This window comes from Cheilinus undulatus, linkage group 18 (genome assembly GCF_018320785.1).
Source record: "Cheilinus undulatus linkage group 18, ASM1832078v1, whole genome shotgun sequence".
Taxonomy (NCBI): Eukaryota; Metazoa; Chordata; class Actinopteri; order Labriformes; family Labridae; genus Cheilinus; species Cheilinus undulatus.
Window position 1 is genome coordinate 1,375,949 of NC_054882.1, and position 288,358 is coordinate 1,664,306.

The window sequence follows — 288,358 nt, forward strand, 5'->3', positions numbered from 1 at the left end:
TTCTGAGATTAAAATCAGAGTTCTGGGATTAAAATCAGAGTTCTGAGATTAAAGTCAGAGTTCTGAGATTAAAGTCAGAGTTCTGAGATTAAAATCAGAGTTCTGAGATTAAAGTCTTCTGAGATTAAAGTCAGAGTTCTCAGATTAAAGTCTCCTAAGATTAAAGTTAAAGTTCTGAGATTAAAGTCAGAGTTCTGAGATTAAAATCAGAGTTTTGAGATTAAAATCAGAGTTCTGAGATTAAAGTCAGAGTTCTGAGATTAAAGTCAGAGTTCTGGGATTAAAGTCAGAGTTCTGAGATTAAAATCAGAGTTCTGGGATTAAAATCAGAGTTCTGGGATTAAAGTCAGAGTTCTGGGATTAAAGTCAGAGTTCTGGGATTAAAGTCAGAGTTCTGGGATTAAAGTCAGAGTTCTGGGATTAAAGTCAGAGTTCTGGGATTAAAATCAGAGTTCTGGGATTAAAATCAGAGTTCTGGGATTAAAGTCAGAGTTCTGGGATTAAAATCAGAGTTCTGGGATTAAAATCAGAGTTCTGGGATTAAAATCAGAGTTCTGAGATTAGAGTCAGAGTTCTGGGATTAAAATCAGAGTTCTGGGATTTAAATCAGAGTTCTGAGATTAAAGTCAGAGTTCTGGGATTAAAATCAGAGTTCTGGGATTAAAATCAGAGTTCTGAGATTAGAGTCAGAGTTCTGGGATTAAAATCAGAGTTCTGGGATTTAAATCAGAGTTCTGAGATTAAAGTCAGAGTTCTGGGATTAAAGTCAGAGTTCTGGGATTAAAATCAGAGTTCTGGGATTAAAATCAGAGTTCTGGGATTAAAATCAGAGTTCTGAGATTAGAGTCAGAGTTCTGGGATTAAAATCAGAGTTCTGGGATTAAAATCAGAGTTCTGGGATTAAAATCAGAGTTCTGGGATTAAAATCAGAGTTCTGAGATTAGAGTCAGAGTTCTGGGATTAAAATCAGAGTTCTGGGATTAAAATCAGAGTTCTGGGATTTAAATCAGAGTTCTGAGATTAAAGTCAGAGTTCTGAGATTAAAATCAGAGTTCTGGGATTAAAATCAGAGTTCTGGGATTAAAATCAGAGTTCTGGGATTAAAATCAGAGTTCTGAGATTAAAGTCAGAGTTCTGAGATTAAAATCAGAGTTCTGGGATTAAAATCAGAGTTCTGAGATTAAAGTCAGAGTTCTGAGATTAAAGTCAGAGTTCTGAGATTAAAATCAGAGTTCTGGGATTAAAATCAGAGTTCTGAGATTAAAGTCAGAGTTCTGAGATTAAAGTCAGAGTTCTGAGATTAAAAGTCAGAGTTCTGGGATTAAAATCAGAGTTCTGGGATTAAAATCAGAGTTCTGAGATTAAAATCAGAGTTCTGGGATTAAAATCAGAGTTCTGAGATTAAAATCAGAGTTCTGAGATTAAAATCAGAGTTCTGGGATTTAAATCAGAGTTCTGAGATTAAAGTCAGAGTTCTGAGATTAAAGTCAGAGTTCTGAGATTAAAGTCTTCTAAGATTAAATTTAGAGTTCTGAGATTAAATTCAGAGTTCTGAGATTAAAGTCAGAGTTCAGAGATTAAAATCTTCTAAGATTAAATCAGAGTTCTAAGATTAAAATCTTCTGGGATTAAAGTCAGAGTTCAGAGATTAAATCAGAGTTCTGAGATAAAAGTCAGAGTTCTGAGATTTTAGTCTTCTAAGATTAAATTCAGATCTCTGAGATTAAAATCAGGGTTCTGCGATTAAAGTCAGAGTTCTGAGATTTAAATCAGAGTTCTGAGATTTAAGTCTTCTAAGATTAAAATCAGAGCTCTGAGATTAAAGTCGGAGTTCTGAGATTAAAGTCAGAGTTCTGGGATTTAAGTCTTCTAAGATTAAAATCAGAGCTCTGAGATTAAAGTCAGAGTTCTGAGATTAAAGTCAGATTTCTGGGATTTAAGTCTTCTAAGATTAAAATCAGAGCTCTGAGATTAAAGTCAGAGTTCTGAGATTAAAGTCAGAGTTCTGGGATTTAAGTCTTCTAAGATTAAAATCAGAGCTCTGAGATTAAAGTCAGAGTTCTGAGATTAAAGTCAGAGTTCTGAGATTAAAGTCAGAGTTCTGGGATTTAAGTCTTCTAAGATTAAAATCAGAGCTCTGAGATTAAAGTCAGAGTTCTGAGATTAAAGTCAGAGTTCTGAGATTAAAGTCAGAGTTCTGGGATTTAAGTCTTCTAAGATTAAAATCAGAGCTCTGAGATTAAAGTCAGAGTTCTGGGATTTAAGTCTTCTAAGATTAAAATCAGAGCTCTGAGATTAAAGTCAGAGTTCTGAGATTAAAGTCAGAGTTCTGAGATTAAAGTCAGAGTTCTGCGATTTAAGTCTTCTGAGATTAAAGTCAGACTTCTGAGATTAAAAGTCTTCTAAGATTAAAGTCAGAGTTCTAAGATTAAAGTCTTCTGGGATTAAAGTCAGAGTTCATAGATTAAAGTCTTCTGAGAATAAAGTCAGAGTTCAGAGATTAAAGTCTTCTGAGATTAAAGTCAGAGTTCAGAGATTAAAGTCTTCTAAGATTAAAGTCAGAGTTCTGAGATTAAAGTCTTCTGAGATTAAAGTCAGAGTTCTGAGATTAAAGTCTTCTGAAATTAAAATCAGAGTTCTCAGATTAAAGTCTCCTAAGATTAAAGTTAAAGTTCTGAGATTAAAGTCAGAGTTCTGAGATTAAATTTCAGAGTTCTGAGATTAAAGTCAGAGTTCTGAGATTAAAGTCAGAGTTCTGAGATTTAAGTCTTCTAAGATTAAATTCAGATCTCTGAGATTAAAATCAGGGTTCTGCAATTAAAGTCAGAGTTCTGAGATTAAAGTCAGAGTTCTGAGATTTAAGTCTTCTAAGATTAAATTCAGAGTTCTCAGATTAAAGTCAGAGTTCTGAGATTAAAGTCAGAGTTCTGAGATTTAAGTCTTCTAAGATTAAATTCAGATCTCTGAGATTAAAATCAGGGTTCTGCGATTAAAGTCAGAGTTCTGAGATTGAAGTCTTCTGAGGTTAAAATCAGAGTTCTCAGATTAAAAGTCTTCTAAGATTAAAGTCAGAGTTCAGAGATTAAAGTCTTCTGAGAATAAAGTCAGAGTTCTCAGATTAAAGTCTCCTAAGATTAAAGTTAAAGTTCTGAGATTAAAGTCAGAGTTCTGAGATTAAAGTCAGAGCTCTGAGAGTAAAGTCAGATTTCTGAGATCAAGGTCAGAGTTCTGAGATTTAAGTCTTCTAAGATTAAATTCAGATCTCTGAGATTAAAATCAGGGTTCTGCGATTAAAGTCAGAGTTCTGAGATTTAAGTCTTCTAAGATTAAATTCAGATCTCTGAGATTAAAATCAGGGTTCTGCGATTAAAGTCAGAGTTCTGAGATCAAGGTCAGAGTTCTGAGATTAAAGTCAGAGTTCTAAGATTAAATTCAGATCTCTGAGATTAAAATCAGGGTTCTGCGATTAAAGTCAGAGTTCTGAGATTTAAGTCTTCTAAGATTAAATTCAGATCTCTGAGATTAAAATCAGGGTTCTGCGATTAAAGTCAGAGTTCTGAGATCAAGGTCAGAGTTCTGAGATTAAAGTCAGAGTTCTAAGATTAAATTCAGATCTCTGAGATTAAAATCAGGGTTCTGCGATTAAAGTCAGAGTTCTGAGATTAAAGTCTTCTGAGATTAAATCAGAGTTCTGAGATTAAAGTCAGAGTTCAGAGATTAAAGTCAGAGTTCTGAGATTAAAGTCAGAGTTCAGAGATTAAAGTCTTCTGAGATTAAATCAGAGTTCTGAGATTAAAGTCAGAGTTCAGAGATTAAAGTCAGAGTTCAGAGATTAAAGTCTTCTGAGATTAAATCAGAGGTCTGAGATTAAAGTCAAATGTCTAAGATTAAAGTTGGAATCTTTCTGACATTACTCAAAGATTCAACTTTAAAAATAGAGTTTTTGTGGCCATAACCTTTTCTCTGTAGCGCTATCAACACTGCTGCTGGGATTTTCTGTAATCTATTGAGTTGCCACTCAGATTAAAAACTCTCTGCAGACCTGAGTGTTGAACCCTGTCTACTGTCATAAATTAATCCATAATAATCTCACTAAAATAACTTAAATAAGTTTTCTGGTTGTCAATGTTGGTGAGAATCTCTAACATTTCTGTGATATTGATCATTTATTGATTAGTCTCTATGGTGCTGCCTGTTAAAAAACCATTAGCTTAATTTGTTGTTCCATGTTTGGATCTTTATCACTACAGAAGTGTTCATAAGAGAGATAATCTGCTCCTGTTATCAGAATAAATGGAGAGCTGTCAGGTTCATCATCCAACAGGAGAGAGCTCAGAATCAGAGGTCATTAAGGTCATTAAGGAAGTGTAGTCTTTTAAAGAGACAGTGGTCCGTTACACAACCAGATAAAACTTCACAGGAACCTTAAACCACATAATGGTTTTCAGTTTAACCAAAATAACATTTTTACTGAAGCTGACTAAGTGATGAAGGACTAAAATATCCAATCATGTTTTGATCTGGTTGTTACCCTTAAAATGACAAAGAGGCTGCTTTACTTTTCTGTTATTGTGGATGAAGTCAGATTTTCCATGGTCAGTCTGAATCCTGAAGGCTTTCAGGTGAAACTGCATACTTATATTCTCCTCTGTTTGTGAACTACTGAACTGTTTTATATCCCAGACTGCTCACCACACACAGACGGATTAAAATACCTCGATGACATAATCCTGGGGTTGATCTCTTAGTTTTTGGAGGAACACTCCAGCAGATCTGTACCTCACCGTGCCAGGCCTCACTGATGCATGATGTTAGTGTAGTACTGTAGTCCTGAATCTTTCCACTCTGCAGGATGGACCGGTCCATGAGGTGAACTGGGGGATGGATGAAGCTGCTGCAGACCGGGATGATGAGGATCTGCAGGGAAAACTTCGGAACACCAAACAGCAGTGAAAGAATTAATCATACCAAACATTTTAACAGTGAATTATCAATCTTTATTCCCCTGTGATGGTGACAGCCATGGATGGAGGCTACATGTTCTGAGGTGGTCTGAGATTTTGGCGCTTAAAGGTCAAAGCTCAAGGTCATTAGGCCTCAATTTAATCTCTTCATCACCTGTGAATGAGCTCTGACTGCCAACCAAGGGATCAATGCAAAGGAGGATCACTTTATCTAATGTTCAAAAGCTACTAAATTTAAGTACTTTTATAGTGTTCTCATCGATATAACAGTAAGTAATAATAACAAATACATTATGGAATATATCATTAATAATTTTAATACATTTAACTGTGCTCCGAGTGCTAAGATGTAAAAACTGATGGACCACCAACATGATCTTTCAGAAAAAGTTGTGCAGCTTCTGCTCTTCAGTAAATACAGAATCAGGAGTCAGACTGGATTTAAGATTAGAGCTTTATTAGTGCTGAGAGACAGAAATTATTACAGTAAAGACAGAAAATGTTTTAGTCCATTTACAGAGTCATATAAAACAACTGGAATAGAGAGAGAGAGAGCGAGAGGGAGGGCCACATGTCGATGGTTTCCTCGTCACTTCTGGCCGAGTTGGGAGAGCTGAAGAGGAAAGAAATACAACCATAATTAGACGAATTGTTCCTTTAATGTTGACTTTACTTTTCTAATGTAAAATGAAATAATCCTTTTCATTCCCAACAAGCTGGTTAATTATTCAGGGGGGATTTGTAGATCTAGGATAAAATCATCCTGAGTAAAAACTGAGAGGAAACAGAGGACGAGTCCTCCAGGTGTTTGGTTCTGACCTGTTTGACGAACTGAGCAGCGTTTAAGAGTTCACTGCAGCCATAGACCACCTTCTTCCCCTGTTTGATCTGAAAACATAAAAAACATAGACTCAATCTTAGATCTTTAAAGAAGAAGAAAATAGTCAGATGGAGGGCAGAAAACCAGCACATGTGAATCAGTGTGACTGTAGCAAAGTTAGTCCACCAAAGCTCTAGGTCGACCTGTACGCTGCAGTTATTAACAGATCATTTAAAAATCCATCAGATAGGATCCCTAAGCTTTACAAAACAGCGGGATTTACCACAGGTGAACTGGTTTACCTGGAGAGGAGGTGATCCAGATCACTGATGACTTAGTCCTTCAGACCTCCTACTACAGGTCTGGAGTGATGGAAGGAGTCCAGAGTCTAGAGAAGTCTAGGACTGAGCTTAGAGGCTAGCTGGGACTCTTTAACAGCTTTTCTCCCTTGTTATGTCATAAACATGCTCAATGATATACTATTAAGACTATAAACCTTGTGGAGTACAAGCTTTGATGACATCATGTTTAAAATTAAGAACAGAATGTTTTATAAGCTCTGATGACATCATCATTAAAGGCCAGGATGGAATGTTTTACGAGCTCTGATGACATCATCTCTAAAGTCAAGGATGGAATGTGTTATATGCCCTGATGACATCATCTATAATGTCAAGGATGGAATGTTTTATATGCTCTGATCACATCATCTATAATGTCAAGAATGGAATGTTTTATATGTCCTGATGACATCATCTATAATGTCAAGGATGGAATGTTTTATATGCCCTGATGACATCATCTATAATGTCAAGAATGGAATGTTTTATATGTCCTGATGACATCATCTATAATGTCAAGGATGGAATGTGTTATATGTCCTGATGACATCATCTTTAAAATCCAATACAGAATGCTGTAATAAGCGCTGATGACATCATCTTTGAAGTTAAGAGTAGAATGTTTTAATAAGGTCTGATGACATCATCTTAGAATTTAAGAACAGAATGATGACATCACGTTAGTAACAGCTGTAATGTCTGCAGTATTTTCATACCTTAGCGTAGTCCACCAGGTTCTGGTACTCGATGTAGTTTCCTCCTCCGACCATGAACACGATGGCCTGAAACACAAATAAAAACATTATTATTTTCTGAGCTGTAAGCTGTAATCATCAAGATTTAAACCAAAATAAATCTTGAAATATTTCACTTTGTGTGATGAATCTAAAAATACTGACATTTCACTTTTTGAAATTATAGGGAAAAATGTACTTTATTATGACACTCTTATATTTTTTAAATTAACCTGTATAGCTCTCTCCTACAAAGAAGAACCTTTTTTTTAACCAAAAAAAAGAAGGTGTTTTGAGTTTGACTTCATGTATGAATAGGAGAGATTTTGCAGCAGGATCTGTAGAGTATAGCATCATTTCCTGTTCCTCCAGTGTTGCTTTTTGTTCTGGAAAATACTCATCAATCAAACCTTAGTCCAAAATCTGAGCTCACCTCCTGAAACGGGTTCTTGTTCCTGGGAATGGAGCTGAGGAAGAAAAACAAAAAGAGGATGAGACATTCCCAAAACCGCCTAACTGATCAGATTTGAGAAGAAATAAGTGTCAGAGTAATACCTCTCACTGCCTCGCAGCATCTTTGGGTCAAAGTACCGATAATCATCTGTTTCCTGAAAGATCCAAAAAGAGGGAGATTAGTCACAAACAGTTCTGTGACCCACTTTTAGTTCCCACCATCTGGAGAATCAGCTTAGAAAACATTCCATCCTCTGCCTTTGAAGATGACATCATTAAAGTTTATAAACATTCAATTAAATTTAGTCTAACCTAATATTGTAACATTCTATTCTCTGCCTTTGAAGATGACATCATCAAAGCTTACAAACATTCAATTCAATTCAGCCTAACCTAACATTGTAACATTCTATTCTCTTTCTTTGAAGATGACATCATTAGAGTTAAAAAACATTCAATTCAATCTAACCTAATATTCTAACATTCCATACTTGCCTTTGAAGTTGACATCATAAAGTTTATAAAGCCATCCACCCTCTACCTTTGAAGATGACGCCAGCCTTTCAAGTTTAAAAACCATTCTATTCTTGCCTTTGAAGATGCTGTTATCAAAGCTTAAAAGACATTCCATCCTTGGCTTTTGTATCATTGTTCATTTTGTAAACTAAAACTATGACTAAAAATGTTCGTCGACAGGCTTTTATTTCATGACTAAAACTAGACGAAGACTGACAAAAATAGATCTGTGATGACTAAAACTAGACGAAGACTGACAAAAATAGATCTGTGATGACTAAAACTAGACGAAGACTGACAAAAATAGATCTGTGATGACTAAAACTAGACTAAGACTGACAAAAATAGATCTGTGATGACTAAAACTAGACTAAGACTGAAAAATAGATCTGTGATGACTAAAACTAGACTAAGACTGACAAAAATAGATCTGTGATGACTAAAACTAGACTAAGACTAACAAAAATAGATCTGTGATGACTAAAACTAGACTAAGACTGACAAAAATAGATCTGTGATGACTAAAACTAGACTAAGACTAACAAAAATAGATCTGTGATGACTAAAACTAGACTAAGACTAACAAAAATAGATCTGTGATGACTAAAACTAGACGAAGACTGACAAAAATAGATCTGTGATGACTAAAACTAGACTAAGACTAACAAAAATAGATCTGTGATGACTAAAACTAGACTAAGACTGACAAAAATAGATCTGTGATGACTAAAACTAGACTAAGACTAACAAAAATAGATCTGTGATGACTAAAACTAGACTAAGACTAACAAAAATAGATCTGTGATGACTAAAACTAGACTAAGACTAACAAAAATAGATCTGTGATGACTAAAACTAGACTAAGACTGACAAAAATAGATCTGTGATGACTAAAACTAGACTAAGACTGACAAAAATAGATCTGTGATGACTAAAACTAGACTAAGACTGACAAAAATAGATCTGTGATGACTAAAACTAGACTAAGACTGACAAAAATAGATCTGTGATGACTAAAACTAGACTAAGACTGACAAAAATAGATCTGTGATGACTAAAACTAGACTAAGACTAACAAAAATAGATCTGTGATGACTAAAAACTAGACTTAGACTAACAAAAATAGATCTGTGATGACTAAAACTAGACTAAGACTAACAAAAATAGATCTGTGATGACTAAAAACTAGACTTAGACTAACAAAAATAGATCTGTGATGACTAAAACTAGACGAAGACTGACAAAAATAGATCTGTGATGACTAAAACTAGACTAAGACTGACAAAAATAGATCTGTGATGACTAAAACTAGACGAAGACTAACAAAAATAGATCTGTGATGACTAAAACTAGACGAAGACTGACAAAAATAGATCTGTGATGACTAAAACTAGACTAAGACTAACAAAAATAGATCTGTGATGACTAAAACTAGACGAAGACTGACAAAAATAGATCTGTGATGACTAAAACTAGACTAAGACTAACAAAAATAGATCTGTGATGACTAAAACTAGACTAAGACTAACAAAAATAGATCTGTGATGACTAAAACTAGACGAAGACTGACAAAAATAGATCTGTGATGACTAAAACTAGACTTAGACTAACAAAAATAGATCTGTGATGACTAAAACTAGACGAAGACTGACAAAAATAGATCTGTGATGACTAAAACTAGACTAAGACTGACAAAAATAGATCTGTGATGACTAAAACTAGACGAAGACTGACAAAAATAGATCTGTGATGACTAAAACTAGACGAAGACTGACAAAAATAGATCTGTGATGACTAAAACTGACAAAAACTACGTTTAGTTTTTTGTCAAGATGACAAACTAAACTAAAATATTATGTAGTTTTCGTTGGACATTCAGAATCAAATACAATGCATCTGCATCAGGGGTCCTAATCAGGGACTTTTTTGAATAATCCAAACCTATATTGATTCTAATTGTTATTGAGAGATTACAGACATGATAAGGGTTTCCATCAAACATCGTCATGCCAACAGCTGCCTGCCAGCATGTGTTTTGATATTGGGTTATTACTCCTGGTGGCGGAGCATGCCTACTACATCCTAATCTTTGTTGCTGTGATGAACCTATAATGACTGTGACAGTCAGATTCTGCCCTTCCCAAACATCCTCCGTTCCTTACACAGCTCCTCACACACGCACACAGCCGGATCATCAGATAGAGGGAGGATGGGAATGCTCTCCATTTCTTTCATCCTCATCCCAGTCCTGCCCCCCCCCCTCGGTCTCACAACAACAGGATCTTTGTTTGTGGTTTGAAACTCCAGACGCTGAGAAAGATGCTCTGTGAGTGTGTGAAGGGTCAAATGGCTACAAGAGAATGTCTGATCAGTGTGTGTTAAAGCGTTCAGGTGAGTTTACCTGCATGTACTGGTGTTACATAATCTTACACACACTCACAGGAGCTGGTATCAAATACATGCGATTTACCAGAATGCATTAATCACAATATACAGAAAAATCTTCTGTGTTTGTTTTCATCCACAGCCAACCTTTCAGCCTAGACTTATCATTTCTGGTCTGCACATGGCTCATCATGAAACCTACAAAAAATCCTCTTGGGCCCATACCTAAATCCCAACAGGAAGTCCGCCAGCTTCATCTCAATTTCAAAATAAGGCATTTTTGCAGGTGCCAAATGACTTTAATGTGCTGTCACTCTGATCTTCTACAGTTTCTGCCAAGGCAACAGCATCACACTGAACACGCCCACAAACATCTCATCATAGCGCCCTCTACTGGCAGAGAAAGTGGCACAAATGGCTCTGTGATTAACCTATCAAGCTTAAATTTAGAACAGGAGTCATGAACACTGACATCATTTATTCACAGAGGTCTCTCTGGTGATGGCAAGCAATTTGATATCTCGCCAGTTTCACAGGAAGTTGTCAAAACTCTCATACAAAACATCTGATTCTCTACACATCTCACGGTTAATTTTATGGTTTTGCTGTAGCGCCACCTACTGTTAGAAGCTAGTAAAACCTCTAACAGAGAATGTTTCATCTTCTTTGAATTTTAAGAAATATCAGTACAACCCCGACCACATCTATATATTAGCATCTTGCATTATCATACTGCCACCTAGTGTTGACAGCCAGTACTGCCTTATATACAGAGTGTAATATACTCATTATCTTTTATTTGATGACAGTCCTGGGAGGATCTACGTGGTCTTTGCTTTGCTTCAGCCCAGCACACGGTTTATCAACACCCAGCAGATTCTGTGTTAGGCTGAATGGAGCATTTCTATTTTCATTAGTGTGATGAAAGCGGTATAAGTAAGTGTAACTGTTACCTTGAGAGTATCCTTCAATTTGGAAAGATTCGGCCTTCAGGCATTGAGAACAAAAATACTGTGGCCCTCTCACTAACCAAAGTCGCCCATCCCTGGGTTGGAGCATGTGATAAAAGTAGGTAGTAGGGGTGGGAATCACTAGTAGCCCCAAGATATGATATTATCACGATACTTGGGTCCCGAGTTGATATTATTGCGATTTTAAACATTTTGCAATACAGTGAGTATTGCGATACCATATGTTGTGATATGCGATGCATACCACTTTTTCAACTGTTTAGCTAATTTAGCATTAATCTTGCCATCATGTTTGTTGGATTTCTGCAGCATTTTATTTCCATGTAGCACTTCTTGCAAACCTCATGTCCTTTCCCTGGTGCTGCCATGTTTGATGTACTAACTTTTTCCTGTTCTATGACTGTCACCTCTGCTGACCTCACTGGGCAAACAATTGTCCAAGCAAATGATTTTTTTCTTTTTCCACAATCATAGACTTCATTTCATATTAGCAATTAATTTGGAAAAAATCGATACTTGGTGGACAAGACGATATAATATATCACTAGACAAATTATCCTGATACTGTGCTGTATTGATTTTTTCTCCCACCCCTAGTAGGTAGCATTGGTGTTTTCACTTCCCAGAGCGTGCATGAATAATGCCTGGGTCTGTTGAGGTTTGCGATGCTGTTTTTGGTTGTGGCGGCAGCTAAAGACTGTGGTAGGATATGTAACTGCTCATGTCATTAGGGCATATCTATCTGTGTTTATATCAAATCTAAGTGAACTAGAAACAGTTTAAAGGCTGACACTCACAGGATGGGATTTCATCTCCATCAGGTTGTCCAGGATCCGAGTGACAGGAAGGTTCTGGAAGAAAAAAAATCTCTTTAATAAACAGAAACACAAGCTGCTTTAACAAACAGAGAAACACGTTTTACAGAGAATGTAGTGGCTGATATCTGGAGGAACGGCTATCTCAGGCTCGCCGTGTGACGGCTGTGGCGTGTTTGTCGGTGTCTCCTGCTGTCAGATCTCTATCTTTCTTTACCTGAGGTACCTAACTGTGGTGTAACGCAGGCAAGTGGAACACGCTGTCTTATTAAGCTGCATGTTGAATGAAAATCAAGGCATCACCATGTCTGAAACAGCTGTTAAACGTACTGACAGAGTCGCGACGCGCTGGCCCTTCACTCAGGTGGACCGAACTGTGCACAACTCTTCAAAATCAACATGACCGAGATACGAAGAAAGTCTAAGTCAAACATAGAAAGGAAGATTTCAGAAGGATTAAAGTCTCATATTTTCAGTCTTACGTTTGTCTCTATTTGAGGTTGGTTTATGGTTTAGCTTCGGTTCTTTCAAAGTTCCTCCTGAGCTAAATCTGTGCGTGAATTTTTTTCTCTCATGTTCTTCTGTTTCTTGGGCTGTGAGGGTGGAGGACGGGTCTGTTGGTTCTGATGTTTGTGATGTTGGGACTTCAGCTGCTCTGAGTTCTTCTCCTGTATGAAGAAAACAGACAGCAGCGCATCTGTGTGAGGATTATTAACGACTCCATGCTGGTGCCAGCTTCACCCCACCCTTCATCCTCCTCACTGTCATCATCATCATCACAGCGGTCCAGGAATGAAGCGTCCGTCACATTAGGAGCGCCTTATTTAACCTCCTGGCAGACCCGGGCGGGTGGAGCGCCGTGTTCTGGTTAAATAAAGCGTGCAGAGGAACGACCTGCTGCTGAGGACGGGTGAAAGTGTCGAGGCTGGCTGGCAGCGCTTACAGGGGCGTTTATGATGCCATGATGGAGGAGGAGGGACGGGAGGAAAGACAGAGGAGGAAAACAGGAAGTGATGAGGGGAGATGAGGACAAATTGTTCATCAGGGTGCCTCCAGTGTTGATCTCATGTTGATCTTTGAGCAGTTACGGTTACATTACAACTCAACCAGAGATGAAATAAAACAGCATTGTTTAAATCTGAAACTTCAGGCAGACCTCAGGCATCCTGATGGAGCCGGAAGGAAATCTGCTGCTCTATCACAGCAACAGGAGCTGTTTGAGGAGGTTCAGCCTTCTTAATATCACTGATTACTGACCTTAGATGACATTCAGGCTTCTACATCCTCCTGAGAATACTAGTTCTTTGGGTTAAAACTGAAATTATGGAGTACTAAAGAAATCAGAGGTATGTCTGTTTATCAGTAAGGACCCTACATGGGCCCTTTAACCCTCAAACCTCATCTAAACCAAACACTGTTCCTCAATAATCCAGATTAGAGGATGTTTGGGTTCATTAATGTTCCACTATCAGGAAGTCTGACTCACATGCTGTTTGAGGACCAGGTTCTTCACTCCCTCCATCACAAACTGAGAGCCCGTGTTCATCACTCTGGAAAACAACCTGAGGAAGAGGAGGAGGAATATTCAAAATGATAATATCTTAAATTTCAATCAGAGCTTCTTTTTCATCTGTCAGTTTGGTAACAAAACTGGAAAGTTTTCTATGTTTTTGTGCAATTTAGACATTTATCTTTCTCTTTTGGTTACATTTTGATTTGTATTGTACTTTTTCCAAAGCTTCTGTATATTTTGTTCCTCCTGATGATGAATTACAGAGTTAAAACATTTAAAAATGAACGGTTTTAAAAGCTTTCACACATTCCGACAACCTCAGTTTTTACGTTTGTATAAATATTGGGATATTTTAGTAGCTAAATAATATCAGAAGCCTTTTAAAATACAACTAAACCTTTAAAAACTCTATCTTACCCCATGGGTTTGACTCCACTGTTGCCGTAGTTTGCCGGGGTGGCGGCCATCTTCGTAAACGCCCTGAAACAGAGGAGCAGAAACAGGAACATGGCGTTGTTTTCAATGCAAACGGGGACTGAATCTTCCTACTGTGTTTTTGTAATTTTCTTTAAAAAAAGAGCTTAAAGCTGAGGTGGACTTACTTCCATTGTTTGATGTAGTTTAGAGGTGAAAGGTCACAGCTGGCGTCCAGCAGAGCCGTCTTATACTGCTCCAGGTCAGACTGAAACACACATGAACACACATGAACATGAACTCTGGAAATAAGGCAGAGTTTCTGTAGACTTGAGCCATGATTTAGAAAAAAACAAATAAATGTGGCAGATTTTTTTGGTGCAAATAGACCAGTGTTACTCAACCAAAGAGCCAAAGTGTTCAAAAATACATCTGCAAGAGCCACAGTCTAAGAGGTGAAAAGTGGCAATTAAAAAAGTTAAAGATGGCAAAAATGGTAAAAAAAAAAAAAAAAAAAAAAGCAGCAAACACTGGGAGAAAAGTGGCAAAAAAGGGCAGAATATGGCAAAAATGGGTGGGAAATTATCAAAGAAATTGGTTAAAGTTGGAAATAATTTGTCAAAAAGTGGCAAAAATCAGAAAAAAGGTAGGATAATCAGCAAAAAGTGGCATTTAATTGCAAAAGGCAGCTTAAATGGGGGAGAAGTGGCAAAAATAGCCAAAAACAGGCAAACACTGAGGGAAAAGTAGCAAAAATCTGGGGAAAAAGGGGCAAACATTGGGCAAGAAGTGGCAAAAAAAAAAGAGTTACAAATGGCAAAAATGGTCCAAAAGTGGCAAAAACATGGCAAAAAATGAGTGAAAAGTGGCTGAAATGGGCAAAAAAGGGAAAAAAATTGCACAAAGCAGGATAAAAGTGTCAAAAATGGTTGGAAAGAGACAAAAAGAAGTGGCAAAAATCGACTAAAAGTGGCAAAACTGTGGCAAAAAATAAGTGAAAAGTGACTAAAATGGGCAAAAATCAGCATTAAGGTGGAAAAAAGGGCAAAACGCATCAAAGAGTAGCAAAATGGGAAATAGGGGGCATTTAAGTGCAAAAGGCAGCCTAAATGAGCAAAAAGTGGCAAAAAAAGGGCAAAAAAGGGGCAAAATTGCAAAAAGCAGGATAAAAGTGTCAAAAAGAAGTCACAAAAATGGGAACAATGTTTCAATTTAGATATAAAAGAGCCACAAATCATCACAAAAGAGCCACAGGTTGAGCAACACTGATATAGGTCGTATGTTAATAGAAGCAGGAAGTTCCAACACCGTGCGCCCTCGGCTGTTGATGAGTCGATGTTTGGTTATGTCGATGTTGGTGGCATCCGCTCTTTTTTGCTTCTGGGTAAAGTTCATGCATTATTGGGCGCTGTTGCTGATTAAAGTTGCTTCTTGCTGTCAATGAGATTCTACATAGGGCTGGAGAAGTCCAAAAAAGTTGGGACATTGTGTGAAATGTAAACAAATCCAGAAGTCAATGATTGTCAGATCTCATAAACCCATATTTGATTCACTATAGAACAGAAACACATCTAATAATGAAACTGAGACATTTTACCATGACAAATATCAGCTCATTAGAATTTGATGGCTGTTCTGTGGTCAGAGGAAACATGGAAAACTGTTCTGTGGTCAGAGGAAACCACAGACGTCATGTCCTGTGGACTAAAGAGGAGAGGGAGCATCCAGCTTGTTCTCCTGGCTCAGGTCTAAAGCCTGCATCTCTGATGGTATGGGGTTGCATTAGTGCCTGTGGCGTGGGCAGCTCTAACATCTGGAAAGGAACTATCAATGCTGAAACGTAGAGGGAGCTTTTAGAGCAACATATGCTCCCATCCAGACAACGTCTCTGTCAGGGAGACCATGCTAAACCACATCCATCACAACAGCATGGCTTCATCATGGCCTCCATGGGGGTCTATGGGGACGGACTCGCTGCAGGAAGCAGCCCCTAGTGGAGCCTCTTTCTCTGGTTTATTTTCACAGAGCTTTAGTTTCAGGGTCCTCTCTGCTCAGTCGGGGAAACGTTTAGTTCAAACATGGCCGTCTTCTCTCAGCAGGATGAAAACATTCCTCCCGTTTCTATTTCCGACCTTCAGCTCGTGACGGTGACGTAGAGCGTATCGTTTCAGCGAGCAGCTCAGCGGGAGACACCAAAGATTACACAACAGCAGCCAGCAGCCACGTGAAAGAGCGTCTGAGAGCCCGTGTGGTTGTCTTTGACGGTCTGAGATCCCGCTGGAACTCCTGCAGCTCTCTGCAGCAGGTAGACGGGGGGAAAGGGGTGAGAGGGGGAGAGAGATCAAAGGTGGGAGAGGAGAAGAAACAGACAGGAGGCCAGGAGCTGAGAGAGAGAGAGAGAGGGAGTAGGTGGTGATGGAGTATGAGGGCTAAGTCCAGGCTGATCCATCATCCAGGAGGATGAAATGAAGATTAAAGAAGAAGAGGAGGAACCGTCATAAAATCCTTCAGCAGAGGAAGCTGAAGACGAGCCGTAAATGTGAGTAGATGCTGGGAATCACAGAGCTTACTGTGAACGCTTCATGGTGTCAGAGCAGCTTTCTACTAACAGAATCAACATCAGTTCTCTGCAGTTCTGCTGGTTTAAAAGCTAAATGAACAAAAATAAAAGGTTTCTGACATGTTTTTACCCTTTCCAATACCAGGACAAAGGCTCTGGTTTACATTTAACTTTTAGAACACCAAGGAGAATGCACATAAACGGCAGGAAACTACAAATAAATCAGGGGTGAATTATTTTACTTATATCAGGAGCAATGAGAAAGAAAGGAAGGAGGAGGTCCCTGGTCTAAGCCTGTCGGCTTCTGGACCTCTTCAGGCACATCTATGATATTTTTAAAGTCTGAATTTAAACTATCAATCTCAATCTACGTGTAAAAAAGAAACAGTCGTGATTTTCTGTATAAATTCTGTGCATTCCTCTAAAAGTTGTGCCTTGAAAGTCTCCAGTGAAGTTTGCATCATTGAGGGTGTCCAACTCGAGGCCTGGGGGCCAAATCTGGCCCACAAGACTATATTATAATTCTATTCTAACTGGCCCACAGGTATGAGGTCTGCAGATTTCCTCTGGTTTAAATATGTAAACTAAACCTTGATGATTTAAAATTTCCTGGTTAAGTCATAAAAATATTTTAAAAAAGTAAAAATAATTGGTAAAAAGTCAGGAATGCAGGAAAAGGAATTTTCTTATCTGACCAAAACTGATGATTTCAACTTTATCTCATATTTTCACCTTTAAGCTCATTATTTTTGATGTTTTTTTTCTCATGTTTTGATCTTTTCAACTCCTAACTCTGAATTTTAGATCCAAAATTTTAAAATTCAATCTCATATTTTTACCTTTTGAATTCATTATTTTAATTTCTATCACATTATTTTGAATTTTAAATGAATGATTTTCAATTTTCAGTCATATTTGACCTTTAAAACTTATGATTTTGACTTTCTATCTCAGAAATTTGCTTTTTAAAATCATTATTGTGACTTTTAATTTCATGTTTTGACCTTTTGAACTAATAGGTTTGACTTTTATCTCAGATTTTGAGCCTTCAAACTTATTATTTTGGCTTTCTTTTATTTATCTCATAACCATTTATCATCAGTGCCCCATAATTATTGGTAAAAATGAGGTTGACAGTTTCTGGTTACATGTTGACCCTGTTCAGCTCTCAGGCTAGACCTAAGTTCAGAATCCTGCTCTGCTGTGACTGAGTCTGACACCTGATCAGAGCAGGAGATAAAATGAAATTTTGTCTCTTTTTCTGGTGCATGTGTAACTGCTGGTCTGCACCGCTGTATTCCTTGGTGTCATTTGGAGGGACTGACATTTGCAATCATGGGGACTGGACTCTCCCAGCTGTCTTTGGGCGAAAGGCGAGATACAGGACTGGCTGACACAAACAACCAGACATGCTCACATCTACGGGCAATTTAGACTCACCAAGTGACCTACTGAGCATGAGCACACGTGCATGCACAGGGAGAGCATGCACACAGAAAGGTCCTATCTGACCAAATATCAAACTAGGAATCTTCGCTTAAGTTCTGAGCATTGCTCCTTTAGGACTTGCTGTTGTACTGGCCAGGAAGTCTGGCTACACAGTGTAACTGACGGGTAGAGTTTCTCTCCAGAACTGAGCGAGTTTTTGGTAAAAATGAGCCACAAAATAGTGTTGCCTCAAATTCATCAAATTTTTTGAAGTGTCAGCCCAGAAAGACTCCATGTTTTTGTTACTATTTTGCAGTGCTGGGAAACCCTCCAGTGTGGCTATTTAAAACAATTCTGCAAAGAAGAGTGGGACAAAATTCCTCCACAGTGATGTGAAAGACTTGTTTACATGAATCATAAATGCTTATAAATGCTGCTGTTGCTGCCGCCAAAGGTGGCAAAAATGGTGAGAAAGGTGCTGAAAGTAGTAGGGATGCATGATATCCGATATGCTGATATTTATAGATTCATTTTAGCAGATACCGATATCGATACCAATATTTAAATATGTTTTACATAACTAAAAATTTCGTCCTTTTGACACAATTTTAGGTTTGAGGATGAAAAAAGAAACAAACTCTGAATTTCCATAGAATTAAACATTTATATTTTTTGTATCTCATTTGATACATTAGGCGTTTTTGGTAACTGATAATCCACTTGAGGGCATTTTTCTATCATTTATCAGGTTGTATTCAGAAGTTGTTTTTTTTTAGTAAATTGTTGATCATATTGATTAGATAGAGGTATCATAAAAGTCTGTATCAAATATGATACAACAGGCTTTCAGGGGTTAAAGTTTAAAGACTGAGAATGAATAAAGAAAAAGATCTCAACTTACATAGATCTGTTGGTTCAGCCTAAAACTCCACTAATCTATTAAAATACATACGGCCAAATTTGACAGTTGATACAAAATATGCTGATATGCACGGCCAAGACATCGGATGCAAATATAGGCAAAAATTTTGATATCTGCCAATACCGATATCTGGCCGATAATATTGTGCAACCCTAGAAATTAGATTTTAAAAGTAGCAGAAATGGGTTAGAAATGCCAAAAATTAGATAAAAGTGGCAAAAAAAAAATAACCAAACAACAGCAAAAATGGGTTAAGGTGGCAAAAATGGGCAAAGTAGTAAGTGGTAAAAGGGGATTCAAAACTGGCTGAAATGGAGTTAAAGTTGCAAAGACCTGTGGAAATTTGGTGAAATGGGATGACAACTGATATAAACTGGCAAAAGTGGGCATATGAAATTATGAAATGTGGCTTAAAAAGTAGTAAAAGGGGTTAATAGTGGCAATAATGTGCCAACAGAGCCAACAATAGGCAGAGAATGGAGAGATTTGGTTTAGAAGTGGCAAAAACAGGCAGAAAAAAAAGTGGTGGAAAGGGTTTAAAAGTGACAAAAAAATGGGTTTTATGTTGCAAAATGGGTTCAAATTAGGCAAATTTTGTGTAAAGTGGCAACAGTGTAATCTGAAGACCCCCTCTCAGTGTCTCGTGACCCCAGCGTTGAGAACCTCAGCCTTAAACATGGATGAGCGTTTTCCTGATCTGGTGTGTGCTTGTGAGGAATGAAACTTTGGAAAAATCAAGCACAGCGAGCGAATAAAAGGCACAATTCTACCACAAAATGAGGTTCGTACAGGTTTGAAAAGTTAATTACATGCAGATTACAAAAATCACATCTGTTGTGCAAAAGCCTTTATCTCTACCCTCAATGACTGCCCCTGAAACAGAGTTACTAGTGGGGGGAGTCTTCTCCTGCCAAACAAGACGACCTTCAGAACTCCTTTAGTAGTCGGCGTTTACGTAAAAGTGCCATCTCATCCCCGGTCAGCTGGTGCCACAGCAGAGGTAAACAGAGGCAGGTAAACCTTACTATACCTCAGTTTAATCTGAGATAAGCTTTAAAACCTGGAGTTTCCCCCTCTGCTCTCTGATGTCAGTGAAACAGATCACCTCAGCGAGTGATTCCTCTGCAGAGATTTAGCAAGACTCTGATGAATAGATGCTGCTCTCAGGGCTTGGCTCTCTCTCTGTGTTTCTGACGGTGACTGATCAGTGACTGAATAATAGCTGTGGATGTTATAATTATTTTAGCAGGTGTTAAAGCAGCCTCTCTGCCATCAGCAGCTGTTGGAGCTCTGGACTCAGACAGCGACCAACTTCTCAAAGTTTGTCCGGATGAGAGAAAATCTCTCCAGCCTTTCCTGGAACCTGGGGAGTTTCTAAACCTGCCGACCTCTGCTGTGAATAAAAATGAAGATTTCTAATAAATGTAAATGAGTGAAAACACGGAGCTCATTGTGTGTTTGTCCCTAAACATCAGACTCAAACAGTCCTTGTCATTTCATGAAGGATGGGTCGAGCTTTCTGCCAAACTAAACCTGATCCAGCTGTGTTCCTGAAACAGCCACTCTCACCACGTCTCACGGGAACTCGCTGCTTTGACTCGGCCATCTTTGTTCTACCTTTGGCTAGGGATGAAATTATGGATATTTAGAGCCAAGAAGATGCTTCTCATAAAGCCTGACATAAATGGAGCTATTGATGGGTATACTGTGGTTCTGCAGAGCTGACATTAGCATGTCTAAAAAACGTTTCTACTGTCGGCCAATCCACAGTCGCTGATGTAAATGCCCCTGAGCTGTCTGACTTCAGTGAGGCCGTTTAGTCGGGACGGGTTCATGAAATGAAGGGAAACCAAAAAGACTTTGGTTTGGCTGTCCACAGGCAAGAGGAAGTCCTCAAAAACCCACAACAAGTGAAGTCTCAGCCTCCCACCAAGGAAAAATCACCAAAATGTGATAGCAACACCGGCTCTTCTTGGCCGGTCTGTTTGGTTGGGACGTTTTGGAAATGTTGTACCAGTCCTACTGATTTAGTGGCTGTAAAAATCATTGAACAGAGACAGTTAACCCAGCATATTTCACCTTCATTCCTACTGAAAACACAGGATGCTTCGCAAGAAGCTCCTAGCATGAACCAGGGTCACTAGTTGCCACACCTTGAATAAAACCCGCTATCGAACCACCGACTCCTGACCCTTCCCTCTGACAGCCACAGTTCTGGTCATCCTTCTGTTTCATAGAAGAGTTTCTTCATTCTTAGACCACAGAGAAAAATAAGGAGCATTGTCTCGTCTTTAATTTCTATCCCCACAGATCGTCATCGCCCTGCAGGGTTCCTGTTTTGTTCCTGAACCACAGCAGGATCACAGAGTTCCCCAAACAGTCACCGTAGTCTTCTTCAGGGTTTTTTGGGTTTATTCTGGCAGGACTGAACCACAGAGAGAGAGCGGACTGAACCAGCATCATCAGAAACACTGATCTTCTGCTCCCTGGGAAGACTAAAGTCTCTGGACCTCTAAAGGTGATGACCACAGAGCTGGTGGACAGTTAGAGGCTCATAGAAACTACAACTATCAGATTTAATAGAAGAACTGACAGAACATCTCTCACAGCAGTTTATCTTAAACCCCATGGTGATCCACACTGGGTCATTACATCATAAAAACATGGACATCAAACAGTCCAGTCTACACCCGACCTCTGATTAACATGTCTGCAGAGTAATTCAGTTATCAACTGGTGCTGTACAAGATGGACTGATCCATCATCCATCATCCATCCATCCATCCATCCATCCATCCATCCATCCATAAAGCACCAACATCCATCCATCCACTCATCCGTATCAAACATTACTTGTTGTCTGCTCCATAAAATCAAAGAATTGTCTGCTTCACTCTGTGACTGATAAATAGTATTCTATTATACCTGGAAAAGGCTGGAAATATCATGAACCTTTCAAAAATGCTTCTTTAACCAGTTCAGTTGTTTTCTCACATTTTTCTCTGTGCTCCAGTCTAAATCCAGCTCTGTTAAATTCTGGATAATCCTGTTTTTTTTTATTATCTAATCTGATTATGTAATCCTTTTTGCTTTTGCAGACTGATATAAGATTAATTCCAATCAGACCGGTGTAATCTTGTTGGATTATTTTTAACCTCCTCAGGGTCTAAGGTCACGTAGGGAAGGACTTCATGGACCATGGGGAATCCGTTGGTTTGAATGTTTCTTAAAAGGTGCAGGTGAGCATGGTAGAAGTAAACTCAATAAAAGCAATGGCTGTGTCCACATACTTCTGGCCATATAGCTTAAATAAACTCCCCAGCCTTCCTCCAGCTCTGATAGCTCTAATATTAGCGTCTGTTCTGCTCTGTGAGCAGCGTTGTGTTTGTTTTGTTGTTGTGCTGCGGTCTGAGCAGTGATCGTCTCTCTAACTGATGTAAATCAAATCTAAAGAACAATCGAGGCGTTAGAGCCAAGTGGTGACGGTGAGGGTAAAGCCTCTGCAGCGGCGGTTTGGTAACTCAAAATAAAACCCATGGCAGGTCCAATAACACACATCTGAAGACAGCCGTCCTCATCCATCAGAGCGGCGGTTTGGAAACCAAGGTTTGTTTTTGAGTTTCTGGAGATGCTGAGAGGTTTCAGAGTGAAAACATGCTCCTAAACGTGGAAAATATTTGGATACTGAAGAGAGGAGCTGTGTCCTGACGGAGCCAGACTTTACTCATGGATGTTATTAGTTACACTTGCTTAGCCTGCTGTGAAAGGAATCATTGTCTGGGCTGCACAATAGCGAGAGAAAAACCGCCAAAACACTGAGCAGGTCTTTAAATCGCATCATGAAGTACGACACACATGGGAACAGACCTCCAGTTCAAGGAGTCGACATGTTCAGAGGTTTGGTGGAAGAGACGGCGTTTAGCCGTGGATCCAGAGGCGTTTGAGGGGCGGTTAGAATCTATTTCTACTAAAACCATCTCTGGTTATTATACAGTGTAAGATGGGAACTTTAAGATTGGACAAACACACATGGAATAAGAAGTGAATGTTAGTCGTTCTTTACCGGACACAAAACAAGTAAAATTTCCCAGAGATGCTCATGATTTTGTTGCTTCATGTGTAGACCCAGGCCTGTTCACTATCAGTGGAGCCAGCTGGTAAATTAAACACAGAAAAAAAACAGTTTTCACCAAGAAAATAAAGAAACGTCCAGTTCTGATCAAACTGCTGCTGCAGCTGCATCCACGCCCATTTCTGCACCGTCCACCATCGTTTACAGGGCTAATGTCTTTTTAAATAAACCCCGCCTATAGCACCGCCTCTTTCTCCTCAAATGACTCTGATTGGTCCGGTTATTCTCTGACCAGGAACAAACCTATCAGCTTAAAGCTTTATAAGATAGATCCACCTGATGACAGACACGAATCTGGACAAACCACTGACTAAGGCTGGCCTTCCACCAGAGGACTTTGCTGAAACTCTTAAAGACTCTAAACCATGGGTGTCAAACTCAAGGCCCGGGGGCAAAATGCGGCCCGTGGTACAGTTGTACCAGGCCTGCAAGAAAATATCATATTCTTTAACTAGCCCTAAAATATGAGGTCAGATTTCCTTCAGTATAAAAATATAAACTTAACCTTGAGTATATCAAATATCCTTATGCCACAAAAATGTGACAAATATAAAGAGTACAAAAAAAAAAGATTTTAAAAATGTGGGAAATTAATTTGTGTTTTCATTTCATATTTTCAATTTTGCATAGCACAACTATGACTTCTATCTATTATTTGGACTTTTATCTTGTGTTTGGAGCTTTTAATATTTATTATTTTGACTTTTTATCCCATATTTGACCTTTTACATTTATCATTTGGACTTTAAGGAAATATTTAGGCTTTTTCAATTTATTTAATTTTTTAATCTCATATTTTGACATTGTCAGTTTTGACTTGTGTCTAATATTTTGGCTTTTTCTATTTATATTTGACTTTTTATCTCATATTTGGAACCTTTAAAGCTCACAGTTTTAAATTTCAAGTTATATTTTGGCCTTAAAAACATGATTGTGACCTGTTTTTATATATTTGCCTTTTAAAGGCATAATTTTAACATCTAACTTTGTGTTTTAACCTTTTGCACTAATAATTTTGACTTTTTATCTCAGATTTTGAGCTTTTTAACTGATCATTTTGACTTTTTAAATCTCAAAATGATTTATCATCAGTGCTTATTTCTTCCCTATAATGTATTACAGGTGAAAATGAGGATGACAGTTTCGTAATGTGGACCCTGTTAGGCCCTCAGGTTAGACCGTAATTCAGAATCCGGCTCCTGCTGTGATTGAGTTTTACACCCCTGCTCTAAAGAGACTGACACCTGAGACCGTCTCACATCTAAAAACTACCTGTCAGCAACTTTTTAGTCTCAGACTGAGATTTTGCAAAGGCTGTGGGTCACTACAAGACTAGAAAACGATTTCTTTTGAGATTATTTCCCATCATGCATCTGGTGAAAACTCACAACAATAATTTTTCAGCAGAGAACAACATGTAGAAGGAGACAGAGGTCACATTTGAGTTACTATCCCTAATAATCTGATGTTTTTAAACCAATTCCATTGAGTAGAAATGAAAGGAAAGTTAAACAGTGAAGCAACTTTGCATGTTACTGCAAATTATTTGGTGCTTAAAAAGATTGAAAAACTTAGAAGTGTTAGATAATTTATCTTTTTTTAAAAGTTAACTTCTTATTTTTAGTGTGTGACGACTTACTTATTTCTAAATTTAACGATCGTATTTTAAGCTATCTTATTAAGTCAAATTATCTTGCTGCATGGACAGATAATTTCACTAGTTTTGAGTACCTTTCTTCTCAGATTTAGTGTTCTTATCTTACATTAAGCCCGTCTTTTTTTGCAGTGTGTTAGTGCAACAACTGAGGAACTATTCCGGAAACACTTCAGAACAAATCGGGCTTTTACTTTAAAAATCCCAGTGGCGGTTTACCTTTCCGGTCATGTCACTTGAGAATGAATTGACAGACAAAAACACAGGAGCAGAAATCTGACTGCAGCTCTGAGCAGATTTAAGATGTACGATAAAATTGGACATGTCTGATATTATTGTAATGCCAAGACTGAAGACAGACCGCCTCAAAACGGCTAAAATCCAGTCTTTAGACCACCTAATACCTAACGACTGAGACAACGGGAGCGAGCTGAGACTTTAGCAAGACTCTCATGACTTTACTCCAACTTTGGGATTTTGTCTGTGACTTTGAAATCGGAGGAAAAGTCATCAGGTCTAAGGTCACCTTTAGAGAAGTTAAAACAATAACAAAAGCTGATGCATGTTTCTCAGCTCCACAGTTTAACTACTGTTTGGTTTTCATGGATGGATTTCACATAAAAAGGGGAAAGTGCCGTCCCATTCTGGCTAACGCTGGGAGCATCCTGTGAACCAGGATGGCCATTATAAACAGCCGTAGTCCGATCAAATGAATTTATTAGCCTATGCCTAACATGTCTGCCTGTGTGTCTGAACTCTGACTGATATTTTCAATCAGTTACCAGCAGTACCTTTCATCACTGACACCTCATAATTCTGCATGTGTCTGTGTGTGTTACCTCTGATGGAGCTTGCTGGGCAGTGATGTAGTAGATCAGGAAAAGTCTCATTTTGTCTTCAGGGGTCCCGGCTGATCGACACAAACATTCAGACACATTGGTTAGTCTTTGCTATCAGCAGAAATGTCTGTTTCTAAGCGTTTGTCGGTGTGTTACCGTCGGGGTCACTGATGATGTCCAGCAGGGATTTGTCCAGAGTTGACTTGCTCATCAGTTTTTCTTCAAACTCAAAGTAAACATCCAGTTTACGGCTCTGAGGACACAAAAAGCATCAAATCATCACTCAGATGTTTGAGCTTCACTGCGAGTTACTGACATTCAGCCAAAGTACGGTAGCCAGTATTTCTGATGTTTCAATACCACAGGTTCTCAAACTATAGATTAAGATTTATGTTATCACAGCACTGAGCTGTAACGCCAGTGTTAGCTTGTTATTTTTTGATCATTGAAAGCAAGAAGTGTCCCCAAATTAGCTTCTCCAGACTTCTGTTTCTGCTGCCATGATATCAAATAGAGCTTAGACAAGATATAGCATTCTGTCTCAGTATGTAATCCTGATTTCATGACATCCTGAGCCAAAGGGGACGCTTAGTGTAACCAGAGACGTCTGTGTGGTACCTTGATGTGGTCGAGGACAGCTGTGGCCACGTTGGTGTGCAGGTCGATCAGTCTCTTCTTCTCCAGGAGCTCAGGCAGAGAGCTGCAGAGACAAACAAGAAAGCAGAAATCTTTATTGTCATTCAGGCTACATCAAAAGATGCAACACTGAACAAAATTTTGAGGCATAGCATGCACAGGTTAAAAACACATAACTAGAAAAGCACTCGGAGAGCGCAGACCTCTGCCATTAGCTCTATCTCCCAATAGAAAAGAATCCTTTAAAAAATCTTCAGTATGACCCAAACTTTGTGATGGGAGTAAATTCAGTCACGTAGCCTCCACCACCACTGGCTGTGCGTTTTCTCCCATGGCCTCTACTCTAGGCCTCCACCATGTCTCCACCTCTGCAGTGTTTGTCAATAAAGCATCACCTCCTCCACCCCAGCCTCCTCCTTCATAGACTAAAGCTTCACCTCCTCCACCCCAGCCTCCTCCTTCATAGACTAAAGCTTCACCTCCTCCACCCCAGCCTCCTCCTTTATAGACTAAAGCTTCACCTCCTCCACCCTTTAGTCTATAAAGGAGGAGGCTGGGGTGGAGGAGGTGATGCTTTATTGACAAACACTGCAGAGGTGGAGACATGGTGGAGGCCTAGAGTAGAGGCCATGGGAGAAAACGCACAGCCAGTGGTGGTGGAGGCTACGTGTCATTCCAGATTTGACCCCTCTTCCTCATGCCATTTCCTGAAAATTTCATCAAAATCCATCCACAAAATCCCCAAAATCAAAGCAGCAGTATTAGCAGCAAGGATAGTATGGTGTAAAAAAATCACATAATAAACAAACAAAGAAGTGTGTTTTTGAAATGTCAGAAACTAAACTTAGCACAAAAAGTCAGTAAAAATTTGTGTTTGGTAGATTATTTCTTCGTTGTAACAATGCTTCTTGGTAATAAATCTTATACCGTTGGAAAGCCTGTTTATTACCCTTTTAAATGATGCTACATTGTTAATCCTGCATTTAAGGGATGAGCAGCAGAGCTGAGCATGTGGGTTGTGCCCATGAAAAACCTGCCAAATCTTTTGTGCCAATGCCAAACAGCTGATTCTGCTGTTGCTAATGACTCTTGTTTGGTGTTTGGTGGATTGGATTATTGAAGTTTGAAGAAACAAGATATATTGGCAATTTAACAATTTATTTATTTAACAAACAGGAGCCTCAGTAGAGCGTGGAAGTACCATACACAGCCACAACAGCCTGGCTCCTCCTCCTCATGCTGGTCACCATCCTGGTCACACACTGCTGTGGGATGGCACCCCATTCTTCAACCAGCATGTGGCGGTGGGAGTGTGACCTTCATTTGATTCCTTCTCCATGGTTAAAGGGTGCTTAGAGTGTCATTATCCAGGGGGATTTTTCATCTCGTTTCCAAAACTAGAGGTTGATTATGAAAAAGACCTTCTTTAAATTCAACTGTGTGGCTGGCCACACTGATTAGGTTTGTTTTTAGTTAATTTGCTGATCGAGACCAGGATAAGCTAGTTGCAGGAGTGTGACCACATCCCGTTTAAGACGTCTTGTTGAAGACGTCCTTTTTATCAAACTGCCTGATGAAGGCTAGTACTGAAACGTTGCACATAAATGACTTCTGCTGCAGGTTTGACGGTGTGAGGATTTGTTCAGTACCTGACTGCAGAGGTGAGTTTGGCCGTGTTGTCTGACAGCATGCTGATGGCTCCTTCATCCTCACCTTCTAAACCCTGGAGACACAGAAGATCAGATTCAGCTATTATAAACCTGAACAATCTTACACTGACCGACAGAATATTTCAGTACCATGTGTTTTAAACTGAAACTGTTTTAATGAACAACAGGATCAAACAGTCATTCACATCTCTGCAGGCTTAAACAGACTGACACCAGGATGTAAAATGATTCTGGAGACTTGAACATGCATGGGAACTTGGACTTGTTTTGCAAATGATTACCAAGGCAGCAATTTCTGTGCATATTAATTTGTGTCAGTCTCACCATGATGCTCTTCAGGCGTTTGACCTCATCCTCCTGAGCTCTGTAGGTGTCCAGCTCCTCCTGCACTGACTCTGCTACCTCCGGGAACGGACTGAAAGACAAACACTCACTCAGTACATTTACATGCAGTTGAACAGGGAAGTTGAGCTGTGATCAGCTCAGTGGAACTGTTCTCCTGAACCACTGATGCTGTCCCAGTATACATCCACCACAGAATAGGGCTGAACAGTTTGCAAAAATTATCTAACGGCAAATTTTTATCGTTAGGTTCCTCATCTTATGTAGTTTTTCACAAATTCAAGCAATAAATCATTCTATATGATGACCTACATTCAGACAGAAAAACTCATCATACATTTGACCATTTTATTGGAAAACAGATCCACAGTTTTACTTAGTGGAGGAGGCTCTACTCTAAAGATGCTCCCTGGGTTAATCAGCAGAATGCTTTGACTTTTAGGGAGCGCAGCTAGAAACCCCCATATAGATAGATGCATTTATGACCATGTTAATTTAAAAACAACAAAATTAATTTAGAAGTTATTAATCCATAGTAGTATGAATCGGAATATGAGGGTGCAACAAGCTCTAAGCTATAAAGGAGGAGGCTGGGGTGGAGGAGGTGAAGCTTTAGTCTATGAAGGAGGAGGCTGGGGTGGAGGAGGTGAAGCTTTAGTCTATGAAGGAGGAGGCTGGGGTGGAGGAGGTGAAGCTTTAGTCTATGAAGGAGGAGGCTGGGGTGGAGGAGGTGAAGCTTTAGTCTATGAAGGAGGAGGCTGGGGTGGAGGAGGGAAAGCTTTAGTCTATGAAGGAGGAGGCTGGGGTGGAGGAGGGAAAGCTTTAGTCTATAAAGGAGGAGGCTGGGGTGGAGGAGGTGAAGCTTTAGTCTATGAAGGAGGAGGCTGGGGTGGAGGAGGGGAAGCTTTAGTCTATGAAGGAGGAGGCTGGGGTGGAGGAGGTGAAGCTTTAGTTTATAAAGGAGGAGGCTGGGGTGGAGGAGGTGAAGCTTTAGTCTATAAAGGAGGAGGCTGGGGTGGAGGAGGTGGAGCTTTAGTCTATAAAGGAGGAGGCTGGGGTGGAGGAGGTGGAGCTTTGCCAGCAGCAGCAGCAGCATGGTGCATCAGCATGCAAGCAGGGATTAGTGAGAAGTATGTCATCTTTAAATGGACTGCTGTGTTTAGGAAGAGCTGTGATTGGCTGTGGGAGCTGGAAGCAGTAATTGATATCGGCTGGCTGTCAGCTGATTGTGGCTAGCATAAGACTTTTGTGAAATAACACTATGCTTCATTAATATCAGAATAAACTAGGGAAGAAGGATTTAAAACAATGAATCTGTTTGCAATTATTTTTGCTCATCTTGGACATCTGTTATCAACTGCTTTATTAAAGGGGGTTATCATTTTTATGTCTTCTGTTTTGATTAAGAAAAATATGCATAAAACAAGAAAAGGAGGATTTTTGTAAACAAGTCTAAAAAGATTTGAATGATTTTTATAATGTGCAGAAAATCTCTGCTGCTGCTGCAAAATGAATGCATTAATTGCAACAGGCCATACTGCAATTTAATCTAATTTGCGTTTAATTTCCCTGCCCTACTGCAGAATATTCTATCTCTACAAAGAGCTGCAGTCCCCATCACTACAGCCTGAAGGCTACAGAGCATGTGCAAAACACCTAATCCAGAATGACATGCAAAAGAGAATCAGGCTGCAGCCACATAATCCAGGTGTGTTAGTTAAACCTGAGATTTGCTATGATTTTAGTTGGATTAACATGGACAGCATGGAGGACGTTTTTAGAGATACTGAAACAGACGAACTGTCTGGTATGATCGTGTGAAGAAGGTTAAAGATGAAGCCTTTTGTTGTTAGCTCACAGAGTCCTCACAAATCACCCACAATCATCTTCAGGTCTTATTTTGAAATCCTGATAGCTGATGATTATTGAATATTTGAGCAGAAAACACAAAGACCTCCCAGAATAAATCAGCCCAGGACAAATGTCTGGATTCTAAGACTGTTTAGACGTTAACCGTGTCTGTTGCTCTGACCTGCCCTTGTGTTTCTGCCAGAACTTGTCAGCAGCGGTCAGGTCGTAGGTCTTTCTGTTCTTCTTCTTTGGTCTGGCACCTGCGGGAGACGGTTCTGCCCCCACGCCCTCCTCCATCACCACCCTGTTCAGCTGGAAGTCCTGCAGAAGAAAGACACATAAATTTAACATTTCTACCGTGGTCTCTGGCGTTTAAAGTCTTCAGCAGGCGGCTTCACTGGTTGTTTTGGCGGGTAGCATCCTTCGTGTCTGCCAGTACCTGCAGAGAGCCGTTCATAGTCCAAACCTGACATCATTTCAGCCTTATAAACTGTTTTTCCTGTGTTAGATGGTGTAATTCAACCCTTCAAGTCTTCTAAATCACTAAATCCTGCATGAAACCACCAACAAAATCCAAAAATATCATCATCTAATATCATTTCAGTTTCTGAGTCTACTTTTCCAAAACTCATTCAGACACTAAGACCTGATCCGGGACACTAGGGGGCGCTGGGGTGATGAAGACAGGTGGGTTTTAGTCCAGAGTGAAGACAGGCCAACCAGTCACCAATAATAACAGCAGTGTGAATCCTTACAGAAGCTGACAGGAGGCTGATCCTCGTCTCAATCATAGAAACCACCATCATATCATAATACTGCTGTTGCCAGGGTGAGATTTATACTGGGATGGCGTCTCCTGCTGGTTCTGGGCCTGGCTGTGTTCAAACTTTTGAATTATTTGTAGGAAAATGAAGAAAAAGATGGAGAATGTGCAGCCAGAGAGGAGCAGCAGCACTGCCAACTGGATCGACATTAACAAAACAAAAATTAGATCAAGGATCTGGACGAAGAGATGTTTAAAAGACGTTCGGGAGAATCTGAGAATAAAGACAAGACAGCACAATCAAGGGATGTATCTGTTAAATCTAGCTCCTTCCTCAATTAGAAATAAAGGGCTGTGTTAAACACGATTGTGATTGGTCAGTTACACCTACCAACAGTCTGCTAGAATGCTATCGTTAGGAAGAACACACCGTTACCGTGGGCAACAGACGCTGCCAGGGATGCAGCTCTGATTAAACGATCCATGCTTCATCTGAGCCGGCTGTTCTGGTTCGGTACATTTGCAGCAAGTTGACCCCGCTCTGTGGTTTTACATGGTCGTCTTCTCTGTGGCTGAGCTGCTGTTGTTCCTAAACTCTTCCACTTTCTAATAAGACCACTTTCAGGTGACTGTGGAATATCCAGCGGGGATGAAATTTCACCAGCTGTCTAAACTACAAATATTTTAACAATTTAAATATTTTGCAGGAGTGTTTCCAAAGTAAATGAAATGAGACATATAGAAATATAAAAAACTAAAGATTCTAGTGCTCTGTAGAAACTGCAGGAAAATTTCTTGTGCTGAACATAAGGTTTAGTGTTCAACCCCAGCCTGCCAGCCTTTCTGTTTCTTTTGATTTCAATCCCAGAGTTCAGGATTTTGATGCAATTGAGAGTGAAACAAGAAGTTATAAACACCAAAAATAATGTAACTGCTGTGTTAAATAGCCTTGGTGTTATAAATGTAGTCTGTCAGAAAACTCAGTCCCTAAACTCCTGAGCCAAAATGTCAATTCTCTTAATTTCTTTTCCCTCATTTCCAGAAAGAAAACATTTAGAGCGTAATGTTTTGGCAGAACGAAATGTCCACTTCAGGAGCTGTCAGAGGACACACCAAACAATCTTTTATAAGTAGTTAATGACATAAAAACTAACAATCAGGAGTCAAAAATGGAGTTATCTACTGCCGGGTTAAAGGACTCTGCAGGTGAGCTCAGACAAAGATCTTCTATGAGAGAGGAGGCCTCACATACAAGGGGAAAGCTTTCTGGGGCAAACTGGGGACCCTGGAGGTCAGCAAAATCATGGTTGATTGTAAAGTTAGGTGTGATAACAATATTCTTTTCAACCTGACAACTCATATCAAAGCAAAACATGACAAAAATGGGAAAAAGTGGCAAAAGGGTGCCAAATTTGAAAAAGCAAATAGACAAAAATTGTCAAAAAATGGGAAAAGTGGGAAAAAAGGCAAAATCTGAAAAGAAAAGAGACAAAAAATGTCAAAAAATGGGAAAAAGTGGCAAAAAATGGCAAAATCTAAAAATGAAAATAGGCAAAAATTGTCCAAAAATGGACAAAATTGGCAAAATTGTCCAAAAATGGGAAAAAGTGGCAAAAAATGGCAAAATCTGAAAAAGAAAATAGACTACCTGCCAAAAAATATCCAAAATGGGAAAAAGTGGGGAAAAAATGGCAAAATCTGAAAAGAAAATAGACAAAAATTGTCCAAAAATGGGAAAAAGTGGCAAAAAATGGCAAAATTTGAAATGCAAATAGAAAAAAAATGGGGGAATTTTTTCAAATGGCAAAAATTGATGATAAATTGGCAAAAATTGAAAAAAAAGGAGGATCAGGTGTTAAAAGTTGGTAAAAAGCAGCAAAAATAGGCAAAATAGAAAAAAGGGCGAAAATGGAGCAAAAAGCTGTAAAAAAAAAGTTTCATGGGGTCTAAATAAGGCAAAAAAGTTACAAGTTTGTAACGGACAGAAAGACGGGCTACTCTGAGCTTTGCATCACACTTGTTTACAGCTGACCAGGACTGATCAGCTTTGTGGCTCTGAATCCAGACCCTTTGTTCTGTACTTGGAAGAAGCTTGTTTAAAGACTAGGTGTCATATTTTATCCACAGTCTTTATTTCTGGAGGCAGGCCTGCCATCCTCAGACTCCTCCGCTGAAGTAAAATGAGTCCTGACGGATGAATAACAGCATTAAGGAGCTGTGAGGAGCCACATTTTTACTCTGGATTTGCCAAACGTCGGTGTGGTGGTGTCAGAGAGTGTGATGATGTGTTATATAACACGCCGGTGTAGCTCCACATTCCTGTGCTGTCAGAATTAACCTCAGCACCTCAGCAGCTGACAGCACTCTGGCTCTACACCAGCTAATGATGAGGGAGTCTTTGGGGATCCCTGACACTCACACAGTCCATTATCCCCGCATAGTTAAACAGAAGGAATCAATGATCTTCAGTGGATTTAAAGGCTGACGTCCTCATAGACTCTCTACAGCTATCATCTCCTGTTTGCTGAAATCAGAACCAGAACTAATCAACTCTTTGTTGATTTGGTTTTAGGCCGGTACTGGTTGTTTGAAAATCCACCAAAAGGTAAAAATCTGAGACTTCTCACAACCAAACACAGATGTTTTAACACGTTATGATGTTAACATTAGAGAAGACTTTTAAAGGATCTGCAGGAACCTTTTAATAATAGTGCTCATATTCATGTTTTTAAAATGCTGGTATCAGTAACTGCTGACTCACCAGGACGTCGTGGATCAGCGCCTGATAGGTCCAGGTGTGGTGGAGGGGCGTGGCCATATCCACGTTACGATCAGCCAGAACAAACAGAGGCCTCTGGAAACTAAAGAGATCAGAGGCCACATCAGGGATTTAAATACAGCAGGGCATTATGGGAAATGTAGTTGGTTTCATATTTAGGGGCTCTGTTTACCTGAACTGTCCAGCAGCCATGTTATCTCCAGTGAAGAGGCTGTTTCTGGCATCCCGCAGGTTCTCACGCAGCTTTTTATCCAACTTCTGCAAAACATACACAAAATATAATGTTCAATCCACCGTCCAAGTTAATGAATCAGGAAATAGTGTGCTGTTATAGCTTCATTTACAGACTACAATAGGGATAAGTTCTATGAACACAGCAGCTTTGTAAAGCCAGAACTGAATGTGGATTATTGCCAAGAACCCTCCTGCAGCAGCTGCAGCCCCTCAGCCAGTTTACTGCTGACAGAGAGAGGAGACGATCCACCACCGCCAAGAAAAGCCATGAGAGTGGGTGGGTGGGATTAAGTCAGTCAGTTATAAATGTATAATCCAGTGTTACTCAACCAAAGAGCCAAACTAACAAACATACCTTTGCAAGAGCCACAATCTAAGTGGTAAAAATTGGTGAAAACAGGTTAAAGTGGCAGTAACAAGAAGTTAAAGTGGGGAAATGGTCGAAAAGTGGTGAAAACTGATTGAAAAATAAGTTACAGGTGGCAAAGTGGTCAAAAAAAAAGTTAAAAATAGTAACTAAAATGGGAAAAAGTGGCAAAAATGGGAAAAAAACTGGCATTCAATGGCAAAAGGCAGCTAAAATGTGTAAGAAGGGGCAAAACATGGAAAAAGGGGAGAAAATCAGGCAAAAACTGGTGAAAATCGCAAAAATTGATACCAAAAACAAGTTACAGGTGGCAAAATGGATAAAACGTGTGGCAAAAAATGAGTGAAAAGAGGCTAAAATGGACAAAAGTGGCAAATTGGTCAAAAACTAGCAAAGAAGTGGCAAAAAATGGTGAAAATTGGCAAAAATTAGGCAAAAAAGTAGCAAAAGTGATTAAAAAATGAGTTACAGGTGGCAAAAATTAGGCGCAAAACTATAAAATGTGGCAAAAAATGAGTGAAAAGAGACTAAAATTGACAAAGGTGGCAAAAATGGGAAAAAAATAGCATTCAATGGAAAAAGGCAGCTTAAATGGCTGAGAAGGGGTAAAACATGGCAAAAAGTGGAAAAGAATTGCAAATAGCACGAAAAAAAAGAAAAAAACTGGTAAAAAGGGGCAAAAGAAGTGTTAAACTTGGGCTTAAAAAGCTGTTAAATGAATTAAAAGTGGCAACAAAGGGGGGACAATTGAAAATAAGGGCAATGGAAATACACAAACAAAAAATAAAGGCTGACAATTTAAACCAACTGTACAAGAGCGGGAAACAAACTGATTAATGTGACTTGCAATGTATAATTTCTGAGGTCAAAGTTTCCCTTTTTTAAGGTTTTCTTGGGAAGAATATTTCAAATAAACACATAAAAGAGCCACACTTTGAGTATCACTGGTATAATCTACCTGTTCCATATGAAAACTGATTCAGTTCATAAATATATATATATAGATATATACATTTATATTTATATTTATTTATTTATATTATATAGTATGGAAGATCTTTCATGCCATCAGCAATAAGACTATACAATTCTATCATAAACAGATGAGACTCCAGACAAATGAATTTGCCTTCGGGGATAAATAAAGTTATTGTATTGTATTGTATTGTAAATAAAACTCACTCAGTTTAAAAAAATTCTGTAAGAATGGAAGCTGAAAAAAAAAGAAAAAGAGACCTTGTAACTCTAAAACCTTTCTTTTAAAAAACTAAAAATACCATGAGGCTGAAAACCAGTCCCACGCCAGCCCTGATGATGCTGCACTTCCCAGCATGCATTGCCAAAGGCAGGCCCTTTTACTGAGCGGAGCCACATGATCTAGATCTCTAAATGAATCCCCATCATTACGAGCAAGAGTGAATGGACACCGGCTGTGGAAAAGCAAGATTAGAGTTTATAGTGCCAAAGGGCACCAAACCAAACTGGACTAGCTGGTCTAAACCTGACGTGATTGGCTGATGTCTGTGAAAACTCACCACTGCGACCATCTCTGCTGCATTTCCACGAGGACAGCGAATGATCGGCACGGCGCCTGAGCAAATAAATAAATAAATAGGTTAAAATGAAGTCTCAGAAAGAAACTGACGTGGAAGAATCAGAGACAACTTCATAACTGAGTTCTGATCTTTAGTTAACTTTTTAGTTTGTCTATTTCTATACAAAAATAAACTGTTTATAAAGTAGGACAAGCAGTCAGCTCTCTACTGTGGGGGTGAGAGCAATTTTACTTCTGATGGAGAATTTCAGAGATTTAATGAAACACTACCATCTAGTGGACAGAAACAGAACAACACCAACAACATATCCAGCTGCAAAAAGACACAGACCCAGGGTAACTGCTCCTTTAAATATGTTTATTAACAGGCTAAATATTCACATACTTATGTAAACACAGACACTCAGAGTAAATCCACACAGATCAGTGAAGCTGAGAGCCGCAGCTCGTCTCCTAAACTCACCCAGAGTGACGAAGAAACAGAAGAGCGAGTCTACGATGGTGTCCATGATGGCCTCCATGTCCGTGTCCTGGATGTCGGCTCTGTTGATGGCTGCGGGACGGAGACACACAAGACATTATGTAAGGATGTCAAACTTTTCTGATGTCACTTCCTGCCTTTACAAAGATCTGATAATCCATCATTACAACGCCGCGCTTCTGTTTCTCCACATTCAGGTAGATCTGCTGATCCACTTTCACCTCTGTTACTACCAAAAGACAGAACACAGGAGTGTGTGTGTGTGTGTGTGTGTGTGTGTGTGTGTGGGTGTGGGGGGGGGGGTCTTTATCCCCCATTGCACCTCCAAGAAATTCAAAGTGAAGGTGAAATGTCACCTGAGTGTAAATACCACACCTTTAATCACATCTCAGGTATAATTTTAGTGAGTCTAAATCAGATCTCTGATCCTGCAAGGGTAAAAGTCTGGAGTCTAAGTCTGGAGTTTTAGTTTGTTTGTTTTCATGGTTTTGATATTTAAATCGTTTTTTTAAAGATATATCTGATAGGCTTGTGCTAAAATATCCATATGCCATAATTTTATCACATGCACATTGCCAATATGCATATCAAAATAGATTTTACAGAATCAGCATGGCTGTAGATGACAGTTTTAAAATATACTAGAAAACTACATGATGCAGCGCACGCCTCACTCAGCCAAAACAAGCTAGAGGTGGTACTCACAGCGGTGACGTGGATTATAGTTTAAACCTGCTGCCAGTACGACTAAAAGCAGAGACACCAGATTGTTTCGGGGTTTCTTTAACACCAGAAGGTCATGAGGTGGACATGAGCCATGCAAGCTGTGCAGTAAACAAGGTAGAACACTACAGCTACACCAGTCTTTATCCACATAAGCCACAGGGCTAATTAGCAGTTAGCAACTACAGCTGGGCTCACTGTACTAGTCTGCAGCAGGGGTTCTCAAACCTTTTCAGCCCACAACCCCCAAAATAAAGGTGCTAGAGACCAGGGACCCCCAACATAAAGGTGCCAGAGACCAGGGACCCCCAACATAAAGGTGCCAGAGACCAGGGACCCCCAAAATAAAGGTGCCAGAGACCAGGGACCCCCAACATAAAGGTGCCAGAGACCAGGGACCCCCAACATAAAGGTGCCAGAGACCAGGGACCCCCAACATAAAGATGCCAGAGACCAGGGACCCCCAAAATAAAGGTGCCAGAGACCAGGGACCCACAAAATAAAGGTGCCAGAGACCAGGGACCCACAAAATAAAGGTGCCAGAGACCAGGGACCCACAAAATAAAGGTGCCAGAGACCAGGAACCCCTAACATAAAGGTGCCAGAGACCAGGGACCCCCAAAATAAAGGTGCCAGAGATGAGGGGCCCCCATAATAAAGGTGCCAGAGACCGGGGACCCCCAAAATAAAGGTACTAGAGATCGGGGACCCCCAAAACAAAGGTGCCAGGAACGAGGGACCCCCAAATTAAAGGTGCCAGAGACCAGGGACCCCAAAAATAAAGGTGCCAGAGACCAGGGACCCCCAAATTCAAGGTGCCAGAGACCAGGGACCCCCCAAAATAAAGGTGCCAGAGACCAGGGACCCCCACTGGACTTGAAGGTGGCTGAACAGCTATGAACATTCATGAACCTCTCTGGGGCCCAGCCAAACTGGGGCCCATGGAGGTCAGCAAAACCATGGTCCATAGTGAAGTTAAGCTTTGAAAACCATATTTTATATTTTTATCATGAATAATAACCACTCTGATCAAAGAAACACATATCTCTCTGTGATTTTGTGTAGTGAATAACCTTCTGATAATGAAACAACTTTTGTTAAAAACATATTCAAAATGGGTGAAAAATTGCTTAAATTAGTTAATAATGGCAAAAAAATTGTGGAAAAGGTGTTGAAATTGGATTTTTAAAGAACAAAAATGGGATAAAAAGTGGCAAAAGTTAGATAAAAGTGGCAGAAAATAACCAAAAATTGATTACATTTGCAAAAACCGGCATAGAAAGCGGTAAAAGGGGATAAAAAAGTGGCTGAAATGACTTTTAAGTGCAAAAATTGGGGGAAATTAAGTGGAATAGGATGAAAAATTGATAGAAACTGGCAAAAAATGGTATAAATGTGGTTATAATGGGTAAAAAGGGTTAATAGTGGCAATAATGAGGCAGCAATAGGCAGAAAGTGGCAAGAATTGGTTTAGAAGTGACAAAAACAGGCAGAAAACAGAGGTGGAAAGGGTTTAAAATGGACACAAATGGGTTTAAGTAGCAAAATGTGCTAAAATTAGCAAAATTGGTGTTAAAAAGTGATGAATAAGGATTAAAATTGTAATGTAATTGTAGTGTAATTCAAAAAATATTCTTAGTTTTTTTTTTTATGCATCCGGTGACCCCATCTCAGTGTCTCGCGACCCCCAGGGGTCCTGACCCCAAGGTTGAGAACCACTGGTCTACAGCACTGAATGAGACTGTTAAATCAGAATTCCCTTCAACTTCTAAACAGATCAGGAGATAAAAGCAGCACTTTATGATTTCATAGTAAAGACATGAGCTGAACAAAAGCGCTGACGAAAGAGGCTCCGGTGTTAGCGTGCCGTTTAATCCTCAGCGGTGCAGTTTTATGCAGAAGCAAAGCAAAAAATCTTCTTTCAAATGCATGTGGGCTTATAGTAAAGTGAAACTACAATACAACTACATGAAAGTACGAAAAACAGCAAGAGAGACAACAAAGACTTTAATCTTTTATAGCATCTGAGTTTAAGTGTTTTAAAGAGTAAGAACTTTAAAACGGCATTGTTTCTGTTGTCCTCCACAATAAAGACAAGATTATTGTTTTTCTTCTGTAATAAATAATAATAAAAGTACCACAACTCTGAAAAAAACACACTGATTTTAAATTAATGATGCATAGAAGAAGAAGAATTAATAAAATTGTGTGTAAGCTTCTGCCCATGGTCTAAACGGCACAGAAACATGAAACATAAAGGTCAAAGGTCAGGGCAGGTCTCCAGAAATTAAATGCTTATGTTTAAATTTATTGTTAACTGACAGAAGGCTGACCTCAAACATGTCTGCATGTGTGTTTCTGTGTGTTACCGTGGTATGAGATGAGCTCCTTATTCTGATTGCAGAGCATGAACATGTCGTCCTCCAGAGTGATGAAGTTCAGGTACTGATCATACACCTGGACACAAGCATGCAGCAGGTACACTATCAATTACACTGGAATCAAATTCAAGAGCTCAAACTACAATAAATGCACAGAAATCTAAATTTTATTTTGTTTTTCAAATTTTAGTTCTTAGATACTCATATATCTAAATAAATCAAAATGTTTAATGGTGAAATTATGAAACTATCACATCACTCGATCCATTCGCTACAAACTCACAATAAGACAGAGGTAAACTTTGTAAAGGAGACTCCCAGCACGATAGCTGGTGCTTCAGCAGACCAGGCTTCTATGTTAAAGAAGAATAAAAGTCATGATGTGAGGCTGAATAAAACAGTAGCTGTGTTCACCTTGGTGACTTGGCTGACAGCGTTAGCGGCCAGAGCGGCGCTGGCGATGTCCTCTAGTTTACTCCGACTGATGGCTGAGATGAAGTTCAGGTAGTACGACTCGTACAGCTGGCTCCTCAGATCCTGCAGAAGCACACAGACACACTAAAATGTCACAACAGGAGCCTCTGACACAGCTGACTGCAGCGGCTATAACACGATAATGTGAGGCAGACTTCTGACGACGCCTCGGTTCAGCTTCAGCCACATTCACGGGAGTTCTGTGCATGTACCAGTGTGGTTTCAGAGCGTTCAGCTAGTGTGAGTACCTGGCATATCCTGTCGATGTTCTCCTCTGTAGGCATGACGAAGTAGATGGCAGGAACGTCTGGGATGGGATCTCTGTCTGAGTGAAGCAGACTAAACACACAAACAGGCTGGATTAGACAGAAATAGCCAAGGAAAGAGGCATAAATGTGCAGAACTCAACTAAAAAATACTCTCTCCCTTTGTGGACCACTGCTGCCACCAACAAGATGTACAAACAACTACATCAGAGAGGAAAAGGTTCTTGTTCTAGCTCTTTTACAGGTCAAGGGCAGTCTGGGTAAACGAGTAGACCCTCACAGGAGGGGTTGGGATTATTATGAGGCAGCGTGGATGAGTGTGTGCGTCTCTTACAGGTGCAGGGTGATGCCCATGTCTCTCAGCTCTTTGACAGACAGCAGCGGGGAGATGATGTCCTGGCCGAACCGGTCGTATATCAACACCTGAACACAGAAAATACAGAAACAAACCGAGCATAGAAACTAAAGTTAGAGAGAGAACAAAGACACAGGAACATTTGGCTAGATGCTAACGGACCAGAGTACCCTGCCTGTAAACTAGGAGGTCAAAGTTCATGTTCATGTAAACAGGGCAAGGAAATATATCAAGTTCTTCAGACATATAGATGTACGGTCAAGGGAGATACAGAGAAAGAAAAACGTCTATATGTTGATGTTAAACTCCTAAAACTAGGTTTTTTCCATCAGACTGTTGTTGTTTTTAAAAAAGATAACATGCAACAACTCTCTCTGCTCCTCACTTAAATAAAAGTGAGAGCTGTTTTGATGGGAAAGGCAGGGCAGAAGCTCTGTGTCTCTCAGCTGTCAGGTCCTGTAGATGTGTCTGGAAAAAATTAACAAAAAATTTTGCGTGGTACGGGAGCCACAAGCAGACATAAATGCATGAATCTTTGACATTTCAACTTCTTTATCTTCTTTTTCAGGGATTTCTCATTATAACAAGTTAACTTCCCAAAATCTCTAGAAAATAACCAAAATTTTATCCCGGGAAAAGCGGAGCGTATGAAGAAGTCGGCTCATCCTTTAACGGTGTCTTTGATTTCGCTATTATTTTCCAAATTTCTAGTTTTTTATTGAATTCATTTTAACGGATGTAGTTAATTTTTCAGGAACTTGCAGGGATGCAGGATATCGGACTTTTGCAGATATCAGATATTTACAAATCAATTTTAGCTAATACTGATACTGGTTCTGAATGCAGTTCAGACTTTAAATTTCAATCCTTAGAGCACACAGTTTAGAGTTTGAGGTTTAACAAACTTCTGTCCTTCAATCAGACTTTAAAGTTTAAGGACTGATCATGAATAAGACCTGTAATGTGATGCTCTTGTGTTTTAAATAGGGCTAGACGATTTGGGAAAATAATCTAATTGAGATTGTTTTCCCCCCATATAGCGACTGGGATTTGATATGAAAGTTCCTCATCTTATGTATTTTCAACAAACACAAGCATAAATCATTCTATATTATAACCAACACAATATTAGATAAAACTTTACTAAACAATTTTTGAAAAAATATCTAATCATGATGATTTTGACACATATTGCAAACTGGATATGAATTATTGTATTGAAGGAAATGATGATTTCTGTGTCATCCTCATATTTAATCCGAAAAATGTACAAAAAGCAAGAAAGTAAGATTTTTTTTGTAGACTATTCTAAAAAAATCTGTCTTGAATCATTGCATGATATGTAATGAATAACATTTCTGCAGCAACAAAAAAGTTTTAAACTGGTATTCTGACTCAGATTTGAGGTTAAATAAATATTGCAACTTCTGCGATTTGAATACTGCGATTTAATCTAATTTTTGATTAATCGCCCAGCCCTAGTTTCAAATACACGGGCCAGACGTGGCCACAGAACAGGCTGGTGGATCTGGCACCATGTAGTTCCTGGACTTATACTATAAATAAAGTCTTCAGCTTTGATAGGTGTGTTGGTCCACACTAAGACTCCAGCATTTATTATCTGTATGGCCAGTAGTCAAAGCTGATATTGGCAGATTTTTATTCTCAAAATATCAGAGATGCACGATATTATCGATCTGGTATCAGCAGATATCAAAATTTCTGCTGATATTTATATCCCATATTTTGCCTGTGTATTTCAGCCTATATCAACTATAAATTTCGTCCATACATCCTAACAAATTAGTGAAGTTTTAGTCTGAACCAACAGACCTATGTCAGGTGAGGTCTTTTTCTTTTCTTATCCCAATTCTTTACACTTTAAAGTGTTTTTAAGGACTAAAGTTTGTTTCCTTGCTCATCCTTAAACCTTAAAGTGTCCAAAAGGACTGATTTTTTTTTTTCAGAAAAGTGTATTAAAATATCGTCAAAAATCCAATATCGTGCATCAAAAATATCGGTTGTGAATATTTGCAGAAATGTTCATATCTGCTGATATCGATATCATGCTGATAATATGGTGCATCTCTGGAAATGTGGGTTGTGATTTATCATCCAGGAGATGTTTGTGGGTTCTGAGGATAGAAAGGCTGAGAGCCACTGCTGTAAAGGAAGAAAGGGGGCATTCTTTTTTCCACACAATTTCATCGAGTAAAACTATGACTAAAAATGTTCGTTGACAGCATTTTTTCCATGACAAAAACTAGACTAAAACTAAAAAAAATAGATCTGTGATGACTAAAACTGACAAAAACTAAGTTTAGTTTTCATCAAGATGACTAAAACTAGACTAAAATTTGACTAAAACTAAAATGCATTCCATTTAAAGACTAAAACTAAGACTAAAATTAAAACTAACATCCAAAGTTAATACTGCCTGCAGTATAGTAATGGTTTAATCTCCATTATAACAGCAGTTATTGTCCATCACTACTCTAATGACAGTACTGACAGTTTCACCAGTTAAACCATGATAAATTTAAGCCTAAATAAAAGTCCTGTTACCTTCCATACTGGCTCAGCTGTTGTGTTCTTCAGAGGAGGAGCGTTGAAGTTCAGCATTCGCTTCAGAGCGACTGAAGGACAAAACAACAAACTGTTTACACACAGCAACATGGAAATCTGAATAAATAACAGGAAGCCAGAGCAGCACTGATGTGAAAATTGAGATTTAAGCTGATTGCTGACATCGATGTCTCTTTTCTACTTTTTAATGCTTCTTTTGTTGTCAGACTGTTTAGTTTATCCAACAGGTGAGTTTTCTACCTGAAATCTCTTCTCTGAGTCAGCAGTTAGGTTTGTTAGATGTCAGCTTTTATTTAACGGACACAACACATTCATGTTGATGTTGATCATGCTGCGTTACACTAATGACTGATGTTTGTCAACAGGCTGATATCAGCCAATAAAAATCTAAACCCACTGTGTGAGAGCATCCCTAATGAAAAGATTTATAACAGATAAATAACCCAGCAGAGAGCTGCCTCCATGCTGCCAAACTAAAACATTAAAATGCACAGACATGTCGGTGTTCACACAAAAGGAACAACAACTCTGAAACCTTTCTCTATCATCAGCTCTTCTGGTTCGGTAATGTTATTTATCGTACTTCTGTATTTAAATCTGCTGTAGTCAGACTTCCTTATTTCTACTCTTGTAACGAACAGACACTCAACAGCACAGAATCAACAGAGCAGGTCACACCACAGGCCGAGTACACAAAGGTACAGGACTTTAAGTCAGAGAAAGGGCTGGCTGCCATCAGGATGAACACTGGGCAGGAAAACACATGAAATACTCAAGTACAGGAATTTTACAGGCTCAGATAAAAACAAAATGATGTATACTTATTCTTCATTTCACTATTTACACCGAGGTTCAGGTTATGTTTAACACAATTCCTGGAAATCGTTTGTGTTTATTTAAATCAGTCAGTTTTAACCCCCTGTTTTATTTCACTGTTTTTTAATGTATTTTCTTAACTTTGACGGCAGCAGCTGTAACGTGTTATTCATTGGGTACTCTTCAATCTCAGTATTACCTTTATCCACTCCTGTTAATTATTGAATCCAGGTGTATAAAGTCCTCACCTCGCCACGCAGACTCCGTTTACAAACGTGTGATTCTAAACCGGCTGTTCTGTAGAGCTCAGTGACTCCAAGCGTGCTACTGTGATGATGCCACCTTTGTAATTAAACAGTTGGTGAAATTTCATTCACCAGTCAGCTGTCAGTGATATTAGAGAGTGGAAGAGTTTAGGAACAGCAGCAGCTCAGCCATGAAGCAGAAGACCAGGTAAAATCACAGAGTAGGGTCAAAGACTGCTAAGGATCATGGGTAAAAGTCTCCAAGTCTCTGCTGATTCCATAGCTGAAGAGTTCTGAACTTCCTCTGGCATTAGCGTAAACACTAAAACTGCAGCAGGAGCTTCATGAATGGGTTTCCATGGCAACAGCTGCAGGCCAGCCTCACATCACCAAGTCCAACGCCAAGAGTCAGATGGAGTGGAGTAAAACACACCAACACTGGACTGTGGAGTGACCAATCATCTTCTCTGTTTACAGTTGGGTGGTGAGTCTGGGTCTGGAGCATACTGGGAGAACGTTACCTGTCCGACTGTGAAGTTTGGTGGAGGAGGATTAATGGTATGGGGCTGTTTTTCAGGGTCTGGGCTAGACCCAGTGGTGTGTGTGTGTGTGGTGGTGGTGGGGGGTGGGGGGCTAAAGTGCCCTCGAGGGCCAGAACACATGCTTAAGTGCCCTCCTGGTTGGCAAAACACAACTACTCTCTTAGGTGGAAAAAACACCATTAGATGCAAGAAATATTATGAAGCATTACTGTTGCATTGACTTTTATGTTGGGCCCTTTTCTGATCTATATGGGGCCAGAACTATATCTGACAGAACCAGTTTGGATTATCTGGTGCTAATTTGGTGTTAAAATGCAGTAGAATATATTATTATTATTATTATTATTATAGAATACAGAAAATGTCATCTACCCCCAGACCCCCTAGGGATTTATTGATTTATTTCTGTGTGTTGCTCACAGTCCAACGTTGAATCTCCACAGTTCTTGTGGATGCTGATCCTGACTACAAACTGACTTGAGTAGTGTGTGTAATTAGTCTGTTTAAGGCTATATAATGTGCCATCTGTATAACATACAAACATGTCTAAAGTGCCCTCCAAAACACGCCAAACTTGGTGCCCTCTTCAGTGGCGAGAGCTCGCTGTATGTGCCCTTTTTTTTCCTTTTCATCCCTGCCCTTGAAAAAGTCCGTGCACGCCGCTGGCTAGACCCCTTATCTCCAGCGAAGGCCGATCTTAATGCTTCAGCAGACCAAGACATCCTGGACAATGCTATGCTTCCAACTGTGTGGCAGCAGTTTGGGGAGGGCCCTTTTCTGTTCCAGCATGACTGTGGACCAGAGACCAGAGAAGGACTAGAAAGACCTGGATTCATGAGTGGAGAATAGTGGAGGCTGTTTTAAGTGCAAATGTGGGGACTCCATATTTAAACACATGGATTTGAATACAACGCCATTACAGTCCCTGTTGGCAGAATGGTTGGGGGGCTGAATACTTTTGTCCATATAGTTTATTTCTTACACAACACAGAGGAGTTGCACTCAATGTTGGCAACGCTTTGCTAAATCTAGTGTCATTCCCTCTCTTAGAACTAAAAACGTGTTTACATGGTGAATTTAGACAGATATCACAATAATGACACCTCAGTAGTATTACCCATGTAAAAGGTAGCACGTTTAAGTGTAAGGTGGTTAAAGAACAGCTTATATCGACCACACCATAACACCGATAAACCTTTAATAAACTCAGACTTTAACAGATAACTGATTTCTGCTACAGCAGGCTAGCTTCACCGAGCTAACACTGGTACTACAGCTAGCTGTACCGTTAGCAGAGAGGATAACCGGCCCGTTATTTCTTTAGTTAACTAGTTAACAGTCTACTTATTTATTTAGTTTATATTCAGAGGAGAAGTAAGAATAGTTTCTGTATCTGTGGTGAAAGTGAAACGTCAGTTAATCAGCCTAACGGCTGGTTAGAGATGAAGCAGGGTTAGTTAGCTGGTTAGAGAGGCGTCAGAGCTGAATAAACCTCCGCTATCACTCTAAAGACGGTTTAAGCCTGAACAGTCCGGTAACGTCGCTGTCTGTCAGGAAAAATAACCGTTAAAGAAGAAAAAATCTGTTGGACTAACCCGTCTGCTTCTCCCGGACGGACGCCGCCATGTTTGATGTTGTTGGTGATGACGGAGCGTCCGATGACGTGGCAGCAGGCCGACGTGAACGTCAGAGAGGAGTGAAAAATAAAGACTGCTCACTCTAACACTTAAAAACAAAAACAAAAAAACACTCAGTTCAGTGGAGATCTACGACGGAGTGCTACGACGGAGAATTAGGGCCACACGAAGAGGAAAAAAATTAGACGGTTTTTTTTTACATTACATGAATAAAGTCATAACATTACGAGAAAAAACTTGTAATATTACGAGAAAAAATGTAATATTACGAGAATAAAGCCGGAATATTACAAGAAAGAGAGTCTGCCGCGGCGACGGAGTATTGTTCTGATTCTGAGAATAATTTGATGCTGATGTGCCAAAAGATGAAGTATTTCCTTATTTGTGAAACCGATACTAAAGTATAGCTTCACAAGATGCTCAACATTGCTCATGTTAACGGCAGACTTTCTTTCTTGTAATATCTTATTCTCGTAATATAACAACTTTTTATCTTAATATTACGACTTTATTCTCGTAATATCACGATTTTTTCCTTTTAATATTACGAATTATTTTCTCGTTATATTACGACTTTATTCTCCTAATGTCAAAGACAATTTTTCTTCGTGTGACCCTGATACTCCGTTGTACGGAAGAGTATTGGGGCCAATGAAAAAAAAAATTGATAAGAAATTTTTTTTTTCACTTGTGAGAAAAAAGTCAGAATTTTGAGATTAAAGTCAGAATTCTGAGAAAAAAGTCAGAATTCTGAGATTAAAGTCAGAATTCTGTGATTAAAGTCAGAATTCTGAGAAAAAAGTCAGAATTCTGAGATTAAAGTCAGAATTTTGAGATTAAAGTCAGAATTCTGAGATCAAAGTCAGAATTTTGAGATTAGAGTCAGAATTCTGAGATCAAAGTCAGAATTTTGAGATTAGAGTCAGAATTTTGAGATCAAAGTCAGAATTTTGAGATTAGAGTCAGAATTCTGAGATCAAAGTCAGAATTTTGAGATTAGAGTCAGAATTCTGAGATCAAAGTCAGAATTTTGAGATTAGAGTCAGAATTTTGAGATCAAAGTCAGAATTTTGAGATTAGAGTCAGAATTTTGAGATCAAAGTCAGAATTTTTAGATTAGAGTCAGAATTCTGAGATTAAAGTCAGAATTCTGAGATTAAAGTCAGAATTTTGAGATCAAAGTCAGAATTTTGAGATTAAAGTCAGAATTCTGAGATCAAAGTCAGAATACTGAGAAAAAAAGTCATAATTCTGACTTTATTCTTCAAATGAAAAAAAAAATCTCAATTTTTTCTCACTTTTTTCTCAGAATTCTGACTTTTTTCTCAGAATTCTGACTTTAATCTCAGAATTCTGACTTTTTTTTTCACAAGTGAAAAAAAAAAAATTCGTTTCAATTTTTTTTTCAGTGGCCCTAATACTCTTCCGTACTGTTGTACTCTCCAGAGTGAATTGTAGATAATTAAGCAACACTTCAGAGAAACACGAAGTAACAAACAACACAACTACGGAAGCCCAATTCAGACAGTAACAAACTTAAAAACAATTAAGGAAGATACTGATAAATAAACGCGGATATTAAGTCGTAAATATAAGATTACAAAATATAAATCCCAAATTCTGAGTTACAAAGTTAACATTTTGAGACAGAAATTATTCTAAAAGTCAAAATAATCTGAAAGAAATTCATAATCACAAAATATAACACAGAATTATGGAGATAAAAGTCGAAATAATCAGAAATTCAACAACGTCAGTGTCTCTTCCAGTCTATGTGGATTGCATGGTTTCCATGTTGCTGTTCATTTGTCAGGACTTTAAATAAAGCTTCCAAAAAAAAAAAAAAAAAAAAGCTTCCCGGTGTTGTTGCCGTGGAAACGTTCTAACAAATGGCCGGCAGTTAACAGCTGAAAAAGTCCCGGCGTATTTTCAGTTAATTTCATAAGGTTTTCTCCGGTGAGTGTGTTTATTTGATCGTTGATAAATGTCTGCCTCTCTGTTTGATTAAGTTAGGGTAAAAAAATCACAAGAAACCACCGTCAGCGCCAGTGGACCGAGTCATTGATTTATGTTAGTTGAATTAGCTCATTCTCAGCTACAGCTGTTCTGAGAAACAGGCAGTGTGACATTTTAGAAGTGAAATGAGGGAGGGGATAAATCATATAAACACAATAACATAGAAGTATAAGGTGGCCTCTGCTGCCTACAGACAGCTGATTTAAAGGACCAACTGACAGAAACAATGCTAAGCTAATTAGCATACAGGGAGCACAGAATTAAAACTGTAGATGGTAGAAATGAATTCAGCCAAATTAAAACTGTAGATGAAAATAAAGGAATGTTAGAAGCTCCTGCTCCAGACATCCCTGCATGCTCTGTTAGTTCACCCCTGCTTAAAGCCAAACCAGACAGATAGTTCTGGTTTATGTTGTCTTTCCATCAGGCTCTAGCGGAGAGGAGACGAGGAGCCATGCCGAAGAAGTCAAAGAAGGGAGGAGGAGGAAAGACGGAGGGGGAGAGGATGCTGTTCATGCAGCAGAGAGCTCAGGCTGAGGAGGAGATGGCCAGGAAGAAGGAGGAGATGCTCACTCAGTTCCTGAGGGTCAGTTTGATATTTAGCAGCTGGTTTCATTTCTGTGGTAGGATAAACACAGTATGACCTGTTCTTTTGGTTACTGATAGATTCATAAAGTGCTAAAGGTAAAAAAAACAGCTGTTTTATATCTACTGTAATGAAAGCATTGATGTGGAAATGTTGCCAATGTTTTTGCACAATTAAAGCACGATGGTGACTCTCCTGTCCAAGCTCCTATCATCGGTCTATCTACGGCAGCGTTACTCAACCAAAGAGCCAAACTGTTGAAAAGCACCTTTGCAAGAGCCACGATGTAAGGGGGGAAAAATGGCAATAAAAGTAAGTTACAGGTGGCAAAAATGGACAAAAGACAGCATAAAAGGGGCAAAATGGGTCAGAAAGTAGCAAAAGTGGGCAGAACAAGGCAAAAATGGGTGAGAAGTGACAAAAAATGAGTTACAGGTGGCAAAAATGTGGCGAAAAATCAGTGGAAAGTGACTAAAACGGGCAGAAAAGCAACACAAAGATGGTAAAAAATGGGCAAAAAGATGTAAAAAGTTGGTGAAAAATGGGGGAAAAAATAGCAAATAGCAGAAAAACAGGGGCAAAGATGCAAAAATGGGCAAAAAGTGGCAAAAAAGCAGCAAACATGGGTAAAAGGGGTAAACATGGCAAGAAAAAGTAGAAAAATAGGCAGAAACAGGCAAAAATGGGTGAGAAGTGACAAAAAATAAGTTACAGGTGGCAAAAATGAAGTGGAAAAACAGTGGAAAGTGACTAAAACAGGCAAAAAAGCAACATAAAGATGGTAAAAAATGGGCCAAAAGAAGTAAAACGGTGGTGAAAATGGGGAAAAAATAGCAAATAGCAGAAAAACAGGGCCAAAGATGCAAAAAGTGGCAAAAAAGCAGCAAAATGGGTGAAAGGGGGTAAAAACGGGGAGAAAAAGTAGGAAAAACAGGCAGAAACAGGCAAAAATGGGTAAGAAGTAACACAAAAATGAGATGCAAGGGGCCAAATTGGCCAAAAGTGGCAAAAACAGCAAAAAATCAGTGGAAAGTGACTTAAATGGGCAAGAAAGCAACATAAAGGTGGCAAAAATGGACAAAAAGTTCAACAAGTGGCAAAACCTTGACTTAAGTGGCATTTAATGGCAAAAGGCAACTTATATGGCTGATAAGTGGCAGAAAATGGCAAAAGAAGGAGAAAAAAATTGTAAATAGCAAAAGTAGAAATAGACAAAAGTGGCAAAAAATGGGCTAAAAACAGCAAAAATTGATTGTGGCCAGTTAAAGCCCACTCTAAACTCATGGGAAACAAACTGATTGATGTGACTTGCAGTGGATCATTTCTGAAGTCAGGTTCCCTTTATAAAGGTTTTCTGGGGAATAATATTTCAGATGACGACATTAAAGAGCCACAATCATCACAAAGAGCCAGACGATGAGTATCTCTGCTCTATGGTCACTGTTTAGCACCAAAACACAAGCAAACACGTCCAGGATGAACAGGATCTGATTCTGGTTCTTAAAGGAATAATAATGATAGATGTGTGACGTTTCTGAGAGCCAGCAGCTCCTTAACCCTTCATGAACATGCCGATGTTTGTGTGTCTCAGGACAAGCTGCAGGAGGACGAGAGGAACACCAGAGTGAACATGATGAAGCTGAATGAAGGCTGGAGGTCGATCCTCCGTCAGACTCGCTGCCCTGAGCTCCGTAAACAGATCCTGATAATGAGGCAGACTCTAGAGAGAGAGATGGACCAGACCCAGGACACCATCAAGGTCAAACTCCTGTTTTTACTTTATTTAAGCTTCTCATAACAGGAAACAGGAAACGGTACCATGTTTACATTCAGCTACATACCAACTCATTTTCTAAAAGGTTGTGAAGCCATGCTGTTGTGATGGATGTGGTTTAGCATGGTCTCCCTGACAGAGTCTGGATGGGAGCATATGTTGCTCTAAAAGCTCTCTCTACTTTCCAACATTGATAGTTCCTTTCCAGATGTTAGAGCTGCCCACGCCACAGGCACTAATGCAACCCCCTACCATCAGAGATGCAGGCTTTAGACCTGAGCCAGGAGAACAAGCTGGATGCTCCCTCTCCTCTTTAGTCCACAGGACACGGCATCTGTGGTTTCCTCTGACCACAGAACAGTTTTCCATGTTTCTTCAGTCCATGTTAAATGAGCTTTGGTCCAGAGAAGACACCCCGTCCCTACTTTTTAGAGATGTGTTGCTGCCATCAAAGTCAAAATGAGCCAATATTTTTATGAAATGGTAAACAGTCTCAGTTCAACTTCTGACCTGTTTCTGTTCTATTGTGAATCAAATATCAGCATTGACTTCTGTTTTTATTGACATTTTACACAGTGTCCCAACTTTTTTGGAACCAGGGCTGTATTTTCTTGAATGCATAAATGCACACAAACATAGGTACATCCACGTGTTCAGTCACTGGAACAAAGCCACAGTGATGACATTCCAGATTTGCTGTATGCACCATGTGACCCTTGGCGTGTCACTTCCTGTTTGCAGACGCTGGCGCATGACCTGCAGGAGTCTGAGCGTCAGTCGGCTCAGGTGCGGCGCGCTCACCTGCAGCAGCTGGAGTATCTGTGGGCTCAGCAGGAGCAGCGTCTGATGTTCCTGCAGCAGCAGTGGGAGAGCAGCCTGCAGAAGCTCCGCTCCAGCTTCACCTCTGACAGGTGAGTGGGAGGAGCCACAGCGCCCCCTACGGGCTGCTGTAGATAAACCTCACTGCTAAAGCGCCACACCTGTCTGACGGTTTGTTCTCAGGAAGGAGATGACGGGAGGCTTTGAGACGCGGCGATCTGAGCTGGAGGACGCCATGGTCACTCTGCAGAAGCAGCACGACGACGCCATGAGCGAGCTCCACGAACAGTTCAGCACCAGCAGGAAGTCCCTGCAGAGCTCCCTGGAGGCCCGGGTATCCCACAATGCTCTGTCCTCTGTCTGTCTCACAGTAAGACGCCTCTCCCTCAGTCTCTGAGCTCGCTGTCCCTCCGCCCACAGAAATCCCAGATCCTCCACAGGAGTCTGCTGAAGCTGGAGGAGGAGACGAAGAGGAGGCAGAGGGCCGAGGAGGTCTACAGAGAGGAGGTCTCCAAGGTGGAGCAGCTGGAGCTGGAAATCCAGGGCTACGTCCACTCAGAGGAGAAGAGCAGGAAGGAGGAGGAGAGGCTGCAGGTAGGTTTATGATCCATGCACCAGTAAATTCAGCGTTTGAGGAGCGCTGTCTCCCAGCCTGCTCCTCTCTCTCCATCAGGACTTGGTGACCCAGCTGGAAGTGAAGCTGCTGCAGAGTAAAGCCGAGCAGGAGGCTGCGGATCAGGACCTGCTCGCCACCGCGGACCAGATGAACCGCAGCATCGGCCGGCTCAGGAACCAACTCATCCAGTCTCAGAAGGATCACCGGAGGATGCTCACCGATCTCACCATCAAGAGCAACAACACCACCAAGGAACTGAAGGCCATCATCGCCAAGGTGAAGCGCCTCACTTCCTGTCCCACCTGACGACCGCCTCTGTGCTCCGTCTCATCCTCTCTCTCTCTGCTGCAGGGCGAGAAGGTCGCACGAGCCGGTGAGATGTGTCGCAAACTGGAGAGTCAAGTCCTGACGTTACTGCCACCGCTGCTACCAGAGGAGGAACAAGGACAGGAAGTGGAGGCCGAGGATCTGGACCAGGTAGCACAGAGAGGTCCTGGATGGGGTTGAGGTCAGGGCTCGTCATAAAGGCATCTCTTCCAGAGTAGACTCTGGCTTTAGTTCCTCTCTGATGGTCTTCCATCTATCACCCTGTGTGAGAAGTGACAAAAAATGAGTTACAGGTGGCAAAAATGTGAGGAGTGACAAAAATGAGTTATGTAAAAAGGTGGTGAAAATGGGGAAAAAATAGCAAATATCAAAAAAACAGGGACAAAGATGCAAAAATGGGCAAAAAAAAGTGGCAAAATGGGCTAAAAGTAGCAAAAATTAGTGAAAAGGGGTAAAAATGTGGAGAAAATTGGGGAGAAGTGACAAAAAATAAGTTACAGGGGGCAAAAATGGCCAAAAAGCAGGATACTAGGGGCAAAATGTGTCAGAAAGTAGCAAAAATTGGAAGAACAAGGCCAAAATGTGTGAGAAGTGACAAAAAATGAGTTACAGGTGGCAAAAATCTGGCTTAAAATCAGTGGAAAGTGACTAAAACTGGCAAAAACGCAACATAAAGATGGTAAAAATGGGCAAAAAGATGTAAAAAGGTGGCAAAAATGGGGAGAAAAATAGCAAATAACAAAAAAGCAGGGCCGAAGATGCAAAAAGTAGCAAAACGAAGTGGCAAAATGGGCTAAAAGTAGCAAAAATGGGTGAAAAGGGGTAAAAATGGTGAGAAAAATTAGGAAAAACAGGCAGAAACAGGTAAAAATGGGTGAGAAGTAAAAAAGAAATGAGTCACAGGGGGCCAAATTAGGTCAAAAGTGGCAAAAACATAGCAAAATATCAGTGGACAGTGACTAAAACAGGCAAAAAAGCAACATAAAGATGGCAAAAATGGACAAAAAAGGCCATGTGTCTGATGTGACCCCTTCTCTGAGGTGAAGCCCCTCTTTAAACACACGTACTGTCCCTTTAGTGTGAAAGCAGCAGCTGTGTAGAGTTCAGAGGAACCAATGCATCCTGTGTGTGTGTCTGCAGGACGTCCTGGATCTGCGTCTTCTAAACCGCCGGATCAACGGCGCCCTGCTGCAGCGAGACGCTCTGAAGAAGCACAAACAGGACCTGAGGAGAGAAAACCAGCAGCTCAGGCTCCTCCTGCGTCAGCACCTGGACAGCATGGCGGTCAGAGAGCGGCACCTGGACCCACGCCACGCCCTGCTCAACGTGAACCCCGCCCCCACTGCCACGGCTCTGTCCGACACCAACAGACGCCACACCGTCATCGAGGCCGTTCACGTCATCAAACACTCGCTGAAGGACTGAAGGAAAGGTCAGCGTTTAAACGGAGCTGAACAAAGAAGAAAACATTTGTTTTCTCTAATATTTCATTTAAAAATCCCACATTTATTTAAAACAGTGAAGATCGCCTGTTTTAGTCTGTAATTATAAAACCTTCAGGTTCTCTTGCTGGATGTGGTGTTCCTCAGGGCTTTCTGCTGGCTCCTCTTTAAACCATCTTTGTTGTTTTTCTGCTGATATGAAGGAAGAAGTTCTACAGCAGTGGTTTTCAAAGTGTGAGGCGGGCCTCCCCTGGGGGGCGCCACAGAGCTTCAGGGGAGGCGCGTAACCATAAACCTGAAAAAAGGTGATTTGCTTTGCTAACCTCTGCTGTGCACGGAGCTAAATGGATAGACTTATAGTTACTACAGGGACTATGCTATAGAGCAGTGTTACTCAAACAAAGAGACACATTATTGAAAAATACCTTTGCAAGAGCCACAATCTAAGAGGTGAATGTGGCAAAAACAGCTGGAAGTAGCAATTAAAATAGGTTAAAGGTGGCAAAAATGGTCAAAAAGCAGCAAAAAATGGGTGAAAATGTGGAGGAAAAAGTGGAAAAATGGTCAGAAAGTAGCAGAAATGGGTGAGAAGTGACAAAAAAGTGACTTAAATGGGCAAAAAGCAGTCAAGAGTGGCAAAAATGGGCAAAAAGAGGAAACAAGTATTTAGTGGCAAAAGATAGCTGAAATGGTTGAAAAGTGACAAAACATGGTGAAAAGAGGCAAAAATGGGATAAAAGTGGAAAAAACGGGGAAAAAGAGGCAAAGAAAGTTGTAAAATGGCCAAAAAATATGAAAAAGGGTTTTTAATGACATTATAACTGAATAAGAGGGAAAGGCAGATGTTTAAGGACATTTGCAAACCAAAATATCCAAAATATATTAAAGTTGAAAATGTTTAAAGATTAGAAATAAATGTTTGAAATGTTTTTTTCCAGTTTGAGTCCTTTCTGTGGGTGGGGGTCCACTGAATGAATAATTCCTTCTTAGGGGAGGCTCACTCACACACTTTGAAAACCGCTGGTCCAGTCTTTCTCGTGGAAAAAGGCCGTCAGCGTCATGGTTTCAGTCAGTGAAATGACCTCTGATGGACAGGACTGTGCAGAACTTTCAGGCATGATTGGGGCCAAATACTGAGGCTGAGGTGTGTGATGGCGAGCAGCCTGCTGACATCACCGCCGGGCAGGGAGGAGGATTGACACAACCCCAGTCTGGCTCTGGATGTCCTTGCATGTTACTAGAGAAAACACTGCTAAAAGGTCAGGGTGGATGTGGTGAGGAAGCACGGCCTCAGCTGCTGTCCCATCATAAAGTAGTAGGGTTACCACAAGACCCTGGTCATGCTGCTGGTGTCCCAGCATCCCGAGCGGCCTCCAGGCATATAGCTTGGAATGAAAATGCCTGTGCAAAAGAGACGCCGTCATGCTTGACCTTGGCTGCAGAGCAACACACTCCAGCCCCAGGCTGTGCCACAAGGATGCGTCTGTTCTTTTGGTTAGAGAAAATTACACACACCTACTGTCTTTGGGTTTGGGTTGAGCCGTTCCTTTTCAGTTGCAGGCCCTCGTCTGTGGAATCAACTGCCCCCTCACATTAGATCTGCCTAAAACACTTCTTTTTCCTTGGCCTTTGACTCAAATTAGACCGCTCATGTCCCTGCTCCTCAACATTCCTGGTTTCAGCGTCTCTTCACTCTTTGTGTTTGTTGTGTGTTTATTGTCTATTATTCTTTGCTGTTTTGTAAATGTGGTTATTTTTATCTTGCCTCTCTCTGTAAAGCACTTTGGTCAGCTAGTGCTGCTTTTAAATGTGCTATATAAATAAATTTGACTTGACTTTTATTAAAAGAATTAAATAAAATCGGTGTGGATTTTTCTTAAAGCAGTAACGTAGAACTTTTTACGTCTTTGTGTTTTAGATAGAAGTCGAAGGCTGGAACGACTAGCCAATGAGAACACAGATAGTTGGGAAGTACAGATGCACCGCTGCCATCTTCCTGTCACTTCCTGTCTTTCTCTGAGGAGTCTTTCCAGTCAAACCAGCACTCCACGAGCTTCATTTACTGAACAGTTTCTTAGCATGCAGGGTTGTGGGTGAATGAGGGAGAATAGATGGTGAAAAGTTGTCCCAATCATTTATTAGTGTTGCAATTCATCCCCATTTATCAGCATTTTTGCTGCCATTTTTCTCCATCTCACATTTGAGTCTCACTAAAGAAAGTGACCCACCAGTTTAGACCCTCTGTGTCAGGCGTTAAGGTCCCTGAATGAACATGAAGATGCTCAGTTAAAATGTCCATTTATCCAATAATGTGTGCAAGAAACTGACAGACATTTTAAATCTGATGTTTTGAACATATGAGTCCAGTCTCATCAGTTCTATGAAGCAATTCTTTTTAATACATTCGTTTTCACAATGTAAGCACGGTAAATGTAGAAAAAGCACAAAAACATCAGCAAAAGTAGAAGATTTAAACTATTTACAATAGAAACAACATTAGCACCACTGTGAGAGCAGATATGTGGAGAAAAAAAAGGTTTACAGGGTGAATAAAAGTGAATTTAAAGCTCTAAACATCTCCTGAAGCTGAGTTTAAATGCTTTTATGATCATGCGTTGGTCATCATTACTTATCTGGTAAAGAAGATTTTTCTGCTGAGAAACAGCTGAGTCTAAAACCATCATCACTTTAACGATGGATAATTTACAAAAGAACCTAAACATTAAAAAACTGCAGGTTTCTGTCGTACGTTTTCGTCTGCACGCTGCCGATCTGGACGGTCTTATGAACTCCTGATCCCAAGAACACTCTGAGGGATTTTCTTTAAATGCTGGAAATATTTCTACTTTAACTCAAGGATGAGCTGATTTTATTTTGAAGGGTCAGCGTGTTTAACAGCCAGTAATTTTTAATTTCAAATGAGAAATCAAGAAACCAGCTGTTCCCTGATTACTTTTTAAAAATAGGAGAATAGAACCTTTGACCTTTTCAGGAAGTCTTTTAAAATTCATGTGATGAAAATAAAAAACATAAACATGCAACAATAAGCTGTAGATTTGTGGATTTGAGCCGAAGTGTTTCTTATTTGCTTGTTATTGTAGTAAAATCAGATAAAGTCTGTCAGCATGAAAGCAGCTGCTTTTGATTCTCTGTGTGAAAATGAAGGAAAACTCTTTAAATCTGTTCAGCATGAAAATAATCACACGCAAAGCAACATTTAAGAGGAGCAGTGCTCCTGGTCTACTTCCTGTCTTCTGACTAACTCTCCATGGGGAGGAGGTGGACGTGGTGGCTGACCGCCTGCTCCACGGCGCTCTTGAAGGTCGTGTAGGTGGAGGTGACGGGCAGGAGGAGGTGTTTGGAGTCAGGCTCGCTCTGAGGAAACAGCCCACTGTCCCTCTGTGCCCCCCTCCCTGCTCTTCTTCTCCCCTTAGCTCCCGCTGGGGTGGGGGCAAAAGGGTGGAGGAAGGAGATGGAGGGAGGAGGGAAGAGGCCGGCGGCTGGGAGCTCCTCGGCTCCTGTGGAGAAACGAAGGAGGTCCTGGAGGGAGACGGAGCTCCGGCCGACTGAGGAGAGGAGACAAGAGAAGAGGGGGTAGGAAAGGAGGGAAGGACGAAATAAAACAGCAGAGAGGGGAGGAGGAGATCCTACCTTCACACTCCAGCAGGAAGTGTCTCCAGAAGGAGATGGTGGTCGTCTCCATGTTCACTTTCTCCTCCTGGGAGGAGAAATTAACGGTGAACAGCTGACCGAGCGTCTGAGCTGTGAGCTGAACCGTGGCTTTGCAGAAAACGCTGCAGAACACGGCCGGGAAGAGCTGAACCTGGATCAGATCCAAGGAACTGTTAGTCTGGGAACTTTATAGGAGTTTCAACATTCGACTCATGCTTTCTATTGTTCAATACAAAAAATAAAGAAAATAAACCTGATCAAAGACGCCCAGAGTCTGAAGGCCCTCCCGAAACCTGCAGGACAAAAACACCGACTGTTAGCATGGAGGGAGTTCTGACTGTTTCAGAGGAGAAAGAGCCCAGTGATGTTAGATTATATATAATAATAATAATAATAATAAACTTTATTTATATAGCACCTTTAAAAACAGATTAGTCCAGGTCACAGAAATGAGGGCGGAGCCTGACGAACAGGTAATAAATGTACAAAAACATCCTTAAATCATTACAGCTTTCATTACAACTGTATGGTTAAAAAACACAAATCATGGCAACTTTCACTGAAACTTTTCTGTTTAAATACAAACTACTCCAATCACGCCAACATTGAACTTGTTTCAAAGAAATCTCGGACCATCGTTCCAACTTTAACTGCATTTTTGGATAAAGAAAATAAATATTTCCAACATCCACTTAATAATTATTGCAACTATCTGCAACTTTTTTGTGCAAATAAAAATTACCTTAAATCACTGCAACTTTTATCCCAGTGTTTTTGTAAAAAACAAAATAATAAACACATAATGACAACTTTCAATGCAGCCTTTCTGTTTAGAAAAATACTCAAATTATTGCATCATTCATGCCAATTTTTTTGTAAAAAAAGAAAAATCTCACAACAAATAATCACAAATTTCACTGCAACTTTTGTATAAAAACCCTTAAATCACTGCAAGTTTGAACTTATGTGAAAAAAAAAAATCTCAAACAATGTCTTCAACTTTAACTGCATTATTTGTAAGAAGAAAAAAATATTTCCAACATCCCCTGCAATAAAAAAACCCTAAAAATTATTGCAACTATCTGCAACCTTTCTGCACAAAAAAATCCCCATTAAATCATTCAACTTCCACTGCAACATTTTTGTAAAAAACAAAAATAATCCTGAAATTTTGACAACTTTCATTACAGCCTTTCTGTTTAGAATAAAAACTATTGTCACAACATTCACAGCAACTTTTGGTAAAAAAAAATAAATTACTGCAACTTTCCATCTAACTTATTTGTAAAAAGTATCTCAGATATTCACAACTTCCACTGCAACCTTTTTATAAAGAAATCCTCAAAGTAAAGCAACTTTCACAGTAACTTTCTGTAAAAACAACCCTCCAATCAATCAAAAAGGCTCTAATCTTGGACTCCCTCACCAATTATTAAAAAAAATCATTGCACCTTGAATGCAATCTTTTGAAACGCTGCTCTAAAGTCAGGCATTTTAACCCTTTACAATCACAGAGATCCTTCATAGTCATGCAGGGGTTAATTATTAACATGTTGGTGCGTGTCTGCGTACCTCTGCAGGGGCAGCTGCATCCTGCTGATCATGATGAAGCTGACCAGATTCTCCACCAGAGCCTCTCTGTCCTCCAGGCTGCTGATTGGTCGGTTACAGCCGGCTAACTCCAGGAACTCCCAGCTCTCCTCCATCACCTCTCTGAGCTCGTCTAGAGACTCCGCCTCCTCCATCTGAAACAAGCCAATTAATGTTCTACCCTCATTAACACATCTCTGTACCCGTCTGCAGGTGTCTCTGGGTAATCCTGGTCGTATTTCTGGCGCTCGTCTACTCACCCGGCTGACTTGGCGGGTGAAGTGTGTGTTGGGGGTCATGTGTGCGACGGTGAGCGGGCGGTTGGCGGGGTAGTTGAAGAGACACTGGTAGAGAGCCGGGGAGAAGAATCCAGGAGGAGGACCGCCGTGAACGAGGGAGAGGGCGAGCAGACAGCCGAGGTCGAAGTAAAGATCGTCACGCAGCGCTGCACGTGAAAAACAAAAACTCTTAGTGAAGAGTGGGTCGTTACTGGAACATCTAAACCAGCGGTACTCAACAGGTGGCTCTTTTATATCTTAACTTTAAATATTATTCATCTTAAAAAAGGGAAAGGTTTTTCCCTTTTTCACTATGTTTTGCCACTTTTCATCCATGAAAGCTACCTTTTGCCATTGAATACCTATTTTTTCCAACTTTTCTGACCATTTTGCCACTTTTTCCCATTTTTTTCCCCATTTTATCCCATTTTTGCCATGTAAGCTGCCTTTTGCCATTAAAGACATATTTTTTCCAACTTTTTGACAATTTTTGCCACTTTTGTCCAAATGTTTTCCACTTTTATCCCATTTTGCCCATGTAAACTACCTTTGGCCATTAAATACCTATTTTTTCCTATTTTTTTTTTTTTCCAATTTTTGCCACTTTTTTACAAAATTTTTCCACTTTTATCCCATTTTTGCCCATTCAAGCTACCTATAGCCATTAAATACCTCTTTTTTACAACTTTTTGCCCATTTTTTCAACTTTTATCCCATTTTTGCCCATTTAACCTACCTTTTGCCATTAAATACCACTTTTTTTACAACTTTTTTGCCACTTTTATCCCATTTAAGCTTACTTTTGCCATTACATACCACTTTTTCCCATTTTTGCCTACTTTTGCAACTTTTGACCCATATTTTTTAACCACTTTTATCCCATTTTTTTCGAGTTTTTTTCTCCCCATTTTCACCCACTTAATTTACCTTTTGCTATTAAATACCACTCTTTTTCCTAGTTTTTGCCCATTTTAGCCACTTTTATTCCATTTTTGCCCCATATTTTTTTAACCACTTTTTACCCATTTAAGCTACCTTTTGCCATTAAATACCACTTGTCTTCTATTTTTTGGCCTTTTTGCCACGTTTGGACCATTTTTTGCTACCCGTAACTCATTTTTTTGTTACTTCTCATCCGTTTGTGCTACTTTCTGACCCTTTTCCTCCCCATTTTCACCCATTTTTGCCACCTTTAACTTATTTTTTTATTGTTCCTTCAAGCTGTTTTTGCCACTTTTCACCACTTAGATTGTGGCTCTTGCAAAGGTTGCCTATTTTTTTTTTTTTAATTTGGCTCTTTGAGTAACACTGGTGTACAAAATCCTCTTCAGAGCAAGCTCAGGTTGCCTCCTTGGGCTCCTGAGAGGAAATCTAAATGACTTCAGGTCTCATTTTTATACACAGAAATCCATTTACCTCCTGGCAAAGATCCTTTAAGGTGCTCTTCTTGCACCATTATTGCTCATTTGCACATCTTCAGATTGCACGCTGCATTTCTTTACAGATATTTCCATTTCAGTACGAGCTCCTGACTGATCTCATCGATGATTTTGTGTATTTCTTTTTTTATAATGTTTATTGTTCATGAATTGGGTCTTATTTTACTGCTGATGCCTACTGTCTTTAGCGTGCTCCTGCTGCAAAACTCACTCCCCCTTATGGGACAATCTGAGAATCTGAATCTAAAAATGAAAACGCTTCCTACCCTGAGCATCCAGCACCAGGTTTTTGCATCCTTCCGGACCCTCGAACACCTCAGAGTCCTGGATTTGCTGCACCAGCAGCTTCAGGAAGTACTGCCTGGCAGCCTCGCTGTCCCGGAGGCTGCTGGGAAATGCAGTCTGCTGGTCCTCTTTAAACCTGGATGGAGATGAGGAGAGTACTGATCAAATCTGTAGGAAAATGATGAACTTTATGCTTTTATAAGAGGTGTTAGAGGTATTTAAACCACAGTGATGGCAGATTAATACCACAGGGACAACTAGAACCACCATCTGGTGGATTTATGCTTAGGCGAGGTCCTAGAAACTACAGTGGTGCTTCAAGAAGAGGGGTTGGGGTGGTGTCGATAGCTGATATTTGTGCAAAATTGGAAGAAAATCCCTGACAGAGTTCCTCAGATATGGTTCCACATAAAGGTGACAGAGGGACAGATGTAAACATGAAGCTTCCAGCATCGGATATCACTGCTGCAGAGGTTTAAGAATTAAAGTCCTGGGAGCGCAGATGGTCGAGTGGTTTGGGGCTCTACCCATGTACGCAGGCGGCCCGGGTTCAAATCGCCTGTGGCCCTTTACCGCATGTCTCTCCCCACTCTCTTCCCTGTTTCCAAATCTACCCACTGTCCTTCCTCTGTCGAATAAGGGCATGAAAAGGCCCAAAAATAAGTCTTAAAAAAAAAAAGGGAAAAAAAAGGACAAACTTAGCATCGTCTTGACCGCACAAACACCCTGGCAACATCAAATGATGATGTGCAAATTAGGCGCTTTGCAGGAGTTTGTCTGCAACATTTTAGGGGCTTATTTCTCCCCTACACACAGAAGCATAAGAAAAATTAAAATTTGTTGTAAATTCATAGAAAGATTTTTTATCGTCTTACCTCACAGACAGAGTACGTGCAGGGTCAAAGTCGGCCCTTCTCACCAGCTCCACGCCAGCAGACAGAGCCCGATACCCGCTCACCTCCAACTGGACCGGGACCAGACGAAGCTGAGGGGCCAACGCACGCAGGAGGTCCGCAGGTGATTCACATCCAACAGGTAGAGACGGTCTGATGGAGATAAGAGAGAAAATACATCAGTATCATCACAGATCTTCTTGTTTTCAGCCGATCTGTTAACCAAAGTCAAAGACCTTTCACTTTATATTTGTCCAAAAACACATAAACTCATGGAGACAGGAAACAGGCTTTTATTCTAGATTTTAGAAGTGTAGATCTGCAACAGTCCAAGCAGTTTACATAAGAAATAATGGAATTACCAATGACAATTCACAACCACAAGATGGATGTGCAGCATTTTGCACTTGCAGCTTTTTTCTACTTTTTTTTGCATTTTTTACTTTTTTGCCAGTTTGCTTGTACTGCAGTTGTTTTGTCCTTCTGAAGAACTTTCTTCATTTGCAGGTGCAGTTTTATTATTGCATTTGTTTCAGTCTTTTATATGCAACTCTTCTGAATCTGAAGCACATTTTTCCTTGTGGGAACAGTTCTGGGTCATTGCAGGTCGGCTGCTCTTGTCTGTCAGACAGATTCAGTATAAAGTCTAAAACCATCTGTCTCACAGAGGGACGCTTCTCTGCTCGATGGCTGTGATGATGGAGGAGAGGTGCGCTTGTTTTGTTTACCTCTTACAGCTGATGGTGGAGTGGATGGAGGACGTGCGGCGTTTGGACAGCAGACTCCTCTTTGGACCGCCCTGAGGAGACACGACCAGGGAAGCTGCAGGAAAGAGGCACAAGATTCAAATGAAAGAGCAAAGAAATAATAATAATAATACATTTTATTTAAAGGACAGATAAAAACAAATAGTGAAAAAACAAGTAACAGTTTAAAAGAGTTAAAAAGTATTTCTAGCAAACACAATGATTTCAATTCAGATAAAATTAATTTCAACAATTTTTAGTTTTCAAAATGAAACTACTGGAGAGAGGTTTGACATCTTTTTTTTAAATATATTTATCAGCGTTAATAATATTTTGAAGTAATATTTCCATCAGTTTTATAATTATTAATTCATGTGATACAGTACTTTAAATATAATGAATTATCATGAGGAATTTTTGAATCAAAATGAGCCAAAAAGCTGCATTAATTTGTGTTTTAAGTGTGAATATTTGCTGGTTTTATCTGGTTTCTACAGCAGGAAATATCTCTGACAGACTCAAACCTTTGCCGTCTGTAGCCTGGGTGCAGTCGCTGCAGGCCCAGTCTTTGGTGTCCAACGTCAGCCCCGAACATTTCCTGTGAGTCCCTCCAGATCCACAAAGACGGCAGCGGATCACCTCGAACCACCTGGAACAAACAAGTTCAAATCAAATCAGAACTTAAATAAACTGGATGGTAAAATGGGGCAAGACCGGCCGGTTTTTAAAATTTTTTAGGATATATTTTTGGGGCATTTTATGCCTTTATTTCTAGAGAGGACAGTGGATAGAGTCAGAAATGGGGATGAGAGAATGGGGGAAAATAGCAGAAGCCTGGACTTAAACCATGGCCATCTGAGCCCAATCTCAGCAATAGGCAACAGGACTGTAATCTATTTCTTAACAACACTGGTGAGGGCAACAAGCTTTAATGTGTCTGTATAATACAGTTGTTCTCTAAACTTCTATGTGTGAAGCTTTCTGTCTGATGGTACAATATGTCACAGGAAAGAGAAACTCAGTACGAGTACACTTCTGGTTTGTGCTTTTCAAAGTAAAAGCTCAGTATCCAGTGTATGTTCAACATGTGCAGCAGCAAAACAGGCTGCAAGTCTGAAACAGCTGTAATCCCACCAAAACGTCCAAAAATGTGTTAAACTTCATCATCATGCAGAGAGGTGAGCACGCAGTTTCAAACAGAGCAAGAACAACCACCATCGCTGACTCAATTACACAAAACCATCGACAACATGGTTCTGAAGAAAGAGCAGAGATACCCGGTGTGGGCGGAGTGCGAGCGTCCTTCGCTGCAGAGACAGGTGAGAGCGTCACAGCGTCTGTAAACCTCCAGCAGCTCTGAAAAGGCGTTAGCCTCCAACTCCCATGATGCATCTCTGCAGATAAAGAGTACACAATGAGCATGAGTGAAGTATCTAGTAGAAGCTGTCTGTCAGTGTCTAATGATATTCCAGCCTTTCATACTGTGCTTAGAAACTTAATGTTTGAAATCACTGAAAGGGTTAAAACACGGCTAATCTCTTCCTCTAACCACAGATCCTTTAAACCAGGGGTTCTCAACCTTTTCAGCCCACGACCCCAAAAATAAAGGTGCCAGAGACCGGCAAAAACACGAAAAAGTGAAAGGGTTTAAAATGGCCAAAAATGGGTTTTAGATGGCAAAAATGTGCTAAAATCGTCAAAACTGGTGTTAAAAAGTGATGAAAAAGGGTTAAAGTTTGATGAAATTGGTGCAAAGTGGCAACAATGTAATTTAAAAGATATACTTAGTTCTTTTAAGGCATATGTTGACCCCTTCTCAATGTCTCGCGACCCCAGATGGGGTCCTGACCCCAAGGTTGAGAACCCCTGCTCTAAACCATAGATGACAGTGATTTCAAGCATGCCTCCGCAGTGATCTTTATTTTATATTTTGGGTGTTTTTATGATGTGGATAACTGAAACAGATAAGGAAAATGCTACCTCTCTGGGATGTAGATTCCCATGCGGATCATCTCCTCCTGGAAGTTTTCTTTGTTGTTGCACAGCGTGCATCTGAAGAAGAAGAGGCCAGCGCTGTGAGCCTGACGCTGAAGAAAACACAGGAATACTCATTATTCATCAGTGTACAGCTTAGACAGGTGCACAGGTAAAGAATGAATGCATCCGAACTCAAACACACAGTCTGGATCAGTGATACTTACATGTGGCTCATTTATGTCTTAATTTTAAATATTATACCCCCAGAAAACCTATGTAAAGGGTACATTTTTTGCCCTTTTACACATTTTTTTGACAGTTTTCATCCATTTTAGCTAACTTTTGCCATTAAATATTACTTTTTTTACCTACTTTTTGCCTATTTTTGCTGCTTTTTTTTCCAAAATTTTGCCTCTTTTATCCCATTTTTGCTCATTTAAGCTACCTTTTGCCATTAAATACCAATTTTTTCATTCCTTTTTCCCCATTTTTGACACTTTTTTGCAACTTTTTACCCATTTTTTTAACACTTTTATCCAATTCTTGCCCTTTTTTCAGTTTTTTTCCCCATTTTCACCCACTTAATTTACCGTGTCATTAATTTTCACTTTTATTCCTAGTTTCTGCCCATTTCAGCCACCTTTTTTGCCACTTTTATCCCATTTTTGCCTTTTTTCATCATTTAAGCAACATTTTGCCATTAAATACCACTTTTCCTACTTTTTTACCCATTTTTGCAACTTTTTACCCATATTTCTTTACCACTTTTATCCCATTTTTGCCCTTTTTCACAGTTTTTCCCCGTTTTCACCCACTTAATTTACCTTTTGTTATTAAATACCACTTTTTTCCTAGTTTTTGCCCAATTTTGCCACGTTTATGCCATTTGTGCCCATCTTTAAAATTTTCTCACCACTTTTCACTCATTTATGCTACCTTTTGCCATTAAAAACCACTTGTTTCCAATTTTTTCCCCATCTTTGCCACTCTTGACTGCTTTTTGCCCATTTAAGTCACTGTTCACTCAATTTTTGCCATGTTTTTGCTACTTTTGGACCATTTCTTGCTACCTGTAACTTAATTTTTTGTGACTTCTGAACAGTTTTTGCTACTTTCTGACCCCTTTCCTCCCCACTTCCACCCAGTTTTGTTGCTTTTTGTCCATTTTTGCCACATCTAACCTATTTTTATTGCTACTTCAAGCTCATTTTGCCACTTTCACTGCTTAGATTGTGGCTCTTGCAAAGGTATTTTTCAACAGTTTGGCTCTTTGGCTGAGTAACACCGGTCTAGATTATACTAAAAAAGTCAGATTTGAGATGTAGATGGGTCAGTGGTTCTGTAGCACCCCATGTACGTGTGCAGCAAGTCTGACCAGTGACCCCATCCCCTAACTGTCCTCCCTGTTTCTGCTCTACCTACTGTTATATCTCTACTAACAAAAAGCCCCCAAACAAATCTTCAAAAATAAGTCAGCCTCAACACAAAACAGGAGGAGAATGCAGGAGTCTCTCTGCAAATTTTGTTTGTTAAAAATCAAATAAGTCCAGTATTTGGCGTCTAGGACTTCTAATTTTGCTGCTGTGTCTCAAACCTTTATGGATGGAGTTTGGGAAGACTGTGGGATGGGGAAATAAAACTTCATGACGACCCTCATCCCAACAAACCGTGGGCTTATATCTGCCTGTGATGGTGTGAAAGACATTTGAGCTTGCTTTGTGAAAAAGGAGCCTTAAATGTTCTGTCAGATTAAAGAAGACACGTCAGTGATACCTGCACACAGTCTCGGTGGAACCAGCTGGTGTGGCAGGACGGACATTTGAGGATGGAGTAGGACAGGACGGGCTCGATGGAGTCCAGGCAGATGGAGCAGGACTGAGGAAGACTGACATCTGCGCTCACACAGAGGGACTGAGTAGGGCTGTGGTCAGGACAGTACGACCTGAACACAGAGAATAAAGAAAGATGAGGAGGAGGCAGGGGGCTGGAAATAAAATAGTTCTGTAAATACAGAGTAGATGGATCGAGCAGGGATGTTTAACCCCCACTCTCAGGATCGATCTAAACTTTAAAGCTCTCTTACTAACAGAATAAACCAGTTAAATTTGATCAGAACTCACGGGAAGTCTCCGCTAAACTGTGAGATGAACCTCTTTTTCCTCCCACAGGGGAAGTGGATCATCTTCCTGCAGCTCCTGACGTTACAGCCGACACATGCTCCCTTCTTCTTACAAAAGCAACACCTCTGAAACAGACAGGAGCGACACATCAGAAACACAGAACACACACAGCAAAACAGGGCCAACACAGGCATCATATAAACCAGAGTTTCTCAACCCTGCTCAACCAAAGAGCCAAAATGTTGAAAAATACCTTTGCAAGAGTCACAATCTAAGTGGCAAAAACAGTTTGAAGTAGCAATAACAATAAGTTAAAGGAGGCAAAAATGGTCAAAAAGTAACAAAAATGGGTGAAAAGTGGCAAAAAAGAATTACTAGTAGCAAAAAAATGGTCCAAAAGGGTAAAAAAAAAAAAAAAAAAGAGTGAAAAGTGACAAAAATGGGCAAAAAGCAGTCAAGAGTGGCAAAAAAGTAGGAAACAAATGTATGTAATGGCAAAAGGCTGCTTAAATGGGTGAAAAGTGGTGGAACAAATGGTGAAAAGGGGCAAAAATGGGATAAAAGTGGCAAAAAGAAGTTGCAAAAATGGGCAAATCTAGGAGAGAAGTGGTATTTGATGACAAAGTGTAGCTTAAATGGGCAAAAATGGGATAAAAGTGGCAAAAATGGGTAAAAAGTAGGAATAAAGTGGTATTTAATGGCAAAAGGTAGCTTAAATGGATGAAAATTAGCAGAAAAATGGTGAAAAGGGGCAAAAAGTTTCCATTTTGTAAGGTTTTCTGGGGGAATAATATTTAAATTTAAGACACAAAAGAGCCATATGTGGCTCTAGAGCCATACATTGATGATCACTGAAATAAACAGTGAATAAGAAAGTAAATATCAGTGTAATGAATGAACATGTCTGACCAGTCGAGCTGTGCGGCGGATCTCCTGTTTGATGTCTTCGACCAGAAACCCAAAGACGCCCTCGCTCTCCTCTCCTCGCTGGTAAACTCCACAGGAAGTCAGCTGAAACACAAAACACAAACATCCAATCATGACAGGCTGTTATTCTAAGAAACCATAGGGATGGGCAGAAATCACATCTCCATGTTTTAAAAGGATTCTGTCTTAAAGAAAGCATCAACATCTCAAAGTTTATGACTACAGAAACACAGACATAAACATATTTACCAAACAGAAGTAGTGAACACAGAGGTTGTCCTCTGGCAGTTTGACTTTTTCTCCAAATATGGCCGGGTCGTCATCGCTGCACCTGCAGAGGGCGCAACCTGCACACGACAACACCAACGCTGATCTTCAGTTAAATACGACTGTTTCATTAATAAAACACCAATAAAGTAAGGTCTACTAGTGTGTCGTTAAAAGGAAGTGTTCCCTGACCCCAGGTTGAGAGCCAACATTTAACTCATCTATCACTTACACTTCTCTTTGTCTCTGGTCAACTTCGTCCTCACCCTCTTCTTCATCTTGGCATGAAATGACCTTCAGTGAACACAGAAACGCTCACATGTAAAAAACACAGATGAGACTCTGACAGCAGCAATGAGATAGATGTGGACACTCAGGAACCCAGAGAGTACGACTACTGATGGATCAAAACCTCACCACACCGTAAATAAACACAAACATGGACCATTACACCAGTATGACAGGATATATACTGTAGTACTGCTCTCACTCAGAGGAGAGGCCTATCTGTGTTTGGATCTGTGTTTGAATGTTGTTAAATAAGTAAAGCAGCAGCATGTATCACCTCAGTTAATGCAAAAAATATATATATTTTAAAAATAGTAACTGGTCCATCAGTCACTAACCTCAGACCAAAGGTAGCACTTATGGTTTGAAAAAAACAAAACAAAACAAAGATAACACCTTTCATTGTCGAGGAAGAATTAAAAAAATATACACCAATATAGGCTGACATGTAGAGGCAAAAAATATATATATTAACAGGCAATAAAGGCTGATATTAACAGCAGATATAGGACAATACTTACAGCCAATAAAGGCTGATGTTAACAGCAGATATAGGACGATATTTACAGCTAATAAAGGCTGATATTAACAGCAGATATAGGACAATATTTACAGCTAATAAAGGCTAATATTAACAGCAGATATAGGACAATATTTACAGCTAATAAAGGCTGATATTAACAGCAGATATAGGACAATACTTACAGCCAATAAAGGCTGATGTTAACAGCAGATATAGGACGATATTTACAGTCAATAAAGGCTGATGTTAACAGCAGATATAGGACGATATTTACAGCCAATAAAGGCTGATATTAACAGCAGATATAGGACAATATTTACAGCCAATAAAGGCTGATATTAACAGCAGATATAGGACGATATTAAGAGCTAATAAAGGCTGATATTAACAGCAGATATAGGACAATATTTACAGCTAATAAAGGCTGATATTAACAGCAGATATAGGACAATATTTACAGCTAATAAAGGCTGATATGAACAGCAGATATAGGACAATATTAACAGCTAATAAAGGCTGATATTAACAGCAGATATAGGACGATATTTACAGCTAATAAAGGCTGATATTAACAGCAGATATAGGACAATATTAACAGCTAATAAAGGCTGATATTAACAGCAGATATAGGACGATATTTACAGCTAATAAAGGCTGATATTAACAGCAGATATAGGACGATATTTACAGCTAATAAAGGCTGATATTAACAGCAGATATAGGACAATATTAACAGCTAATAAAGGCTGATATTAACAGCAGATATAGGACGATATTTACAGCTAATAAAGGCTGATATTAACAGCAGATATAGGACAATATTTACAGCTAATAAAGGCTGATATTAACAGCAGATATAGGACAATATTTACAGCCAATAAAAGCTGATATTAACAGCAGATATAGGACAATATTTACAGCTAATAAAGGCTGATATTAACAGCAGATATAGGACAATATTTACAGCCAATAAAGGCTGATATTAACAGCAGATATAGGACAATATTAACAGCCAATAAAGGCTGATATTAACAGCAGATATAGGACAATATTTACAGCTAATAAAGGCTGATATTAACAGCAGATATAGGATGATATTTACAGCTAATAAAGGCTGATATTAACAGCAGATATAGGACAATATTTACAGCTAATAAAGGCTGATATTAACAGCAGATATAGGACGATATTTACAGCTAATAAAGGCTGATATGAACAGCAGATATAGGACAATATTTACAGCCAATAAAGGCTGATATTAACAGCAGATATAGGACAATATTAACAGCCAATAAAGGCTGATATTAACAGCAGATATAGGACAATATTTACAGCTAATAAAGGCTGATATTAACAGCAGATATAGGATGATATTTACAGCTAATAAAGGCTGATATTAACAGCAGATATAGGACAATATTTACAGCTAATAAAGGCTGATATTAACAGCAGATATAGGACAATACTTACAGCTAATAAAGGCTGATATTAACAGCAGATATAGGACGATATTTACAGCTAATAAAGGCTGATATTAACAGCAGATATAGGACAATATTTACAGCTAATAAAGGCTGATATTAACAGCAGATATAGGACGATATTTACAGCTAATAAAGGCTGATATTAACAGCAGATATAGGACGATATTTACAGCTAATAGAGGCTGATATTAACAGCAGATATTGTTTTTTCTAGTACTTTTTAGTCTTATTGTGTTATCTAATAATCAGATTTATTTTACCATACACTAATTATTTCTGGAATTATTTAATATGCAAATATATATATTATGTGTAGGGGTGCACCGATCGATCGGTGCCGATTTCCTTAATTTTGGGGGATCAGCGATTGGCCAATACTTACATATGAAACTGATCTTCTCCACCAATCTTATCTACCTCTACCTACTAAAATGTAAAAAATGAAAGACTAAAGGGACTGATATAATTTAGTAGTTTGGACAGCAATGCCCTAAACTTTTCACTTACATTTGAGTGAACTACCTCATGTGCAGTTAAAACAAGTTTGTATTGTTTCACGGTTTTTGTTCAATGTATTTCAGTAAAATAAGACTGGAATATGAAGGTTTATGCAGTCAGTTAGAAAAAAAAAAATCGGACTCGGCAGGTCAGGCGTTTTAAAGATTGGTGATCGGCCAGAAAATTGCACCCTTATTTATATGTAGGTATTTGATGCGTTTTTACTTTGTACGCTGCTTTGGCAGTAACTGGTCTGTTCATGCCAATAAAGCAAACTGGAATAGATGATTATTTTCACTAATATCTGACAACACTGATAGTATGCTGATAATACTGTCCAACTCTAGAAGACCAAACTCACTTAAAGCAGTGCTCTTTACATTTATATACTTCAGCCTGAGACTTTTAAAATAAAATATGAATACAAACCAAACATCTGCTCCAATAATCATCCGCTTTAATAATCTGTTAACTCCTAATAGTAGGGTGAGAGTCTGTACGGACCAAAACGAGCTCTGCGTCAAAACAACAGACTTTAATGGCAGCTGTCATTCAGACACTTTTAACAGTCAGCAGTAACAAACATAAACCCCGATAGCACAAAATACAACAAGTAAACTAATTACCTCCTATTTAGACATTTTGAATGATGATCTTGAGGTCTAATTCTATCAGCGTTGGTGGTTCTTTCTCTAAAATAGTGTTTGATTGATTATTAGCCCTGGTAATGATATTTAAAATCATCACCAGTTTTTACTACACCAGTATAAATAAATATATAACCATAAACCTTGTTTTAATTAAAACATACCTTGATTTATGGTGTAAACTCGCCTGTTGATGAAATTCGACACCGAGGTTCAAACGTTCCGGAGCCAAACGGTCTAATTCAAATTTACCGGACTAAAAACATCAAAAAGCGGTTTTAAAATGTTTGATAAGGACATACTTTACGTTCAGACGTGAAGAATGTCAACGTGCTCTCATTTTCGCTTCGTTTTTTGAGGTTTTGTGTTTACTTCTGGTTAACGCCGTCGAGTTTTAAATTTCCCTCTTTCAAAACAATAGGACATCATTTCCGCCTCCACCTCTTCTTCTTCTACGCTTTGGCTTCTCCGTGTTTTGCATGAGTCTTTGTCAAAGCGCCCCCCTGTGGCAGGACGAATATCAGCTCCAGAATGAAAACGATTTTTTTTTTTTTTTCTGGCGGTTGTAAAATAAATTATTTGACCTAATATTAACGAAATACGGCGAATTAAGTGTACTTAAACAGGAATGAGTCCACTGAGTTATGAGGCTTATTGAAGAATAAAAACAGAGATTTACTTTAACTGTTCTGTTCTTACACACTGTAAAAAGCAACATCCATTTTACTCATAAACATTGAGTTGAAATTACTCAGTTCTTCTTAGCCTGTTCTAAATACTTATTATAAACAAGTTAATTGTACTTCTTGGCCATAACAGCAAAAGGGCTCAATTTACTTAGTTTAAAAAAAATTAAGTAAAAAGGGGGTATAATTAAGTTGTGTTAACTTAAAAATCCAAAACAGCGATTTGAACTCTATTTTTATGAGCTGATAGAACTTATTTCAATTTTAAGTGAACAGTACTCCAACAATTTAAGTATTTTTTGTTATAACTCATATTATTTGAGTTATGGCAAATCTGCAGTTTTCCCAGAATGCCTTTGGGCACTAAACCTTTATGCACTCTGTTTGCTGCAGCTGTCTTTGCCAGGACACTTTTGAAAAAGAGATTTTTAATCTCAATGAGGTTTTCTCCTGGTTAAAAAAAGGTGAAATAAGATGAATAAATAAAATGCACCACGAGTGAAGTTGCTATCTCTATTAAAGATTAATAAGAGACATAAGAAACACAATGACCATTACTAGCATCAATGACAGATGTAAGGCACACTGTCATTAATGAAGTGGATCATCAACAGCCATTGATGCGACTTGTGGCACAAGATAGTCCACCTTGGGTGAAATGATAACTTACAAATCTTAAACAGAGAGTACTAGCCGATGTTCTAAGGTAGTCAGTTATCTAAAATGTTTTTAGTGCTATGAACTTATCAGTGTTTACAATGCACTAAAATGTTAAGTATTACACACTCTAAGTAGATGATTTAGGCTAAGTCCTGCAAACTTAAATTAACATTTGAATCTCAGTTGTGAGAATTTAAAATAATTGATTTTAAACTAGTAGTGAATACTTAAATAGTTCAAGTAGAACAAGTACTGCACACTACTAACAAGCAAGTTTGTTAAACTCACAAAAGTCAAGTGTAGTTTACTTGTTATTTTTGAGGCAACGACTTTCCATAATTTTTTTAAGTAAGCTCAACTAGTTTTTTTTTACAGTGCATAAGGGGTAGACTTTACAGCGGTGCCAAAGATAGAGCTTACAGGTGGTCAAATGATGAATTTCTTGATAAAAACACTTAGATTTAAGGTTAGACCACGTACAACTATGAAGAGGCCCCTGGTTTTTTCAATTCAGAAATTAGATTCAGAATTCTGAGAAAAGAAACAGATTATAGTACGAACCCTGACTTTTTCTCCCCCTCAGGACTCTGACTGTTTCCATAAATCCGTATATAAAGATCGAGCAGAACACTGTAAATACAGTGTTAGACCGCAGTGTTGGGGCCTACATCCCCGATGTGTCCTCACTAAAACTAAAGTCAAACCTGTGTGACTCAGAACTGAGCCAGTGTGGCGTGGAGTGTTCCTTTGTCTTGGTGGTGTAATGGTAGCAGAGATAGGTTTATAAGGCTCCAAAGATCAACAAGGAAAGAGGCCACTTTTTGGCACCAGATGGATTTATTTATTTATTTGACTGTAAAACCGGGGCGTAGCTCAGGTTTGATGACCTTTGAACCTGAAGAGCTGATAAACATGAGACAACAATGACACCCATAACCACACAGCCTAGCTTTAGCTGGATTAGCTGAACAGGGCCCAAAACCATCTGAGATTCATAAGAGACCTGCAGCCCTCTGTCAGAGTTACACGGTGCTGAAAGCAGGCGACCAGGGCTCTCTGTGGAGATGGGATGGACACCATCCTTCCTCTTGGATGTTATTGTGCTGCTAGATCTTATTTGGAAAAACTATTTCAAGGTTGAAAGAAATAATATTAAAGCTGTAACCTCCTGAGAGCCAGGCTTTTGTTTGTTCTGCATTTTGAAGTTTCTCCCACTCATTTAGGATCAGGACCTGATGAGTAGAACACCTAAGCCGGGTCTGTAAACAGGAAGTAGGTTTGACCAAAATATATGAGGACAGCAGGCTGATAACATTTTTTTACATATTTAGTTTTTCTCCATATTTCAAAACAAATTCCACTTTTTTTTCTTAAATCAAATTCCCAGAAATTTACAAATAAATTCCAATGAAAACCTCCCTAAAAATATCCAAAACATCCTAACAAAATCCCTAAAAATCTCAGGATATTTTAGGGAAATTAAGAAAAGAAAATTCCTGAAAATTTTAGGCAAATTCCTGAAATTTTAAAGCAAATTCCACTAAAATGTTTTGAAGCTAATTCCCATAAATATACAAATAAATTCCAAGAAAAATATCCTCCAAAAACTATCCAAAACATCCTAACAAAATCCCTAAAAATTCCAGGATATTTTAAAGAAATTAAGAAAATAAAATTCCTGAAATTTATAGGTCAATGCTTGAAACCTTAAAGCAAATTCCACTAAAAATTTCAAAGCTAATTCCCAGAAATTTACAAATAAATTCCATTTCACTTCCATGGAAAATTCCCTCAACAATCTCCCAAACATATAAACAAAGTTCCCAGAAATTCCAGGAAAATTTCAATGGAAATGTCCTACCCAAATCAAATCCAATTCCCACAACTTTGCAAACAAATCCCCCTGAAAGAAAAAAACAAAGTAAAAATTTCAAAGCACCCTAGAAAATTCCTGAAAATGTAGAGCAAATTCTGCAGACATCCCAGGCTAATTGACAATCATCTAAAAATTCCAATAGCAGCATGTATTCCTATCTTTTTATGTCCTCATACGTGCCTGCAGCGTCTCAGGAGGTTAAATGAACTCTTCATAACCGAGATCTTCACTGGTGAATCCTCATCGGCGGTCCTTTCCAGGCGTTGAAGTATGGGAGCATTTTCTCAGTGAAAGTCTGAGTAAAGGTGTAAATGTATTAGAGAAAGGCAGGGTTACATCCCAGTCCAGATCCACTCTGATAGTCCTGAACCTGGAGCTCACAGGGAGAACCGTTAACCCTTCAGGCAGAGAAAACAACCTGAACACAACCTCACAGAACCATGGCGTCCACAGTCCGGACCGGATGATCCCATCTCCTCTGCTCTGACTCTGTGTTGTCGTCCCGGCTGTTAAAGACACCCAAAGTTAACATTTAAACTAAGATTCTGAACTCAGCGCTGTTCCTGTTTGATAGCACACCACAAGAATAAGTCCTGGACAGTACAATATTTCATACTTATATATTCAAAACATACAAACCTGAAAACGTTTTCTAAGATTCCACACATGCTTGACTGACAAATTTACCCCCAAACCTTTCAATGAAACTCTAAAACATACAGACAAATCCCCAAAACTTCCAGGAAAGTGCTGGAAAACTTCCAAGCAAATCCCCCAAAATATCCAAACCAATTTTGTAGAATTTCATCTGACCACAGAACAGTTTTCCATTTTGTTGCAGCCTGTCCATCTTTACTTCTGAGAGACTCTGCCTCTCTAAAAGGCTCCTTTTATACCCAGTCATGTGACTGACCTGTTGATAATTAACATAATTAACTGCTAAATGCTCCTCCAGCTGTTTTTCACTACCTCTTACTTTTCCAGCCTTTTGTGGCCCTGTCCCTACTTTTTTGAGATGTGTAGCTGCCACCAAATTCAAAATAAGTGAATATTTGTCATGAGATGGTAAAATGTCTCACTTTCAATGCCTGCTGTTTCTGTTCTATTGTGAATCAAATATGGGTTTATGAGATTTGACAATCATTGTTTTTGTTTACATTTTACACAGCGACCCAACTTTTTTGGTATTGGGGCTGTAAAATAAACATGAATTTTCCTAAAGGATGGATCAGACATTTAAACTGAACCTGTGAGTCCCTGAGTCCAGACCCTGAGATCCGAGGACAGAGACGTACAGACTTCATTTGAGCCTCTGTGTGTTGTTTTTGGATTTTAATGTGCTCCGCTGCCTTATTTAACTCCTCTTGAAGGTTTTGAAAAGCCTCCAGCTTCTCCTGCAGAGGTTTCACAGATTCTTGAAGTTCCTCTATGAGTTCCTGAGCAGCCTCATCCACAGATATAAATCTGTGGCTGCTGTGCTTTTCTGAATCTCTGCAGGCGAGACAAACAGGCGGCTGGTCTTGCAGACAGAGGAGGATCAGTTTTTCTCTGTGCATGCTGCAGAAAGCCTCCAAAGATGATTCCATGATTCAAACGCTGCAGGAGAAGACAACAGGATCCTTCAACTGTTGAACAGAGAGGAGAATTCACATTATTCACTGACTGAGATATTATTTATTTAGAAATAGAATCAAAACTTTTAAAAGTCCTCCTTTTACCCCCAGTTAAACTCCAGTTAGCTGGCCAGTATTCCCAGTATCCTTCCTGTTTCCAATGAAATCTTTGGTTTGTGGTTTCTTCTGTCTCTGCAGAGTGAAAATCAATACCACTTCCTGATTTCTTGATGAGTTATGTTAGGGGTGGGGCTTTGTCAGAGATGCCACCGAGCCTAAATGCTGCTCCACTGACTTCAGGCGTTTATTCATCATTTAAAATAATGGTTTGGTTGTAAACGTTATTCTTTATTCTCAGTTAACTGTGGCATGATAGTGTCTTTGAAGTTAGAAGAGCTTTTAGAGCAATGCTCCTTTACTGCAGGAAAGATATGATGATGTACTGACATACTTCAACCACTAGAGGGTGCTACAGGAAACAGATAGACAATCACAGATCAGTTTAGGGACCCTAGAGTCACTGATCTCTCTCTCTCTCTCTCTCTCTCTCTCTCTCTCTCTCTATCTATCTATCTATCTATGCATCCATCCATCTGTCTGTCTATCCATCCATCCATCCCTCCATACATGCATCCATCTATCCATCCATCCATCCATCCATCATCCATCCATCCATCCATCCATCCATCCATCCATCCATCCATCCATCATCCATCCATACATGCATCCATCCATCCATCCATCCATCCATCCATCCATCCATCATCCATCCATACATGCATCCATCTATCCATCCATCCATCCATCCATACATGCATCCATCTATCCATCCATCCATCCATCCATCATCCATCCATCCATCCATCCATCCATCTATCCATCCATCCATCCATACATGCATCCATCTATCCATGCATCCATGCATCCATCCATCCTTCCATCCATCCATCCATCCATCCATCCATCCATCCATCCATCCATACAAACATACATACATACATACATACATACATACATACATACATACATGCATCCATCCATCCATCCATCTATCCATCCATCCATCCATCCATCCATCCATCCATCCATCCATCCATACAAACATACATACATACATACATACATACATACATACATGCATCCATCCATCCATCCATCCATCCATACAAACATACATACATACATACATACATGCATCCATCCATCCATCCATCCATCCATACAAACATACATACATACATACATACATACATACATACATGCATCCATCCATCCATCCATCTATCCATCCATCCATCCATACATGCATGCATCCATACATGCATCCATCCATCCATCCATCCATCCATCCATGTCCTGATGGCTCGTCATAGTTCCATCACTTATAGCAAGTGGTCCAGGTCCTGGTCCGGACCATCCCAGTACCACCACCATGTTTGCCTGTTGGTCTGATGTTCTTTTGATGGAATCCTGTGTTAGGTTAACCCCGGATGGAACGGGACGCGCTCCTAGAGTCATGTTGGTAGCTCAGCCACTCCTGGGAAGGTTCACCACCGTTCACAGTTTTCAGTTTTCTCCATTTGTTGATAATGGCTCTAAGTGTGGTTAGCTGGAGTCTCAAAGCCTTAGAAATGTCTCTGTAACCCTGTCAGACTGATAAATGTCAGTAACTTTGTTCCTCATCTGTTCTTGGATTTCTTTAGATGGTTCCATGACGTGTTGGAGATCTTTTAGCCTACTTCACTGTCAGACAGGTTCTACTAAGGGATTTATCCATTCAACAGGTCTGGCAGTAACTCAGCCTCTAAAAGTGTATTTAATCACATGTAACTACTGATTTAACAGGAGGTCCTAGGTGACTGCCTACCTCAGCCTGTCAGTAAAGGGTTAAACCACCTATGAATAACATTGCTGGGTATCGCCTTTTAAGTTTGGGAGGAATAAAAAAACAGAAGGTGAACAACAAGAACGAAGACAGCGAAAGAAGAAAATAATAGTCTTCTCTTTGGAAGTTTTCATTGGTAGAATGAGTGTTTTATGGTTATTATGTTTGAACCTTTGATCGACGTGCTGAACCAACGTTACTTTATTTCCATCCCATATGAAGAATGCAAAAAGAGGAGGTGCTCTAGGAACTACACGGTGCCAGATCCACCCGGCCTGTTCGATGGCCACGTCTGGCCCATGTGTTTGAAACACAAGAACATGCCTCAGCATTTCAACATATAGTTCTTCTATGACTTTCTTCTTCTTCCGTACGTTTTTTGGCGTTTGGACAGTCTCCACAGTTTGTCCAATTTTCACAGTTCAACTTTTATCATGTTCAGCATATTCAGGAGAAGTGAACTTGTATTTTTCACATTTCTAACCCTTTTACTTTTTTTTTATTTTTACAATATTTAACATTTTCCACATTTTTTGGCCCCATTCAAATGAATGGAAGATTTCTGCAATTCTGTCTAAAACTGCTTCAGATTTGAGATTCTACAGATTCTGCATACTTCCACTTACAGACTTCATTTTTGCTTTAAAACGCAGACAAACTAATCAGCAATTCAACATGTATTCAGCTTTTAGTTATAGTCTACAGTTTTTGAGATTTCAAAGTTTAAGCAACACAAACTTTTGGGGTTTCACACAAAAAAAGTCAGACTTCAGAGTGTGTGACATCATCAGTCAGAGTGCAGCAGCCTGCTGGTGAGACAGAAGAAATCTCCTGAACAAACTTCCACAAAATCCACAAACTTCACTCCACAGACATAAAAACAGCATGAAAACGGAGGAAATCTTGTCCCACTACGGTCGAACCAAGAACCAAAGCCATGTCATGCACAGTTTTGGCGTGAGAGGACCAACTGTCCCAAAAACGGCGAAATCTCCTACATCTGCTGCAATGTTATGGAATCTGAGACTTTGGTCTTCAGACTCAGAAAGACACTCTTTTCTAGATCACTCTTGTAGCATGATTTTTCACTTCCCAGACATAAAAAACATATCACCACATTCGTCAGCTTCTGCTGATTCTCACGGCACCTTTGGTTTTCTGCTAGGTTTTACAAGTACATCGTAAATTGACGTTGTTTGAGTGCATGTTCTGACCTCTCAACCCTGTTTTCTGCGCCAGCTTTAACCTAGGAGTCCTACACACACACACAAACACAAAGTCATGCTTTAACATTCTCCATAACTATAACATACATGTGGCTTTAATGAAGCAATTTTAAAGCTCTCATCTTCACATGATAAAACAACAATGTGCTTATCTGTAATTCTTTACATTTTACACAAATCAGCTACTGTGCTCTTCAGCTTTGATGCTATTTATAGCTATTTTATGCTATCTTTCAGCTATTTTCATGCTATTTTAAGCTATTTTTATGCTTTTTCAGCAATTGAATGCCATTTAAAGCTACTTGATGCTCCATCACCATGGCTCTTCCCGAGTTTAACTGTTTTACCCATTAATTATATCTTCTTATTTTCAGCTTCGTTTCACTGCTTTTAGCAATTTTATTTCACATTTTCTCATTTTCCGCCTTCAGCCTCAGCATTTCAACACATTTGCTGCAAGGAAATGCAACTTTTCTAGTTTAGAAATGTATTCTGAATTTACGAAATCCTGAGACTACTTCAGAATCAGAAACAGGCTCCAGAGCTGCCTGCTGCCTGTTTCTAATAATAAAAGTGTGTCTTTGTGTATCTTTGTGTGTATTTGTGTGTATTTGTGAGCTCCTGCTGCGTCACAGGGTGAAGGGCGGTGCCCCCAGGTAGGCGCACCAGCAGCGCTCACATCCTCACAAAGACGCACAGAGGAGGCAGTGTGTCCACGGCCACGGAGACTCCCTAGTGCCAAACACACTCTCCTTCACACACTCACACTTCTGCACTAACACACCGAAGGACGGAGAGACAGAGAGAGAGAGAGAGAGAGAGAGAGAGAGCAGAGAGCAGCCGGAACGTTTGGAAATATCGAAACAGGGAAGTTGGAGAGGAGCGTGAGTTTCGGTGGAGTGATCCGCTCATCAGCATGTTCAGCTGGGTCAAACAGGAGCAGGGAGGCCGTAACAAGGAGGGAGAGATGTACCAGACTGTGACCGAGGGGCTGCAGACCCTCTACACCAAGAAGCTGCTGCCTCTGGAGGAACACTACCTCTTCCATGACTTCCACTCCCCCGCGCTGGAGGCCGCCGACTTCCAGAGCAAACCCATGGTGCTGCTGGTGGGCCAGTACTCCACGGGGAAGACCACCTTCATCAGGTAGGAGCCCTGCAGGGGGGGGGCTTAGACAGCCAGCTGGACATGCTCTAATGCTCTCTATGATGAGTTAAAAACATCCAGGAAAGTGGGGAGGTAGTCCACAGGAGGCAGAGTCACCTTCATCAGGTGTAAAAGCACCAGCTGTTCTCTCTCTGTGCCAAACCCCGTCAGGAAATACTCAGGTTTAAGTTTTCTCCGTCATAGATAAAGATAGAGACATGACAGCACAGTTTCTGTGTTATCCAGTAAAAGTTTGATATTTCATTGTGAATTCGGCTGAACTAAACCAAACTAATCTGTTTTAAACTGCAAGAAAATTACAGATGATACTTGCTGCCTAGCTTAGCTTGGAGTGAACAGAGGTGACAGGGACAGCAGCATAAATATCTGTTATTCGATAAAATGATGGCGTGTTTGGAGGATCACATCTGTGCCGAATCACGCAGTCTACTCTCCGAAAATGCTTAACACCTCCAGGCTTTAACTGCAGTATGTGAAGCCTGCCAGACATTGAAGAGGGCAAATTAAAACGTATTTATAATGGAGTGTTGTAAAAGTGATTAACCTTCCAACTAATAATGCTTCAAATTGAGTGCCAAACCTAGTAAGGACCTATTCTGATTAAAGCTTTCTCCACAGTAGATAAACACACTGACGTGGTTCAGCATTTAAGTACAAGTTTGTCATTTTACTGAAGGTACAACCAGATATCAACCATGCAAAGCCATTTAACATGGTAGGAAAATCAGACACAAGCTAAAAACAAGTTAATAATTGGTAATAGCAGTCAAAATATTATCTTCAAATATTGACCTATATTGGCCTAAAATAAAGGTGGTAAATATCAGCATATAGGCTGTAAAAAATCTGCTTAAATGGATTGTAAATGTCAGTCTATATCAGCTGTAAATATCAGTCTATATCAGCTGTAAATATCAGTGTATATCATCTGTAAATATCAGTCTATATCAGCTGTAAATATCAGTGTATATCATCTGTAAATATCAGTGTATATCAGCTGTAAATATCAGTCTATATCAGCTGTAAATATCAGTGTATATCAGCTGTAAATATCAGTCTATATCAGCTGTAAATATCAGTGTATATCAGCTGTAAATATCAGTCTATATCAGCTGTAAATATCAGTCTATATCAGCTGTAAATATCAGTGTATATCAGCTGTGAATATCAGTCTATATCATCTGTAAATATCGGTCTATATCAGCTGCTAATATCAGTCTATATCATCTGTAAATATCAGTCTATATCAGCTGTGAATATCAGTCTATATCATCTGTAAATGTCAGTCTATATCATCTGTAAATATCAGTTTATATCATCTGTAAATATCAGTCTATATCATCTGTAAATATCAGTCTATATCATCTGTAAATATCAGTCTATATCAGCTGTAAATATCAGTCTATATCAGCTGTAAATATCAGTGTATATCATCTGTAAATATCAGTGTATATCAGCTGTAAATATCAGTGTATATCAGCTGTAAATATCAGTGTATATCAGCTGTAAATATCAGTCTATATCATCTGCAAATATCAGTGTATATCAGCTGTAAATGTCAGTCTATATGAGCTGTAAATATCAGTCTATATCATCTGTAAATATCAGTGTATATCATCTGTAAATATCAGTGTATATCATCTGTAAATATCAGTCTATATCAGCTGTAAATATCAGTGTATATCAGCTGTAAATATCAGTCTATATCAGCTGCAAATATCAGTTTATATCATCTGTAAATATCAGTCTATATCATCTTTAAATATCAGTGTATATCATCTGTAAATATCAGTGTATATCAGCTGTAAATATCAGTGTATATCAGCTGTAAATATCAGTGTATATCAGCTGTAAATATCAGTCTATATCAGCTGCAAATATCAGTTTATATCATCTGTAAATATCAGTCTATATCATCTGTAAATATCAGTGTATATCAGCTGTAAATATCAGTGTATATCAGCTGTAAATATCAGTGTATATCAGCTGTAAATATCAGTGTATATCATCTGTAAATATCAGTGTATATCAGCTGTAAATATCAGTCTATATCATCTGTAAATATCAGTCTATATCATCTGTAAATATCAGTGTATATCAGCTGTAAATATCAGTGTATATCAGCTGTAAATATCAGTGTATATCAGCTGTAAATATCAGTGTATATCATCTGTAAATATCAGTGTATATCAGCTGTAAATATCAGTCTATATCATCTGTAAATATCAGTCTATATCAGGTGTAAATATCAGTGTATATCAGCTGTAAATATCAGTCTATATCAGCTGTAAATATCAGTCTATATCATCTGTAAATATCAGTGTATATCATCTGTAAATATCAGTGTATATCAGCTGTAAATATCAGTGTATATCAGCTGTAAATATCAGTGTATATCAGCTGTAAATATCAGTCTATATCATCTGTAAATATCAGTCTATATCATCTGTAAATATCAGTGTATATCAGCTGTAAATATCAGTCTATATCAGCTGTAAATATCAGTCTATATCAGCTGTAAATATCAGTCTATATCATCTGTAAATATCAGTCTATATCATCTGTAAATATCAGTCTATATCAGCTGTAAATATCAGTCTATATCAGCTGTAAATATCAGTCTATATCAGCTGTAAATATCAGTGTATATCAGCTGTGAATATCAGTCTATATCATCTGTAAATATCGGTCTATATCAGCTGCTAATATCAGTCTATATCATCTGTAAATATCAGTCTATATCAGCTGTGAATATCAGTCTATATCATCTGTAAATGTCAGTCTATATCATCTGTAAATATCAGTCTATATCATCTGTAAATATCAGTCTATATCAGCTGTGAATATCAGTCTATATCATCTGTAAATATCAGTCTATATCATCTGTAAATATCAGTCTATATCAGCTGTGAATATCAGTCTATATCATCTGTAAATATCAGTCTATATCAGCTGTGAATATCAGTCTATATCATCTGTAAATGTCAGTCTATATCATCTGTAAATATCGGTCTATATCAGCTGCTAATATCAGTCTATATCATCTGTAAATATCAGTCTATATCAGCTGTGAATATCAGTCTATATCATCTGTAAATGTCAGTCTATATCATCTGTAAATATCAGTCTATATCATCTGTAAATATCAGTCTATATCAGCTGTGAATATCAGTCTATATCATCTGTAAATATCAGTCTATATCAGCCGTAAATATCAGTGTATACCAGCTGTAAATATCAGTCTATATCAGCTGTAAATATCAGTGTATATCATCTGTAAATATCAGTCTATATCAGCTGTGAATATCAGTGTATATCATCTGTAAATATCAGTGTATACTAGCTGTAAATATCAGTCTGTATCAGCCGTAAATATCAGTCTATATCATCTGTAAATATCAGTCCATATCAGCTGTAAATATCAGTCTATATAAGCCGTAAATATCAGTGTATATCACCTGTAAATATCAGTGTATACCAGCTGTAAATATCAGTCTATATCAGCTGTAAATATCAGTGTATATCATCTGTAAATATCAGTCTATATCAGCTGTGAATATCAGTGTATATCATCTGTAAATATCAGTCTATATCAGCTGTGAATATCAGTGTATATCATCTGTAAATATCAGTCTATATCGTCTGTAAATATCAGTCTATATCATCTGTAAATATCAGTCTATATCAGCTGTGAATATCAGTGTATATCATCTGTAAATATCAGTCTATATCGTCTGTAAATATCAGTCTATATCAGCTGTAAATATCAGTCTATATCATCTGTAAATATCAGTTTATATCATCTGTAAATATCAGTCTATATCATCTGTAAATATCAGTCTATATCAGCTGTAAATATCAGTCTATATCAGCTGTAAATATCAGTCTATATCATCTGTAAATATCAGTCTATATCATCTCTAAATATCAGTCTGTATCATCTGTAAATGTCAGTCTATATCACCTGTAAATATCAGTGTATATCATCTGTAAATATCAAGCATACATAGACAAAAGCATAGATGTTTCTGACCTTTGTCAGCTTAAATCTTCTATGTTCAGCCTTATTTCTATATCATTTATGTGTGACCTAAGGAATTAGGTTCGTTTATCAGTATTGTGTCGCCTCCAGTGAATTCTAAAAGTGAATGTATCTGCTGTCAGTGAAAATTCAGCATTGTGGATCTTATATTTGCTGTTTTAATGTCTAAGGCGACAGACTTAAACGCTGCAGCTGAAGGTCTTCCTACAGTGGGTTTTAACTGTGACCTTTTGCATTCCAGATGGCGTCATTGTAGAATTATGTCAACATTCATGTGTTTTATTTGAGCATGTTCTGTGTTTAATTTAAACTGGCATATGAGCGTCTCCTGAGGAGTTCCTGTGTTCCACTTTAACTTTTCGGGGATAGAACCAGCTATCCTGGGACAGTCCTGCAGCTCCGTGGCCTCTTCAGCTCCACCCTGACGTCACGGCGGTGTGGAGAGTAAATCTGCTCTGAGTCATCTTTACACTGATGTAATGTGTTTGTAGTTGGAGTTATGGAGGCTTTAGCTGAGGCTCATGGGTAATGTAGTCCTGTTAGACCCCACAGTCTGTCAGATGAATCAGATCAGAGCTGGATGTTTGTGTTTCTCTGTGAAACTGATCGTCCATTGTTGTGTGTATTTACACAGCATGGCCCTTTAACTCCAGCGGTGCGTGGATGTTTCCGGAGCTTCTGCTGTGGTTAATCGGACATGGGAGGTGAAATAGGAGAACCTGCTGATCATTTTGAATGACATTGAGCTCTGAAATTAGGAAGGAACTGAAGGTCATGCACTCGCTGCTGCAGAGTCTCTGTTTCTGAACCAAAGGTCGTCAGAGGAGCAGGATGTGGAACTTTCTAGTAAAAACCAGACAGTACTGATGTTTATCCTGATACCACTGCAACAACCGTACAAGTCCTAGTCAGCCAGCACAACAACAACAAAATAAAGACAGATAATAAGGTAAATACAACCCCAGTTCCAAAAAAGCTGGGTCGCTGTGTGAAATGTAAACAAAAACAATGATTATCAAATCTCATAAACCCAGATCTGATTCACAGTAGAAATGAAACAACATATCAGATGTTAAACTGAGACATTTTACCATCTCATGACAAATATTCACTTATTTTGAATTTGGTGGCAGCTACACATCTCAAAAAAGTAGGGACAGGGCCACAAAAGGCTGGAAAAGTAAGAGGTAGTGAAAAACAGCTGGAGGAGCATTTAGCAGTTAATTATGTTAATTATCAACAGGTCAGTCACATGACCGGGTATAAAAGGAGCATTTTAGAGAGGCAGAGTCCTTTAGAAGTAAAGATGGGCAGAGGTTCACCAATCTGTGAAAAACTGAGTCTAAAAATGTGGAACAATTTCAGAAAAATGTTCCTGAATGTAAAATAGCTCAGACTTTTAATCTCCGTCCATCTCCAGTCCATAATATCATCAACAGATTCAGAGAATCTGGAGAAACCTCTGTGAGCAAGGGACAAGGCAGAAGGGCCCTCAGGGGCCCTCAGGGGCCACTGCAGTAAAAGCAGTCATGATTCTGTAGTGAAATCACTGCATGGGCTCAGGAACATTCCAGAAATCATCGTCTGTCAACACAGTTGGCCGTGCCATCCACCAACGACAGTTAAAGCTGATCATGGAGAGAAGAAGCCATATGTGAACAGGATCCAGAACCACCGCCGTCTTCTCTGGACCAAAGCTCATTTAACATGGACTGAGGAAACATGGAAAACTGTTCTGTGGTCAGAGAAAACCACAGACGCCGTGTCCTGTGGACTAAAAAGGAGAGGGAGCATCCAGCTTGTTCTTCTGGCTCAGGTCTAAAGCCTGCATCTCTGATGGTATGGGGTTGCATTAGTGCCTATGGCGTGGGCAGCTCTAACATCTGGAGAGGAACTATCAATGCTGGAAAGCAGAGAGAGGTTAGGACATTTTGAACTTCATCTAATGATTGCAATGATCTGGATGTAGTCTTTAGCCATGTTGCAATCTTGATCCTGTTGCATTTAATCCTGCAGCCCTGGATTCCTGAGCTCAGTCTGTATTTTTACCTCGGTGGTGCCTGGAGGCCGGCATGCAGTCATGAGGTTAAGAGCTGATCTACACACTGTTAGATACCAACATTCAACACAAAGACACTGCCAAAGCTGCTCCAGGGGAACAAACTCATCACAGCAGTGCAGAAAAACACGCCATGTCTGCCCTCTTTAACCTTCAGGCATCACTTTAATTTACTAGCCTTTAAAGCCATTAAGGACAAAAACGTCCACTTCCAAAAAACTGCTATAAAAACTTAACAGAGTCATATTTTTCTGCTTTTTATTTTCAAAAATCTCTTAAACAACTTCAGCTGTACTCAAAACTACCAAAAATTCAATCATTTTGAGGATTTTAACACTTCAAATGCCAGTTTGATTACTGAAAGACAAAAAATGTGGTTTGAATGGGAGTTAATGGGACTTTTTGTCCAAAAGTGACTCTAAAGGGTAGTAAATTTTAAATCTGATGCTACACAAAAACAAAAAATGCATCAAAGTCAATATTTTGGCTAATGTTTGGCGTACCCAAAACTCATTTAGAAAAAACACCCCCCCACCCCCCAACATTAGTTATCTGAAAAATAATAAATGTTTGTGTGTTTTTTTAGACAGAATATGACCATCCTGTAATCAAACTGGCATTTAAAGGGTTAAAATTCTGAAAGTTATTTAATATTTGGTTGTTTTGATTAGAACCAAAGTTGACCAAAAAAGCAGAAAAATATTAGATATTAAAGTTTACTATTTTTACTGCCAATTTTGGAAGTGGACGTTTTTGTCCTTAATGGCTCAAAAGGGTAGTAAATTTTAAATCAGCTGCTACACAAAAACTAAAAATGCATCAAAGTCAGTATTTTGGCTAATCATGGACATGTCCATGCTGAATTTAGAAATAACGCCCCAGCCATCCAACATTTGGTTTAAGGAAGATTTCACATTTTTCCCCTTTTTCAGAGAAAACACACTGACTTTAAGTAATCAAACCGGCATTTAAAGGGTTAAAATCCTTAAAATGATTGAATGTTTGGTAGTTTTGAGCACAGCTGAAGTTGTTTAAGAGATTTATGCAAAAAAAGCTGAAAAAATATGAATCTAAGTTTTTATAGCAGTTTTTGGAAGTGGACTTTTTGCCCTTAATGGCTTTGAGGGGTAGTAGATTTGTTTCAGTGTTCCCTGACCTATTAGAGCAACTGAGATTTGAATTCCAAAATTTGCCTTGAAAGAAACTTTCTTGCAAAAAAAAGAGACCATGTGCACAAACACAGCCAGAATGGTGAGCAGAGAAAGAGGAAAAATTTGCCCAAATGGACAAAAATGTCCCACGTGATGCCTGAGGGTTAATCCTGCAGCTTCTAATCACTGTTTTATTCTCTGTAGACTCCGTCATCAGTCTCAGTCAGTGTTTACAGCTCAATATTTCTCATTTAACTCATGTGACATGTGACATCACTTCCTGTTTTGCTGCTGAGGCTGGATTATTGAATTATACCAGAGAAGATGAAACATCCGAGTATTTTATGTTTACATGCTGCTGGGTTTTACTTTTTACTCCATAGATTAATTTAACATACAAAATAGAATATCAAATAGAAAATAAAGTCACTAACAGGCTGAGATTCATATGATTGTGATTGGACTGTCTTCTTTTAACAGTAAAAACCTGACTGGATGTTTGAATTTTGCCAGAATCAGATCATAAATTAAGATGCTGGCATCCTGACAACCCGAGCATTAAAAGTGGATCTCTCTCCTCATGCTTAACATCCTGATTCTCTCTGTCTAAAGGTGTTGATTCATAATGATGAAGGAGGTTTAAGTGGAGGTGGATCTCTGCTGCAGCTTGGACGTATCTGTGTGTAAAGCTTCCACCGTGTTTAACAGTAATCCTCCAATCACTGCAGTGTTTTAACAAGCAGACGTGTCAAACGCGCCATTGCTGCACACGCTGAAATGTGAGCCGTTGTTGTCGTTCTTTGTTTGAGATCTCTGTAAACCGATTATCTCTCTCTGCTGGGCTCCAAGATTTCAGTTTAAAATCTGATTATGTGAAGCCGACTGTGCGGGCTAACAAATGAGCACAGAGGCAGAGATTTATGCGAGATATGAGGCTTTAACCAAAGCTCTGGGAGATTCCTGAAGGGTTTGTGTTATCAGTGCTGCTGTGTTACTCTGCACGCTTTTATTTTGAAACGCTCGACCTACCGTAGCTGCTGATCACGCCTCACACCTGTCAGAGAGACCGCCAGAACTGCAGGTGACAGCGTGGGCAAGGATTCAGCCGCTTTTACTCTAGATTTTAAACTTTAGTTTGATTTTAGCAAAACAGGGGATTTAGTGTGATCATCACAAGAAAAATCAAAGTTCTCTGCAGCCAGTATGAGGTCATTTCTTATCACAAAGCACCAAAAATGCAAACAAAGCATTGCAAACGTCTAAATTAGGGATGCGCCTGTGCACCAGCTCTGCACAAGTCAGAAGTCTGTAGGTGTTTGTCTGTTGTGTTGAGTCTGTTTGATGATGCAACTAATGGCCAAAGACAGAATAAACTTCAGCACAGGAATCCGCCATCAGCTGACGCGCTATTTCAAACATCAGCCCTGGTTTGCTTGAAGAGACACACCCAGGTTTCAGGCAGATCGCTCTCATTCTGTCTCTGCAGCTTTTGGTTAAAAGTACAACTGAAGATCTTTAGTATTTTCAGAGCTTCTTTTACTTTGTGACACTATTGCTCTGTACAATAGCAGGAATCACATGGTTTTAATCTCATAGTACCTAAAAGAGTCTGAGGTTTGACGGCCGTACTCTGCAGTGAAGGAGTGTCGGTTAACGCAGAGGTCTGACCTGAATCTCAGACAGCAGAGACGAGCTCAGACCTGCAGATGACTAAAGAAATGTGGAGCAATCTGCTGAAATAGGTCAGGAGTAATGCAGCCAGGTTTGATAGCAGCATGCAGGATGCATGGATGTGTTTCAGCTATAAAACTGCTAAAGTTAAATTAAACCAGCTGATTGTCAGAGGAGTTTGGTCTGGCTCTCCTTGTAGCATCCCCAGCTGGAGCAATGGAAGACTCTGGTGGTTTAAGACGCCTTTTATTTCCTTTACAGCAGTGCAAATAGTCATAAACACAGGAAAGAGCTGTGGGAAACAGAAAATTAAAAATAATGATGAAACATAAACCAAGCAAAATGTCATATTTCCAATCAATTAAATGATTTACAAAAGATAGATTAGCACAGCTATCCGTTGAAAACAACATCTAATATCGGTATCGGGTCTGATATGGACGTAATTAATAGATCGGATATCTGACTGACGGCGCCGATCCAAGTGACCGATCCAAATCCATCCTACAGTAGACCATGAACGCACCGCGGTCTAACAGGAGACGGTCTGTGTGTGACTGAGCTAGTATTAGTTAGGATGTTCTTGGCGGTATAAACCTAGCAGATCAAACATAAATCTATATTTAGAACAGTCAAAACTAGACTAAAGATGAGAGAACACCAAGAAGAGCGGGTGTGACGTTAGCTGCGTGGCTAGCGTTGAAAGCTAGTGCCGCTAGCGCCTTCGTTCCTCTTTGCAGATTAATATCCTGATTTGATATTTGGCCTCTTTTCACTTCGGGTGAGTAGTCATACGTGAGCTTAACCCTCGACAGCCCGCATACCGCTTTATTTCCATTTACTACTTTGGAAAGCTGTTGTACCGCGGTCTTCCTGCTATACGCTAACAGCTTAGCCACCGCCGTCCTTCTCATTGTTTACATCCTGTGAAGAGTCAGAGAGGAAGGCTGCGGCCATTAACTGAAGCTACAGCGGCCTCTAGTGGCGGGAGGTTCATTAAAGAGCGTTATAGACAGGGATTTATAACCTGTGCTCATAAAAAATGATATTTATTTTTTAATTGTAGTTCAAATAAATTTGTTTGGAATCATTTAAATTCAACTTTTTTTTTTTTGCTTTGTACTAAGAGGAGCTGGGTAGTTTACTACAGCCTCATGTAAGCTCACACATTATACCAACAACAATAATAATTGTTAAAAAAATAAATAAATCAGTATCGGCACATGTTTATCAGAATCAGATCGGCACTGATAAAAGGTGGATCGGTGCATCCTGAATTCAAACTTTTTCCCTCTTTAGTAATTCTTTATGCTCCTAAGGACAGGAGTGTCCAAACTTTTCCCCTGAGGGCCGCATTCGAAAATATAAAAAGATGGCGGGGCCACTTTGATAAACCTCAGGATCGTACAGTGAGTAAGACAAGGCAAACAGCCAATCATATTAGGGATTTGTGGATCCCTAACACGATCAGTACTGCTGTCAGTCTTTGTAATCCACCAGGATATTAGACATAAATCACTGCTATGATGTTGGTTGTAGGGCTGAACGATTTTGGAAAATAATCTTAGCTGCAATCTTTTTCCCCAATATTGTGATTTGATATGCAATTATTTCTTAACTTTAATTCCTAAAGGGGGGCTGAACAGTTCTTTAAAGTGTCTAATTCTGATGATTTTGACTCACAAACTGGATAAGAATGATTGCATTGAAGGGTTTTTGTCATTCTTATAATTAATAAGAAAAAAGGACAAAAATTAAGAAGGTAGGATTTTTTTGTAGCCTATTCTAAAAAAATGGCACCTTAATAATTGAATGATGTGTCATGCATAACATCTCTGCTGCAAAAAGATGTTTAAAACTGATGTTTTGACACACATTTCAGGTTAAACAAATATTGCACCTTTTGCGATTTGAAAATTGCAGCAGGCCACATCAATTGAATCTAGTTTTCGATTAATTGCCCAGCCCTAGTGGCCACTAGGGCTGGGCAATTATCAAAATTTAGATTAAATTGCAATATAGCCCGCTGCAATTTTCAACTTTCAGTCAACTCCTTTAAAAACCTCACTGCATCAACAACAGCAGGCCAAGACTCAGGATATTTGCTGTTTTTTTTAGGAAGGTAATTCCTGCAAACTGTCAATAATCAGCTCAAATGTTGGCAACAGTCTGTGCTGACTGTAGAAGCTCAGTTTCAGTTTGATCAGCAGCATTTCCTAATAATCAACCTTCATGGTTAGAAGAAGGCTGTGAAGCGATGCAAACACTGCAGTCTCTCATGTATTTATTGTGTTTTTATTCTGAAGCTGGCGGGAGGATTTGTGCTTTTTTGTTCCTGTTTTGTCTCCATGGGGTCAGGAGGTGGACGCTCTACATGGACCTGTACACTGCAGTTCTACCTGCATGGAGTATGATCCTTACACTTTACAAACAAGTGATTATCACCACAGTTTGACAGATTTACCTGGCGTGGAGGTGAGCAATATCACACTTTACTCAGTCCTGCAGACCTCCTCCTACACGTCTGTTTAGATGAAGGGAGACCAGACCAGAGCACTGAGCTAAGAGGCTAGCTGAACACCTCTAACATGAGCAGAGCTTCTGGCACGTGCACGGCATGCTGTGAATAAGACGGACTGGATAGGGATCTGTTCTCTCCAGAGTGCATGGATGTGGGGTTTGAGGGTTGGTTCTGCAGAAGCATTAGCAGCTGCTGTAGTTCAGACTTTGCCTTCTCTAGCTGGTGTTTAAACCTGGATATGAACTGATATTTGGATCCTGGGATGTTTGTGTTGTTGCTGTGGAGTTTTAGAGTCATGTTTTAAGAGACTTGTGTGATAGTCTAAAGATCTGGAACCTGATAACCCTGGCTTTAAAACATCACCATGGTGAACTAATGCAGATTCTGATTGATTATTGATCTTAAACAGGTTATAAGGGGCATATTTGTAATAGCTGACCTCTACGGTGGCCCGGAGGAAAGAAAAGAGTGGTCAGACTGACTTTGGGCTGAGGTCATTTCACTTTAATAACGGCCACTGAGCTTATCTCATGTCTGCAGACTGTGTGTGTGTGTGAAAGTATGTGTCTCTGTGTGTATTGTGTGTTTGTGTGTGTGTGCTGTGTTTTGGCTGCTCACCAGCTGAACTGACCTGCAGTCTCTTTACATCCACTATGAGCTGCAGAGTGATTGTTAAAGCTGCTAACGTGTGTGAGCTCTCCCCTACTTTAGACCCACCCTGCCCCGAGGAATGCTATGAATCATGGGAACTGAAAAGAATGCAGTGAATCATGGGAACAGGTTGCCAGTAAAATGCAGAATCGACATAATTCTTCTTCATTGGAGGTGAAGTAAACGAGCAGCAGAGCTAACTTTGCTGCTGCAGAAGGCTCAGTGATCATAGATGGGTCAGTCTGTAGTCTGTCTGCTACCTGATAGAAACAGAACATAGCTGCACGTGGTAACGAAGTCTGGCATTGACAAACATCGCCAACATTCCTCTAGGAAGCACTGGTAATGTTTTGGATACAGCATGGATAGTGTGCATGACTTAGCCAACAAACTTTGGTTATGAAAACAGATATGAGCCAGAATTGGGAGTCTAGGACTGCTGTTTTTGTCAGTGGAATCGATATTGTATCAGGACAACTTTGGTGCAAAAATAAGAAAACTCTGACTTACTCGAATCCTTCTTCAAACTGAAACAGTTGTAAAAGATTCAGCATATTTCATCTGTCTAACATTATTTAACACAGATACATAGACAATCTTTCCCTCATGTTGACTGTCCTCTGTAGGCAATCAGTACCATTCACCTTTCCAAAGATGACAACTTTGGCCCACTGGGAGAAAGCCCCCAACATCCCCAGCTTCACCATCATTCTGTCCTCTGCCTTTGAGATGATGTCATCCTTTAACATATACAGAACAAAGATCGATGTCACAATCTGAGTGGTGAAAAGTGACTGAGATGGCCAAAAAAGGTGGGAAAATGGGGTAAGAGTGGCATTTAATGCCAAGAGGCAGCTGAAATGGGCGAAAATTGCAAAGAAACAGGATAAAAGTGGCACTAGTGGTCAAAAAAGTGGGTAAAAGAAATGGAAAAAAATGGGCTAAAAGCATCAGAAATGGATTAACAGTACCAAAATGGGGAGAAGAGGGGCAAAGTAGGGGTACAATGTAGAAAACTGCTCAAAAAGTGGCAAAATGTATGCAAAGTCACAAAAAATGAAGTCACAGATGGTCAAAAGCACAAAAAATGAGTGAAAAGTGACTAAATAGGCAAAAGCTGTAAAAGGTGGGGAAATGGAGTAAAATTGGCATTTGATGGCGAACAGCAGTTGAAATGGTTGAAAATTGCAAAGAAACGGGATAAGAGTGGTTAAAATTGATGAAAAAGGGCAAAAATTGGCTAAAAGTGGCAAAAATGGAAAAAAAAATGGCTGAAAGAGGTGGAAAAAATGGGCTAAGAGCAGCAGAAATGGATTAAAAATGGCAAAAATGGGGAGAAAGGGGGCAATTAATGCATACAATGAAGAAAACTGGACTGAATACATTTCTAATAATAACAGGGGTCCTAATAGTCCTCATGGATCATGGTCTCAGTGATAATAGTGGTCCTAATAGTCCTCATGGATCATGGTCTCAGTGATAATAGTGGTCCTAATAGTCCTCATGGATCATGGTCTCAGTGATACTAACAGGGGTCCTAATAATCCTCATGGATCATGGTCTCAGTGATAATAACAGGGGTCCTAATGATCCTCATGGATCATGGTCTCAGTGATAATAACAGGGGTCCTAATGATCCTCATGGATCATGGTCTCAGTGATAATAACAGGGGTCCTAATAGTCCTCATGGATCATGGTCTCAGTGATAATAGTGGTCCTCATAGTCCTCATGGATCATGGTCTCAGTGATAATAGTGGTCCTTATAGTCCTCATGGATCATGGTCTCAGTGATAATAGTGGTCCTTATAGTCCTCATGGATCATGGTCTCAGTGATAATAGTGGTCCTCATAGTCCTCATGGATCATGGTCTCAGTGATAATAGTGGTCCTTATAGTCCTCATGGATCATGGTCTCAGTGATAATAGTGGTCCTTATAGTCCTCATGGATCATGGTCTCAGTGATAATAGTGGTCCTCATAGTCCTCATGGATCATGGTCTCAGTGATAATAGTGGTGCTAATAGTCCTCATGGATCATGGTCTCAGTGATAATAGTGGTCCTAATGATCCTCATGGATCATGGTCTCAGTGATAATAGTGGTCCTAATGATCCTCATGGATCATGGTCTCAGTGATAATAGTGGTCCTCATAGTCCTCATGGATCATGGTCTCAGTGATATTAGTGGTCCTAATGATCCTCATGGATCATGGTCTCAATGATAATAGTGGTCCTAATGATCCTCATGGATCATGGTCTCAGTGATACTAACATGGGTCCTAATAGTCCTCATGGATCATGGTCTCAGTGATATTAGTGGTCCTAATAGTCCTCATGGATCATGGTCTCAGTGATATTAGTGGTCCTAATAGTCCTCATGGATCATGGTCTCAGTGATATTAGTGGCCCTAATAGTCCTCATGGATCATGGTCTCAGTGATATTAGTGGTCCTAATAGTCCTCATGGATCATGGTCTCAGTGATAATAGTGGTCCTAATGATCCTCATGGATCATGGTCTCAGTGATAACAGTGGTCCTAATAGTCCTCATGGATCATGGTCTCAGTGATATTAGTGGCCCTAATAGTCCTCATGGATCATGGTCTCAGTGATAATAGTGGTCCTAATGATCCTCATGGATCATGGTCTCAGTGATAATAGTGGTCCTATTGATCCTCATGGATCATGGTCTCAGTGAAACCCTCTCCAGAGACCATGTGTGACATTGAGCTGATCTCGGCGCTGTCCCCTCCTCTCTTTGAAGCCGTCGTCCGTCTGAGATAAACAGGACGTGAGCGGTCAGAGACTCTCTGCAGCCGTCTTCCTTCCTTTCTCACTTTTTCTTAAACGAGGGAAACTGAGCGAGAGGTCAGCAGGTCAATGTCAGCATGAATGAAATGGAAAAAGTCTGATTTCAAAGGGTATCTGCAGCCTGAAACGACTCTAAATGTCTCCCTCTCCCTGTCTTGTCCCAGGTATCTCCTGGAGCAGGACTTTCCAGGCATGCGGATCGGTCCGGAGCCGACCACTGACGGCTTCATCGCTGTGATGTACGGGGAGAACGAAGGCATCGTCCCTGGGAACGCTCTGGTGGTCGACCCTAAGAAACCCTTCAGGAAGCTCAACGCCTTTGGAAACTCCTTCCTCAACAGGTAAAGACTCACCTGGAGGAAACATACAGGCTCTAGTTCTAGGGGGAAACCGGCCAGTACGGTGGGACTCGGCAAAAATAGAAAGAAATATCTGTCAGTGAAGCTTTGAAGTCAGAGGTTCATGTCATGACCTCCTGATGTTGTTGGCTAAAGAATAATTCCTAACTCTGTTTTTGGAACATTCCTTTAACTCGTGTTCACACAGTTTTCCACACCCCTGGATGCTGGCAGCCTCTCATCCTTCTGTCACTGCTTCCTCAAACATTCCCAACCTGGGAAGCAACCCTTCACCCCTCACTGACAAGTCAACGGACACAGACACACACTAAAACACACACTTAGGAACACACACTTAGGAACACACAGCGCTGGATGCCAGAGTTCATAGTGAAGTTTAATTTTAGCCAAAAACACGGCGCTTCAAACGTGTTTCCTCTGTCCAGAAATATTTCTAAGAGTGGAGGCAGGAAGTGGACGGACAGTCGGCTCGTGAGGGTTAAAGGACGTGTGAGCGCGTTGGTGTGTACCTGAGACATTCCTCCAACCAGGAATCCCGTCTCAATCCGATGGACGAACCAAAATAAGTTATTGTTTCCAGGGGAAGTGTGAGTGCGTCACCATGTGTGGGCATGGCGGTTTGTTTTTTCCCTAAAGTCTGTTGGCTAAATTTAACATTAAACTTCAGATTTACTACGAGATGACCACAGGGAGGTCTCACTCTGATGTTTTTTTTAGAGCCTAGATCATAAAAATAACGTCCAGTTTTTGTTGTTCAACACTTTGGGAAATCTCCTCGCTCTAAGAGTGAGCAGTAACTCTAACTCCCTCTGTTTACTCTCAGTGATCACACCCCGTTTATTACACAACAGCGTCTGCGCTCTGACAGACGCTAAACAACCCGGATCCTTCCTGACTGAAACAATGGAGCGGAGAGCAGCATCATTAATCACATCAGCAGGTCGGATCAGGAGAGCAGACATAACATGACTAGAACTCTACCGTCTCTGCTCTAACAGTGATATTATGACCTCTAGGGTCAACCTTTACTGTAATAATCAGTGTTTTAGACAAGGGAGCTAACAATGGAAGGTAATGCTGGATGCCAGGGGAAGATTTCTGCAGGGATGTTGCTCACATCTACCTCGTAGCTCCACTTCAGTCAGCTGCAGCCATCGGGTCTGTATTAGACATTTTTAATTTAATGATTTCAGATGGATTAATTATTGTATTATTCATTAATAAGTAAAATTATACCTTCCCCCGCTCTTTTATCATTGCATTTTAATAGTTTGAGTCTAATTTTCTAGCTGGTCTCTAGCTGTCAGCTAACCTGAGAACCAAAAAGACTGTTCCATATATCTATCACATTTGGGAAGGTGATTGGAGGAACATTCTGTCCGTCACATTAATGACGGGCCAATCAGATCTTTGGTCACGTAAGTACGTCAGTCATGACGTCATTCACAGTGCGCCGAGGTGGATAGCTGGTTGTTACTTTACCCGTACCTCCTTGCTCGTAGAAGAGGAATTAGTAAGAAAAAAGAAGAAGGAGGAAAAAAATATGTGGCAATGCTGGCCAGGTATGGCAGAGCCTCCTGCAAAAAAAACCCAAAAAACTAAACCAAAACAACCCGCTGAGGCTGAGATTTTAACGACCGGCGACCAAAGCACGGAGGTTAATGTTGCTCCCGCTCCGGCCGCCGCCGCCACCCTTCAGTCCCATCCACCTGCAGCTTGCAGGCATTTCTTGGAGAGATGGGGGGCTAACAGACAATGCAGAACATTAATTTTTCTTCAGCAGAATATTCCAGCCATGATCTACTGTTGCAGTCTGGTCCAGCTAAAATCTTATGTCTCAACTGTCCAAAGGAGACTGAAGTCAGTGATTCCAGTAAAATTCCTTACTGACAGATTCGTTTTGCACTGTAGTAAGAATAATACAGAATTTATTAACCCAAATACTACACTTAACTGTTGAAACAGTTCTTCATTTTTTAAGAATACATTATTGCTAGTATTAGTCTTACTATGAAAATATTGATTAAGAATTGCAAACAACACCCAGATGACATGTTAAATAGTACTGATAGCAAATAACAACACTTAAAAGCAATTTTTATTTGGTTGGCTGGTAAAATATCTGCCTGGCTGGTGAAAAATTTCACTTACCAGCCAGGCTGGATCCCTACCCATAACTCCCAAATACTCACAAGATGAAAAGCTTTCAGAGTTGTTTTTATACTTTATTTCATAGAGAAACGTGGCCCAGTTCAGGTAAAAGGGATGCAGCGCTAAAGTTACATCCAAGGTATTCACCGCACAGTACAACTAAACCCGCCCACAGCACAACCCTGTGGTACTGTTTTATTGAAGTCCTATAAAAGTCAGCATAAGAGAAAATGAGCCTGCTGTAATGAAGAGGGTAGTCTGCTGTTTTGCTGACAGCTGGCACTTACAGACAGCTCTGCTCTGTTTCTTTGGTTGTGGGCAAAATAAATGCCTGGAACACTAAAACACTCGTTACCTGGGACTCTAATCCACAAATACTGGCACTGACTGACTGTGCATCAGATACATGCGTATTTCCTGCAGAGAAACACGATAAATGAATAACTGAGTGGTGTTTTCCTCCGCTGTTTGTGGAGTAAATATCACGTCAGTTGAGATTAGGAGGATCTGGGTAAGTGTCAGCTGTTTTGCATCCTGTCTGTCTGCCACATTAAAAAGGATTTAAAATAGCCGACTGTTTCTATAATCATTGCTATAAGAGTGTTGATACTGACATGTTTACATCTGTTTTGTGCAGGTTTATCTGCTCCCAGATGCCCAATCAGGTCCTCCAGAGCATCAGCATCATCGACACGCCCGGTATCCTGTCAGGAGAGAAACAGAGGATCAGCAGAGGTACAGCTCTGAGCTTCTGTGTTAGCTGACTAAGCTGTCAGCAGCGTCCTGCTGTTGTTTCATAATCGTCCTTGAGATTCTTTCACTTCCTCACATTGTATGAAGTCAGAGAGCGCCGGGCCTGCAGGGATCCAAGAACATGACCGTCACTTAACACTTAAAGAGGAAAAGAACCGTAGATCCGGCGAGAAAACATGCTTTTTTCTAACATTAGAGAGATCTGCAGGCCCTCCTCTTTGGTACTCTTGATTCCTCTGGACTCACAGGAGTTTGGTCTCCTTCCAGCAGTGGTTCTCAGACGGTGAGCCTTGAGGAGAGTCTGTGTGTGTCACAGGAGTTTGGACAACCATGCGTTCTTAGTAGAACTCTACATCAGCTGAAGATGCTGGAAGGAGGAAAGATTCAAATTTAAAAAAAAACATTTCAAACATGTATGTCTAATCTTTAAACATTTTTAACTTCAATGTTTTTCGGATATTTTGGTTTGCAAATGTCCTTAAACATCTGCCTTTCCCTCTTATTCAGTTATAATGCCATTAAAAACCCCTTTTTCATAATTTTTTGGGTCATTTTGCAACTTCTTTTTGCCTCTTTTTCCCCATTTTTTTCCACTTTTATCAAATTTTTTCCCTTTTTCACCTTTTTGCCCATTTAAGCTACCTTTCATCATTAAATATCCCTTTTTTACCCAATTTTTTTGCTTTTTGTGACATCTTTTTGCCACTTTTTCCCAGTTTTTGCCACTTTTTGTCCATTTCAGTGACCTTTTGCCATCGAATACCACTTGTTTCCCTTTTTGCCCATTTTAGTCACTTTCCGCTCATTTTTTTGTCACTTCTCACCCATTTCTGCTACTTTCTGACCATTTTCCCACTTTTTCTCCCCATTTTCACCAATTTTTGCTGCTTTTTGACCATTTTTTGCAACTTTTTGTCCACTTAAGCTGCCTTTTGCCATTTAAAACCACTTGTTTCCTTTTTTTCTCAATTTTTGCCTCTTCTTTTTGTCATTTCTTCCCATTTTGCCCTTTTCAGAATTTTTTGCCCCTTTTTCCCCATTTGAACTACGTTTTGCCATTACATACCACTTGTTTCCTATTTTTTTTGGCCCATTTTTGCCACTCTTTATTGCTTTTTGCCAATTTTAGTCACTTTCTGCTCATTTTTTTGTCACTTCTCACCCATTTCTGCTACTTTCTGACCATTTTTCCACTTTTTCTGCCCATTTTCACCCATTTTGCTTCTTTTTGACCATTTTTTGCCCTTTTTTAACCACTTTTTGCAACTTTTCATCCATTTAAGCTAACTTTTACCATTAAAAACCACTATTTTCTTTTTATTCCCAATTTTTGCCTCTTCTTTTGCCATTTTCCCCCAATGTGTCCTTTCTCACATTTTATTTGCCACTTTGTGCACATTTAAACTATTCTTTGCCATTACATACCTATTGTTTCCTCTTTTTTTAGTCACTCTTAACTGCTTTTTGCTCATTTTAGTCACTTTCCACTCATTTTTTTTTGGTCACTTCTCACCAATTTCTGCTACTTTCTGACCATTTTTCCACTTTTCTCCCCATTTTCGTCCATTTTTTGCTGCTTTTTTGACCTTTTTGCCACCTTAAACCTATTCTGATTGCTACTTCAAGCTGAATTGCCACTTTTCACCTCTCAGATTGTGGCTCTTGCAAAGGTATTTTTCAACTATTTGGCTCTTTGGTTGAGGGTTGAGTAACACTGCTCTATAGCATAGTCCCTATAGTAACTATAAGTCTATCCATTTAGCTCCGTGCACAGCAGAGGTTAGCAAAGCAAATCACCTTTTTTCAGGTTTATGGTTCCACGCCTCCCCTGAAGCTCTGTGGCGCCCCCCACGGGCGGCCCACCTCACACTTTGAAAACCACTGCTGTAACGTGTTAAAGAGGCTGTTTTGAATGAGTGTACCTCAGGATTTTGGTCTGATCCTTGGCTTGGAGAACTACTGGCTCACAGTCATCCCCTTGAGCCTCATCAGTCAGACACGTGCTTACCTAAAGATCACATTCATCAACGCATTATTGTCTGTAAACATCCTGAGAAGATTCCTGCTCTCCAGAGGATGAACTCTTCAGACTTCGGCCCCTTCAGGACAAACTTTACCACAATAATACTTCCACCGTTTTCTTGTGAAATCCTTTTTTTTGTCTCACTTCCTCTTCTGAGTGTCGGTCTGTTTCCTCTGGTGAGTCACAGCTGCTGATTTTTCACCACCGACGGTTAAAACAAAGATCTGAAACCAGGGGAACAAAGACAACTTAAACACATGAAATACGACGGTTTACAGAGAATCCAACACTTTCGGATCAGTCGTAGGTTTTAGACTTCATTATGAGGTTTAATAACAGCTCAAATCTAGGTTTGCAGAGATAGTTTAATCTTACTTGCAAACACAAACCAATGGGTGTTTTTAGGCTCCCATACTTTCTTATGTAACTGTAATATATTTTTCATGGTCATATATTGCAGTATAAATGCCTTCTTGAAATGTCAAGGCTTTTAAGACTTTATGCAAAGCTCCATTTAGTCATGTTTGTACCAAAACAACTTTAAAAAACTCATTCTTTCTAAATCAGTTACTGAAGAGAAAAGCGGAGAAATGTCCAGTTCCAGATTTGTACTTTTACAGTTTCAGTAGAAGTCGTCTTATTTGAATACTCGGTGTTCTGTTGAGGAGAATATTAACGTTTATTCTGATGCTGATGTTCTGGTTGAGCTCCAAACTGCAGCCAGTCCTCAGGAGGAATTAAAGAAGAAGATCCATCTGCAGGAGGAGAAACGTTACAAATCTGGCAAATAAAAAGTCAGCAGAGACTCAAAACGATGACAGCTGCATTTTTTAAATTCTGATTTTATGTGCAGAGAATGGAAATGTTTGGTTTGAAGAGGCAGGATGTGTCACAACAGTGAGCATAAATCATCTCACATTTAACGCTGATATACTCCAACAAAAATCTTGGGGGATTCTACTTTCTGCTGGAAATTTTTAGAGCTTGACCAAATAAATGTAGGTCTGAACTACATTCATGTATCAGTATCAGATAAAGTGATTCTTTTAGACATTTGCATATCAGATGTCGGCAAAAATCCACTGCAGTGAAGCCTCTGGCCACTAGTAGCCGCTGTAGCCCTTCCCACCCAAGCTCTCGCCTGGCACCTCACCGGATGAGAAGCTTAGCATTTAGCATGTAGGAACAGCACTAAACGGCAGCATTTGACCTACAAGATGGAAAAAAAGTTGTATCAGGCTGTTGAGGGTTATACTCATGTATAATTACTCAACCAGTGATGAGTAAACACATAAGAATGATTAAATCTGAGGAACAAAGGCTGGCAGAGCTAGCTGCAAAATTTAGCCACACTCTACTCAGCATACCAGCCTCACAAACCCACAAACACAAAGATGAATTTCACTGTTTTCTGAGCATTGCTGAGAGGAACCATTCTCTGGGTTTATCAGGGTCCATTCTCTGGGTTTATCAGGGTCCATTCTCTGGGTTTATCAGGGTCCATTCTCTGGGTTTATCAGGGTCCATTCTCTGGGTTTATCAGGGTCAATTCTCTAGGTTTATCAGGGTCCATTCTCTTGGTTTATCAGGGTCCATTCTCTGGGTTTATCAGGGTCCATTCTCTTGGTTTATCAGGGTCCATTCTCTGGGTTTATCAGGGTCCATTCTCTTGGTTTATCAGGGTCCATTCTCTGGGTTTATCAGGGTCCATTCTCTGGGTTTATCAGGGTCCATTCTCTGGGTTTATCAGGGTCCATTCTCTTGGTTTATCAGGGTCCATTCTCTGGGTTTATCAGGGTCCATTCTCTTGGTTTATCAGGGTCCATTCTCTGGGTTTATCAGGGTCCATTCTCTTGGTTTATCAGGGTCCATTCTCTGGGTTTATCAGGGTCCATTCTCTGGGTTTATCAGGGTCAATTCTCTAGGTTTATCAGGGTCCATTCTCTTGGTTTATCAGGGTCCATTCTCTGGGTTTATCAGGGTCCATTCTCTGGGTTTATCAGGGTCCATTCTCTGGGTTTTATCAGGGTCCATTCTCTGGGTTTATCAGGGCCCATTCTCTGGGTTTATCAGGGTCCATTCTCTGGGTTTTATCAGGGTCCATTCTCTGGGTTTATCAGGGTCCATTCTCTGGGTTTATCAGGGTCCATTCTCTTGGTTTATCAGGGTCCATTCTCTTGGTTTATCAGGGTCAATTCTCTAGGTTTATCAGGGTCCATTCTCTTGGTTTATCAGGGTCAATTCTCTAGGTTTCTCAGGGTCCATTCTCTTGGTTTATCAGGGTCAATTCTCTGGGTTTATCAGGGTCCATTCTCTAGGTTTATCAGGGTCAATTCTCTGGGTTTATCAGGGGTCCAGTCTCTGGGTTTATCAGGGGTCCAGTCTCTGGGTTTATCAGGGTCCATTCTCTAGGTTTATCAGGGTCCATTCTCTGGGTTTATCAGGGGTCCAGTCTCTTGGTTTATCAGGGTCCATTCTCTGGGTTTATCAGGGTCCATTCTCTGGGTTTATCAGGGTCCATTCTCTGGGTTTATCAGGGTCCATTCTCTAGGTTTATCAGGGGTCCAGTCTCTGGGTTTATCAGGGGTCATTCTCTGGGTTTATCAGGGGCCATTCTCTTGGTTTATCAGGGGTCCAGTCTCTTGGTTTATCAGGGGCCATTCTCTAGGTTTATCAGGGGTCCAGTCTCTGGGTTTATCAGGGGCCATTCTCTGGGTTTATCAGGGTCCATTCTCTGGTTTTATCAGGGTCCATTCTCTGGTTTTATCAGGGTCCATTCTCTGGGTTTATCAGGGTCCATTCTCTGGGTTTATCAGGGGCCATTCTCTGGGTTTATCAGGGTCCATTCTCTGGGTTTATCAGGGTCCATTCTCTGGGTTTATCAGGGTCCATTCTCTGGGTTTATCAGGGTCCATTCTCTGGGTTTTATCAGGGTCCATTCTCTGGGTTTATCAGGGCCCATTCTCTGGGTTTATCAGGGTCCACTCTCTAGGTTTATCAAGGGCCCAGTCTCTGGGTTTGTCTGTGGGCCTGCAAACAGCCTGTTTCTTGACCATGTGTCATTTGCTTAATTTGCATGAATTTTCTCGGCAAATGTGGTAATATGTTTGGCTGGAGGGGAACCATTTAGTTCCTGGTATTTTTGGTTGAAATGCAGAGGTGGTTTCTCATTTGCAGGACAGAAACTCCACAAACATGCCTCTAGTTTTCCGCCGTCCTGCTGAATTGTGCCTCTGTTGCTCTGGTGTTGAGTCAGCCTGGATGACAGCATCAGTGAAAGGCCGAAGCATGAAGGGAGGGAGGATTAGAGGGAGGGACGGAGGGCCACAGGAAGCCATGCTGGGGCGTTCCCTCCATCTGGAAGCATTTAGAGCTGCTCAGCTGAGGCTGAATTCCTCCTGAAGACATTCAACAGGCTGTAACACACCGTCACACACAGATCTACCAACACATGCAGAGGCTGACGTCAGCATCATCACTGACACTTCAGCTCTGTCATAGAGTGTGCAAACAGACATGAATGGACATTCAGCACTTTGACCACAGTAAACATGCCGGTTTAGTATTTATCCTGCATCTTCTTTACACAACAGTCTGTTTTTTAGAGGCCATGTTTGTTTAGTGATGTTTGTGCAGAGACGCCAAAGTTTGTGTGTGTTTTATTCAAATTTATGATTGTCTGGGTGAACTTTTCACTGTTCATAGTTTTTTTTCTGCTGAAGTTAAAATTTTGTTAATTCACAGAAGTACAGCCAAATCAGAGAAAAGGTTATTTTTTCTGGTCACTAACTTGCAAAGTTGTCTTAGAAATTTAATGGAAAAAATCGTGATAAAATCGAGATCATCATCTGGCCTTAAAAAAATCGTGATATGATTTTTTTTTTTCCATATCTCCCACTTCCTAGGCCATGGTACCATATGCATGATGATACAGAGGCCACAATATGATATGTAATGCAATATAGATCCCACATTGCAACACATATCCAGAAAAAGAGGCCATTATTGCATAGGTATCATGAATCAGAGGCCATGGCTGTATGCTAATTAGCCTGGTGTCGTGTAGTTAAAGACTGGTGTTGCTGCAGTGTTTTACCTTGTTTACTGCACAGCTTGCATGACTCATATCCAACTAGGGCTGAACGATTTGGGAAAATAATCTAATTACGTTTTTTTTCACCCAACATTGCAATTGCAATGACTATTCTTCAGGTTCCTTATCTTATAACCACTCTGTGTTATAACACACAAAGCTATTTCCCCCAAGATTTCTATCCAGTCACCCAAAATCTACAAATAAATGTTCCAAATTTCTAAGAAAAAAACTAAGAATTATAAAAGTGCCCCCCACCCGAAAAAAATCAAATCAAATTCCCAAAATGTACTAATAAATTCCTTACATTTTAATAAATGTTCAAAAAAAAAAAAAAAAAAAAATTAAAGCAACCCCCTCCCAAAAAAACAAATCTACTTCTTAAAAATTTACAAATACATTTCTCAATTTTTCATGAAAATACCTACAAGTTTTAAAGCTAATTCCCCCAGAAATCTTAATCAAATTCCCCAAAACTTATAAATAATTGTTCCAAATTTCTAAAAAAAACAACTAAGAATTATAAAAGTGCCCCCCACTCGAAAAAAAAATCGAATCAAATTCCCGAAAATGTACAAATAAATTCCTTCAATTGTAATAAATATTCTAAAAAAAAAAAAAAATCAAAGCAACCCCAGATAAAAATTCCAACCTATTAGTTCAAAAGTCCAGAACAAGATATTAAAAAAAGAAAAATAATGTTTTTAAAGAGCAAATATATGAGGAGAAAGTTGAAATCATAAGTTTGAAAGGTCAAAATATGAGATCAAATTTGAAATCATGAGTTTAAAAGTCAAAATATGATTTAAAATTTTAAATTGTTAGTCTGAAAGGTCAAAATATGGGATTAAAAAGCCAAAAATTTAAGTAAAAATGTTTAAAATGTAAAAATATGAGCTAGAATTTAAAAAAATGACTCTAAATAACAGTATGACTTAAATTCTAAATTGGTAGTGTAAAAGGTCAAAATATGATAAAAAGTACAAGTATTTCAGTCAAAATGTCAAAATATGAGAAAAAAAATTGAAATTGTATTTTTAAAAGTCAAAATATGGGATTATAAAGCCAAACTAAAGAGATGAAAAAGTCAAAATATGACTTAAAATATAAAAATTGGGAATCTAACAGATAAAAATGTGACACATAAAGTCCAAATTCTGAGTTGAAAAGGTGAAAGAATGAAATGAAAAGTCAAAATCCTAAAAAAATGAAATAAAACACATTAATTCTTTCCCAACATTTTGAGTTTTAATGAAATCTCTTTTATTTTTTATAGATTTTTATGGCTGAGCAAGGATATTTTAAATAATCAAGTTAGAGTTTACATTTTTATACTGGAGGAAATCTGCAGACCTCATACTGGTGGGCCAGTTAGAATACAAATATGATATAATCTTGCAGGCCGGATATAATCGTTCCACGGGCCGGATTTGGCCCCCGGGCCTTGAGTTTGACACCCAGGCTGTAGACGGATTATTATCCATGCTAACAGTGAGAGTACCTCTGTGTTTTATGTGCTTTTCATGCCTCTATGACGGCGATAGCCAAACTCAGTCTCTGTGCTCTCTGGTTGTCCGTCCATCCATGAGCCACTCGTCTGGATGTGATTCCTTCTGTATGCTTGGAGGGATTTTCTTTAAACTTTGCACAAATATTCAGTCCCACTCAAGGATGATGTGATGAGATTTGTAGGTCAGAGGTCAAAGGTAAAGGTCCGAAGGCTTCATGCTCAGCCTTGCTTTTAACATTTTTACCGCATTAAGATTGCAGCCCTTCTTCTTGACCAGTAAAAAGACACTATGCAGAGGCTTTAGCTCTAGTCCTCGGTTTAGTCCTCTTTTCTTAGTTTGCCTCTTCCTGGTTTCTCTTTTGAGTAGAGTTGAGTTGATTTTTGGTATTTTATTAGTGAACTTTAACATCATTTCTTTCTTCTCTCTGCTCTTCTTCTTGGGTTTAAATCTGTGTTTCAGTGAGTCACAGCTGGCTCGGAGCCTAAATTAAACTCTTAATCTCTCAGCTCGTCCTCCTGGGCCTTGAACCAACCGTCCCTCCCTTCTGTCCGACTCGGTCCCACCACGTCCACCAGTCTGGCCCTGGTTTATATTTTCATCACCATCGGTCCTGATGCAATAGATGAACTCATTGACCGACATTACATCACAGCAGGATGACGACCGCAGTATCAGGACGGTCAGTTTTTGTTCCAAAATACGTTCCCGTTTTATTTCCTTGATAAAGGAAAAGTCGGACATTTCTGTGAGGATGTTGAAGGGCAGATTTATCTCATATCGTGTTTGCTTAAACAGACAGCCGAGCTGAACTTTATAGCTTCAGTCTTTTCTCTGAGTCATGCAGCTGTTTGGTGCATTTCAGGAATAATGTCTGTATAATTATCTACAGGCCAGCCTTATATTTACTGTAACACAAAACCCTGGTCTGCCTCCATTCATTCAGCCTCATGTTTTCACCATGAACACATTTTTCCAAGACATAAACACAATAAGTCCTGACACTGTAGAGGAAGTAGTATTGTTAAAGTGAAGGCGTCTCCTTTTAAAGCGGAGGTGGAACATGTGAAGTCATCCTCCGTCCTGTTAGATGGAGCACTTCCACCTCAGATCAGAGTTAAACCCAGCAGGAGAGCATGTCTGAGGGTGTTTCTGCCTGTATTTACTGCTAACACACCCACAGAGCGTCACCATCTCCAGGGACAGACACCTGAAGCTACAGGTGTAACCGGATACCGCCAGGACTGGTCTATCTCTCTGTGTTCACACCATCAGAGCTTCAGCATCATTTATTCATGGAGAGACCATTTTAGGCTGGAAATAACCACAACAGAGTGAGACACAGGGCATAAAACCCTCATAACACTGAGCTGAGACTGGAGAAGTAGATCCTTTCATGGTCCACACCACAGACAGTGTCACACAGAGAAAATGAAGAAAACCACAAATCACCACAACAGGACAGCAGGCAGCACAGAGGTCTGAAAGAGCTGGATTTTTGTGTAGGGGGGACCAAATACAAACGTTGAAAGTAAAGTGAAAATTTCTGTAAATATCAACCTGTTTCAGCGACAAAGATCAACTGATATAGGCTGTAAATATTGACTGATATCAGCTGTAAACAGAGGCCTGTATTTGCCTATAATATTTTTTCCTATAAGGGCTGTAAATATCAGCTGTATACACTGATATCAGCTGTAAATATCAGTCCATATCAGCTGTAAATATCAGTGTATATCAGCTGTAAATATCAGTCTATATCATCTATAAATATCAGTCCATATCAGCTGTAAATATCAGTGTATATCAGCTGTAAATATCAGTGTATATCAGCTGTAAATATCAGTGTATATCAGCTGTAAATATCAGTGTATATCAGCTGTAAATATCAGTGTATATCAGCTGTAAATATCAGTCTATATCATCTGTAAATATCAGTCTATATCATCTATAAATATCAGTCTATATCAGCTGTAAATATCAGTCTATATCATCTGTAAATATCAGTCTATATCATCTATAAATATCAGTCTATATCAGCTGTAAATATCAGTCTATATCATCTGTAAATATCAGTCTATATCATCTGTAAATATCAGTCTATATCATCTGTAAATATCAGTCTATATCATCTGTAAATATCAGTCTATATCATCTGTAAATATCAGTCTATATCATCTGTAAATATCAGTCTATATCATCTATAAATATCAGTCTATATCAGCTGTAAATATCAGTCTATATCATCTGTAAATATCATTTTATATCATCTGTAAATATCAGTCTATATCATCTGTAAATATCAGTCTATATCAGCTGTAAATATCAGTCTATATCATCTGTAAATATCGGTCTACATCAGCTGTAAATATCAGTCTATATCATCTGTAAATATCAGTCTATATCATCTGTAAATATCAGTCTATATCAGCTGTAAATATCAGTCTATATCAGCTGCAAATATCAGTCTATATCATCTGTAAATATCAGTCTATATCATCTGTAAATATCAGTCTATATCATCTGTAAATATCAGTCTATATCAGCTGCAAATATCAGTCTATATCATCTGTAAATATCAGTCTATATCAGCTGTAGATATAAGCATATATCATCTGTAAATATCAGTCTATATCATCTGTAAATATCGGTCTATATCAGCTGTAAATATCAGTGTATATCAGCTGTTAATATCAGTCTATATCATCTTTAAATATCAGTCTATATCATCTGTAAATATCAGTTGATATCATCTGTAAATATCAGTCTATATCATCTGTAAATATCAGTGTATATCAGCTGCAAATATCAGTGTATATCATCTGTAAATATCAGTGTATATCATCTGTAAATATCAGCATATATCATCTGTAAATATCAGTCTATATCATCTGTAAATATCAGTCTATATCATCTGTAAATATCAGTCTATATCAGGTGTAAATATCAGTGTATATCAGCTGTAAATATCAGTCTATATCATCTGTAAATATCAGCATATATCATCTGTAAATATCAGTTGATATCATCTGTAAATATCAGTCTATATCATCTGTAAATATCAGCTGTAAATATCAGTCTATATCATCTGTAGATATCAGTCTATATCATCTGTAAATATCAGTCTATATCAGCTGTAAATATCAGCTGTAAATATCAGTTTATATCAGCTGTAAATATCAGTCTATATCAGCTGTAAATATCAGTCTATATCAGCTGTAAATATCAGTCTATATCAGCTGTAAATATCAGTCTATATCATCTGTAAATATCAGTGTATATCATCTGTAAATATCAGTTTATATCATCTGTAAATATCAGTCTATATCATCTGTAGATATCAGTGTATATCATCTGTAAATATCAGTCTATATCATCTGTAGATATCAGTCTATATCATCTGTAGATATCAGTCTATATCATCTGTAGATATCAGTCTATATCAGCTGTAAATATCAGTCTATATCATCTGTAAATATCAGTCTATATCATCTGTAGATATCAGTCTATATCATCTGTAGATATCAGTCTATATCAGCTGTAAATATCAGTCTATATCATCTGTAAATATCAGTCTATATCATCTGTAAATATCAGTGTATATCATCTGTAAATATCAGTCTATATCATCTGTAGATATCAGTCTATATCATCTGTAGATATCAGTCTATATCAGCTGTAAATATCAGTCTATATCATCTGTAAATATCAGTTTATATCAGCTGTAAATATCAGTCTATATCATCTGTAGATATCAGTCTATATCATCTGTAGATATCAGTCTTTATCAGCTGTAAATATCAGTCTATATCATCTGTAGATATCAGTCTATATCATCTGTAGATATCAGTCTATATCATCTGTAGATATCAGTCTATATCATCTGTAGATATCAGTCTATATCAGCTGTAAATATCAGTCTATATCATCTGTAAATATCAGTTTATATCAGCTGTAAATATCAGTCTATATCATCTGTAAATATCAGTCTATATCATCTGTAGATATCAGTCTATATCATCTGTAGATATCAGTCTGTATCAGCTGTAAATATCAGTCTATATCATCTGTAAATATCAGTTTATATCAGCTGTAAATATCAGTCTATATCATCTGTAGATATCAGTCTATATCATCTGTAAATATCAGTCTATATCAGCTGTAAATATCAGTCTATATCATCTGTAAATATCAGTTTATATCAGCTGTAAATATCAGTCTATATCATCTGTAAATATCAGTTTATATCAGCTGTAAATATCAGTCTATATCATCTGTAGATATCAGTCTATATCATCTGTAGATATCAGTCTATATCAGCTGTAAATATCAGTTTATATCATCTGTAAATATCAGTCTATATCATCTGTAAATATCAGTGTATATCATCTGTAAATATCAGTCTATATCATCTGTAAATATCAGTGTATATCATCTGTAAATATCAGTTTATATCATCTGTAAATATCAGTGTGTATCATCTGTAAATATCAGTCTATATCATCTGTAAATATCAGTCTATATCATCTGTAAATATCAGTCTATATCAGCTGTAAATATCAGTCTATATCTGTTCTACATATTGGCCAATGTATGACTACTTTTGTTGAGGTTTTGGCATCACTAACGGACTTCCCTCAGCTGAAGTTCATCTTTTTTGCCCACCATTGTTCCTTATACTTTTGAGTGTTTGTAGGTCTGAAGTCTTTGGAGCTGAAACGCATTTATTTACTAGTATTGATATCATTATTAGCTAAATTGAGTTTGTAAATATAGGTTTATCTGATATCATGCATCCCTGACATTCATATCTCCTAACATTTTAGTCTGTTCTCTCTGGCTCAGCCAGCGTCTATCTAGTGGAGGATGTCATGGCGGTCCTGGGTCTGTGAAACGTCAATATTCACAGACTATGTATCAGCCTTTGTGTAAAGGTGTGTTGTTGGTGTGTTGTGTCCACAAACAGAGGTGTGTGTTCCCTGCAGAGATGTTGTGTTTGTGGACAGTAGAGCCTCCATTTAAAAGTTGAGGTTGAAACCTGATCTGGGAGGGAGCAGGTAGAGAACAATCACATGATCAGGTACAGACATGAGCGCAGACGCTGGAACATATGATAGGATGATAAACTAGTGTATGACTTTAGGAGGATTTTCAGGCTTTGTGTGAAGGACTTCTAGAAGTTTTAAAGTGACATCTGCTCAGAGATGATCACCTGGATCAGAGCGTGTTTACTGAAGGAGTGTCAGCTGTTGATTATAAGGAGGCATTTAAGAGCTCAGCAAACAGAGCAGTGCGTCAGAGGGAAATCCAGCAGTGAGAGCTCTGTAATTTATCAGCTTTTCTCCTCATGGTGTAAATGATTCTTATTTGATCACCAGGTTCATTTAAATCCTCAGACCGGATCCTGCTGTAGAGCTGAGTGGGTAAATGTGGTGGACAGGACATCCTTTTAGTTTTTTTCTATACTTTTAAGTAGGTCTGGGTAATTAATGGAAATTTAGAAAAATCACAATTTGACCTGCTGCGATTTTCAAATTGCAGAAATAGTTATTTAACCTGAAATTTGTTTCAAAATTTCAGTCAACAACTTCTTTTTTTTGCAGCAGAGATTTTATGCATGACATATCATGCAATCATCCACAGACATTTTTTAGAATAGTCTACAAAAATCTTTGATTTTTGTACGTTTTTCTTACTAAATATGAAAATGAAATAAAAGTTAAAAACTCCCTAAATACATCAGTTCATATCCAATTTGCACTAGGATTTAAAATCATCACAATTAGATATTTTTCAAAATTGTTCAGCTCTAGTTTTATCTGATATTGTGTTGGTTAAAACATAGAATGATTTATTGTTGGTAAAACAAACATAATATAAGGAACTTAAGAAATAATCACACATCAAATCACAATTGCAATACTGGGGTAAAAAAAAACACAATTAGTTTATTTCCCCAAATTGTTCATCCCTACTTTTAAGGACTTCCTTATGTTGTTTTTGAAGTTTTCTTATCAGTAGATGTTAATTTCGAACTTCCCCTTGTGGGACTAATACAGGAATATCTTAACTGAATAATACTGAGTGTTTTTGACTTCCTTTTTTGATGCCATGGTTTCAGTTTGGAATGATTTTTCTTGAGTTGTATGGAAGTTTTGGTTTGATTTTTTGTTTTAACATAATTTTGGATGTCTGCAGACTTAAATTTTCTAATTGTCATTGTTTCATTTAGGGCTGAACGATTCGCAAAAATAATGTAATTGTGATTTTTTTCCCCCCAATATTGTAACTGCGATTTAAGCTGTGATTACTTTAGGGTTCCTCATCTTACATATTTCTCTATAAGGACAAGAAATGAAATATACTATATAATAATCTAAACTATATTAGATTATAATGAAATAATTTAAAACAATTATGTTATTGTGATTTCTTTGGCTCATATTGCAAATTTGATACCAGTTGCTATATTGAAGAGGATGATCATTTTTATTTCAATCTTGTTTTAAATAAGAAAATCACATTCATAGTAAAGCAGGGGTTTTTAACCCAAAAAACTATTTGCATTATGTGCAAAATCTCTGCTGCAAAAAAGTATGAAACTGGTATTCTGACGCATTTCAAGTTAAAGAAATATTACAACTTTTGTGATTTATAAATTGCAGCAGGTTATATTGCGATTTAAACTTATTTGTGAAGAACTGTAGTTTCATTCAGTCTCTGAATGAAAGCAGTCAGACAAGCCTGGATTCTCAGGATAGAGACTTGTATTTTACTCACTATTAAAGTCAGTGTTTTTAAGTTTTAAGAGGCAGACGTTCACAGACCTCAGTAATGAAAACTGTTGTTTGTTGCAGAGAAAGCTAACATGTTTTTAGCCTGCAGGCTAACAGAGATGTTTGTTTTGTCAACCGTCAGCCATGTTTGTTTTTGTGTGACATAACGGCAGTGAGAGCAGGTGTAGAGGGATGCACGAGAGGAATGAAATGAAGTCGATCCAGTGAGACGATGATGTGACTTCCTTTTCTCTGTTGAGGTTTTTGTGCCTTTAACCGCTGCAGAAGCATCGTTCAGACGCCAGGCCTCGTGCAGACATGTTTACAGATTCTACCTGTGAATATAGGAGCTCATTTTAGAGGAATTATTCTCAAAGATAGAGTACAGCATGCACCATTAGAAAAATAGTCAGTGTGCAGCAGATTCAGACGGTTTCACAGAATAAGTCACCATAATTAGATCAGGAGAAAACCTTTAGTGGTCTTCCTCTGCTGCAGTCTGGGCTGTCTTGGTGTTTAAGTGTCTCTGTGTCATTTAATAAGTTTCTAGCTACTCAAACTCAGTTTTTCCTCAGAAGCAAAGCTCCTCTGGTCAAACAGAGCTGTTATTATTGAGGGGAATGTTCTCAGCAGCAATTCTGGCTTACAACCAAGGAAGGAGATTTGGAGTCTGGTTCCAGAAGGACCTGGTTCTGCAGGTTTGTTTGAGCTGCTCCTCAGCATGGAAATCCTGTAGATGTAGAATTAAAGAGAAGAGCTCCAAAGGCTCACTCTTTCAGCAGTTAAAATGTTTTTGGCTGCAGAAGGCGACTTAGCTGTTGGGCTGCTTCACATGTCAGAGAGCTAGTTTTCAGGCTGCAGGTTCAAGGTCAAAAAGCACGTTTAGATGTTAAAAACAAACTAAAACACATTTTAGCATAAAGTTTTCAAACCTCCAGGTCATTCAAGAGCACGAACCCGCTCATCTGACTGTGTCTGTGTCTGTTGTTTTATTTTTATTGATTATAATCAATAATTCATCTGCTGCATGATGCTGCAGGTTTGGGGGGAAAACATGCATCCTGGAAAACCTGGAAAACAGTTTGCCAATTCATGGAAAACACATGGAACAAGCCAAATGTCCTGGAAAACCTTATGCTTTCCTGAAAAATTATTTAACCATCCTCCTAATTTCATATCAGAGCTCTCCAGATAGCTCTAAAATTAAACTCAGATGGATAAAAGTGGAAATTAAACAAGGACAGTTTGTGCCCAAACTGAACTTCTGTTTATAAAAACAGGAGGCAGACTCAGCCTGAAATGTCTATTCCTGCCCTTGTTAAAATTATAGATGCATTTGGCAGCTTTTCTGGTTATAGAATTAATTATGAAAAATCTGAGGCCTTGCCTTTGGGAGACTTTGGGGACAAAAGTACCTTGTTGAACTTTCCATTTAAGTGGTCTGACTCTGGCTTTACATACTTAGGTTTCAGGGTCTCAGCCGATTTAGGCAGTCTGTTTAAAATGAATTTTCTTCCCATTATTTCTGCCATTAAAAGTGATCTTCTTAGGTGGTTTGACCTCCCTCTCTCTTGGTTTGGTAGAGTCAGTTTAATTAAAATTAACATTCTCCCAAGAATCCTGTACCCAATGCAAATGCTCCCACTGAGGATCAATAAATCAGTTTTCACTGACATTGATAAAGCTATTTTGAAATTTATCTGGCATGGGAAAAAATCACGTCTCAGTCTTAAAACACTGAAATTGCCAAGAGAGAGAGGTGGTTTGTCAATTCCGGACTTAACTTTTTATAATTGGTCATGCCACATGTGCATAGTGTCAGATTGGCTGAGACATTTTCTTGATCCCAAGCAGGAGACCCATGTTGATACCTGGCACTGCCCCTCTTTATCTTTAATTGGTCTCATCACAAATAAATTATCTCTTCTTCCAGCTGAGGTACAAAGCAGCCCAATTTTAATGAATACAATCAAAACCTGGGAGAGGATTGTTAAATTTATTCAGAGAAAGGGGTCCTCATCTGTTTTACAACCTATCATCCACAACCTGGCCTTCCCTCCAGGTTTGGGTGCAAATATTTTCCTACACTGGTGTGATTGTGGTGTTAGGATTGTTGGAGATTTGTTTGAAGCTGATAAGTTATTATCATTTGAACAAGTCAGGAACAAATATAACATACCCTCTAAACATTTTTACGGTTATTTACAGGTCAGACATTTCATCAGCAGCCTTGACCTACCTGAAACTTTGCCTAAAGCTTCTGACATTGATTCATTTTTGTTACAATTTTGCCTCAATAAAAAATTCATATCCCATGCCTATAGGAAGTTACAGTCTCTCAAGACATTGAACATCAACAAAACTAAACGTTTATGGGAGAGGGACCTTGGGATTGAGTTTGGGGAGCAGGCTTGGTCTGATGCTGTAGAGTCCGTAGGGAAAACTTTTTTGTGCAACAGGATATCAGAAAGTCAGTACAGAATCCTTCACAGATTGCAACGTACACCCCAATCCCTTAATACCTTTTATCCTGAGTTGTCTCCCCTTTGCATAAAGTGTAAGAAAGAGGTCGGTTCTTACATTCATTGTATCTGGAGCTGTTCTGAGGTATATGATTTTTGGGTAAAAGTTTCACAGGAATTAAATCTTATTTTTGGTAAGACAATACAGGTAAATTCCAGTTTGTTTCTTTTAAACACAGCAAGTGAGAAACTCTGTTTGACAAATGTCCAACATAAACTTTTGAGCAAGCTTACTGTCTTGGCAAGAAGATGTGTTTTATTTCAGTGGATTAAACCCAGACCTCCAACTATCAGTCAGTGGCATGGAGAAATTCTTAAAGTTTTGCCGATGGAACGTTTAAGTTCAAGGTTGAAGGGAAATGAGAAGTCTTTTGACAAGCTTTGGGGGCCCTTTCTTGACTATCTTCCAGACTGCATCACAGACTTAATAAAGAAGGGATGTTGTGATGTAAACTGGCGCCCCTCATGTACTCTTCAGAATCCTTGAGGTTCTCTAATGTGTATCTTATTTTAATATTAGGTTATTTTATTTTGCTTTATTACCTTTCCTGCTTTGTGGATTCATTGAACCACATTTGATATCCAATTACAGTGATATAGAAATGTCTACGTGGAACCGCCTGTACTAGTACATCATGCTTGTTATAGGGATATTTTGACCATCTCGTTTTATTTTGTATGTATTGTCTGATCCCACTTGGTTTATACTCTGCTTATTTCAGTACTTGCTGTCATGTGTTTTTCGTTTTCTTTTTTCTTTTCGGTTTTCCTCCTTTTTTCCTCTTAAATGTTCAAAATTCAATAAAACGTAAAAAAAAAAAAAAAAAAACAGGAGGCAGGTATACTGATACGATGCATTCATTTCACAGCAGCTCCATTTTCACTTAAAATGCCCTGGAAACGTTCCTGAAAGTAGTTTATAGAAAAGAGAGGTAGCCCTGGTGATGCATGTCAGATTTGAAGCATGCATTTTAGCATGAATGTGATCTTTTTCTGCACCTTAAACACGTCTCAGGGGTTTTCTCTCTACAAACGAGTTTAGAGGAATAAAAAAATCCACCCTGAGGTCGTCACAGCTGCTGCTCCGAGTCTTTAAACGTGTGTAAAGTGATCTCTGTGGGTGTGGTTCTTCTAACACTGAGTGACAAAAGAGTTCACTCTCTCACAGGAAAACTACTAACAGCTCTGAGAGAAACTGGGCTTCTGGGTCAGGTCACGTGTAGAAGAGACCAGAGTTAGACTCTAGCATGGCTCTTAAGAAGCTGCACGGTGGTGTAGCGGTTAGAGCTGCCCACTGCTCAACTCCTGATCCCCTGTTTTCGCCCGTTCTCTCTCCCCATATTTCTATGTCCATGAATCCACCACTTAAAAGTGTGTTTTTATCCTAGTTTTTGTTCTAACCTCCTGTCACTTGATGTCGTTTGTCCAGGTTATGACTTTGCTGAGGTCCTGCGGTGGTTCGGCGAGCGCGTCGACCGGATCATCCTGCTGTTCGACGCTCACAAACTCGACATCTCCGACGAGTTCTCGGAGGCGATCAAAGCTTTCAAAGGGCAGGACGATAAGATCCGAGTGGTCCTGAACAAGGCCGACCAGGTGAGACTAGTCCACAGGTAAACACACCTGCAGCACTCTCAGAGACACGTTTTAACCTCACCTGTGCTCTCAGGTGGACACGCAGCAGCTGATGAGGGTCTACGGCGCCCTCATGTGGTCGCTGGGGAAGGTTATCAACACTCCAGAGGTGGTGAGGGTTTACCTGGGCTCGTTCTGGGCCAAACCGCTGCAGAACACCGAGAACAGGTGAGAGGGTCATACATTCATTAGTGAGATAATTAGTTAATTAGTTAACTTTGTCACTCATTCATGCATTCATTCAATGTTAGACCCTCTGATGATTCAGGACAGGATATGTGTTCATTCAGTCACCTTAACAAACACAGGATCAGTCAGATTAGTCATTCACTCCTTCATAGCCCTGCAGAGTGAAAGAATGCATCATAGTTCCTTCTATAGTGACTTCATGTTTTCATTTACCTACTGAGGACACGCCCCTTTCTGCTTTCATTGACCAATCATGGATGGGGTGTTTATAAGCTACATATATAAGCATCATGCAGTCATCCAGTCCCTCATCCTTTAGTTGTTCATGGATTCATGCGTTCATTAATCCCCACAGACCGTGTTTTAGTTCACTCGCTCATTCTCCCTCTCCTCAGGCGTCTGTTTGAGGCGGAGTCTCAGGACCTCTTCAGGGACATCCAGAGTCTCCCGAGGAACGCGGCACTCCGTAAACTCAACGACCTCATCAAGAGAGCGAGACTCGCCAAGGTGAGACAGGAAATGACACGTTGTGTTTGGAGTTAACACGGTGACCTCCAGGGGTCATCGCCTCCAAGTTTATCCTGGGAATATCCTCGGAATGTTCTGGAATGTTTGGTTGTGTTTCTGCAGGAGGAAATTTAAGAGAAATATTTCTAAAGAGTCAAGTTATTCATGAAGAACAGGTCATGGATGGATGGATGGATGGATGGATGAATGGAGGGCAGGATGGATGATGGATGGATATATGGATGATAGATGGTTGTTCTGATGGCTGGATGATGGAGGGATGGATGGAAAATGGATGGATGATGGATGGATGAATGAATGGATGTTGGATGATGGATGGATGAATGGATGGATGCTGGATGATGGATGGATGAATGAATGGATGGATGTTGGATGGATGGATGAATGGATGGATGAATGAATGGATGTTGGATGATGGATGGATGAATGGATGGATGTTGGATGGATGGATGAATGGATGGATGAATGAATGGATGTTGGATGATGGATGTTGGATGGATGGATGTTGGATGGATGGATGAATGGATGGATGTTGGATGGATGGATGAATGGATGGATGTTGATGGATGGATGTTGGATGGATGGATGAATGGATGGATGTTGGATGGATGGATGAATGGATGGATGTTGATGGATGGATGTAGAACAACCCTGGAGCGCTCTTCCAGTTTGTGCTGCTGAGTTTTATTTTGAAAGGGAAAGTAAAGTTAGGTTTCTTCTTCCTGAGTCAGAGAGCAGAAGTGAGACTCAATCTAAAGAGGAGGTAGAAAATAATCGCTGACTCAGCGTCCGTTTTTAGACATGGATGAGAAGAAACCTCAGAGGAAGGACAAGAAGGAAGCTTCCTTTGAAGCTCTAAAAAATAAAAGTCTGAAACACTGTGGTGTGAGAGCTGAAGGTCAGTTTACAGGTCACTGTTGTGTTTGAAGTTCAGGGGGCGGAGCTTAATGTTTTGTTGTTGGTTCCTGGAGAGAAGGACTTCCTATTTGTGGTGTTTCCCATGGACAGTCAGAGCGACGGCTGTTTTTGTTTACCTCAGGTTATTCACTCTGAAAGGAGAATTCTGGGTATTTTTAACCCTGACAGTCCCATTACCAGAATTATGAAGTTCACTCTGATTCTTCTTTAAATCAAAATATTGATTTAGGCTCCTAAAGCAGGATGATGTCTTTTAAAAGCCAGAAATAGCTGTTTAATTCCTGCATGCTGTCTAAAGTGTAGAGATATTACACTCTAGGGCTTTGCTCTTGATCAGTTTTTTTCTCTTTTTTTTTGACCTACAGATTTTTGATTTAAAATAAAAAAAAACAAAATAAGACACCAGCTGTTTACCAGTTAGAGTTTAAGGAAATCAGAGATTTAGGCTGAAGTTGTAGAAACTTTATTTAAAGTAAAGGGAATTACACTGAAAGGATGAAAGTGCTGATCTCTGGGCCGCCATGTTTGATGCTTTAGCTGCAGACTGACCTCCACTGAAGTGAACATGAATCTCACTGAAGGATTAACCAGCTAGATGACCTGGAGTGACCTCTGCTCCTCTTCACTCTCAGTTTCTCCCTTTAATCCTAAAAACGAGTCTAAACGCTCATGTATGATAACTTTCTGTTGTTTCAAAATCTCCAAAACGTCTGTTTTAGGAAGTAAGCAGGTTTCATATTCTTGAAGTTTCACTGGCGTTCCTCTTGTGGAGAAATGGAAATGAACTCCGGCTGAATAAAGCAGTGGTAGAAGCCTGAATAAACTCTGTTCTCAGTAGATGGGCTGAGCTGATGACATCTTTGGTTCTCTTACGGCTGTTTTAGACCGGACACCCTACAGCTGCTTCATGTTTATAACTCCAGACTGTCAGACCGCCACATCTCAAACCGCCGATATGTGAGGGTCTCCCTGTTTTTACCCCGAGTGTCTCTCTGCCAAAACATACAGGAGACGGTGAATGGAGAGAATTATTGACCTTGTTTTATCAGATATGCATTCCCACATCTGTAGAATACCTGGGCTGTATGTTCCTGATGATGCTGGAGAAAGCCAGAAGTCATGTGACCCTCGTTGTGGAAGCTGCTCCAACATACAGCTGTTTCAGAATCACACACGTACAGACAGAATGAGCTCTGGGATCAGTGGAGGACTAGGATGTTTGAGAGTCCACTAGAGCAGGGGTTCTCAACCTTGGGGTCGCGAGACTCTTAGAGAGGGTCTCCAGATGCCTTAAAAAAACCTAGGAACATTTTTGAATCACACTGTTGCTACTTAACACCAATTTTGCCTAATTTTAACCCATTTTAATCACTTTTCCCCACCAATTTTAAAACATTTTAACATATTTTTGCTACTTAAAACCCATTTTTTGTCCATTTTAAATCCTTTCCATTACTCTTTATGCCTGTTTTTGCTTCTAAACAAGCACTTGCCACTCTCTGCCTATTGTTGGCTCTGTTGACACGTTATATCCACTATTAACCCCTTTTACCACTTTTTAAGCCACATTTCACAATTTGAAAAGCCATTTTTTGCCAGTTTCTGACTATTTCTGCCTCAGCTAACCCTTTTTTAACAGTTTATGTCAATTTCCATTCAATTTCACCAAATTTCCACCTAATTTTACCACTTTAATGCCATTTTAGCCACTTTTGAATCCCCTTTCACCCTTTAATATGCCCATTTTATCCACTTTAACCCATTTTTGACATTTTTGGGTTATTTTATGCCACTTTTATCCACTTTTTGGCACTTTTAACCCATTTCTGCTAATTTTAGAATCTAATTTCACCATTTTTTGCCATTATTAACCCATTTTAGCTATTTTTAACATCTTTAAAAAAAATGTTTCCCAACAGGATTTACATTTTAAGAGGGTTACTTACTACACAAATGAATTAAAATGTGTTTCTGTGAAAAGAGTGGTTATTATTCAGGTTGAATATAAAATTCCACAGCTGAAATTTACAATGGACCAGGATTTTGCTGGCCCCCAGTTTGACTGGGCTCCAGAAAGCTCTCCCCTTTATCCCCCTCATGGTCAGCCTTGTCTCCACATGACTATCCTAGAATATTCATGGCTGTGTTCATCCACCTCCAGGTCCAGTGGGGGTCCCCGGTCTCTGGCACCTTTATTTTGGGGGTCATGGGCTGAAAAGGTTGAGAACCGCTGCACTAGAGCAAAGACTCCATGATTGATCCACCAGAGGGGCAGCTAGACGCGTTTATTTGTTGAAATTTGGGAGATTTGTTTGGACATGTTTGGGCATTTTCATGTTTTAATTTGGTGATTTTTTTTACCTTTAATGGGATGTGATTTGATTTTTTGAGGGGAAGAATTTGCTTTATATTTCTAAGGTATGCTTGTGGATATATGAGAAATTTATCGATTACTTTTTGGAAGTTTTATTGGGACTTTTGGGGAGGGGTCCTTTGAAATTTTCAGGATATTTCAGAGAAACTTAAGGGATTTTATTTGGATGTTTGATGGGATTTTCCATAGTTTTCCTGGAATTTTTGGTATTAGATGGATGGATGGAGGGATGGATGTTGGATGAATGAATCAATGGATGATGGATGGATGATGGATGGATGGATGATAGATGGACGGACGGATGGATGGATGGATGGATGGATGTTGGATGGATAAATCAATGGTTGATGGATGGATGATGGATGGATGGATGGATGTTGGATGGATGAATCGATTGATGGTGTATGGATGATGACGGATGGATGGATGTATGGATGTATGAATCAATGGATTGTGAATGGATGATGGATGGAGGGATGTTGGATGAATGAATCAATGGATGATGGATGGATGGATGGATGGATGTTGGATGGATGGAATTTTTGGTGTTTGTAAATTATTAAGAATTTTATTTATTTTAGGGGGTATTTCCTTTAAATTTCAGGATTTAAACATAATTTTGTGGAAATTTTTATTGGAATGTTTAGACTCCATAAATATTTGATGTTTTTATATTTTGAGGAAATTTTTAAGAGATACTAAAAATGTGTTAAAGAACTGTAGGTAATTTCCTTTAAATTTAAAGGTTATAATCCATGTAAAAAAGCGCCTAATCAGAGCTGCACGTTTAAAAAAATCAAAAAAGGGCCTGGATGACAGCATTTAAGTCCTGCTGATATCTGACGACATACGGCCGTCCTGTGATAGAATATAACTGCGTGCAGCACTCACAGGTGATTTTTATTATACGTAGACATTAGGGTGAATGGTGATGGGTGTTTTTGATGTTTTAGTCGTGGAGAGAGAGCAAGCTTCTAGTTTGGGTCTGAAAATGAACGTTTGGGATCTCCTGCTTTAACTAAAGACACGTGACGCTCTGATCGGTTTGATTCATGTCACAGCAAACACAGAGGAGAAAAAGTCCAACATAACTTAAACTGAGAGGGCAGGAGGCGAGAGTGGGGTCCTGGTGGTGCCAGGCCCAAATACTCCATCAGCTGGCGGCTGCTATGGGCCCCTCAGAGACCGTGGACACGGGTTGAACCGTCAGCATCACACTGGCTGTACTGACTCAGTGTGAGGAAATGTAAGCTGGTTTATCACAGCACTGATGGAGAGCATACCTTCATTTATCTATTCATATTCTGACTCACTGTGACCTTCATCATCATCAGATCATCTGTTACAGCGCCGTAGTCCTCCTCCTCTTCACTGCTGATGAACGACTCTCTAGGACCTCCCTTCCTCCTCCCTCCTCCGTAACCCTGTCCTCCCTTCTTTCTCCCTCCCTCCTTTCCTTCCTTCCACTTCCCATAATGCTTTATGACAGATTGACATCTCTGTGCCCTCCTGCATTCCTCTCTCCTCCCTCCTCTTCCTCCTCCTGCACCTCCTGACCCGGCGTCGGTCAGTCTGTTGGTCATTTTCTCCTCCTTCATTCATCAGCTACATCCAGACTTTAACTCACATTTCAATGAAAGCTAAATATCAGTGAAAATGCTGTATTCACAAATGTTCAGCATGAATATACTTAGGCAGAAAAACTCCCATCAACAGGTCAATAATGTGTTGAACTTATCCTCCATACTACGTTAGAATTAGTCGCAGGTAAAAAATGAATTTCATTGATGAAAGCAGAGAAATTAGGAATAAAAACACAGTCTGATTATGTTCAGTGTGACTGATTCCAGCAGAATACATCAGGTGTTCCTGAGGTACTAACTCTGAGTATCTTGGCAGCTAAAGAATAACTAAACCTACAGGAATGTTATGTCTTCTCCTTCTTATTGTCCTGTTGTGATTCTGTCCTCGGTCTCTGTCAGGGTTCACTCTGGACGCAGGTCTTCCTGTTCCAGCTGTCGAGGAAACCTTTGTGTAAACAGTTTTGTTGTTGAACGTAGCCCAGCTGAGGTCTGACAGCAGGGAGGCTCTAAGTATGTGTTTTTACAGAGTATCTTCTAGAGGAACTGCTCATGACATAATCAGACAACTGGAAAACCTGCAGCTATGGGCCTTTCCTTCACGCTCCAGCTGACCTTTGTTTTGTTTGTATACAGCAATCCTGAAATATGTTAATGTGGCGTTCAGGTTCAAGCGTGCTTTCTGGTGTCTCCCTCAGGTGCACGCTTACATCATCAGCTACCTGAAGAAGGAGATGCCGTCTCTGTTTGGACGGGAGAAGAAGAAGGAGGAGCTGATCATGAGGCTGCCAGAGATCTACACCACACTGCAGAGAGAGCACCACATCAGCCCCGGAGACTTCCCCAACGTCGCCAAGATGCAGGTACATGGAACAACACGCAACAACACGCAATGACACGCAACGACATGCAATGACACGCAACGACATGCAACGACACGCACAGCATTCAATGCCATGCAACAACACGCAACCCCATGCAACGACACACAGATGTAAACATCCATCCATCCATGCATCCATTCACCTATCCATCCATGCATTCATCCACCCATGCATCCATCCATTCATCCATCCACGCATCCATCCATCCATCCATCCATCCATCCATCCATGCATTCATCCATCCATCCATCCATCCATCCATCCATCCATCCATCCATCCATCCATTCATCCATCCACGCATCCATCCATCCATCCATCCATCCATCCATCCATGCATTCATCCACTCATGCATCCATCCACCCATGCATTCATCCATCCATCCATCCATCCATCAATCCATCTATCCATTGATCCACCCATCCATCCATGCATTCATCCACCCATGCATCCATCCACCAATGCATTCATCCATCCATCCATCCATCCATCCATCCATCCATCCATGCATTCATCCACCCATGCATCCATCCATCCATGCATCCATCCATCCATCCATCCATCCATCCATCCTGCATTCATCCATCCACGCATCCATCCATCCATGCATTTATTCATCCATCCATCCATCCATGCATCCATCCATCCATCCATCCATTCATCCATCCATGCCTCCATCCATCCATCCATCCATCCTCCATCCATCCATCCATCCCTCCATCCATCCATCCATCCATCCACCCACCCATCCATCCTTCCATCCATCCATCCATCCATCCATCCATCCCTCCATGCATCCATCCATCCATCCATCCATTCATCCATCCATGCCTCCATCCATCCATCTATCCATCCTCCATCCATCCATCCATCCCTCCATGCATCCATCCATCCATCCACCCATTCATCCATCCATCCATGCATTCATCCATCCATCCTTCCATCCATCCATCCATCCATCCATCCATCCATACATTCATCCATCCATCCATCCATCCATCCATCCATGAACCAGAAGCCTTCTTGCTGGTAGACTCCAGCTCCTCTGCAGCCTCTCATTAAAGCTTGTTTTTGTAAATTGCTGTTTAAATACGTTTCTAGTTCCATGTGTGATTTAATCAGATTGGCTTGTTGAAGAATTTTCTAGTTCTGGTGTAAAAAATGTTTGTTCCTGCATGTTAACGTCATGTTCTGCAGCTGTAACATGGTGAGAGAACAGACTGTGATTTCGGACGACAGTGAGCACATTTCTGAAGGTTTAGAGAGGTTTTCTAGAGAGGACTGAACTCTGTCTGCAGCTGTGAGGCCTGTAGAGATGCTGCTCTGCAGGTGTTTCCACAGCTACGCTGGTATTTACTGGAGCACTGACCAGAGGAGGAAGTCTGAGACTGGAGCAGATTTTAGTGTTCCCTGGTGAGAGGAGTGCTCAGAGGATTCACAAACGCACCATGACACGTGCTCTATTGTCCTGGTGTTCTTGTTCAGAGGTCAAAGGTCACTGTGAACACGGAGTCCAGCTGTAGAAACATTTGACTCTTAGATCTGATCACAGTTAGTTAGATCGACAGCCCCAATTCCAAAATATTTGGGTCGCTGTATAAAATGTAGATAAAACAGAAGTCACTGACAGTCACATGCTTTAGTGATGGAGGCTGACCCATGAAGACCACGTATTAAATACTGGCTGTGAACATGTTTGTTTCTGCTGTTTCTGATTTAAGTCTAAATGACATCCAAACTCTGGTCAGCAGCCTTCATTTCCGTCATGTTTAGGTGTTTTTGTCTCCCCCTGCAGGACATGCTGCAGCACTACGACTTCAGTAAGTTCCCGTCTCTGAAGATGAAGCTGATCGAGTCGGTGGATAAGATGTTGGCCTCAAAGATCGCCGTCCTGATGGCGATGATCCGTGAGGAGGAGTCCAAGCAACCACCGGCGATGGTGTCAGGTGGCGCCTTCGAGGGCTCCCAGGACGGACCCTTCGGTCACGGCTACGGCGAGGGCATCAGCGCCGGGGCCGACACCGATGACTGGATCGTCGCTCGCGAGAAGCACCGCTACGACGAGATCTTCTACATGCTGATGCCCGTCAATGGCAAGATCACTGGGGTCAACGCCAAGAAGGAGATGCAGAACTCGCGGCTGCCCAACACCGTGCTCGGAAAGATCTGGAAGCTGGCTGACTGCGACAACGACGGCATGCTGGACGACGAGGAGTTTGCACTGGCTCAGCATCTCATCAAGATCAAACTGGAGGGCTACGAGCTGCCCACGGAGCTGCCACTGCACCTCGTACCCCCAGCCCACCGCAAAAACCCCACCGCAGACACCATGTATAACCACAGCGAGGACTAGAGCGCCAACATGGCGGCTGGAGGGACTCACCGAGCAGGGAAGAGGTCCTAATGTAAAAAAAAAAAATAACCAAAGATTTCTGCTGCAAACGTTCAAACTAGCAGGAGAACTAATCAGCTGTTTCCTGCAGAGTATGAGAGTTTTATTTTGAAGGGGAGCTCGCCAGACTCTGTCGCTGACTCATCGCTACACACGCACCAAATATCAGGGCAGAGAATAAACAAAATGGACTGAAGGGAAGTCTGAATATCATGCTTTTATTTTGGTAAGATTTTATATATCTCTGAATCACCAAAGAGGAAGAATGATCATGTTGCCTTATATTTACTATGTTAATTTTGACAGATTTATTTTTACGGCTTTAATTTGGATGCTTTTATTTTGAAAGGACAATATTTTAGATAAAATATTTAACCAGTTTCCTGCCTTAACACCCGTCTGTATGTGTAGATGATTCTGTTTGAAAGGTGAGAGCACATATATACCTATATCCACTCTTTAAGGTTGCTGTTGTTGTTTTTATTTGGGTTGGTTAGCTTCCAGCAGAATTCAGGACAAATTATGTCACCATCCTTTCTGGTTTGGGCTGCAGCTCTGACCCGTGGTTCATGCTCTCCATCCTAAAGTTTCACTGTGACCAACAGCCAGCTCAGAGAGGAATGGAAACTAGTGAGGATTTTAGCCATAGAATAAAAATAAAGTTGTATCGTGGCTGTTCCAGATTAAAGTGGCGTATCGATCACAGGGATGTGTGACCACATTCAGCACAGGTGTGAGGACGCTAACCTGCAGAGAGTACTGAAGGATGCCAGTGCTAACTATAGCCCTGCAAACCTAAACACCATTGTTAAAGCAGTCCTCTACTACAGCTGTGTTTTTGTTTCATTATAGGAGCAATGTCCCTTTAATAGGTACATCATAATCAGCATGATATCAGCGTCTGCAAATCAAGTTTAACAAGCTAATCATTGGCATTCTCAAAAAAGAAATTCCAGCAGGTATATGTGACTGATATTAGCTGTGAATATCGGCCTATATCGACCGGAAATAACAACCTACATCCTCAGCAAATCTCAGCTGTAAGTATTGACCTATTTCAGTTAAAAATAAACCCTTACAACCTCTGTAAATATCAGTCCATATTGGCTGTATATACCAGCTTGTATCCACAGTAAATATTGGCTTATATCAGCTGCAAATACCAATCTATATTGGCTGAAAACATCTGCCTGTGAATATCAGCCTGAATTGGTTGATATATTGCTCTGTATCAGCTGTAAGTATCAGCCTAAATAGTCTAGATATCGGCCTATATCAGCTGTCATTAACAACCTGATTGGCTGAAAACATCTGCCTCTTTAAGCTCTAAGTATTGGCTTGTATTGGCCTTAAATATCCCCTTAAATCAGCTGTAAATATTGGCTGAGTTCAGCTATAAATATCAGTCTACAACACTGTACATATTGTCCTATGGGCTGAAATTAATGGCCTATATTAGCTGTAAAATTTGGCCTTCATTGGCTGTCATAATAGTAAATATCAGCCATAAACATCAGCCCACATCCTGTAAACATGGCCCTGTACTGGCGTTAAATATCAACTAATATCAGCCAAAAAAATAGTTTATTTCAGCTACAAAATTCAGCCTATATACGGGCCTATATTGTCTGTAAATATTGACTAATATCAGCTGTTAAAAATGGTAAATTTCAGCTATAAAATCAGCCTAAATATGGCCCTATATTGGTGGTAGATATTGGTCTTTACCAGTAGTAGATTTAAACCTATATCGGTTGTAAATATAAATATCGGCTGTGTTCAGAGTTTTAGGCAGCACCCGCAGACCTGTGCCTGCTGAAGTCTTCTTTGTTCATTCTCATTCCTTAAACCCCCAGGTGGGTTTTTAGGACTAAAGTTTTGGGTCTCTACTACATTTATATATTGGTATTGATACTGATATTTATGCCATAATCAATACCAGATATTAAGAAACATAAAATTGTGCATTTCTAATCATCGGATTTCTGTTTTTTTTTTTTTTTGCTTGTATCTTCTTTATCCGGTCCACCCTGCAGGTGAACGCCCACACGCCTGTGCTGAATGTAGACCAGTACCAAGACCAGATTTAACCCACAATGCACTGCTTTCTGGTTCACTGATCTCATCTGATTCTTGATTGGATAGAATCAAATTCTCACTAACAACAAACTGAACTCTGGTGAACCCGGGAGCAAACTGAGATCTGGGTTTTAGTTCTTTATATGTAGCAGAGTTTGTTTTAGCATTCAGCCCAAATCCAACCAAACATCCCTCTAAAGTTTGACCTTTATTAATAATTAAAGATCTATACATTTATCTATTCATGATATTTAATTTGCTGTATGATTACTGAATGTTTAAACATCCATAACCCAGAATAAAACCATTTTAAATGTGAATTTAACCTCAAAGTTGGTGTTGAATGTTAAAGTGAATAGAGATCCAGCAGACCATCATGTCTGTTTTCTTTACGTCAGGAGGAGGAAGCTGTTACTTATGATCTCCTGCAGAAAGCCTTCTTAAAGCAGGAAGCACGTGTCGGTGGCGTGGTCAGAGGTTAAACGTCAGCGTCTGTCCTGTTTAAACAGCCAGGAGGGGACGGCCCTCGCTCTGTCACTGCAGATCCACGCTAACTCGTCCTCAGGGACCCGTGACGTCCTGAAACGGGTCTGGAGGAGAGCAAGCGTCTGCTGGCGTCGGTTTCCTCGCATTGTAAACAGTGATGTGACCTCTGACCCCTGCTGACTGAACACTTTAGGCCTTAATTTCATTCGTCTATGGGGCTAAAACCAGACAGCAGAGGTGATCATGTGGACGCTGGTACTCTCACTTTAACAGACACTCCTGCAGTCTGAGACTACAGCAGTAGATTCCTGTCATGACACGCTTCATTTAAACGCCAAAATAACCTGAGATAACACTGAAAGTAAGGATGTCTGATACCACAGCCACCTAAACAGACGTCTCACACATCCAGTAGTGAGTTTTTATTAACAGGAGAACTCCTGCCCACTGTCTAAACTGCACAAAAACATTGCTAACACCTCCATATGAGCCAGTGTTTCAGTGGTTTAACCCTTTAGTCCTCATGAAGGTGGCGTTTTTGAAAACAGAGGTTTTCCTCCTCCGTTTTTGAAAAGAATCCCGTCCACCTGCCACATCAAAAATCACATGAAAACACAAAAACGCTCAGTTCATGCTGCAAAGATGTCAGCAGTCCATCCATCACTGTGGAGGTGAAGAAACTGACTCAGACACCGACGACGTCTACGACCCCTCTGAGCTCAGCCTCAGGTTAACACTAGAATGCTAACTCTAATGCTAACTCTAATGCTAACGTTAGCTTCCAGACATCCGGCTCACAGTCTGAAGCTTCATTTCCTCCATCAGTGCATCATTAGATTTAACAGTTAGGTAAACCATGGAGAATCAGGGCCACGTAGAAGACAATAATGCTGATTTCAAAACTAAAGTCACAATATTACAAGGAAAACGTCAAAAATGTACAAGACTGAAGTCCTCAGAGAGAGAGAGAGTGATAAAAGTCATTAATTTACATTAAAGTCACAAGTTTAACAGATGAATGTGTGAATGTGCATCACTTATGCAGTTATTATAACACGGGGGTGTTAAACTCGAGGCCCGGGGGCCAAATGCGGCCTGCAGTGCAGTTTTACCCGGCCCATCATATCTGAATTAGAACTGGCCTGCTGCCATGAGGTCTGCAGATTTCCTCCAGTATAAAAATGTAAATTTAACCTTGAAGATTAAAATAAATCCTTGTTAAGTTATAAAAATCTGAACAAGAAATAATTAGATAAAAAGTCAGGCATGAAGGAACGAAATTAATTTGTTTTCATTTCAGATTTTCATTTTGCATCCAAACAATATGACCTGAACTTTGGATTTTGACTTCTTACTTCATATTTTGACCTTTTAGAGTCACAATTTTTCATTTAAAATCAAATTTTGACATTTTAAACTCCCAATTTTGACTTTTGATTCCATGCTTTCACTTTTTAAACTCCTGATCTAGAATTTTATTTTCTATTTTGACCTTTTAGAGTCACAGTTTTGAATTTTATCTTATATTTTGACTTTATAGAGTCATAATATTGAATTTTATCTCATATTTTGACTTTTTAGAGCCATAATATTGAATTTTATCTCATATTTTGAATTTTTAGAGCCATAATATTGAATTTTATCTCATATTTTGACTTTTTAGAGCCATAATATTGAATTTTATCTCATATCTTGACCTGTTAGAGCCATAATATTGAATTTTATCTCATATCTTGACCTTTTAGAGCCATAATATTGAATTTTATCTCATATTTTGAATTTTTAGAGTCATAATATCGAATTTTATCTCATATTTTGACCTGTTAGAGCCATAATATTGAATTTTATCTCATATTTTGACCTGTTAGAGCCATAATATTGAATTTTATCTCATATTTTGACCTGTTAGAGCCATAATATTGAATTTTATCTCATATTTTGACCTGTTAGAGCCATAATATTGAATTTTATCTCATATTTTGACCTGTTAGAGCCATAATATTGAATTTTATCTCATATTTTGACCTGTTAGAGCCATAATATTGAATTTTATCTCATATTTTGACCTGTTAGAGCCATAATATTGAATTTTATCTCATATTTTGAATTTTTAGAGTCATAATATCGAATTTTATCTCATATTTTGACCTGTTAGAGCCATAATATTGAATTTTATCTCATATTTTGACCTGTTAGAGCCATAATATTGAATTTTATCTCATATTTTGAGTTTTTAGAGCCATAATATCGAATTTTATCTCATATTTTGACCTTTTAGAGTCACAATTTTGAATTTTATCCTCTATTTTGATTTTTTAACTCTTGATTTTGTATTTTATCTCATATTTTGACCTTTTAGAGTCACAATTTTGAATTTTATCCTCTATTTTGATTTTTTAACTCTTGATTTTGTATTTTATCTCATATTTTGACCTTTAAACTCATGATATAATTTCCATCTCATATATTTGCCTTTTAAAACCTTATTTTGACGTCTAATTTTGTGTTTTTGTTAAATCGACTTTCTATCTCAGAATTTTGATGCTGTGGTATTTAATCATTTTGACTTTTTTTAAGAAATCTTAAAATCCTCTTCATCACTGTTTAATTCATTACCTGTGAACCCACAGCTGACAGTGTTCAGTTTAATCTTGACCCTGTTAGACCCTTAAGTTAGACCTAAATCCAGATTTTGGCCCCTGCTGTGACTGAGTTTGACACCCCTACTTTAGACTCACAATTTTGAATTTAATCTCACATTTTGATTCTCCAAACCCATAAATTTGACTTTTGCCTTTGAAAACAAAATTGTTCCATTTTTATGTTGTATTTTGACCTTTTATTTCACTTTTTGAAATTATTTTTTGACTCTTTAAAATTTCAAAATGATTTATTTTCAGTGCTTTTTTCATATTTTATTACTGGTGAAAATGAGGTTGACCGTTTCTGGTTAAATGTTGACCCTGTTAGGCCCTCAGGCTAGACCTGAATCCAGAATCCGGCCCCTCAACTTTTCAAAAGAATTGTCCCATAAAAGTATCTCAAAACTTCTTCAAACAGCAGAACCATTTCAATGAAAACTCCACACAAAAATCCCTGTAAACTCCTAAAAATCTTCAAGCAAATGCCCAAAACTTTTAAAGCAAATGAACAAATGCGTTACCCAAAAATACTTGAAAGTGACGGAAATATCCAAACAAGTTCCCAGGAATGACCATGAGCCCCCCATTCCCATTAAAACACAACTAAATAGATAAATAAATAAATGAAACACAATTTGTAGAAAATTTCTCCAAAAATCTAAAAACACATCCTTAAAATTCTCCCAACATTTAAAGCAGAACGCTGAAACCTCAGTGGACGTTAAACATAAAAACTTCTATCAGCAGTATTATTCCAGTGTTTTAGAGGGCCTGACTGTAATATCCTCGTCTTTAAAGAAGCTAAACTAGGACCTCTGCTAAACTAGCTGATTCACTCACACGACCTTTCAAAATAAAACATCCACCCGAGGAATTCAATGACAACTTCTGTTTGTTATTTCACCACTTTAATCCTGGACATTTTTGTCTTTTTCATGACTTTAGTCTGGATAAATCTCCGTTTGTCTCCACTGTGGCTCTGAAACTCTCAGATTGATGTAGGTCAGAAACCTCCCCGGCAGTGCCTTTCCCCTCCGTCAGCCGTGTTGGGACGCCCTCTGTTCCTATGACGGGACGGTTCAAGTGCTGGAGGAGTCAGTAGTTTAGTGCCTTTAAAAGAGAAATATAAAGTTAATACCAGAATAAACTGGAGCTTTTCTCCTCAGCCAGCCTGTGTTTGTCATCTGTCCACATAAAGGAACCTCTTTAGATTTAAATTCACCTTAAATCACCGTCTGTTCGGGTCAGAGTGGAAATAAAGAGGCTTCTCTCCTTTAAACTGTACATTCAATAAAAAGTTCAGATAAATCTTCATTTATTTGAGTGTTTAGAGTTTATTAATGTCTGATTTTGATGTATTTTCTATTCCTGTTGTTTGAATGTGTAACTGAACAGATGTCTGTTCATTTCTGTCATCAGAGGAGGTTTAAATAAAGTTTATTCAGTTTGTGTACCCTACAGGATCTGGTGTTAAGAGCTGTCCTCTTTCTGCCTCCTTACAGCGGTCCTATCTTTAGACCCCGGTGTTCTCCTGGATACCAACTCTGTTTTTCTGTAAAAGTATGAACAGGAACGATGTCTTCTCCATGCCGTTGGTGTTACATAACATCCCGTCCCTCCTCTGTCCAATCAGGCGGTGTCGGCAGGATGGATGATGGATGGGTGTCTTTACAGTCCTGACAGGAAACACAAACACTTTTATTGTTTTTATTGCATCTTCTACTGTTTCCTCCTCCTGAAAACCTTTGTTCACATGTCCAATTTCACTGCAGATATGTTAGAGGTCAAAGGTCACTGTGACATCAAATCTCTGCACAGTATTTGAAGAATGCATGGTGGGATTTAGTCAAACTAAACACATGCATAATCTACATCGATGTTGCACATTGCAATGACAATTTAACTTTCTAATATGTCATCGATCACCAGCACTACCACTAGAGGGAGTCAGAAGCATAAAAGGAGGTCTGGACCATTTAGTGGGGTCCTCTTGGGGGTTTGTGGATCCCAGGAAGCAGTGGTTCTCAACCTTTTCAGCCTGGGACCCCCAAAATAAAGGGGTCAGAGGCCGGGGACCCCCACTGTACCTGAAGGTGGTTGAACAGCCATGAACATTCAAGGATAGTCATGTGGAGACAGGGCCGTCCATTAGGGGGGAAAAATGGGAGAGCTTTCTGGGGCCCAGCCAAACTGGGGACCAGCAAAATCCTGGTCCACTGTAAAGTTCAGCTGTGGTATTTTATATTTAACCTGAATAATAACCACTCTTTTTAAAGAAGTGGATGAGACTTGTGGCACTTGTTTACAGCCGGTTTGAAGCCCATGGTGAGGCGGAGTGGCTTTCTAGCACCCTCTATGGACCAGCCACTGCTGACTTAAGGAAGAATTGATCAGATATTGGAGGTCAAAGGTCATGGAGCCTTGCACACTGGGAGTTTGCAGTGACCTTATTCTGGGAGCTACCTTCTCAGTCCGGCGTGTAGCCGTGAGGAGGCAGATCTGGCTCCCAGAATCCCATCAGAAGTTTAAAGTCTGGTGACGGCCCCATCACTAAAATAACTTCTGAAACCCCAATGATGCTGATAATTACTGCAGACCACAAACACACCATTACAGAGAGATAGTAAACCTGCTGATTTACCTCAAATGCCACATTCAGCTGACTGTGCCGTGTGTGTATGTGCATGTTTGTGTGTTTTAACACTGTCAGTGTGAACTTTGACCCCTACACCTGCTGTCAGGTGAGCAGAGCTGCTCATGCTGTAAATCCAATGGCTTCAAAGTTCACACGTTGACATCACATGAAGACACTTTTCCTCTTTATGGTGAGCAGATAAGAGAAAAACCATCAGACTGCATGAGTGGATTTTATTCAGCACGTCTTTGTACCTCTCACTCTGTCTCAGATTCTGCAGCTGAAGGAATAAAGAAGAGGAGAGAAGAAGGTAAGAAAAGAACTTCATGTTCTCTGTCAGAGTGGTTTCATGCATCTATGTGTGGTTTTAGCATTAGGCAGAGTAAGGCAATGACCCGGGGCCGTAGAGTCCACGGAGCCTCCAGGTAAAGCCATGCAGGTGTGCAGAAAAACCAGACGTATAAAATGACTGTCAGTGATTCAAACGTGTGTTTAGAATGAGGGGCCAAGACTCAATAACAAAATCATCCACATAGAGGTTCAGGCCTCCTCTCCAGCTGAAAGCTTTATTCTAACAACTTTTTATGCCTTCTTCTTTCTGTTTTATTCCTTTATATGGATTAATGCTCTCTGTCTTTTGCATAAATTTAAATTCTGGTCTGGTCTGACCACTGATGTCTACTCTGATAGTCTGAGATTTTATATTTTAAAGTATTCCATAAACTTTTGCCTTTAAAGGTGCTATACAGATATAAAGCTCCTGCTGCTGTTCTAAAGTTGTTAGGACTTTGTTATCGGTAAATATGGAAGTGTTAGATGGACCAGAGTTTGGACAGCACTGCTTCTCATAGTCACCTGTCTACATACTGCCTTTATGACACTGAAGGTCCCACTAACCCACTCCAACCAGTTCAATGATGGTGACGGCTGCTAAAGAGTCAACCAGTTCATTCATACACCATCATGGATGGATGGATGGATGGACGGATGGATGGATGATGGATGAATGGATGGATGGATGGATGGATGGATGGATGGATGGATGGATGAATGGATGAATGGATGAACGGATGGATGGATGGATGGATGGATGGATGGACGGATGGATGGAGGGATGGATGGATGGATGAATGGATGAACGGACGGATGGATGGATGAATGGATGAACGGATGGATGGATGGATGGATGGATGGATGGATGGATGAATGGATGAACGGATGGATGGATGGATGGATGGATGGATGGATGAATGGATGGATGGATGGATGGATGAATGGATGAACGGATGGATGGATGGATGGATGGACGGATGGATGGATGAACTGATTGATGGATGGACGGATGGATGGATGGATGGATGAATGGATGGATGTACAGATGGATGAATGGATGAACGGATGGATGGATTCACAGTGATGTTTGTCCCTTCCTCAGGCGTGACAGTGCTGCTGTGTGTGTGTAAATAAGCATGGATAAACATTTGGTGTACTCCTCTGTCCTGGGACTGGAGGAGATTATGTTAGACTTGTTGTCCCACCTTTGTTTAAGGATGGAGACTCAGACACGTTTCAGAGTCGCTCCCTCGCTCCTCACCAGCTCCTCCCACTTGTCCAAAAGTTTCTAACAGAAGACAGTCAGCATGAGGAGAATAATGTTGGCATACATGTGCTCTGTTAGTGATGGTGTTTTTATATAAATCATCTGTTTTGTACGGTGGCCCTGAAGGCCAACAGGAAATAAATATTTCAAAAGCGCAAAATATATTTCAGAAAACACAAAAACATTTCACAATACACAAAAACATTTCACAATACACAAAAACATTTCACAATACACAAAAACATTTCACCGATCGCAAAATACATTTCACGAAACCGGAAAGGGTAGGACCATGGTGCTTGTTTGTGATTGGCTAAACCCAAGTCTGTCCGGCATCAGTCATTTATCATTTCCTGTTTATACTTCTTACCGCAATGGCTGAGCCAACGCGAAATTTGAAGTGTCTACCGGCATGGAAGAGGAACTTGAGTTGATAGCGGAATACTTCAACAAGGGAAATACATATAGTGTGATTCTTGATATGCTCTCCTCGTATCATGACATACACATTTCAGTTGGAAGCCTAAAATCGCGCTGAAAGTGTCGTGCCAAAAGAAGTACCCCCGGTAGGATTTGTATCCCCCTGCCGCCTTTGCCGAAGGAGCTGACTATCGACTATCAGGCGTAGATTTCGCCTCAGTGAATAAAAATGACAATAAAAGAATGTATAAAGCAGAAGATTAGTTTTGATCATCTGTTTTATTCATCATTATCGTGTTTTTGTCAGTAATATCTTTTAAAATAAGATCTTTTAAGTAAACGTTTTAATACTGCAGCTTGGTGCACACTCATTACGCTGAACTGAGAACGCATCTTTTTCCTCCTGCGTCCTGTCATTGTATGTTGGCGGCGTGTTGGTCATCAAATCTGGGTCCACGCTGCTGTACATGAGTAACAGACATATTTTCTTCATAACTTTTATCATCTTCTATTAGCGCTGTTTAGCGTCAAGCCGCTGACATGCACTCACCACTTCCCAATTCCGCCTCGAGGTATTTCAAAATAAAGGTCCTGCATAGCCATTTCACTGAATATTAACTTGTCTATTGACCAGTCTGAACAAGATTTATGTACAGAGAGATCAATTTCAGTCTGTCAGTAATGCATGGACATTAGAGGATGTATATATGATCTATTTTAAAGGCTTGTTTTGTGGTAGAAAGTGGTGTTAAATAAAGTTCACTCAGAGCTTGCTGAGCTGTGAAAAGAACAGAGTAGAGTTAAAAAAGCTCATGCATTGTGAAACTTAAGATAAAGCAACTCATTTTAGAATAAATGCAGCAGATGCTCTATCTAGAAGCAGTGTGTGATGTATTTGACCCAAGTCTGCATGAAATTACCCTTTTAAAATGCTTCATGTGGTGCATTTTATTCATCTAAAAGTACTAGACTGTAAATGGTGCCAAGTGTATCCTCCCTCCAGAATGCTCAAATCATGAACTACCATCATAACATTCATTTTGTGTTCATTTCTGATCAAGCCTGATAATACTGGAGAGTTTGAACAGGTTAACTCACTTCTATTTCAAGTTACAGCCAAACTAGGCCTGATGTATTTGTTATCCCCCCTCTAACTTCAAGAGTAATGCTTCAAACTTCTCCAAAGTCCCAAATGTTATCAGTGGTGATGAGAGCTGGCCAAGAAAAGACAACTGAGGCAGGGGCCCTCAACCCTGGCTTGTGGGTGGGGGGCACAAATTATTTCAGGGCCGAATCGGGGCCTGATTTGTTATATCCCCTCTAACATCAAGAGGAAAGCTCAAAACAGTTCCAATTTCCCAAATGTCATCAGTTGTCATGACAGCTGGCCAAGAAAAGTCTATTGAGGCAGGGGGCCCCACCTCTTCCTTGTGGATGGGGGTACAAATCCTGGCAAGGCTAAAATGAGACCTAAAATCATTTGTAATTTGCATTAAAGCAAAGACAAGGCAGTAGTACACCATTTATACACCCTGAAGAGATGACATATTTGATCGCAATTAAATGTTCCTTTGTTTTTACAGTTCTTTACACTGTGAAACACTTGTTTAGAGTGGGATGCAGTCGAAGTGGACGATGTGTTGAAATAAATGGTCTGAAATTGATCTCTCTGTACATAAATCTTGTTCAGACTGGTCAATAGACAAGTTAATATTCAGTGAAATGGCTATGCAGGACCTTTATTTTGAAATACCTCGAGGCGGAAGTGGGAAGTGGTGAGTGCATGTCAGCGGCTTGACGCTAAACAGCGCTAATAGAAGATGATAAAAGTTATGAAGAAAATATGTCTGTTACTCATGTACAGCAGCGTGGACCCAGATTTGATGACCAACACGCCGCCAAAATACAATGACAGGACGCAGGAGGAAAAAGATGCGTTCTCAGTTCAGCGTAATGAGTGTGCACCAAGCTGCAGTATTAAAACGTTTACTTAAAAGATCTTATTTTAAAAGATATTACTGACAAAAACACGATAATGATGAATAAAACAGATGATCAAAACTAATCTTCTGCTTTATACATTCTTTTATTGTCATTTTTATTCACTGAGGCGAAATCTACGCCTGATAGTCGATAGTCAGCTCCTTCGGCAAAGGCGGCAGGGGGATACAAATCCTACCGGGGGTACTTCTTTTGGCACGACACTTTCAGCGCGATTTTAGGCTTCCAACTGAAATGTGTATGTCATGATACGAGGAGAGCATATCAAGAATCACACTATATGTATTTCCCTGTATTGTGAAATGTATTTGTGTATTGTGAAATGTTTTCGTGTTTTCTGAAATATATTTTGCGCTTTTGAAATATTTATTTCCTGTTGGCCTTCAGGGCCACCGTAGGTTTTGGGTTGAGGGACCTGATTTGGGCCGTTTGAGTTCTGGTGCTCTTCTTTTGGTTGTTTGTGGATTTATATAAACCATGAGCATCTGGCCTGTACTTCTCTGCTTTGGTACCTAAAAAGAGATGCTTTAAGATGTTTTATTCCCCCACTATGATAACTTTAGGTAAATGTTGAGGAGGCTAATGCCGGGCATTGCCTGGGGCCTCTGACTCTCTAAATCCACCCTTGCTTACATCTATATTTACATCTGCTGCCTATCTCCTGTTTCTTTTGTCTGTAACGTCTCTTTTGTCCTCTCTGAGTGCACGTAGAGCCAGAGTTTACTGATCTATGAGTGTTTTTCTCTGCATACATGTTTGTAAGTCTGAAGGATTTATTATGTTCTGGTTATTTTAGTCCCATTTGACTGCACCCGCCTGTTTCCTCTTCACGGGACGATGCATGGACATTAGAGGATGTATATATGATCTATTTTAAAGGCTTGTTTTGTGGTAGAAAGTGGTGTTAAATAAAGTTCACTCAGAGCTTGCTGAGCTGTGAAAAGAACAGAGTAGAGTTAAAAAAGCTCATGCATTGTGAAACTTAAGATAAAGCAACTCATTTTAGAATAAATGCAGCAGATGCTCTATCTAGAAGCAGTGTGTGATGTATTTGACCCAAGTCTGCATGAAATTACCCTTTTAAAATGCTTCATGTGGTGCATTTTATTCATCTAAAAGTACTAGACTGTTCAGTTTCTTAGTTTTAATCATCTGGAGTATATAACCCTTATGCCCTGTTAAAAAAAAAAGTTGGTTTCGGTTTCTTAACTACAAAGTTTGTAGTTTGACCTTTAAAATGGAATAACTTTATGAAAGATTAATATTTTTCAAAACTTTTTTTCCAGTTTCTTCATGAAGGGGTTCTTGATTGATTTATATCATGATTTAATGAATTGCATTAAAACTTCAGATGCCATTTTTAAATTATATACCACTAACTGCTTTTTTGGAAAAACACCAACAACAAAAAAACAACAACAACAACATATAAGTCAATTTTCAAAAATTTTTTTGACTGTGTTTATTATCAGTATCACCAGCTTAACTATCATTATAATACGTGAGAAGATTGATTTTGGTGCATTATTTCTTTTTGCATAATGTCAGTTTGTCCAAAAAAGTTACGTTCGGTTTGTTCACTACAAAGTTTGTACCACAGACTTCCATTATAAACACATTTTTGACCTTCCATGTAAAACAAAGTGAAAAAAACACAATCTTATTTTGTCATGAACATGCAAGTAGAAGTCCTTACAGAACAAGAACAAGATTCAACAAATTTGCATTTTTTTGGTCACAGTGGCCTGTAATCCTGAAGTTTGACAGAAATTCTGCAAATTCCTATTTTTTTCTAGTTTGTGACAGAGGCATGGCTGTTCCTCAGTGGGAAACCATATAAAATATAAAAAAATGGGTAAATATGAGTAAAAACATCAAATTGGAGGCTTAACCTTCAAAATGAATGCAAAACCTGAAGAAAATCTTGATTTTATCCTGCAATGGCCAAAAAAACCCAACAAATTTACATATGTTCCTGTAAGGATTTCATTGTCTGTGAGTAGATTACACTCACACACAGATTTTTTTTTTTTCATTTCAACCATTCTGACTGAAGATCTTCTCACTAACTAAGCATCAAAACCATTTTAGTCATAAAAAAGTTTTTTTTTTAACTGGTCTGCAGCCATGCCGATTACTTATATGGCCAATGGAAGTCAGTATTTTTTATTTGGGTGGGTGGGGTGATGTGAAAATGGGGCAATTTTGTGATTGACTTAATTGTTACAAAACTTCAAGTAGTTTGCTACAGAGAAATGGGAAATTACAGGGAAATTTTTTCATTTTGTTTTACATGGGAGGTCAAAAAAATGAAAACCCAACGTAACTTTTTTGACTACACAGTCAAAATACCGTGGATATGGATGAAACTCAAAAATATCAAAATTCATGCAAAAACACACAACCTGACCTAATTTTTGTGGCAAGGTCACAATCACACCCAAAGTTATTTCATATAATGCACTCCAAAACACACAGATTTCCCTGAACAGGGCGTAAGGGTTAAGCAGCAAATTGATGAGGGAATTTGTGTAAAGAATGCATTAAAACACACACAAACACCCACACACACACTGTGGATTATGACAGCAGAGGAATTTTTACAGCAGTGTTGTACTGAAGGTGTGTTCGCTCCTGTCAGCATAAAAAATGATTTTAGTGCCGATTCAGTCAGACAACGGTTTCATATCTCAACACTCAGGACCAAGGCTGTCTCTAGGACTGGAAGACGGTGGGGGAGGGGGGCTTAGCCCCAAGGGTTGCAGGTAATGCTTGGCAAGATACGTGCATCACATTTTTTCTTCACACCTTAAAATGCCTCATTAATTAATTAATTATTAGTTGTAGAGCATTTATCAGGACCACTCTCTTCTCATTAGAAAGCCCGAGCCTTCAGGAGGACATCCTTTTGTCCAACAACAGCCTCAGTGAGTTTATGAGTTGGTGTTTGAAGTACACTATATTGCCAAAAGTATTCACTCACCCATCCAAATAATGTAAATCAGGTCCAGGTTCCAATCACTTCCATGGTCACAGGTGTATAAAATCAAGCACCTAGGCATGCAGGCTGTTTCTACAAACATCTGTGAATCACTAAATGCGGGTAAGTGGATGCTGAGGTCATAGGTCATAGGGCGCAGAGGTCACCAACTTTCTGCAGAGTCAATGACTACAGACCTCCAAACTTCATGTGGCCTTCAGATTAGCTCAGGAACAGTGGTAGAGAGCTTCATGGAATGGGTTTCCATGGTAACAGCTGCATCCAAGCCATACATCACTAAGTGCAATGCAAATTTTTGCTACTTTAACCCATTTTTGCCTTTTTTTTTTTTTTTTTTGCCATTTTTGTCTAATTTTTGACACTTTTAACTCATTTCGGCTACTTTAAAATCCAGCTTCATAACCTTCTCCACCATTTTTTCCCATTATTAACCCATTGTAGCAATTTTTTAAACCATTTTTAATTTTTGTTTTCACAAAGGGTTTTTACATTTTTAAGAAGTTTATTTACTACAAAAATGATTAACAAACATAGATTTTTTTCTTTGACAAGAGTGGTTATTTTTTTCAGGTTAAATATAAAGAATCGATATCACTTCACTTTAGAGTGGACCATGGTTTTGCTGACCTCCATGACCCCCAGTTTGTCTGGGCCCCAGAGAGCTCTCCCATTTCCATGACTATTCCAGAATGTTCCCGGCTATTCAGCCTCCTTCAGGTCCAGTGGGGGTCCCCGGTCCCTGGCACCTTTATTTCAAAGTTTGGGGGTTGAGAAGGTTGAGAACCACTGCCTTAGAAAAACAAATAAACTTATTTACAGCCTGGTTAAACAAACAGAGGGACCGAGCCTGCAGGCAGCGGGGTTGAAGGGTTCAGAAGTGAAAAAGCAGGAAGTTTCAACCTGATATCTCAGTGAACGTCCCTGACAGCAGAGCGCTCCACAATCCTCTAGTTTCTACAGAGAAGTGGTTTACTGAAGGGAAAACAGAGCATGTGTTTTGTCTCATCCCGTACCTGTTAGATCTGTGCGGATTCATCTCCAAACTTTTGTTGCAGCACAGAAAGTCCATCCGTATCCATCTTTGACTTTCACTTCCTCCATATTTTAATCTGTCCAGTTATCAGCCTTGCCTCGCTGTGTTTGCGTCATCAAATCACTAACCGTCCTTTTCCTCCTCATTTGTCAATTCCAGTATAATAGGAACTATCTTTCTGGAACCTTCTGCGACTTTTTGCCTTGCACTTTGACCCACCTTTACCTCTCTGTGTTGTCAGGATGGAGGGCGAAGAGGATGGAGCGGGGCGGGTCAGGGAGCTGCAGGAGCAGCGGATGGCGGTCCAGAAGAAAACCTTCACCAAGTGGATGAACAGCGTCTTCACTAAGAACGGGGTGAGAAGAACCACAGAGAGGAAGATGATGAAAATGTTTCACCAAATACATGCTGATACCTGCAAACATATAGCTCATAGACAGCACCTTTCTAAATGTTAAAACTTATATCTTCAAACGTTCAACTACTTCTTCTGTGGTGTTTTAACTGTGTGACTGTCCTGTACAGTATGTACAGTCCTGCCGTGTTTCCATGCCGGCTCTCCGTCTGTCTGTATTTGTTGTTGAGTCTGCAGAAACATGCAGGCATCTTTTTTAGTTTATTATGACTGTAATCAGAATACAGCGACTCAGCACATCTTTGTCTCTCTCCTACCAAGACTCAGCATAAATCTGCCCCTCTGAGTCCTGGATTAACAACATACTGGAAGCTGGGTTTTATCTTCAACATTTTTGGGCTGTTGGGGTTTTGAACTCTTTAATGCTAGAACTGCCAACAGGTCAAATTTACCCGAGGCTGTTCTTTAATTTTGTGTGTTCACAGTTTTAAAGTCTGTTGGTCTTTGACTTTACCTAAAAGTTTGTTAAATAGCACCTGGTGTCAAAAATAAAATGTTTGGCTAAGCCCGATTTTTTAAATAGACATTTATATCTAGAACTGTCATGCAGGTCAAATTTACCCCATCAGAAAGCCTTGATCTTCCCACTGGTTTATTTCACACCAACAATAAATAGACGCCACAATAGAAACACCTTCTCTCTGCTGCAGTAATGCCTAATCAATAGTCATAGATCAACCTTCAACATGGAGAAGACATTTACCACCGTTAATGTCTAAAGGTAATCTCAGTGCTTTTAATGAAGAAGAATCCGGTGATGAGGAAGTTTCAGGATTATCAATCAGTCCAAAGATGATTTTCTATGTGATGGATCATCTTCCAACGGTGATCTAGTTCTCTATCTGTGGATAATAAGCTGTTCAGTGTCAGGGGTTAACTAACGGTCCTCGATCAGTGCTATTTATGAAAATCAAGGCACTTTAATGACAGGTACATTTGACCTGTTGGCTATTCTTTTCTTTTTTTTAAAGATTTATTTTTGGGCCTTTTCATGCCTCTGTTGGCCCTGTGTTGGCTGTTTTAGGTAAGTAGAGATCCACGGCAGTTCTAGTGGTTAGCCTCCTTGCTGATAATAGTCAGAGCCAGAGACGTTATGTTTTCATGTTGTCCCTCTGAACATCTACATGTCCGTCCAGCCTCCTGCCCTGGCCATTCATGTAAAAACATCTAATCGTCTAATCAGATCCATCTGGATCACATTACATCTCTTTGTATCACTGGGTATCAACCTGATCTTTTCTTATCCTATCATATCCCATGATCACATTGTATGGGGTCACACCATGGTGGCTAGTATATCTGATTGAACTGTGCCATATTTTATTGTCACGTTTTATTCACCATCTGGACCATCCTAGTGAATTTAATATCTCATGAAAGCTTGAAGGATTTTCATTCTTAGCCCAAATGTCCACACTGACTCAAGAAACTGATTAGATTTTGGAGGTCAAAGGTCAATGTCACCCCCATGACCCAACACTGTACTTTCACATTTCTGCAGTTATTGAGCTAGCAGAGGCATGTAACCTTGGTGGTTGTTTGAGGTTTTTAAAATAATAATCTTATTTTAAATAAAGCACCTGGGCGTCACCATAAGCACCAGATTCATCACCGTTATCACGTTTCTGTAAGCTCATCACCATTATCACGTTTCTGAAAGCCTCATGACTGTCGTCTCTTTACAAGCCAAACCAATGAGAGTCCTGCAGAGATGAAGTCGGTGTTATTACGGCTGTAATCAGTCTCATTCCTGCCTGATAACCTGCAGCCTACCAGCTGCTAACACACATATAAACACACACTTATCATCAATTATGATAAAGGACACGGTCACCGTCAGATAAAGTCACACTGTATAAATAAAGGAGTGCAGCTCTTTCTCCTGTCCTGAGTGCAGCGGTCAGATTCCAGTCGGCTCTGGCAGGTCTGGGTTTGATTTCATGTTTTTTTTCTCTGATAACTGGATGACTGATGAAGCTGTTGGCTGAACATTTCTGCTGCTCTTCATTCCCAGAATTCCTCTGGGATTTCTGCAGGATGGCAGCAGGGAGAGGAAAATTCCTCCGGGCTATAACACACATTTACTTCATGCACTTTCTCATCATGGAGCAGTTTGATTACAGTCCTTCATTTAGACCATGCCAGCTGTATTTCAGGAGAATTTTAGCTTAATTTGACATGAAGGGAGAACCAACGTTGTGCAATTTATTTCAAATTAGTTTTTTTTTTTTTTACATGTTGCACAACATTGTGATACAGTAACATACAAACACAACATTCAAACAGGGCAGCCCCAATTAAACTGTCAATTAATCTAAACATATTTCCAACAGTATGATTTTATCATTAAAAAGAAATAAAATCCCCAAGAATCCCTCACTTACTTACACCTTTAGCAGTGTTTGCATTAATGAATCTCTCTTAACAGTAATATTTACTTTATATACTTATGCTTTATCCTTAATATATAATTTATAAGGACAGCTGAACAAAACACCAGTGTTATTAAATCATGAACACAAAAAATCTAAAAAGAGCTTAAAGGTATTTTACAGGGATTTTTTATTAAATGTCAAATAAAGGTTTGATTAAAGTAAGACCAGTAAATACCTTCACATAAAATTATGCTTTAAACGGATTTAAGAGATCAGTGTAACAATTATCAAAAAACGATAAACACCGTATGGATCTCCGATGGTACGTAAACGAACCATCTGTAATTCATTGTAATTGTAATACCTGTTCCGGCCACCAGCGGCAGAACTGAGCACACTGGCGGAGCAGCAGTGGAGAAAAAAGTCCGAAGAAGAGTTCTGGCGGGAGTTTGACTTTGGGTTCTCAGCCGGAATAAATCATAGATGTTTTTAATCACTCTAAACTTACTTTGCATCGACTTTTTGATAATACAGCTATCAAAAGAGAATCCCCCCCCCCTCCCCGGTGAGTCATAATCTCTCTCTTTTTCTCTCAAGTTAATTTTATTAACGCCTGAAAGACCGGAAAGTTCGGATAACGGCCTGTAATAATGTGACGCCAAACCGAAGCGCCTTTGTGATGTTAAACATCACCTAACATATTTTTACTGTGTTGGTAATAACACTAGGCAAAAACAAGGTTCTTATCAGTTATTTTCACCGACTTTTAACCACTAAATGTTTGGCTAGATTCAGCTAGAATCAACGGTTGACTTCCCTTAAGCTAGCTTTAACTGACAGGTGTTACGGTGTAAGAAGTGACCGTGCTAACTGAGGACTTCCAGAAGCTGTTGTCCCAGTTACAACAGATGGTAGTGACTTAACGAATACGCCTTTGGTTTTCTAAAATAACGTTAAATCTAATCAGATAAGTCTGAGTAAGTCTAAATCAACATCCATTTATAATAATGATAATAATAATAATAATAATAATAATAGTTTCCACTAGGGGTGTAAAGGTATGTGTATTCCTACTTAACCGATTCGGTACAGAGGTGTACCAAACGAAAACATGTGGAGCCAAGCTCATACACAGAAGGAAAACCAGAAAACAACTCACTGTCACACTGTCCTGACGACCACACAACCACAGCAAAGGACAACTACAGCCTGAATATTCCAGATAAAAGGGTCCTGTTAAGTAACACTGTGTTTCCCAGTAACAGTGGACAAAGACAACAACAACAGTAGGCTGACATTATCCTGCATTACCTTCATATGTCAGCCTGGGAGAGAGACGGACTCTGCAGCTGTGTCCTGGGTAAAGTTATCCTCAGATTTCACACGGCCCTAACCTCTTTATCCGCCAAGATGGGCCGTGAAAAGTTCTCCCAAACTTTGTAGTAGGTCCCATTGGTTAAAAAAGTAATCCAGTGCTGAAGTCCATGCTGAAATTGGCAATAAAGACGCTAATCAGCATATTTAACAAGCTAATGCACGGTAGTATGATGATGTGTCCAAGTTGGCTGGGAAATTTTGGAGTTTAAAGAATGGGTATAAATATGTCAATATATCAATAAAAATAACCTAGTAACTCAAAAATGTATATATTTAGTAATATTTTTAATCATTGAAGAACTTTTGGAAGGAGGTTACAGCATTATCAATAATATAAATGTAATTTATTCAGCCTTTTTATGTTAATACAATTTAATTTAAAAGTTAAAATTGCATTTTATCTATTTACTTCAATTACTGTACTAAAAATGTACCGAACCGTGACTTCAAAACCGAGGTACGTACCAAACCAAAATTTTCTGTACCGTTACACCCCTAGTATCCCCCTTATTCCTATCCCCCATGATTCTTTGCATGAAATATTGGCGCAACTTCTGGTCCTTTCTATTTAAATGGGACTTTGCATAGAAACAAGATGTGAAACGTGATTATTAGAGCAATTTAGACATTAAAATATGTAGAGTTTGCCTGTTTCACCTCTAACGGGATAATATTACTATTTGTCCACCCTCTACTAAAGAATACAAAGTGACGACATCACCTTGTATAATCTAGACCAGTGGCTCTCAACTTTGGGGTCTGGACCCTGAGAGGGGGTCCCCAGATCCTTTAAAAACCTAAGAACATTTTTTAGATAACACTGTTGCCACTTTACACCAGTTTTACCAAATGTTAACCCTTTTTCATCATTTCTTAACACCAATTTTGCCAATATTAGCACATTTTTGCCACTTCAAACCCATTTTTTTGTCCATTTTAAACTTTTTCCATCAGTTTTTTTCTGCCTGTTTTTGCCACTTTCAGCCCGTCGTTTCCTCTGTCAACCCCCTTTTACACCCCTTTATGCCCATTTTAAACACAGTTAACCCATTTTTGCCTGTTTTTATCAATTTTTCATCCCATTCCTCCTTATTTGCACCAAATTCTTTGCACTTTAGAGACATTTCAGCCACTTTTTAATCCACTTTTACCAATTTTTGCACCCATTGTTTCCATTTTAACCCATTTTTGGCTATTTTTTGCCACTTTTTTCTAATTTTTGCCACTTTTAACCCATTTATGTTCTCTAAAAAACAATTTCACCACCATTTTTTTTGCCATTGTTAACCAATTTTGGTCATTTTAAACTCATTTAAATTGTTTTTAACAAAAGTTTTCTCATCTAAAGAAGGCTAAATGAATAAATAAAGATATTTGTATCTTTAATAAGAGTGGTTATTATTCAGGTCAAATATAAAATATGGTTTTCACAGCTTAATTTTACAGTGGACCATGGTTTTGGTGACCAAGTTTGGCTGGGTCCCAGAAACCTACCCCTTTATCCCCCTTATGGACAGTCTATTCTTGAATGTTTCCTGGCTGTTCAACCACCTTCAGGTCCAGTGGGGGTCCCCGGTCTCTGGCACCTTTATTTTGGGGGTCATGGGCTAAAAGGTTGAGAATTACTGATCTAGACTAGCATATAGGAGTTTTGGATTCATCTTAAACACAGGCATCCTTTAGTCTGTTTACATGCTAACAACTCAAAGTTTGACTTTTTTTGAAAAACATTTTCATTTCAGCTGATTTGTGTTTTGATTTCAAATATTTCAGTGAATACCCATCAGTGGTTAATCTGTACCTGTTCCTTTCAGATGTTTGTTTTAAATTTTTATAAAAATATTTACAGGACAAAGAGTCAGAGGTTGGGGGGCGGAATAATCGAGGTAAAAAGTTTTTGCCATAATCACCCAGCCCTAACTTACACTGAAGAGGAACTTTAAACAGAAAAACATGTACCCTCCATTATTTCAGTTATTGCAGAGATACTACAGTAAATATTCTGGTCCGTTCCTGTACCTCTCTATGTTATGTAATGTGAGTGTAAACATACAGAGAACTCTGACTGAACTTTGCTCTCTGACTGGTAGGAAACTTCGTCTTAAAAAGCTAATTTGTCATAAATCATCCTCATAGTCGAGTGTTTCTTCCCCCTGAAGAGTTGCATAACGTCTGTGCCTCCTCGCTTCAGGACATCCTGGTTATCTACGGGTCAGGTGACATCCTACGGCCAACTCGTCAAGTGGAGGCATTCTTCGAAATAAGACAAATGTCTTTCTAATTTTATACCAAGAAATGTCATGAATCTAGGTTGTGTCAGAACTTCTCAGAGACATTCTGACCACAGAGTCCTCAGTCCTCCTGATACCACCTTAGACCCCTGTGTTAAAGTCTTAAGCCGAGTTTAAGCCAAAGATGAGACAAATTTAAAACTGGAACTGTTTGTGCTCTGATTTTTGTTTTATTTTAGTGTTTAAGATCGTTCAAACACTTAGAATGACAATTCTCAGTATGTAATTTAACCCACAGATCTGTTCCTGATATAAAGTCCTTAAACACATTTTTAAAACACTCTTACATCTGTATGGGTGCTGCAGTAAAAATGACCTCCATAAACCTACGTGGATATCATGAAAAGCTAAGACTGATGTTGGGTGTAACACTTGGATAAAGTTGGATTAACAAACAAAAAAACAGGAAGCAGTGCTATCAAACCAGCCTTTCATAGAATTAACTCGGTTTGATTTCCTGTCAATGACTCAGAGTTTATCACATCAACCGCAAAAAGTTACATAACCATGGTTTTTCCCAGCTCCCAAAGCTCTGGCGTCATGAAAACTGATAAAATAAGTGAAAAGCTAAAATACAAAATACATTGCTTGTAAAAAGGGTTTGCTTAAGCCAGTTGAGGGCCCAGTATATATGCATGTGTATGAGCAGAATGGTACCGCCTCTGCCCCAGAATGAGTCAGGGAAAACCCTAAAAACAACTTTTTTCAGTTTTTAATTGCAGATAAATGTGCATTTTTTCCATCGTTTATTCTTTTTATGTAAGCTAATTTTAACAGCGTGCACAGGGGATTTAACCGTACTTGGCAATACAATTAAGAATCAATGCATAGGCTACATTCAAATAAATTACCCAGTATTGGGGTCTGATGTTTCTGTTTTTGCTACCATGGTGTCACAGAGGAGTCAGTAATAGTTTGGTTTTCACAGGAACCCTAGCAAAGTTTAAACCTCTGGTGTTGTGATACCCCAATAGTTCAGATGACCTTAAATTCCTTTTGCTACATTTCTGTTAGAGTTAGTGGTGACATTTCAATCTGGAGTTAAAATGGCTTTTTGGATCCTAACTGAATGTGAGTGAGTAAAACATGAATTTCAGTGGTCTTCCTTTCCTGCAGGAACCAGTGGAGCTGACTGATGTTTACACCGAGCTGAAGACCGGGGTGGTTCTGGTACGTCTGCTGGAGCTCATCTCCAGAGAGAAGCTGCAGACGCCCAGCCGCCGCAAACTGAGAGTACACTGTTTAGAGAACAACAGCATCGCCATCAACTTCCTAAAAACGAAGGTAAACCCCTGTATTAAGTCAGGGAGAGTCTGAACAAACAAAATTCATTTCCTGCTCAAGTCATTCAGAGTCTAAAATAAAGAAAAACTCTAATGACCTCCCATACAAGTCATTCAGAGTCTAAAATAAAGAAAAACTCTAATGACCTCCCATACAAGTCATTCAGAGTCTAAAATAAAGAAAAACTCTAATGACCTCCCATACAAGTCATTCAGAGTCTAAAATAAAGAAAAACTCTAATGACCTCCCATACAAGTCATTCAGAGTCTAAAATAAAGAAAAACTCTAATGACCTTCCATATTTAGGGCCCTACATACAAGTCATTCAGAGTCCAGTAAGTAAAAGCTGTGCTCACACCCTTCACTATCTTTCCTTTCAGATTCGGGTCGATCTGATTGGTCCAGAAAATGTGGTGGATGGTGATCGTACTCTGATCCTCGGTCTGCTGTGGATCATCATCCTCAGGTTCCAGATTGGACCCATTAACCTCGACGAGGTAGGGAGTAAACCCCACAGCCTTCAGTCTCATATGCTGTATGTGCCGTGATGGTTAAAATTTAAAGATGAACTCTTCACATTAGTGCTACTTTTAATTTGATTTACTGCTCTGACTAAAGTAAGGATTTCTTTCCCCCTTTCTTTTTTTTCTCTTTCTATCTTTCTTTTTCTTTCTTTGCACATCTTCTCTCTCTGTCCTGTCTTTCTCTCTTTGCCTCAATCTGTTACTCTGTTATCTTTCTTCATTTTGTTCCTTTTTCTTTTCACTTCTGTCTGCTCCTTTCCTTCTTTCCTTTCCTATTTTCCTTCCTTCTTTCCTTTCCTTCCCTTTCCTTTCCTTTCCTTTCCTTTTCCCTTCCTTCTTTCCTTCCCTCTTCTTTCCTTCTTTCCCTCTTTTTTCCTTTCCTTTCCTTCTTTTCTTCTTTCCTTTCCTTTCCTTCCTTCCTTCTTTCCTTTCCTTTCCAATCCTTTCCGTGTTCTCTTCTTTCCTTTTCTTTCCTCTGCTTGTTTTCCTTTCCTTCTTCTCTTTTTTCCTTTCCTTTCCTTTCCTTTCCTTTCCTTTCCTTTCCTTGTTATCTCCTTTCCTTTCCTTTCCTTTCCTTTCCTTTCCTTTCCTTTCCTTTCCTTTCCTTTCCTTTCCTTCTCCTCTCCTTTCCTTTCCTTTATGTTCCTTTGCTTGTTATCTCCTTTCCTTTCCATTCCTTTCCTTCTTCTCTCCTTTTCTTTCCTATCTTTCCTTTCCTTCTCTTCTTTCCTTTCCTATCTTTCCTTTCCTTCTTCTCTCTTTCCTTTCCTTTTTTTTCCTTTCCTTTCCGTTCCTTTCCTTCTTCTCTCCTTTTCTTTCCTTTCCTTTCCTTCCTTCCTTCTTAGGCCGGAGGCGGTGGAAGTGTGGCTCATCGCTCAGCGAAGGAGGCTCTGTTGATCTGGTGTCAGAGGAAAACGGCGGGCTATGAAGGCGTTGACGTGCAGGACTTCTCGTCCAGCTGGAGGAGCGGGCTCGCCTTCAACGCTCTCATCCATGCACACCGGTAAAACACGCTAAAAACACAGTATAAAAATATTTTCCCATCCCTCCATCCTCATCCTTCCTTTACTTTCTCTCCATCCCAGGCCTGACTTGTTTGATTACCGCCGTTTCCATCCTGATGACCCCCGCCGTAACCTGGAGCACGCCTTCTCATTGGCGGAGCGGGAATTTGGCATCATGCAGCTGCTGGAGGTGGATGACATGGTGGTCCCTCACCCTGACGAGAAGTCCATCATGACCTATGTGTCTCTGTACTACCACTACTTCTCCAAGATGAAGCAGGGACAGACCATCCAGAAGAGACTGGCCAAGGTCAGGACCAGGACCAGGGGGCAGCACTGATTCACATCACACTTAGATTTAAATGAGTCCGCTGTTTAACAGCTTTGGGGCATGTGCCTTTTACTTCATGAATTCAGTTTTCAGCTGAATGGAGGCGACAGCTTTAGTTATTGGATAGATTGACATTAAAAACAAAACACCGTCTTACAAAGCCCTTTAAAGAGACTTCAATCAGAGCTTAAAATGTTGTTTTAAACTAACTTTGGTGATCTACAAAGACAAAAAACTGTTCCACCAAGTGCCATCTACATTTTTGTGTCAGATCATCAGCTATTTTACTCGGAGAGAGTCCAGAGAACTTATTTCATCACTTTGAATTTCCTGTTCAAAAATAACATTTCTGTTATTAGAGAACACTAAAGACAGATTTAGTGACTTTTCTGAGATCTATGTTCAGCCTCACTTTTCATACAGATAGCAGCCAGATATTCATCCCCGGAAACACCATCTTGTTGTAGAATCCATGATTGGTCAGGATCTTGACTTATGCAGATTCACTTTAAATTCAAAGACTTCTAAATACAATTAAAGAGAAATCGTATTTGTTTGCAGTAGTTGTGTATTTATAGGGTCAAACGGCTGCACTTTAAGAGTATTTAAATTAATTAGTTGGGTTGTTTTAAATCAGTGATACTCAACATGTGGCTCTTTTGTGATTAAATGTGGCTCTTTTTGTCTACATTTTAAATATCATTCCCCCAGAAAACCTTAAAAAAGGGAAACTTTAATGCCATTTTCACAATTTTTGCCACGTTTCACCCATTTAAGCTACCATTTGCCATTAAATACCCCATTTTTCATATTTTTTGGCCATTTTGCAACTTCTTTTTTTCCACTTTTATCAAATTTTTGCCCTTTTCATTCATTTTTTGCCACTTTCTGCCCATTTAAGCTACCTTTTACCATTACATACCACTTTTTTCCCCTATTTTTTTGCCCATTTTTGCCACTCTTAACTGCTTTTTGCCCATTTAAGTCACTTTCCACTAATTTTTTTGTCATTTCTCACCCACTTTTGCTACTTTCTATTTTTCCACTTTTCTCCCCATATCCACCCAGTTTTTTTGCTGCCTTTTGACCATTTTTTGCCATCTTTAACCTGTTTTATTGCTACTTCAAGCAGTTTTTGCCACTTTTCACCCCTTAGATTGTGGCTCTTGCAAAGGTACAGTGCTTAACAAATGTATTAGACCACCCTAACCCTAACCAAAGTAAGGTTTCTGCCACAGCTGCCCTAAATTAACAGCATTGGTAATTACCAAAATCATTTTTGATGTTTCTGCAATGGTTAATACACCAATATGTAGAAGCTCTTTAACCCAAATGATATTTTTAATGCTAAAATAGAATTATTATTGTTATCCATGAATTTTCAAATTCACTGATTTACAAAAGAACTGAAAAAATAGTAAAACACATTATTATTTCTTGATGAATATGTCAAATTATAGTTATTTACTGTCATTCCTGAACAGAAAAATGAGTTTTAGTGGTTGAATGTTATGCTTGATTAATTTCTGACTTCTCAGAGAAGCCCAGTGAGCCGGCTCAAATTTGGGTGAATTCAGTTTGAAATCCCTCATTCCTGTTCAAAATGGTAAAACGTGGAGAGCTGACTGGAAATGAAAGAGTCGGCATTAAAGCACTTCATGATGCTGGATGGTCTCTGAGACAGATATGACAGGTGGTCTAATACATTTGTTAAGCACTGTGTTTTTCAACAGTTTGGCTCTTTGGTTGAGCAGGGCTGAGTAACACTGCTTTAAATGATATATTTAGATCTGTTTATGGTATTAAAGGCTTTATTCTGTAGCATGAAATCAGATTAGTTTAGTTAATGAGCAGTTCTCTGAAGCACATGACCCCCAGAGTGGACTCTGTCTCCCTCTGCAGGCTGCCTTAGGAACTGCAGCAGCACTCTGCAGTCTGTTACACATAGGCTAGGTTCACACTGCATGCCTGAATGATTAATTCTGATCTGATTTCTCTGTTTGCCTGTTCACACTGCAGTCAACTTCTTGATTGGAAAAGATCAGATTTAATGTGACTTGAGCTGTTCACACTGTCCGAAAAAATCAGATACAAGTCACATGCAAAACTGCAGTGTGAACGCAGCCATGGTTTATCTGCTTAATGATACAGTCTGCATTATTTTAATTATTGATGATAAAAAATAGTACCAAAACTTAACATGTACATCTATTTCATAAGACAGTTGCATAAAAGAGGACTGATTTTTGTCTGCTTCATCTCTGCAAAAATTATAATTGTGATTTATTTAATTGACAGGGTTTGAACAGGTGCTTAAGATATTTGTAGGGCTGAACGATTTGGGAAAATAATCTAATTTCTATTTTATTTTTACCCAATGTTGCGATTGGGATTTAATATGCTATGCTTTATTATTTCTTAAGTTCCTCATGAATAACAAGCAATAATTCTTCTATACTATAACCGACACAATATTAGATTAAACTAGGGCAGACCAACTTTAAAAAATATCTACTTGTGAAAAGAGCAAGACTGCTCGTGGCTCAGTAATTAAAACTTTATTATCTTGTTTTATGATTGTGGGAGGACAAAATCATGATTTAGATTAGTTTTTGATTAAAGCACCAAACATAAAAAATGAGTCTTATTTCTGTCAAAATAGCCTAAAAACACTGACATGTTCCTGTAGGGGTGTTTCTGTTCACATTAGCTGCAACAGTTTAAACCAGAGTCACCCTGATGTGTGTCAGTGACTGGTATATGAACCAATACTGCGGCCTTTTGGACGCCACAGAGGCAAAAACATGATGGTTTTAAAGGTTTGGTATCGGGACAGTCCTACTGCAGGTATCAGTAGAAACAGCCTACCATGCTGCCTGAGTGTAATCCCTCAGGTTCTTCCTCCTGCCTGTCTGTCAGCGTGGATTACTGCTGGATTAGATCCTCAGAGACAGGACGGGAGGCTCCCTGCTGATAGAGCTGCAACACACAGAACATGATCGCCACAGCTACTGTCCGCTGTGTGTGACCACGATTATAACAGCGGAGGATTGGAGGAGAAGCTGCGGGCTTTGCAGAGGGCTGCTGAATGATGATGTATGATTTATAGCTTCATATTTTTAATGTAAAGAAATACCAGATGTCAATATCACAATACCAGAATGATAACCTTTGGCATGGTTCTGGTAAAAATAAATCTGATAGATACGACGGCCACAAAATAGAAATCCTAGGTACAGTACCAATAAACTCCATGACCCTCCTGCTTAGCCCTGACCCTGCTTTTTGTGCATTCATGCTAGGATGTGGAAGTGTTTTTAAAAAACAGTCATTGTAGAAATGTCTGCAGAGTTGATTGTGGCAGCTATTTTTAATTTTAGTCTTAGTTTTAGTCTTTAAATGAAATGCATTTTAGTTTAAGTGACATTTGAGTCATTTCTATCCATTTTAGTTTTAGTCTAGTTTTAGTTGACAAAAACTCAAAAAATTTTTAGTTTTAGTCCATAAAAGTCCTCACATTTTAGTTTTTACTTTTTGTCCAAGCATTTATTTTCTTGCTTAAATCTGGTACTAAATCATGGTAGTGTGTTTTCTGCAGTCTGCCAAACCTGGGGTCCCTGGTCTGGTGTTGTTGTCAAGTCTGTTCTCATAAATAAGTGCACCCTGTGCAGCACATCAGGTTCATGCTCTGTTATGAAACTATGTTAAACTGCATCGTCTCTATCAAATAAAGTCAAATTCAAATGCTGTTGAATACTACTGATGACCAATCAAGAATTTGAGGAGTCGTCTTATACGGTAACTATCTGTGATTTTTAAAAAGAACAGGAAGTGCAGGATCTTTAATCGTATTTTCAACCAATAGAGGGGAGCACCGGCTAAGTTACACAAATATGTTGGCAACATTTTGACATGTGGGTGGAAACCCTTTTTTCTTCTTAAACAGTGACAGAGAGTGACCCTTGGTTTAAAGGCTCAAAGAATTAAACTGACTTTCATACCCATTCCACTCACCTAAAATCATGCTGGTTAATAAAAGGTTAATAGAAGGTTAATAAATGCACAGATCCCATTAAAAACAAGGGTCTACTTTACCTTGTTTGAAATGCATACAGCAGTGGGAATAATGGGTCTCATGCAATGAGAGGCTGACTCAGACAGTCTAGTTCAGGGGTGTCAAACTCAAGGCCCATGGGCCAAATCTGGCCCGTGGTGCAGTTATACCCGGCCCACCAGATCATTTCATATTTTTATTCTAACTGGTCCACCAGTATGAGGTCTGCAGACTTCCTCCAGTATAAAAATATAAACTTAACGTTGATGACTGAAACTATCCTTGATAAGTCATAAGAATTAGAAATAGTAAAGAGTTAAAATAATTTGATAAAAAGTCAGGAATGTAGGAAAAAAAATCTCTTCATTTCATATTTTCTAATTTGCATTTCACAATTATGACTTAAAGTTATGGTTTTGACTTTTCATTTCATATTTTGACCTTTTCAAATCATAAATTTGACTTTTATCTCATATTTTGACCATTTAGGTTCACGATTTAATTTTTAAGTCAAATTTTGACGTTTTAAACTCATGAACTTGAATTTTATCTTACATTTTGACATTTTCAACTCCTTGCTATTAATTTTAATTGCAAACATTAATCTTTTCTATTGAAAATCTTACATTTTTTGCTCATCTTTGGACCTTTTAACTCTATTTTTTAATTTTAATCTCATATTTTCACCTTCTAAACTGTTGATTAAGATTTTTTTTCTCATAACTTCACATTTTCAACTCCTAAATATCACTTTTAATTCCAAATATCGATCTTTTCGATTCAAATTTTGAATTTTTTATCCCGTCTTCTGACCTTTTAAACTCATAATTTAGAATTTTATCTCATATTTGGACTTATTTAAACTATAGTACAACAACTGTTCAAAAATAAAATCTCAAAATCATTTATTACCAATCTTACATTTTTTTTCTCCTATAATTCGTTAGTGGTGAAGATGAGGTTGACAGTTTATGGGAAATTTTTACCCTATTAGGCCCTCAGATTAGACCCAGGTTCAGAATTAGGCCCCTGCTGTGACTGAGTCTGACATCCCTGGTCTAGTTTTTTTTAGGTTGGGGCTGTAAATATTAAAAAATATTCAGGACCCACGGTGGGTCTCCTTGAGTCTGTGGTGCCCAAAGCAACCATCTATACCTGATAGTACGGTTGTATATTTTTAAGGCTGATACGTGCAGCCAAAATGTCGGCTGTAATTATCAGCAGAAATGTTCATGTCTGCTGGTACGGATGTCATGGTGCTAGTATAGTTCATCCCTGTAAATGACCCAGTAGCGGCTGTGTGGCTTAAACTGGAGTATCCTCAGGCCCACTGTGACCTCCTCACTGAGCATTAGCGCTGGGCAATTAATCGAAAATTAGATTTACTTGCAATATGGCCTGTTGCCATTTTCAAATTGCAGAAGGTGCAATATTTCTTTGCCCTGAAATTTGTGTCAGAATATCAGTTTTAAACTTTTTTTGCAGCAGAGATGTTATTGATGACTTATCATGCAATCATTAAAGTGTCAGTTATTTTTAGAATAGCCTATAAAACAATCCTACCTTGATTTTTGTACATTTTTGCTCATTACCTCCGCCAAGGAGGTCATGTGATCGGCAGGGTTAGTTTGTTTGTTAGCAACATAACTCAAAAAGTCATGGATGGATTTTGATGAAATTTTCAGGAAATGTTAGAAATGGCATAAGGAAGAACTGATTAGATTTTGGGAGTGATCCGGATCCCTGTCTGGATCCAGGAATGTTTTTAAAGGATTCTTTACTATTGGGAGATAGGGCTAATGGTGGAGGTCTGCTCTCTCCGAGTGCTTTTCTAGTTAAATATGGGAATTAAAGAAAACATTCAATGCAAGAATTCATATGCAGTTGGCAATATAAGTCAAAATAATCAGACTTTAGATATTTCTAAAGAACTGTTCAGCCCTCGTTTAGGAATTAAAGAGAGTTAAGGAATAATTGCATATCAAATCACCATTGCTATATTGGAGAAAAAAATGCAATTACATGATTTTCCAAAAATGCCTAATCATGACCCAATTTTCAAAAAATGTTCAGGAGCCCCAAAAAAGTGTTAGAAAAGCATCATTGCAGAGGCTTTGGGTGCATGCATGTGTTACATTTTGCTCCATTTATAGCAGAATTTTGAGTCATTATTCAGAGATCTTGAGGGTTTTTTAGTCGTCATTGGTTGTCTTGTTTGTGGTTCTTACTGTTAACAATCTTTTTTTGACAAAACGCCTGCTATTGCTTTTTAAATCAACACACTGATATCAGGGCTGTACGATTTGGGAAAATAATCTAATTGCGTTTTTTTCCCCAATATTGTATATTGTTATTTTCTCATAATTTATTCTATAATATATCCAGCACAGTATTAGATTAAACTAGGGCAAAAAAAAAAAAAAAAAAAAAAATCAAATTGTGATGATTTTTTACTAATTTTGCACATTTGATATGAACTGTTGTATCAAAGGAAATGATCATTTTTATATAATTCTCATATTTAATAAGAAAAACATACAAAAATGAAGGAAATAGGATTTTTTTGTACAGCTTTCTAAAAATATGGCACTAAGATTATTGCATGATATGTAATGCATAACATCTCTGCTGCAAAAAAAGTTCTAAACTGGTATTTAGACACCAAATTCAGGTGAAAGAAATATTGTACTCTCTGCGATTTGAAAATTGCAGCAGGCCATATTGTGATTTAATCTAATTAGCGATTAATTTCCCTGCCCTAATCGATATCAACAATACTGTCTCACCCTATATTTCACTTCAAAATCCATATTCCTTAAAAAGTGGATATACAGGCTAATTCTAACAGAAGGAACATCATCGTGTTATAAACAGTCATCCAATAAAATCATGTGTGTATAGCGGGGTTTCTGCTGATCTAAATGATGTCTTAGCTTTATTGGATTACTGGTGTGGATGATTCTAGTTAGCTGGTTCAGTGACGCTGCAGCCTGTCAGTCCTGTGCAGGTCACAGTGGGCGGGGCTTCAGACACTAAGCTAATCAGAGCAGATCACATTGAGAACTTTCAGAGGAGTCATTCACACAGCTAGCATGGAGCTAACATGGAGCTACACACCTGCACCGGCTGTTTGCACCTGCACAGAGAGAACGGATGAAGGAAGACGACGAGATGAGGCTTTTCAGCTCAGTAGACACCAAAATATTGAAGATTTTTCTCTGGATCCAAGAGGAATTTCAGATTGATTTGTAGTTGTGGAGCTCTGTTACTGTTGTCAGTTAGCTCTGTGGAGTTAGGAAGCTGTAGGCTCTCTGTCATGCTCCTTTAGCTGATTTAAGGTGAAACTGAAGGTGTAAATACGCTCCTTTCATTTTCTCAAAGCTGCAGATGTATGAGTTGCTCCTGGTTCTCAGTATCAGCTGATTTGAACAGGTTGAGGCCCACACTTCTTGGACTCAGCTCTCTTAAAGGCACTGTTGTCTGAAACTGAAGTTTGCTGTGCACTGAGAAGTCATCAGCCGTCATCCTTGGGTGAACTAAAGATGTCCACTATGGATGTGTTTAATGTGAGACTATACGAAATTTCAAAGTGTTGTATTCATCAGAGAACCCAGAGATAGGCATCCATGCTGATCATATCCATCTGTTAACAGAACACTGTGGCTTTAGTGGTGAAAAAAGATTTAGTCCACATGGCTGAACTACTACTAGCCTACTAATCCAGTACATTGATCTATTGAAAGGATTAATAGAAGTGTTAAACAGGCTCATTAGACTCTTGCTGCTGTGATGGTTTCTGCTCAAGCAATGTTGACCATTTGTGCTCCTACTGCTTGTAAACCAGGTGTGCTGGGCTTCAGTGACTTACCTGGAGTCACATAAGGTGGTCAAAGTTAGCCAGAAAGCTCCAGGTGTGAAGTAGATTCATAGTGCATATGTAGAGGAGTGGACGTCCAGGTTTTCAGGTCCATTAGAAGTTCTCAAAGTGACCTGTCATCCTGGGAACACCTGGATTGAGAGGAATTATGTAGATGTAGAGATGTGTGTAGATGGTTAAAGCATGTCAGTGGGAGGCAGTTTGAGTGGTCAGTGGCTGAAGAAGCAGTACAGGAGGGACTCCTCCACCGTTTCCTACCACAAGGTGTGTTCAGACTCTGCAGTATGACGTTTTTTCCTTTGCTGTGTACATTTATGTTTACCCACAATGTCTCCTTAGGTTACTCCAGGGCTGATGGCAGATATGAAAAATTCAGCTGATATTTCAGTAGACTGTATAACCAAGTTAGTTAGTTTTAATAAGAACCAACAGACCTAACCAGGAAGTTATTTGTTTGTTTTAGTGTTTTTAGTCAACACTAACTTCCCTAAATCTAAAATAAGTTGTGGTGTTCCTCTAGGATTGATCTCAGGGCCCTTAGTTTTATTCTTTACCTGTAACCATCACTTTAGACATTCAGTCCTGTGTGTGACTGGTTGATTCATTCATTGATTAGACTTTATTTATGCATCATGCACGTAAAGGGCCAAGCCCTTATGGGGTTTTAAGACACCAGAGATACCAGGGAGCTCCAGCAAATCAAGCCATTACAAAGCTGCACGTGCCTTTTTAAAGCTCTGTATTTTTCTGAGACTAAACTCAGGTTTCTTCATAATTGTTCAACCAACAAGGTTGGCATTAATGGATGATATTTTCCTAAAAATAACAACCTTTAAGTCGCCATACATTGGGCAGTAAAACAAAAAAATCTCAATCTTTTTTCCTAAAGTCACTCAACGGACAAACGGTGTCCTCCTCTGGAGCAGTGGTTCTCAACGTTGGGGTCGGGACCCCCATGGGAGTCATGTCAACACTTCCTCTGCCTTTTTTGCCACTTTACACCTATCGTTGCCTCTGTTGACCCATTATTGCCTCTATTAACCACTTTTTTTACCACATTTTATGCCCATTTCAACCACATTTCACTATGTGATATACTCATTTTTGTCGGTTCAACCCATTTCTGCCAATTTCTGCCCATTTTTCTGTCTTATTTAACCCTTTATGCCAGTTTATACCAAATTTTCATCCCATTTCACCACATTTTCCACCCATTATTGCCAATTTAAAGTCATTTTAGCCACTTTTTAATTACCCTTAGCAGTATCTTTAACCGTTTTTGCCACTTTAACCAATTTTTGCCACTTTTTGCTTATTTTTTGCCAATTTTATCACATTTTTGCCACTTCTAACCAATTTCTGCTTCTTTCAAAATCCAATTTTACCACCTTTTCCACATTTTTTTGCCATTATTAACCTATTCTAGCCATTTTTAACCCATTTTATTTCTGTTTTTCACAAAAGGGATTTGAACCCATTTTTAAGAAGGCTATCTACCACACAAATGAGTAAAAAATATACTTGCTTCTTTGGTAAGAGTGGTTATTTTTCAGGTTAAAGCTCTCCCCTTTGTCCCCCCTTATGGACGGCCTTTTCTCCACATGACTATTCTTGATTGTGCATGGCTGTGCCCAACCACCTTCAGGTCCAGTGGGGGTCCCTGGTCTCTAGGACCTTTATTTTTGGGGTCCTGGGCTGAAAAGTTTGAGAACCGCTGCTCTAGAGTGACATTAAACCTGCAGGTTTCTACTCCTAGATTTAGTTTGTGAGCACATTACTGATCTTTGACTTCCAGTTGAATACGCTAAACATCAAACTCTGCACTGTAAATAACGTTTATAAGACAACATCTTCATGGTTTTGGTTTACACTATATATCAATAGACCATTTTTATCTGTACATAAAAATATACCGTAGCTAGAACACATTTTCAATATAAAAAAATGTCAGCAGACAGATAACTAATAGAAATCATCCAGAATAATATCCTAATATTCCCAGTCATTTTAGACATGTCAGAGTATTTTTTGTACCTATTCTGACTGTGAGGACTTTTGTGCAGTGTTTGGCTGTCAGGATAATTCCCTCCTTATCCCAAATGTTGTCCTCAGATCGTCGGCATGCTGATGGAGCTGGACGCCATGAAGGTCCAGTATGAGAGGATGGTCTCGGATCTGCTTCACTGGATTAAAACTAAGGTATTGAACACCATCAGGACTGAGAATCAGAGGAATAGAGCTGAAGTTTGGCAGGGCTGACCTTGTTGATGGGTTTTTGTGTTATTAAAGGTGGCGCAGCTGAACGACAGACGTTTCCCAAACTCTGTGAGGGAGATGCAGAAGCTGATGACGGCTTTTAAGACCTACAGAACGGTGGAGAAACCTCCAAAATACCAGGTGAGATGACTTCACAAGGGTCAAAGAATCCACTTTAATCACCCAGCTGTTAGTCTGATCATAACTCTGACTTCAGGTCTTGTTTATGTCCGGTTCTAAAGTTCAGTTGTCAAAGCATTTTTGAGATGATGCTTTCACAAGAATGGACCACTAGAAAATACCAAGGATGCACTCACGCTAGAGACAGCCAAAGCATGTTTCCTGCTCTGCAGCGCTTATTGAAGCACATACTAGAATGAACATACAGACATGGGCATATGACGGCGGATCCTTCTATCTGTGGAAACCAGTAATTTATGAAACATGAGACAGAGATGGAAACAGATTCATAAAACAACATATGAGTGAGAAGCCTGCTCTCTCTCCAGCAGTGTCAGTTTGTTGGCTGAGTTTAGTTTTCTCTGGGTGAGTCTTTCACTACTTCTTTGTAATAATTTGCCAATTCTCTCTCTCTCTCTCTCTCTCTCTCTTTCTCTCTGTCTTTAGGAGCGTGGGGCAATCGAAGCTCATCTGTTCAGTTTGAAGACTCAGCTGGCAGCAAACAACCAGAGAGCTTATAATCCCCCAGAGGGTAAATAACTCACACATAGAAGAAGAGAATATCAGAGTTTGTTCTTCATTTTGATCTAAAATGATTTTTGGGATCTTCCTGCTTAATGAAAACCAACCAGCTTGTAATTTAATGTCCCTTTGTGTTTTAATGTCTCTAAAGGTAAAACTCTGAGTGACATAGAGAAGAGCTGGGTTTTACTGGAGAGAGCTGAACATGAGCGTGAGCGAGCCCTGCAGGGGGCGCTGCTCCGCCTGGAGAACCTGGAGCAACTGGCCCAGAAGTTTGAAAGGAAGGTGAGAACACCTGCCTTCATAAAGACTGTTCTTTAATAGATTATTAGAGGTTCCTATAGTTCAACAAACCTCCTGAAATTCTGTTTATTATTTTTTTTATGTAAGGTTTTCTGTCGTTTTGCATTTTTGGCTGTAAAGGACTTTTGAACTGTTTTCAGTGAGTACTCTGCATTTAGATTGTCAAATATTTTTACACTATGAGAACTTTTTGATGCTTTATTAGGGGGGGCACTTTTTTGCCACTATTTGCTCATTTTTCCCACTTTTATCCCGTTTTTGCACTTTTCGTCAGCTTTTGCATCTCTTGTACTGCTTTTTTGCGGTTGTTCCCCTTTTATTGCATTTTATTTTGCTAATTTTCACTCATGTAAGCCGCCTCTTTCCATTAAATGCCACATTTCCCCCTACTTTTGCCACTTTTTGCTGCTTTTTGCCTGTTTAAGTCACTTTTTGCTCATTTTTACCATGTTTTTGCTTCTTTTTGGTCATTTTTGCCACATTAATCCATTTTTTTGCCACTTTCTCACATTTTTTGCCACTTTCTGCCTATTTTTCTACCTTTTTTGCTGCTTTTCGCCTGTTCAAGTCACTTTTCACTCATTTTTACCAGGTTTTTGCTTCTTTTTGAACATTTTTGCACCATTAAACACATTTTTTTGCCACTTTCTCACCCTTTTTTGCCACTTTAGGCCAATTTTGCCCATTTTCACCCATTTTTGCGGCTTTTTTTTTTTTTTTTTTTTTTTTTTACATTTTTGGCACCTTCAACTTATTTTTGTTGTCACCTTTACCCATTTTTGCCAGCTTTCACCATTGAGATTACGGCTCTTGGGAAGGTATTTTTCAACCATTGGTTGAGCAGGGTTGAGTAACTCTGGTTTAGACCTTGTGTAGGAGTTGGTTGCAATAAAAACCTTGACCAGTACTGGGTCAAAACAGGCTTGAACATGTTCTGATGTTTACTTTGTTACCAAACTTGTGAAGTCAGGTATTTGCCCTTAATATTTCCAACATCAGTCTTTGAACCTGTGAAGGTAAAGGTTTGGTCGATTTGCTCCCTCAGGCGGCGCTGAGGGAAGGGTACCTGGAGGACACGCTGCGTCTGATTCGCAGGCAGGACATCAGAGGACTCTCCACCCTGGAGGAGGCTCAGGCAGCCGGTCGGCGTCTGGAGGCTCTCTCCACCGACGCTCTGGCCAGAGAGCCACGCTTCGCTGCTCTGAGAGACATGGCCAAGACCATCGAGAGAGAAAACTACCACAGCAAGGAGCAGATCATCAGGAGGTCAGAGAAACACCAGCTTTGATTACCCTCATTAATGTGAAGGAATAAAGCTCATTTAAACTGTGCATTCACAGGGATTTCTAGTCCTCGTCATTCTAATGCCAAGTAGTAATCCTTGATGCTTTGTGTAGATGCTCTTCAGAGTATACTAAACCAGTTTGAGATCTGATGGCTCAGACTGCATACAGAGGCGGTCTGGGATGACTTTAGTCAGATTAAACTGTAGAGAGACATCTAAACTGGTACAAATTAAAGTAACAGCTCCTACATGATAACCCATAGCTTGACTCAGAATTAAATAAGTGTGGGTAATGTAGGTGCATTCTCTTTTTCCAACATTTATATCATATTTTATGTCAGAATAAACATGCATGTCCTGCGTATTTATTGATAAATTGTGGGATTTTTCTCAGAGAGGAGAGCATCAGTCTTCGATGGAAGGATCTTCTGCAGCAGCTCCAGGACCAGCGGGGGCTGCTGGGAAATGTAGTTGAAAATCTCAGCGTCCTCAGAGACATCGAGCTCGTCTCCCAGGAACTGAAGGAGCTGCAGGTGAGCTTCAACTCAGGATAAGATGGTGCATTTTGTTTGAATGCAATACTGCCTTGTTTCGTATCAGGCAGCAGGAAGTCCTTTGTGTGCTGGATGAACGTAATAGTGGAAAGTCTGTCACATTTTTGTTCTGGATTTAATCTTATTCTCTTTTCCACTCTCTCTCCTTGTCTCCAGTCTCAGGCCAGCTCTTCTGAACTGGGCAAACAGCTAGCTGAGGTGGAGTCTCTCCTCCAGAAACAGGATCTCCTGGATGCTCAGATCTCTTCCCACGGTGAAACCATCAGCACCATCAGCAGCAGAGTGCTCAAAGTACGACCCTGGTTACCATTTTTCCTTATTTTCTCAGTTAAAGGTCTGAGTTTATGCTCTATGTCCTGGTTAAGTCTTCACAACTCACTTTTATGTTTATCTTTAGGTGAAAGTGAAAGATGTTCAGCAGATTCAGAGCAGAGTGAGAGCTCTTGACACACAGTACAAATCTTTGGTGTCCCTCAGCAGCACCAGGTTAGAGCCGTTTATCACCTACAGCAGAAGTATTCAGTCATACCGTGTTTTTCCTTGACATCATCTATGCTAAAACTTTTAATCATTTCCTTACCTTTCCTCTTCTGTCCTCTCTTCTTCTTCTCTTTTCCCGTCTTAATCTCTCTTCTTTCCTTGCTGCCGGTATCAATCTCTCCCACATGTCTCCTCCTCTCATCACGTGTCCTTTTCTCATCTCCTCTGCTCTGGAATCCTTTCTCATCTTCTGTGCTTATGTTCTTGGACTTTTCTGTTCTTGTTTCCTCCTCTTTCTCATCTTGCTTCTCCTTTTCTTCTTCTCTCCTCTTTCAGGAGGAGACAGTTGGAGGCTCAGCTCCGCTTGTTTGAGTTCTTCCATGACTGTGAAGAGTTGGAGGCTTGGCTTTATGAACGCTGGCTGAGGCTGCAGACAGCTGGACTTGGACGAGACGTGAACCACATCCAGCTGGCCCAACACAAACATAAGGTGTTTAAAAAAATCATTGTGTTGGCTTCTGTGTGCGTAGAAATCAAACTATAACCAAAAACATCATGAAAAAGGACGCCTGTGCTACCAGTTAGCTTAAATAAGAATTTTGATCTGTTCTTGGTCAGCTGATTTCTAACAATAACTTAAAACTTTCCACCAGGTGCTGGAGGCGGAGATTCAGGCTCAGGAGACCCTGTATCAGGGGGTTCTGGGTCGAGGTCAGGACCTGCTGTCCAAACAGGATCAGGGGAACCAGCGAGCGATCCAGAAGTGGATCAGAACACTGAAGAAGCAATGGAGCAACCTGAGCGATGAGGCGACAGCACGGCGCGACAGACTGCAGGCTGCCGCCACCATAAAACAGGTAAGAAGGAACCAGGCTCTTCAGAAAGATGAAGGCATAACGATGAGCGGAGAAGAGCTGAGCATGAGATTTATTTATAAGATGAAGACAGATGAGGAAGCCAGCAGCACGTCCCAAAAACCTACCTGTAGCTGCACTACAGCTGAAGTTTTCAGGTGCTGCTATCACATGTGCTAGGGCTGGGTACGTTTGCTAATTTACTGATCGTAGACAGGGATCTAATAAGTTAGAAAAAGAAGAATATACAGATATTACCAGCATATTTGGGCACAGGTATAGTCTAATGGAAACACTGGCTGTGGAGCTTTTTAAAGCATTGTCCCCTGCAAAATGTGAGATGCATTTCATTGCCTTGTTGAGTGGAATTTATACACAAGGATGCACATAACATTATTTATCATCTGCCATGCAGCACTTTGACGTCTCCATTTAGAAATGCCAGTAAATAAGACCAAGTTACACTTACTCAGATTGTACTAATCTCATATAAAAGTCTGCATTATGCTGATGTTATAAAAAAAAAAAAAATCCAACACTACAGAAGTTTTTCCCCTGGACATTGTAAGCTATTGGAAAACTGGAAGATTCAAAGGCCAGCTGAGACATTGCTGCTCTGATAAAACAAAATTGGACAGTCCACCTTTAATTACTAGGCTGATTCTATGCATGCTGAGATTAATTCAAAGTACATGAGATATTTTTGGAATTGCTTACATTTGTTTAATAAGTTGATATAAACACAAAGATAGGCTTTGATTCTTAATTTTTTGTGGATAAAACATAGTAATCAATGTAAAGGTTTTTATTTTTACTGCAGATATAGCTGGAAATGGATCCTTGTTTTGCAAGCAGGCTTCTCACTAAAAGATTGTTGGTAGTGCTGCAAGATTTGGTAGTAGTGTGTGATTGCAATTCTGATTTTACACAGGAATGTTACCATGAGTCTACGTGTCTGATCTAATTGCATGAAAAATGCAGAGAATAATGATGGTTTAGAAGCGTGCATTTCTCAGCTCAAAACATGCAGTTATAAAGTAGTAGGTACTTGTAAAGCAGTGGTTTTCAAACTTTTTTCGCCCAAGGCACACCTAAGGTTAAGCAAAAATCTCAAGGCACACCATCTTCATATCAATACAAAATAGACTTTATAAATAATATAACAGACAAGGTGGCCCGTAAGGGGATAAAGGGGAGAGGGTTCTGGGGCCCAGCCAACTGGGGGTGGCAAAAGTGGGCAAAAGTGGGCAAAAAGTGGCACAAGGGTGGCAAAAATTGTTTAAAAGTGATGAAATAACATGGCAAAACTGGGCAAAAAGTGGCAAGACAAAATCAAAAATGGGTAACAATTAGCATAAGGGACCAAAAAATGGGGTAAAAGTAAAAAAAACATGTTGAAAGTATCAAAAAGTTGGCAAAAATAAGTCACAAGTGTCCGAAAGGGTTAAATGTTGTGAAAAAGTGGTAAGAATGGATTAAAAGGGATTAAAACAATGGGCAAAATTGGGCAACAAAGGGGCCAAACAAAGGCAAAGTGAGTGAAAATTGGTAAGAAGGTGGCAAAAAGGGGTTAAAAGAGGCAAAAGGTGGCAAAACCCGTTACAAGTGACAGAGTAGTGGCAAAAAGGGTTAAAGTTGCTGAAAGGTGGTAAAAAGGGGTTAAAAGTGATTAAAAAGAAGTTGACAAAAAAATGTCCAAATGATAGCAAAAGTAGGCAAAAAAATAGCAAAAAGGTAGCAAAAATGGGTTAAGTGTGGTAAAAAGTTCCAAAAAGGTAGAAAAATGGATTAAATGTGATAAAAGTTCCAAAAAGGTAGAAAAATGGTTTAAGTGCGGTAAAAAGTTCCAAAAAGGAAAAAAAAATAGATTAAATGTGGTAAAAAGTTCAAGAAGGTAGACAAATGGGTTAAGTGTGGTAAAAAGTTCCAAAAAGGTAGAAAAATGGATTAAATGTGGTTAAAAAAGTTCCAAAAAGGTAGCAAAAATGGATTAAATGTGATAAAAGTTCCAAAAAGGTAGAAAAATGGTTTAAGTGTGGTAAAAAGTTCCAAAAAGGGAAAAAAAAATAGATTAAATGTGGTAAAAAGTTCAAAAAGGTAGAAAAATGGATTAAATGTGGTTAAAAAAAGTTCCAAAAAGGTAGAAAAATGGGTTAAGTGTGGTAAAAAGTTCCAAAAAGGTAGAAAAATGGATTAAATGTGGTTAAAAAAAGTTCCAAAAAGGTAGCAAAAATGGATTAAATGTGATAAAAAGTTCAAAAAGGTAGAAAAATGGTTTGAATGTGGTAAAAAAGTTCCTTAAAGGTAGCAAAAATGGATTAAATATGGTAAAAGAAAGTTCCTTAAAGGTAGCAAAAATAGGTTTATTGTGGAAAAAAAATCCAAAAATGTTGCAAAAATGCAAAAAAGCAGCAAAATAGTTTAAGTTGTCCAAACAAGTGGCAAAATGGGTAGGAAAATTGGTAAAAAGTTAACAATTTCAACACCAATTTCAGCTCAATAATAGCTTGCCAAATGAGTTAACTGTTAGCCAGGATGCTAGCACCAGTGCTACTGATCCAACACACATACTCATCAATAAATCACAACTGGGGTGGTCCCATTCTCTGGGTTTTCTTCAGGGGCCCAGCCAGATCCCCAAGGCACACCTTGACTTGCCTCGAGGCACCATTTGAGATCCACTGCTTTAAAACAAATAAAGGTACCTCTATACAGTGCAATAGTGGTGCTATTGTAGATGTAAGGCATCTCTGAAGACATTTTTGTCATAATATAATTGCACAGTCTGACATCCTGGTTGGAATTGTAATCACAGTCGGATTAATCTTGACTGAGGCTCTTCTGAATGAGCCTCCAGGCATCCAGATAATTTTGGCCACTCTTCTGTCATACAGATATTTATCTTCAGTGTCAGTAAACACAGAGGACTTCATGATTATTGATTAGCGTTTCCCGGTTTAGTACTTTGCAGATGTGGCAGAGGCTGACTCCTGGCTGGGTGACAGGAAACCACTGCTGACCAGCGAGGATCATGGGAAAGATGAGTCGAGCACGGCGGCTCTGCTGCAGCGCCACCAGCGACTGGAGAAGGAAATGGCGGCCTACGGTTCGGAGATCAGAAGACTGTCGGAGCAGGCGAGGAGCGCCGCACAGCTGACAGCTCTGACTGTAAGTACTCAGAATCTGGATCTTTGTCTTGTCTGTTTGACTCTAACTGAGACCAGAGTTTCTACACCAACATTATGCTGTAGTGAAGAGGTATGATGCTGGAGAATGAGTCATTAACCTGATGGGACAGTGGCTACTGACTGATCCACTTCACGAATAAAAAATGAAGTGTCCTGGAGGAATAGTGCAGGTTTCAGGTCAGGCTTTCCGTTTACTGCACATATATAAAATTTATGTCTCTGTCATTCTGACTCTTCATGTGTAGGTGGAGCCTCAGCAGAAAACTATGGATCAATACAGTGACTCATCTGGAGAGGAGGAGGGGCCAAAGGCAGTGACATCACCTGCAACACGTAGCTCCAGAGGTTCCGGGAGCTCCGCCCCCCAGCGCGAGGACAACAAGGCAAAGGTTCGCTTCCGATACAGCAGAGGTACTTTTTCGTTTTTGTTTTTCTGTCAAACTACAGAATATAATTTCAAACTGACTAAGATACTGAACTGAATAATCCAGTTTTTTTGTTGCATATGAAGGCACTAGAATAGACCCTGTAACATCGCAAACCTTCATTCTGATCTCAGGTCAGTATCAGTGGGATCGTAATGAGATTGTGACCATCATCAGCGCTGAGGCAGATGAAGATCGAGTCCTCGCCAAAGACAGCCGAGGAAACCAGCAGCGCATCCCCAAAACCTACCTGGCTATGATGCAGGCCTCGGTATGATCACATATTTATATGATTCCTAACAGCAGTAACTTCTGCCTTACGTGTAGAGATTTTTAGGAGAGCCAGTAATTCTAGCCATCCTCAGACTCTACCTTTAATAAGAATGACCTCACTGTTCTCAGGCTCCTCCCCCTACACCGCCTGCCTCCACCAATGGCATCCCAGAAAGCCCGACCAGGAAGACGAGTCGTCCCAGGCGCAGCCGCTCGATGCGTCGCAGCACGACTGAGCTCCAGACATCATGGCTGCCTGATCCACAGTACCAGAGAGAGACTGTGGAGAGCACACAGGCCGGCCTAGACCGGGACTACAACTCCCTGTACAGCCTGGTCAAGGTGAGACAGGGGCAACATGGGAAATGTAGTCTTCATGTGTGGCCATCAAAGTAAAGCCTCAGAGAGAGAAATGAAGAGAAGATGTTAAAATTGAAGCTTTTTCTGTTTTAGGTTAATCAGAAGGTTCTGTGCTTTTTAACACCAATTATTTAAAAATAGTATTTCTTTATTTTAATGATCGGTAAAATCAGAAAGTACCAAAGCTTAAAAAATTTACTTCTGTGAGGAATAAATCCATCAAAAATTGCAGACAAACTCTTGGCACACTTTTGTACTAAAACGCTGTGGGATTAAGATGATGTTTAGGAAATTGCAGGCAATTTTTCATAATTGAAAGCAAAAAACTGACCAGTTGTTGAATGCCTTGGACTTCTTTCTTGTTGCTGTGGTATCACAACAGGTTTTAATACTGACTGATTTTACAAGAATTATCTCCGAGTTGATGAGTTTCTTTTTGTCTGCAGTCAAAGACGAAGAGTCTTGAGGAGATGCTGCGTCTGCACCGGTTCTACAACAGCTGTCAGGAGTTTGAGTCGTGGATGGAGGACAAGGAGAACATCCTGAACACCTTCAGCACCGACAACGACAACCTGGGAGTGGTCCAGGCCAAATACGAGGTCAGTGGTTCAAAGATGTCCAGGCCCTGCACCCTAAGCTGCACGCCACGGCGCTGTGCTCTAGACTCGCTTCCAGTGGGCGAGGTCGCTCGCCTTTCGGTCTGCGCAAACCCGCGGCGCTTCGGTGTGGTGCGCACGCTGTATATGGAAATTCGGGGTCAGTATTTCCCAATCATTTTTCCCTGGCGCCCCCTACATGCACCAAAGAAAAGCAGAGTCCCTCCAGGGCCCAAGAGAGGAGAAAAAGTGAACAAACTGCCATCAAAAACCAACATAGATTTTCATTGTTTTGTCAACTTATTTTTTTATCCACTTTTACTAATTTTTGCCGCCTTTTACCACTTAGATTGTGGCTCCGTCAAAGGTATTTTTCAACTCTTGGGCTCTTTGGTTGAGCATTGTTGAGTAGCACTGGTCTAAATCCAAATTCAGTCACATAGAGATCTCAGTGTTTTCATGTTTACCTTGCCTTTGTGGTTAACAGTCAAATTTTTACTGACAGCCAAAGGTTATAATTATCAAAGGTGCCACAGCAGGGCCATGTGGATCATTTTGACCCACTTATTGAATATGAATCATATAAAGACAATTTCTTAATATTCTTTGAGGAGAAATTCAATATTGTAACAAGAAAAGCATGTTTTGTGAAACACTGGGAGTATGAAGTGAGTAAAATGCAACAGTAGCACAAATAAAAAAGTATGATCTACTCATGAATCTAAATTTTATCTGTAAATTTTATTCGTTTTGTTTTTTTAATGTATTATTTCTATCTTTACTGCCTGTCCTGTTCAGACTGAAGCCAGTCCAGGGTTTACCTTCCTCTAAATCAGTGATACTCAACGCATGGCTGTGGAGCCACATGTGGCTTTTCTGTGATGATTTGTGGATCTTTAATATCTAAATTTGAAATATTTTTCCCCCAGAAAAGCTTACAAACGGGGAGCTTTGACCTTAGAAATGATCCATTACAAGTTATTTTAATCAGTTTGTTTCCAGCACTTATATAGTCGGATTTGTCAACCTTTATTTTTTGGCTGTATATTTCCATTGCCCTTATTTGCAATTCTTTGCCCCTTCTCTCCCTCTTCTGCCATTTTTAATCAATTTTTTACAACTATTAGTCCATTTTTTCTGCTTATTTTTTGCCACTTTTATCCTGCTTTTTGCCATTTTTTGCCACTTTTTTCCTATTTAAGCTACTTTTGCCATTAAATTCCATTTTTTCCTATTTTGCGAATCTTTGCTGGGTTTTTATAGCCAGTATTTCCTCCATTTGCTTATTTTTGCCCATTTTAGTCATCAGTGACTAATTTTTTGCCACTTTTCTCCCATTTTTGGACCAATTTTTCCCCCTTAAACTTATTTTAATTGTCACTTAAACCCATATTTGCCACTTCCTCCCACTCAGATTATGGCTCTTGCAGGTGTATTTGTTAAAAATGTGGCTCTTTGGTTGAGCAGGGTCGAGTATCACTGATCTAAATGGAGACTCACCCTGGACTGGTTGTCAGTGTATCCCAGGACAGACATAAAGACACAATAATGGGAGAAACCAGAGCACCTGGAGAAAAGCCAGCTAAAAGAGGAGAGCACACAGTCTCTGCACAGGAATGCCCCGTCTGAATCAGGGATTCAAACCAGGAACCTTTCTGTGAGGTGGCAGCCGTGACCTTGCTCCACTAACGGAGGCTCAATTTTGCTCCTTCTGTGCCGAACCAGTCAGATCACATCAGCTGGGAGGTCTCTCCAAGTTCGATCTTCCAGTGTGGCGCTTCTTCCCTGTCTCCAGCTGCTGTTGTTGGAGGTTTAGAGTCTGTTCCAGGGAGTCTCCTTCACATTTCTCCTGCTGAATCTCAAGCTTGAGTTCTGATGGTGTTCCAGCCTGAGCCCTATCAGCCTCAAGCTCCCGCGGGAGGTTTTGGCTGTTAACCTCAGTCTGAAACATCATCTTGTGCCTCTCGTAGATCTCGCGGTACGTCTCCTTGAGGTCCTGAAGCTCGTCCCTGGTCCCTCGCTCTTTTTTAACCAACAGCTCTGCCTGCTTCTTCTGCCAATCTAACTCATTCTGGAGCGTTATGACCGTTTTGCTGAGCTCGATTCTCTGCCTCTGCTCCTACTGAAACATGGCTGCCGTTTTTCTCAACTTCTCTCCCATTTGTCTGTAGGAGTGTTCAGACTCAAACGGCTTTTGAAGCCCATTCGTGGAGGCTTCCATATTGAAATCGCAGTCTCAGCCGAACTTTAGAACAACCTGACGGCCTGCCCACTAGCTTTCCGGTTGACAGAAATGGAGCCTCTGCCTGCCAAGCTATCTGTCAATCAAATGAGACACGCCAATCACCGTGAAGTGAGGTTTATCCTAAATATAATCCAAACGATTGTGGTACAAAAAAATTCCCATCCCGTACAGTGAGAGCACAATAAGACACTAGCTAATGAGACACGTTTGGTGTTTTGAACCAGGCTGTAAACCAGTTTATTTTGTGTGTCACAACCTGCTGTTTAACATGTGTGCAGATGGAACTTCCGGTTTTCCTGCAGCCAGCCTCAAGTGGACAGTTGCGGTATAGCAATTTTTGGCACTTCCACATTGGCTTCATTTTTCAGGACTGGAGGTTGCCGCTTGGTAGGTACCAGATGTGTCCGGGGGCCTGCGCCTTCATCCTGCACTTTCTGGTGACGTCACAAACATTGTTGACTACGGCAACTCCATGTGGACAAACCACAATGCAGCCAAGTTGATTGATGGATTCATATTTTAATCATTAATTTCAAGATAGATGTTCTTGTTTTTACTTAAAGTGAGTAATTTTTTTGTAGAGTACTTATTACTTTTTATTGTAAATTGTGTTTTTTCCATGAAGATTCTTCTTTTGTAGGTAAAACTCATAGTTTATCTATTTAATAGTAGAAGATATTTGTAATGAAAAATATCTAGGTTAATAAAAGCAAAAAAAAAAAATTAACGTGTAATTTATTGCTTTTCAAAAATGAATTATAAGTTTCTCTTTCACTTGTTTTAGACATCAATCCCAGAACATCCTTCCCTAAACAACAAAAGCAAACAGTAATCAGTACCCCCCTCCCGTGCTGCGCCCATGCCTGTATCCATGTATCCATCAGCTGACCTTTCCATCCCCGCTCTCCTGAGCAGAAGACAAGCTGTCACAACAGAGTCCAGCCAGCACCTCTGGCCATCCAGGCCTCACAGGAGTATAATAAGACCAGGAAAGCCAAAGACTGAAAGACTCTGGCTTTCCTCCGCATGCTCAGATACTGGGAATGCCAAACTGTCAGGCTCACTGAACCCATCGCCCAGTATTGAAGTCCAAGTCTGTGGTTGATCTGAAAGGTGGGGGAATTGGGTGAAAAATAACTAAAATTGGCAAAAAGCAGCAACAATGTGGGAAGGCTTTCCACAAGGTTTAGGAGTGTGTTTATGGGATTTTTTTTTTTTTTTAAGATTTATTTTTGGGCATTTCCATGCTTTTACCGGACAGAGGAGGACAATGGATAGAGCCGGAAACAGGGTCAAGAACGGGGGAGAGACATGCGGCAAAGGGCCCCAGGCCGGACCCGAACCCAAGCCGCCCGTGCACATGGGGAGCACCCCAAACCACTAGGCCACCTGCTCCCCGGGAATTTTTCACCATTCTTCCAGAAGCACATTTGTGAGGTCACACACTGATGTTGGATGAGAAGGCCTGGCTCTCAGTCTCCGCTCTAATTCATCCCAAAGGTGTTCTATGGGGTTGAGGTCTGGACTCTGTGTGGGCCAGTGAAGTTGATCCACACCAAACTCTCTCCTCCATGTCTTTATGGACCTTGCTTTGTGCACTGGTGCACAGTCATGTTGGAACAGGAAGGGGCCATCCCCAAACTGTTTCCACAAAGTTGGGAGCATAGAATTGTCCAAAATCTCTTGGTATGCTGAAGCATTCAGAGTTCCTTTGACTGGAACTAAGGGGCCAAGCCCAGCTCCTGAAGAACAAGCCCACACCATAATCCCCCCTCCACCAAACTTTACACTTGGCACAATGCAGTCAGACAAGTACCGTTGTCCTGGCAACCGCCAAACCCAGACTGGTCCATCAGATTGCCAGATGGAGAAGCGTGATTGGTCACTCCAGAGAATGCGTCTCTACTGCTCTAGAGTCAAGTGGCGGCGTGCTTTACACCACTGCATCCCACGCTTTGCATTGCACTTGGTGATGTATGGCTTGGATGCAGCTGTTACCATGGAAACCCATTCCATGAAGCTCTCTACCACTGTTCTTGAGCTAATCTGAAGGCCACATGAAGTTTGGAGGTCTGTAGCCATTGACTCTGCAGAAAGTTGGCCACCTCTGCGCACTATGACCTCAGCATCTGCTGACCCCACTCCGTCATTTTACGTGGCCTACCACTTGGTGGCTGAGTTGCTGTCGTTCCCAATGGCTTCCACTTTGTTATAATACCACTGACAGTTGACTGTGGAATATTTAGGAGCCAGGAAATTTCACCACTGGACTTGTTGCACAGGTGGCATCCTATCACAGTACCATGCTGGAATTCACTGAGCTCCTGAGAGTGAGCCATTCTTTCACTAATGTTTGTAGGAAACAGTCTGCATGCCTAGGTGATGATTTTATACACCTGTGAACATGGAAGTGACTGGAACACCTGATTTTAATTTTTTGGGTGGGTGAATGAATACTTCTGGCAATATAGTGTATCACAGATTTTGAATGTCTGACAAAAACTACATTACATTTTAGTCCAGTTTTAGTCATCTTGACAAAAACTAAATGTAGTTTTTGTCAGTTTTAGTCATCACAGGTCTATTTTTGTAAGTCTAAGTCTAGTTTTAGTCATCACAGATCTATTTTTGTCGGTCTAAGTCTAGTTTTAGTCATCACAGATCTATTTTTGTAAGTCTAAGTCTAGTTTTAGTCATCACAGATCTATTTTTGTTAGTCTCAGTCTACTTTTAGTCATCACAGATCCATTTTTGTTAGTCTTAGTCTAGTCTTAGTCACTGCCTCCCAGTGGGACCTGCCTGGAACACCTCACCAGGGGGGCGTCCAGCAGGCATCTGGACCAGATGCCTGAGCCACTTCATCCGGCTCCTCTCTGGCTGACTCGTGTTTTATCTGAATCTCTAGACTCTAACATAACAGTTGGAATCTGAAAGTTTTAATGCACTTATTGAGATGATCCTCTCAGATTTTAACCACATAACACAGCTGGACAATTTTTACTTGTTTGAGTTTGAAGTATTTAAGTTTTTTTCTTGTTTCAGAACTTCCTGACTGAGTTGGTGAGTGGGCGTGGCCAGCTGGATGACATCATCAGAATGGCAGAGGAGCTGGTGAAGAGCCGACACAGTAAACAGAGAGAGATCCAGGCCCGACAGAGGAGCGTTTCTAAACGGTAAACCTGCTTAAAGATGCACCTGAGAATTTTAGATATCAGAGGATACTGCAGTCAGCCCTGGCAATGATACATTAGCCTGAATTATCCGGTTAAATCGAAAAAGAACAGACGTGTGGTTGATGTCAGTCTGTGGTGTCTGCAGGTGGGATCGGATCCAGCAGCTCAAGGATGAAAAAGGACATGAGCTGCTGAGCACGGCCGACGTCCAGACGTTCCTGCAGAACTGTGAGGAGGCCAAAGCTCAGCTGCAGGGTCAGCTGGAGCGGCTCGATGTCGTGGATGTGGGCTGTAGCCCGTTCACCTTGAAGACTGAGGAGGAGAACCAGAATCAGGCCCTCAGGGACATCCAGATCCTGGAGGGCAAGATCGCCTACCTGAAGAGCATCGCCAAGATGTACGGGTTGGACGTAGAGCATGAAAAATACTTTATTAGTTCCCATGTTACAGTCAATAGTGGATAAAGAGGTGATGTTGATGAAATGTGGTGCTTTTCTGTCAGCTGCATCTCAAACTGAGAATAACTTTATTTACAGCACCTTTCAACATGGGTTTACAAAGCCTTTAACATACATGCACCAGCAAGAGAGTCGTCATGAGAACTAATATTCTGTGTTTCAGGAAGCAGGATTGCAGTCCAGCAGAGAGCGCTGCCATCGCGGCAGAGGTCCATGCTCTGGAGGCTCTCCTGAGTCAGGTTTGTGTTAAATTCTTGAGATAATTGAACATAAAATGTTGAGGAATTCCTCAGTGCTTCATGGAAGTAGTGCTGGCTTTAGTTATAAACCAAAGAACCTTAGATTCCACCTTCTGTATTGTTCTTTGGTGATCAGCTGAAGCATCAGGCTGCAGACAGACAGAAGAACCTGGAGGAGGCTCGAAGGCTGCAGAGCTTTCAGCAGCAGGCCAAAGAGCTGCAGCGCTGGACCAGCTCGGCGCAGGACCGCCTCCTTCAGGAGGAGACGGCCACCGATGTAGCCTCAGCCCTCGCTCTGCTCGAGCAACACCAGGAGCTCCATCTGGAGATGGAGGAGCAGAGGAGGAGGTGAGGACTGCTCAGTGATTGGTACAAAAGGAGAAGCAAACTTTCCTCACACTTTGAATAAAACACCCAGAATTACCATATTGATAACTTTCAGCATAAATGATTAGTTTTGTCTTTTTCTTCTCAGGTTGAAAGAGATGGAGAAGTTGGGGAATTCTCTCCAGCGGGGCTCGTCTAGTGGGGGTGTGGATATCCGACAAACCCTGGACAAACTCAGCGCTGATTTGTCAAAGCTCGACAAGATGTGGCACGGTAGGAAGGAGCTTTTGGAGCAGGAGGTTGAGCTCCAGAGGCTGAACCAGGAAGGAGATCGGATTGAGGCGGCGCTGTCTGGACATGAAGCACGACTTAAAGTCCAAGATGTCGGGGTGAGGCTGCTTCACACACAGGATAATCTGACTCACCTTTGACTTAAAAACAGGACACATCATGTTCCAAAGAGCATCAGTGATATGTTTTTATGTTACCTATGTGTTCACTGCTGCAGGACTCGGTTGACAGCGTTCACAGTCTGCTAGGGCGACAGGAAGAGCTCGAAGGTCTCATGAAGGCTTTGGACCAACGGGTCGATAATTTCACTGAACGCAGTCAGGAGCTCATCAACAAGCAACACTACGCTGCAAAACAGTAAGACAGCAGAGAAATATCTGCATCCAGATGAACCACCTTGGAGGCAAAAATGCCCCCATTGACTTCCATTAAAACCAGGTTTTTTAATCTCACTGTCATTGCAGTATAAAATCATGAATTCTTTAATGTCAGCATTTCAATGTGAAGAAGTTTGACATTTTTACCGTATTCCACCAGATTCAACCATTTACTCATTGTAGGACCATGCACCACATTCTTCTATTTTTGCCCGTTATATTATAGAGAGTTTTGTGTGAGTTTAAATGGGTTAAAATTCTGAGAATTATTGAATGTTTGGTAGTTTTGAGCAAGTCTGAAGTTGTTTAAGAGATTTATGAAAAAATAGGTAGTAAAAAATATTGATGTATGCTGATTTAATGGCAGTTTTTTTTGTACGTGTACATTTTTGGCCTTGAAGGTGTCCAGAGGGTGTTCTAATGGTAAAGCTGGCACTACATAAAAAATACAAGCGCAATCAAATCAATTTTGTTGCTAATTTTTGACCCATCCAAGACTCTCATCACTCCCAAAGCCCCTTCTTTCTACTATTAATTTTATGGAAAATAATTCACTTTTTGTGTTTTTTGTAGTAAAAAATAAAATATTTCAAATAATCAAACTGGCATTTAAAGGGTTAAAATCTTGAGAATTATTGAATGTTTGGTAGTTTTGAGCAGGTCTGATTTATGGAAAAAAGTAGAAAAAATATTGATATATAGTGATTTAATGGCAGTTTTTAGTATCCGTATATTTTTTGCCTCAAAGGTGTCCAGAGGGTACAAAATTCATTGAGAGAGTATGAATGGCATTTAAGAGTAAAACATGTTGTATTTATAAAATTTAACTAGAAAGAAAAGTTCCTGTAAAAATTCATGCCACAAGCTGTAAAACTGACAAAATTATCACAAATTTAAAAAAGGTTGGGAAAAATGGCCAAAATGCCCGAGGAGGACACAAGGGTTAAAAAAGAAAAATTTGGAAGTAAGGAAATAAAAAAAAAAAAAAAAAATACAAAGTCATAATTATAAGATTAAACTTTAGAATTATGAGATAAAAAAATAGTTGAAAGATAAATGTTTGTATTTTGTCGTCTTCTATTCATGTCTGGAAACATGCATTGTTGTTCTGTCTCAGAAGAAACTGATAAATTTTTAAAACTGAGAAGCGAGTGGTATAGTAGAATGCCACCAGTTAATCCAACACCAATTAAACCATGACACCAGTAGCAAGTATCAGACAAAATAGTGATAATAAGGTCACATGACTTAAAACTTCTGCTTGTGCTCTGTTATTTCTGATTCTTAAAATGATAATGTTTAGAAAGTTGAGATTTTTATGATTATTCAAAATACAATTTATGTTGGGATGCAAGATGTTATTGGCAGATGTCAATTTTTGCCGATATTTACACCTGATATTTTGAACATGCATATCAGCATATATAAACTGTAAAATTTGGCCATATATACTAATAAATTAGTGGAGTTTTAGGCTGAACCAACAGACCTGTGTAAGTTGAGATATTTTTCTCTATTAATTCTCATTCTTTAAACTTTAAAGTGTGTTTTAAGAAGAAAAGTTTGTTTCTTTTTTCATCATCAAACCTAAAATTGCGTTCAAAGAACTGAATTTTTAGTTATGTAAAACATATTCAAATATTGGTATCGATATCTGTATTGGCTAAAATGAATCTGTAAATATCAGATATAGGCAAAAATCCAATATCATGCATCCCTAGATTTATGTAGGTTTTTTTTTCTGTGATTTTAAATTACTGTAAATGACCTCTCATGGCACACCAACACTTCCTCTGAGGCCCACCAAAGGGCCCCAGCCCAAACTTTGGCAGTACTGGCGTGTGCAGTATTTTAACACTGGTCTAACAGAGCTTTATACCTTTGAATATTCAAGATATTTGACAGGCAAATGAACGTCAAAGATGGGCATAATACTTTCAAAATTTAACTCAGTCCAGTGCAGAAAAAATTATAAGGTAATGGCTTTGATGGCAGTCTCTTTACAAAAAAAGATTTTTAAACGACTGAGACCGTAAGATTGTATGTTTACAGTGAATTTTAATAACATCACTGGCTGACCCTGGTTGATCATCTCTCTGTTGAACTAAACAAACTAACCAGCAGTGATATGAAGGTAATGCTGAGTTTTCTATGGTTCATCTTTCAGCATTAAGGAGAGAAGCAGAAGCATCCAGAAGGCCAACAAGAAGCTGAAAGAGAGCAGCAAGCAGAGGAGAAGCCAGCTGCAGGCCTCAATGAAATATCAGGTATTAATATTGTTAATATCATCATCATCATCATCATCATCATACAGTTATCATTTATTTTAAATTAAAAGACAAGTGTCTGTTTCTTTTTCTTGTCTGATTTTGCTCCCAGTGGCTCCTATGACTTAATGAATTACCTCTCTGCACCATTTGTGTCTTGACTTCTTTGTTTTAATGCAATTTCTTAATTTCTGGTGAATTCCTGCAGTTCTATAGACCAGTGGTTCTCAACTGGCTGAGCCAAGGGACTCACCATCAACTCCTCTAGGAGAATTGTGACCCAAATTTTGGGGAATTATTTTAGTCAATCCGATATGTTTTTTAAAAAATAGAAGAACTTGAGCCTAAGACGGTAAAGGGGTGTAACAAAAATGATGACATAGAACAAAACATGCATGCTTTACAGGGTGTCACAGACAATTTGGTGCAATTTTTTCCCAGGCACACATCTGCAACCAAACGAAAAGGGCTTCACAACCCACTTTTGGGCCCTGACTGCCCAGCTGAGAACTACTGTTGTAGACTTTCTCATCACTCCTGTACAGGCCATTGCTGAAATCATACACAAGACATTTTCAGATGAACAGTTGATGGAAAATTTACTCAAGCCTCCAACAAAAGCTGTGTTTTTGCAGCCACTCAAGTAGAGTTTTCTTGGCGTGTGTTGCTGCAGGAGTTCCAGAGAGATTCAGATGAGCTGCTGCTGTGGATGGAGGAGAAGTTTAAGGTAGCGGAGGACGAGTCGTACCGAGATCCCACCAACATCCTCCGAAAACTGAAGAAGCATGAAGCGGCTGAGAGAGAGATGCAGGCCAACCAGATCAGACTGGACAGACTGCTTCAGGTAAATGGCTGCTCGCTTGTGCCAGATTAATAACATTTAACTGATTTGGCTCAGGGAGATTCATCCATGTTGGTTTGTGTTCAGCTGGGGGAGCAGATGCTCGCTGAAGATCACTACAACAGTCAGAGTATCAGGAGGAAATCCACTCAGGTCAGCAGCCGCTGGAGGAGACTTCAGGACAAGATGGCCGACAGAGGAGACAAACTGAGGCAGGCGGGACAGCAGGAGCAGCTGATGGAGCTGCTGCAGGTATTGAACTACCAACAAGTTATTCAATAGCTGAAGGGTTGACTGACTCAGAACGGTTAGAAAGTTAACCTTCATCTCACTGTCCATTGGCTGTCTGGATTTCATTTGTTTGAAAGCTGACCTTTATCATAAATACCAGCATAAATCACATAATCCATTTAGAACTGCTTTGTGTTTTTTATATCTTATTAATGTCCTCCTCTCTTCCTCAGGATGCCAAGCTGAAGATTGAGGCCATCCAGTGGATGCTGAACAATGCTGCCAAAGGCCACGATCTCCGTTCCAGCCGACAGCTTCTGAAGGTGAGACGCTGATGTCTACACTAGTAAAAATGTATTTTTTCAAGTAGATCAGTGGTTCTCAAATGGTGCGGCAGGGCACACTAGTGTGCTTTGAGGCAAGTGGAGGTGTGCCACGGGAACTTGTACAACCATGACTTTATGGCAAGTCGCCCACTGTAACCAGGCCCGCCCACATATCCAGCAGGAAAAACCCCAGAGAATGGGCCCTCCCCAGTTGTGATTTATTGATGATATAAGTGTATATGAGTTGGATCAGTAACATTGGTGCTAGCATCCTGGCTGACAGTTACCTCATTTAGAGCTGAAAACCATGGCAAGCTAATTTTGGGTTGATTGGATTAGTTTTTTTGACAACTTAAAACATTTTGCTGCTTTTTTGCCACTTCTTTTACCACTTTGACCCATTTTTGCAACCTTTTTGCCACTTTCAGGCCAGTTTTGCCATTGTTTGGCCATTTTTACTCCTTATTCACTTTTAACCCCCTTTCACAACCTTATTTCAACTTTAACCCTTTTTTGCCACATGTGATCTGTTTTGCCACCTTTTTGACACCTTTAAACCATTTATGCCCCTTTATTGCCAGTTTTCACCCACTTTTGCCTCTGTTTGACCACTTTTTTGCCCAATTTTGCCATTTTTTAAATCACTTTTAACCCCTTTTTACAACATTTTACACTTTTAGACCCCTTGTTACCCATTTTTGCCACTATTTTGCCACTTTCAACAAGTTTTTGCCAATTTTAACCCATTTTTTAGCTACTTTTTTTAGCCATTTTTGCCCATTTCTGACTTTGTTTTGCCACTTTTTGCCCAATTTTGCCATCTTCATGATTGCACAGTTGGCTGGACCCCAGAAAGTGCTCTCCTTTATCTCCCCCTATAGGCCACCTTGAGTGTTACATTATTTAAAACGTCTATTTTGTAGCATACCAAAAACATATGGTGTGCCTTGAGATTTTGGCTGAACCTCAGGTGTGCCTTGGGCAAAAAAAGTTTGGAAACCACTGAAGTAGATTTAACTAAATAACAGCAACGATATTGAGCTCAACTTGTGTGTTTCTGTGTGCAGGAGCACCAGCAGCTGGAGCAGGAGGCCAAGGAGCTGGCGGAGAAGATCAACTCCATCGTCAGCAGAGCCAAACACCTCGCCTCCAATCACTTCGACTCTCAGAGGATACTGAAGGAGACTGAGACTTACCTCACTCTGTAAGCCCATTATTTTCATTAGTCCAGTGAATGTATTAAAAGGTACTGACAGTGATTCAAAGCTTGATTCGAACACCATGACTTTAATGACTGATCTGTGGATGATGTCAGGAGATGTGACTTTTTCTAGCCTTGAGCTTGTGGCGGACAGAGGCTGTATATAGTGGTGGATAAATAGGAATTCCGCAGGGTTCTGTCCTCGGCCCACTCAGCTTTAGTTTAAATACAAAAAGAAGAAAATAAGGAAGATACTCTAATCTCGGATGTAGAGTCATTGAATCAGACCTTGTTGTTTTGACAATGTGTCACAGGTTCAAGTCCCTCCAGAAGCCCCTGGACCGCCGTCGGGCTCAGCTTGAAGCATCAGTGCTACTGTTTGGGTTTTATCATGATGTGGACTTGGAGCTCAGCTGGATCTCTGAACATGTTCCTGCACCAGGATCGACAGGATACGATAAATCTCTGGCTGGAGCCATCAGCCTCATGCAGAAACATAAGGTACCCACTGGATTATTTGTAACTACTGCATTATCATTAAGACTAAGATGAGGAAGGAGCTTTACTAAAATAATCATTGGTTGATGCTCTTTCTCTGATTGTTTAACTGTAGGAGTTACAGGCAGAAATGAATGCCCACCAAAAGTACCTGAATCATGTCCTGGAGAAGGGGCGGGGCTTGGCCAAATCAAACAAATCAGATGGAGAGGAAGTGCTCCAGAGGTAGAGTTGTGCCTCCTGTGCTGTGCAGTCTCAGTTTTACTTCCATTTATGTTTTTGGTCTCCATAGTTGAAGTCTGTTTGGCTGCTTCTCTCTTTACAGGTGCAGCCACCTGTGTGCTGAGTGGGAGGAGCTAGAAGAGGCCTGCAGCAAAAGAGCAGCTCACCTGAGCAAGGCCATCACCAGAGAACAGGTGAGGGGGACACAGAGGTAAATACTTTAAAGGTATCTCAGGGGCATCAAAGTGAATGTCTGCAGGCTCGTCCTCTGAGAGCGCTACAGCAGTAATAAATCTAGCAGGTGTGCAAACTCAGGGGTGAAAACGGATCATACTGAGCTGCACAAAAACTGCACAGTGTCAAAAATCACAATGCAGGAAGACAATTTACATTTTTTTCTCTCTGAATCAGACTGGGACTTGCAAACTGGTGCAAAATAATACAGCATTATTTAGATTTATTTTAGAAAATCCTCCTCTAAAGAGTTCAGTAACTTATAACTTATGTCTCCCTGTCTGCATGGATATGTTGAACTATTTGTTGCTGATGCATTTGGATGATTTATGAATTCTGAATAATCCTTTTAGCTGCTGTTGGACTGCTCTGAACTTGAGTCCAGGCTGACCGAGACTCTCAGTTTGGTGAACACAGACGACTACGGCAAAGACCAGCTGGCCACGCAGACTCTCCTCACCAAACACCAGGTACAACACTCTCAAACTGCTGAGGCGTCCCACAGGGATCATTCTGAAGTCTTTTAGTTTTTTTAAATAAATAATTACCTCTTTAAGTTGACAATATTTTAAACTTTGTGGTTCTTCTTTTGTCTTTAGATAAAATCTCAGAATAGGGAGCATATTTACTCATGTATTTTAAAATACATGATGATTTAAACTTTGACCTCAGAAATTTATTATTACATTAACCAGTTTGTTTCGCACACTTATACAGCAGGTTTAAATGGTCAAACTTAATTATGACAACTTTTTTTCCTTTTTTTACATACATTTCTGCTGCTTTTAGCCCATTTTTACCACTTCTGTAACCCACTTTTCAAGCATTTTTGGCCACTTTTATCCAATTTTTACCCTGTTCATCAGTTTCAGCCACTTTTATCCTGCTTCTTTGCAAATTTTCACCCTATATGCTGCATATATTTTGCAATTTTTTGCCCATTTCAACTGCCTTTTGCCATTAAATGCCAATTTTACCCCATTTTCCCACCTTTTTACAGCTTTTTTGCCCATTTGAGACAGTTTTTACCACTTAGATTGTGGCTCTTGTGATGGCATTTTTCAACAATTTGGCTCTTTGGCTGAGCAGGATTGAGTAACACTCTACTAGATAATTATGTAGTGCGACTTTGTTTTGAGTCTGGCTTTTAACTGAGGTTTATTTATAAGATAAAGTCTTATTGATCCCCATGGGTTGGTCATTACAACAGCTCAGTTAGAGAGAGACAGAAATTAGAAATATTTGACAAAAGTGACAAAAGTGTCCTCACATTTTAGTCTTTCCTTTTAGTCCAAACATTTATTTTCTTTGCTAAATCTGGTGCCAAATCATGGTAGTGTGTTCTCTCCCAAACCTGGGGTCCCTGCTTTCTACAGCTGAGAGGCAGAGACAGATTTACCCACAGTGGAGAAATATCACAGATTTTGAATGTCTGACGAAAACTACATTACATTTTAGTTTAGTTTTAGTCATCTTGATGAAAACTCAACTTAGTTTTGGTCAGTTTTAGTCATCACAGATCTATTTTTGTTAGTCTTAATCTAGTTAAATCATGGAAAAAAAGACTGTCGACAGACATTTTTAGTCGACGAAATTAACACTGTATTTATGGAAATACACCAAGTAAAAATGAGAAGTTAAAAATTTTAAAGCATGTTTAAATACCAGAGCATAGAATTTTTATGTAAAACATTAAAATTAGTGGAATCATACATTTGAATATGGGTCACTCGCAAAGTATATTTAATTAATAAAAATAAAAATAAAAATATAAAATCATACATGGGTTCTCTTTTAAGGATTGTACGATTCTTTAGAAATGTATCATTGTACCATTACTTTCAAGTGTTTTTTTAAAGGCCACGAATTTAACCCTTTTAAGACAAGTTTATATTGGTCTCAGAGGTCCCAAAACATGCCTGTGATGCTGAAAAAACACTTCAGTATTTATTTCTGCATGTCTAAAACCCCTCTGTTTCAGCCCTGCTCAGAACGAGCTGTTTCTGTGTGTGGCTTTAAACGTTAATGAGCTGTCTGACTCCGCCCCTGACCACACCCCTCCCAGGAAATGGATGTGGCTCTCCTGATCCTCTTCTCAGCTGAGAGGAGGATCAGGAGAGGAGAGGAGGGTGGAATTTTTTCCAAGTGGGGAGGGCCAACAGAACCTGGGGGCGGGGCTGACTCCCCACATGACATCATGAGGGGAAAATCTGAGAACGGCTTGTTTCAGCACACATTGTTTAAAGGCAGAGAAGGGGGGGTGTTCTGATTCTTGGGGGGTTGTGGACAGGCCAGGGGCACATATTTTTGATAGAACAGCCTGAAAAGGCGTGTTTTGCATAATATGTGGCCTTAAATGTTTTGTTTGGTATTGACAGTGCGGTACAAATGTATCTGTTTAAATGAGTTTCCGTTCCCTGTAGGTGCTAGAGGGTCAGCTGGAGGTGCTGGAGGTGGAGGTGGAGGAGTTAGGAGACCAGGTGGAGCAGGCGGTGCAGAACTGGAGGCTGGAGGAGCTCAGCCGGCCGTACAGTCGGCTCAGCAGTCTGAACCAGCAGCTGCAGCACCAGGCCGCTCTCAGGTAAATGCTGAATCAGATCACTTCTAGACATTCCTTCAGTTTCACAGAGACCGTCTGTGGTGGTCTGCCTCTGATGTTTGCTTTGTCATGTTTGCATTTGCCAAAATAGAGGTTCCTGTTTGTAGAGTACTTACCTATATAGCATTGACACCATCCTAAACTTCAGTGTAATTCTAGTAAAAATCAAACAATATTCATACGTCTCCATACCTCAGCAACAGTTCTAGACACCCTGTAATAGATCATTTCTTGTTTTGAGCACCAGTCTTGCAATCTACTTAGTATGGAGTTCCACAGGGTTTAATCCTTGGGCTTCTTCTTATTTCAGTTTAAAAGAATCCTCAAATTTTAGAACATGCTGTAACATCAGCAGCTCATTGATGATACTTTATTTTATATTACAACTAATTTATTCATCTTTTTAGGGGTCAGAGGTTAAAGGAAGTCCTCCATCTGCACGAGTTCAGCCGAGAGTCGTCTGAGTTTGAGGACTGGATGAACCAGCAGAGACAGACCGCAGAGTCCCAGGACCTGGGCAATGACTACCAGCATGTTCAGGTAAAATCTGGTTTACGAGAAAGCTTTCAACAAGGACCTGCTGCTGGAGCATTTGTTCACATGAATCTGCTGAAACTGGCCTAAAACTTAAAGCAATAATAGCTGAAGCACGGCTGAATGTTTGAGCACAGTATAAGCACTGTTTGTGTTTTTAAGCTAGCATGATTGCTGATGGTAAGAAAGAAAGATCATACTGTGAAAGTCTTGATTATTCTATGGCTTAATGTATAGAGGTCATTGATTTTACCTTGTTATTTGTGTCTCAGCTGCTTCGTGGGAAGTTTGAAGGTTTCCTGAAGCAGCTGGAGGTCGGAGAGGACCGACTGCAGAACTGCAGCGACTTGGCAGCTCAGCTGATCCGGAGCAAACATCCTCAGAGCGCCGCGATCAGAGAGACGCAGCAGCAGCTGAGGTATACGTTCACATAAAACAGTCAGCACAGAGGTTCTCAACCTTTTCAGCCCGCGACCCCCAAAATAAAGGTGCCAGAGACCGGGACCCCCACTGTGTTCTAGAATAGTCATGCAGACAAGGCCGCCCATTGGGGGGGTAAATGGGAGAGCTTTCTGGGGCCCAGCCAAACTGGAGGCGCATGAAGGTCAACAAAATCATGGTCCATTGTAAAGTTAAGCTGTGATGTACATATTTTATATAACCTGAAAAAAGCCTCTCTTATCAAAGAAACAAATGTATTTTTTATTAATTTGTGTAATGAATAGGCTTCTTAAAAATGTAAATTCCTTTTGTTTAAAACAGAATTAAAATGGGTTAAGATGGCAAAAAAATGGTGGAAAGGGTGGTTAAATTAGATTTTGACAGTAGCAGAAATGGATAAGAAGTGGCAAAAATAAGATAAAAGTGGCAAAAGGTAAGCAAAAAGTGGGTGGATGGATGGATGGAATGGCTTTAAATGGGCAAAACTAGGAGGACATTTGGTAAAATGGGAAGAAAAAAATGATATAAACTGGCAAAAAATGGTTAAGTGTCACATAAAAATAGGCAGAAATTGACAAAGTAGGTTAAGCTGACAAAATGGGCATTTCAAATAGTGAAATGTGTAAAATGGGAGAAAATGGCTGTAAAAGTGGTTAATGGTGGCAATAATCAGTCAACATCAGGTGTGAAGTGACAAGAATAGATTTAGATGTGGCAGAAAAAGGTGGTTTAAAGGCTTTAAAATGGACAAAATTGGTTTTGAGTCGCAAAAATGTGTTAAATTGGCAGAATTTAGGGAAAAAGTGACTAAATTGGTTAAAATTGTTAAAAATTTGGGTAAAATGGCAAAAGTGTAACTTGAGAATTATTCTTAGTTTTTATGAGGGCATTTGGAGACCCCCCTGCAGTGTCTTGCGACCCCCAAGGGGGTTTGCTTTCAGCTGTAAATCCATCGGGTCAGTAATAAATGCAATATAAAACATGTGGGGGTAACTGCTGTATCAGACTAGGTACATGGTGGCTGCGTAAAAGGCTGTGTGACTGCATGATTTAGATTTCAGGGTGCATGTTCAGGTGCATGACTTGCTCTGAAAAACAAAGCTGAAGAAATGTCCGTCTTGTTTTCAAAGCGTTTGTCTCATAGAAGTAAAGGTTTAAAATACAATTTTACTTGTGAGGGAGGAATCACAGAGGAAGTTTAGAGGGGAAATCTACCTACTATCCGTTCACTGTGACTTTGTTTGCAGTGCATGGTGGGAGGATTTGAAGGGCATCTCCAGGGAGCGTCAGGATCAGCTGCAGAGAGCTGAGGAATGTCACCGCTTCTATCAGGACCTGGCTGATGCGCTGATGCTCATCCAGGTACAGAATCCATCAATGGATACTCAACATCCAAACATTCATCAAAACAAACTTATATTTAAGAGTTTTCTTCCTGTAGGAGCGTCAGAAGAGCATCCCTGATGATGTGGCGAAGGATTTAAGTGGAGTGATGTTGCAGCTGAGAAAACATGAAGCTTTGCTCCACGAGCTAGCCGCTACGGAGCAACAGGTACACGCAGGAACAGACGGAGGTTTCCTGTTAAGATGTTTGTTGTTCTTAGGAATCTTTTTCTTTTTGTGTGTGGCAGTTGCAGGAGCAGTTGGACGCCATTGATCCCATTTTGGACCTCTGCACGCCTCAGTTGAAGCTCCGCCTACAGGATGTGCAGCAGGAAGTAGTGGAGCACTGGGAGGAGCTCCGCCTCCAAGCAGAGAAGAGGCAGGAGGCGCTTAAACTGGCGTGCCAGAGATACATGTTCCTGAACACGGTGAAGACAGATGGATGATCAGGTGTTGATTTTTTTTAACATTTCTCCTGTCTAATCTGTCAGTCTCTCTGCTCCAGGCCCAGGATTATCTCCTGTGGTGCAGCCAGCTGATCGGAGCGATGGCTGCTGAGGAGAGCATCAGTGACGTGGCGACCGCCGACCTCCAGCTGGCTCAGCATCAGCAGCTGTGGGCCGAGATGGAGGCAAGGCAGGAGACATATCAGCAGGTTCTGGACATGGGGGAGGAGCTGCAGACTCAGGACAGACGAAACAGGAAGGAGGCGAGGCTTTTAAATCCATGTTTTAAATTCAGTTTGATATTTTAGAGTATCCAAAGTCACTGGTGACAGTTGCTGCTGTCTAAGCGAGCCGTCACAGCTTGAGTCAGGGCGTCTGATGCTGCTGCCTGGCGAGCTGCAGAAAGGATACTGCAAGCAGAGAAATAATTAACAAATATTTCAGAAAACTCCGGCACACCATCTTGCTTTGTGCTTGTTTTTACTGAAATACATTAAGTTTCTCTCCAACCGACTTTCATCAGGCCACGATAAAGTTCTTGATTAAGATCCGTTAGACCTGTGAGACAAACAAGTTGGCCAGGTGAAGTAAATCTACATCTACGTTCCTGACACGTTTAAAAAAAAAACTATATCTCAGTCCTAACTCCTGCTCCTGCAGGTGCTGGAGAAGCTGGATGCCCTGCAGGCAGAGCGAGACAAACTAGAGGATCAGTGGAACCAGAAACAAGCGTGGTTAGAGACCGTTCACCTGGAGCAGATGTTCTACAGAGACGTCAACAGCACGGACAAAACATCCAGCTCACAGGAGGTAAACTCAGCCAGTCTGTTTATTATGAAGAGGAATTAAAAAGCATCACACACGGTGTCTGATCAGCTGTTAAACCTCCACAGATCCTGCTGCAGAACAGCACTCTGGGAAACACGGTGGATGAGACGGAGGGACTGATCAAACGCCACGAAGCCTTTGAGAAGCTGCTCAGCTCGCAGGAGGACAAGGTCTGCTCTGCTCACTTCTGGGACTTTTAGACAAAGGGAGAGAGAGCTGAAAGGGATCTGTAGTAAGGATTGGAGCCCCTTTGAGGACTGTAGCCTTCCTACATGGGGCACAGTGTAACCTCGAGGCCAGTGATACTCAATGTGTGGCTCTTTTGTGTCTTAATTTGAAATATTATTCCCTCAGAAAACCTTGAAAAAGGGAAACTTTTACCTCAGAAACCATCCATTGCAAGTCGCATTAATCAGTTTTTTCCCCACATGTCTATAGTTCGCTTTAATTGTCAACCTTTATTTCTTTGTCCATCCCCTTACTTGCAATTTTTTGCCAATTCTTTAACTTTTTGTCACTTTCATTCCATTTTCACTGCTTTAAACCCACTTTTGCCACTTCTTTTTGACAATTTTTGCCCATTTTTACCACTTCTATCCCGTTTTTGCCACTTTATCACCTGTTTTTGCCTTTTTTATTCCACTTTTTGCCACTTTTCCCCCCTTTAAGCTAGATTTTGCCATTGTATGCCACTCTTTGCAGCATTTTTGCCACCTTTTACTGCTTTTTGCCCATTTTTATGACCTTTTTGCCCATTTAAGTCACTTTAACACTCATTTTTACCTCCACCAAGGAGGTTATGTGATCGAGTGGGTTTGTTAGTTAGTTTGTTAGTTTGTTAGCAACATAACTCAAAAAGTTGTGGACAGATTTTGATGAAATTTTTGGCAAATGTCATAAATGGTATAAGGAAAACCTGATTAGATTTTGGGACTGATCCGGATCACTGTCTGGATTTGGTGTGTTTCTATTCAAAGTTTTGGAGTTTATAGAGCTTTGAAAGACACATACCCGGTCAAGGAGACAAGTTGGAGTGTAACAGAGAGAAAGACAGCAAATTGTAGCGAGAATACTCACAATGCTGGGCGGAACAGAGGAATATTCACCCTCTGCCATGACTTCCACACGTAACGAAGCCAGTGCTTTGCCTCACCATGTCTTCACCCCACCAGGAGGGAGTAATCGGTGAATTAGATTTTGGGAGTGACCGGATCACCGTCTGGATCCAGGAATGTTTTTGAAGGATTCTTTGCTATTGGGAGATAGGGCTAATGATGGAGGTCTGCGCTCTCAGAGTGCTTTTCTAGTTTTCAATGTTTTTGTTGTCTTTTAAATATTTTTTCCAACTGTTACTCTTTTTTTGGTAATTTCTCACCCATTTTTGCCTTTTTTCTCCCCATTTTTTCACTTTTCACCCAGTTTTTGCCTTTTTATGCCCACCTTGCCCCTTTTGGCCCATTTTTGCCACTTTTTTGCGGCTCTTTGACCTTTTTTTAGCCACTTTTAACTTATTTTTAATGCCACCTTTACCCATTTTTGCCACTTTTCACCACTTAGTTTGTGGCTCTTACAACGGCATTGTTTAACAATGTGGCTCTTTGGTTGAGCAGGGTAGAGCAACACTGCTCTGGGCCATCTAGAGCCCCGCTCTGCTTTGTTTCTGTGTTTCATTCTCTCTGTGCTGTAATGCAGAACTAGAACACACATTTGGGTCATCAGTATATTTTCAATGAATCAAGTGATTTGTAAAACTGACAAAGATGTGAAAACTGTCCACATAGGTAGGGAATATTGTTAGTTTTAAGCCTGAACCATATTTTGTCAGCATGTTTTTGCCTCTAAAATGACAAATGATTCATATTTTTAGTACATCTTCAGCCTGCTGCAGTGAAACAAAATGAGCCATAAAAATTCTTCCACATAATAGTATTGTTTTTGCAGCCATCCCAGGTTTTTTTAATGGCTACTAGCTGCAGAGATCAACTAAAACAATATAAAAAAACTTCATATACCAAAAAAAATTGCTTTTAGCTCCTTATAGAAAATCCATAATAATTTTGTTGTTGTTGTTGATCTTTATCTGCTAGTTTTGGTTGTAAGATTTGCTTGTAACTGACCAAGAACAAAACTTTAATCTGATAGTTAACTATCATAACCCCCTATAAGTCCTGCATAATGCCACTCTCCTACTTTTTCCGTTTATTAAAATAATTCTTCATTTTTCTCCCCACCTTCTTTTTGCTGCAGCTCTCTTCTCTGAAGGAGCTCTCTGAGCGCCTTAGGAAGCAGCTGAGCCGAGAGAAGAGTGGCCGGGTGAAATCCAAACTCAAGGCCCTCCTCCAGCGCCGAGATAGGATCAAGGAACTGTCCGTCAAACGTAGGGAGGAGCTGGAGCTTTCGAAGATGCTGTGCATTTTCAACAGGGATGTTGCAGAGGTACACGGATAACTGATTAGATATTTATATCCCAGTTTTGTTAAAGATTGTACAAATTTGTGATAAATGCCTCTAAAGTTTCTAATCTTTTTTGTGTTATGTCAAGAAAACCTGCACATTTTTGTAAATTGATTTCCTTTATGATTTTCAGGCAGAGGAGTGGGTATCAGAGCGGATGCAGAAGATGGCAGAGGATGGTAAAGCTGATCTCAGCAACCTGCAGGCAAAGATGAAGCTTCTTCAGAAACATCAGGTGTTTGAGGCCGAGATCCTCGCTCACAGTGAGATTATCGCCTCTGTGCTGCTGGTAAGAAATGGTTAATAAATTAGAGATGAACAGCTCAGTGAAACTGAGGTGTTTTAAAAACACACAGGCTGAAGAGTAGGACCACAGCGTGCTGCTTCACTGAAAAGTTGATGTGATGATTATCCGGATCCTGAGGAAAACTGAATGAGAATTTGACTGTTTCTTGACCTCCAGGCTGGAGAGAAGCTGGTCTCCCTTCGTCATCCGAGGTCAAAGGAGGTGAAGAGGAGCGCAGCAGCGCTGGAGCTCCACTGGGAGGAGCTGAAGAAGGCGTTAGCTATCAGAGGGAAAGCTCTGGAAGACAACAGAGACTTCCTGGAGTTCCTGCAGAAAGTAGAGGAGGTGGAGGCCTGGATCAGACAAAAGGTAGGAGAGTGGGGGAGGGAGGGTTAGGTGGATGGATGGATGGATGGATGCATGGATGGATGGATGGATGGATAGATGTATGGATGGATGGATGCATGGACGGATGCATAGATGGATGGATGGATAGATGGACGCATGGATGGATGGATGGATGATAGAAGGATGCATGAATGAATGGATGGATGGATGCATGGATGGATGGATGATGTTTTTACAGTATGTAATGTCTGTGTCTGACCTTTCTGTGCTGCAGGAGGTGATGATCAATGTTGGAGACGTTGGGAAGGACTATGAACATGGAGTTCAGCTGCTGAAGAAGCTCAGCGAGTTCAGAGGAACAGGAGACGGGGTGAGGAAACTGGGCTTGTCTTATAAACTTCTTGTAGATGATTCAAGCATTTTTGTGTTGAAATATTCACTTTATTGAATTCTCCCTCCCAGTCAGGGATGTTTTGTTGGTTTTCTGCATGTGTAAAACAGTCTTTGCTCCATTTTTCTTGTATGAAAACATCTGCTGAAATAAAGTTCGGTTGATTCACTCCAGGATATGACGGTGGACGATGCTCACATCACAGCGATCAACAGGCTGGCTGCTCGACTGGAGAAGAGGCAGAGTGATGAAGAGCTGAAGACGGTGAGACAGAGGAGGCAGCAGCTTAACGACAGGTAAATAACTCGTACATAATCTCCAGTCTGCTTGACTTCTTTATCTGTTTACACTCAACGCCTCGTCTCTTTCAGGTGGAGTAAGTTCCATGTTGATCTGAACAGTTACAAGAAGAAGCTGGAGGGGGCGCTGGTGGTCCATGGCCTGATCAGAGAACTTGAGGAGGTCAGAGACAGAGCCAACGAGAAGGTTAGTCCTCTCATATTAAATCAAAACTACATATTAACTCTTTTACATAGACAGGTTTACATGTTAACATTATGGCTTTGTCTCTCTGTAGATGCTCCTCCTGCAGGGTCAGGACTGTGGCGTGGATGTGGACAGCGTAGAGAACCTGATCAGGCGCCACGAGGAAACTGAGAGAGAGGCCAGGGTCATCCAGGAGCGATCAAAGGTCAGGCTTGAAGCATCTGTTAAAATTCTAAATTAGCTGTTATGTTAACCAGACATTTCTCATCATCTGTCTTATCATTATAAGTGTAGATGTTTCTTCACTTAAACCAGTGAAATCATCATTTTCATAATTGAAACAAAAGAGGTCCTAGGATTTGGCCCTGTGGTACTCCTCAATAATATTTTCTCACTAAAAAATAATTTTATCCTATATTAGGTTGACAAAATTCCTTACTTTTTAAAAACCAATGTATTAAAATGATAGGATCTGTTGTTTTAATGACTAGAAGTTCTGGAAGTTATTAAAACTGCAAGCAAAAACAAGACAGCTCTGTCCAAAATTGTGCAAAAGCACGAAACAGTTTTTCCTGCAGTTTTGGTATGAGGATCAGACATTTCTTAAAAGGAACTCTGCATGATCAGACCAGTTCATCTTGTTAAGTATATAATTTGAGTTTATAAATTTACCAGGAGGCTGCCATGTGACGTCACAGTTCTGCAGAGCTCGCCGTTTCTATGCAGTAACCGCTGTTTCAGACTGGCAGCCAGTGTTAGGGCTGCATCTCAGAGACGCAGCATGTCTCACGCACGGAGAATTCTAAAATTTGAGGTCTCTTCTATTTTTATTTGCACCAGGAGCAGTTATCTGTCCATCTAGACAGGAAAATGATAAATACAGAGCCATATTTACCTTGTTGTAGCAAATATCTGCAGAATCTGTTTGAAATCAGTTTCTTGATGAACCAGGTGAAGGCCCTGAGCTAAATGCGTCTGTTTAATAAAGTTGTTGCCCAAACTTTTACTCTTTGTGAAGCTTTCTGTTTCCACACGGTTCAGGTAAAGATAAACACAGAATCAAAGCACTTCTGGTTTGTGCTTTTCAAAGTAAATGTCCATGTTCGCATTTCTTTGGAGAAACTCCATTTGTATGTACATACTGCTTTTTTATTTTGAAAAGCCCCCGGCACGCTTCCGCTATACACTGTATCTCACTTGTAGGGAGTTTTATTGAGGTAAAACGTAGGAGGAATGACCAAGAGAGTCACAGAGCTTTGACAGCAGGGAGACCAAACCAACAAGCATTAAACTCGTGTCTGGTATGAAAGCTGTTATGGCAGCAACAGCTGCAAGCAGAAAAACTGTCTGAAAAACGGTTAATAGCAACGGCGAAGATTGCTGCGCACTGTGACGTCACACGGACCAAAACATGGCAGCCTCCTGGTGAGTTTATGAGCTCAGATTTACTCAAACTGCAGATATCTGGGATATTTAGTGAGTTTTTTAGTTCAATATAATTTGAGAGATGCAAATATCTATCCAACAAGATGAACTTGTCTGATCATGCAGGGTTCCTTTAAAGATTGGGTGTCTAAGGGTGCTTTCACACTAGGGGCCCGGACCCTGATCCCAGTGCACTTGAGCCCAAAGTCTGGTTCATTTTGTTCAGTGTGAATGCAAACGAACCGGGGTCCACTTGGGGAGGTGGCCTCGGGCGCAATCCAAGTGAACTGTGGCATGGTTCGGATGAGATGTGAACGCAACCGTGCTCGGATACGGGCAGAGCGTCGTATCAGTTTAATGGCCTTCCATAGCGCGGCAGTTTGTTCACATTTCTCCTCAATAAAGGGCGGAAATCATCAGAATCCAGTCAATAAAGGTCTGTTGTGACTCCCCTTACAGACAAACTCAAGTTGGAGTCAGTGAGAGGAGGTGCAAAGGCAATAAAAGTCTCCTTTCACCTCAAAAACAGCTGTATCTGCTCAGCCTGAGCCTATCTCATCCTCTGAGCTGTAGTAGATGTGCAGATACAAAGAGAAACTTGCTGGCATCCTAAAAAGTGATTTTAAATCATCCATGGCTGCAGGATGGACTTTTTGCCAGGTTTAAACAAAAAAAAAACCTTTGTTTAGGTCATGACCCAAGTGGTTGCCATGGCAGCTTCTTCTTCTCTCTCCTCCTTGTTGGGGTTGTAAACCATCTACGTGCATACTGCCACCTGCTGTTTCAGACTGAGTAAATACACAAGTGGGCCTGGGCACGGATCAATGTTGCTAGTGTGAAAGCAAGCCAGCGGGGGGAGGGGGAGGAATCGTGCTGCGCTGTGCCGAGCGTGGTTTGAAACAGCTGAGCCTAATGTGAAAGCACCCTAAGACTCCTCTTTTGTGTTGTCCTGATGCTGAATTAGGTATCAGTGCAATTTGGTTTTTAGAATCATATGTGCATGTCTTCCCCTCTCTCTCCGTCATTCCTGTCTCTCTTCAGCTGTCCTATCACACTGAAGGCAGAAAGTCCCGACAGATCCTGTACATTTTTCTAATATGCTAACATCCAATCTAAATCAGTGAACAGGCCTTAATCTGCTGGTTTCAACAAGGATCTTGACTCAGATTTCAACCTTGGATTCATGTTTTTAACTAAAGGGATTTATGATTAAGTTTGGGGGGATTTTGGCACAAGAGCAGCTAAAACCAGCATTATTTCTGATATTCTGAATTTTATAATAGATCATCCAGTCATCGGCTGCTGATCTATTGGGTTCTCCCTACTAAAACCACTTTCCCACAGTCATGGATCTAAATTTCTGCAGATTTACTGACCTCATGTTTGAAATATTCGACTGGCTGCTGCCAAAGTGAGCTTTTAATAAAGTTAAGACATTTTTGAAAGATTCAGGATATGAGCATTAGTTCAACAGAAACATAAAGGAGCAGAGCTGTTGAAATCTCACGCAGAGGGTGAGTTTATTCTGTCGAGTAAAACGCTCTCCTCCTCTCAGGCACTGGAGAAGGAGATCTCAAACCATCTGAAGGATCGATCAGTGATGAGCGACAAGCTGAAGAACAAACAGAAGGAGGTCCAGAAAGTTCTCCAGACTCTGGACAAGGAGGTGAAACAAAGGTGAAGGAGCCAGAGTTTATATTTTAGACTCTGTTTGATTTATTGGATGGTTCATGTTTAGTTTAAGTTGATTATTTCTCTAAAAATGTGAGTAAGTTTACTCATGTGACATGTTCTTCGTTCAGGAAGGAGAAGCTGCAGGAGGCTCATCAGCTGCAGCTGTTCAAAGCTAACCAGCGCCTCCTGCTGGAGTGGAGCGTTAAACAGAGCAGTGAGATGGCAGAGAAGGGACTTCCAAAGACCCGTGCCGAGGCAGACCGGCTCCTTAGAGAGCATCAGGACTGGAAGGTGAGGGCTGAGTGTTGAAAATCCTGTGTGTCTTTTAACCGGACGGTAAACTGGACTTATTTGAATTTACAGACAGAGATTGATGCCCGTGTGGAGCGCACAGACTCCGTCCAGGACTATGGTCAGGGTCTGATCCGGTCTGGTCACAGTTCTAGGGCAGAGATCCAGAAGGCTCTGAAGCAGCTGGAGGATGCTAAATCAGGACTGGACCGAGCCTGGCAGAACCGCAGCATGATGCTGGAGCAGGCACGAACACTGCAGGTAAGCTGAGGATCACTGTGGGGAGAGATGGATTTTCAATACTGTAAACTACGGATGGACGGCCCCCCTTTTCATACTTAGCCTCTGCAGAAATACTGTCCTTGTCAAAAATGTCTTACATTTGCAAAATTATCCTTTTTTTTTGGTTGGACACTTCTAAAAAATTTAGAAAGAGTTATGCTTCAGAAAATGTTTTTTTTGTTGTTGTTGCAGATCATATCTGCAAAGCCTGGCAGGAAAGGCAGAATTTACTGTCTAATACATTGTTACTCAACTCTGCTCTACCAAAGAGCCACATCGTTGAAAAATACCATTGCAAGAGCCACAATCTAAGCGAAAAGGCAAAAACCGCTTGAAGTAGCAATAACATTAAGTTAAAGTTGGCAAAAATGGTCAAAAAGCAACAAAAATGGATGAATAGGGGTGAAAATGGGGCGAAAAGTGGAAAAGGGGTCAGAAAGTTGCAAAAAATGGGTGAGAAGTGAAAAACAATGAGTTAAAGGTGACATAAATAGTCCAAATGTGGCAAAAAAAATAGGAAACAAGCGGTATGTAGTGGGAAAAGGTAGCTGAAATGGGTTTGAAAGTGGTGAAAAGGGGCAAAAATGGGATAAAAGTGGCAAGAAGAAATGGCAAAAATGGGCAAAAAACTAGGAAAAAAGTGATATTTAATGACAAAAGGTAAATTAAGTAGGTGAAAAGTGGGAGAAAAAATGGTGAAAAGGGGCAAAAATGGGAAAAAAGATGAACCAAGTTGTAATTTATGGCGAAAGGTAGCTTAAATGGGCAAAAAATGGCAAAAAAATGTGAAAAGGTGCAAAAATGGGATAGAAGTGGCAAAAAACAGTTTGTAAAAATGGTGTCAAAATGGGCAAAGAAGTAGGAAAAGGTTGGTATTTAATGGCAAAAGGTAGCTTAAATGGGTCAAAAGTGGCAAAAGATGGTGAGAAAAGGGCAAAAAAGTTTCCCTTTTTTAAGTTTTTCTGGGGGAATAATATTTAAATTTAAGACATAAAAGAGCCACATGTTGAGTATCACTGGTCTAATACGTAGCTGATAAAGAAGCATTCACCTTGGAATTTGTAATTGCCTGTAAAAGATTGATTTGTTGGAGCTCTAGTGTCTTATAAATCCTTTAGGACTGGGTTTTTTTTGTACATGACACATAAATAAAGTACAATCAACCAATCAAGTAATCAAATGGTGCTATTTCCCAGTATGCCCTGTATTTCTGACCTTTCTCCCTCCTGCAGGTGTTCCTGTCCTCAGTGGAGCAGTGGGAGAGCTGGCTCAGTAACAAGGAGGCCTTCTTATCCAACCAGGACCTGGGGGTAAAAAATGCCATCCTCTCCTCTGTGTATGAAATAGCAAACCAGCAGAGCTGCTTTTTAAGGTAGATGTTTATGGTCCTCTGGGTTTGTGCAGAGCTCAGTGACGGAGGTGGAGACTCTGCAGAGGAAGCACGCTCAGTTTGAAGAAGCTCTGGAGGCTCAGGTGGATCAGCTGGAGCAGGTGGAGAAACTGGCGCAAGAGATGATCCAGAAGAAGCACTACGACTCGGACAACATTAGGGCCAAGAGCAGAGCGCTCAACAGCAGGTGATTATAATCTCTGACCCATTATGAATGAGTTCTTTTAAAACAGCAGGGTGGGGATAAATTCATGGCTGGGTTCTAAACCCTGTTAACTGTTTTCAGTTTAATGTTCTAGACTCCAGCAGACTTCCTTCATTGTACAAATATGTTGGCAATATTTTAATGATGACAGGTTGTCATTGGTTTTGTGAGGTGTAGGCGGGGCTCTCTCTGTAATGGCTACAGCTTAAGAAACAGTTTTCTTACAGAACAAAGAACTTTGGGAGCTGAAAGATCAGCTCATATCTGGGCCAAGATGCTCGACATTTTCTGTAGATTTTCAGGATTGCATGTGTGAAACTCTATGCTTAGTTACATGTACGGTCTGTGTCTGTGGTCACCTGTTTGTAGGCGGAGCCAGCTGCAGCAGCAGAGCAGGTCTCGTCACAAAGCTCTGGAGCGATCTCTTCATCTGCAGCAGTTCTTATCAAGCAGCTACCAGGTACTGAACTATGCTGTAGAATAATCGACTGGACTGGAGTCAGTTTTACTAATCTTACAGTTACTCGTCTCTTTTGCTTTTATTTCTATAAATCCTGTATCTGGCTCTGAAATTTTTGTCTCATTTCCTGCTAAATTCTGAGTGTTTACGGATGATTAAATGTTTCTTTCAGGTTTGTGTGTGGCTGAACGAGCGTAACGCCGTGGCGTTGGATGAGAACTGGAGGGAACCAACCAACCTGCAGGCCAAACTGCTGAAACATCAGAGCTTTGAGGCCGAGATCCTCGCTAACCGCTACAGAATCGATGCATTAACCAAAGTGAGCTCATGATTCAGTTTCTACTTCATGACTTTTCCTGCGTCTGTTCTCTATGATGTTGTATCTGTGTGCAGGAAGGAGAGAAGCTTCTGGAGTCCCGTTCAGTTGAAGTGAAGGTTCGACCTCGACTCAGAGAGCTGTCGGACAGCTGGGACACTCTGATCCGCAACTGTAAGGAGAAGAAGACCAGACTGCAGGAGGCCTACCAGGTACACAGAGCTGGGTTTCTTTATTGTAATGAATTATTTTATTGTATTGTCACAGCAAACATGATCCTGGTGAGTAGTCCAGGTTTCTGCTGTCCGCGTTATGCTAGAACGTCTGCCAGTCTTACAGCAGTGGAGGCGGACCTTACCTGCATCTTCTCTTCATAGCCACGAGGTGTTACCTCAGGCAGCTTTGACGCATCTGACGCATCTGTTACAGGCTAAATAAACAATCGTGGATATCTTCCAGCCCGAGGATATCTTCAAAGGACTTGTAATAACCACCTTGACATTTCCTGTCACCACTAGGAGGCGCTGTGATCTATAGAAAATATGACCATATGAACATGTGCAGGCATGGACCTTCCATAAACACAGGAAGTTTGAGTCAGATTGGACAATGCACAGCTGAGTCTAAACAACTTCCTGCATGTTTGAGGGCTTGCCATGGCCACATCTTTTGACTAATGAGAACACCCCGAATAACTTTTCATCAGCCATGTCTCATGTAGCGCTGTGCTGAAATAAGAGTTGATGGAATGAAATCCCTCGGACGAGGTTGTTCAGATATGACCCCTGGAAAAGGCCAAAAAACGTTTTTTTGCATATTTATTCAAAATGGTGGATTTCCTGTTGGAGATAGAGTGTAGGCCCCAGAGGCTTTTTTGTAGATCTCCCCAAGCCGCACCTGCACACAAAATTTCATGAATCTATGCCAGAGTCAAAGGAGGGGGCTTTATCTTTGAAAACTGTTAGGGGGCACTATTTTTGCAATTCTGAATGATCGCACAGGAAACCCAAAAAATATCAAAATTTTCATAAGACCGGATGTACGTGCAAAGTTTCCAGCAAATTCAGAAATGTTAAGGGCCTCAAAAGTCAATGCAATGATGGCAAATGAGCAAATAAAATAATCCTAGCGATTACAATTAGGTCCTTGCACCACTCGGTGCTCGGGCCCCAATAATGAAGAAACCTTTTGTTACCACATACTCATTCCACCTTAGAGTGATAGTTGGAAACCCCACAATATATCTGGTGCAGTAACAAGGTAATCTGATGTAAGATTTCCTCATGAAAGTCTTCTCAAATATGCCATATTCACTGTGCAACTGCCTTGATGTAAATTGAAATAATTAAGAAACCTCCTGTTACCACAGACTCATTCCACCTTAGAGTGATAGTTTGCAGCCCCACAATATATTTTGTGCAGTAACAAGGCAATCCAATGCGGAATTTCAACATAAAAGCCTTCTCAAATCTGCCATATTCATTGTGCAACTGCCTAACTTTAAACTGAAATAATTAGGAAAATAATTGCCTAACTTTAAAATGGAAAAAAAACAAAAACAAAAAACCCCTGTTGCCGCAGACTCATTCCACCTTAGTGATAGTTGGAAACCCCACAATGCATATGGTGCAGTAACAAGGCAATCTGTTGTAAGAGTTCTCATAAAAGTCTTCTCAAATAGTCTGTATTCACTGTGCAACTGCCTAAATTTAAATTGAAATAATTAAGAAAATAAATGACTGAATTTAAATCAAAATAATGAAGAAACCTTCTGTTTCAACAGACTCATTCCAACTTAGAGTGATACTGGGCAACCCAACAATGCATCTGGTGTTTTAAAGAAAAGAGATGGAAATAATACAGGACTGGTTTTCAGTATAGAAAATTAGGGTGGAACAATATTGGAAAATAATCTTATTACGATTTTTTTCCCCACTATTGCATTTATGATTTGATATGCGGTTATTCCTTGGCTTTCTTTTATTCCTTAACAAGGGCCTAATTCTGATGATTTTGACTCGTGTTTCCAATTGGATATGAACTAGGGCTGCAAGCAGCACTGAAGGGCCCTCACTCCTTTGGGCACGTTGGGGTGTGTTGCAATTGCCGATATGTGGGAATATTGGGGTGTTAGCAAACCCAGCAGTGTGCTGCAGCATGGCAGGAATGTAGATCATCCCAGGAATGCATTAGTGAGAGAAAAGTGGCACAGAGCAGTTTATGTATGAGTAATTACTGCCCTCTAGCAGTAGCTGGCAGGATGTCACAGGACTATATCTGTATGTGTAAGCTATCAGGGCAGGACTATTCATCATATAAAATTCTAAAAAGAAAGGAGACATTATGTAAGAGGTGCTACTAGACCCTTAGAGTGGGGGATGGTACAGCAAAACCCTAAAGCAACCATTTAAATATGTAAGGTGGCAGCTCCCTGATCATAAATCTGAAATTTAAAGCATATCAGTTGATTGAAAAAAGACATGGCAGTCCTTGAAACATAAAGAACTTAATGAAAAAGAAAAAAAACCTTATTAAATGAGTTGTATAGAATCAGAATCCATTTGGATGAATAATCTGATCACACTGAAGAAGATCCACAAAAGTAGAGACACGACAACATAAGATAAATGAATGATAGGTAAAGGTAAAACAACATTTATGGAAAATGGTGAGAAAGACATTAAACATGTTCTAAATCAGCCACATAGAAATGTGTCAAAGGAAATATTGATAACATTTCGGTTGAAAATGTTTTTTTTTTTTTTTTTACATCTATGAATGGTATCCTCAAAACTTTTTTTGCACTTTTGAAATCTGCTTTGGACCTGCTGCTTGTAAACTGAAATGAGTTTATTTGGTAACCCACAATGCATCTGGGGCTGTAACAAGGCAATCTGATGTGGAATTTCAACATAAAAGTCTTCTCAAATATTCCATATTCTTTAAGAAACTGCCTAACATTAAAATGAAATAATGAATAAAATAAATACCTAAATTTAAATTGAAATTATGAAGAAACCTCCTGTTTCAACAGACTCATTCCACCTCAGAGTGATAGTTGGAGACCCTGCAATGCATCTGGTGCAGTAACAGGGACATCTGATGTGGAATTTCCTCATAAAGGTCTTCTCAAATATGCCATAATCATTAAGCAACTGGCTAACTTTAAACAGAAATAATATAGCATCAACAATACACTTAACATGAGGGTGTTTGGATGAATCCCCCAAGAGCTGCACCACTCAGTGCTTGGGCCCTAATAATGACGAACCCGAACAATTTAAATAGGGTCCTCGCACCCTTGGTGCTCTGGCCCTAATTATTGCATTGAAGAGTTTTTGTCATCTTTATATTTATCTTATCTTTCTGTTGTCCTCTCCTCGACACAGTGACCCCCTCTCTTCTCATCAGCCACTGGCCGTGAGATCAGGAAGGCCCGCCCCCTCTCTAGCTCTGTGGCGGTTTTGCTGTAGCAATTTTCATGCTTAAACTCTCACATTTCTGTTCAGGCGCTGCAGTTCCAGCGTTCCCTGGATGACATGGAACAGTGCGTGGCTTCAGTGGAGAGAGAACTGACCAATGAGGACTGTGGAAGCGACCTGCCGTCTGTAAACAGACTCCTGAAGGCTCTGCAGGGTCTGGAGGAGGAGGTGGATGGACACAGAGACCGAATACAGGTACTCTACCTGTCTGCTTCCTGTTTCCATATCTCTGCAACAAGTAGTGTTTATAAATCACATTATATCACATTTCCTCTTTATCTTTAAGCAGCTTCTTGTTTAAGGTCTAGTTTTTGTATTTGTGCAAGTAAAAACCACGATGTGGTGGATTCATCAACATGTAGACTTGCCTGAGCTTGTGTGTATTGGAGACACAAGACACAGTTAATGACTGTGTGCTAATTTGATCACATATGTTGTTATTTACAGGCTCTAGTAGAAACGGCAAAGATCTTCCAGTCTCAGGGAAACTTCCTGGCTGAAGAGATCCAGATCAGAGTGTCACAGACCATCAACAGGTCTGAAAACTGCTCTACTATGAGAAATAAGACTACAGTGAATGTTTAAATCACATTTTCAGTAGCAGCCAGAAGCCTGTTGATCACATTTCTGCATTTCCAGATACAACAGTCTGGCCGAGCCCCTGCAGAATCGGAGGGACACCCTGGAGGCCTGGCAGGTTCTGTTTCAGTTCTACAGAGACGTGGAGGAGGAGGTTTCCTGGCTCAGTGAAAGACTGCCGTCTATCACCGCTAAAGATTTGGGCAGCTCTCTGAGCAGCACCCAGCAGCTGCTCCACAAACACCAGGTACTCACTATTGCTCAGTTATTACCTGTCAGGTAAGACAAGAAGGGGTATTTAGGTTAGAGGCTCTTTGGTCATTTCTTGATTTCAGTCATCAGCGCTGCAGGAAAACGTCTGCACTGTCTAAACCAGTGATACTCAACATGTGGCTCTTTTATATCTTCATTTGAAATATTAGTCCTTCAGAAAACTTTAGAAAAGGAAAACTTTAACCTCAGAAATTAATCAGTTTGTTTCCCAGACTTATACAGAAGGCTGTAACTGTCAAATTTAATTGTCCCATTAATCCCATTTTTGCCCATTTTCACCATTTTTTGCCACATTTCGCCCGATTAAGCTACCTTTGCCATTAAATGCCACATTTTTCTTACTTTTTGCCCATTTTTGCCATGTTTATCCCATTTTTGTGCCACTTTTTCACCACTTTTCATCCATTTAGGCTACCTTTTGCCATTAAATACCAATTGTTTCCTATTTTTTTGTCTTATTTTGCCACTCTTGACTGCTTTTTGCCCATTTTAGTCACTTTTCTCTTATTTTTTGCCACATTTTTTGCCACTTGTAGACCATTTTTGCCCATTTTCACCATTTTTTTGCCACATTTCGCCTGATTAAGCTCCCTTTGCCATTAAATGCCTCTTCTTTTTCCTACTTTTTCCCATTTTTACCATGTTTATCCCATTTTTTTGCCACTTTTTCACCACTTTTTGTCCATAAAGGCTATCTTTTGCCATTAAATACAACTCATTTCCTATTGTTTTGCCCTATTTTGCCATTCTTGACTGCTTTTTGCCCATTTTACTCACTTTTCTCTCAATTTTATTGCCAAGTTTTTGCCACTTTTGGACCATTTTTGCCACCTTTTCAACCACTTTTTGCCCATTTAGGCTACCTTTTGCCATTAAATACCACTTGTTTCCTATTTTTTTGTCTTATTTTGCCACTCTTGACTGCTTTTTGCCCATTTTAGTCACTTTTCTCTCTTTTTTTTGCCAAAATTTGCCACTTGTGGCCCTTTTTTGCTACATTTTGCCCGATTAAGCTACCTTTGCCATTAAATACCACTTTTTTCCTACTTTTTGCCTATTTTTGCCATGTTTGTACCATTTTTTTGCCACTTTTTCACCACTTTTCATCCATTCAGGCTTCTTTTTGCCATTAAATACCACTTGTTTCCTATTTTTTTGTCTGCTTTTTGCCCATTTTAGTCACTTTTCTCTTAATTTTTAGCTAAGTTTTTGCCACTTTTGGACCATTTTTACCACATTTGACTTATTTTATTGCTACTTCAAGCTGTTTTTGCCACTTTTCACCACTTAGATTGTGGCTCTTGCAAAGGTATTTTTCAACAACTTGGCTCTCTGGTTGAGCAGGGTTGAGTAACACTGGTCTAAAGTATACAAATACATTCAGCACAGAGACATTGTCAGTGTGTTTTTGCACCATTTAGACTTAAGGAATATTTGCTCTGTATCTTAGGCAGATAGGAACAATGGTCTAAGGTAGCATCACTTGTGTTACTTCCTGGAGCCTGAATGTGTGGTACCTGGGTCTTCTGAATGTGTTTTGAAATAGAATAAACTAGTGTGCTTGATTTTTTCTGCAATTTCAAATGGATAAATACCCCCCGTCTTTTCAGATAGATGTCGCCTTTAAAAGTTTCAGACGTTTTTGATACTGCTGATTATAGGAATAGCTAGATAAGTTGATTTTTCCATGTATCTAAGAAAACTTTTTTTCTAGGCTGTGGTGCAGGAGATTTCAGGCCGCGCCCCATTGGTCCAGGCCGTTCAGGAGGCGGGACATAGTCTGGTGAGAAGCCGTCATTCAGCGCCAGAAATGTCTTTTATTCTGTTGGATTTTGAAAATGAAGGACTACACAATAGAGTGGGGCTGTTAACGTTTGTTTTTAAACCCTTGTAGGTCAGAGCTCGCCACTTTGCATCTCATGACATCAAAGAGCGTCTGGAGGAGCTGAAGAGTCTGAACGAGGAGCTACAGAGGGAGGCCGAGAGGAAGGGGAAACTCCTGCAGGAGGCGCTCAGCATCCACGCCTTCCTTGCTGAGGTAGCGCTTCAGCAGAGACATGAATAAATCAAAGCTTTTATCTGTACTGTTTTGTTACGTGTCTGTTTCTGTGTCTGTGTGGAGGTGTTGGAGCTGCAGCTGTGGCTGGAGGAGCAGCATGCAGGTTTGGAGTCTCGGGACTGCGGGAGGAACGAGGAGGTGACGGAGGCTCTGCTGAGGAAGCTGGACTCTGTGGATGTGGAGCTGGAGAACCAGAGGAAGACGGTGGAGAGGCTGAGGGAGAGCGGAGCCTCACTGCAGCACCTCCGTCATCCCAACAGGTAAACAGACTCACAGTAATTACTGGATTTGGTTTAATTCTCATTCCAATCGGAAATGTCTTTTAAATTAAACTTTATGGACAAATCCTGACGTTCCCTCTCTCTGTGCCTCAGCCACCTCGTCTCCGAGTCTCTCCCTGGTGTCCTTGAACGCTTCGAGACCCTCCTCCGACTCTCATCCACTCGTCGAACCGCTCTAGAAGACCAGCTCCGCCTCTACGTGTTTGAGAGAGAGGCTAAAGAACTACAAACATGGCTGACCTCCAAGAAGGCTGTGGCAGAGTCCAAAGACATCGGACAAGATCTGGAGGATGTGGAGGTGAGTCCGACAGAGACAAGTGAACTTTAGTAAGGTGTTTGACTGTAATAACTCTTATTGTTGAGGTTTTATGAACCTTATAAAAATGTTCAGACTGTCCTTTTCCTGTTATCAAGGTGATTTATCTGGAAGTCACGTGATGCAATCACCCTGAGCAGTCAACAGTCGCTGAGCTCCCGCTCCTCTAGATTTAACAATTTACGCATGATTTAGAAGGTGATTCATCTGTAGCTTTATCAAAAACAGAGACTGACTGAAACCCAAATCGTTCTTAGTTTCGGTCATGAGACGTCCTAGATGTATAACACGGGATTAAAGTATTGGGGAAACCCTACATGTGCAAGATGGGGTTATATTTATACCTTGGCATAAGTAATAGTTCTGTCGTAAATGCAGCCCAGATCTGTTTCTAACACTTTCCTCCCTCCACCTGCAGGTCCTCCAGAAGAAGTTGGAGGTTCTGGTGTCAGAGATGTCTGGTCTGGGTCGAAGCAGACTGACTTCGGTTCAGCAGCTCTGCAGAGGTCTGCAGCAGGACGATCAGGCTCGGAGGAGAGACGACGCTCTGAGCCGACTGTGGGAGGATCTGAACAGCAGCATCAGGGCGAGAGAGAAGGTACGCCATGATAACAGAGAACAGATGTAATACATGTGGAGGAGAGGGAGAGAGAGAGTCACAGACTGTTGGTTGTCCTGCAGGATCTGCAGTCAGCGAGGGAGATTCATCAGTTTAATCACGATGTGGACGAGCTGAAGGGCTGGATGGCGGAGAAGGAGGCTGTGCTCGACTCAGAGGACCAGGACCATGACCTGCACTCCATCCAGACTCTGCTGAGACAACACGAGGCCCTGGAGGTGAGAAATAAAAGCCATCAGGCAAAACAGAAGATCAAACTGGTTAATGATTCAGACCAGAGTAAATGATCTATAGGTGTGAAAACGCCCTTAAACCAGATCCTACCGTTGGCAGAGATGGGTGATTTATTTTTCACTTATCACTGCCATGGTCATGTCCAAGTTGTTTGAGATCTAGTAGTTGCTGCTCTACTGGACACCAGAATGCAAACACCTTCTGAATAAAACTAGAGAACAGTTTCAGGGTTTGGTTTTAAAATAGATGTTATGAATTAACTGAACCCGACAGGTTTTGCACAGCTTTGTAGTGAACCCTTAGAGCTGATGGATCCGTGCTGCAGGCACACCCCTTTGTAAATCGCTTGGTAACTTTTGAACTGTATGTCGTAGACCCTAACTTGTTTTTCTCCTGTGAAAGCTCTGTTTTGTGCCTTTCTTAATATATTCTTCATGCATTCGTAGCTCTTAGAGAACATTTTCTATGGAGCCCGGAACTTGGCTGACTTTTCAGGGTCTCTGAGGATGGCGTTGTCGTATACAACAAGAAGTGACGTAGTTTAGAGAAACGTTAATAACTTTTGAATCATATATCGTAGACACTCTTTTTTCTTCTGAAAGCTGACAATTTTGCCGTTGGTTTGCTACCATTGATGTCTCAGTAGCTCTGAAGGACGCTGTTCTAGTGATCCCAGAACTTCGGTGACTTTTCAGGGACTTTAAAGATTAAATCCACAGCATTAGATCTGATATTAAGCGTCTTTTGGTCCATTTTTTATCCATTTTCGATCATGTACTTTGGCTTTCTTCTGTGAGTAGCGCCATATTTGTCCAGGGCAATGTTTAAATGCAAAGCATTGTGGGAGTTGTAGTTAACTAGTTGCGTCTCGACTGCTTAAAGGAACGGCACTAATGAATCTAACTGCAAAAAAGGGCATGGACTTTTTTTGTATAAATGTAGATATTTTGAAAACCTTTAGTTACAGAATGTTTATTTTCACTGTTTTGTCCTCAAGAGATGGAGAACAAGTCTGTGCAAAGAAAATTCTTAGCCACTGTTGTTTACTGTGTGTTATCAATACAAATCTTTGAGTTTCAAATTCCAATTAGTCCTATAACTTTTTCAAATTCAAGTGACATTACTGTAGTAGATATATTCTTAAAGCCCAGGTTGTCCTGAAAAAAAAAGATGGATAGAGCCTGACTGTGCACCACAGGGTTGATGTTTTACAAGCTTTTTAAGAAAAAAGCCCAGACGAGACATGATGGTGAAAAAAATAGCCGTGAGCTCGAAGGGATAATATTGTTTTTGATCTCCTCCTTCAGAGAGACCTGGAACTGATCTCCGAGGAGGTGAAGAGGAGCAGAGAGGAAGGCCGGTCTCTGAGCAGACGACAGCCTCAGGTTCGACCCGCTGTGACCCAGAGGCTGGAGGAGCTGGAGCTCTGCTGGAGCAGCATCCAGGACAAAGCCTCGCAACGCCGCGCCAGACTGGGCCAGGCTGAAGACGTGCAGAAATACTTATCACAGCTCACTCAACTCATGTAGGTTTGATCCACATCCAAATCTGACTCCATACAGTAATAAATACATGTCTAGACTCGTACATATGTGGAAGTGTAATGCCATCACCATAAGTGATTAAATCATTAAGTCAAACATGATTTATGTTGAAGAAAATGTGATTTCACATCAGGAACCCTGGACCTGTACCCAACCGTAAAATTCAGGTTCATTCGGTCAGTGTGAGCACAAAAGCACCAGACTCAGGCGCTGTGTCTGAGTCCACTTGAAGAGGTGGTCTTGGGTAAGGTTCATGTGTACTTGGGCAGAGTATATGGAAGATATAAACACAACTCTGTCAATCCTCTGAGCTGCAGGTTGGATGTGGAAGTAGGAAGAGGGTGGATGTTGGCATCTCAAAATAATTAGAACATCCACAGCAGCAGGAATCCTCTGCAGTGAGCAGAAACAAACGTTGCTGTGATTGTATGTCTCTTCTTCTTTCTTGTTTTTTGGAGGATTGGCAAATAAATGAATGCATTTACTACACGCATTCTGCTATGTATTTTGCAATTTTCAAACGAGCAATATTTTGCAGCAAAGATGTCCTGGTGCACATTTTTTTGTACGGATGTATGTATAAATTATTGTTTTTTGCAGAAAAGTCATATTGATCAGTCCTCTTTATACTCTTTCAGCAATCATTTAACCCTTGTGCCCTCCTCAGGCATTTTTGCCCATTTTTCTCAACTTTTTTTTTTTAATTTGTGATCATTTTGTCAGTTTTGCAGCTTGTGGCATGAATATTTACAGGAACTTTTCTTTCTAGTTAAATTTTTGAAATCCAACATGTTTTACTCTTAAATGCCATTCAGACTCTCTCAATGAATTTTCTACCCTCTGGACACCTTTGAGGCAAAAATGTACACAAACAAAAAACTGCCATTAAATCAGCATATATCAATATTTTTTTCCACTTTTTTCATAAATCTCTTTAACAACTTCAGACCTGCTCAAAACTACCAAACATTCAATAATTCTCAGAATTATTGAATGTTTGGGTATTTCTGACATTATGTAAAAGATATTAATGCAATCAAATCAATTTAGTTGCTAATCTTTGACCCATCCAAGACTCTCATCACCCCCAAAGCCCCATCTTTCTACTATTTATTAAATAGAAAATAATCCACTTTTTATGTTTTTTGTAGTAAAAATAAAATATTTCAAATAATCAAACTGGCATTTAAAGGGTTAAATCTTGAAAATTATTGAATGTTTGGTAGTTTTGAGCAGGTCTGAAATTGTTAAAGAGATTTATGAAAGAAAAGTAGAAATAAATATTGATGTATGCTGATTTAATAGCAGTTTTTTTGTATGTGTCCATTTTTGCCACAAAGGTGTCCAGAGGGTAGTAAATTTGAGGAGGGCACAAGGGTTAATGTTTTTCAGTTAAAAATTGAGTAGAGTTGCAAAAATCTGAGTTGTTCAGCCCTAGCTCGGGTACAGAATGATAATTCGATAATAAGAGTTTGGAGGGGAGTCATTGCCTAATGTGAAAACCCCCAAAATACATGCAGACATCAGAAAATTATTGCAAATGTTTATTGCAAAACATTAGATGTTATTTTATGTAGTGTTTGCATTGCTGCGCCCCGATTAGCTCCAAAAAGACATGTTATAAATGACGAATTCACATCTTTTCAGACAAATAAAATTTTAGATCTTGCAGAAATATTTTGGATTAAAAGCATTAAAAGTTGATCGTACAGTAGAAACAGTCTTGTGTTTGGTTGTTTCAGGAACTGGCTGAAGGAGATGCTGTCTCTGGTACGAGTGGAAACTCTCAACATGGAGGGGGCAGACCTGGAGCAGCTCATTAAAAAACACGAGGAGTACCGGGTCCAGATCGACAGACAGCTCAGCAAATCACAGACCGTAAAGGAGGAGGGGGGGAGACTGGTGGAGGAGGGAAACTTCATGTCCAAAGAGGTGAGAAACACTCAGAATAGATAAAGTCCTCTGTTCGTCTGCTCTTTGTCCTCCTTGGTGACTGTTAGCGAGTGTTGCCAGCTCTTTCCCATTTGAAACCCTTTAAATTAATCTGTTTGACTGTCTGAATTACCAACACGCTCACCCAGAATCGAATCCAAAGAAGGGGTTTTCCTTAATTTACCTTTAGTTTAGGAAACAGGATGAGAAATGCTCCAGGATTACAATGTGGATATCTTAAGTCGCTTTTGGAGACACCCCAAACACACCTTTAACCAAATTAAGGTCACAATTTCCCCGCCACACACTGATGAAACTTGGCCCAGGGGGAAGTTTGTCCAACAGGAAGTAGCTCAGCAATGGCCGCTAAGATAGGGGCCTTTCTGATTGGTGGGTCACTCTGAGAGCAAATAAAAGGTTGCTTAATGTATTTCTTGTCTTCCTCTAAAGGTGGAGGAGCGTGTCTTGGAGCAGGAGGAGCTGGAAGTGCAGCTGGTGAAGGTTTGGGAGGAGACCAGGCTGTTTTATGAGGAGGAGCTGGAGATCTCTGTGCTGCAGAGGGAGCTGGAGCAGGCGGAGCGCTGGCTCAGCTCCTACGAAAACACGCTGATGGCCGAGGACTACGGAGTAAGTCCAGAGAAAAGATGGTCTAGAACTTTGTCAAGAAGTTTAGGAATGAGATTATCATCATTTTTGAATTGGTTTGTTCTTCAGCTCTCAAGAGGTTTTCAGGACCAAGCCATGGAGGGACCATCATGTATCGAGATCAATTTTTTAAAGAGGGAAAAATAGAAGCAGAAATAAATGAAGGCTTTTATCATCTTGTTCTACATGTCGGTATATACCTGTGTTTTCACAAGGTGAGGGGTGGCTCTGATCAGCAGGGATGGCTTTGTCCTTCCATGTGGCTCTGGTTCTGTAAAGCAGCGGTTCTCAACCTTTTCAGCCCGGGACCCCAAAATAAAGGTGCCAGAGACCGGGGACCCCCTCTGTACCAGAAGGAACACAGCCATGAACATTCTAGAATAGTCATGTGGAGACAAGGCCGTCCATGAGGAGGGATAAAGGGGGCGGTTTCTCAGATCCGGCCAAACTGGGGGCCATGGAGGTCAGCAAAATCATGGTCCATTGGGAAGTTAAGCTTAAAATGAAATACCTTCGGTTAAAAACACATTTAAAATGGGTAAAAATAGCTTAGTTAGTGAAAAATGGTGGAAAAGGCGTTGAAATTGGATTTTTAAAGAACATAAATGGGTTAAAAGTGGCAGGAAATTAGATCAAAGTGGCCAAAAAATAACCAAAAATGGATTCAGTTGGCAAGAATGGGTACAAAAAGTGGTAAAAGTGGATTTAAAAGTGGCTGAAATGGCTGTAAAGTGCAAAAAATTAAGGGAAATTAAGTGGACTGGGATGAAAATTTGATATAAACAGGCAAGAATGGGATAAGTGTGGTTAAAATGGGCAGAAAGGGGTGTAAAAAGTGGTTAATGGTGGCAATAATGAGGCAACATTAGGCAGAAAGTGGCAAGAATTGGTTCAGAAGTGACAAAAACAGGCAGAAAAAAGTGGTGGAAAGGGTTTAGAATGGACAAAAAAGGGTTGTAAGTGGCAAACGTGCTAAAATTGGCAAATTTGATGTTAAGAAGTGATGAAAAAGGGCTGAAGTTTGGTAAAATTAGTGTAAAGTGGCAACGATGTAATTTAAATAATATTCTTAGTTTTTTTAAGGCATCTGGAGACCCCCCCTCGGTGTCTCGTGACCCCCAGTGGGGTCCCAACCCCAAGGTTGAGAACCACTGCTGTAGAGGAGGGAGAGTTCTTCAAAATTTGTCCCAGCAGTCTTTTCCTGCCTTTAACAGCAATGCTGTTTGATTGAACACTGATTTGAGCTTGTCCATAATTTCCCCAGGACTCTGTGTCGGATGTTATGGAGCTACTGAAGAGGCAGGAGGACTTGGAGGCCATGATCCAGGCACAGAACGACCGCTTCATAGCGCTGCAGAAGAAGAAAACTCAGGTGAGTTGGTGCCTTTTCACTGATGCATCTCACAAAATTAGGATGATAATGAAAATTAAAAAGGGAACCTTTCATATTAACCTAGAGCCGGGGTTTTCAAAGTGTGTGAGAGTGAGCCTCCCCAAAGAGAAAATTATTCATTTGGTGGACCCCCACCCACAAAAGGATAAAAAAAAAACGTAACCATAATTTCAAAAATTTATGTCTAATTTTAAATATTTTTAACATTTTTATATCTTTGATATTTATTTGGTCAAATGTTCTTAAACATCTGTCTTTACCAGGTAATCAGTTATTTGGTTTCAGTTATGAATTTATTGCCAGTACTACCTGATTATTCTGCTCTGATAATCCTTAAAGCAGTGTTACTCAATCAAAGAGCCAAACTGTTGAAAAATACCTCTGCAAGAGCCACAATCTAAGTGGTGAAAAGTGGTAAAAACAGCTTAAAGTAGCAATAAAAATAAGTTAAAGATAGCAAAAATGGTCAAAAAGCAGCAGAAATGGGGATAACAAGTGAAAAAAGATGGGTGAGAAGTGACAAAAAAATGACAAAAAAACAGGTGGCCAAAAAATTGACCAAAAGTGGGAAAAACAAGGCAAAAAAAGTTTAAAAAATGTGTAAAAAGCAGTCAAGAGTGTCAAAAATGGGCAAAAAGTAGTGAAGAAGTGGTATTTAATGACAAAACGATGGTTGAATGAGTGAAAAGTGGCAAAAAATGGTGAAAAAGGGCAAAAATTGAAAAAAGGGGAAAAAAGGTGTGTCAAAAAGTAGGAAAAAGTGGTGTTTAATGACCAAAGGATGCTTGAATGGGCTAGAAGTGGCAAAAAAAATGGTGACAAGGGCAAAAATCGAAAAAAGTGGTAAAAAAGTGGTATTTAATGACCAAAAGGATGCTTAAATGGATGAAAAGTATCAAAAAATGGTAAAAAAAAAGGGTCCCTTCTTTAATGTTTTCTGGAAAATAATATTTAATATGAAGACACCAAAGAGCCACAAATAACCACACGATGAGTTTCACTGCCTTAAAGTCACTATGTCTATTCATTTTGCTCCATGCACAGCAGAAGTTAGCAAAGCAAATCACTTTTTTCCCTGATTTATGAATCTGCGCCTCCCCTGAAGTTCTGTGGCGTCCCCCAGGGGTAGGCCTGCCTCACACTTTGAAAACCGCTGCCCTAGATTCATTATACCTGAAGGGAAATACTTCAGTACTTTTAGTTTAAATCCTGATGATTAGGCAGGTCATGAAAGTGAAGACTCTAGTATCTAAGTGTGGATTTGATTCAGGAGAGTTAACATTTTTTAATTTTCAGAAAACAAAAGCAATGCCAACACTAATTGGAACCAAGCCTGTAAACAACATTAGGCGCAGTGTTGGAGATGGGGGCTCCCTTCCTTGGGTCTGGTGGTCCTGCCGCTCACAACATATGCACATCTTAAACTGGCAGGTTCTTGCAAGTTTAAGATTGTTTTCTGGTTTTTATTTGATGTAACGGCCCTCTTGCAGAACCTAGGACACATATTTGAGAAGCACTTCTGTAGACAGGAAGCTGCTGATTCATAATTTTGAGTTAATGGCACACTAACAGTCCCAAAATGTAAATCAGAATTAACAGGGAGACAGGATGTAACAGTGGATCAGAGTCTGAAATTGAAACACCGTTTGTTCACACAAGTGCCCCAGAAAAATGCACCGTTATGGCTGGTCGTTAGTAGACCAAACTATCCCAGAGCTAGAAAGATCAGTCTGTTTAACACATGAATTAAACTTAAAAACGGCCATCTTTCTGTCCTTTCAGAGGGAGAGGAGACTGAATCTTGGTGGAAATGAGAGCATCGACTCTGAGGACAGAAAACCTCCAGCCAGAGTTTCATCTCTGAGGAGGAGGCCGTCTGATCCAAAGACGCCAAAGAGAGTCAGCAGCGGAAGGACAGACAGAGCGATTCGACCGTCTGTTCTCGACAGGAAAACGGGTCTAATAACCTCTGCTGGTTCCACACCGAGTCCGCCTCTCCACTCAGACTCTTGGAGAAGCTTCAGCACCAGCAGAAAGTCTTTGGAGGCAGAGGAACAGTCGAGCAGCTCTTCTGAAAGTCCTGAATCCAGCCCGACTCTGAAGAGGAGGACAAGTCAAATCAGCCGCTCCGACTCCTCTACGACTGTTCCTTCATCTCCTCCACCCAAACCTCCCTCCTCCCCTCACACCGCCATCTCTGCTCCTGAGGAGGAACCACGACCAAGAGCCAGGTCTAAACCTCCTCTGGCTCCAAAACCCAGACTCTCCTCTACAGAGCGAACATTTGAGCGCCACGTTGAGAAGCCGACTACACCCCCTGAATCTCCTCCTCCAATCAGAGCGCTCGTTGCTCCTACTGAGCCTCCTCCACCGCCGCCTGTCGCTCAGAGAGCCTCTCCTCCTCCATCGCCATCTCCTCCGATGAGGAAACGCTTCCAAAAGCCACCTGATGTTCCTGATTCTCTACCTGCTGCTACAGACGTTACACCACCTCACTCCCTACCTCCTGCACCAATCATAGAGGAGGATGCTGCATCAGCTGACCTCGCTCCTCCAACCAGAGAGCTGCCTCTGTCTCCTCCACCGCTACAGCTGACATTAGAAGACGTACCAGAGGAGGAGTCCAGCCTGCCTGGCTCCAAACAGGAGGTACAACCTGTAAATAAATCAACAGCTCTAACTTCACTGATTATTGGATTTTAACACCTGTGCTGTCGCTCAGGTAACCGCCACAGGGGCCGTCAGGATGGAGGGGACGCTGGAGATCAAACTGAAACAAGGAGGGAACAAGGTGAGAATTTCTGAGTGTGACGTATATTTCTACTATGGCTGTAACAGTTGAGGGCGTGGCTAACAGATGTGTCTTACCGCTCTGTGATTGGCTGCTGCTTCGTCAGGGTCTGGATCACTGGGAGGAGGTGTTTGCTGTCCTAGAGGGAGACACGTTCAGCCTGTTTAAGGACAGAGCGGCTGCTGAAGAGGTACGAGAATAACAAAGATGACAAATGTGTTTTGACTTTTAATTTCATGGTTACAAATTTTATTTCATATTTTTACCTTTTAAACTCATAATTTTGACTTTATTTCTGATACATTTGCCTTTAAACACATTGTTTTTTGATGTCATGTTTTGACCTTTTGAACTAATAAACTTACTTTTCTCAGATTTTGAGCCTTTAAAACTATCTTTCTAACCTTTAAAATTTCAAAATCATTTATCATCAGTTTTTAATAACATATTTTATTACTGGTGAAATGAGGTTAACAGTTTCTGGTTAAAAAGGTGACCCTGTCAGGCCCTCAGCTTAGACCGGAATCCAGAATCCGGCCCTGCTGTGATTGGGTTTGACACCCCTGATCTAGAGCAAACTTCTGATGTCAGAAATAAACAGTGCTTTTGTTGTGTTTCCTCAGAGGACCTCTAGGTGGCCTCCTATCAACATGGTTGGGGCTGTTTGCAGAGAGAACGTCTACTACAGGAGGAAGGAGCACACGTTTAAACTCAAGTGAGTCTGCTGCACACCAAGAAATCACAACATTTCATTGTTTTATACTGGGGTTTTCAGGATCGACCGGGCTTGGAGATGTTTGCTGTTTAATTCATGTACAAATTACCCTGAAAAGAATATTCCAGTGTGTTTTTTGTAATGATCAGTCTTTATTTTGTGCCATAGCTCCTATCAAATGTTCTCTGATAATGCAGACCTTAATTTTGTTGTATTGCTGATGTTGTCTGTCTTCCAGTCTGGAGGATGGCAGTCAGTACCTGTTTGCAGCGTCCAGCAGAGAGCTCCAGCAGCTCTGGATAAAGAAACTTCAAAACCTCCCTAAATCTGCCAGCAGCGACTCTGAAGACTCTGGGTACACAAATACTCACACACACACTTTATAGTGAGCACTTATAATTTACCTGGACTTACTTTAAAGGGCGAAAAGTCTGGGCCTTTTCACACCAGGCATGATTGTTTCATACTGTGCAAAAGCTGGGAGTTCTGCGCTATGGAGGTGAACTTGGGTGGTTAAAGGTGCAGCTGATGTCAGAGAGTAATCATGGTCCATCACAAGAAAGCAGCACAAAACACGACCGAGATACAGCAACAGAAAGGCAGTTTCCTGTAGACGTTCTTGCCTCCGCATATGGCAGTCATCATTTTCATGCCAACAACAAACATGCTGTTATTGCAGCCATAGTTATGACTGACACATGCCGGTACAACTCTAAAACTTAAGTTTTTCTCAGGCTTTAACTACTGGAAATATTTGAAGTAAATAAAGTAAATAAGAAATGCAAAATCTGGAAATTTAAGAATATGTAAACAAAATCCCTGCCCTTATTCAAACCTTTATTTATACCTGCGAAGCTAAATGTCAGCCTTTTTAAAATTTACAGAAGCCTCACATGAATTAATGGAGCATCAGAGCACATTTTTTCAAAGTGATAAATGTTGGGAATACTACGGTATGATCCAAACTCCAAAAAAGTTTGGGCACAAGCCGTTTGAGTCACAAAAGAACATAAACAACATGTCAGATGTTGAAACAGAGACATTTTACCATGAAAAATATTAGTGGATTTTGAATTTGATGGCAGCAACACATCTAAAAAAAAATTGGGACGGGGCAGCACAAGGCTGGAAAAGTAAGTGGTACCAATGAAAAACAGCTGGAGGAGCATTTCAATTAATTAGGTTAATAGTCAACAGGTCAGTCACATGACTGGGTATAAAAGGAGTGTTTGAGAGAGGCAGAGTCTCTCAGAAGTAAAGATGGGCAGAGGTTCAACAATCTGAGAAAAACTGAGCCTAAAAATTGTCTCAGAAAAATGTTCCTCAATGTGAAATAGCTCAGACTTTGAATCTCCCTCCATCTACAGTCCATAATATCACCAACAGATTCAGAGAATCTGCAGAAATCTCTGTTAGCAAGGCCTCAGGGGCCCTCAGGGGCCACTGCATTAAAAACAGGCATGATTCTGTACTGAAATCACTGCATGGGCTCAGGAACATTCCAGAAATCGTCGTCTGTCAACACAGTTGGCCGTGCCATCCACCAATGACAGTTAAAGCTGGATCATGGAGAGAAGAAGCCATATGTGAACAGGATCCAGAAACACTGCTGTCTTCTCTGGACCAAAGCTCATTTAACATGGACTGAGGAAACATAGAAAACTGTTCTGTGGTCAGAGGAAACATGGAAAACTGTTCTGTGGTCAGAGGAAACCACAGACACTGTGTCCTGTGGACTAAAGAGGAGAGGGAGCATCCAGCTTGTTCTCCTGGCTCAGGTCTAAAGCCTGCATCTCTGATGGTATGGGGTTGCATTAGGGCCTATGGCGTGGGCAGCTAAGAAAAGTAGAGAGAGCTTTCAGAGCAACATATGCTCCCATCCAGACAACGTCTCTGTCAGCAAGACGATGCTAAACCACATACCACTTCCATCACAACAGCATGGCTTCACAGTATGTTCTGTTGGGAGTAAAGCATGGGTTTATGAGAGTTGACAATCACTGACCTCTGGTTTTATTGACATTTTTCACAGCGATCCACCCTTTTTTTATAACTGGGGTTGTACTTCAGTTTGCAGTGAATCCCAAAAGCTTGAACTTGACTAATTCAGAGTTCCTTTAGAATGACTTCCACTCATCATGTATTTGTACTTAGGTATCATGTCGGCCATCCTCATGAGGAGCAATTAATTATTTCCTGCTATGATCCAGACCCTCCTGCTCTGGAGAATGTAACATTTCAGAATAATTTCTTGGATTAAATTGATCTCCATCGGGTCGACACAGAGAGAATTGTGTTTTTGGTTTGGAGTCAAACAGGACGTGTGCCACTCAGATGTGTTCTCATGGAGATTCAGACCAAAGTGGTTTCCTTCAAACAGCGTCAAGTAATTTGACTTTGACTTTCACTTCTACCTGTTCACACTGAGCACAGCGGGGACGGGGAACCTCCCAGGTGGGTGAAAGGCTGCAGAAATGAAACACTCGGCCGGCAGGATTTTTCTTTAATGAGATATTTGATGAGGTGAATTTTATTCAGCGAGCACACAAAGGTGGAGAACATGGGCTTCTCAGTCACAGGTCTATTCAGATATCATGCTTCATATGTGGAATAAACTCTGTTTTTTTCTGCTGCACCAACACAACTAATGCAGTCGTCAGATACATCAACACAGAAAGGTTTGAAAAATGTGTTTTAACTGTCAGATGCATTGGGTTTTTACATAATATAGTTTATTTTAATGATCTATAGACTTAAAAAGTACTGGAGCCATGACAAACACCTGGTATAGAAAACGATGTGTAGGAGAGAAACAAATCAAACAAAAAATGCAGTCGAACTCCGTCACACTACCGTAAATGCATGAATACATGGGACACTGTGATACTAAAACAAAGCAGCTCTTCCTGGAAATAAGGGACCACAGTAAGGCCCCACAAATAATGAGATTTACAGCTGATATGGACTGATATTTACAGCTGATATAGACTGATATTTACAGCTGATATGGACTGATATTTACAGCTGATATAGACTGATATTTACAGCTGATAAAGACTGATATTTACAGCTGATATAGACTGATATTTACAGCTGATATAGACTGATATTTACAGCTGATATAGACTGATATTTACAGCTGATATAGACTGATATTTACAGCTGATATAGACTGATATTTACAGCTGATATAGACTGATATGTACAGCTGATATATGTTGATATTTACAGCTGATATATGTTGATATTTACAGCTGATATACACTGATATTTACAGCTGATATAGACTGATATTTACAGCTGATATACACTGATATTTACAGCTGATATACACTGATATTTACAGCTGATATACACTGATATTTACAGCTGATATAGACTGATATTTACAGCTGATATAGACTGATATTTACAGCTGATATATGTTGATATTTACAGCTGATATACACTGATATTTACAGCTGATATAGACTGATATTTACAGCTGATATACACTGATATTTACAGCTGATATAGACTGATATTTACAGCTGATATACACTGATATTTACAGCTGATATAGACCAATTTTTACAGCTGATATATGCTGATATTTACAGCTGATAGTCCTATAATTACAGCCAATTTAAGCCCACACTAAGAGCCTTTTTAGTCCCTATATTATCAGCAAACATGTGCAGATATTTACAGCCAACACAGGCCAATATTAACGGCTGATTTTGACGGATATTCACAGACAGTTAAGGCCCACTTTAACAGTAGATATTTGCTAATATTAACAGCTGATCTAGGCTATGTGCAGGACTTTGCCTTCAGTCTTTGGTAATAAATTGCCCATTATTGGTTGTCAAGGACTTCTGTTTTACTTTCCATGGTACCAAAACAACTATCAGTGTTTACAATTTTCTTTTATAATTTTTTTGAAGTGTAAAGTTTTTGTATGATGAAAACCCTCTCCCTAAGATTTGACGTTAACCTTTTTGTTTTCAGGAGAGCGTCTTCAGTCAACCTGAGTTTGGAGAAGTTAGCCGAAGCTCCGGATGATTCTCCCCCGACCCGGACGTTTGACAAGAGAGCTGAGAGCCTGGAGAGACAGTCCTCCACTGAGGGGACGCCTCCTCCCAAACCCCCCCACACGTACTACAACAAACATCGCTACCCCGAGGAGGAGGAGGAGGAGGAGGTCCGGAGCACAGGTAAGACCACGGAGCAGGGGATTAGTGTTCTGTTTGATGTAGGGATACTCAAATATCTGAACTGTCATTAATCTGAAGAAATTCAAGGTTATAGGGGCCTTTTATCATTCTGTAAGCTGTATATTTTACACTTTTAGACAGTAGGAGTAATGCATCTGACAGCTGTGTGCAAACCACAGTTTGATAGCAAAATAAGAAGAAAGCATAAACGTCCAGTGACACGACTGAGGATCCAGGAAACTAACTTTGCTTCTCTGTCTTGAAATATTTCACGAAACATATTTAGGTAAATGAATAATGAAAGAATATTTTTAAAAAATTACTGCCATCACAATGCTATCTGCTGGCCAGTTAGGATGTCCATTTCATTGTGTTGATCTCAGGGGGCATAGTTTTAGCCCTAATGACCTGGTCATCATGTCTGGTTTTTCTGTCCTTTGCTTTCAGGTTCACTAAGTCACCAAGTCCAGCCCCCTTCTGTGGCTCCGCCCCCACCCCCAGACACCAAGGACCCCCCCACTTTGTCCTCCCCGGTGTCCGATGACATCCCGAACAGGTCGAGGAGGAACGTCTTCAGGAAGTTTTTCACTAAGAAGTAGAGCTGATGAAGACTTTGGGACGTTAATGTTTGAAAAAGGAGCTTTGCACTAAAATCAGAGAAACACTTTCCAAACTCAGCATTAGAGGAAGTGTCCTCACAGCCTTATCTTATAGTTTTATAAGTGCTTTAATTTAATGTTCACAAAGTGCTTTACAGTTTAAATAAAACTAAAAATCAGATTTTATAACACAAAGGGCTCACAGATGGAAAAATATCTGATCCCAGGAAAACCCTTAACTCACAGTCCAATAACACGGTGATTATTTGGAGCTGGTTTTATGGTGATGTCACTCTGTCATGTTAACGTGTTAGACCATCTGTTATTCAGCTGTCAAACCAAAGATTCCTGATGCAACAGGACAGAGTTTTAGGCCACAGATGTAATGACGATGGACATTGCCATAATTTCTTTTCCCAGGCACACATTTGTGACCTACTTTTAGGCCTTGACCCACCTGTTGAGAACCACTGAATCCACCATGTAGAGCAGGGGTCATCAAGTACTTCTGCACAAGGGCCAGATTTATTCTTGTCAGAGTCTCTGAGGGCCAGATGTTCAAATAAAAAAAAAATTAAACCTCTTTTTTGTTGTGATTAACATATTTTATTAGTATTTGTATTTTCTTGCAAATCACAGGAAATTTTTAGGTGTTACCTGTGAGATATATCCCAATATATAACGCCGTAGTCCACAAGAGACAGGCTTGCTCACAGAATTGGCTGGGCTTCTGAAATCCCAGAGAATTGACCCAAAGCAGTTATGATTTAGCACCAATATGAGCTCATGTTTGACACTTTCCACTACTTCACTGCTTCATTCTGCCATTTCTACAACATTTTGTGCCATGTTTAACCCATTTTTGCTATTTTATCACTCTTTAACCCACTTACCTGTGGTTTCACTACTTTGCCATTGGCTATTTTTGCACCATTTTGCCACTTTTAACCCACTTTTGATACTTTTTGACTATTTTTGCCTCTATAACCCGACTTTTTGCCGTTCTTTAACTCCTTTAAACCACTTTTCTTGCCTGTCTAACCCCTCCTTTTTCCATTTTTGCCCCTTTTTGTCTATTTTTGCCACTTTTCATTACTTTTGTCACCATTTTTGCCACTTTTCACCCATTTTTGATTTACTTTTTACCCCTTTTATCCTTTAATACTAATGGTTTGCCACATTTTAACCTCTTCTCACCCCTCTTCCTGCAAGTTTTTGTCCTTTTGTGCCACTTGACAACTCATTTGGACGCTTATCACCCATTTTTGCTACTTTTTAACCCCTTTCACCACGTTATCTGGCTATTTTTGCCACTTTTAACCAATTTTTGATACTTTTTGCCCTTTTTTTGCGTCTTTAACACACTATTTTGTCATTCTTTAACTCCTTTAACACACCTTTCTTGCCTCTTATCCTGCCTTTATCAACTTTTGCAATTTTTCATCTATTTTAGCCAATTTTCATTACTTTTTTCACCATTTTAACTCACGTTTGATATAGTTTTTCCCCTTTTTTCCTTTTATATTAATGTTTTGCCACATTTTTTTTTAATAACTTTATTTATTGTTATTTTAACATATACAAAACATATGACAAAATGAAGATCATGACATAAGTTCCCTGCCCCCACCCCCACCCTCACCCTTCAGGAAGCAAATAACAGGAGTATGTAAACTAAAAATCCAAAAATTAAACAGACAGATAAAAGGAAGAAAATAATAATATATATTGCAAATAATAATTGATAGAACAAGTAAAAGGAAAAACAAATAATAAATTTAAATAAGAGAAAAATGAAATAAGATTTATAAAAAACAAAAAAACAAAAACTGATGCTCAGAATTGTGCCATCTGTTCAGTATTACCAGATAATAAATGACGCACCATGTCTCACAATTTCTCACAGCCGAAATCTCATATATACAGTGACTAGGTAACAGGAAAGTCTAATATCTCAAAGCAGTGTTAAAGTTTTGACATGTGTTACAAATAGGGACCAAGTCTTGTTGTATTTCTCTGCAGATCCACGTACAGAATACTTGATTTTCTCCAAGTTCAAGAACATCATGACCTCACGAATCCACTGAGTAAAAGTAGGAGGGGTTTTACTCTTCCATTTAAGCAAAATGAGATGACGGGCAATCAGAGACGCAAAAGCTATAGCATTTTTATAGGAAGTGGGGAGCTTTACACCTTCTTCCGTTATTCCAAAGATCGCCGTCAGAGGGTTGGGATTAATAGTCTCATTCCCTATTGCTGAAAGAGAACGAAAAACCAGGATCCAGAAATTGGATAGAGATTGACAAGACCAAAACATGTGACAAAGGGAAACTGGAGAGTACTGACGCTGGGGCAACACTGGGATATATCTTAGCCAATTTATCATTGGAGTAGTGAAGACGGTGCACCACTTTAAATTGGATGACTCCATGATGAACACAGAAGGATGAAGTGTGTATTTTAGAAATAATGTTTTCCCAAGTTTCATCCAGAATGGATTCCCCAATATCAGCCTCCCAGGCAATTTTAGATTTTTCCCATTTATGAAAAAGCTCTTTTTGGATCAAGTTGTATAGTTTAGAGATTAAACCTCTCTTGGATGGGTCAATGTTGAGTACTAAATATGATATATCTTCTGGGGGGTAGTTAGGATAACCCAAAAAATACTTGGAGGCAAAGCTGCGCACCTGAAGATATCTAAAGTAGTGAGAGTTTGGCAGATTATAAACCTGGCAAAGTGAAATAAATGATAGGAAGCCTTCCTCATTAAACAAATCCTTAAAGAAAACAAGACCATTTGTATGCCACAATGAAAATCCTGAGTCTAGTTGAGATGGTCTGAAGAGGTGGTTAAACATAATAGGGCAAAGTCTATTTATACCTTTAAGGCCAAAATGTCTCCTGAACTGGTCCCATATTTTAACTGAGTTTTTGACAACCAAATTGACATTCAAATTCTGGTTATTGATTTTAGCACATAGTGGTGCTGTCAGAAATGAAACTGGAGAGACTGGTAAAGTTGATTTTCACTCCATGTCCACCCAAAGGGGTCCTTCTTTGCCAGCGAACCCTGTGGTCCAATAATTGAGTTTGGCAATGTTGGCAGCCCAATAGTAGTGTAAAAAATTAGGTAAGCCCAGACCTCCTTCTGATTTAGCTCTCTCTAAATTAGATTTTTTCACTCTTGCTGTGGATTTATTCCATTTAAATGAAGAGACAAGACGATCTAGTTGAGCGAAAAAGGACTTAGGGAGGAAAATGGGTATCATCTGAAATAAATAAAGAAACTTAGGCATTACTGTCATCTTCACTGAATTAATCTGGCCAGCCAGTGAAATAGGGAGCTTTGACCACCTATCCAAGTCGATTTTAGTACGTTCTAATAAGATTTTATGATTGTATTTAAAAAGGGCCTTTATTGTGTTTGCCACTGAGATTCCTAAGTAACTGAAGGTATCATTTTCTAATTTAAAGGGTCGGTGGTTAGAAGTCAACTGTCTGGCCAAATCATTTACCAGAAAGAGGAGAGTCTTAGCTAGATTTATCTTCTACCCTGAGATCTTTCTGAATCTCTTTAGTAGATCTAACAGGTGTGGCACACCTTCTGATGGGTTTGACAAATAAAGAAGCAGATCATCTGCGTATAAAGATGTTTTGTGGTAGGTTGTACCTCTAGTTATACCCCTGATTTTATCTTCTGACCTTACGGCGATTGCTAAGGGTTCAATTGCAATGTCAAATAAAAATGGAGATAAACCGCAGCCCTGTCTGGTACCTCTATGGAGCATAAAATACTCAGATATCACCCGATTAGTCTGGACTGCTGCCATAGGTGCAGAATATAAAATTTTGATCCATTTGCAGAAAACTGGCCCCATACCAAACTTTTCCAACACTGCGAAAAGATAATCCCACTCAACCCTATCAAACGCCTTCTCAGCATCTAGAGATAGGATGACTTCTGGCTGTAGGGTTGAGTGGGAAGATAATAGCACATTAAGTAACCTCCGCATATTGAAGAAGGAGTGACGTCCAGGGATAAAGCCTGTTTGGTCCTCATCAATAATTGAGGGAACTACTGTCTCTAAACGACGTGCAAGAACTTTGGTTAATATTTTGTAGTCGCACCCAAGTAAACTTATTGGTCTATATGAACTACATTCTAGGGGATCTTTACCTTTCTTCAGCAGTACAGGTATTATCGCCTGAGATAAGGTCCGTGGCAATTTATGTTTTGCCACATTTTAACCGCTTTTCACCACTTTATCTGGCCATTTTTGCCAGTTTTAACACTTTAAAAAAATATATTTACTAATGATGGCTGACAAGTGAGTTTCTGTAGAAACAGATGAAGTGTGAAGTCATTCTAAAACTATTTGAATATTAATTGCCTTTGGGTGGATTTAACAGCTGCAGACATTTAAAGCCAAAGATACTCTTAAAATCACAACATCTTCTTTTCCTGCTTTTCTGAATTTAATGATCTTCTTGGGGCCAGACAGGAAGCTTTGGGGGGCCTGATTTGGCCCCCGGGCCGCCAGTTGATGACCAGTGATGTAGAGGTTGCACATTTCCCTGCTGAGCTTGTCGTGTTGTTTTTCTGCACCTTGACTCCACAGAGCTTTGCGCTTCCTTACCAATCTAGGTGGCTGATTCTCTCTAAAACCAGCTCCATGTCAGCGGTAAACCCAGTCTGAGAGGAATCTTCTCCTCCTTCCAGCCCTGATGATCTAAAACTGTTTGAAGTGACTTTATTTGAAGAGTTTTCCTCCAAAATAAGATCTCCATCTTTACAACTATGACTCTAATAGAAATCGATCCAAGGCGAATCAATCCAAACAAATTTGTGACATTTAGGAGCAGAAAAGCTTCCTGCAGATATGGTTTTGGTGCGATGCTCGGTGTTTTTACTCATTTTTCAAAGATGAACTTTGCTTAATGATTCCGTGTTTTTGGAAAGGAACTTGGTTTATTTATTAATGAGCTTCAAATCCAAACATCTTCAGACTCATCTCTCCTCCTTTCAGTGGGATCAATCAGCCAATCATTAACACTAACGAGTCGCATTAAGACCTCAGAGTTCAAATTAAAGTCATTGACGAGGTGGAGAGCGAGACATTCAGACGACACGTGACGTTTCTGTGTCTGCTCATCACTCCAGGACAATCTGATTTAAGTTTCATTCAGACATGTGATGCTTTTGTATCCACAGATAATCTCCTTAATTTCATTGATTGCTGTGACATTTCTGCACTCCATGTTTAGATTAAACATCGCCACGTTTCAGCAGCCACTTCCTGACTGTCTTTTTTTCCCTCTTCCTGTTTGTGTGCGTGGAAACAACGAGCTAAAATCATCCATGTGTTGCTTTATTGATCCAGTTTGAATTTTCCACTGAGTGATGAGTTCAAAGGTCAACTGTCTGGACTGAAAGGTCACGGAGGCATCAGCAGGCTCCGTTTTCAGCCGTGGTGAGTATGTCTGTCTGTCTGATGAAGTCGTTCTGCTTTTGTATGAAGGAGTCGTGTTTAATGGTGATTTTAACCCTAATAACTGGCTGCTCCATCCCTGGCGTTTGTGATAACTGTCAGTGAGTCTTTCTCATCACTGTGGAGGAATGTTGTCCCATTCTTCTTTGCAGAATTGTTCTGATTCAACCACATTAGGGGGTTTTCCAGCATGATGAACGGCCTGTTTAAGATCATGCCATGGCATCTCAGTCAGATCTAAGTCCAGACTTTGACTAGTCGTGAGACACTGAGAGGAGATCCTTTAAAAACTAAGAATATTTTTTAGATAACACTATTGCCACTTTACACCAGTTTTACCAAATGTTGACCCTTTTTCATCATTTCTTAACACCAAATTTGCCAATATTAGCACATTTTTGCTACTTAAAACCCATTTTTTGTCCATTTTAAACTCTTTCCATCAGTTTTTTCTGCCTGTTTTTGCCACTTTCTGCCTGTTTGCCTCTATCAACCCCCTTTTACACCCCTTTATGCCCATTTTAAACACAGTTAACCCATTTTTGCTTGTTTATCAATTTTTTCATCCCGTTTCACCTCATTTGCACCAAATTCTTTGCACTTTAAAGCCATTTCAGCCACTTTTGAACCCACTTTTACTGATTTTTGTGCCCATTTTTTCCATTTTAACCCATTTTTTGGTTATTTTTTGCCACTTTTTTTCTAATTTTTGCCACTTTTAACCCATTTATGTTCTTTTAAAAAACAATTTCACCATCTGTTCACCATTTTTTTGCCATTGTGAACCAATTTAGTCATTTAAAACCCATTTAAATAAGGTTTTTAATAAAAGTTTTTCATCTAAAGAAGGCTAAATGAATAAATACAGATATTTGTATCTTTAATAAGAGTGGTTATTATTCAGGTCAAATATAAAATATAGTTTTCACAGCTTAACTTTACAGTGGACCATGGTTTTGGTGACCAAGTTTGGCTGGATCCCAGAAACCTCCCCCTTTATCCCCCTTATGGACAGCCTTGTCTGCACACGATTATTCTTGAATGTTCCTGGCTATTCAACCACCTTCAGGTTCAGTGGGGGTCCCCGGTCTCTGGCACCTTAATTTTGGGGGTCGCGGGCTGAAAAGGTTGAGAACTGCTGGACTAGACCACTCCAGAACCTTTGTTTAGTTTTTAGTCCAGTTGGAGGTGGACTTTTTGTCTGCTAGAGAGCAGAATCCATGGTTCCATCAGTTCCAGCATGTGGTCCCGGTCCTGGTCCAGACCATCACACTACTGCCACCATGTTTGACTGTTGTTTCGTTGATGAAATGCTGTGTTACTTTAACAGCTTTTCTCCCTCATGCTAGTTGTTAAAGGACGTGCTGATGCACTGGTCCGTCTCCTCAGGTATTTGGGATTTTCTTCTTCTTTTCTAAACAGTTTTAAACTGTTTTGATGTCTGGAAGTGTCCCTCCTTCAGTCAGTGACCTGAACTCCCTCTGTCGGCCACACGGTGTCGCTGTCGCCGCAGTAATCCTCCTCCTCTCTTCCTCGGCGTCTCGGTTTGAGTCTGGGGCTCCAGCCGGCACATTGTTCAGTTCAAAAGTTTATTTTGAGCGCTTGACATTGATTGAACCATTAACCCTGCGGCGCCAACACCGCTAATGATTTTCTGCTTGTTTTTATTCTGCAGGACGGCAGGACGTTTCAACCAATCAGAGCTCAGGATTCTATTTTATCATCCGCTCGCTCATCTAGTCATCTGCTAATCCATTCATCTGCTCATGTGTTCACTCATGGTTTGTCTTTGTTTTTACACACGCACCAATAAAGTTTAAAGGTTCATAAATAAACTTCACAGCCTTTCATCCAAGTGTTTTTGAACAGAATATGCCCTATTTTAACCTTTTAACCCACAGGTGTCAAACTCATGGCCCGGGGGCCAAATCCGGCCCGTAAGATCATATCATATTTTTATTCTAACTGGTCCACCAGTATGAGGTCTGCAGATTTACTCCAGTATAAAAATGTAAACTTCAACTTGATTATTTAAAATATCCTTGATAAGCCATAAAAACGGAAAAAGTAAAGAGTAAGAAAAACTAGATTAAAAAGTCAAGAATGTGGGGGGATTGTGTTTTATTTCATATTTTTAATTGTGCATCTCAAGATTACAACTCAAACTTATGATTTGACTTTTCATTTCATACTTTGACCTTTTGAACTCATAATTTGGACTTTATATGTCACATTTTTATCTTTTAGATTCACAATTTTAAATTTTAAGTCATATTTTGACCTTTTTAACTCCTTACTTAGGCTTTTTAATCCCACATTTTTACTTTTAAATCCCATATTTTTACTTTTAAACCTGTAGTTTCATTTTTTTCTCATATTTTTACATTTCAAATTGACTTTTTAAACCTTTTTATATCATATTTTGACCTTTTACACTTCCAATTTTGAATTAAAATAATACTTTTTAACTTTTTAAGTCATCATTTTGAATGCTATCTTATATTTTGACATTTTCAACTTTTGGCTTTTTAATCTCACATTTTGAACTATCAGACTTAAAATTTAAAATTTTAAGACATAATTGACTTTTAAACTCTTGATTTCAAATTTGATCTCATATTTTGACCTTTCAAACTTATGATTTCAACTTTTTCCCAGAATATTTGCTCTTTAAAAGCATTATTTTTCTATTTTTAATATCTTGTTCTGATCTTTTGAACTAATAAATTGGAATTTTTATCTCAGATTTGAGCTTATAAACTTAACATTTTTACTTTTTTGAATTTCCAGATGATTTATCATCAGTGCTGTTTTTTAAATATTTTATCACAGGTGAAAATAAGGCTGACAGTTTAAGGTTCGGCCCTCAGCTTAGACCTGAGTCCAGAATCCGGCCCCTGCTGTGATTGAGTTTGACACCCCTGTTTTAACCTCTAAAACAGCAAGAAAAATGTAAACAAAACAAATAAATCATAAAAATAGAATTTAAAATACATGTGGGTGGAGTCGGTACAGAAAATTCAGCCAACAACATTTAGAAGTGTAGAAAAAGTTACAGAATCTTGAAATGTTTGTCCGGTTTATGCTAATTACCGTAATACTATTACTAGTGTGTTTTAAATAATGTGAAGTTTTTATTAACATAATTATTATTTTATTTTGGAGCATCATTAAAAGTGACATTTATCTGAAAATATCATGTGAGTCTCATAAATGGCTGTACTTTTCCTTTTTCTGCTCTGGTTAAATTTACCTTAATGCTGATGATATCTCTGTGAAGTAAAATTTCAGTACTGAAAGATATTATTTTTTTTTAATCCACTTTTTTACTTTCTACAGCAGGTTAAAGTGAAATTTATTTGACAGAGTTAAATTCTCATCAAAGACTTCTTTGTTTTATTTTTATTATTTTTTATATTATTTTTATTGTTTTTATGGCTTGGGCTAATTACCTTAATGCTGCTAACATCACTGTTTAGTATAATAATTAAAAGTTTCATATTAAGCGTTTTTGAATTTCCCCTTGTGGGACTAATAAAGGAATATTTTATCTTTATTTTTTATTCTGTGGCATAACTAAAGCGACGTAGTTGAAAATTGGACCTTTTTTGTTTTCTAAGTTTTGGCTTTTACTGTTTTAGTGTGCTGTGTTTGTGATGTTTATTGATATTTTTGTCCTCATATTTAGTTTTTTATTTCTGTTTCAAACAGGTTTCCATGTTATTTTGAAGGGAAACTTTTCTGAAAATATTTGAAAGTCTGATATGGCTCTGTGTGTTCCTTCTTTGCCATAATACAGTTAATACTGCGACTGTAAAAAGAATGTTAGATTTATTTGAGCTGAAATGTTCATACTTAGCATTTTATTTTATTCTATGGCATGGTTAGAAGTGAAGTCTATCTGAAATAATATAGTTAAACTCTCATAAGGTGCTGAATATGTTTCACATCCAGGTTGATTACCGTAATACTGATAATATCACTGGGTGGTGTATTTACTGAAAATCTCACAATCATATTTACATTTAAATTTTTATTCTGAAGTGATATTTATCTGAAAGTTAAGTTTAATTCTCATCAAAGTCTGGACCTTTCACTGATTTTAAAAATGTTTTATTTAGATAACACTGATACTGTTGATAATGCCACAGTAACTCTGATTTTATTAAGCATTTGATTTTTATGTCAAAGTGTTTCAGCTTTATAAAAGAGGAGAACTTTTCCTGAAATATCTACATCTTATTTTGATCTTCAGGTTTTTGTTTTGCATCAGTAAATTACCGTAATACTTATAATAAAGCCACTGTAATACAAGTTTTAAATTAATTTAATTTTCATGATCATATAAAGCATTTTTAAAGGTTTTTAAAATTTAAACTTGTCTTCATTTTTTTTGTTCTGTAGGATTTTTAATTACCGTATTACTGTTAAAATGTCCGTGAACGTAAATTTTAAATTAATTGAAACTATGATCAATTTGAACGTTTTACTTCCATTCAAAGCCCTGATTTATATTTCTAATTTATCAGAAACCCATTTTAATTTCTCTTAAAGGTTTCACAGTTTGTTTTTTCATCAGAAGGAGCCTAAAGCAGATAAAACGGAGTTTGAACCCAGAATGAAATAGAGAATATTATCAAAGGGGAACTTCGTTTTTCCTACAGGAGCGCTGATATTTGACGTCTAAACGGTCTGTTCTGTGTTTAACTTGTTTAATTTGAATTTAACGGGATTTCAATGAAGCTAGGTGTTTATTTATCCTTTTAAAATTTTAATATTTTTCCTTAAATATGTTCGAGTTTCATCAATGTTCTATTTTGTGATCTGAGGGTAAGTTAAAGTTGAAATCCCACATCTTAAACTGGTATTAATTCCTCTGTTTGCTGTCTTTTCTGGAAGTTTCTCTGCAGCCTCCAGCGTCACATTGAGCCGTTCTCCGTGTTCGTGCTGTCAGCCGCCATCTTTTTGTCCCTCGCGGCCTCCGTCTGATTCGCTCCGTCACATTCAGCTCACGGCGACAGAGAAAAAGAGAAAACAGCGGGAGATCCGAGAGGAACCTGCTGCCCATCACGGCCACTTTAACCAGTTTAATGAGCGCTTTATTCACCAGTACAGCTCCGAGCACAGAAACAGGGCTCAGAGAAACGGGCTTTTATTTATTTTTAACGGAAACGCGAGCTTCGGCTGCCGTAGACGGTTTATTTGACTTTATTTAACGCTGTAGAGTTTTTATTTTAAATAAATGAAAGGGTTTGTCCTCAGAGGGGTTTATTTCTGCGTCACAAGTAAATGTTACTCGAATGGAAATTTCAAAATAAAAGCATATTTTTAGACCTGGCGCCGAGGAGGCTAGCCATTTATTTCAGTTAGTTTTTATCTAATTTAAATACTGAGGACAGGGTCATGGTTAAAATTATTCTGCGTATTTTAACGCTTTTCTGATGCCATTAAAACAACAGTAAAGGCTCACTACACATGAAAAAGACAACAAGTTAAATAAAGCTGAGCAAAAACAGGTAATATAACTGGACTTATGTGTAGCTTACAGAATAATAAACCAGAATAGTTCGTTCTTTCTGATTTTTCCTGGTTCCGAAATTAATAAATTGTTAATTTTGAACGTTTTTCTTGAACCAGTATTTAAAAATCTGTATTATCTTTTATTGAATTTCTTTAACCTCTCTGAAAAATCAGTAATTGACACAATAGAATAAATGACCTATAAGCAACCCAGAGAAGTTATTATTACAAAATAACTACAACAAAAGCGCGATGATTATTTTAAAAAACTGAAATCAAACACTCATTAATTTACATATTAACAATCAGTTATTTTTTCAATCTCAATTTTTAAAGAGAGAAATATTCTAATACGTTATTTTAAATGGTTAGAGAGTATCGACGATCACTTGAGCTCATTTTAAATTTCTTTATTATTATTTTTAAACGAGATGCCGAAAATAACCCTGAACCCAAGACACAGTACGTTTTTGTCTTTACTGTATAAATGAACTGAGTAGAGACGTTTAAATAGCAGTTTCAGATATTTCATCTGAAACTTAATGTCTCCATTATAGCTCAAACACGTCCGCTTTAGATTTAAATGTGAACGATGTTAAAAACGTTCACCTGTGGAGCTGCAGCTCTTTTTCTGAGAACTTTCAGATCAGATTTAATGAGACCATAATAACCGTATTTATGACGGTTTAACGCCACGTTGATAAAGTTTGGACTCTGATAAATAAAAAGAATAAATCCGGACTCTAAGGAGGCAGCTGGTGCTGTAGTTCCTGTTTCCTCCGCTGGGAGGCGCCCTCCGTCCTCTCTGCTGTTGATCCCTGATTTATTCGCTCAACTTTCCCTCTGAGCCTTAAAGCCAATAATAATAATAAGAGTGAAGCTGTTTACATGCAGCGACATGGATGTGTTCAAACACTGAAACAGACGGTAAATACTGCTGAACAGACTCAGGAGCTGCTGGAGACCCGGCCTTCACCCCATCACTCCCCCATCACTCCTCCATCACTCTTTACTTCACCCCTTCATCCCTCAGGTTTAACTGAACTAAAACATAGATGTCCCTCTGAGCCAGCGGAGCTCGTTCCTGTCTGTCTGGTTTTATGAATAAATTTGCCTCCATTCTCCCTAAAACTGCTCCAAAACCTCCTCAAAGAGTTCTGGCATCCTCTGTCATCCCCTGAACCCTGAACCCTGAACCCTGCCCTCTGGACACCTTAGAGACAAAAATGTACACTACAGAAACACTGCCATTAAATCAGCATACATCAGTATTTTTTTCTAACTTTTAAAAAATAAATCTCAAACAACTTCAGACCTGCTCAAAACTAAAGAACATTCAATAACTCTCAGAATTTTAACCCTTTAAATGCCAGTTTGATTATTTGAAATGTTTCATTTTTTACTGCAAAAAACACAAAAAGTGGATTCTTTTCTAAATAACTGAGAGTAGAAAGAAGGAGCTTTGGGGGTGATGAGAGTCTTGGATGGGTCAGAGATTAGCAACAAAATTACAAGGCCATGTGCATCCTTTTAAAAGCAACCCTAGAAACGTGTGAGTGTACAGGTAGCACCCAAAGAAAACCTGGCACCCTTAAAGTACCAGACCCACCACAGCTGACAGAGAGAACCCTTAAAACCAGCGTAGAGCCTTTAAACACTCCCTAAAGAACACCTTAGTCCATCTGAGAGCTTCTTGAACCCTTAAAACCAGCTTAGAGCCCTTAAATCCCCCCTAAAGAACACCTTAGTCCATCTGAGAGCCCTTAAATCCCCCCTAAAGAACACCTTAGTCCACCTGAGAGCTTCTTGAACCCTTAAAACCAGCTTAGAGCCCTTAAATCCCCCCTAAAGAACACCTTAGTCCATCTGAGAGCCCTTAAATCCCCCCTAAAGAACACCTTAGTCCATCTGAGAGCCCTTAAATCCCCCCTAAAGAACACCTTAGTCCACCTGAGAGCTTCTTGAACCCTTAAAACCAGCTTAGAGCCCTTAAATCCCCCCTAAAGAACACCTTAGTCCATCTGAGAGCTTCTTGAACCCTTAAAACCAGCTTAGAGCCCTTAAATCCCCCCTAAAGAACACCTTAGTCCATCTGAGAGCCCTTAAATCCCCCCTAAAGAACACCTTAGTCCACCTGAGAGCTTCTTGAACCCTTAAAACCAGCTTAGAGCCCTTAAATCCCCCCTAAAGAACACCTTAGTCCATCTGAGGAATTCTTGAACCCTTAAAACCAGCTTAGAGCCCTTAAATCCCACCTAAAGAACACCTTAGTCCATCTGAGAGCCCTTAAATCCCCCCTAAAGAACACCTTAGTCCATCTGAGAGCTTCTTGAACCCTTAAAACCAGCTTAGAGCCCTTAAATCCCCCCTAAAGAACACCTTAGTCCACCTGAGAGCTTCTTGAACCCTTAAAACCAGCGTAGAGCCCTTAAATCCCCCCTAAAGAACACCTTAGTCCACCTGAGAGCTTCTTGAACCCTTAAAACCAGCGTAGAGCCCTTAAATCCCCCCTAAAGAACACCTTAGTCCACCTGAGAGCTTCTTGAACCCTTAAAACCAGCGTAGAGCCCTTAAATCCCCCCTAAAGAACACCTTAGTCCATCCGAGAGCTTCTTGAACCCTTAAAAGACCACCTAAGTCCTTTGGTACCCCTTGGCCTCTCAATGATCCTGTGTTGGGTGTCTCGGCTGTCTCCATTGATCGGTGTTGGGCTGAAACAGATGGCCGCGGTGTTTCTCCTCCATGTTTCTGCTGGAGGAAAGACAAACAGCAGCTGTTGTGTTAAAGTTGAGCTAACAGGCTGATTCACATCTGGATCCAACATTTCAGACACAAACCAAAACTTGAAAGGCTTTTACATTAACGGGAGGAAACCCACCTCTGGGGCTGATTAAACATGGGGGCTAAAATTATCCTCAGGTAGAGAGGCAGTGACGGGATACAGGAGGGAGCATGAAAACAGAGGTAGGAATGAAATGAAAGGGAAATGGATTCAATCATCAGCTAATGAGATGTTAATTAAGACTGAGGTCAGAGCTCATTCATTCCTCTGATTAGAATAAAAATACTTGAGCACAAACACAAATATATCAGAGTTAGTAAAAGTAGGAGGCTCTAGAATCAGGATGATGTTCTCAATCTTCTTTAAAGACAACAGAACCACACGTAAAAGAATTTAGCGTAAAGTTTCTGCATCAGCAGCTAATTCTGCTGCAACTTAATGAACATCTGGACTGATGTTGAATCTGCCTTATTTACACTGACTCAGACTCATTTACAGTGACAGCAGCTGGAGGACTCTCTTTAATCACTCTGCTGTTCCAAAGTTTGATTCAAAACTTTTTCATTTCTAACTAAAGCAAAATGACTCAAACAGATCTGTGGTTTGTTTCTTTATGTTTCACCTGCATGCCTCAGAGTCCCATGGTCAACGGCTTTTATTCAGAGGTAGACAGAGGCTGCTGACATGGACCTTCTGCTGGGGACATTCCGCTAGATGGACCTTCTGTTAGGGACGTCCTGCTAGATGGACCTTCTGCTGGGGACGTCCCGCTAGATGGACCTTCTGCTGGGGACATCCCGCTAGATGGACCTTCTGCTAGGGACGTCCCGCTAGATGGACCTTCTGCTAGGGACGTCCCGCTAGATGGACCTTCTGCTGGGGACGTCCCGCTAGATGGACCTTCTGCTAGGGACGTCCCGCTAGATGGACCTTCTGCTAGGGACGTCCCGCTCACGTTGATTTTACTGCCAGCTCTGTTACTGAGCATGTCCGGTGTTTCTAATCCTGAATCAGCAAAAACGACACGCTTTTACTCCCTCCAGAGCACAGCACCGCTTTACGTGTTTGAGCGATTTGACCAAGCTCTGTCGCCATGTTGCCAACGTATTTGCAGAATTTGAGCATTGCTCACTAAATCTCATTAATGCAACATATGAATGATTTAACAAGGCTCTCTTTTTTGTCCAAACATTGCCAACTTAACTGTGCAATTTAGGCAGTGTTCTCTCGCTCTTTGTCCAAATGTTGCCAACACATTTGTGCAATTTCTTTAGTGGTCTTTACTCTGTCTGTATGTTGTCAACATATTTGTGCAATTTTGGACCACAGTCTTTCCCTCTGAACAAAAGTTGCCAAAATAAAATGAAATGTAGAACATTTTCTCTGTCTTTGTCCAAATGCATTTCAAGGACTGCCCTTTGTCTAACATCCTGTTGCATATTTGTGCAATTTCTTTGGTGCTCTTTACATTGTCTGTACGTTGACAACATGTTTGTGCAATCTAGTCCGTCTGCTCTTCTCAATCCAAATGTTGCCAACATATTAACACACTTCCTCTCGTTGCCTTCGTCTACCACTCCATTGCATATTTGTGCAATTTTATCTATTCTCTCCCTCACTGCACATCTGTTGCCAACATATTTGCACAACATAAACATTGCTCACTATGTCACAAAATTGCCAACATTTTGGTGCAGTTTGGAGAGAGCTCTCTCTGTCGTCTATCGTTGTCAACCAAACGGTGCAGCTTCCACTGTTGCTCTCGGTCCTTGTCTAAATGTTGCCAACGTATATTTTGCTGTTTAGTGTTTTCTCTTTGTCCACCTTTGTTGACAGACTTTCAATGAAACCACGCCCCCAGGTACCGCCTCTTTCTGCTCCAGTGATGCTGATTGGTCTGGCCGTTCTCTGGTCAGTAATGAATCATCTTGAAGCTTTCGGTGATGGAAGAGACAGACATGACTGTGGACAATCCCTGAGCTGAGAGGTGAGAGATTTTATATTACTGAGAACAGAACAGGTGACCTTCAGACGGCTGATTTATTTATTTAACCTTTAAATACATTTATGCTAGTTCCTCACCAAAACCTACATTTCCTGTCCTTGACGCTGCACTTAAAGCGAAGCTGTGGTATTTTATATTTAACCTGAATCATAACCACTCTTATCGAAGATGCAAATATCTTTTTAATTCATTTGTGCAGTAAGTTGCCCTCTTAAAAATGTTTATCCTTCTGTTTAAAACAGAATGAAAATAAGTTAGAAATAGCTAAAATGGGTGAATAATAGCAAAAAATGATGGGAAAGGTGCTGAAATTGGAGTTTAAAAGTAGCAGAAATGGGTTAGAAATGACAAAAAATGGCTGAGTGGCAAAAAAAAACAAAAAGCAAAAATGGGTTAAAGTGGCAAAAACAGGCATGTTAAATGGTAAAAGGGGATTTCAAAAGTGGCTGAAATGGCATTAAAGTAGCAAAAATAGGTGGAAATTTGGTTAAATGCGATGAAAAATTGAGATAAACTGGCAAAAAAGGGTTAGCTAGGGCAGAAATGGGCTACACTGGCAAAAATGGGTGTATAAATTGTGAAATGTGGCGTAAAAAGTGGTAAAGAGGGGTTAATAGTGGCAATAATAGGTCAACAGAGCCAACAATAGGCAAAGAGTGGCAAGATTTGATTTATAAGTGGCAAAAACAGGCAGAAAAACGTGGTGGGAAGGGTTAAAAACGGACAAAAACGGGTTTTAAGTGGCAAAAATGTGTTAAAGTTGGTAAATTGGTGGTGAAAGTGATGACAACGGGTTGAAATCTGGCAAAATTGGTGTAAAGTATTGAAATATTCCTATTTTCTTTAAGGCATCTGGAGACCCCCTCTCAGTGTCTCGCGACCCCAAATAGGGTCCCGACCCCAATGTTTAGAACCACTGCTGTACCGCGCCATTAAGCATTGCCCCGCTCCACATATCACGGCGCTGCATAACATCCTAGCTGCTGCTGTAGGATAACTGCTCTCTGGTGGTTTGACAGAAAAGATGGGACACATCCGGCCTGCTGAAGTCCATCTGAGTCTGTTATTACAGAGTGAAATCCAGATAAAGGCATCAGAGTCTGGTTTGGTCTGACTCAAACTCCGGATGTTTGCTGAAGATTCTGGTTTGTTTTTATTTGTCAAATTCACATGAAATGAAATGTTGTCTGGATGTTTGACTCCAGTCAGACCAGTCCCAGCTGCTGCTGGTTTGACTGGAAAAAGTCTGGTTTGATTTAAACTCACACATATTTCCTATTCTGTCCCCATTTTTAACTGCTTTTCCTCATTTCTCTCTGATAACTCCACCAGCTGTGATTTTAAAGGATCATTCCGCATTATTATCTTCAAACCAGAAAGAAGCGATGGTTGAGGTTTTTCTTTTTTTCTGAGGCTGCCTGGATGTTTCCCCCTCCTCCTCCTCCCCCTCCTCCCCCTCCCCCTCCTCCTCTCCCTCAGAGCACAGACATAGGAGCAGAGCAGAGCAGAGCGGATCAGTCCAAACTCACATCTCCAGCTTCTGTAAGCAAACATCAACAAACAGGCAGCCTGGTGAGTTCACGGACAGTCAAACAGAATCCGACAAACAAACACTCGCTCCACAAACCATCAACAGAAGAGAATGAGCAGAATATCCGGCATGGCCCTGCAGAGTAAAAGAACCTCAGATACACCATCAGAGGGAGATTTAGGCGCAAAACTGCTCAGGAAAATAGAAACCAGATCAATCATTTTATTTACATTAAAAACACAAAATCTCTACGCTTCACTTGTTTGTTTTCCTTGAAGGCGACAGTCCTCTGATGAAGACCACGAAAGTGACCAAAACTCCAGCAGAAAGCCCAGAGTGGTGTTGAACTCTGATGTTGGTCAGAATAAGTTAAATTAAAGCTAAACTGATTTAAAGACGCGTCTGCCGGCAAAGACAAGACAGTTTCACTTTTTACTCTAAAACAAAAAAACAACAAAACCTTAGAAAAGCAAAACTCATGTTTGATAAACTGATAAATCTGTTTGCTCCAGTCTTTCTGTTGGCTGGATATTCACACTCAAACATGGAACACAACACATCATCTCTAATCTCAACCTTTAACCTTTAACCCCTTTAACACACACAGAGAAACTGCCATTAAATCAGCAAACGTCAATATTTATTTCTACTTTTTTTCATAAATCTCTTTAACAACTTCAGACCTGCTCAAAACTACCAAACATTCAATAATGTTCAAAATGTTAACCCTTTAAATGCCAGTTTGATTTTTTTGGAATATTTTTTACTACAAAAAAAACAAAAAAACAAAAAACAAAACAAAAAAACAAACCAAAAGTGAATTATTTTCCATATAATAAACAGTATAAAGATGGGGCTTTGGTGCTGATGAGAGTCTTGGATGGGTCAAAGATTAGCAACTAAATTGATTTGATTGCATTAATATTTTTTTACGTAATATCAGAAATACCCTCTGGACACCTTGGAGGCTAAAATGCCTCCATTGACTTCCATTAAAACCAGGTTTTTTAATCTCACTGTCACTGCAGTATAAAATCATGCATTCTTTAATGTCAGCATTTCAATGTGAAGAAGTCTAGTGAAATTTGACATTTTTACCGTATTCCACCAGATTCAACCGTTTACTCATTGTAGGACCATGCACCACATTCTTCTATTTTTGCTGTTATATTATGGAGAGTTTTGTATGAGTTTAAAAGGGTTAAAATTCTGAGAATTATTGAATGTTTGGTAGTTTTGAGCAGGTCTGAAGTTGTTAAAGAGATTTAGGAAAAAAAGTAGAAAAATATTGATGTATGCTGATTTAATGGCAGTTTTTTGTTTGTGTACATTTTTGTCTCAAAGGTGTCCAGAGGGTAGAAAATTCACTGAGAGAGTCTGAATGACATTTAAGAGTTAAACATGTTGGATTTCAAAAATTTAACTAGAAAGAAAAGTTCCTGTAAAAATTCATGCCACGAGCTGTAAACCTGACAAAATGATCACAAATTTAAAAAGTTGAGAAAAATGGGCAAAAATGCCCGAGGAGGGCACAGGGGTTAAAAAAAACCACAAATCAGAAGAAAATCTAAGTCAGACTTCTTCAGAGTAAATGTTTCATTCTCTGGACCTCACAGAGAAACTCCCTGATGGAACCAAATCTGTGGTCGGGGCAGGTTTTTGAATGATCCGCTCCTGTTTTCTGTTCTGAACCTCTTTAGAGTTTTATTTCATGAAGCACGAGGCTGAGACTGAACATGTCACAGAGTCTGCGCAGCTCCGTGTGGATCAAACGGCTCTCACGCGCTTCACTCTCTGTGCGTAAAAGAGAATCAGCTCCGTCAGTCCGAGCTTCACCAGGGGAAGTTTACAACCACAGCTGCCTGAGGATGCTTTCATGTGGATGGGAGCTCTCTCTGGTCTGTTCTGCGTTGTTTCTGATGTTAGATACTAATATTTGGTTTCTTATTGAACTGTGATTTACGACACTTTAGTCAACTTTACGCACAGATGCGCCACCCTGACCTCGTCTGGATTAGAGAATCCAAACGAATAAAAATAAACCCAAACCTGTTCAATAATCTCTGTCAGGGTTTTAGTAGAGAAAAGTCTCCATGATGCTGAGTCTCATCTTCAGCTTTAACCGCAGGTCCCTGATTGGCTACCTTTACGTGGAGATGACGACATTCCTGTTCAGACACATCAGAGTAAATGTGACCTGAAAGGAAGCAGGACCAAGATTAGAGTCATCACAACGAAAATAATCTTTATTTCCACAATAACCTCACTCTAAATGGATTTCGAATTTCTCTCTTTAAAGCTCGCGTGAGGAACTTCGCTTTGTGTTGATTTTGGCGCCCCCTGTGGACGTCAGGGCTGGAGGATGTGCACCAAAATCCCATGTTAGTGTGGTTTATTCAGACTCTTCTGCAGAGAAATAAACATTTATCAGACCCAGAATGATGAACTCTGATTGTAGTAAAGATGAAACCACAGCGGCTCTGATCTGAGGACTGGAGTCACAGGTTTGGACTCCCAGCGGTGGGCCGCTTTTATTCTGAAGGATCCAACAACATTTCTGTGTCCTGCAGTCTGTAGTCACAGTATTCTTTATTCTCTAAAACTCTGAAAATGATCAAATCTCCATTTTAAAATGATTAGTGTGAAAAATAAAGTTCAGCCAGATTTTGAACCAAAGCATAAAAGAGTTCAACTCTCAGGATTTATGACAGAAGAATCTCACCATTTCAGTCTCAAACTCATTTTTATTCTTTGGCTTTAAATTCAGCAGGAGAGTTGTGTGACCTTTGCCCTTTCTGCTCCTAATCCCTGAGTTTTTATGGATGTTCTTGTTTTTATTTCATTTTAATCGTTTTTCTGTTTTTTTTTTTTTTTTGCTTTTTCCTCTTCATGTTTTTCTTCTTCAGTGTTTGAAATCTCTGATTTCACTCTGCAGCACTTTTTAAAACGTGCTTTAGAAATAAAGTGGATTTTAAATGCTAGATTTAAAAACTTCATATTTTCATGTCACACATTTGAAGTTTTTAAAATAATTTCCGTCTTTCTCCTCCATCTGCAGGTTTGAGTTTCTCTGGAGTCAGACTGAGCGCAGAGGAGAAATGTTCAGCCTGGCAGAGAGGATGGTTGGAGGATTACTGCAGGAAGTAAGTCTGAGTTTACTGACCTTCATTAGAGCAACGCAGGAAACACTCAGAGCATGAAGAGCAAAGACTCCATGATGGAGACTTTCAAAAGCACCTGAAGGAATAAAGAAGAGGATCAAATGAAACCAGAACACCAGAGAGTAAATCCATCGAACTGCTCCGTTTAAATAAACTCAGGTTTGATTTGGTAAATTAGAACCACGCTGCTCTAAAAACACACCGGCTCAAATAAACCCGAGGGAGAGAGAGGAAGAAGAAAAGTTGGTTTGTGGAGCTCACACAGAAAAACCTGGAAATAAAAATATTAAAGACACTGAAGCAGCTCTCTGTCTTCAGATGTTGCCAACACAACAGTTTCAACATTGCTCTCTTTTAGTCCAAACATTGCCAACTAAACTGTGCAATTTAGGCACTGTTCTCTGTCTCTTTCCAAAAATTGTCAACATATTTGTGCAATTTCATCTCTCCTCTCCCTCACTGCCAACAGATTTGCACAACATAAACATTGCTCACTACGTCACAAAATTGCCAACATTTTGGTGCAGTTTGGAGAGAGCTGTCTTTTCGTTGCCAACCAAACGGAGCAGCTTCCTCTGTTGCTCTCTGTCCTCTAAATGTTGCAGAAAAAGAGAATCAGAAGAGGAAAAGTTGGTTGACACAGAAAAACCTGAAAATAAAAACATTGGAGTCAGAGACGGAGAGAAAAAGAAACGGAGCAGAAGAGAGAGAAGTGTAAAAGTGAGGAACGTTTACGCTGCGTAAAAGCGCTCCGTGCCGTAAATGTCCACTTTCCCTCCCGCGCGTGTGTTTATTATTTGTGCTCACGTGTTTACAGCCCGCGTGGCGTGGCACTCACACTGTTAGCAGCAGTTAAAGCTAATAATAGTTTTCTAGTAGATCATCGATGAGTGAAACGGAAACATCCTGTACTGATGGATCAAAGTGTGGAGCAGCAGAAACATGGAGCAGCTCTGTCACAGTTAAACAGCAATACTCCTATAAAATGTCTGCACGTGTCAGAAACACTCCCCTGACTTTATCTAGAAGCATCTTTTAGTTTCTCTGCAGAATCAAAGAAAGTCTGTCCGCTCTGAAGGAAAAACCCTTCCGGTCCAAGCAGAGCGCAAACCATCCTAAAGAGTGTTTTCTGATTTCATAGATGGATTATTAATTTAAAAACTCATCCACTTTAACCGGAATGTTCCAGATCTGACCCCAGCTCATGCAGGAGAACTGGTGCACTTTTACGCGCAGTGGAGCGGTGAGAGGAGCGGAGCAGCGGCGCTCAAATCTCAGAGTCAGACTCTGCACTGATGTCGCCCTGTGGCGGGAAAAAAAAATCCCGTTAAACAAGTAATATTTGCTTTAAAACAGAATCGAATCAATGGTTCAATAAATCAGCGTTTCGACAAAAACCACGTTTTTGTGTGTAAATGTGTCCGCGCGCCTCCCGCTCCTCCTCGGCCTCGCGCTCCTCTTCATTCATTCTCTGCTTTGTTTGTGTTGTTGTCACATTTTTCCTCCTGACGGGAGAAATCTTAAACTACAGTCGTTCCCGGGAGCCGCGGGCTGACACGGCGCCGTGTTTACGCACACTTTACGCGCATTTTACGCACAGAGTCTCGGCCGTGGATAAACAGCCCGTAGCGTCTCAGCTTGACACACAAATCACCTCCGCGTGTCCTGACCGTGTCCGCGTGCCCTCCGGATGGTTCCCCTCTCTCTCCCTTGTTTATTTTCCCTCTGAGTCTGGATGTAAACAGTTTGGAAGAAGCCGAAGGGGAAAATATTTGAGTGTAAATATGAGGAGCGGCGGGGATTTGGGTGTACGCATGCACGGTGTGTGTTTTCCAGCGACGGGTTTAGTTTAGGTGGAGGGGGGGAGAGAATGAGAGAGGGGAGGGGGGAGGAGGGGAGGGGGGGGGGGGTGTGTGTTTTCCACGCTGCAAAAAGTGACAGCAGCAGCGGCTCAAGTCTGGGCGTGTTAGAGGCTGAGCGGCAGGGGCGGCTTCGGAGCATCGGAGGCCCCGGGCAGAGACTGACATGGGCGCTTCTGATTTAACTGAAACAACCAGAGAGAGAGAGAGAAATATTTACAAGCATCATTTTCCTTTGAGCAAAGCCACAGAAAGCAGAACGTTCCTGAACCGTAAAAATAAACACTCAGGGGTTCTCTCTGACCAGGACTCAGACTCATCCTCAGACCTGCCTCTGGTCCTGGCAGAAAAATAAAAACGATGATCACTGTTGGCTGTTCCTCTGACTCCAATCAGGCATTTGGATTTATTGATGCGTTTGTGTACTGATCCAGTCCTTCTACAGGGTCCACGACGGTCATTAGACTGATATGAAGACATGCAGGGACTTTTAAGGGCCTTGGACCCTGATGTTGGGGCCAGGGGTCCAAATCAGGGACTTTTTAGATCACTAAAAAACATTTTCAGCTCCTTGGTTCCCTCTTGGCCATTCTTAGTGGTTTTAGCTCTAAGCTGAGCTCGTTTTGATGAACACTCACATCTTCATCCTGAAGCCCACAGCAGGAGGCCGGGCTTCCTGTCCTGGATTAGCATGATGGCAAAACCACCAAACATGGGTGTAGCGGGGGGGGGGGGTACTGATCACCCGGGCCCACGGTGGAGAGAACTGTTTTATTTATTTTTCTTAGTAACACGGTCATTACTGAATCAACCGTTCCACAAATTTGATTTCATATTTTGGCTTTTCAAACTCGTGATTTTGACTTTCTGATGTATTCGTCTTAAAAAAAAAACAACAACAACATTATTTTTCAATTTAGATTTCATGTTTTGACCTTTTTGAACCAAAAATTGTTCTTTTCTCAGATTGTGAGCCTTTAAACTGATCTTAACTTTTTAAATGTCAAAATCATTCATCTTCAGTGCTAAGGTTTTTGTTTGTTTGTTTGTTTGTTTGTTTGTTTGTTTTTGTGTATATGTATATTTCATTATTGGTGAAACAAGGTTGACAGTTTCTGGTTAGAAAGGCGACCCTGTTAGGCTCTCAGGTTAGTCCTGAATCCAGAATCTGGCCCCTGCTGTGACTGAGTTTGACACCCCTGATCCAGACTAAAATAAAGTACTGGGGCTCTCTGCTCCTCCCCTGTAGTCCACCGCTGTTTTTGTTTTATTTTTTAATTGAACCTTTATTTAACCAGCAGGGCCGTTTCTAGATTTGTCAGGGCCCCGTGCAAGATGCTGTTTGGGGGCCCCTAGTTTGCTAAACTACGATGGAGAGATTCCTAATCCATTAGATAATCCACGTGCAGTCCAGAGGCCTAATATCTGTTATCCACTTCATAGATAACCAGTATCGTTTATTGTCGGCCTATAAACACCCCAGACTCATAACTTGATCTGAAGCAACCTCCAGACATGTTTAGTGGCAGATATCTGAGACACAGCAGACACCTGCACAGCACTCTCAGTTTATCACTGCAGCTTGTTATTCTGACGTTTTTAAGCATCCAGGCGAGTTTGATTCTCCTCGGATGAGAATGAACATTCAGCTTTGGGGCCCCCTAGTGGCTAGTGTGGCCCTATGCATTTGTAAAGTCCGCTTATAGCGAGAAACGGCCCCGTTAACCAGGATAAAACCTCACTGAGATTAAAAACCTCTGAGCAGTGAACAGAGTTTCAGACAGACATTCAACAGAATACTAGAGCTGTGGTCCATGAACAGGAAAACCACCCACTCACGAAATCATGGAGGTAAATTCAGTTTAACCACGGAAAAAATATCAGTCATAAAGGATGAAAGTATGTTTGAAGATACACTAAAATGCATGGATATGGGGCGCAGGTGGCTGAGTGGTTAAGGTGCGCCCCATGTACACGGACGGTCCGGGTTTGAATCCAGCCTGAGGCCCTTTACCTCATGCCCCCCCCCCCCCCCCGCCCTCGTCCCTGTCTCCAACTCTATTCACTGTCCTGCTCCATCCAATAAAGGCATAAAAATGCCCAAAATAAACCTTTAAAAAAATGCATGGATGTTTTTAAAAGGTGACACTAGTTGCTTGGCTAGCAGGTTAGGGGGGCCTGTGTTCTCTCTGGGGGCCTGAATCCTCAGCTACGGCCCTGCCTCCTCTGCACCCTGTCCGGTCAAATCGGACCCTTTTTTGCCTTTTGTAAAAACAGCCAGAGTGTGACCTTTTGACCTTTAAATCACTTTATTTCCTTATGAAGACCAAGTAACAAAAACATGTAATAGTTAGAGTAACAGGCTGGTGCTGTCAGGAGCCACATGTGTCTGTCTGCACCGGGGTTTCAGCCTTTAGGTATTTTTCCTCCAATCAGACGATTCAGACGATTCCATGATCAACGGTCCAGTTTGGGACAAACGAGAACGATTTATGGACTTCCTGCTGCGTTTATCTGCTTCCTGGATCACATTCGCGACCCTCCAAACACAGCTCAGAGACCCTCTTTTGCATCCTGACCCACCGGTTGAGAACCACGTGGATCTACCCTGATGAAGATATTTTTGGAGCTTTTTGGGGGGGGGCTGGACCCTGTAGGTGGGGTCAGGAGTCCTCATCAGGGACTGATGCGGACAATCAAAATCTATTTAGATGCTTTTGTTCACATTTTTAAAAGTTTGTCAGAATAAATAAAATACTTTGTCATGAGGCCGCTTGGCGCACGAGGCCCAGGGCCGCTCCCTTCCGTTCCACGGTGACAAAAACGAGCAGATGTGAATTTCTACTGATGGAAAAGACGAGAAAATAAAGATGAACTCAATAAAGCGGCAGAACGTCACATTTACTGTGATTTATGCCGCAAACATGGCGCTTGTTGTCTCCATAGCCGTGCGTAAAAGTGCAGCTTCTCTCTAAAGCGCAGCAGAACCCTGGCTTATTTTGGATCAACCTGCTCCATCTCTCAGCCTGAGTGAGAGCAGGAAGCCTCCTTCTGTTGCCACTTTTTGCAGCGTGCGCAGCCTCGGTGGATGTGTGTGTTTCCCCGTGCGTCATGATTGGCTGAGAGCGCAGAGGACGCCTTAATATTTAATACTAATGTTCCCCTGGTTGGCTGAGGACTGGAAAGGTCCAACCAATGTTTTTTCCCTGCTTTAGTGGCTGCGGCTCCCTAATTAATTGCAGCTATCTGTCTCCTATCGATGTGTGTGTACATGTGTGTTGTGTGTGTGCGTGTGTTTCCTTTTTTCTCCCCAAAGCGAACATGAAATAGTTTGTTGGGCTATACTTTCTTTCTTCCTCTCGTCCCCCCATCCTTCCTTCCTTCCTTCCTCGCCGTCCCGGTTCGCAGTCCGGACTCTCGGAGCCCCAGCTGTGCGTCGCTTCTGCTCGTGGCCGTCTTTCCCCCTCAGAGCCGGTGATGTTGGATATGGGAGAGCGCAAAGAGGTGAAAATGATCCCCAAATCCTCCTTCAGTATAAACAGTCTGGTGCCGGAGGCCGTGCAAAGCGACAACAACAACCAGCACCACCAGAGCCTGCACCAGAACCAGAACCACCTCCACCACCAGCGGGCCGGCGGGGTGGACGACGCCGACCAGAAGGCTCCTCTCCCGGCCGCTCAGGAGGACGGCAAGCCGGAGGCGAAGAGTGAGTGCTCGGGCCAGGACGAGAAGGAGAAGCAGCAGCAGCAGGAGGACAAGAAGGACGGCAAGGACGGAGACAGCGGCGGGAAGGACGGAGAGAAGAAGAGCGGCAAGTACGAGAAACCGCCGTTCAGCTACAACGCGCTCATCATGATGGCGATCCGGCAGAGTCCGGAGAAGCGGCTCACCCTCAACGGCATCTACGAGTTCATCATGAAGAACTTCCCCTACTACCGGGAGAACAAGCAGGGCTGGCAGAACTCCATCCGGCACAACCTCAGCCTCAATAAGTGCTTCGTCAAGGTCCCGCGGCACTACGACGACCCGGGGAAGGGGAACTACTGGATGCTGGACCCCAGCAGCGACGACGTCTTCATCGGGGGGACCACGGGGAAGCTCCGGCGGAGGTCCACCACCTCCCGGGCCAAGCTGGCCTTCAAGAGGGGCGCGCGGCTGACCTCCGGGCTCACCTTCATGGACCGGGCGGGCTCCCTGTACTGGCCCATGTCCCCCTTTTTATCCCTGCACCACCCGAGGACCAGCAGCGCTCTGGGCTACAACACCACCTCGTCGGGCTACCCGGGCCACCCCATGTCCTACAGCACCATGCTCAACAACAACCACTCCTCGTTCCCGGCCTCTAACGGGCTCAGCATGGACCGGCTGGTCGGCGGGGACCTCCCGTACGCCACGCATCACCTGACGGCGGCGGCTCTGGCGGCCTCCGCGGTGCCCTGCGGCCTCTCGGTGCCTTGTTCCGGCGGTACGTACTCCCTGAACCCGTGCTCGGTCAACCTGCTGGCCGGGAACACCAGTTACTTTTTCCCCCACGTCCCCCACCCCTCCATGAGCGCGCAGAGCGGAGGGAGCGGCGCGGGAGGCTCGTTGCAGGCCGCCCGGGCTTCGGCCTCCAACTCCCCGCAGGCTCCGTCCTCCTCGGCGCTGCCCTGTGACTCTCTGAGGCCGGCCCTGTCGGCCTCTCTGCCGGCCTTCTCCTCGGGACTGTCCGGAGGTCTGTCTGACTATTTTACGCATCAGAACCAGGGCTCGACCTCCAACCCGCTCATACACTAACGCTCCCCCCGTCACCTCTGACCTCCACCCCGCCGGGCTGGGCGATACCCGAGCCTGTAGGATTTACTGATCCACGGTCCGACCAGGGTAGGGTAAGGAATGTGGTTCGGGTCTACTGTGTGCCTTTTAGGACTGAAAATCTGCAGGCCTGGAGCTCAGAGCGACAGATCCAGGACTAAAATGGGACCTCTAATTTATTTAATTGAAGTGTTTTACTGGTGACAGGATTGATCCACATCTGAAACCATGGCAACCAAAATCCAGTCCTAGACGCGTATTTGAGGGTTCTGATTCTGGACTCCTGCAGAGTCTAAAAGCGCAGACCTGTCAGGGGATAAATGTTGACAACGGATCTGTGCAATTTCAGCTGCGCAGTCTGCGTCTGCGTGGGTTTAAAAAGCGCCTTTTTACCAGTAAATGACGCAGATTTGCGCCTTTTTAACAGGTTTCTGCAGCTTCAGAGGGAAAGTGTTCAGCTGATGCTGCTTTAACCCGCAGCCTGATGAAGCAGCCAGAAACTCTCAACCATCACTGGCCTCAGAGCAGCAGAGCTCAGTCTGAGGGACGATTCTGCTCACGAGCGTTTTTATTATCACAGAATAAATACTGAGAATAACCGGATTAAAGACAGAAAATAAACCAGTTTAGAAACTTGAAGTTTAACCCTTTAAAGCCTGCAGCAGAGAGACGTTTATCACCCTCAGTGTCCGCGATATGAGCGGGAAACACTGAAGAATAAAACATCATCATAAAATAAAACACTCCTGAAAACAGTCTGATCGATCATCTGATATTCTGTCATATTTAATGTTGGTCTACTTCAGTTACTGTCAGAAATATTTCAGCATCATGGCTTCAGTCTGAGCACAATCTGCTCTGAATGAGGAGAAAAAAAAGATTGTATTTAAGGAGCATTTTAATAAATGAATAAAATAAAAAAGAGAATAAAAGAACATCAGACCATAAATCAGTTTATGTTTTCAGCTTTTCTCTCTTCAGCACTTTCAGTTTCTGCTCTTCAGTAAAATTAAACCCTTTAAAGCTGCAGCATGCAGACATTTATCACCCTCTGATGATGAATGACCAAAAACAAATAAAAAAAAATCACAATAAAAAAATAAAATACTAAAATTCTGAACACAATCTGATAAATAATAAAAATGCTCTCCAGTAGATTATCAGAAACTCCTGAGAGAAAAAGAGACATTTTCAATTTGATGGAAATTTTGATCATATATATATTTATATATATATAGATATATTTGTATCTATATCTATATATGTGTGTGTGTGTGTGTGTGTATAATTTCATTTGAAAGTGAAACAAACATTTCAGTTAAAAGTGAATTTTCTGTCTCTATTTTTTGTTTTCAGGCTTTAAAGGTGAAAATGTCTCTGCAGCTCTCTCTGCAGTTTAACCCTTCAAAGCCTGAAAACACAAATTAGAGACAGAAAATTCAGTTTTAGGAACTGAAATCTTAATTTCACAAAAATAAACACAGACAATCAAAACTTCCTTCACAATAATTTATTCACGTCTCATTTCATACACCTGCTGTTTCTCTGGATTTTTATCATTTATCAGATAGCAGTCAGATTGATTTAGTTTTCTATTATGGTTTTGTTTTTATTATTATTATTATTATTATTATTATTATTATTATTATTGTTATTATTATTATTATTATCATTATTATTATTATTATTATTATCATTATTATTATTATTATTATTATTATTATTATTATTATTATTATCATTATTATTATTATTATTATTATTATTATTTGTAATTTATGGTTTAAGATCTCAGAGAGAAGGCGTTAAAATCTGCTGAGGAGATTTAAACTGATTTATTGTCTGTTTTTACCTCTGATGTTCTTTTATCATCATTATTATTAATATTTTTTTTTTTATTCATTTTCATCTGTAAAGTCACCTTGAATGTCAGAAAGGCGCTTCTAAATAAAATGTATAATAATAATAATAATGATAATAATAATAATAATGATAATAATAATAATAATGATAAAATAATAATAATAATAATTATCATTTATTTTACTGATAATAAATTTGAACCTTTAACAGAATCAAATAAATCTTTTCCTCCTCATTCAGAGCAGATTGTGCTCAGACTGAAGCCATGATGCTGAAATATTTCTGACAGTAACTGAAGTTCAACAGCGTCAGCAGCAGATAGACCAACATTAAATATGAGAGAATATCAGATGATCGATCAGATGATCGATCAGACTGTTTTCAGGATCATTTGCTGGGACAGAGGGATGTTGAAGTGCGCGTGCAGCAGGCTTTAAGGGGTTAAATGTAACCCGCTGGAGCGGAGACGGGTTTGAGGACAAATTCTCAACAGTCTTCATAAAACCAACCGGATCAGAGCAGACCAGCAGAGACTAAATGAAGGTTTTTATTCCTGCAGAGCTGCTCAGCAGGAATGTTGCCAACGCTTTTGCGCAACTTGGATGTGCGGTCCCTCTCCATCAGAGCTGTTCATGTTCTCTGCTGACAGAGGAGGAGCTGCTGCTAGCCTCTTAGCTCGAGGCTAGCTCTCTCCAGCCTCTCCGCACAGCATGCTGGGATACCTCGGCTAGCTGTTTTAGTGCAGAGAGGGATTTCACCTGCGTTAAAAGACCGGGCCTCTAGGACTTTTATTTTGGTGTTGTAGGGCTTTTATTTTGAAAAGGTCTTTTATCAGAGACTCAAACATGGAGATTCAGGCTCAGATCGCCCAGCCCCCCCCCCCCCCATGAAGGAGCGAACTCTAAAAAAAGACTGGAACTGTAAGTTGAACATTTGACACTGAGTGAACATTTACACTGTAAAAATCAAACAGATTATTCTAGAAACAGAGGAGAGACTAAAGCAGCAGAGACAGAAAGCAGCCCTGAAGTTTGCAGGTATTTTTTAAATTTCTTCTTCTTCTCTTCTTTCTCCTCCGTGTGTACATACTGTCTGTTCCTCCTGTTGTTCGGCTTTGTCTGTAGACTTTCTGTCAGTCAGCGCGTGCAATGAGAGAGAGAGAGAGAGAGAGAGAGAGAGAGAGAGAGAGCGGTGCTGCTGGAGGCACCACTGTTACAGAGTGTGTATTTAAATAGTTTGCTCTAATTTGAGATTTTAAGAAGAAGTCAGAGAGTGCCGCATGTTTGCCGCATGTTTGCCGCATGTTTGCCGCATGTTTGCAGTATTATCACCCCTCATGTGGCGCAGAGAAGAAGCGGCGCGGTTCTTTTTCTTTCCTACAGTCAGATGTGTGTTTCCCCCGCTGTCCGTTCATTTCTCAGTTTCATGTCCTTCATAGACCAAAGACTCGGTTTTAGGAGATTAGAGAGGCCTGCTGTAGTCCTGGTGATGAATGAGTGAGTGTGATGGATGGATGAATGAATGAAGCCTCATTCACCGCTGAAAATGTCCAGAAAACGAGATTTTTACCGCACTCTGGGGGATTTTTCCGCCAATCAGCAGGCGTAGAGGAGGCTCGCGCCGTTATTGTGAATGTCTGTTAACCCGCCTCGCTCTTTCATCCACTCTTCCTCTGAAGAGGGACTCTCACTCTCAGGCTGATTCTGTGCGTAAAAGTCGCCGAACCCGTGCGTAAAAGTCTCGTTTGGATGTGATGATGATGATGTTGCTTTCTCTGACAGCGTCTTCTTCTTTTATTTGATTTTATTTTTTGTATAATTAGAAAAGAGAGAGAAAATGTCTAATTGTAATTTGAATTTTGGGGTTTTTTGCTTCTTTTATTGTGAAAATGAAGAAGAACAATGTGGAGCCCCGGGTTTGTTTGACAGAAGAAAAGAAAAAAACGCCTCATTATCTAATACTACTTGGAATGATTGTCCTTTAATTGTCGTCTCTAAAAACAATTTTTCATGGTTGTGATACTATTGTGGTCTTATTCTTATTCCCGTGTTTGTCGCTTACAGAAGTTAAAAAAGAGAAAAAAATGTTTTAATCATAAAAAATAAAAATAAAAGAATAGGTTACATTCATAACAACAGAGAAATCCCTTTGTCTTCTTTGCTGTCTGTCCCTTTAATGCCATGGTTCAGTTCTAAATGGAGGTTTTTCTGCCTCATTTCCGGGTTTTTAAATTGTGCAGCTGCCTGTGTGAAATTTTTACCACAGATTTAAATTATTTTTCTCTGTCCTTTCTTCTGCTTGTTTACGCGCACCGTGCGTAAAGCCGTGCGTAAAGCTTTTACGCATTCAGATTTACGCGCGTCTGGGTGGAAAAACTGTGTCAAATGATGCAACCAGAGGTCGTGTTCAGGCTGCTGAAGCCTGACGGACTCTCGGACTGCGTGCTTTTTTTTTTCTCTTTACCTCAGACAGTGAAGTGTGAGGCGCTGCGGGCTGCGGCCTTCCGCTCTCTCTGCGTGTTTTTGTGCCGAAATGCCGCAGCAGATCCGGAATAATGTTCCGTTTAAACGCCAAGCAGAGGCGGCTTTGAAGAGGGGGTGCATGTTTGTGTCAGGTCCTTATAACCTAAACTTTAATGCCATGGTTCAGTTCTAAATGGAGATTTTTCTGCCTCATTTCCGGGTTTTTAAATTGTGCAGCTGCCTGTGTGAAATGTGCTTATTTTAGCACAGATTTAAATTATTTTTCTCTGTCCTTTCTTCTGCTTGTTTACGCGCACCGTGCAAAGGCGCAGCGGCGCCCCTGTGCGTAAAGCTTTTACGCATTCAGATTTACGCGCGTCTGGGTGGAAAAACTGTGTCAAATGATGCAACCAGAGGTCGTGTTCAGGCTGCTGAAGCCTGACGGACTCTCGGACTGCATGCTTTTTTTTTTCTCTTTTCTTCAAACAGTGAAATGTGAGGCGCTGCGGGCTGCGGCCTTCCGCTCTCTGCGTGTTTTTGTGCCGAAATCCCGCAGCAGATCCGGAATAATGTTCCGTTTAAACGCCATCAGAGGCTGCTTTAAAGAGGTTCATAACCTAAACTTTACTGGCGTGAATCTGAGGATTTCTCGGTGCTTTTGGGTGAATATTTCTGCCTGCTGTTGTGAGAGTTCTCTCTGATGTTTGCAGGTGTGTTCCCCTAAAATCTCTCTTTTCTCCTTTTCGATATTTTCAAACAAATCTCAGAGCTGGAGCTGCTCTCTCGGCTCTCCTGCAGCATTATTTCTGTTGTTTCTGCTTCTTTGGCTCGTTTTTAAACGCACACCTAAAAAAAAAAACAAAAAAACAAAAAACAAAACAAAACAAAAAAACCCAAAACAAATCTTGAATGTCTTCTGCTCTGTTCCAGTAAACCTGAGGCTTTCTGCTGGTTTCTGCTGGTTTCTGCTGGCCTCACCTGCAGCCTCTCCGTGTTTCTGAGGAAAGCTGCTGCAGCTTTTCTTTTGTCTGCTTCCATTTTTGCGGCTCAGTTTTCAGACTGCGGCAGAAACGTGTGCTCCTTAAATGTGCAGATTTGAAACCTTCTCCTCCAGGCTGTGGGGGTTTTGGTGTGTTCGAGGCTCTGTGCTGCTCTCTTTTCTGTTTCTCTTCCTGCTTTGTTTCGCCACAGAAATGCTCGGAGAAGACCAGCAGAGATGTGTCAGACTTTCACATTTCTTTCTCTTCCTTTTGGATGCAGACGGCGCGCTTTTACGCGCAGGCTTCACGGCAAAATCTGAACCACTAGAATTTCTAAAATTCATCTTTTCTGCACCAAACCCCCTTTAACCTCCTCCTTTCTGCTCTGCTCTGCTTTTGAATTGAACTTTGACTAAAAACATCAGAATATTTCCTCCTTTTGCGTCATTTTGTGGTTGAATTTGGTCAAATTCACATTCAGGCGCAAACATGCAGATAATTCTCCAACAGTGTTTAAAATCATTTCGTATTTTTCACGTTTTATTTTTTCTCTTTATTTACTTTTTGACCCTCTCTTATATTTTTTTCCTCCTCTCCTCTTTTCTTTGCGGCCTTTTATTTTATTTTATTTTATTTTATTTTATTTTATTCAAATTTCAGCCACGCCAACAAACAAACAAAATTCCTAAAAATCTATTAGACATTTCAGAAATTTCTTAAAGCAATAAAAATCATAAAAATCTCCCCCGGGTGTTTATTTTGTTCTAATTCCTGATTTCGCTTTGTCTGGTTGGTTTCGTCTCATTTCCGGTGGTTTCATCAGTTTCAGATCTAACCTGAGATCAGAGCAGGAGGTTCTCCTCTCACCCTCCAAAGAGCTGTCCTTTTTATTTTATCCAAACACCAAATTGGCGCATTAATTCTTGATTTGACGCTCTCCTTGCGCCGTTTGTTTCCAGAGACGTGCTGTTTTTGTCCGGAGGCTGCAGAGCTCCTGGTTGGTTTCTGTTTTTAAAGACTCAGACTGAAATAAAGCGAAGATTTTATCTCAGAAGAATCCGGTTTTTAGGAGCTGGATGCGCGCAGCCTCATCCTCCTCATCCTCCTCATCCTCCTCTCTCTTCTTCTTCTTCTGTGCTGTTCTCTGCGGAGTCAGCTGCTGAATATCCGGTCATTTCTGCAGGTTTTTGGTGTTTTTAACGCAGTTTAAATCAGTGGTTCTCAACCTTTTCAGCCCCAAAATAAAGGTGCCAGAGACCGGGGACCCCACTGGACCTGAAGGACAGGGGTCTTCAAGTGCATCTGCACCAGGGCCAGATTTAGTCCTGCCAGAGACTCTGGGGGCCGGACTTTCAAATACACAAAAATCAAATCAATATTTTGGTCTCATTAACATATTATTGAATTAGTATTTGTATTTTTCTTTCAAACCCGGGACATTTGTAGGCATTACCAGTGAGATCTATTATCAGAGACCAGGCCCCCCATAGACCTGCCTGGACCCCTGAGAATCCCAGAGAATGGTCCCTCCCATACTAACTCCTTTAAACACTTTTTAACACCTTTTCTACTTCATTCGGCATTTCTGAAACTTTTTTTTTTGCCACTTTTAAGCCATTTTTGATCATTTTTGCTGCTTTTTAGCCAATTTTTTCCCATTTTTATAACAGAGTATTAGAGCCACACAAAGAGAAAAAAATAAAAGAATAATTTTTTTTTTACATTATGAGAATGAAGTCATAATATTACCAGAAAAAGTCAGAATATTATGACTTTTTCTCTCATAATGTGAAAAAAAAAGTTTCTTTTTGTTCTCTTCGTGTGGTCCTGATACTCTGTCGTACATTTTAACCCTTCTTTAACCCGTTTTCACAGCTTTGCTTTTGCTAAACTCTTGCCATTTTTTTTGTCCATTTTTAATACTTCATCCTCTTTAACACTTTTTTTGGGCCATTTTTAACCCTTTCTTTCCTTTTTTGCACCATTTTGTCCACTTTTAACTAATTTTTCTTACTTTTTTGCCCCTTTTTTCATCTTTTACCAATCGTTGCCGCGTCTAAGCTCTTCTTTTGCTGCCAGTCTTTGTCCCTCCATGACCCATTTTGACCCCCATTTCTGCCACTCTCTGACCCCCTTCACACCACTTTATCTGGCCACTGTTGTGACATTTCTGCCATTTTTTAAACATGTTTTTGAAATAAAGGCTGAGAAGTGAATTTCTGTAAAAACAGATCAAATGTGAAGTCTTTCAACAACGTCTTCTTTTTCTCCTTCTCTGAATTTAATGATCTTCCGGGGGCCGGACAGGAAGCTTTGGGGGGCCTGATATGGCCCTCGGGCCGCCGGTTGATGATCCATGCTGAAAGTGGTTGAACAGCCAGGAACATTCTAGAACAATGCAGACAAGACCGTCCATAAGGGGGATAAAGGGGAAGGTTTCTGGGACCCAGCAAAACCATGGTCCACTGTAAAGTTTAGCTGTGAAAACCACGTTTTCTATTTGACCTGAATAAAAACCACTCTGATCAAAGAGACACATATCTGTATTTATTCATTCAGCCTTCTTTAGGTGAAAAACTTTAGTTAAATGGGTTTAAAATCAATAAAATTGGTTAATAATGGCAAAAAATGGTGAACAGGTGGTGAAATGTTTTTTAGAGCAGAGGTTCTCGACCCCCAAAATAAAGGTGCCAGAGACTGGGGACCCCACTGGACCTGAAGGTGGCTGAACAGCCAGGAACACTGTAGAACAGTCATGTGGAGACAAGGCCGCCCATAAAGGGGGATAAAGGGGGAGCTTTCTGGGATCCAGCCGAACTGGGGCCAGCAAAATCCTGGTCCATTGGAAGTTCAGCTTAAAATGAAATAACTTTTGTTAAAACATATTTAAAATGGATAAAAGATGTTGCTTAAGTTAGTGAATAATGACAAAAAAATGGTGGAAAAGGTGTTGAAATTGGATTTTTAAAGAAGATAAACAGGTTAAAAGTGGGAATAAATAGATAAAAGTGGCCAAAAATGGATTAAATTGGCAAGAATGGGTACAAAAAGTGGTAAAAGTGGATTAAAAAGTGGCTGAAATGGCTTTAAAGTGCAAAAAATTGAGGGGAAGTAGGTGGGCTGGGATGGAAATTGATACAAACTGGTAAAAATGGGATAACTGGGGTTAAAATGGGCAAAAAGGGTGTAAAAAGTGGTTAATAGTGGAAATAATGAGGCAACAACAGGCAGAAAGAGGCAAGATTTGGTTTAGAAGTGACAAAAACAGGCAGAAAAAAGTGTTGGGTTTAAAACGGACAAAAATGGGTTTTAAGCAGCACAAATGTGCTAAAATTGTCAACATTGATGTTTAATAGTGATGAAAACGATTAAAAATTGGTCAAATTAGTGTAAAGTGGCAACAGTGTAATTTAAAAAATATTATTTTTTAAAGGCATCTGGAGACCCCCTCTCAGTGGCTCGTGACCCCAATGGGGTCCCGACCCCAAGCTTGAGAACCACTGGTTTAAAGTATGAGTGCAGAAATGTCAGTGATCAGGATGAGCATTGAAATGTAAATATGCTGTAATTAATGCATCAAACAGCAGCAAAATAGAGACCCCCCCCTCTGAGCTCCAACCTTAAAAAAGACCCCAAATATTTCCCAACCGACCAAACTAGAGCAGGGTAGGTTTAAAAATCACTGAAACTGTGGATCTGAGGTCAAATCTTTTATGGCTGAGACAGCAGCAGGAGAAAGTCCCAGACCTCTGACCAATCACAGACCAGCACACATCAGGGTTAAAGCCAGTCAACAAACCAGCAACAAAATCAATAATAAAGCGTTTTTATGAGCACATTTTCTTTATTTTTATAAGCTGGATCTCTCATAGAGGAGTCTTCACTCCGTGAGGATGAGGATGAGAGTTACTGATGAAGGTTTGGATATGAGTCTGTCCTTTAGTTCTGAGTGCTTTAAAATGTCTCTCAGCTGTTTTCACATCTCTGAACGTGCAGCCATGCTTGGACATTTACACACACTTTATGATTTCACATGAGCACTGGTTCTCAACTGGTGGCTCTACACCCCAAAGTGGGTCACAAACGTGTCTGGAAAAAATATTATGGTGAAAAGTAGGAAATGTACGGAAGCCCTAAGCAGACGTGTCCACGCTGACTTTGTCCTCATAGTGAGTCGGTTTGTCTCCACATCTGGACGTTTCTGTCCTTTTCTCTGAGCTGAGCCTCATGATGAAGAGCTCTGAAACATCAGTTCTCCTCGTGTTCATCCTCAGGAGCCACAGCCAGGAGAAATCACCGCCCACATCTCTGAACATTCAGCCGTGAGAGGCCACGCACGCCTCAGTGTTTTACTGCCCGGTTGATTTCTGCAGATCTGGAGAGTTTATACATCATCTCAGGAAAACCAGCGCTGTGATGCAGAGACAAGGAGATTTAGAAAACATAAATGAGGAGACGAAATATGGCAAAATATCTGAGATGTATGGAAGCCTTAAGAGGACATGTCTTCACCTGTTTTATTTCTGTTGTAGGAGCTTGGCTCTGTTCTCTGTCTTTTTCCTCTTCATTACTACGCTGTGTAGAGTTTAGAGCTGACGTTCTTTAGAGTTTAGAGCTGACGTTCTTTAGAGTTTAGAGCTGACGTTCTTTAGAGTTTAGAGCTGACGTTCTTTAGAGTTTAGAGCTGACGTTCTTCAGAGTTTAGAGCTGACGTTCTTTAGAGTTTAGAGCTGACGTTCTTTAGAGTTTAGAGCTCACGTTCTTCAGAGTTTAGAGCTGACGTTCTTTAGAGTTTAGAGCTGATGTTCTTTAGAGTTTAGAGCTGACGTTCTTCAGAGTTTAGAGCTGACGTTCTTTAGAGTTTAGAGCTCACGTTCTTTAGAGTTTAGAGCTGATGTTCTTTAGAGTTTAGAGCTGACGTTCTTCAGAGTTTAGAGCTGACGTTCTTTAGAGTTTAGAGCTGACGTTCTTTAGAGTTTAGAGCTGACGTTCTTTAGAGTTTAGAGCTGACGTTCTTTAGAGTTTAGAGCTGACGTTCTTTAGAGTTTAGAGCTGACGTTCTTCAGAGTTTAGAGCTGACGTTCTTTAGAGTTTAGAGCTGATGTTCTTTAGAGTTTAGAGCTGACGTTCTTTAGAGTTTAGAGCTGACGTTCTTTAGAGTTTAGAGCTGACGTTCTTTAGAGTTTAGAGCTGACGTTCTTTAGAGTTTAGAGCTGACGTTCTTTAGAGTTTAGAGCTGACGTTCTTTAGAGTTTAGAGCTGACGTTCTTTAGAGTTTAGAGCTGACGTTCTACAGAGTTTAGAGCTGACGTTCTTTAGAGTTTAGAGCTGACGTTCTTTAGAGTTTAGAGCTGACGTTCTTTGGAGTTTAGAGCTGACATTCTACAGAGTTTAGAGCTGACGTTCTTTAGAGCTTAGAGCTGACGTTCTTTAGAGTTTAGAGCTGACGTTCTACAGAGTTTAGAGCTGACGTTCTTTAGATTTTAGAGCTGATGTTCTTTAGAGTTTAGAGCTGACGTTCTTTAGAGTTTAGAGCTGATGTTCTTTAGAGTTTAGAGCTGACGTTCTTTAGAGTTTAGAGCTGACGTTCTTTAGAGTTTAGAGCTGACGTTCTTTAGAGTTTAGAGCTGACGTTCTTTAGAGCTTAGAGCTGACGTTCTTTAGAGCTTAGAGCTGACGTTCTTTAGAGCTTAGAGCTGACGTTCTTTAGAGTTTAGAGCTGACGTTCTTTAGAGCTTAGAGCTGACGTTCTTTAGAGTTTAGAGCTGACGTTCTACAGGATGTAGAGCTGATGTTCTGCAGTGTTTAGAGCTAACATTCAGCAGAGTTTAGAGCTGATGTTCTGCGGGGTTCAGAGCTGACGTTCTACAGAGTTTGGAGCTTATGTTCTATAGGGTTGTAGAGCTGACGTTCTGCAGGGTTTTGAGCTGACATTCTGCAGAGTTTAGAGCTGACATTCTTTAGAGTTTAGAGCTGACGTTCTGCAGAGTTTAGAGCTGACGTTCTGCAGAGTTTAGAGCTGATGTTCTGCAGAGTTTATAGCTGACGTTCTTTAGAGTTTAGAGCTGATGTTCTACAGAGTTTAGAGCTGACGTTCTTTAGAGTTTAGAGCTGACGTTCTGCAGAGTTTATAGCTGATGTTCTGCAGAGTTTAGAGCTGACGTTCTTTAGAGTTTAGAGCTGACGTTCTGCAGAGTTTATAGCTGATGTTCTTTAGAGTTTAGAGCTTACTTTCTACAGGGTTTAGAGCTGATGTTCTGAAGGGTTTGAGAGCTGACGTTCTGCAGAGTTTAGAGCTGATGTTCTACAGGGTTTAGAACTGATGTTCTATTGGGTTTTAGAGCTGACGTTCTGCAGGGTTTTGAGCTGACATTCTACAGAGTTTATAGCTGTTGTTCTGCAGAGTTTAGAGCTGACATTCTGCAGACTTTAGAGCTGATATTCTGCACAGTTTAGAGCTGACGTTCTGCAGAGTTTGGAGCTGACGTTCTGCAGAGTTTAGAGCTGACGTTCTGCAGAGTTTGGAGCTGACGTTCTGCAGAGTTTAGAGCTGACGTTCTGCAGGGTTTCGAGCTGACGTTCTGCAGGGTTTCGAGGTGACGTTCTGCAGAGTTTAGAGCTGACGTTCTGCAGAGTTTGGAGCTGACGTTCTACAGAGTTTAGAGCTGACGTTCTGCAGGGTTTCGAGCTGACGTTCTGCAGGGTTTTGAGGTGACGTTCTGCAGAGTTTAGAGCTGACATTCTGCACAGTTTAGAGCTGACGTTCGACAGAGTTTAGAGCTGACGTTCTGCAGAGTTTGGAGCTGACGTTCTGCAGAGTTTAGAGCTGACGTTCTGCAGGGTTTCGAGCTGACGTTCTGCAGGGTTTCGAGCTGACATTCTGCAGGGTTTTGAGGTGACGTTCTGCAGAGTTTAGAGCTGACGTTCTGCAGGGTTTTGAGCTGACATTCTACAGAGTTTAGAGCTGACGTTCTTTAGAGTTTAGAGCTGACGTTCTTTAGAGTTTAGAGCTGACATTCTACAGAGTTTAGAGCTGACGTTCTTTAGAGTTTAGAGCTGACGTTCTTTAGAGTTTAGAGCTGACGTTCTTTAGAGTTTAGAGCTGACGTTCTTCAGAGTTTAGAGCTGACGTTCTTTAGAGTTTAGAGCTGACATTCTACAGAGTTTAGAGCTGACGTTCTTTAGAGTTTAGAGCTGACGTTCTTTAGAGTTTAGAGCTGACGTTCTGCAGGGTTTTGAGCTGACATTCTACAGAGTTTAGAGCTGACGTTCTTTAGAGTTTAGAGCTGACATTCTTTAGAGTTTAGAGCTGACGTTCTTTAGAGTTTAGAGCTGACGTTCTTTAGAGTTTAGAGCTGACGTTCTTCAGAGTTTAGAGCTGACGTTCTTTAGAGTTTAGAGCTGACGTTCTTTAGAGTTTAGAGCTGACGTTCTTCAGAGTTTAGAGCTGACGTTCTTTAGAGTTTAGAGCTGACGTTCTTTAGAGTTTAGAGCTGACATTCTACAGAGTTTAGAGCTGACGTTCTTTAGAGTTTAGAGCTGACGTTCTTTAGAGTTTAGAGCTGACGTTCTTTAGAGTTTAGAGCTGACGTTCTTTAGAGTTTAGAGCTGACGTTCTTAAGAGTTTAGAGCTGATGTTCTTTAGAGTTTAGAGCTGATGTTCTTTAGAGTTTAGAGCTGACGTTCTTTAGAGTTTAGAGCTGACGTTCTTTAGAGTTTAGAGCTGACGTTCTTAAGAGTTTAGAGCTGACGTTCTTTAGAGTTTAGAGCTGATGTTCTTTAGAGTTTAGAGCTGACGTTCTACAGAGTTTAGAGCTGACGTTCTTTAGATTTTAGAGCTGATGTTCTTTAGAGTTTAGAGCTGACGTTCTTTAGAGTTTAGAGCTGATGTTCTTTAGAGTTTAGAGCTGACGTTCTTTAGAGTTTAGAGCTGACGTTCTTTAGAGTTTAGAGCTGACGTTCTTTAGAGTTTAGAGCTGACGTTCTTTAGAGTTTAGAGCTGACGTTCTTTAGAGCTTAGAGCTGACGTTCTTTAGAGCTTAGAGCTGACGTTCTTTAGAGTTTAGAGCTGACGTTCTTTAGAGCTTAGAGCTGACGTTCTTTAGAGTTTAGAGCTGACGTTCTACAGGATGTAGAGCTGATGTTCTGCAGTGTTTAGAGCTAACATACAGCAGAGTTTAGAGCTGATGTTCTGCGGGGTTCAGAGCTGACGTTCTACAGAGTTTGGAGCTTATGTTCTATAGGGTTGTAGAGCTGACGTTCTGCAGGGTTTTGAGCTGACATTCTTTAGAGTTTAGAGCTGACGTTCTGCAGAGTTTAGAGCTGACATTCTTTAGAGTTTAGAGCTGACGTTCTGCAGAGTTTAGAGCTGACGTTCTGCAGAGTTTAGAGCTGATGTTCTGCAGAGTTTATAGCTGACGTTCTTTAGAGTTTAGAGCTGATGTTCTACAGAGTTTAGAGCTGACGTTCTTTAGAGTTTAGAGCTGACGTTCTGCAGAGTTTAGAGCTGATGTTCTACAGGGTTTAGAACTGATGTTCTATTGGGTTTTAGAGCTGACGTTCTGCAGGGTTTTGAGCTGACATTCTACAGAGTTTATAGCTGTTGTTCTGCAGAGTTTAGAGCTGACATTCTGCAGACTTTAGAGCTGATATTCTGCACAGTTTAGAGCTGACGTTCTGCAGAGTTTGGAGCTGACGTTCTGCAGAGTTTAGAGCTGACATTCTGCAGAGTTTGGAGCTGACGTTCTGCAGAGTTTAGAGCTGACGTTCTGCAGGGTTTCGAGCTGACGTTCTGCAGGGTTTCGAGGTGACGTTCTGCAGAGTTTAGAGCTGACGTTCTGCAGAGTTTGGAGCTGACATTCTACAGAGTTTAGAGCTGACGTTCTGCAGGGTTTCGAGCTGACGTTCTGCAGGGTTTTGAGGTGACGTTCTGCAGAGTTTAGAGCTGACATTCTGCACAGTTTAGAGCTGACGTTCGACAGAGTTTAGAGCTGACGTTCTGCAGAGTTTGGAGCTGACGTTCTGCAGAGTTTAGAGCTGACGTTCTGCAGGGTTTCGAGCTGACGTTCTGCAGGGTTTCGAGCTGACATTCTGCAGGGTTTTGAGGTGACGTTCTGCAGAGTTTAGAGCTGACGTTCTGCAGGGTTTTGAGCTGACATTCTACAGAGTTTAGAGCTGACGTTCTTTAGAGTTTAGAGCTGACGTTCTTTAGAGTTTAGAGCTGACATTCTACAGAGTTTAGAGCTGACGTTCTTTAGAGTTTAGAGCTGACGTTCTTTAGAGTTTAGAGCTGACATTCTACAGAGTTTAGAGCTGACGTTCTTTAGAGTTTAGAGCTGACGTTCTTTAGAGTTTAGAGCTGACGTTCTTCAGAGTTTAGAGCTGACGTTCTTTAGAGTTTAGAGCTGACATTCTACAGAGTTTAGAGCTGACGTTCTTTAGAGTTTAGAGCTGACGTTCTTTAGAGTTTAGAGCTGACGTTCTGCAGGGTTTTGAGCTGACATTCTACAGAGTTTAGAGCTGACGTTCTTTAGAGTTTAGAGCTGACGTTCTTTAGAGTTTAGAGCTGACGTTCTTTAGAGTTTAGAGCTGACGTTCTTTAGAGTTTAGAGCTGACGTTCTTCAGAGTTTAGAGCTGACGTTCTTTAGAGTTTAGAGCTGACGTTCTACAGGATGTAGAGCTGATGTTCTGCAGTGTTTAGAGCTAACATTCAGCAGAGTTTAGAGCTGATGTTCTGCGGGGTTCAGAGCTGACGTTCTACAGAGTTTGGAGCTTATGTTCTATAGGGTTGTAGAGCTGACGTTCTGCAGGGTTTTGAGCTGACATTCTGCAGAGTTTAGAGCTGACATTCTTTAGAGTTTAGAGCTGACGTTCTACAGAGTTTAGAGCTGACGTTCTGCAGAGTTTAGAGCTGATGTTCTGCAGAGTTTATAGCTGACGTTCTTTAGAGTTTAGAGCTGATGTTCTACAGAGTTTAGAGCTGACGTTCTTTAGAGTTTAGAGCTGACGTTCTTTAGAGTTTAGAGCTGACGTTCTGCAGAGTTTATAGCTGATGTTCTTTAGAGTTTAGAGCTTACTTTCTACAGGGTTTAGAGCTGATGTTTTGAAGGGTTTGAGAGCTGACGTTCTGCAGAGTTTAGAGCTGATGTTCTACAGGGTTTAGAACTGATGTTCTATTGGGTTTTAGAGCTGACGTTCTGCAGGGTTTTGAGCTGACATTCTACAGAGTTTATAGCTGTTGTTCTGCAGAGTTTAGAGCTGACATTCTGCAGAGTTTAGAGCTGATATTCTGCAGAGTTTGGAGCTGACGTTCTGCAGAGTTTAGAGCTGACGTTCTGCAGGGTTTCGAGCTGACGTTCTGCAGGGTTTCGAGGTGACATTCTGCAGAGTTTAGAGCTGACGTTCTGCAGAGTTTGGAGCTGACGTTCTGCAGAGTTTAGAGCTGACGTTCTGCAGGGTTTCGAGCTGACGTTCTGCAGGGTTTTGAGGTGACGTTCTGCAGAGTTTAGAGCTGACATTCTGCACAGTTTAGAGCTGACGTTCGACAGAGTTTAGAGCTGACGTTCTGCAGAGTTTGGAGCTGACGTTCTGCAGAGTTTAGAGCTGACGTTCTGCAGAGTTTGGAGCTGACGTTCTTTAGAGTTTAGAGCTGACGTTCTGCAGGGTTTCGAGCTGACGTTCTGCAGGGTTTCGAGCTGACATTCTGCAGGGTTTTGAGGTGACGTTCTGCAGAGTTTAGAGCTGACTTTCTGCAGGGTTTTGAGCTGACATTCTACAGAGTTTAGAGCTGACATTCTTAAGGGTTTCGAGCTGACATTCTACAGAGTTTATAGCTGTTGTTCTACAGAGTTTATAGCTGTTGTTCTGCAGAGTTTAGAGCTGACATTCTGCAGAGTTTAGAGCTGACATTCTGCACAGTTTAGAGCTGACGTTCTGCAGAGTTTAGAGCTGACATTCTGCAGAGTTTGGAGCTGACGTTCTGCAGAGTTTAGAGCTGACGTTCTGCAGGGTTTCGAGCTGACGTTCTGCAGGGTTTCGAGCTGACATTCTGCAGGGTTTTGAGGTGACGTTCTGCAGAGTTTAGAGCTGACGTTCTGCAGGGTTTTGAGCTGACATTCTACAGAGTTTAGAGCTGACATTCTTAAGGGTTTCGAGCTGACATTCTACAGAGTTTATAGCTGTTGTTCTACAGAGTTTATAGCTGTTGTTCTGCAGAGTTTAGAGCTGACATTCTGCAGAGTTTAGAGCTGACATTCTGCACAGTTTAGAGCTGACGTTCTGCAGAGTTTAGAGCTGACATTCTGCAGAGTTTAGAGCTGACGTTCTGCAGGGTTTCGAGCTGACGTTCTGCAGGTTTTCGAGCTCACGTTTTTTAGAGTCTAGAGCTAAAGTTCTGCAGGGATTAGAGCTGACGTTCTGCAGGGTTTCAAGCTGATACTCTGCAGGGATTAGAGCTCATGTTTATTCCCACCTCTTTTTTTCTGGTCCGGCCTCAGAGTAAACGTAGGGCTTCATTCAGAAACATCTTTTCTTACATTTGTTCTTCAAGTTTCTCTGTGGGATTCATGTCAAAGTCTTAAACTGCTGAACTGTTCTTGGTCTCATAAGCTGGAAGCGTAATCCTAATTAGCATTGGGAAACGCCCCTTTTTTGCCCATTTAAGGGCGTCCAGAAAACAATCGTAATCCTGAGATAGTCCTACACGGAGGTAGATCTGCTCCAGATGAAGCCAGAAGAGGCGGAGTTAAGTCTATTTTTAGCTCCAGTAGTGGATATTAAAAATATTCTCCAGCATGTTAATGGATGAAATCTCTTTACCTGCAGTTGCCCAACCTTTATCCTCGGAGCTTTCCCTGCTTTAATCATTAGAGACAGAAATGATGCCTCGCTGTTGATGACTCGCGCTAACTCTAATTTGTTTTTAGTCATAAAATCCTCTAAATCAGGCGCACACATTTGTCCTTCTCAGCATAGAAGCTAATCTTCCTCCTGATCCTGAATGAACAGTCCTGTCAGTGAGTCCTGCTGATTCTAGTTCATAAATGGAAACCCAGAGTTCTGACCTCACAACCCCTCTGAAAGCTTTGGTGTCCCCCCGAGGGGTCCCGGACTCCAGGTTGGAAACTGCTGGTTAAGAGGGTGCATTTACCAGAAATGGCATGCATAACGCTGGAATAAGACCAGGATGGGTTAATATAAATAAATCAGGTGTGGGCTCATGATTTCTGAAGTCTGATTTAATTAAAACAAACATTTAAACACACTCTTATCTGCTGTGTGAGGATTTTTTATCTTTATTATTATTGTTATAAATAAATCCAGCATCCCTGCAAGGTTTAAAGCTTGAGTCTCTCACTGATCGGCCTCTCAGCCTCAAACTTTTACATTAAAATTATGTTATTTTCTTTTTTCACCAGTATGATTCAAATAAATAATTTTAATAATCTAAAATGGTCTTTGTTGTTTGGAGGGTGTCTCTCATCAGCATCCTTTTAGGAATCACTGATTTAAGGATTTCCTACCTGAGAAAATGCTTCAAATGATTTTTATTCTCTCGTTGTGACTGCTTTAAGTGAACCTGTGAAGAGTTTGTTAATAAAGGAGAGCACTTTCAAAGTTTAGGCCCCTGCATTAAAATGCATAAACCAGATTCAGGGTCCCATTCCCTGGATCTTTCAGGGCCCCTCAGTCCTGCAGACGGGTCTGCTCAGGGCCACCAAGTCACTGAAAGCGCTCCTGCTGCAGACGATCCTCTGCTGCTCTGAGCTGCAGGCTGCAGCCTCGCTGAGCACGGAGATACCACAGAATAACTTTAAATATTTTAGTCCTTAAATGATGTTTCAGTTTTTGTTGTTTCTGCTGCTGAATGCTCTCCTCCTCCTCCTCCTCCTCCTCCTCCTCCTCCTCTACTGAACTGTTTTCTCCCTGTAGATTTACTCGTGCATGCTGCTGCAGAAATACTGGATATAAATATTTCTGCACATTTTATTTATTTATTTATTTATTTGCACGTATGATAGACATTTTTCTCTCTAAGACTGGAGTCCTTCCTTTCACAGGGAACGAGTCAAAAATCCTGGATTGTGCAGGTGAAACCCGAGGAGGGCTAACAATGAAACCTCACCATATTCTGATTATAGCCTTATAACAAAAGTGCAATCCAGACATTGTGATTAAAAAACAAAGTTTATTTGTGGCAAATGAGGAGAAATATTCTGTAGCACATAAAACAATACCAAACAAGCTTTAAGAACTGATAGCACAACGTAAAAGAGGAAGCACAGATCAAACCTGATTTAAAGTCTGAATCCACTTTATAAAGGGTTTTATTTTGGGGGTCAGATGAGCCCAGAAATGTTCGATTCTGATTTAACCAGCCGTTCTCAGTTTAGCGGTACCGGCCCAGTGTACTTAGACTTGCACGGATTAATCTTTGAGACAAGCATAGGCTACTGGCAGGATCGACCAGGTTGCCCTCGGCCAGCCCGGTTTGACATGCCTGTAGAAATGACTCACCCTGTGCTACCCAGCTGACCAATCACAGGGCTCGTGGCCGGCGTTGTTTCCTGTGTAGTTGCATTTTAAAAAGATGCTTCACGCATAGACTTGTAGATTCAGCACAGAGGGCTTAATGCTGTGGCTGCTGGGATTTTTATGTCCGCCATGAAACAGGAAGTTGCTTAAAACTCCTTATACAGACACGTACTTTTGTGGAAACATCCCAGTGGCCAGGTCATGATGGGGATGGATTTGTCATCTGTTTGGTTAAATGACTCAGTGGCGCCCCCTACAGGATTCTGGGTACAATGGCATTTGTGATGTGAGCTCTTCCTAATATGGTGTTTAAACAGGAGAGTCCAGAGCTGTTTTTGAGGTTTCTGTGTCTCATGAGGTTGTCACTGCTACCCCCCCATATGTCAAAGCCTGACATTTACAACCCTCACCTGCACCAACATCAACATGTTAGATTCATGCACCAGACTTGAACATGCAGCTTCCTCCACATGAACAAACCTGTTTGTTTTTTTTTAGCTTGAATCTGATTGGTTTGTTTAGTTTCTGCAGAAATGACTGTAATGTTTCTTTCTGCATCAGACGTGAACGTTTGCACCGATCTGATCGATGTTTGTGTCCCTGCAGCTGAGTCTGAATCTGAGCTGCAGACTGTGTTTGTGTGCATGTGAAGCTCTGTTCCCATCATGCTCTGGGGCAGCTTCAGAGGACACTGCTGGATGTTCAGGATGGGTTTGTCTGTTAATGAGAGCTTCAGCTGTTTGTGGCTGCAGGTTTTGTCTTTATGGCTTTTCTCATGACTCTCAGTCTTCATGTTCAGGGTCCCTGACGCTCGGATTGTTGTTTATGAGGAGGAAACTGAATCATTTTTAATTTCCTTTACCCATATCAGAGATTATGAAAGATGCAATGATGTCAGGGAAGGCTGTTTCGCAATAATCAGTCTGTATTCTCACGTATTTATCTTCTCCACGGTTTCAGGTTGGGTTTTGAAAAGACTTTCAAAGACCCAAACATAAAACCAAAAACGCATCTCAATCGCATTTGATCAAAACAGAAACAAAACCAGAGTCAGCCCAGATCTCTTAGCTTCTTTGAATGTTCAGATCTTTGTATTTTACATCAAAGTTTGAACATTTAGAGTCACTTAATGTTCTTTATTTTGCTTTAAAATGTCCTTTGTGGTCTGTAAAGCCAGTTTGAGTCTTTTCAGGAATACTCTAAAGTTTGTCTCTCAGGCTCCTCTGACAGTTTTTTGGCATATAAAATTCTTTTCTAGCAGCAATGATTAAATATTCCTTTGAAGGTAAACCTTTTGAAGGGAAATTTAAGACTCAGAATGTCCAAACTTTCACTTTTAAAACCACAAACTTTCCTTTTTTTGTTCTAGCGTGGCAGCATCAAAGCTCCGCCTTCACATGCTCGGTTTTCCCTCGCACTTCCTGTTTTGAATCAAACCTTAAAACCCGGTTTATTCCCTGACTTTCCATCCTGCCTGAAAGAGAGAGCTCTGTCCCTTTATTTTCGGTCACTATTGATATTTTAACCCTTCGTGTCCTGTAGTGGCTTGGTGTTTTTTCTGTTCATGTTTTTCTCACTGTGCAGCGTTTTGGTCAACTTTCTGCAGGTGCTTTATAAATAAATTTGGATTGGATTTATTGAAACCGAGGCTAAAGGTTAAAGAGATTATTGATTCTTACTGCTGATAATGAGCCTAGAGGTCTAAATAGGTCAAACTGGACTTTAAGGTTTGATTACAAATCCAGTTTCAGGAGCTCTGGGTGAGGTATTTATTTCACAACAAACAAGAGAAGACTCTTGTTCTACACACAAATAAAGACAAATAAATAAATAAATAAAAAGATATAAATAAAAAAAATGTAGCCATAAAATAAATATATAAGATAAATTAAAAAATTATTGATAAAATATAAATAAAAATAAGATAAATATAAATAAAATATATAAATAAATTAAAAATTATTGATAAATAAATAAATATATAGATAAATAGATTAACATAAATATAAATCAATAATATATAAATCCATAAATATATAAATAAGTATATAAATAAATATAAATTAATTAATATATAAATAAATATAAACATATAAGTAAATGAATATTAAAAACATAATAAATATATAAATAAGTATATGAATAAATAGATAAATATATAAATAAATATATAAATAAGTAAACAGGTAAGTCTATAAATAAATAGATTAAAAATGAATATATACATAAATAATATATATAAATATATAAGTAAATGAATATTTAGTTCAGGAGTAGCAGAACGAGAGCGTGCAGATCATCACAGAGCGCCACCGGTTGGCGTTGTGTTTGATCCGCCTGAGAAACGTGGAGAAAGCTCCTCCCACATTATTCCACTTAAACTGGTGTGAACGCGGGCTGGTTCACTGGACCGCACCAAGGTTGTGTGACTCCAGGATGGAGCCAGAACCAGAACCAGAACCAGAACCATGCCTGAAAGCCCCTCTTTACTGCTCCTTGCCTACTGAAGGAGCAGTAAAGAGGGTACTCTGTCATCAGTTATTTCCACTCAGAGGCACTGAAGAGGGCATTTTGCCGTTTTTTTAACTCCTTCCCAGGTACCAAAGAAGGCATTTGGTCTAATACTTTGTACATAGAGGAGCTAGAGGGGGCATTTGATCATGTTTATCTACCACAAGGGCATCTGAGAGGGCACCAAAGACCTGAACTCAGTGTTACTCAGCGTGTGGCTCTTTTGTGGCTGTTTGTGGCTCTTTAATGTCTTCATTTTTAATTTTATTCCCCCAGAAAACCTTAAAAAAGGGCAACTTTTTTGCCTTTTTTTCACCATTTTTGCCACTTTTCACCCATTACAGCTACCTTTTGCCACTAAACACCACTTGTTTCCTATTTTTTTGCCACATTCGGACCATTTTATTTCACCTATAACTCATTGTTTTTCACTTCTCACCCATTTGCTACTTTCTGACGCCTTTTCCACTTTTGCGCCCCATTTTCACCCCCATTCACCCATTTTTGTTGCTTTTTGACCATTTTTGCCACCTTTAACTTATTGTTATTGCTACTTCAAGCGGTTTTTGCTTTACCACTTCGACTGTGGCTCTTGCAAAGGTATTTTTCAACAATGTGGCTCTTTGGTTGATCAGGGTTGAGTAAAACTGCCTTAATTTGTCTTTTTTCTCACATTTATTGCACTGAAGAGGGCACTAAGTTAAACATTGGCACCCAGAGGCATGTTATCATGTGACTCTACCATAGGGGACTCTGAGAGGGCACTTTGGTGTTGTTGGTTCAGACATAAAGGTACCAGGTCCAGGCACCCTACTCTTACTAATATTCAGCAGATGTAGTGGAGCAAACTTGGTAATAAAGGCCCCTATTATTTCTGAGTGTGTCTAATTCCTAATGATGTGGATGGTGTATAAATATTGTTTTTTATAACCTTAGAGTAAGCCTCACATACACACATAAGCCCCCCCCCCATGATTTACCACAGAGAGAAAACAAAGGTGCTGCTGTCTCCCAGAGAGGTTATTTATTTTTAGTCCAGCACTTCTTAAACCTCCTTCCACCAAATGTTTGATCATGAGCTCAGGATCAGACCCCAGTAAAGTGAACTATTCCAGTGCTTTACTCTGAAAGGACCAGGTGCTCTGACTTCCTGTTTACTGCTCTGAGATCGGCCGCAGAAACAACAAAGAGCGACTTTCAGCAGCAATTTGTTCGTTTCCTAAAAGAGGGCCGCGAGTTAAACGAGTCCCACTGTAACGCAAGAACCCCCCCTCACCCTCCTCACCCCTCCTCACCCCCCAACAATGGAGCTGCCGGGGAACCCAATCTGTGTCAGGCTGATGCTATCAGGCCCATGTTAAATGGGGTGACCAGCAGTCAAAAGACAAAAGAGGCAACAGAAGGACACGGGGGAGGAGGGGGGAGGATGGGGGGAGGGAGAGGAGATAGCCTTTCCTCCTCTCTTTCTTCGACGACTCAGATCTTTTACTTAATGCTCACACACTTTTAATGCAAGAAACCGAGACAGGAAAGTCAGAAATAACACCAAAATAAAGAGGAAACACCAGGAAGTAGACCAGATCCTTCACCACTGAAAACATGAATGACCTGATCAAAGATATTGATAGATCAGTGATCGATTCATTTCACTGTGCTAAAGGGTCACAAAGATCTCACTTTCATCACCAGTTAGACCCAAACTTCCTCCATCACAACTTAGCGTTTATATAACATCATATCCTAGCTTTGATGTAGCATCATATCCTAGCTTTGATGTAGCATCATATCCTAGCTTTGATGTAGCATCATATCCTAGCTTTGATGTAGCATCATATCCTAGCTTTGATGTAGCATCATATCCTAACTTTGATGTAGCATCATATCCTAGCTTTGATGTAGCATCATAACTTATCTTTGATGTAGCATCATAACATATCTTTGATGTAGCATCATAACTTATCTTTGATGTAGCATCATAACTTATCTTTGATGTAGCATCATAACTTATCTTTGATGTAGCATCATAACTTATCTTTGATGTAGCATCATAACATATCTTTGATGTAGCATCATAACTTATCTTTGATGTAGCATCATAACTTATCTTTGATGTAGCATCATAACATATCTTTGATGTAGCATCATAACATATCTTTGATGTAGCATCATAACATATCTTTGATGTAGCATCATAACATATCTTTTATGTAGCATCATAACTTATCTTTGATGTAGCATCATAACTTATCTTTGATGTAGCATCATAACTTATCTTTGATGTAGCATCATAACTTATCTTTGATGTAGCATCATAACATATCTTTGATGTAGCATCATAACTTATCTTTGATGTAGCATCATAACTTATCTTTGATGTAGCATCATAACTTATCTTTGATGTAGCATCATAACTTATCTTTGATGTAGCATCATAACATATCTTTGATGTAGCATCATAACTTATCTTTGATGTAGCATCATAACATATCTTTGATGTAGCATCATAACTTATCTTTGATGTAGCATCATAACTTATCTTCGATGTAGCATCATAACTTATCTTTGATGTAGCATCATAACTTATCTTTGATGTAGCATCATAGCTTAGCCTTCACCTTGTGTTTTTTTCTAAACGACCTTTTTTAACCCCGTGTGTTTTTATGCAGACCGTGTTGGTGTTGCTTAGCGTGCTAATCTCAGCCAAAGTCATGAATTAATGTTGCTCGGTCTTTGCAGCCTACAGCCACTGTCTGATGGTAGTCCTTCATTACAACAGACACTGTTAAAATAAATGTGAATGTACACAGTATGGACAAAAGTATTTGGCCACACCTGTTAATTCTTAAATCCTCACCTGGCCATGCCGTCTCCACTCTCAGACATCTGTGGTCCTAATCGCGTTGTTCTTCAGATCTGGAAAGCTTTAAGACTCTGATGGTGACATTTTAATTTGATAGACATTAAAAAAATCAAAGATATATTCCTGACCTCATTAAGGCTGAGAATGAATCAAACCTGAATCAAATGATGTGAAATCTGTCAGATCTAACATCCAAACCATGATTCTGACTCAGACGCTGAAACATGGAGGCGTCTGATTGGCCGGTGGTGTTGCTGGTTAACTCTGACTTCCTGCCTGCTCTGTCTGGTGTACTGACTGGTTTCCAGGCTGCTTACTGGTCTGTTAATCCTTGCGTGTGGGTCAGACTGGTTCAGATGTGAAGCTGCAGGCGGCCGCTCTGATTGGCCGTTGGGGAGCATGGAGGGTTAAATCCTCGGGGGTCAAAGAATGCGGTCACGGCTCTGAGTGGCGTGCTCGGTGTGGGATCAGACTACTTCCTGAACGAAGCAGAGAATGATGATTTAGAGACATGAAATCAGCTGTTTATGAAAATCTCAGTGATCAATACTCTGACTAAGAGGTTTAATGACTGTTAAAGTCATCAGTGATTCATGGATGACTGATGCACTTATTGGTTTTATTTATAAAAGGATGAAAAATAAAAAACTATGAATCAAATTTAAGCTCCAAGGTTAGATCTTTACTGTCTTTGTTGAGGTTATATATTTAAAAACTAGATTTAAAAAGAGGATGGAGTTTACATGTTCAATAATTTATCAATGATTCAAGTTTTCATGAATAATTTCTACAAATGCATCTTAAAATTGAGCTTTTTAAATTCACAAAATGTTTGTTTTTGTCTGTTTATTAAAGTTTAGATGAGCTGAAGTGAACCAGACGCTCTGCTGTGGATTTTGTCTTAATATTTACTCTCTTTTTTTCTGATTATTTTTTCCATATTTTGCATCCCTATCTGCAGTTTCAGTTCTGCATGCATGCAGGAGAGTTTTTATTAGATATATTTTTGGGGTTTTTATTTTAGAGAGGAGGACAAGGACTAGAGCTGCAGAGAGGGAGAGAGAGAGAGAGAGAGAGAGAGAGAGCCATAGACATGCAGGAGAAGGAGCTGCAGGCCAGACTTGAACCCGGACTGTCTGCATACATGAGGCCTCCAACCAGAAGGCCTGCAGGGGCGTTTCATATCCATCCCATTTTATTTAAAGCAGTCAGAGTGGACATAAATGTTTTAAAACCTGTATTTTCAATTAGAAAAAGAACTTCACAGCAAGAAATGAAGATATGTGCTCACTAAAGCTGCCACACATCATTGTTAGGACTTTATTTTATCCCTCTGTCTATACAAGGTCTCTAGAGCACTGGTACTCAACATGTGGCTCTGTGATGGTTTGTGGCTCTGTGATGGTTTGTGGCTCTGTGATGGTTTGTGGCTCTGTGATGGTTTGTGGCTCTCAGTGATGGTTTGTGGCTCTCTGTGATGGTTTGTGGCTCTCAGTGATGGTTTGTGGCTCTCAGTGATGGTTTGTGGCTCTCTTTGATGGTTTGTGGCTCTCAGTGATGGTTTGTGGCTCTCAGTGATGGTTTGTGGCTCTCTGTGATGGTTTGTGGCTCTTTTATGTCTTAATCTGATATACTATTCCCCCAGAAAACCTTAAAAGTGTGAACTTTGACCTCAGAAATGATCCGTTGCAAGTTACTTTTATCAGTTTGTTTCCCACACTTATACAGTTGGTTTTAATTGTGACCCTTATTTTTTATCTGTATATTTCCATTGCCCTTATTTGCAGTATTTCTTTTCAATTTGGTGACACTTTTAATCAATTTTGAGCCCACCTTCTCCACTTCTTTTTGTAACTTATCCTGTTTTTGCCCTTTTTCACCAGGTTTTACTTCTTTTATCCTTCTTAATGCTGTTTTTCCCCTCTGTTGCCAGTTTGGCCCATTTAAGATGCCTTTTGCCATTAAATGCCACTTTTCTCCTGTTTTGAACACTCTTTGGTGCTTCATTGCTGCTTGTTGCCCATTTTTAGTCACTTTTCACTCATTTTTAACATATTTTTGTCACTTTTATGCCTACTTTTGCCACTTCTCTCCCAGTTTTTTACAATTTTTGCCACTTTAAACAAATTCTTAATGCCACTTTCCCCCTTTTTTTGCCAATCTTTGCTGCTTTTTGCCTGTTTTAGTCACTTTTCACACATTTTTCACACATTTTTGTCGCTTTTATGCTCCTATTTGGCTTTTTTTGTGCATTATAACCCATTTTTGTCACCTTACTTCTAGATTTTGCCATTTCATACGTATGTTTTACATATTTTTGCAACTTTTAACCCAGTTTTTGACAATTTTTGCCACTTTTAACAAATTCTTATTGCACTTTATCCTGTTTTTGCCTTTTTTTTCACCAGGTTTGACCTCATTTAAGATACCTTTTACCATTAAATGCCACTTTTTCCCCTTTTTTCCGCTCTTTGCTGCTTTTTGCCCGTTTTAGTAACTTTTCACTTATTTATTTACCACATTTTTGTCACTTTTATGCCCGTTTTTGGCCTTTTTTGCCACTTTAACCTGTTTTTTTCCACCTTTGACTGCTTAGATTGAGGCTCTTGCGAAGGTATTTTTCAACGGTTTGGCTCCTTGGTTGAGCAGGGTTGGGTAACGCTGCTATAGAGGCATCAAACCAATAAGAGAGGACCTCTGGGAAAGAAATCACATAAAAATGTTTAAAAATCTGAATTCTGAGAGAAATGTTTGTGTTTTCATAGCAGATTTTTCATGTTTTCTACATGTTAATGATCTAATTTAAAACTGACTTTGGGGCCGTGTTGAATCAATCGGAAGGCCACATGTGGTCCTCGGGCCGCCAGTTGCCCACCCCTGCTCCAGGAGATTTTCCAGAGGAAAACTCTGAAGTGAGAGTTTTGGGAAATCTCCCAGACCCTCATCCAGCTCCTACTGAAATCCTGACCCACATTTCTGAGAGCATCCATCGTCTCACATTCATGTAAAGAAGAAAAAGATCTTAGATGTCACACATTCTTACGTAAAATCAGCTTTTCATCCAGGGATGAGGAGTTTTTAGTTCAGATCTAGAGAAACAACCACAGCAAAACTGACTAAAATAAAACGTGCAAATGTTTGTCCACTTTGGGCTTCCGTACATCCTCAACTTTCAGTGATCATGTCCCCCCTCAGAGCTGCTCTGTGACCCACTTTTGGGCCCTGACCCACCAGGTGAGAACCACTGAGACCAGCAGAGGCTGCGTTTAAAGGTAGAGGAGGATTATGGCTGGTCTCCAGACCAGGTGGGATTTATAAAAATCAACTATAGTCACATTATTTAAGAAAGTTTCATTCCTGTTTGGCCATTTGAGCTCACAGTGATCCTGTTTTATCAGCCGGGGTTTAATCTCTCTGAGATGAAGATGTTTTGAGGTTTTTAGAGGGGCTTAAACTCGGCAGGGGTCCGGGGGCTCTTCCCAGGGGGATTTTTAGGACGATGAAGCCGATTCTGATGCTGTTTTATTCACTCTTGTTGCTCTGTTTCCTCCCTAAGTACTCATCCTAACCTCTGAAACAATGCTGGATGCCTACCTCACATCTGATCCAGACCCCCTCAGGTGAAGCCTGAGAATAAAACCACCTCTGAGCATGAGGACAGCTTTACCTGCAGAGCTTCAGCTGAGTCCAGAAGCTCAGTGATGACCGGCTGTAGTAAGATTCACCGCAGAGCTTTAAAATATTCAAAATATTAAAATGTACGATCGCTGTGAGCAGAGAGAAGAGGGGCCTCCTATGAAGGGCCTCTAAATCCCTAAAAGCGGCCCTGCACATGGGCTCATTGATCCCCTCATCAGATAAAGCTGTTGGCACTAACGGATCATCAGCATCGCCATTATTACAAAAATAATCCAGTTTTTACATTAAATTCAATGTTTTTATTTCAAAAATGTAAGACGAAGAAAGGAGAATAGTGAAGAGGCAGAACGAGGTGAATGATATCCAAGCATTTATTTAACCCCTGTGCCCTCCTCGGACATTTTTCTCAACTTTTTTTTTTTTTTAATTTGTGATCATTTTGTCAGTTTTACAGCTTGTGGCATGAGTTTTTACAGGAACTTTTCTTAGTTAACTTTTTGAAATCCAACATGTTTGACTCTTAAATGTCATTCAGACTCTCTCAGTGAATTTTCTGCCCTCTGGACACCTTCAAGACTAAAATGTACACAAACAAAAAACTGCCATTAAATCAGCAAACATCAATATTTTTTCTACTTTTTTTCATAAATCTCTTTAACAACTTCAGACCTGCTCAAAACTACCAAACATTCAATAACTCTTAAGATTTTAACCCTTTAAATGCCAGTTTGATTATTTGAAATATTATATTTTTATTACAAAAACACAAAAAGTGAATTATTTTCCATAAAATAGTAGAAAGATGGGGCTTTGGTGCTGATGAGAGTCTTGGATGGGTCAAAGATTAACAACTAAATTGATTTGATTGCACTTGTATTTTTCTTCCTGAGCCTTTGTTTGGTGAGCATTTTTATTTCCCCCGCTTATCTGGGACAGATACGCTCAGATACGTTAAAAATCTTTTCATTGAACAGGAATTTCTTGGAAATTTTCCTTTCCAAACCCCCCAGAATTCCATAATAAAAAACTGTCTTTGAAAATCCTTAAACATATTTTGAAAGTACCCAATTATTTCTGTAGATAGTCCTCAAATCTTTCAATGAAAATTCCTCATAAAGCCAGAAAATTCCAATAAAAATCTCCCCCAAAATTTCCATGCAAATTCCTGAAAATTTCAAGCAAATTCCCCCAAATATTAAAGTAAATTCTCCCTTCAATTTCTTGACATTTTCTAGAAACATTCTCCAAAATTCAATGAAAATGATGGAAATAACCCAAACCCCCCTGAAGTTTTCTAAGAAAAATGCTGAATATTGACAATCCTGAGGCCCAAATTCCCAATCCAACTTCCCAAAAAATTTGGTAATAATTCCCCATATTCCCATGAAAATGCATAAAATGTTTTTAAAATAAATTTAAAGCCATGAAACCCTCCAAAATATACAAACATATCCTCTTTAATTCAATAAAAATAAAAATATCCAAACAGCAGATTATCCCAGCATTTCAAGCAAATACCTGAACGGACATTTTGGACAATTATGGCACCGACTCTAACACCAAAAATGATTATTTTAATGTAGGAAAGCTGAAATATAAAGTCCTCATATGTGGACGCAGGGCTTTAAGGGGTTAATGATATAAACCTGAACTATCACTGTTTTCTATTTTAACCCTTTCAAGTCAAATCAACCGTAAAAACAGAAATATTTGACAACTGTTGCACATCTGTGCAGGATAAATAATCCTGCTTTGAATCATTTTATTATTATTACTGTTAGATGAACAGATGGATGTTTCCACATGTTTTTAAACTGTTGAATTCAAATCAAACATCAGATTATAAAGTCAGGCAGTCTGTGTGTAACAATCTTCAGGAACAAAAATCAGTGATTTTTGTGGATTTTAAAGAGTTTGATGTCTTGTTGATAAATCAGCACCAAAAAATAATTAGTAAATAATTTAAAACGTCTTAGTTTAAATCTGAGATAATCTTAAATGTTGAGCTTTTATTTTGAAAAGATTCTTTATAATAAAAAAGTATCCAGAGCCGGTGTGCGCGCTCCCGCTGTCCCACCGTGATGATGCGCGATCCCGAGCTGTACGTTTCTGCACGTGTGTGTTTTTCTCTGATGGCTGAACACCACGTGACCACACGTGGACCGCAGACACCGGCGCGCTCAGAGAAGGTGTGTGTTCTTTATTTCCACTTTTTTACGCGCCGTGAAACCTCGCGAGAACATCGTCCCTGTTGTTTATTTGTTTGTTTGATATAAAGAGTGAAATAACCAGAGTGTGATTTGATCCTGAAGGAGCAGAGACCAGAACCAGAACCAGAGACCAGAACCAGGCCTCAGCTGCCGCTCAGACCCGCCATCCATGTTTCACTGCGCACGCGCTTTGGCCACATTTCTGCGTCCTCGTCTTTATTTAGTGACTTTTAAAAATCCCCTTTAATGGTTAGGAGAGGAAACAGAGCGCTCCTTTTCTCCCTCTGACCCCGCGGAGCCTCCTCCCGGTACCGAGCGAAGGCCCCGGTTCTCTCCGTGAAGACTGCAGCTCTCCAGCAGAGAGAGAGAGTTCTTTAAGCTGCTCATGTCTTTATTCATGCCTTTGTTTTCAGTGGGTGTAACACAGATCCTGTTTTATGAGGCTCTGACCTCCTCTCTTTATTCTGATGACGAAAAAAAATCAACGGAGGCCTGAAAGGGTCAAAAAAGAACCATGAGGAGGAAATCTAAGATTTGGCTCAGACCCAGAGCTTCTCAGCTGGTTGGGGTAAAATAGGGAGAAAAAGTCTTTGGTGTATGGAGGCCCAGAGCGGACACACATCCATGTGTTTTATTTTGCTACTTCTCGCTGTGATAATGTGAGATTTTGTTCATTTTCTGGAGATCTTGACTGATTTTTTTATTTCCTTTAATCAATATCACAAAGCAGATATTCTCAGTGTTTGTGTGTTAATTTCTCAATAACTAGGAGACAAAATAATAATGAAAGAAAAATCCTTTATTGGGGTTGTATTATTCCTCACTGGTGTATCATGAGGACACGTCAATAACCACGGCCACAAGGAGGATTTATGACTTAAAGATTTTAGAAATTACAGACTCATCATTAATGCACTAAGACATGGAAACATTTGCTTTTGGATGGAGGTTTCTGATGATCTCTATTTTATTTTCTTCTTTTTTTGGGACTAAATGGACATAAAATTGTTAAAGTGGTATTTTTCAGCCCTGTGTTTTGCCTGCAGGTGTTTCTTACAGCTGCAGCAGCCTGACAGACAGCGGCCTGGGAAAAATAACCCTTACTGAAACTCCAACTCCAGGTAAAAACAGATGATTATTGTCAGGCCAAAGGCCTTCAGTATGGAGGCTCTGAGGGACGCCTGCAAAAACATTTCACAAAATGCAAAAAAGTATTTGTAAGAAAAATAATGAAATAAAATGAAGTAGAATTAAAAAAAAATCACACAGTACAGAAATACTTAATGGAAACAAAAAGAAAACAATCAATTTGAAATAAAAGATAAAAAAAAAAAAATATTTATCCTTATTAGAAAGCAAAAACATCTCAAAGCTTTAAAAAAATATATAATTCTATTTAATATAACATAAAAAATCCCCACACAACAACAAAACATACGTCACTTAAAAAAAAAGAAAAAACAAACTTCATTTGCATTTGCAAATGAAACCCTACTTAAATAAAGTTTAATGAACCCTGCTCAAATTTCATGTAAATATTGATTGGAATAAAAAATATTTCAGATAATACAAAATACTTTATTTAAATCAATAAAATCATGTTTCTTTATGAATCCATGCAAATCCATGCAAATATGAATCATTTCATAAAATCTTTACTGTTCAGTGAAATATTTTTCATTTTGATGACGTTTTGGGTCTTTAGTGAAATATGAACACAGTGGATTATTTTCAATGTTGCCCATTTGCTCTGAAGTAAACACCTGAAACCATGAAAAACATTTAATGACTGTAATCCTTTTTCTACTGGTGTTAAATATCCTTTAATGGTGTTAACATTTCTGAAATACAGCTAATCCAAACCTTTCTTCTCACTGGTATTTAACCTTTTTATTCCAGCTGACATTTCTATTTTATTTTAACCTTTTTTATGGTGTCATTTATTTTCATGGTTGAAAACCCCACATTTCCACTGGTGTTACCACGTCTGTTACTGGTGTAAACAGTGATAAATACAGCTGGACAGTTTCTACTGGTGTAAACTTTCCTTTTCACTGGTAAACCATTTTTCAACTGTAAATCATTTTATGGGTGTGAATCATCTTCTTTTATTAAAGTGAACTTTTAAATTAGACATAAATGTGTGTGCTGGTAATAATTAATCTCCTTTTACCTGATAATAAACCACTGACTGGTGGCCAGTCCAGGGCGTACCCACCTCGCCCAGTGACAGCTTGGATAGGCTCCACCCCCATGACCCCCATCGGGATAGGCGGTATAGAAAATGGATGGATGATAAACTATAATCACTGGTAGAAGATCTTTTACGTGGTAAACATTTTTACTGGTGTTAAACCATATTTACTGGTGTCAAACCTTCTTTTTACTGGTATTTTTCCCATTTTTATCAGTTTTTACTGCTGACAAACCATTTTTGTTGGTATTAAAATGTCTTTCACTGGTGGAACCCCTCTGCTGGCATGAAACCTCTCTTTTTTAAACTAGTATTTAACCCTTTGTCCCTTATTTTAATTGGTATTTTTTTTTTTACATCTTTACTGATTTAAAGTCTTTTTACCTGGTGTAAAGTTTTGTTTCACTGGTGTAAAGTTTTGTTTACCTGATTTTAAGTTTTATTTCACTGTTGTTAAAGTTTTGTTTCCTGATGTTAAAATTTGTTGTCCTGATGCTTATCTTTAATTTTAGTGGTGTAAAGTTTTTTTTATCCTGGTTACTGTTTTCCTGGCATAAAGTTTTTGTTTTATTGTTGTAAAGGTTTTGTTTTATTGATGTGAAGATTTTTTCATCCTGTTTTTTTGTTTTCCTGGTGTAAAATTTTCGTTTTATTGGTGTAAAGTTTTCGTTTTATTCTTTTTTTTGTTTTCCTGGTGTAAAGTTTTGTTTTGGTGGTGTAAATCTTTGTTATCCTGGTGTAAAGCTTTGTTTTACTGTTGATTCAGTTCCTGTCTCCTGGTGTTAATCTTTGTTTTATGGAAGTTAAAGTTTTGTTTTACTGGTGTAAAGTTTTGTTATGCTTTTTTTTTGTTTCCCTGGTGTAAAGTTTTGTGTTATTGGTGTAAAGTTTTTTGGTAGCATTAAGTTTTGTTGTCCAGGTGTAAAGTTTTGTTTTCAGGTGTTAAGTTTTGTTTCACTGGTGTAAAGTTTAGCTGTCCTGGTGTAAGGTTTTGTTGTCCAGGTGTAAAGTTTTGTTTTCCAGGTGTAAAGTATTGTCCTGGTGTAAAGTTTTGTTGTCCTTGTGTAACATTTTGTTTCACTGGTGTAAAGTTTTGTTTTTCAGCTGTAAAGTTTTGTTTCCTCGGTGTAAAGTTTTGCTGTCCTGCTGTAAAGTTTTGTTTCACTGGTGCAAAGTTTTGTTTTCCTGGTGTAAAGTTTTGTTGTCCTTGTGTAAATCTTTGTTTTCCAGGTGTAAAGTTTTGTTGTCCTTGTGTAATTCTTTGTTTTCCTGGTGTAAAGTTTTGTTGTCCTTGTGTAACATTTTGTTTCACTGGTGTAAAGTTTTGTTTTTCAGCTGTAAAGTTTTGTTTCCTCGGTGTAAAGTTTTGCTGTCCTGCTGTAAAGTTTTGTTTCACTGGTGCAAAGTTTTGTTTTCCTGGTGTAAAGTTTTGTTGTCCTTGTGTAAATCTTTGTTTTCCAGGTGTAAAGTTTTGTTGTCCTTGTGTAAATCTTTGTTTTCCAGGTGTAAAGTTTTGTTGTCCTTGTGTAAATCTTTGTTTTCCAGGTGTAAAGTTTTGTTGTTCTTGTGTAAATCTTTGTTTTCCTGGTGTAAAGTTTTGTTGTCCTTGTGTAAATCTTTGTTTTCCAGGTGTAAAGTTTTGTTGTTCTTGTGTAAATCTTTATTTTCCAGTTGTAAAGTTTTGTTATCCTTGTGTAAATCTTTGTTTTCCAGGAGTAAAGGTTTGTTGTCCTTGTGTAAATCTTTGTTTTCCAGGTGTAAAGTTTTGTTGTTCTTGTGTAAATCTTTGTTTTCCAGGTGTAAAGTTTTGTTGTTCTTGTGTAAATCTTTATTTTCCAGGTGTAAAGTTTTGTTGTCCTTGTGTAAATCTTTGTTTTCCAGGTGTAAAGTTTTGTTGTTCTTGTGTAAATCTTTGTTTTCCAGGTGTAAAGTTTTGTTGTTCTTGTGTAAATCTTTATTTTCCAGGTGTAAAGTTTTGTTGTCCTTGTGTAAATCTTTGTTTTCCAGGTGTAAAGTTTTGTTGTTCTTGTGTAAATCTTTATTTTCCAGGTGTAAAGTTTTGTTGTCCTTGTGTAAATCTTTGTTTTCCAGGTGTAAAGTTTTGTTGTCCTTGTGTAAATCTTTGTTTTCCAGGTGTAAAGTTTTGTTGTCCTTGTGTAAATCTTTGTTTTCCAGGTGTAAAGTTTTGTTGTCCTTGTGTAAATCTTTGTTTTCCAGGTGTAAAGTTTTGTTGTCTTTGTGTAAATCTTTGTTTTCCTGGTGTAAAGTTTTGTTGTTCTTGTGTAAATCTTTGTTTTCCAGGTGTAAAGTTTTGTTGTCCTTGTGTAAATCTTTGTTTTCCAGGTGTAAAGTTTTGTTGTCCTTGTGTAAATCTTTGTTTTCCAGGTGTAAAGTTTTGTTGTCCTTGTGTAAATCTTTGTTTTCCCATTGTTTAAGAGTTTCATCCGTGAGTATAAGCTGCTGCTGCCATGTGACCCTTCAGTGGAAAAAGCTGATGTGAGGCCAAAGAGCGGGATATAAATACCAAAAAATAATTAGGATTAGTGTATGTTGAGACTGAGTGTGGAGGGCCTCCATTATTTTCTTGCGCCTCGTCGGGCTGGCTGTCGATCATGGACGATTAGGACGGGAATGTAGGCGTTAACGTTTCTCTCTGCTTTAAAACACATCAACTGGATCTGATTGGTCCAGAGGAGGCCGAGGCTCCTGCAGCAGTTTGACTGCTGGATACACACACTAACACTAACGCTCACGCACACACTCAGCAGGAGGGCAGACCTCAGTGTGGTCAGTTAACATTCTTATCATAAACGCTAACGCTGAAAAACACAGATCCGTGCTGTCAGAGGAGGGGATGACTCTGACATTAAAGGGTTGTTTTGTCAAAAATAGCCAAATTATAGCGACCGTGACTGATTTATAAAATCAATAACAGGATAAAAATCCATGGAGGTGAAGACTGTTAAAGGCGCTGTGGTAGAAATGCTGTAGTTTCAGACAGAGGGAAAACATGACGACTCATTTCCCTACAGACACCAAAGTCTTCATGTTTGTCAAACGAAGAATTCCTTAATGAAGTGAACTATTCCTCTGCTTCCATCAGAGTCAGGAACCACAGCAGTAACGGAAACCTCTGTTTGTTCTCTGGGTTCCTCTGTGGACAAGAATAGTCACAACTGAAGCAGATAAGGCTGAGACACTCCAACTTCCTGTTGGAAATAGTCAGGATCCTACATTTCCCATGATGCAACACAGCAGTGTCTTTAATAGAGCCCAACGGTGGTCACTGACATTAAAAGTCCGGTTTAGTTTCTGCATTAAAGATCTGATAAATAGCCGTGAAGTCAGAACCGTCCCAGGATTAACGCGAGCTCAGATACAGGACAGAAAAATATGGACTATTCTCAATCTCAGCCAAAAACACTAAAATACACTACAGTACCCACAATCCTAGAGAGTCACAGCGGCACCTCTGATTGGTGGAGCCCTCAGTAACCATGGAAACGCTGTACAATAAAGACACATCTAGAGGGTTCCTGCGTTTGAAGTTTGCGCCCATTATCAGCGAATGGAGAGAGTTGCAGTGGATTGTGGGATATGTAGTTCCTTCTTCCTCTGACAGTATTTGTCCCCAGTCTTGTACCTTTTCTCTGTTTTCATCCTGTTTTAGTGTTGAATTAAATATTTTAGAGTCAGCATTACTCTGGTACGGGTGTCAGCTATGTTCATGGGTTAAAATCTGGATTTAAGGATTTAAGGAAACCTCTGCAGGGATGTCAGTGATGAAATTTACCAGCAGAACCAGAGCTGCTGAGAGAGTGGGCGCTCCCTGATGAGCTCTGTAACACCCAGGTGGACTGAATTTATCCAGTCGGGAATGTCTGTTAAAAAAATTAGATTTATATTTAATTATATTTAACAATTCAATAACTTTTAAAGATCGTCGTCTTTCTCTTATTGATCAGTCCCAGTAAATATAATGATTTCATCACACTCTCAACTTCAATCAATCAATCGATTATTTCTTACATAATTCATTTTAATTCACAAACTTCTTAAACTGAAAACTTAGATTTATTCATTGTCAGATTCTGATAATTTAAACTTAAATATTCAAAGGTTTTCTGGCATATATTTGTGACCTTATAAACTCAACTGAACTAATTGTGTTTTGTTTTTTTCCTAAATATACGACTTTATAAATCTGAAAATTGGACATAAAAATTCACATTTCTCGACATTAATGTCTGACTTTTCAAACTTGAAAACTGAAAGAGGTTTTAAACTCAAAATATTTTTTTGCATAATTGTCCGACTCTATTTACTTGAAAATTTGAGTTTTTCGGTAAAATTCCAACTTTTTAAAACTTAAATATGTGAGAGGGATTTGTCTCTAAAACTTAATAATATTCTGACTTTTCAAACTTGAACATTTTAAAGATTTTTGGAATTAATTCTTGACTATTTAACCTAAAAAATAAAATAAAATAAAATAAAATAAAATTTCTGCTTGTTAATTTACAGCTTTTAAATGTGAAAATTCCAAAATAATTTTTGCAAAAAACCCATAACATTATAAACTCAAACTGTGTTTCTCTCATAATCTGACGACTTTATAAACTGGGAAATTTTGTGTTTTCCTTGTAAAGTTATGATTTTTTTTAAGTTTGAGCATTTCATGTTTTTGGATTATTTGGTGGCTTTTCAATCTAAAAACATATTAATTTCTTCATGTTAATTTATGGCTTTTTAAATGATAAAAATTAAAAGGTTTCTGGATAAATTTGTGACCTTTTAACTCAGAAATTTTAAGGATTTCTCTCAGCTTTATAAACTTAAAAATTTTCCACAATTTTTCCACATAAAATTCTGACTTTTTAACCTAAAGACGTTATGTTTTTCTACACTAATTTGCAGCTCTATATAATTGGAATTTTTTTTTTCCTTGCAATATTCGGACTTCTTTAACATTAACATTTTAAAGATTTTTCTCATAAATTTGGGACTTTATAACCTGAAAATATCAGTTTTCCTTTTTAATCTTGAAAATGGCCAGGATCTGAACACACGTGTGACGTTTTGATCTACAAACCTGAGTGTGTCTCCTTCTACACTCAGAGGTTTGTCTCTACGTTGAGCTGTGGTCTGTGTCGTCTGAAGTCTACCCTGCTGTGTTTTTACTGCCGGCCTTCTATCTGGAGTTTGAGTTCATTTAACTCTGTTTAAAGCCTCTACTACTAAACCTTTTCTAATCCTGAAGAGCAGAACTGTAAAAACCTGACAGAGATGTCCCCTCGCTGTCAGGGCCTGCTGTCCCATTAACCCTTTACTGGTACCTTTAAGTGGACACAGACCGACTGTAGTACAGCAGAGAGCCTACTGTTGGACCGGCCCATGAGCAGTAGGAGTTTGTGCTGTGAGGAGGGTAGCTGCTGGTGGGGGGGGGTTCATGTGAACGAGCAGAAAACAGTCGACGGGTCGTGAATAATCGTTTTAATGAGTGTGTAAAAGCAGGCGGCTCGGTCAGGGCCTGTCGGGTTAAACAAACTCACCAAATCCGATTGTCAAAGTGCAAAGTGGTGTCGTTTCAATTTGCCCCCCCGCCCTTCCTCCTTCCTCACTTCCTTCCTTGTCTTCGGCCGACCCCCTCCTCTCTGCCCGCCCTCTCTGACCCCGCCCCTCGGCCCCGTTCGGTCCTGCCAATTAGCAGACATAATAATATTTTCTTAAACCTGGTGTGATCTTTGGTTTTGTTGTTTTAAAAAGCCCGCTGATCCGTGTGCGCTCAGCTGCCCGCCGTCAATGGAGCGTCCACGGGGACGGATCAGCGGCAAGCACTTCCTTTTTATCTGCTCACAGCGCCGATTCACGTCTCAGCACGCACAGACGTCTGATCAGAGGGCTCGCCTCTCAGGACCTTTAAAGAGGAGAACAAGACAGAGAAAAGCTCTGAAAAGTCATTGTAGAAATCCAGCGTTTTCATGAGACGTTGGGAGAAGTTTAATTTCTGGAACGCTGCACTTTCTAAAACCAGATTTAAGACTTTACAAAGACCTTTTTAAGACCGGCCACAGAAACACTTCCACCCTTTCTGCATTTGTGTCTTCTGGTTTTTTTTAACCCTTCACAAAGATTTCAATCTGGAGTCAGATTTCCTTAAACTCACATTTCCCCAGGTTTTATTTTCTCCTGCATTCATATTTTGTAAATGCACACATGCAGTCGTACGCTCCTCTAAATGCTGTGACTCAGGGGTGTAGCCAGGGATTTAGGGCCCACTGAAAGAATATTACACAACTGGCCAGCCAAGCAACAAATTTCACAAATATTTATGCATTTTAACGTATTTTTGAACCATAATTTCCCCATTTATGAGCAATATTTTTACAATTATTACATTACATTTAATTACATTATTTTGCAGAACTGGACTGCACCATTTGGACATTTTTAAGGAAGCAGTGGACCCCCCCAGTATTTCATTTGTTCTATTTGATACAAATTTCAGTCAGTTGGCTGATTCATTTAGTCACTTTTGATTCAATGACAACACTAATCTCTAAGGAAAAATAAATGAAAACACATTTGTCACTGCTGTTGGCCCAGGGGCCCGGGTACCCCCCCCTGTGCTACACCCATGCTGTGAGTTGTTGGGAAAAAGCACAAAAACAAAGTTATAGAATTCATAGAAGGCCTTTAGGGATTTACAGGACCTCTGACAAAAGAGCTTATATGGTAAAAAATCAGCATTAATATTTTATCCAATTCTGTACGTCAATATGCCACCATTTAACCCTGGCTCTCCTGTGACTAAAGGGTTAATATGTAAACTAAAATGAAGTTTTTCCAGGGAAAAATCAGGTTAATTTTGCAGCACTAGTAAATATAAATGACAAGTTTAACATTTACCTTAATAACAGAAAGTACACCAGTATTCAAAATCTCTCCTGCTTTTCTCTCGCTTGTAAAATTACTGATGGCTATTTTTAGAACTCCTTACATTCAAACCCCAGGACTGGATGTGGAGGAAGAAAACAGTCTGATGATGCAGCAGAGAGACTCTGAGTTCCTCTACAGGTGAAACAACATCAGGCTGCGTGCTGACAGCTCCTGTTAGAGCTCAGCGAAGGTGTGTTTCCTTCATTCTACATCAATAATCTCCAGACTGATGTGGATCTGGACTTTAACAGTCCCTGTTTCACTGACGGTTGACTCTCTGTGCTTTAATGGAGACGACAGAGTCTGCAGAGGAAACGACAGTTAGCCTGGTGAGTGTGCATCAAACCCCTTTACTATTTTATCATCAACATTTGAAGTCATTTAAAGTGTTTTTTCTTCCTAAGTATGAAA

General features: G+C 40.0%; 6 protein-coding genes across 9 annotated transcripts; 4 read left to right on the forward strand and 2 right to left on the reverse strand.

Moving 5' to 3' along the window:
• Nucleotides 1-5,400: 5,400 nt before the first annotated feature.
• scfd1 (sec1 family domain containing 1) lies at nt 5,401-46,242 on the reverse strand. Its single transcript, XM_041813375.1, has 25 exons — nt 46,123-46,242; nt 42,904-42,974; nt 40,318-40,406; nt 39,966-40,056; nt 39,658-39,780; nt 39,232-39,319; nt 36,122-36,211; nt 35,639-35,694; nt 33,675-33,760; nt 33,485-33,584; nt 30,142-30,281; nt 28,092-28,182; nt 27,747-27,820; nt 26,080-26,161; nt 25,618-25,714; nt 25,462-25,532; nt 14,115-14,194; nt 13,930-13,992; nt 13,486-13,561; nt 11,982-12,035; nt 7,415-7,467; nt 7,293-7,326; nt 6,842-6,907; nt 5,784-5,852; nt 5,401-5,577 (listed from the first exon to the last, which is right to left on the reverse strand). The coding sequence occupies exons 1-25, from the start codon at nt 46,151-46,153 to the stop codon at nt 5,554-5,556; spliced, it is 1,899 nt and encodes a 632-aa protein (XP_041669309.1). The 5' UTR covers nt 46,154-46,242; the 3' UTR covers nt 5,401-5,553.
• A 1,793-nt stretch (nt 46,243-48,035) lies between these two features.
• Nucleotides 48,036-53,955, forward strand: ccdc65 (coiled-coil domain containing 65). Its single transcript, XM_041813449.1, has 9 exons — nt 48,036-48,120; nt 48,608-48,766; nt 50,358-50,525; nt 51,282-51,451; nt 51,543-51,693; nt 51,780-51,953; nt 52,033-52,251; nt 52,327-52,452; nt 53,443-53,955. The coding sequence occupies exons 2-9, from the start codon at nt 48,635-48,637 to the stop codon at nt 53,725-53,727; spliced, it is 1,425 nt and encodes a 474-aa protein (XP_041669383.1). The 5' UTR covers nt 48,036-48,120; nt 48,608-48,634; the 3' UTR covers nt 53,728-53,955.
• Nucleotides 53,956-56,123: 2,168 nt separating this feature from the next.
• g2e3 (G2/M-phase specific E3 ubiquitin protein ligase) lies at nt 56,124-71,794 on the reverse strand. 2 transcript variants are annotated; one of them, XM_041812123.1, is made up of 17 exons: nt 71,681-71,794; nt 68,171-68,232; nt 67,921-68,018; nt 67,654-67,755; nt 66,745-66,869; nt 66,398-66,566; nt 64,628-64,734; nt 63,925-64,041; nt 63,172-63,296; nt 62,630-62,723; nt 61,884-62,054; nt 60,990-61,144; nt 59,267-59,451; nt 58,989-59,161; nt 57,670-57,709; nt 57,396-57,567; nt 56,124-57,310 (listed from the first exon to the last, which is right to left on the reverse strand). In XM_041812123.1, exons 2-17 carry the CDS (start codon nt 68,214-68,216, stop codon nt 57,003-57,005), a joined length of 2,187 nt encoding a protein of 728 aa, XP_041668057.1. In that variant the 5' UTR covers nt 68,217-68,232; nt 71,681-71,794; the 3' UTR covers nt 56,124-57,002. The 2 variants fall into 2 exon arrangements, with proteins under 2 accessions (XP_041668057.1, XP_041668056.1); XM_041812122.1 differs by having other exon boundaries at nt 71,543-71,788.
• An 8,210-nt stretch (nt 71,795-80,004) lies between these two features.
• On the forward strand, nt 80,005-133,404 carry ehd4 (EH-domain containing 4). 2 transcript variants are annotated; one of them, XR_005993284.1, is made up of 9 exons: nt 80,005-80,470; nt 95,563-95,739; nt 98,546-98,643; nt 117,013-117,179; nt 117,253-117,386; nt 117,803-117,914; nt 123,506-123,670; nt 125,486-126,308; nt 132,792-133,404. XR_005993284.1 is itself a non-coding variant. In XM_041812330.1 (8 exons), exons 1-8 carry the CDS (start codon nt 80,241-80,243, stop codon nt 126,041-126,043), a joined length of 1,641 nt encoding a protein of 546 aa, XP_041668264.1. In that variant the 5' UTR covers nt 80,005-80,240; the 3' UTR covers nt 126,044-126,545. The 2 variants fall into 2 exon arrangements, 1 of the variants encoding a protein (XP_041668264.1); XM_041812330.1 differs by lacking the exon at nt 132,792-133,404 and having other exon boundaries at nt 125,486-126,545.
• A 50-nt stretch (nt 133,405-133,454) lies between these two features.
• sptbn5 (spectrin, beta, non-erythrocytic 5) lies at nt 133,455-222,197 on the forward strand. Of its 2 annotated transcripts, XM_041812325.1 has the most exons (80): nt 133,455-134,234; nt 142,221-142,335; nt 149,554-149,721; nt 150,102-150,218; nt 151,091-151,248; nt 151,331-151,559; nt 161,624-161,710; nt 161,801-161,908; nt 162,395-162,479; nt 162,621-162,754; nt 163,818-164,038; nt 164,452-164,590; nt 164,768-164,902; nt 165,009-165,097; nt 165,428-165,581; nt 165,745-165,948; nt 168,907-169,113; nt 169,379-169,544; nt 169,693-169,829; nt 169,961-170,173; nt 170,638-170,790; nt 176,075-176,205; nt 176,351-176,602; nt 176,827-176,902; nt 177,039-177,250; nt 177,378-177,618; nt 177,738-177,877; nt 180,065-180,164; nt 180,838-181,008; nt 181,093-181,257; nt 181,470-181,559; nt 182,630-182,766; nt 183,078-183,264; nt 183,377-183,486; nt 183,587-183,677; nt 184,071-184,187; nt 186,141-186,298; nt 186,724-186,856; nt 187,123-187,268; nt 188,539-188,653; nt 188,733-188,843; nt 188,923-189,102; nt 189,180-189,383; nt 189,781-189,930; nt 190,014-190,118; nt 192,196-192,384; nt 192,536-192,691; nt 192,866-193,057; nt 193,311-193,406; nt 193,602-193,723; nt 193,799-193,913; nt 194,005-194,118; nt 196,894-197,015; nt 197,141-197,303; nt 197,376-197,564; nt 198,818-198,895; nt 198,990-199,162; nt 199,550-199,640; nt 199,813-199,959; nt 200,034-200,168; nt 203,466-203,633; nt 203,886-203,974; nt 204,078-204,264; nt 206,005-206,073; nt 206,185-206,328; nt 206,413-206,609; nt 206,724-206,928; nt 207,365-207,544; nt 207,628-207,783; nt 209,107-209,324; nt 211,086-211,275; nt 211,726-211,902; nt 213,185-213,292; nt 215,096-215,962; nt 216,036-216,104; nt 216,211-216,294; nt 216,728-216,819; nt 217,058-217,174; nt 220,810-221,015; nt 221,463-222,197. In XM_041812325.1, exons 2-80 carry the CDS (start codon nt 142,222-142,224, stop codon nt 221,612-221,614), a joined length of 12,297 nt encoding a protein of 4,098 aa, XP_041668259.1. In that variant the 5' UTR covers nt 133,455-134,234; nt 142,221; the 3' UTR covers nt 221,615-222,197. The 2 variants fall into 2 exon arrangements, with proteins under 2 accessions (XP_041668259.1, XP_041668261.1); XM_041812327.1 differs by lacking the exon at nt 133,455-134,234 and having other exon boundaries at nt 141,736-142,335.
• Nucleotides 222,198-247,385: 25,188 nt separating this feature from the next.
• foxg1a (forkhead box G1a) lies at nt 247,386-249,488 on the forward strand. Its single transcript, XM_041812990.1, has one exon. The coding sequence runs from the start codon at nt 247,439-247,441 to the stop codon at nt 248,735-248,737; it is 1,299 nt and encodes a 432-aa protein (XP_041668924.1). The 5' UTR covers nt 247,386-247,438; the 3' UTR covers nt 248,738-249,488.
• Nucleotides 249,489-288,358: the final 38,870 nt, after the last annotated feature.

Bases quoted from the DNA above. Each gene is read 5' to 3' on its own strand.
- scfd1 (XM_041813375.1), bottom strand. From the start codon at position 46,153: ATGGCGGCGTCCGTCCGGGAGAAGCAGACGG. The intron at 13,562-13,929 runs GTAAGATAGAGT...CCTCTTCCTCAG, and splicing joins AGTGGAGTCAAACCCATGGG to GTTGTTTTCCAGAGTGATGA. The intron at 7,327-7,414 runs GTATTACTCTGA...TTTCTTCCTCAG, and splicing joins ATGCTGCGAGGCAGTGAGAG to CTCCATTCCCAGGAACAAGA.
- ccdc65 (XM_041813449.1), top strand. From the start codon at position 48,635: ATGCCGAAGAAGTCAAAGAAGGGAGGAGGAGGAAAGACGGAGGGGGAG. The intron at 51,452-51,542 runs GTGAGTGGGAGG...GTTTGTTCTCAG, and splicing joins TCCAGCTTCACCTCTGACAG to GAAGGAGATGACGGGAGGCT. The intron at 52,453-53,442 runs GTAGCACAGAGA...GTGTGTCTGCAG, and splicing joins AGGCCGAGGATCTGGACCAG to GACGTCCTGGATCTGCGTCT.
- g2e3 (XM_041812123.1), bottom strand. From the start codon at position 68,216: ATGAAGAAGAGGGTGAGGACGAAGTTGACCAGAGACAAAGAGAAGT. The intron at 64,735-66,397 runs GTATCACTGACG...TGTTTTCTTCAG, and splicing joins TCCACCGAGACTGTGTGCAG to CGTCAGGCTCACAGCGCTGG. The intron at 63,297-63,924 runs GTATCTCTGCTC...TGTTTGTTCCAG, and splicing joins TCGCACTCCGCCCACACCGG to GTGGTTCGAGGTGATCCGCT.
- ehd4 (XM_041812330.1), top strand. From the start codon at position 80,241: ATGTTCAGCTGGGTCAAACAGGAGCAGGGAGGCCGTAACAAGGAGGGA. The intron at 80,471-95,562 runs GTAGGAGCCCTG...GTCTTGTCCCAG, and splicing joins GGGAAGACCACCTTCATCAG to GTATCTCCTGGAGCAGGACT. The intron at 123,671-125,485 runs GTACATGGAACA...CTCCCCCTGCAG, and splicing joins CCAACGTCGCCAAGATGCAG to GACATGCTGCAGCACTACGA.
- sptbn5 (XM_041812325.1), top strand. From the start codon at position 142,222: ATGGAGGGCGAAGAGGATGGAGCGGGGCGGGTCAGGGAGCTGCAGGAG. The intron at 165,098-165,427 runs GTTAGAGCCGTT...CTCCTCTTTCAG, and splicing joins GTGTCCCTCAGCAGCACCAG to GAGGAGACAGTTGGAGGCTC. The intron at 215,963-216,035 runs GTACAACCTGTA...GCTGTCGCTCAG, and splicing joins TGCCTGGCTCCAAACAGGAG to GTAACCGCCACAGGGGCCGT.
- foxg1a (XM_041812990.1), top strand. From the start codon at position 247,439: ATGTTGGATATGGGAGAGCGCAAAGAGGTGAAAATGATCCCCAAATCC.